General features: G+C 39.9%; 9 protein-coding genes across 11 annotated transcripts in view; 5 read left to right on the forward strand and 4 right to left on the reverse strand.

Annotated features, from left to right (window-relative positions):
* LOC128369687 (transmembrane protein 200C) overlaps positions 1-617 on the reverse strand; it is a 1,551-nt gene extending 934 nt beyond the window's left edge. Inside the window, exon 1 of the mRNA XM_053330766.1 lies at positions 1-617. This exon is cut by the window's left edge and continues 934 nt beyond it. Within this exon, the coding sequence (XP_053186741.1) occupies positions 1-617 (617 nt within the window).
* Positions 618-24,507: 23,890 nt separating this feature from the next.
* Positions 24,508-181,218, reverse strand: LOC128368929 (receptor-type tyrosine-protein phosphatase mu-like). The gene is made up of 36 exons (XM_053329854.1): positions 181,146-181,218; positions 140,823-140,945; positions 124,995-125,269; positions 121,249-121,327; positions 119,290-119,405; positions 117,768-117,942; positions 111,780-112,073; positions 96,634-96,942; positions 95,097-95,206; positions 91,118-91,319; positions 90,160-90,262; positions 80,126-80,399; positions 77,515-77,551; positions 76,416-76,490; positions 74,717-74,852; positions 73,289-73,318; positions 64,241-64,458; positions 61,601-61,681; positions 60,892-60,918; positions 59,145-59,156; positions 57,785-57,978; positions 56,172-56,180; positions 53,528-53,615; positions 51,715-51,791; positions 47,260-47,296; positions 39,162-39,259; positions 36,563-36,679; positions 34,773-34,927; positions 33,933-34,068; positions 31,809-31,958; positions 31,235-31,408; positions 29,942-30,073; positions 27,721-27,846; positions 25,914-26,077; positions 25,529-25,664; positions 24,508-24,561 (listed from the first exon to the last, which is right to left on the reverse strand). Exons 1-36 carry the CDS (start codon positions 181,216-181,218, stop codon positions 24,508-24,510), a joined length of 4,596 nt encoding a protein of 1,531 aa, XP_053185829.1.
* A 5,224-nt stretch (positions 181,219-186,442) lies between these two features.
* Positions 186,443-187,363, reverse strand: LOC128368933 (leucine-rich repeat-containing protein 30-like). The gene has a single exon (XM_053329859.1). The coding sequence runs from the start codon at positions 187,361-187,363 to the stop codon at positions 186,464-186,466; it is 900 nt and encodes a 299-aa protein (XP_053185834.1). The 3' UTR covers positions 186,443-186,463.
* Positions 187,364-200,546: 13,183 nt separating this feature from the next.
* Positions 200,547-206,763, forward strand: rheb (Ras homolog, mTORC1 binding). Its single transcript, XM_053329860.1, has 8 exons — positions 200,547-200,827; positions 201,750-201,821; positions 203,214-203,281; positions 203,384-203,466; positions 203,592-203,648; positions 203,752-203,799; positions 204,239-204,320; positions 205,933-206,763. Exons 1-8 carry the CDS (start codon positions 200,776-200,778, stop codon positions 206,023-206,025), a joined length of 555 nt encoding a protein of 184 aa, XP_053185835.1. The 5' UTR covers positions 200,547-200,775; the 3' UTR covers positions 206,026-206,763.
* Positions 206,764-209,555: 2,792 nt separating this feature from the next.
* ly97.3 (lymphocyte antigen 97, tandem duplicate 3) lies at positions 209,556-211,087 on the reverse strand. The gene is made up of 4 exons (XM_053329861.1): positions 211,004-211,087; positions 210,646-210,715; positions 210,105-210,227; positions 209,556-209,813 (listed from the first exon to the last, which is right to left on the reverse strand). The coding sequence occupies exons 2-4, from the start codon at positions 210,692-210,694 to the stop codon at positions 209,707-209,709; spliced, it is 279 nt and encodes a 92-aa protein (XP_053185836.1). The 5' UTR covers positions 210,695-210,715; positions 211,004-211,087; the 3' UTR covers positions 209,556-209,706.
* A 1,587-nt stretch (positions 211,088-212,674) lies between these two features.
* LOC128369688 (gamma-crystallin N-A-like) lies at positions 212,675-215,085 on the forward strand. Its single transcript, XM_053330767.1, has 4 exons — positions 212,675-212,794; positions 212,946-213,194; positions 213,615-213,760; positions 214,809-215,085. The coding sequence occupies exons 1-4, from the start codon at positions 212,675-212,677 to the stop codon at positions 214,942-214,944; spliced, it is 651 nt and encodes a 216-aa protein (XP_053186742.1). The 3' UTR covers positions 214,945-215,085.
* A 2,667-nt stretch (positions 215,086-217,752) lies between these two features.
* On the forward strand, positions 217,753-229,318 carry LOC128368931 (activin receptor type-2B-like). 2 transcript variants are annotated; one of them, XM_053329856.1, is made up of 11 exons: positions 217,753-218,170; positions 220,302-220,509; positions 222,963-223,078; positions 223,742-223,893; positions 224,118-224,261; positions 224,376-224,519; positions 225,203-225,351; positions 225,551-225,665; positions 226,095-226,233; positions 226,505-226,635; positions 226,902-229,318. In XM_053329856.1, the coding sequence occupies exons 1-11, from the start codon at positions 218,119-218,121 to the stop codon at positions 227,094-227,096; spliced, it is 1,545 nt and encodes a 514-aa protein (XP_053185831.1). In that variant the 5' UTR covers positions 217,753-218,118; the 3' UTR covers positions 227,097-229,318. The 2 variants fall into 2 exon arrangements, with proteins under 2 accessions (XP_053185831.1, XP_053185832.1); XM_053329857.1 differs by having other exon boundaries at positions 226,511-226,635.
* Positions 229,319-231,691: 2,373 nt separating this feature from the next.
* Positions 231,692-261,773, forward strand: arhgap29b (Rho GTPase activating protein 29b). The gene is made up of 22 exons (XM_053329852.1): positions 231,692-231,824; positions 232,509-232,918; positions 244,833-244,976; positions 248,867-248,963; positions 249,168-249,240; positions 249,490-249,550; positions 250,169-250,318; positions 251,404-251,468; positions 251,587-251,697; positions 252,288-252,368; positions 252,738-252,905; positions 253,143-253,280; positions 253,924-254,102; positions 255,332-255,501; positions 255,876-256,010; positions 256,509-256,607; positions 257,366-257,529; positions 257,836-258,024; positions 258,232-258,369; positions 258,615-258,847; positions 259,254-259,554; positions 259,819-261,773. The coding sequence occupies exons 2-22, from the start codon at positions 232,606-232,608 to the stop codon at positions 261,013-261,015; spliced, it is 4,206 nt and encodes a 1,401-aa protein (XP_053185827.1). The 5' UTR covers positions 231,692-231,824; positions 232,509-232,605; the 3' UTR covers positions 261,016-261,773.
* A 2,394-nt stretch (positions 261,774-264,167) lies between these two features.
* Positions 264,168-288,358, forward strand: part of LOC128368927 (retinal-specific phospholipid-transporting ATPase ABCA4-like) — a 37,232-nt gene continuing 13,041 nt past the window's right edge. The window contains exons 1-30 of one of the 2 annotated variants that reach the window (XM_053329850.1): positions 264,168-264,233; positions 264,496-264,589; positions 264,690-264,831; positions 264,983-265,122; positions 265,794-265,921; positions 266,132-266,329; positions 269,609-269,698; positions 273,224-273,461; positions 274,415-274,554; positions 275,218-275,334; positions 275,466-275,663; positions 277,130-277,335; positions 278,367-278,543; positions 279,633-279,855; positions 280,270-280,491; positions 280,778-280,982; positions 281,072-281,164; positions 281,912-282,112; positions 282,517-282,694; positions 283,551-283,682; positions 284,115-284,254; positions 284,393-284,530; positions 284,946-285,127; positions 285,340-285,445; positions 285,885-286,090; positions 286,686-286,740; positions 286,992-287,051; positions 287,660-287,832; positions 288,094-288,218; positions 288,346-288,358. The exon at positions 288,346-288,358 is cut by the window's right edge and continues 86 nt beyond it. In XM_053329850.1, coding sequence (XP_053185825.1) covers positions 264,168-264,233; positions 264,496-264,589; positions 264,690-264,831; positions 264,983-265,122; positions 265,794-265,921; positions 266,132-266,329; positions 269,609-269,698; positions 273,224-273,461; positions 274,415-274,554; positions 275,218-275,334; positions 275,466-275,663; positions 277,130-277,335; positions 278,367-278,543; positions 279,633-279,855; positions 280,270-280,491; positions 280,778-280,982; positions 281,072-281,164; positions 281,912-282,112; positions 282,517-282,694; positions 283,551-283,682; positions 284,115-284,254; positions 284,393-284,530; positions 284,946-285,127; positions 285,340-285,445; positions 285,885-286,090; positions 286,686-286,740; positions 286,992-287,051; positions 287,660-287,832; positions 288,094-288,218; positions 288,346-288,358 — 4,386 coding nt within the window. The remainder of the gene's footprint in view (positions 264,234-264,495; positions 264,590-264,689; positions 264,832-264,982; positions 265,123-265,793; positions 265,922-266,131; positions 266,330-269,608; positions 269,699-273,223; positions 273,462-274,414; positions 274,555-275,217; positions 275,335-275,465; positions 275,664-277,129; positions 277,336-278,366; positions 278,544-279,632; positions 279,856-280,269; positions 280,492-280,777; positions 280,983-281,071; positions 281,165-281,911; positions 282,113-282,516; positions 282,695-283,550; positions 283,683-284,114; positions 284,255-284,392; positions 284,531-284,945; positions 285,128-285,339; positions 285,446-285,884; positions 286,091-286,685; positions 286,741-286,991; positions 287,052-287,659; positions 287,833-288,093; positions 288,219-288,345) is intronic. The other variant, XM_053329851.1, reaches the window with a different exon arrangement.

A 288,358-nucleotide genomic window follows, 5' to 3' on the forward strand; every position in this document is an offset into this window, starting at 1 on the left:
TCTTTTGACCGTATGCTGTGTAGATCAATAACTGTGGAATAGATATCCCTCAGGTTGATGATTTTCGTTTTCTTGTCTCGGTTTTCGTGCAGGACTGCATTGGCGCAAATAAAGAGGAAAATGCCAATTCCCATTACCAGTGGTCCGAAGACTTTTAGATTGTCTGAGTACAGGTAATTATTCATAAAGTCACAGAGGAAGCCACAGTGAGGAGCGGGGTCAGGGACACTGCTGTTAGAATGGCTATGATTTAATAATTGTGTCTGGCCAGAAGGAGGCTTATCATTGGTGATGTTGGAGGAAACAGGTGGGCTTTTGGAATAACTCATCCTGTTGGGGTGGTATGCTCCAGTTCTGCGGCGCTCCTGGTACTCATGTTGGTTCTGGCTAGGCCAGTAGCCCAGCACGGCCATGGAAATCCCAACCATGAGAACTATAACTCCAACACCAGCCACCAAACCAGCTGGGGAGCACAAATTGAGCTTCCCCTTAACCACCACCACATCGTTCTTCTTCTTTTTCTTGGATTTCCGCTTCCGTTTGTTTTCCGCTCGGTTTTTGGACCGGAGTGAATCCTGGCGCCTGTTCATGCGCAGCAGGCCACCTGTGGCTATCATGGTGGCAGTTGGACAGCAGGCTTGTCACTCAACCTAGCAGGATGCAAAAGAGATGAGAGAGAACATTAGGTTCATGATATGCATGATAAGCAGAAGGTTTAGACATTTAGACCAGCTCCAGTAAATATGTTTATTTCACTAAGAGATTATACATGTAATCCAGATTTATCACCCATGCAGGGCTGGATTACCAACTGGGAAAAAAGGCATCTACCCCAGTACCGCAGATGTTCAGGGATAGGCCCCAGGTTCACTCTGTGGCAACTACTTTCCTGTAATGTGATTAAATCTGAATTCGTCTTTATACATTTATATTATATTATATTATATATGTAAAATTAGGAATTCTGGTCAAAATATGTAGAAGGAAAACGGGAGAGGGGGTTTAATGAGGGGCCGGGAATCATTTTTGCCCTGCAGTCAAGTAGCAGCCTTGTATCAAAGATTATCCTACAGGTAGAATATACACTGCTTTTCGGCATGGATGCAGCTAAATGCAGATCCAACGTTAGTCATCAGATGGACACAAAATCGACAGATAACATCCATCCGCTAGTGTTGAATCTATAAATATGATGATGTAAGCCAAACAGAGACAAATACCTAAGTTGACAGCGAAGAACAAGGAGTGCTATTTGTCTATATTCAGCAGTGCCGGTACAATATCAGCCTATGAAAATGTAATGTGTCCAGACAGGAGGCCAGCAGGCATGTTCTATCTACCTCACTCTCTCCTCCTTACTTGCTTTCTGGCTTTGCTCTCTCCCACCAATCTCTCCTACTGACTCTCTCCCTCTTGCTTTTTTCCCCAAATCCATTTCAACATGCACCAACGCAACTGTGCTTCAAGATGACAGCATCCTTCACAAACAGCACATCACAAAGGCAAATATCAGCTATTAGCCATTTGTTTAAACATCAAACACATGATTTGCCTCATAAGATGTTTGCATTTGTTTTTGGTTTTTTGAGATAATCCTGCCCTGGTCCAAAGGGCAACAAAGCCACCAACACTTATCTTGATTACAGACATCTGCTGATGAATTTCAACCACATGGGATGAATAATAATTGGAGGATAAGGCTGATTAATTCGACTCTAGCATTCCCTCCTTGATTGCGCTGCAGCTAGATTAATCACGCGTAATTGTGACTTAGGGCTTTGCTTCATGAATAACTTATTCCACAAATTCTTTTCAGACCAGCAATTAATATGACGTTTTCAAAAGGTTACTTTTGGTGATGGCCTCCCAATTTTAACAGTCAAAATCGTTATGATGAAGGCCCTTAAAATACCTTTATGATCCAAGTTATTACAGGCACTTCCCACGGAAAGTAGAACAGAGAGCTCTGCACCTGAGCCTCAGCAAACAACACGCGGGTACTCAGCTGCTGTTCTTTCTATATCACATCCAATATCCACTCCAATGCCTCCTGGGCAAAAGCAAGTCAACCTGCACTAAAACTGATAACGCGTAGGCGGACCTCTCTACGTTTGGGGAGAGAAGGGCAGCGGTAACGTGGACCAGAAGTGGGTGTGGACAAGTCGGATTGTGTCTCTGTCTGCGGTGCTGAACGGAAGCTGCCAACTCCTCGGTTTGTCTAGAAGATGCTCGTCTAGCAGGATGCAGAGGAGAGTGGGTTTGAAGCTCCGTCCGAGCTGCGGGGGCTCATATTTTCGCGCAATGTTGCATGAGTAATCGACTGTTGACATTACGGCGCATCTGTTTCCCTTCTGCTGGAAAGCCCGTGAAGCAAATATGAGCTGCTGTGAGGCTGGAGTTGCCCTGAAAATGTCCAGAGCCACAGCGACAAATCTCGCTCCAACGCAAAGCTAAACACTGAATATTTGGGCTCACAAGGTGCAGACAGAATGACAAACATCCACACCTCTTCCATGGCCTGACGAAGCCCATGCTTTCATAACTACCACTACAACTCAGAGCTTTATAATAATGATACCCTCTATAAACGAATGATGCCACTCTCGACTGTTTTGTCTAGCCAACTTATTAGAAATCAGTATTTAATAGAAATATAGCCACAAAAAAGTTTAATTGGATTAATTCGTATTTGTATTTGTTTGGCTTAATAACCTTTTTTACGCATGTCGTGCGTATGTTTGACAGATGAGGCGTCATAAATGTAAGGCGAACCGAAATATGTATTATCAAATTGCAACAAAATCATCACACGAATAAAAGTGAACCGACTGTAGTGCGCATTGCTCCAAGTCCAACGCCTTCCTGACAAACTCTTGACCGTCGATTTATCTAAGATCGAAGATACTCCTCAACTAAACCAATCTATGACAAGATTAAAAGACTCATCAAACCCCGTTCTACCTCGATACAGCCTGAGAGGAGCCAATGTGGAATCAGATGCGACTGTAAAACACAAAAGAAGCACGGATATTTAGCTGAAGGTAAACGCACAGGAACTGATGGCTATAGGGGAAAAAAAGAAAAAAAAACAAACAACCATCGAGTGTCTTACCAGAAATTGTGGCTCGACAATGAAGCATCTTCAAAGGCGCCCTCCTCGTTCAGCTGTGCATGTCGTGGTGCGCCACTTTGGTGCCAAAGCTGGAAGAGTGGTTTCCAGTTGAACGCGCATTCACAATAGACCGGCAGGGGCGGGCCAACCGCATTTCCATTGGTGGTGATTATTGGGCAACGTGAGGAACGAGGGCTGCTCAGCACATTTATCTTACAGTGTATTATACTACAAACACCTACGGAGCTACAGATTGTTTTTTCAAGGTTTTCTTTCCTCTGTGGACAGAAAATGCAGTAACCTGCGGAATTAAACTTCACTGGCTATCATACAGATGCCAGTTGCGTTTTTGCCATATACGTTTTTTTTGCACAATGGGAATTGTTATACCAGCAATGACAAATGACAGGCAGAAGCTTATTTACATATGCATACCTCTGAGAAATAGATGAAAAACACAATGCATGAATAAATTACAATTCTATGGCTTTCAATTTGCACACAGCTCAGGAGAGGTCAGAGAAAGGCAAATTTAAATGCACCAAATTTATCATCTTTTACATCATGTACCTCATCATCCCTACCTCTCCCTTTGGGCTACACTGCTATAATTGCTTGTATTTTGCATCTGCATGTTTAACAAAATGAAAAATGACAGTCCAGATGTGTTTCAGTGATGTGAGATTGGAGATAGAGGTAGCAACTACTCTGGGCAGAGGGGAGGGAATTTATGGTCCAGAAATGTGTTTATAGCATAAATTAGTGTAAGGAACAGAGAAAACGCATAGTGTGCATGCCACAGTTTGAGTCAAAATATATACGGATAGAGGAAATAATCCATAGGGTTTAAAGAGCTGTGTTTAATCCATGCTGTCGTGTAGGTCTGGAGGTCTGCAGCAGCTTTCAGTATAGCTTTAAGCTTGTGTAATATAGGAAGATGCAGTGTCACACAACAGATGTTTCTGACTTTCTGACAGAGGCTTACAACATCTTAAAACTGTCACAGTGAACACATTTTCCAAAGTACATTGCTCCAAGGTATCCAAGTCAAAAAGAGAGCAACTCTTATTAAAAAATCAGCATCTGAAATTAATCTTTTAAACAATAATTCTGCAGAAATACATTTTGACAACAAATGAGTGGAGAGACATAATAACACATAATCAATACAAGGCATGAAGGATCACAGAATGAATAGTTGGATGAGTATTAAAAGAATGCAAATCGTAGTCTACGGCCTCTACTAACCTACTAAAACATTTCTGTTGGTTTGTCTTTTAATTTGTCACAAGTCTGTAGGAATAACTTGGAATTCTGGACAATACTTGACTTAATACACAGACTTGTTTGTTAGGTTTTACATCCATATGGCTGATTCTTATTGGCAAGTTCATCTCACTGCAGGAGCTCAGGTGGAAGTCACACCAGCCTGACCAAGCGTCCCATTGCCCTTATCTGTTAAGTAGCTGTAGATAAGCAGCTTTGCACAAAATTGCCATAAAAATAATACTATATTTTGACTTTTTATAAATACATTTAGAAGTAACTTCCACTGCAGAATCCAAACAAAACCACACTGCAAGTCCACAGTCTCATTCAATCATCAGCATCAGCAACACATCAATCTCTCAGTTAATACCTCCTGTTCAAGAGATTACTCAATAGATCTTGATTTCAATCAGCAATCAGCCTGAGAGCACAGTCTCAGATTTACATCTAAAGTTTAGACTGACACATTTCATGCTTCCTCTGTACTGTATTTAGCACTGCTCCCAACCAAATGAGCTCTGGGATTCACTGATGAACCCCCAAATGCATCTTTGTTGACAATGGCTAATGTGCTTCGTGCCAAAAAAACGTTCCAGCACCTGATCTACTTAATTAATTCAATATTTTAAAGTGGAGGAAAAGCTTAAAGTCATTTACACAGTGTGGGGCTTCTGAGAAATATTTGGGTTCTTGGCTATGATGCTGATATTGAGAAATATCCAGGTTATTGTTATCTCATTGTTATTGGGAACATAGTTTCTGTGACCTACAGATGAAAGCATAACAGATTGCAGACTCTTGCAGAAACTCCAAAGCCATTTACATTATTGCTGCAGACTTCCCAACACTCACTAATTACTTTACTCTTACACACTTAATCATTTATTATCAAGACATCCCCAGGTACTGTAATTAAACCCACCTAGAGCATGTTGATGAATTAGGGGCTTCAGTGGGTATTCACTGTCACAAAGAAAGAAAATAGGGAATATGAGAGAGAGAGAGAAAAGAGGGATATGACAGAAGAAAGAGAGACGCTGAGCAAATTTAATACTGGGGATTTCATCTTTGGGAGAGACATTCCCATCCACTGTGCAGCAGTAATTCAATAATTCAATTTATTCCTCAGAGATCATATCATGTCTGTCACGGTTATTTAAGACACCACTCTCCTGTCCTGTCCACCTTGAATGATGTGTGTCCTTTTCACAGTTCTATCCCAACTGTATCAGATCTACTCATACCATTTTCTGATGCTTATCAAAAAATAGATCATCCCTCACACATCCAGGCATCCCAGGAGATGGTGCACCACTGTAGGACTCACATATACTGTAGTGTCAAAAATAGTTCCAGTGGATCTCAGTTTTACTCTATGAAATCTAACTGGCTTTGTTATCTGCACAGAGGAGACAATCATGTCATTTCACTCCGTCCTCTAGCTCCCTGCACTCCTCAGACATTATTTCTGCCTGTAATATGATGGTTAGCAGCCACGAGATATCTCAAAGCACCATCAAAAGCTGCAGGGGGGTTCATCTCTTAAGCCCAGGCTCTACTGGCTAATCAGGAATGTGGAAACTTGGAATGCAGGCTCAGTGAGAAATCGACTCCCTCCAAGAGACATTGTCATCATTAATGCTTTCGTTGCTGCGGAAGTCGGAGAGCTTCGCAGTTGGAGGGATGAAAGCCGAACTCCCTTCTGAGGCCATAGAAATACAGACGTAGTAGCTCAGAGCATTTAGAGATCTGAGGGAGATGATGCAGGCATTGATTAAACAGAAAACAACCTCTCTGGTCTGAGTTGTTGCAGGACTGAAGATTCTGCCTCTTGAAAGGATAAAGCTGGTATAATTATTATGATGTTATACTATTATCTCCCTACACTGTGTGTGGCAGTCAACCCCAAGCCCACTGGTTATTTATGAAAATTTTAAAAACAGGGTCCTAAATATTGTAGTTTTGTTTTCAATGAAGGCAACCCTAACCCTAACCCTAACCCTAAACCTACTAAAACAACTGGTGTAAATTGTGAATTGTTGTGGACTATTTCCATCTGCGGATTAATACACATTTACTGTAATACTCTCATAAGCATTTACATCACCAGGATAGTGAATGTGGAAATTGACTCAAAATAAACAACAGTTCCCAGTGCAGCAGTGAGGCCAATCTATGTGGTTTTAATCATTTGTACAACAATGGGGCTCTGCTGAAAGGAATAAGCTACATCAGACTTTGGCTACACAACCAATACTTGTTAGTATGATCAGCTTATGGCCTTTTCATATGATAAACCCTAAACCTAACCCTAACCCTAACCCTAACCCAACCCTTGTTTGTGATACATTATATAACCTGGATTATCCATTAGAACCTATTAATGCATTAATGCACACTATCAGACTCAAACATCTTCATGTGTAAATCTTTACAGGTGTTCTCAGTGTACAATATGGGGCCAAGAAGAAAAAATAGGTTTGAAATCCAAAATATTCCTCTTCACCAAACCAAAATGATATGAATATTAATTAATTAAATGCAACCACATCAATCCGTTGACCTTCATTTTTGGATTGAGGCTACTACGTTAATTCAGTTGTACAATGTCAATCCATACCGTGGAGTGGAAAACCTCCTAATAAATCACACCACAGTTTCCCACAGTAACCAGCATCTGCACCGTTGTCTGCTCAGGTACTGTAGGGAAAAGATCTTTCTTTGATGAATGACCATTAGGGCACATCTGCAGCTCTCGGTTGTGGCTAATGAGATGCGTGACAGTGTAGCGACTGATACAGGTCATGGAGACATATGGGCATTTCTGCTCTTTCCGTTTCTATGTTCGGAATCCATGTGTCTCTGACATTATTGGGAGCACTGGAAATGGAAACGAGACACCCAGTACAGGAACCAGTAGTTGGGTTGTGAGGAGAAAGGATCCTGGGAGCACAGTTGGGGGGAGGGTGGGAGTTGAGAGCAGCAGGTGAACATTTGCTCCCAGCAGGTAGCTGGTTCCCACTGGTGACCTTGTATCATTTCCACACTATAAATGGCTGATGAATAGGCAACCGGAGCCCTATACATGAATAGAGGCCAGCATTAGCTCACATATCATCTGCTAGCAGCACTAATGGGAATTCATGGCCAAAGTAGGGAGGTTACATTAAATATTCTTGTAATGGAAGACAGCCCAAGATACGGAGTACAGACAACTCTTTTAAGACTCCTTTTTTCAGGAACTGTGCCAAAAGTTTGCCAGAAGAAATTTTTTCTTCACCAATGCCTCTGAACATGCTTATGAAGAGGATAATAAAAAACAGCATGCAGAGGGTGCAATATCTTAAGGAAAGGCAGTAATTAGGGTCTTCAACATCAAAAGCTCTTTTTTCCCTAAATTGCAGGATCATGGACCCTGTAGGCTGAGCAGGCTACAAAAAGAAGGTGTTTTTCTACTGTTTAGCTTCATGGCGATTTTTCACCATGCAGCGAGGCAGTTGTGCAATCAGGGATGATTCTCTGGGCTTGTAAGATTCAAGCTTCATGGGATCACAGTGAGAAAGCCTTCTTTGATCTGCCATCCTAGATAATATAGGTCATCTCTTCAGGGAGAAACAACAAAGACCAAATGAGGCGGAAAATACCATTCAACCCACCTCTGTGGAGCAAGAAACAAATAGCCCCTCAAATGCAGCTTTACGGACCACAACTAATAGCCTTACAGACCTATTCTTAGGGTCTTGATCGTTGACATTTTTAACACAACGGTCCATCAGTCTGCGCTGAGGAGAGAAAGAGGAATTTTTGAAATGTGAAATATTGCATCTGTCATTTCCTATTCTGCTGCCTGTATGTGGAGCCTGTTCAGACTGGGTATCCATGGCAACCATTTTATAATGCCTCGCAAAACACCTTAGAAGAGGTTCCTTTTTATCTGGGCTGGAGGGCTGGGACAGAGGCAGCAGAGAATCAAACGAGTGGGCAAAAGTGACAGCTGACGGGATGTACAAAGAATATTTCTCAGTCGGCGTCTTTGTTTGTCGCCCCCTCAGATGGTGACTTGCAAAAAGGCAACAGATAGGGGAAATAATGAAAAGAATATCAATAAATCCAATTAATTCAGATCAATGTAACGTAAAAGAAAAACTCCAAACATTAGAAGAAACCATTAAAGATTCTTCCCAATTGCTTGCGAAGAATTGCCCACACTGACAAAATCTCTGCAGCCAAGGAAAGCTTAGGACAGCATTAAAAATGAAATGCTCAACTGCAGCAGCCCAGAGATCCAGGGTGCAGTGTTTATGTTGTTACTATCACATTTTAGTTAGGATGTTTTCCTGTCATCTAGTGCAAAGGGCTCCCCATTTCCCCAATTCATAAAAGTGCGGACAAATCAGACTCTAATAACTACTGTGGCATCTGTGTCAGCAGTTGTCTAGGTTCATTACTCTGTAATATTCTAAATAAACACATATTAGATTTCCTTCACAGGAACATTTAGAGTACAACCCAAATTAGCTTCCTCTGAAAACACTGCACCACTGACCATGTATACCCTTCACACTTTAATTAATTCTAATATATTCACTTGTTTTATTGACTTGAAGAAGGCTTTTGACTCTATTTGGCATGGAGGGCTTTATTACAGACTCCTACATTGTGTTATAGGCCAAAATGTAGGAGCTGGTTAAATCAGTGTATTTGGAAATAGTTGTGCTGTTAAAATGGGAGACAAACAAGCTACATTCTTCACCAAGAGAAGAGGTGTTTGTCAAAGTTGCAGTTTACATCCAACTTTATTTAATATATATAAATGAACTGTTCAGCTGGATCAATGTGCATTTCCTGGTGTCTCCCTCCTACATAGAAAGGTGAACAACAGCTGGACATAGTAAAAAAAGTACTGTCAAAACTGGGCCCTGGCAGTAAGTATAAGAAAAATAATGTCATGATTTAAAAAGAACAAACCCCAGATGTCAGGAAAACAAAGACCAGTTTCCCATAAATAATCATATTCTTGAGCATACTGTGAGTTATACCTTTCTCTTCGTATAAACATAACAGCTACAGGGAGTTACAACTTGGCAGTGAATGCACTATAGAAAAAAGCTTGAAGAGCTCTAAACGCAATTAAGAGAAAAATATAATTCTGTAGATACATTTTACACATACACAGCAAAACAACAAAATGCATGTAGAGCAGAATTACAGGCAGATACCAACTGATAATTAGCATTCAAAAGAGAGGACTCAAATTTTTAATAACGTTAAATCCAGCCCCACCAGACACCCTCCAATTCAAAGCCCTCAAAATTGAAGGGCTTAGTACTGAGACTAACTGTCCCCTATCACACACACTGTGACCGGTTTCACACCAGCACCGCTTTCCAAACACCAATCTGAGTAAACCAAATTATAATGCAATGTAAAGAAACCTATCTGGAACATTGGAAAGAAGAAACTGGAAGTCAACATAGATTGGAATGTGATCTTGTTCTAAAAAAAAAGATTATAGATTGGCAGGATATCTCTCTACTGTCAGAGATAGAAAGCAGAGCTAGATCCTAACCAAGTACAGGTTCAGTGACCACATATTGGCAATCGAAAAAAAAAACATTTACTTTAACAAGTTTAACTCTGTAATTGAAGATTTCAAAGAGTTTAATGCCTCTTAAAATTACTAATATGCCTAGGAGGAGGAATTAACATGCCACCACCCGTTCCCAACTGGAGACACATCTTTTGTCACCAATTAGACAAGTTGTCCTCAGTCAACTCGTCCTGAAGGTCCTAAAGTCTGAAATTACTCCCTAAAAATCGATAACAGACACCAATCCTGAACTCATCTTAAGAAGCTGAGGAAACACGGATATAAGAGCATATCAGTTTTCTATAGCAAGGCCAAACGTCCAAGAAAACGTCTTCTGTTTGCAGATTCATGGATTCTGCTGCTGCAGCTTTATATTTTTTATATTAAAAAAATTGTGGCAACTACATAGGGAGATCACTGCATGTGTGATACATTGTGGCACTGACATTCAGTGTGTAGGAGCATGGTCTCTGGGACCTAGAGTCCGAGTCTAGTCATGTGGAATACAGCAGGCGTGAGCATGATGGGAGGGGAGCACATAGCCAGCTGGGTTTTCTGCAGGGGTGAGCCAGAGCCCATGCCACGAGCTGACAGGACCAATCAGGGAAGAGCTCAGGCCTCATCCATGCATGCTAATCAGTCCGTCAGAGGAGCCCAGGTTGAGGGCATCTGTAGGGGTTCATTGCCATGGATACAGCAACAGTCACATGATATTACCTGAACAGGTAAACCAAGTGGAAAGAATGTGGCGTCTTGGCATTGGCTGCACAAGGCTTTATGACCTTCAGTTACGTCCCGCTTGTCAGAACAGTCAAAGGCTGGAGAATGATGAAGCATCTGTTTGTCATCAAAAAAAGGTTGACATTTTTGTTATCTGTCCAAATATTAAAAGCTAAAACTTGCTTGATTTATGGAGGAATGTAAAACTGAAAATCTTCCATCACATAAAATCTCACAAAAACAAAACAAGAACACAGTGTCTTAAAAACATGTAGGCTATGGCAAAAGAAGTCGTTCATCATTTCAGCTGAATCTTATAAGAGGATTTTAGGCTAATGTGGCCAGTTTGTCTTTTTCACAGCTTTACTTCTATTTCTATTTTCAGTTATGTGACACATATGGTGTCACCTCAGCTTTGTGTCATGGGGTTTTATAGACTAAGTGGTGTGATTGGAGACCAACAAGCAAACTCTCCTAAGTGTTTTGTCTTTAGATAAGCTCTTTAATCATGTTAAAAGGCTCCTGAGTCACCTGAGTGAGTGATTAAAAAACAATAGAAAGTGATAGGTGGATTTGACTTTCCGGATGTCGGACCACATTGTTTTATTTTGTCTTTGGAGAATCAAACATATTTGAATACATGGATTCTATCCAAAGCTGATTTTTTATTCCCCTGACAATAAAGTGTTTTTCAATGCATATGATTAGCACATTAATCACTTATCTCCATTAAAACATTCCCAGTTGTGAAGCAGCTGCCCGAAAAAGTATTTTCAATCACAAAGGTTTCATCTCGGTGGTCAACCTAACACAACCACTTTTGACTGCTTTTATCTGGAGCATCTTTGAGGTCATTAGTCTTTTCATATGCTGATGTTTTAATCAACATTTCCCAATGAATTAAAGCTTTGCAGAGCACAGACTCATTTGCGTTATCGGTCATATTAACCTTTACTGCTGGAAGGACGGTTGAAAACCCGACCTATCCAAGTGTATTCAGAGCATTGTGATATTGCCTCTCCAAATGGAAAGATATAAAATGAGTAACAACACATGAGAAGTGTATTTAGACAACCAATTCAGTTTCAACTACAAGTATGTGGGTGACATTATTCTCTGATATTGTATTGCTGACCTACATTCAGACCTTTTTTAAACCACAAACCACCATTGAGGAATATAATAAAACCATTAAGAGTATGAGTGTGACCTCAGTTGAAAACACTAGCCATAATATGAGTAATGAGTATTAATTATGTGCTATTGTCATATCTGTAACGTTCAGAGAAGAGTCAGAGCTCACACTGATACACAACCTGTTCTGTCAGTCATCTCTTGCATTAAAATGTGACAAACTGATGGGAAAAAATACAACGTAAAGCAAAGAAGAGAAGTTCTGATCAAAGAGCAACATGTTAACTTTACTTGTTTAGGATTTTATGGAGCTACAATGTTTTTGTTCTGCAGCAGTATTAACATTGAAGCACATTTAATGCAATCTGTGAATATATTCCAGAAGCTAGACTCATGAGAGCCAGAAGCCATTTCACCATCTTTTGATTTGACTCTTGGGAAAAACTAGGAGGTATCACAGACTCATATTTGATAAACAGATGTACTGTGGTGAAAGGCGGCATTGGACCTTGTAGATAAAATAAGTAAAATGTTACAATCACTTCTGCAGAGATCTAAGGAAAGATGTGATGTGATCAACTTCGCTCTTTTCTTTGTAGGACTCTCTAGCAGCAGCATTTGGACTTCTATCTGTGACATAAATTTTGGTTGCACCTTGTATCTGTGACAAATATGTAAAAACACTTTGATTTCTGACCAGTGTTGTTATAATATTTTCTGTGAAATAAGCTAAGCCCTCTCAACAAAAAAAGTGTCACAGTCATTACTTGTCATGATAGTAAACATTTCCAACTGTCAGCAGCAGAACATGTTGTGTCAAACCACTCAGACATGCTGTACGCTCTACAATTATCACCTTCTGTTGCCGAGGAGAGCACAAGAGTGAGAGAGAAAGGGAAACGCAACAACAACAGAGGGTGTACATTGGCCCAAGACCAAACTGTTCGGTGAGAATGCTTACTCGTCACTTTCCTCTGTTTCTGAAACGCACTTAGAGCAGCGGAGTGTGGCAGAACAATGACCTATTGACTCTTTTGTTTTAACTACATTATCAATGCAGGCAGAGCAGAGCTTAACAGTTGCTTATGTGGTCTGACTCTGTTAATGGACATACTGCCCTTGATGTTATTTAATCAAAAAAATGTATCTTCTGTATTTAAGATAACAGTTTGTAATTTTGACTTAGATGAAAAGATTGATGCCACTCTCATGTCTGCACAGTAAATATGAAGCTACAGTCAGCATTAACTAAATCTGCCCACTAGCACCAGCTAAGCTAAGCGAAGTGCCTGCTGGCTGTATAGCTTCATATTTACCACAACGATATGAGAGTAGTATCAATCTTTGCCTCTCTGTGAAATAGCCAATAAAGGTATTTCAAATAAATAAAAAAAATGGAAAATTGAAATTAGCATATTCATAGATTCTGGAAGGAGTAGATGCAAATTTAAGGATTTTGACATGGTAATTATACTATTTTTGAGGAAAAAACATAACAGGGAAACACATAATTGAAGGGCATCTTTAAGATTATGCTGAAGTAATTTTTCACATCATTGTCTTTGCTCAGCTGTAAGCTTCAATATTTTTTAGCTTTTGACTTCACAGTTTCTTTGTACTCTACAACTCAATGAAAATGGTTTAAATCTGTCACTGACATATTATTTGTTCTGCTGTACTGTCACAATGGCACTGAGAGTATTAGGGATGAAATTCTGACACTCAGCCAGATAAAGTAATTTATTCAAAGTGTCATGCCTCAAAAGGTGCCCAGCCCGCATGGGCTTACAAGACACTACAAACATCCCAAGCATCTTAATGAGAGCGAAAGAACAAATATAATACACCTTCATACATGTCAATCAATGTCAAACCAAATGTGAATGCAGTCCTGCTCCTTAGACATTACAGCTATAAAACATTACTTAGATGTATCTAAAGCACAGACTGTGCCATTATCACATACACACATACAACACATATATGTAGCACACACATCACATACGACATAAAGCACCCTCACAAGCATTTAACAGAAACTGAGAGCCTACATCTAGGATTATGATATAACAAACAAAAAGGTGCATTTAATTTTCAGCCTCTCCAAGATCACACAGGTGATGCTTTCTATTCTCCTGTCAACCAGAACAGCTTGAAATGTTTGACATATGGTGAGTGAAGCATGACTGATTTCAAATAAGATGCTCTGTTGTATTGAGCTGTGACTGAAATCAAGTCACTGTCATGTTCCTAGACCCATTAATTCAGTCAACAACAAGGTTTATGAAAACTATGCACATTTAAATGGTGTACAGTTAGTAAGAGGTGTACTGTGTGCCAAGAAAAGACTGTTACAATTATTATATCACAGCCACCAGCCTGTACATCTGACACAAGGCTAGACAGATCCAACAGTCCATGCTGTTAACAGCATACTCTGACCTTCGCATCCACAGGCTGTGACTTGTATTGTAATTCATCAAACCACCAACATTTTCCACTCAATTGTCCGATCTTGGTGATAAAGTGTGGCCACTGTAGTCTCATGTACTTGTTTGTAGCTGAAGGAGAGCAACAGTGCTGTTGCTGTGCATCATCCATTGGTGACAGATTTTCCTAAAGGGCTTAAATGGCTCCTTTCAAAGGAGTTCCTGAAGGTAATTCCCACTGAGAGACAGAGGAATGTAACACCAGATGTTCCCTCCAAACATCTGGAAAGAAATGCCTCAAGACAGAGTGGCTAAGAACCAAGCTCTCTGCAAGCATAACATGACGAGAATAGATTGCTGATGTATACATTTGATGCTATGTGTTAGTTTTAACCCTGCAGGTCGTTACAGTGGACAGATTTTCATGTAGATGGAGATCACATGGAAGGCAGGGAAAACATATAGCAGCTTTTTCGACTATGGCAAGAGCCACCCCCAGGATCCTGAGCTAAAAGGGGCTTCTCTTTAGGGGCTGAAAGAGGCATAGTGTCAGCTAAAAGAAGATGACGGTTGATTTGAGCTTTTGCTTACTGTGTAAGATGTCAAAGCACGAAGTCTTTGTTTAACCGGGTCCTATAGTATCTATCTTTAAGACATGGAAACTGAGCAGTGCTAAAGCACTGGCTGGCACTTTAGTTGCCATAGTGAATAATTTCCTTAAAAATTTTCCACCCCCCTAACTGTGGTCTGCAGGGAAACATTGCCTCAGTGCTGAGCTTCGGTCTTCCCCTTTAGTTAAATTTGAAGGGTCAGATAGGAGCCTTACGGAGAGGTTTTTGCTAAGACTCTTCCACCAGTGCCGGGCAAGTTTCTTAAAAAATGTATGTATGATTTTTAATAACTATTCAACAGCAAAATTAATTAGTTAGATTAATTACTTTTCTTACATACAAACAAGATGCCTTTTAAACACTTCAAACACACCCACATTCATCATCTTCTGTGTGTAACACTTGTATAGGAATAAGATGAGATGTTGTGGTTTAACAAGCAGACAGCCTACAGTTAAGAGGTATTAACAAATCATTAACAGCTAGCTTAATCTTACCTCATTAGCCAACATTAGCTTTGTTCTCAGACCCTCCAACTCCATACTAAACCAGGTGATTCCTGACTGTGGCCTTGCCAGTGGGTAATGTTAGCAAGCCAGCTAAGACACAACTTTTAAATGTAATGTGGAGAAAGTAATTCACCAACAAAGTGAGTCGGACGTCATTTGAGGACACAGAGATGCTGCCACGGTGAAGTAAGACAACTCTATGCTGCCCAATTCTGCTGAGCAACATGGAGTCATCTTCCTGCTCTGAAAGGGCAAACAGCAGCAGCAGGAGCAGTCAGCCTGGGCAAGGGGGGAGAGGAGTCTGTCATGGGTCACCAAGCACAACCTCTCTATCCTCACACTGAGGTGACCAAATGGTGTGAGTGATAGATGTAGTCACAGCATTTCCATCATGTCCCTAGAGGCCAAGCCTGGCAATCCACACACTCTGGCATGTGAAATGCTGGCAGAGACCAACCAGCACGGGCAGCTGATAAAGTCTCTATTGGCGCTGTTGTAGTTGTCGTGGAGTTCGCCTGGACTTAAACCAGAGCAGTGAAAAGACACTAACTGGTCAGTTTATGGCCTCCTCGGATCCGAAGAAAAGTCAGCAATGTGATGGTGTTAACACTGCCTTTTGAGTAAGAGTGATGATCTGATGAGGGAAGGAGAGGAGAGCAGAGACAGAAACACTTTTTATCGCTTAGTGTAAAGTTATATAATGTACCTTGAATGCTTTGTCCATCACTAATTAAAAGCAAAAACATCTATTCTAACATCGTGACGAAAATGGACTACTACTTTGATGCGTATCATCTTTCATTGAATATCACTTTCAATCGACAGCTTTTGAACATGAATCAGCCAGATCACACAAATTGCAAAAAACAAACAAAAAAACCCCTCTCAATTCTGCAACGGTGACTACAGTTTCATTTGTGGAGCTGAAAGCACTGAAATTACATTGGAAATATTCAGCAGCAACATCTCATCAGTTTTTTTCTTCTTTTTTTTTGAAATTCAAATTTGTAATAGGAGTGAAATGATTGTTTAAATGCCTTCATCTCATTGTCCACTTCAGTTTAATTCATCAAGTGGAACTTGAACTGAAATGCTTGGCTCTCCAACTTTCTAGCACACATTTGAGTCAGTACATCATCACTACAAATGCACTGCAGGACTGCGTACATCTACTTATTCTAATACAAAGTGAGTCAGCGGAAGAGTCCACTCCAGATTACTTTGTCAGGTATGTCTCCCTAACATCCACCATCTCTATGTACCTCCTAATTAGCAACCGATGAGCATACAGTTCTAGATCTGAATAAAGATACAGTATCTTGATATCCACCTTCTCCCCTTTTGGCTCCCTTTGTCTGCTCACCATGTTGTGAGCACTGAACACTGGCAAGCTCAGCTCGATATAATGCGTTGGAAGATAAAGGAACTGACTCCCTGCCATGCCAGATCTATCCAGAACGCTATTACGGTGCCATGGCAACAGATGAAGATATGCAGGCCTCTCTGGATGGGGGCACCCTTGGTTCACTCGTCTTCTCTGCTAGACTGACTGGCAGGAAAGCTCCACGGGGCTGCTATGGCAACAGACTGATCATAAGCAGATATGGGCTGTTGGCTGCCACGGCAACATGGGGGCCAAGTCGTCAGTTTCCCCTTGAGTTGCAGGAAATTAGATTGACTTTGATGAGGACTTGACCTCAGGCGGGTTCCCAATATCGGTGTGCATCTCGAGGATTTTTGACATGATGGAGATTGATGTTCCAACATCTGTGTGTGTGTGTGTGCGTGTGTGAAAGAGAGAGAGAGAGAGAGAGAGAGAGAGAGAGAGAGAGAGAGAGAGAGAGAGAGAGAGCATGCATTTGTGCTCACTGGACAAAACAGGGAGAACGTGATGCAATATGCCAGCCATACACCAAACTAGGCTATCCACTTGTGGGTTGACACTAAGCTTGTAACTTCTAAAATATGTAGTCTGAAACTACTGAAATATGCATGCCATGTTTGTGCCCAGGAAGACTGTTTCTTTTGCCTCCACACATCCAGCCTCTAACCAAGAGCATTTGAGCACCAGCAGACTCGGCGAGCTGACAATGCAATCACATCAAGCTGTCAGGGGGATAGAAACAATGTCAGGAGAGCAGAGAGATCTTACTCGCCCCTCCATCTGCATGAAAAAAGGAGGAAATATGAAATATGGATCTGCCTCAGATGTGAGAGCTTGACAGGGGCGCTTTTTGTATGTTGAGCTGGTCCATTGATTGATCTCTCGCTCCCCCTTGGCAAACGCTCGATGGCAGGGCTGCAAGTGAAAGCAAATACGCAGAATTATTGGAAGTCAGCTCAAAGCAGCTGCTGCATCATTCTGGAGGATGGCACAGGAATGATTTGAAGATTTAAAACGTTCATAATCACAGGCAGAACTTGTCATATTTAGAGATTTGACCAAACGCGGATCACGTCAGCGGTCATTTAAAGGTGATAAATCTGCAGCTGCATGTATCCTGTTGTAACAATACACAGAGTGCAGAATAGAGAGCCACATTAGTGCAAGCAAAACAAGATGATGTCTCACACAGATCTACTTACAGTCCAGTCTGTGCAATTGTTTGTGGTTGAATAGTGAGGGAGGGGGAGAGAGGATGGTAAAGAGATGAAGGCAGGCAGGGAGAAAGAGAATAATCCAGTCCCTGGAGATGGAAACAGACTGTTGTGCTCCAGTTGCTTCAGTTACCCTTTGACCTGTGTGTGGATCTGTGTTGTACGTGTGTGTGGGTACGAGTGTGAGAGTCAGCTGTGATGTATGTGGAGTGCTGGACTGTTGTTGTTCTTGTCGTTGAATGCTTGAGATTCAGCGAGCATCTTGATTACAAGAAAATAAACCACTTAATCTTTCATCGGCAATTGCGGAGAGATTAATTATTCATCGGGTTATTCATTACATTGTTACATCAGTACAGAGGAGACTGGGTGTGAGAAAATATTATGTTCATGAATTTAACATGCATATGCAAGATGAAGACAAAGATAAATATAATCACATAGTATATACCAATAATGTCTGTCTTATCTATCTATCTATCTGACTATGATACATTTCAGAACTGCTGAATCATTGCCATTTTAATACATGTGTTTCCTGTATGAATACAAATCTGACATAGACTATCTGCTCATATCATCCTTAAGTCCCTTTACACATTAAATAACTAATTTTTCAATTCTACGTTTCATGAAATCCTCTGTTTTGCATTGAAATATGTCCATGATTTAAATGTGAGCTTATAAGCAGTGATTTAAGGTAAATTGAGCCTATAAGACAGTCTTGACTCCAGCTAACATTGTGTGTGTGTGTGTGTGTTTGTGTGTTTCCTTCTCCACACTGCCATCTCCTGGACGTGTAATGCCACAAACAATGTGCTCAAGGCTGAAGCAACTGCAGCAACCTTGCTCCTCTCCGTTGCAGCTCATTAAAAATTCATTCCCTAATGTAATGCCTACCATTTTGGAAAATGTGAAACTTGATTCTCATAAAACGATGTTGGGGAAGTTAAAGTCGCTGTCACATTGTCACTGAAGCTGCAGGATTATGTTTGGAACGTCTATTAACTTTTTTTTTTTTAATTCTTGTATTTATTTAAATGATGTATTTATTATGTAAACCTGAGCAAATAGTTAGTATTGAATGATTTGGTTTTCGATTCCTGTATTTAGGTCTTTTCTTTTCATATCATTATTGATATAGTCATACTCATTTTCTATATTAATTATTTGAGCTCAAATAAATGAGCTAGACACAGACAAGTATTTGCAATTTTTTCCCTATTAATTTTTCATTTCATTTTCTTCTTATAATGAGTATGTGTCACTGTGTGTCTTTGTATGTGTGTGTCTGTGTGCTCTGTCACAGGGTACATTTGGGGACAAATTTCAGACTTAATTGGGGATGGCTTGTACAATTGGGGACAAAAGTTGTGTCCCCAAATGGTAAAAGGCAGATTTTTGGGGACTGTGGTAAAGGTAAGGGTTAGGTAGTTAAGTAGTGGTGATGGTTAGGACAAGTCTCCAGAAAATGAAAAGTCTAATGTCCCCAACAGTGACTATGGTCTGATGTGTCTGTGTGCGTGTGTGTGCGCGTGCGTGTGTGTGTGTGTGTGTGTCCATATGTTGTTCCCGTGCATCTGGACGGCTGGTGTGGACTCTCCCAGCAACAGGAGCACCTCCCAGCTTCCTCTATCTCCCTCCCTTCCTTGCTCCGACTCATCCTCCCCCGGCCTTCGTGTGTGAGCAGAGGAATAATTCACCACCAGTCTTGCAATGAAATATGAAACCATCCCTGGTGCCACAGCGCCTGTAGTTCTGACCAGCTGGAACATTCTGCAAAAAGGAAAAGATGAGACCTTCAGCTTCCATGAAGATGTTCCAAATATTCCTTCCTTCCTTTCCAGAGAGTACTTGAAGTAACTGCTGCAGTCTGCAGAGACAGACCGAAGAATTAAGAGCCAATAAAAACACATCACATGTTTTAGGAATGTTCGCTGTTTCTCTCATTCAATCCACAGTATGTAATGCAGGAAAACCTTGAAATTATGCTGGGTTTATTGTGTGCTGCTAATTAGGAGTCCAAGTACAGGGTTTAATATCTTGGACTATTAAAAACCGAACTGCCAAGAGATGCATAGTGTTTGCATAATGTATGCTTAATTAGAACACTGTATTTCATTATTTTTTTTTAAAGTGTAGCTTTAAGTGTATGCTAAAAAAAAGGATCATTTCACTGACCTCTTGTGGTTGAAATCATAAAGTCAGCATGTGGTTTAAAAAAAAAGTGGAGTTGTAATGCATGTTATGTTAGAATTTGCTTTGCATTGAGTACCAAACTAACCTTATTTAAAGTCTAGCAGTGCTGCAGACTGTCTTCAGGTGTTATGCGAGTCTACAACTGTGAAAGTTAGTGATTTTTTTGTCAAATGTAAGATTGAACTGCTCTTAATGAAGCCCGTTGAACCCATCTGGTTTGGAGTATTTCCTAAGTGGGAAACTACACAAGTCTTTGTTAGCATTGGGCTGCTCCCACACACGAATGTGTGCAGCAGAAAGAGCAGGAATTGCTGTATTGCTGTTACTGTTTCCAACATCACAACAAGTAGCCCCAAATTCGATCCTCAGTTGAGCAGGATCAATCTGTGTGTCTCTGCTCCTCCCTCATTTACCTCCATTGATGTGCCCTTGAGCAAGATATGACCCTCAAGCTGCTCCTGTGGAACTGTTCATTGGCCAAAAGATGAGATTTTGGTAAGACCAAGGAGCTTCCAGCTGGGAATCAGTGCACCAGAGTGAGATATATATTTACTGTATCTTTATGATATGGAAAGGTGAATCAACAATGTAATATAATATAAATGCTCAACTTTTGGTGAGGTACCAGTTGTTTGTCTAGATACCTTAATTTAAGAGAAATCACCATCAGGAAATCACCTTTTTTTCTTTTTATGTTCTCAGATTGAAGTTTTAAATGTTTGATGTCAAAGACACATGATATTTAAGTGCTGATATTTTGCCACACAGTTTTCATACTGCAGTCAGCTGATTCCCTTAGTTTATATAACCTTAGTTTATATAATGTACTAGTAGACCTAAACACATGATGTGTAGCAATTATATGTGCTGGCATACAAAATGTATTTTTCAATTAATAACCAGCAAACCTTCTGCCCATAATTAGGTTTATTACGAGTAATGCAATGAATAGATGAAGAATTGGTCATACTGTGGCACACAACCATGACTGAAATACTATTTCAGAGCTGCAATTTAGCTGCTGTTTATTTGACATACATACAGGGAATAGCCTTTCTTTATTGGCAAGTAGATAAATAAAGAAAGGCATCCATTATTAAAAATTGCAATATGGAGACATTATTAGAGATTTCTTATTTCATTATTTTTGGAACAGAAAATCCTGCAGGTTTTAATGCTGATATGATCATATCTTCTGTCCCTTGGAGGATTCTTATATAATTAAGTTTTATCTTGACTTTCTGACCCCTCCAGCAGTGCAGGGAAAAGTAGCTTACATCCAAAAATACATTTTCTACAGTATTACTATTGAATGATTTGGCATGTAACAGTGAAACACAGCCTGAGGATGTTAAATATTATATGTCACAGTGAACAGGGCCAGCCATGACTATGCTGGTGTCCTTGGTCAGATTTAAATTGTATGTCCCAAACAGTTAAAACAATAGTACCTCCAGTCCAACTACTTTAAAAATGAACTCACACTAACACTAAGAGAAACAATGGTACCTCCAGCCTCGACAAATTCTCCCAGTCCTCCAGACAAAAGTCAAGTGGAGGTTATGGTGCCATTCAGTGAGTGTGTGGTGGCACGGCCTGAGGAAGCACGTTAAGTTTGGTGGCTGTCAGGTGGAAAAAAAATTGAACAGTAAGGTTTTGAAAATCAAACCAAATGAAAATCCATACAATGGCATATTTCTAAAAGCGGTATGGAAGCAAGTATACCAGTCCATCAGAAAAAAAAAAACATCCCACTCATTTGGTGTCCTGCCCTTAGCCGTGTGCCACTCCTGACAGTGATTTACCTTTCTAAAAAACCAATGCATTAGATCTTCTAGGAAAAATTGTGGAAACTGTACCCGGGGACACCACCAGGGGGAGAAAAACCCAAACAGATGACATTTTTGGAAATGCTAGGTTTCACTTATATTAGCTGTGTCCTAGTTATACTACACGTAGATGAAGTATGTGATATATGCCATTTTTAATATGATACTGTTTGCACCAGCTTTGATCAGCTCCTCATCCATGCATTGTGAGACAATAACGTTTCTAGACTATCATATATTTACATTTTAACAACCATGAACATATAATCAAGCAGATTTGATATGCATACTGAATTTTTTGAGTATATCATTTGTTCATACTTACTTACTCAAACTCTGCTGTACATGCCACGTAATCTGGAGCTGAGAGATAATGTGCGTCTGAGCTGTTGTCAAACTGGGGGATCAAAGATGTAAATGACATACAGGTTCTCATGAGACCACATTAAATATCACCAAGTATGTATTTAATTATCCACAACAAACCAGACAGTTTGACCTTCTCTTCACTCAACAGTAAACTTACTAACATAATTTGCAAATCACCGATCTGTGTATAATAAATTGTGTGTTGCAAGTCCTTAATAAGATTTTTAGAGATCCATCTTTGTTTTAACCTAGAAAACAAACCTTGGAGTATTTCTGCTAATCAGAAAGAAATAAAAAAATATTAAAAACAAAAACAAACAAACAGAAAAACATTCAAGAACTTCTTTGTTTTTGAAGATACTGGAAAGTTATGTAAAACTGAAACTTGAATAAGAGTACGCCAAACACCTTGATCAAATATGACTCAATATTACCTCAAGGTTGTCATGTTTATGGATTTTGAAATACACCACATCGAATTAAAAGAAACAACTTGACAATAAAAATCAAATCAAAAACTTTCTGACACAGTATGAAAAAAAAAATGCTTTACAGAGGTATTATTTATGGTCGGGCTGCAGCATGAGATGGCACTAGATTCTTACAGGCGTTGATGTTATTTTGTCCACCCTCTAAATGTTAGTATACTACAGCCATATCATTTGACAGTAATCTAAATCAATTTCATGACTTTTTAGTATGAATACATCAAATTCATGTCATAATAACGAATTTATAGTGGATTTGACCCAATTATAGAATTCCAAATATACATATAGTATATGATCTGAGATGCTGAAAGAAAGAATTGTTTGAATTTGACCCTGTTTATGTTTCAAGCTGTTAAATCATAATGATAGCAAATGACATATCATCACAACACATAACTTTTTGATTGAACTAAAGTTAAAATAAGACAAAAATAACAGAATTTTAACTGCCATCATCAAAGTTTACTTTAACTAAACTAGAGATATTGTTAAGTTATGGACCAGTGTTGTCACTGTCCTGACTGGGAGAGTTAAATTAATTCATCACATATTCTTTAAAACTGACTAAATCTTTTGTAAAATAATTTGAATCCATCTTTAAAACACAGTATATGTGAAGACCTGTAATGCATCCAGTGATACTTCTCAGTAATAGTAAGTTTAGTGTGAGTGATTGTGTTATACCTCATCTCTCCAGCAGATGTCCCCCTAATGTCATCTTATCCAGCTCCATTCAAAAAGAAACAGACACATAATACAATGTTTATATTGTAGATACATTTATATATCTGTTTTCTTTACAATGGAACTGATCTGTCATACAGAATGACAAAAAAAGCACACAATACAGTCAATAAACCAAACCTATATAACATATGATTGTCACTTACTGCGAGTCACAAAAAAAGTACATACTGTGAATAAATAATCTACAGAAATATGTACAATATGCACAACAAGAATTCAATGGAAGTGCAAATAAAGCTTTGGATCCCTGTACAGGAACTAAGGTAAGCAGATGTAGACTGTGTCAGCTGCCCCGAGCATACAGTATGAAGCAATAATAATCTAGAAGTCATAAATTTACAGGACATTTAGTAACATTTAGCTTTGAGCAGCTGCATTTAGTGACTTTTAATCATGAGCTGAGCAAAAAACAGAAATTGGAGAGAATAAAATGAACACATTACATTATGTACAGCGTATCGCATTCCACAGAAAACTGGACAGTATTTAATGTTTGTCGTCCAATGAGGATCAAGGCAACAACCACACGACTACAGGCGGCTGAGAGAGAGATAGAGATGGATGGAAAGAAGGATCCAGAGAGGAGGCGACTCACTGCAAGGGAGAAAAAAAAGCTCTTTGTGCTCCTGCTGGCTTCCTTAGCCGGTACTGACAGAAACAGGCTGCGATACTGAACACTGTACAGCTCTGCCTACCATTCCCATTCAGACCAACTGAAGATCAGAAGAAAAAGAAGGAGAGAGAGCTGGTCAAAGGAGCTGCATGTATGGTTGTGTGTGTACCTCGCTCCCGTCGGGTCGGTGACACACACACACACACTTAGCACAATGCACACATGTGAGTTGTAGTCTTCTGTAATGTCCCAAACTTTAAGTCTCTGGTTGGTACAGTAGTGTAGAGTTACCCAGAGTTCAAGTACTCCAGTGCCACTTCATAACAAAACTTGTACTGGTCCTAGGAGACAAAAGGAAATAAACAACACATTAGAGAGATGTACATGGTTGAATTAACCTGGTCGGGACCCTAATTAGCAGCTGTGCCCCAATTAACCTCCCCTTGTTGGTGTTTTCACCCCCTACTGTGCACAGTATGCAGTATTCCTATGCCGGCATATTATCCCGCCCCAGATGGTAATCTGATCTAACACAACCATGTAAACATGAAATACACTGAAATCATAAAGGTGACAAAGGAGCCCTTTTAAATGGATTCCTTTTAAATACAGGGCCCCACTGCAGTGACGAGGCAACAGCCGCCTTATGGCTCTTCAGTGGTGCACAAAGTTTCCACAAAACATTTACCAGACAGTGAAGGCTTTGATAATACAGGCACAGACTTATAAGAAATCATAAAGAATCAACTGCCCTTGACTAATTATTAGCATTACTGGATTTTTGACGACTTTCATATACCTTTTATACTATAAAAGCATTCTTTCCAGCATTTTCTGTATTAATTGGAAAGAGTAAAATATAGAGTAAACAGGAAATGTGGGGTTTGAAACATTCAGTAAAGATATTTCAATACAGGGTCTGTACCTTAACCCCATATATCACCATATATAGCTTTTTAATCATAATTTCAGTCAAATGTCTTCAAGAAGTGCGACACTATTTCTTTCTTTATAAATATTATGTTAAATATTATGAGGGGAATCACATGCTTAAATCAGGTAGGATACCACAGTAAAATAGTCAAACACTGTCCATAATATTATTATTAATTGATTAAAACAAATCACTAGATGGTTTGGGCAACAACATCATGATTTGGTAACTTACTGACCACAAGACATTTGAATTAAGTGACTTTTAAATATTATTTGGTACTCTGAAGAAGTTACAACAAACTGATGAAAAAGGATTTACAAGCTCAATATTTTTGTTTGATTAAAAAGTTTGGCTGTTTCAGGGCCCCTCACCAGTAAGTCCACCATATTGGGTTTATTGTTCCTCAGTGTTTTGACAGCATGGAAAACATCCACAGATCGCTGGTGTTGAAGCATCTCACACACAATGCTGATGGCACAGAATGTCCCGCTGCGACCGCCTCCGTTCCTATGGATGTAATAAAGCAGCCAAGTATTAGAACATGAAATCTAATGTGTATAATTTAAGTGAATAAAATAAAATGTAGTCTTCATAAGAGAAACTTTAGGGTTCATGATGAAGCTCCCAGTGTGCTAAGGAGTTTCAGTTTAGTTTTTTTATTGATGCAGTAAAGCTCTTCGGTCAGTAGATGGAGATGTTTCATCTTTAATGCTAGAGCTGAATGAACTCTCTGCACTGAGTCTTGAGGAAACTTACAGACAGTGGACCACAGTGCGTCCCTCGCCCCCGTCGTACTCCTCCTGCCACTTGTCCACCTGTCGAATCAGCTTGAGGAAGGAGCGTTTGGACATGGGCGTGTCTCTGTACATGGGCCAGCCCAGGAACTGGAACTGCTGCACCATCCGGTAGCCGTCCTGAGGCTGGAGAGGAAGGACACGCCAGTTATCCCAGGTTAACACATGAGGGGGGGGAGGTGGGGGTTAATCGTTTCTGTGCAAAGATGTAATCAGACTGTAAAGATGCAAGGCTAAGCCAAGCCTCAATGGTGGCAAGCAGGACAAGAGATGGATAAGGGCATGAGGAGTCATTGGAGAGATGAGTGTGCAGATAGATGGGTTGATAGATGAGCACAGTTACTGCTGGAGACAGATAGCTAAGCAATCTAAGATACAGACACTCTAAATCACACCCAGACATATTGATCAATAACACTTGTCAGTGATCATGTGTGATTAGATTGTATTCCACTTGGTGCCTCTGTCGGCCAGAGGCTGTTATAACATGTTAATATGCGGCACGATTATTGACAACCTGGGGCAGACTGTTGGGGTAAGAGGCTTACGCAGGTGACTGCAGGTGACACAGTAGGCGCAGGCTGTATGTTTGAACCTTTGCTCAAAGGAGTGTCTTCTATATTTGTTGTGCACGACCGAGATTTAAATATGTTCATGTATTCTGGGGTGAAAATACTGTGTTGCTCAAATCCATCAGCAACAACTGTGATGGTCTGGTTCACTCATTTGGTGGCTGTTATTGGCCTAACTGTATAGTAGCTCTTTTATGTTTGAGATAGTGGGAGAGGGGATTATGTTTCTTTTCTATGTCAGGGGGAGGGTCCAAAGAAAATACAAATAACACAGTAGCGGGCCTTGGTTTTTTCAGTCGCCCTTGCCACACTACTCATTTTTGTATAGTCTGTTACCATACTGTCAAGTTAATCAGATTTGATGTTATTTGTGGTAGAAGTTTGTAAGGTTTCTTTCTGCACTCCAGTTCAGGTGAAAGAACTGCTCACAGCAATGAAATTAAAAATGTAGGTTGATTTTATTTTTCTCTTTTGAAATACTGGATACTTTGATCTCCTTTTTGCCCCCTAAATGTCATTAAAATAAAGAATTAAGCTGTGAGGTAAAAAATACTCTTTGGTTGGGCTGCTCCACCAGTCCTGTCAACACTACGGACATAACTATTATGTGGAGTCATAAGTGGACCAATTTTAGGGGATCACAAGCCAAAAAAGCACGTTGTTTCTGAAAAAACAAGCTGCTGTTGGTTTTTCAGTGCTCCATTTCACAGGTGTATATCCCAAAACCCACACAAATAAAATCAAACCTATTTACACGGCTAGATATGACTCATAGCAAGTGAGAAAATGTGTTTTTTTTTTGTAATTTGGGTGAACTGACCCTTTAAGACAGACACATGTTCTACCACAAAAGGTGTTGATTGAAGGAACAGTCAGGCAGTTCAACTTGGTTTCTACCTTTTTAACTACGTGTGAAAATTTCTCAAGCTGCCTAAAAGACGTGACTGGGATAATCACACCTCGGTCCAATCACTGGTGCTGTGGCACAGTTAAAGAACAGAATGACTCTGCCTCTGCACAGCTTGAATGGACAGGCTAGAGAGAGAGAGTGGGACGTGTGAGGTGTACAGTCAGAGAACAACACTGCACTGAAGAAAAACTACATCTGAACTTGCTAACATAAATGTATTGTTTGTTCTTTTTCCCTAAAAAAAATGAAGGATTTTCTGTGTCTATGACCCTCCCGTGTCACCGTACCCGCGCTGCATTATAGATCCGGAATATTCTGCTGATGATATCCTCCTCCAGGTCCGCAGAGACAAACTCCACCTGGATAGGTCCGTGGCGGTGGACTCCGTTTTCTGGCCAGTACTGTGGGCACAACTAAAAGAAAATAGGCATACACACACACACACACACACACACATACACACACACACACAGGTACACAAGCGCACACACGCACACACACACACACACACACACACAGAGACAGAGACAGAGACACAGACACACAGACAGACAGACAGACAGACAGACAGACAGACAGACAGACACACACACACACACATACAGAAATGCAGGTATACAAGCACACACACACACACACACATACACAGACATAACACAAAGAAAACAAAGAAAAGGGAGAAGATTCATTAGCTTTGGGATAAAAAACATACTGACTGAAGCCAGTGACACAGATTTATATTTCTTACACGTAGTGTCGATGTTCAAAGAGATTTATGTGGGATTAAACAGTTTGAGAAATGAATGATAAGGAACAAAAGGCAGAGACATAGAAGGTGAATAAATTCTAAGTACTTCCTTAAGAAAAATTATGAATTGCCTCTCCAGTGGAAAACCTTCAGATAAAAGCTGGAATATATTTCTGATAGACTGAACACTAAACACAGAAGTGAGATGTAAGAGAGCCTTCTCCTAATCAACTGACCCGTACTTCAGCAAATCAAAAAGAAATTCCCCAGAAAACCTTGGCAAATTGTTCTGAGCTCTTGAGAAAGAAACACACATGTTCTTTCTGTTGTAAAAGCTTTTTTTTTTTTGGCTTATTTTTTCAGGCTCTTCTTCCTCTTTGTAAGGAAAAATGTAATCATAAGATGAGCTGATTCAAAGAATGAATGAATTATCAAGTAAACAATGTGTAGATGTTAACTAGATTTTCTTATTTTTACATCAATGTCAATTGAAGTGTTGGGCAGACAAAATAAGTTATTGAAAGATATCACCTTGGAATTAAGAGAGGGACTTCTCTCTATATTTTGTGACATTTTACAGATTAAACAGTCAATTCATTAAAAAAGAAGATATAGATTAATTGAAAATAAAAATAGTTATAGGTACTAAGAAGCAGTCATTGATAAACAGTGTTACTGACTCCTTTGAAATGGTGTTCATAAAGTACAGGTAGAGAAATAAACCCTTGGGACAGCCTCGTAAGAACCTCCAAATCTCCCCTATTTCCGCTCCTCAGGAGAGAAAGCCCAGTTAAGAACGTGCACCTGCAGAGCGCACCACCGTCCTCGCAACACTCACTCAGACTAGTGGAAGCATACACACACACACACACACGCACGCACACACACAGACGGACAGATTGTACACCGACAGACGAGCCTCCATGCAGAGTCACACAGTCATGAGCAAACAAGAAAAAAAGACTACCTGAGAAGAATGCAAATACACAAACAGGCCTGAGTATGCACGCTCACACACTGCACACACAGATGGACTCACTTTTTTCCCTCTTACACACAAAACTGCACAAACGCATATACTGTATGTGTGTGTGTGGCAGCAAAAGCACCACTTCCTAGCTTCCTTTGAGAGCCTGTCAAAACTTGACAAATTCAACAGATGCAAAAATAAAGATGCTGATGGAGAAACACAGTGAACCTCCATCTCCCTCGCTTCCATCCACGCTTCCCCTTCCTCCCTTCCCACCTGTGCTGCTTCCTTGGCTGGCTGACTGGCTGGCTACAGTGAGAATATTGAATGAAAGGCCTTTTCTATCCAGCCAGTCAGCCAGTCAGTCAGTTACCTAGGGAAAGGGGATTTGGATGGGGAGAGCAGCCTGGCTTCAGGCTTTGATCCCCGGGTGTTATGACAGAGCCTCGGGCTGAGAAATCTGGAGACTCTCTTCCACAGGCCTGTCTCTCCATCTACCTGCGCTTTCATGCCAAGTCCTTTTTCACTCTGCAGCATCTGCCTCATTTCAAACATATTCTGTATACGCATATATATGTGCTTGCCAGCCCAGATACATCCCTGGGTTCATATTGGAGGAAAACAAGAAAAAAAAACAATCTTTTTCTGAATCTAGTTCCCACAGATGAAAGGTGCTGCTTCATCTGTCATCTATTTGTGATTGCACTTCTAGCAACATCATTTGTGTATCATAATGTGTGTTGTTTTGTACAGTGTGTGTGTTTGTGCATACGTATCAGGTCGGGTTTACCTGGGCCGGGTCTACGTCGTTGAGCATTACTATGGATGTGCAGTGGTAGTCCAGCACCAATCTCCAGAAGTCCTTCACTGTGTTTGGCAACGGGTGCTGGGTCACGATGAATGCAGAAGGCTGCTTGTAACTCTGGAGAGGAGGTAGAGGAGAATAGCAAGCAAGAGAACAAGTTGAAAACCTGCCACTGAATATAACATGTGCCTATTGTATATTCACGGAATATTTAATCATGAATAAAGAATAAACCTGTGACCATTTTTAAAATGACCTCCATCCTTTGACCCGCCTCTCATTGAGCGTTGTTTTTCTAATGGAGATTCCATGTCTAGGGAGATTATATTAGGACGCTGCACTTTTAATGTGGTTTCTGGCTCCCAAAGGTAGCCCAGTGGTGACTGCACCTATAAGGTCACCTGCTCAAGTCGGGCAAGAGCCAAAAAGTCCATCACCAGACACGTGCTTTGTCAAGCTGTTTTTTATCAGGTCCACCCTGAATACATTGAAAAATGCTACAAATTACATCTCTGAATTTTAATTATTACAGATTCACAGACCACAGATATCTGATTGACCACAGATAATTTGATGTCACCTTAAGACAAATGTTTTATGTAATTTGGTGTCCAAATCATGTAAGTTAGACCAAGTCCAAGTCTGGTCATGGTCATGGATTGCAAAAACTAATTAGTTCAAGTGAAAGTCAAGATGAGAGTCTTTCAGCTGACCATTAAAATACAGTATTCAAGGTATGTGGCTATTCAAGGTCTCCCTGTTGTTTGAATTGGTTAGTCTGATTTTATCAGGTAAAAACCAGAGACTCAAAGGCTTTTTGCTTTCAAGTAAATTATATGACCAGCTGATGCCAAGTGAAACCCTCAATTTTTTAAAGTCCACCTCTGGTCAAAGTCTCAACTCTATAGCACTGCATTAAGATATATCCAGCTGAGCAACCATGGATTTGCGGTGATCTATTTTCAGGTATTTAAAAATTAATTCTTAACATTAGCAATCTTATATCTAACTTTCAGAGCACAAGGTGTAGACCAGCAGGCAAAATACTTGCTTTGACTTTAACATGATAAAAAAAGCAGTGTGGGGATGTTTCAGTCTACAGGGGAAGGGGCAGTTGTAATTTCCTGCCTTGTGACTCAATTTACCACTTTAAGATTACAGTGATGCAATTACCAAGAATTCCAATAAAGCTAGAATGCTCCTTTAAGCCACATTGAACTGGAAACACAGGAAATACGCCTACAAGTTTAAATGTTCTTCTTTATGTTTGACTCTTACATCCATAAGGGCAGCGTTGATGTAATTGGAGCTCTCCCCGTCGATGGTGATCAGGAAAGGGAGGCAGCGGTCTGGAGGCAGGACGTCCATGCAGCGGTTCTTCTCGTGGTTTCTGGGTAGCAGGGCGATGCTGCAGTCTTCCACCCGCAGCGTGGGAGTCACCATATTCAGGGTCTGTCAGGTTGAAGCAGGATTACACGCTTTAATACCGACGCAGGAAGGTAGGCACTTAGGTCTTGAGTGTGCTAATTATCTCCCAATATGGTAATTAACAATGCAATTCTTTAATCAGTTACATTAGCGATAGCTCTGACTCCCCTGTTGCGACTGTGATGAAACTTAGGGGGACAATACATCTCATAACACTGATTCGTCCAAGGAGGGGTGCTACTATTCTAGATTAAAGCAATGTGATATATTTGTTACTGATTGGCCCAGGAGGGGGAATATGCCATTCATCAAGAGCCAGCATGTTTACTGTTGTTTTGAACTTGTCCTGCACTTGAGTTAATGCTTTATTAATGATATACATACACTGTATCATATTTGTCTTATTATGTTAAAAGCTCCTTACTCTGAACTCCTCCTTAATGGGGCTGGAGTTGGTCTGCGGGTCCAGGCGGTTCATGTCGTAGTAGACCGAGCGTAGCTGGCTGGCAGGAATGGTGGTGTCGCCACAGAGACATGCCTCCAAAATGGCATCATGGATAAAAACATACTGCTCCTGCAAAAAACAGCATCCTCATTGCGGATCTATCAAACTCGTAAGACTTGTAACAATAGACATTTGCAGAAAACAGCCATGAGAGACAGTTTTTTTTTGTTGGTTTTTTTTTTTGTAATTTTTTACCAGCAGCAGCAGCAGAAATGCCTGAGCCAGTGTTCCCTGAATTTTTGCTAGAAGAATTCAGTGACCTTTTCACGACCTTACCACGATTAATCTTTACCCCTCAGGCTGTTCCTATGACTAATATTTGTCATTGTCTGTATTCAAAGGTTACATTACATATTTTTGCATTTTTTGGTAAATAGCTGATTTTATTCCCAGAAGAAACTCGGAATTTTATGACATTTTAGAAAAACTTAAAAATGTTTAGAGGCCTGGAAGAAAGTATTTTTTTTCAATGCCTTGACCTTTTCAGGTTTTCCATGACCCTATCAACTTTGGTGGCCTGAGCAAGGTGTAGATTTCATCATCCTTATTGGCCTGATTACAACATGAGCAAGGTTGAGGTCACAAAAATAACCCAGACTTTCTTTAATGTCATGCAGAGAAAACCAGGAAATCGCGACATCGCTCCTCCTCACGTCAGTCAGTCAAGCAGTCGACATGGTGACACAGCTTGAGGCTTGATGTAAATCTATTCTGAAGTGACATTTTCAGCTGACACTTCCTTGTCACTTCGGACCAAAATCCGCACACTACACAGGGGTCACTGATTTACAGAGAAACATGTGTTGCCATTTGTTAAGTATTGTGCAAGAGTGTGAACTGTTGACCCGAGAGTTTGACTGGCTCGGGCTGGATCGGCGGGTTATTGGTGATTCGGTGCGTAAACCAGAATCCACAGATTGGTAGGGCTTATCTGAGTTCATATACTATGAACAACAACAACAAGGTTTTCCCTTTTGCACAGACAGATTAAACCACGTTGCAGAGTTAGTGTCTGGCTGAGGGCTAAGGCGCTGTGCCAATGAGCGTGAACACCTACGAGGGAAAACACACACATACACACACTTTGAAGGTCACTGAACTTGAGGAGAGTGACTCGGGGTGAACAACATTTGGTCTCCAGTTACTCAAATCCCAATTTGGACGTCAGCGATGAAACATTTGCCCATTAAGTCCAATGATGCTTGTGATTTAAAGGGAATTACAGTGAAATGATGCATTCAACGAGACTATGGACACCTCCAGATGGCCAGTGTTCAGGAAAGCGCACAGTCCGTTGGTAGCCCACAATGGCATAAAGCTGGAGGATGAGCCAGGGAAGTTTTCAGCTATCAATAGGAGCTAAATGCTCTCAGTTACAAGCCTCTAAACCCTTTTATTATAGCAAGTATTGCCAAGCACATGCGCTTTGCACCCTGGGAAATAGTTAGGGTGTGTGCTCCAATAAATGCCTTTTGTGAGAAATGATCATCACATATGTAAAGGTAGGATGTGCACAATAAAAACTGCCTCCGCGTGTAGTCATAAATGTATCTGCTGTAAATATCAACACCATTCGTCTGACATTTCAAGCAGGCTAAAACAAGTGCTGAAGAGCACTTGTTTTACAGTCATCAGATCGAGGTTAATTACTGACACTTCAGCTGGCACTTGAAAGTGACAGACTACAAAAGATTTAGTGCTAATTATGCTGCATTTTCAAGGAAAATAGGAACAATAAGTCACCATACTGACTCTCCTATGCTGCAGAGTTATTGACAAATGTCAGGTAATTATTTATTTTTCTCCACAACATAACATGTTGTTTGTAAAAGGGCTCCTTTCATTGGTATTAATTGTGAACATTTGTTTTGGAGCACCAGAGGAGTGGGGCTTATGCTTAGAATTACTTGCAGATTCCAGTTAATCCACTTTTGATAGCAACAGCCTGTCAAGCAGCATTTCCGCTCCTCCATATTTTAATGATGAGTCTCTATGGGCAGGCCCAGCTCTGCTGAAGCCAGCGGGGGACCAGATTTACCGTACCTCAGTCTGGACCATGTTGACCCTCCTTGAGCGCAGCTCCCTCACGCAGTTGTAAATATCCACCACACCTTCTCGCTCTGCCATGTCCAGCATGATATCGATGACGATGAAGCAGCCTGTCCGACCGGCCCCGGCACTGCAGATAGACACACAGATCAGAAATCTCACAGGTACAATAGAAAGTGCTGCTTTTATTCAGAGGAGTAAGACAGCTAAAGTTTGAAATTTAAATTATAGCATAATTAAAGTTTGTTGGCACATTAAATTTCTTTTGTGGTGTTAGCTAATCCAAATTTATATTTAACAACATGCCTTTTCAAGAATTGGTGTCCCTGTTAGAGCTGGATAATCCACAGACTTGCAACACCTTTAATAGGGACTCTTTCATTGGTAGAGATGTAGTTACAAACTCTTCTCAGACAAGGATATCTAAAACCTGGGCAAGCAATTCCAACACTTTCTGCATGGCTAGATACAACACAGTAAAATGATCATGGTGTTTTTGTAATTTAGGTGAACTGACCCTTTAAGGACAAACGCACTTGGAATGACAAAATGTTTTTTTTTCTTTTACTACGGACAATGAGCCAAACATGTTACTCTCATATCGAAAAAGAATAATGCCCTCTATATTCTGTAGTTTATGTTCTGATTTGTCTATATAGTCTTGCATAGCTCTACTCTCAAGGATACTAAGCGGTGCTAGTTTTCAACCTACAGACTGAAAACAGCTGTGGAGAAAACTATTAACTATCTGGTAGGACAAAGAACACACTGACTGGGTAGACAGAGCCGAAGCACAAGTATGAAACAAAGTAGCTGGTTTTAATGCACACCAACCTGCAGTGAACCACCATTGGCCCAGCATTGGTTAGGGTCTTGGACTTGACTCTCCTAATAAACCCTAGCAGGCCTGTGGCGTGATAGGGCACGCCGTGGTCCGGCCAGCCCGTGAAGTGAAACTGTCGGATCTCCCGGATCTCATGAGCCCCTCTCTGAGGAACAAAGTCATCATGTTAAACACACAGAGCACAGCAGAAGACGGCAGGGATGTGGTACAACGACAGAGGATACTGTGTACAGACAACGTGAGAGGTCCTTCTAAAGCAAATACAGAGTTGGATTGAATACAAACACACACTTCATGGACAAAGTAAAGAAGAGGCTGAGCAAAGTTTTCATTATCTAGTAGCAAAGATGCTCAAGGCCGCTGTGGCCTTACTCCTTTATGTAGCCCTTCTCAGTTATGTTCCTTTCAGGCAAAAGATTACTCTATGTTAAATTATCTGGACACTGTGGATTTAACATTAGCATTCTTTTTTGCAGTTTTATCTAGCTGGAATTTTCTAGTTTGAGTTTATTCTATAAGGGGACTCATTACCTGTTGCTTTGGGTTATACTGTCACTTGTTACCGTATAATCCAACATAATGGACAACTCTTAAAATATGATTGTAACCTAAATTACAAATTACTGTGTGTTCTTCAGCATTATTTAAACAACATTTATAGCTGCAGGAGCTGCATGGTTGGAGAGGGTCTCAGCGGGTCCCACTGGAAAAACTTTCATTAGATAAAGTGTACAGCACATGCTATCTTTCCTAAGCAAACGTGTTGGAGGTTAATGTTCTACTGTGAAATGCATAAGTAATGATTACACTTGTTTCTGTTTATATTCTCTATGGAATTGAGAGTTGTGAGTTTTTAAATATACTATGTGTAGAAATCAATAAATATAGCACCATTAAAATTATTTTGATGGCATAAGGCAGACATTTAATCTCGGTGTCACCAAGTCAAATCCTTGGTGTGGGGGCTGTGGGATGCGTGGGGTGTGTAGAGTGCATGTGTAGCGCAACCAATCAATTCCACAACCAATGCCATTCAAATCCTACAAACAGTGGCTTTAAAATGTACATGTTACACAAAAAATGTTTCAGTTGTTATTCTTTTACAGTATATATTCATGAAAAGAAAGAGTGGCATTTAAATACAACTGACGAGACACCTTGTGTTAGTTGTACAAGGCACATGTACATTAAGACCTTAATGAAGAGATTAAATTATTTTTGATAAAGATACAAGTTTTAAATTAAATATTCATGAAATAAGCAACAATTCATGGTTAGAAAACATATCCTAGTTATGTTTTAAGGGTGTAATACTCAAAAACTGAGCTTTATCAAGACTGTGTGGGTTAGATTAGATTTGACAACACATTTGATTCCAATGATTTCAATGTTGGTAAATCCTGATTAGTGCAAAGCGTGTGGTCGTCTTTCACAGGTTAAGCCACTTCCATTTCATATCAGTGAGAAGAGAACAGACAAAAATTTAAAATATCCAGTGTTTTTGCAGAAATCCTCCTGTTCTTGTCAGCCCTGATAACTCATAAAAACTGACTGAGAAAAGTGTTTTCAGGGCCTTTTCTCTAGGACCACTCAGAAACCACTTTTGAGTAGCTCATAAGCAAAAGTACATAACTCATAACTTCTTCAGATGAGTTGCTCAATGGCCAAAGGTTGAGGTCAAGTACTGAAAATCTCCCAGCTGCAGTGTGAAGAAGGCTGTAAAAAGTTTAAGTGTTGTTTCAAATCTTTCAATGGAAAAGGAAAGGTTAAAAAAGTGTACCTTCTCTACAGCAAAAGTCCTGATGACATACTCTGACAGGAGCTCCGTCTCTATCAGCGTCACCTTGATGTCTCTGTAGATCTCTGTGTCGTCAGGCCAGTATTTACAACACTTCACCTGTAAAGCGACAAGAAGAAACATGAGATGTACAGAACTGTATGTGTTAAATGCAATTCATTTACATTTGCACACACAGCGCTAGCCTAGATTTCACTGCCCACACACAAATTATTACAATGTCTGTACAGTAGGTGCTGGGCCATCATTTTTTCCATTATAGATAATTGTCACATAACATTACCTCCCATTTGCTACCTGATATTTCAGATTCTGAAGCATTACTTTTAAGTCAGAAAAGAAATTTGTTTCATATTAGTTTCAGCCCCCGGTCAAGGGTCTGCTGTAAATGGGAATCTTATGTATCGATGAAAAGCTCATTCTCACTTTATTGCTTTTTCATTCTCTCATCGATAATGTGAAAATGAGTCTAAAGGTAGACTGTAAAGAAAGCTTGAACACGGCAAGGCAGGCACTGTGGGGATTTCAGATTTCTCCACCTTAAGTTTTTGACTACCAGTGCAGAGAAATAGGGCAAAATATTTAAAAAATGGTGTAGTACAATTGGATGAGGGAGGTAAAATGACAATCCAATAATGATATGAAATAATAAACCCTCAGCTGTTTAAAACAAATTTCCCAACAGAAATCTAAAACACCCCCCTGGAAATATTACTTGTATTAGGTATCATTAAGAGTGCAAAATTACCCCCCTCCTCCTCCTTTCCCCCCCGTTCAATTAAACTGTTGATACTGAGGGAGCAAGGCTAGTAAAAGAGATTGAGATCATGGAGGTATATCAGAGAATGATAATTTTTGATGAGGGATAAACGCAACATCAGCCACAACTAGATTCAATTTTCATTTCTGGAGTCTATGCGCTGATTAGGAACGAAATGAGATTTTGGTTTGTGGAGTGACACAGACAGAGGGGGACTTTCAGGTCCCTCTCTCTGACACCCCTGATGACTAATCCCCGATGACAATCACAAATCCACCGTCCGCTTCCAGCCAGATTGAATTAGGCAAAAGGCATTACCTTATTAGATCACACTGAATCAGGCGCCTGGTTTGGGGGAGGGGGGGAATTAGCCTTTGGGCTAAATTATGCCTGCATACACACAGATGTGCTTTTGCGTGGGCACATTTATGAGTGTGTGACTGTGTGTATACAGCACTTTAACTCAATCGATCATATGGATAAAGTGTATGGAAAAGAAGCACACGTAGCATCAACTCATCACACACAGTAAACTGCCTTCCAAACCAAATTTCTCATACATCAAAGTACGCCGAGCACCGCCCCTGCGTGTGAAACCAGTGGGACAGAGGCTGTGTGTGCACGTCTGTGAGTGTGCCAGGTTTTCCCAGAGTTCATCAGCAACTGTGCCGAGCAGATGGCCCACTGTGATATGGCGGAATGATTTTATGGGGCCCTCTATGGAGCCACCGTCACTGTGACCAACTGTGCCTACCGCCCGCCATTGGACAAGGATCATATAACAGACGGTTTGGGGGCTCGGGCCCGCCGAGGACGGCACCGCAGCTAAGCAGGTGTGGAGAAGGTGTGGGGCGGGGCTGGCTGGGCTCAGCCACTGTGGAGGAACGGCCTAATGAGGTACCTAGAGATGGGCCCATGAATCATTATCAGCTCTGCTACATTTAAGTCCTACCAAAAAATGCATATCAGCAAAATCAAGGTGTGCCTGTATTTAAGGGCCTTTCAGTGTGAATGTGGTTAAAATTCTTGGAGAAAATCCCCAGGCAGTGTAAGCTTTACACTGTACATTAAGACCTTCATTTTCTCTTGATTACAACCTAACCAGAAGGAACTACAGTGCGAGTTAAGTGGAACAAATTAGGACTGAAGTAGGGCTCTGGGTTTTTTTTTTCTGAGTCAGGCCACATGCTGTAGTGAACAAAAAAAGTCATGGCTCCACCATTAGTTTGAACATTATGAACCATTCTGCCCACTCAATAACAGTCCTCCTTTGTCCAATGAGGACAACATTAAGAGATGTTTCTGCTCGGAGGAGCCTGGTTGGAGCTGGCGGCTATGCAGCAGTTATAATCTCCTGTTATAGAGCCACTCAGATGAAACAGTAGTCAGTCGCCTGGATGCCTCTCTGGTAATGAAGGCTATCAATCAGTTTCTTCTCACTTCTCACTGATCAGATAGATGGGAAAAAGAGCTGGCGGCACGCGAGACCCATGCCTCACTAAGCCAGCGTGAGCACACATACATACATATATATACACACACACACACACACACACAATCACACTCACACACACACACACACACACACACACACACACACACACACACACACACACACACAGGCACACACATACACACACACACACACGCACACACAGACACACAGACACACAGACACACACACCTGGGCACTGATGTTCAAAGATACACTGGCACTAAAAAAAGATGGCTTGAGATACAATCAAGCTATCACTCAACTGGGGGCAAGGTAATCCTATTTGAGATCTATGGTTAACGAGAGAACATGTAATTAATACCCACCCTGCCCACTTCCACCAAGTTGGTCACCATGACGATAGCTGCCGTGTTCTCCTGCCAGACCATCCTCCAGAAGTCGAAGACCGTCTCCTGCATGGGGCCTTGGGAACAGAGAGAGAGAGAGAGAGACGGGATATATTTAAGAAATTGCATTTAAAATACATTTACAAGAGACCCCAGAGAAGAGCTTACTCTGTCCTTGGTGAAACTGTTTGTATGGCAGAGCTGGCAGGGGAATATATAAATGCTTAACAAGACATGTTTTTTTGGAAGACACTTTTTCTTTTCCTCTTTATCCCTTGAGTACTAACTACATTAAAACTGTTTTTGATTGTTAGACCCTTGTGTTGAATCTGAAGATAAAGTTTTCAAGGATGTATTGTACTATATTGCCAGACTACTTTAGTTTGAGTTTTGAAAGTGACCACTATAGACCAATAAGATGAGAGTCTTATCTATTTGATACACCATATGGTCAAAGGTATGTGAATATCCAAACGGCAAGATTTTGGGACCTGGCTGCAGAGATTTGCTCCCATTCAGCCACAACAGTAATGATGTTGGCGCTGATGTTGAGTGATAAGGCCTGGCATGTAGTCAGTATTCTTCCCAAAGGTGTTGGATTGGGGTTAAGGTCAAGGCTCTCTGCAGGTCAGTCAAGTTGTTCACACTAAAGTCAGAAAAAGCCTTTTCTTGGGGCTGGCTTCGGGAAGCTGGCATGTTGAAACAAGAGAAAACCTTTCCCGAACTGGAAGCACAATATTGCGCTGAAGCATTATGATTTTCTTTACATGAATGTGGCTGGCAATCTTCATTTTTTTTCTTATTGTCAATAAATCTCATGTGCAGAGAAAAAAACAACAATGAATTGATCCTACTTACAAGTATTGTGTATATGTGTGTGTATCCAAAGCCTGATATTTCTTATTCTTCTGTATCATAGACCTTCATTACATTTACATTTAGCCTGTTAGCTACAAAGACTAACCAACATTTACACTTACCACTGTGCAATTGTGATAACCCTGTTTCATTTTCAGCGCTTTCCAAGCTTGTTGTGCCATATATCACAACCTCTTGACTTGATACTAACGTTATGTACAATATAAGATGTAGTATAAAGTCAAGAGATTGTGATATGTAGCACAACAAGCTAGCAAAGCTCTGTAAGTAAGAGCAACAGTGCGGTCTACAGCACAGAGCTATATAGAAAATCAACAGAGGTAACTTCATACTTTTATGTATTCTTCAGTGTACATTACATACTAATATTCATGTAACCCTTCCTGGTACTAGAAGTTTGTGAAAGTTATGCATATTGCTAGTGTCCCATGGGCAGAACAGTGAGTGGTGAAAGGTTATTTTGAAATACTTTAATACGCACTATTTTCCATCTGCCTTTTTCTTATTCTGTGTAGCTCTCAATATATTTATAAGTTTTACCGCTAAGCCCTTGTTTCCATGTACAATTTATCACTACTTAAAAAAGAAATGCAGTCATTGTATGTATTATTCATATTATCCTGTTTATACATACGCTGTAGGAACATGTTTTGTGATCAGAAGGTGTTAATAAAGCATCTCTCTGTGTCTTCAGTGGCAGACGGAAAGTCAGATCACCTTACGCACAATATAAACACAGGGGATTTGGCAGTATTACAGTCCTACATCAACAATGCAGTTTAACAATGAATGTTCCCCTCTATTTTCACTCCTTGGATCAAGCATTGAAAAACATGTCAAGTCAGATTTATTTATAGTGCTTTCTACAATACAGATTCATTGCATAGTGCTTACTCCACAGCGGAGAGCTTAAATACAGATGAAAACACGACAGTACAAATAAATCACAAATTTAAAGATGAGACTAAAGCTTGTGTGTGTGTGTATGTGCGTGTGTGCTTGTGTGTTGCAAAGCTTTAAGTAATTACCACTCCACCTCATCTGTTCAACAGCCACCTTCCCACCGAATCAGACCCAAACGTGTCTGGTGAGCATCAAAACAAATGAGCAGAGAGCCATTCAGTGCCTCCAATATTTAAAACTTCACTGAGCAATAATTGTGGATTGATAGGAATTTAATTATTATTCTGGTTAATTAAAATTATTAATATTAGTTTTAATCAAGCACCAAGTAGAATTATGACAAATTAATTAGTGAATGCAAATCTCTGCAGTTGTGCATTCTCATGTGGTCGCCCCAAATTACCTGGAGACATGATGAATTATGCAGTCACACAGAGACACAAGCCAAGACACAACATGGCACAGACACACATTTAAATATGATTGTTCTTCTTGTCATTTATGTGCAGAGTAAATTGAACAACCTTTAGGCCACTGAAATGTATTAATAATCGTCCAATTTAAAAAAAAACAAACAACTGAGTCACCTTTCTTGGGTATATTGTTTTACCTGGTGTCTACTCTATTTACATTTGGTCAGTCTTTTGATTTTTCTTTATGTGAAATTCAACACTGACATCTATCATTTATATATCACGTATCAATCACTGTCGCAAAAGATTTATATATTTATAATAAATACAGCTTTTTTTTCAATAGGTGAAAGGAGGAGAGAGAGAGGGAGAGGAAGATGCAACAAAGGTCCCTGGCTGGTATCCAAACAGAAATGATACAATCACAGAATTTGGTAATCCAGCTGGATACCCCAATCGTAAATATGACGCACGCACACTCAATATTACTGACTGCTCTCCACACAGCGCTTTTATATCTGGGCAGAACAAAGCTCACACACTAGCGGCCATGCAAGGCGCTGACTGGGAAGCATTTTGGGATTTAGTGTCTTGGTAAATTACTCTTTAAGAGGGAGATCGACCCACCAATGTGCTCCAAAACTGCCCAGAGATATGTGCTTTGAAAAAAAAAGATATATTTGAAATATATGAAACTCAAAAGAAAGATGATTCTCAGAGGTCAGTCCAGAATAAGATTTTTTATCCTGGATAAACACTTTTGACTACAGTCGGCTTATTGCTAGAATCAGAGCTTACACTGGCTGGAGAACTAAACTGTTTGATGAAAGAGAAATATTTATTCTTATTTCTGATTATGAAATAACTGCTAGTTAAAACTTAAGTTGTGGGGCACTCAGGTACAGTAGGCTACTGGTTAAGAGGCATACCACATTACTATCTGTGGTGCGATTCTGACCACAGACTCTTGTTGCACGGCATAAAACTCCCAGTGTCTCTCTGTACTTTCAACTGTCAACTGAAAGCAGAAATAAAACAAAGACGACCTTTAAAAATTAATTAAAAATGAAATAAAAGTTGTATTTCATACGTAGGCTACCTTACAGTATGCCTTTATTTGTCTAACTTCTAGGAGCAGCTCATATTCACCAGTTGAAGCAGCCTCTGCATCCTTTTTCATTATTGTACTGTTTGTGCTGTTTATTGGCTTATGTCTTCTGCAACAACCTAATTTCCCTAAGGACATCAACAAAGTGTCATAACCATTTCAGTCACTTGACTGATCAAGCCATGTTTGATCTGCGTTATGTGGTGCCTAAACACTTACTGGCTCTGATCATACTCCAGTACATCCTCTTGTGACATAGTTTAAATCACTTCTACTTTTCACAAACTCTGCAATGAAATTATGAGTATTTGCTGAAAAGAGATTTTAAAAATATTTTAAATTAACAACCACCTCCATTATCATGTTTCTGTTGCCAGCCTGAACAAAAAGAAGAACATTTTACTTCTGCTGACTTTTTTCTATTCCAGCTGGATGTCTAGAAATTTGGACCAAAGCTCCTCAATATCTCCCATTTGTATTCCCACATTTCCTCTGCTTTGCATGCGGTGGCTTGTCTTGATTTTAACTGCAGGACCTCAATCTCCAATTCCAGTCATTTACAGTCTCTCCAATATCCACCCAACCTGATTGAACCACCCACTCTGCTACCTCCTACACTCGTCCCTGAGGGAGGATACACACTGCTGGGAAGTTTGGGAGAGAGAGAGACTGAGAAGCAGGACAGCTGGTGTGTAGGACTTCAGTAACACAATAACACTTGGCATTATATGGTAAATCATCCAATGGTATGCTCTTGCCAAGCTTCAGCCAGCAAATCTATATTCCCATATGCATGCAGAGATAGAGAATAGGTGAGAAAGAGATGCTGAGCAACACTGAACTTGATGGCACTCATGAGGAAGTGAGTATGGCTCTTGATGAATAGGTATGAAGAAAAAACAATTTCAAACACAAACAATTTAGATGAACAACTTGGAGACTTGTTCTTGGCTCAATGTTTTGTCTTTTTTTTGTCCTTTACAGAAAAATAGCTTGATTTCAAATACATTCAGAATTCATTTTAACCCCCAAATTTAGATTTATGTCTGCATGCTTCCAACTGTTAGTATGTTTACTGCTGCAAGTTAACCCTGATCATTGCAGTTTAAATGGTCCTGTTGACTGCTCAGAAAATGTTTCAGATCATAGAATGACAAAGAATTGTGAGAAATTGACCTACTGATGTGTAAAAAATAAAAATAAAAACCCCACAAGACCATCATCAACAGAAAAACACAACAATCATAAATGACTTATGACTACCGTATGTTGTCCTGAAAAGCAACCTCACCGTGTGAATTATTACTGTAGTATGCCAGGAGCAAAGACTGAAGAAGTATAATGTTCTGATAGCACCAAAACCCTCTTCCTGAAGAGGAGGTTGGCAAAGAGGAGGTCAACAGAGTGCCTAACTTTGAAATTAGAGATTGTTGTTTGCATTCTAACAACAATCAACGTTGATTTCTTATTTATTGTGACCATAATCCTTCAGTAACCTTATCAAATAGTTTTAGACAGGAGGAACAATTACAGTGGGGGAAAAAAACTGATGCAATGTATATATAAGTAGGTGCATGTTGTTTTAAGACTTGAAAAATGTAAATCTAATCTTTAAATAAATGAGTTACCAGGTGTTCATTATTGATATTGATATAGATTTTTGAACTTTAGATTGAGCCTGGCTTTCAATCATTACACTAAGCTCCATAGTGATTGTTAAATAGTATCCATGGTTGAATAGTGTTTCACAAAATGTTGAACAATCTCTTTAAAATACAGATTTCTGCCTGAACAATCTAATTTTCTCATGGATTTGTATACTATTGGTTTTCATGAACTTGTTCCAGTTATTCTAATAATAAAATAAACATACAAAATACATTTATGGAAATCACAAGGCAAATAATGAGTCCTAGATAGTTAGATAAAGAGGACTCCAAACACATTTACACATGTATCTATTTAAAATCTGTTTCAAATAAACAAGTCACGTTGATGAAGAACCTTCCTGAGGGGCTGCTTATTGTCTCAGATGTAAGCCACAGGTTAGTGAAGAGAAATGACTTTGAGAGCTCACTTGGGGGACTAAAAGATGAGAGCTGAGTTTCTGGTAGTATGTGCGAGGAGCTTAGTCAGAGAAGTTTGGATGAGGCACTTCACAGAAGAAGAACACCAGTAGGAGATTCGCACTCAAGCTGTCAGAGAGCTAATGTTGCTGCAGCCGATCTAGTGTTTTGGGAGTAGGCCTGTTCCTCCTCGGAAGCAACGAGTGTGACAGCTGTAGAAATCCCCCGGCCAGGTATGCCTCAAAACTCCAAATCAACGTGTACACATGCACGCTCGCAGACAAACCCATACGCTGTTTTCCCCTCTTGCCCATTAATATTACATGCAGCAGACTTTGGCATAATGTACACTCACTTATCATTGATTTGCTCCCTCTCTCTCTCTGCCTATCTCCCACCCCTTACCCCCCAGTGGGCTTTGAGATGTTAACCTGTAAATAATAAAACTTTTGCGCTGCTGGTGACATTTGCTGCTTGTGAAGGAGGGGAGGGAAGAGCAGAGTAGACCGGAGGGGAAAACTTGATGAAACTGAACCCTTTTCCTACATCATGAATATTTTCCACATCACCAGAAGGATGCAGGGACTTATCAGAGCTGTTTGTACCCCTACTTCAGTGTAATTCACAGTCTCCACCAGGAAGAAACTCGTGTCTGATCGGTATTTAAACGATCCGCAGGACATAAAAAATGGACTGAGGGGAGGTAGAGAATTGGGGAGGGAGGGCTGAGCCGCACGCACGCGCTCAATCTGCTAAGTAGGTGAGCTGCAGTTGGCGTTGGCGAATTACTGAGAGTCGGTTGTTGTATTGCTGCAGCAAAAAAAAAAGCCCTGGATGAGAGAATGACCTACATAATGAGGAGCAGAGCTTGGGTGATGAGGCTTTTATGGAGTGACAGCTGTTCTACCTGCCGTTGTCACCTTGACAGAGCAAAGGGACTCATCAATAAACCCAAAACTAATGAGTGTCATTGTAGTTTATAGCATAAGAGAACGGGGACAACGTTATCCCACACGTCTGCCATATTAAGCACACCCTTAACCACCCTCACAACCAATTTATGACAAAGATTTTTTAGCTTATCCAGCACTACTGCAGGTCTCATCATTTTCTGAGCCACCGTCGGTCCCAGTGGGCTTTAGTGGAAGTGTCACTCACTGAAAAACTTTAGTGGGGGAGAGAGCAATAGACTACTTCCTCATTTTTTAGCAACTGTGCCAATGCCCAGGTGCTCTTTTCAGGTGCTACAGTATGCAGTTTGTCTGACTGAGAGAGACAGGTCTGTGTCTGTCTTTGCTATCATCTCTGGCTGCTCTTTGCCTCAGTGTCAGCAGACAGAGCCTTCCTTCCTGTCAGTCTGCCGGAGCTGATGATGAATTATAAAAGGGCCTGCTCACCCGGAGAATACAGATGTTTCCACACACACGTACATGCACACACAGACACACACACACACACACACACACATACTCCAGTCTTTTGCGCTGGATGGTTCTACATAGTGATACGCCTTATCGTGCTTGCGATACAGTCGATGGAGAATGAGGACTTATTATGCAAGCTCAATGAGAAAACAGGGGCTAATTAACTTGAATGGAAACACGTTTGGCTTTTCAAGCTTTTCATCTTAGAGAGGGCGTCTGTTTGCAATATTTCTTTGACTGCTGATCTCCATGTGCATATTTTTAAATAAAATATGGAATGCTCTTAATGACTATAGCACAATTATAGAAGTCATAATAATCCAGCTGAAATCCTTTCAGAGGTGAATGCGTCTGTTAAAGCGGCTTGTTTTGGTGAACTGTAGCCCCGCAGGAGAGCGAATCGGCACTTGACAGACGGCTCAGTTTTGAGTGTTTGACTCAGTGGTCAGCGCCAGGCAGTATATGCCAGGTGCTGCACATACAGGTTGACAGACAAAGTGAGCGTCTGCTGCCTGATTGGTATGCCGTCTCTTTCTGAAGTAAGAGCATACAGAGGGTTGTTTTAATTGAGACACTGAGGAAGAGAGGCAATGCACTAATAAACAGGTAATTATGCAACTCCCAGCTCCGCCAAAGCAGATTGTGAATCCATTAAGGCGTCTTCGCAAAAAACGGCTCTTCCTTTTATTTTTTTTCTCCTCCTCCACTGATTTTTTTCCTAAAGTGCTACGCAAAATCCCCATGCACGCAGCTCCGTTGTGTGGGAGCAAGGCTTTCGACGCAAAATTCATAACAATTAACCATCAATCAGACTTAACCTCTAGGGTCACGATAAGTGCTCCTCGCACTGAGAATCTGCTGGCCAGATTAACACAGTGACAAAATGTGCCTGTACATGTCAACTAATCCATTTATTTATTCAGCTTTCTCCCAGACTGCCTGATTAATCGCTCCCACACCACCGATGGAAGGAAAGAGGAGAGAGACAGACAGTGGAAAGCGTGCCGCTCTGCTTGCTCAGAGGTGCGTAAGTGTGTGTCGGTGCGTGTGAGAGCGTGTGTGTGCACTGAGTAGTACCAGATTCCCCGAACACACACTCGACTGAGCATCAAAGAGTAGTTTACAAGAGTGTATGTAAAAAAAAAAAGGATAAGGATGTTCAGAAAGATATTTGCAAACACCTGCAACATCCATCCCCCAAAACAAACAGACAGCCATAAATTCACACCGCCCACACATTCCAACCCAGAGTGCCTTACAGTTTTTAGAAAGTTTTATTCTTACCTTGAGTAGCGATGTAGTGATTTGGCCTGTGGTAGCCCTAAAAAAAAAGGGGAGAAAAGAATATAAGAATAACTTCACTTTCCTCCTACTCGTAAGAGACCAGCTGTCGTCAAGTCATTTCTTTCAGAAGCCACACAGTGTCTTTGATATTAAGTCTTTTCCCTGCCAATGCACATTGAGCCATGCATGCAAACTCACTTTATGTTTGTCACATACTGACAACAATGCAATACACTTCTTATGAACAGAACAGATTCCTCATAGAGCACCTTGTTTCTGCAGCAAAAAATAACTCTTGCTGCACTGTTGCTCAACCATAAAAGGGACTATTTGAGAAATTTGTGCGCCGCTCTGTTTTCTGGCACCAGAAACGATAGCATTGTCAAGTTGCTGGTTGTTTTCTACTGTACACACGTTTACTTCTGTATTTCAACATCTGTGAGAAAAATGGGCAACTGAAAGCTCTTGATGGAGGCTGCTTGATACCAGATGCATAAACACTCTCCATCACGCACACTCTATATGCAGCACACCTCTGGAGTAAGCAGCCAAAGTGCTGATAATCCCCAAGATACAACTAACAGCACTGATCTTCACAATAGGCCCCTAGTCTCACGGATTACTCTAATCCCTTCAAGTTTTATTTGTCCAATTCCTTGTCTTCTCTCCAGAGATATGAGGCAGGAAACAAAACATTAGGACTTAAAGGCTCTTCCCCAGCCCTGCCTCCTCTTGATTGTCTTCCCTCCGCACCCACCCCTGCTGCTCTGCTTATCTCACTCATATTCAATTTAACTTGGACTGTGATTAACGCTCCTCCAATGAAGGGAGAAAGACACAAAGGATATTTTCCTCACTCTCTCTCTCATCCACAGGGCCTGCTTCAGCTATTCAACTGTCCTCCATTTTTAATGACTTCTTTATCTCTGGACTGAGGAGGAGATTTGTTTGTGCTTTCATGTATGTTCTGTCAAGTGGAGGCCCAATACGCCGTTGGATTAGAGAGGCAGAGGCAGAAAGAAAGCAGGGCCCTGACAGTGACTGTCAGGTGAGTAGTGCTTGCTATAAATGGACTCGTAGCTTTTAATATGCAGGTACATTAGGTACATAAGAGCGTTTCTTTATGATCAACACAAAGAGATAAATACAGAAATGTCAATGTTGAAATTATTAATTGAAGAGGCTTTGTTTCCAGGGATGTTTAAATTACTAAAGGGGAATTAAATATGTGTTTTGCTCTTTGTATTTTGCTACACTGCTTATTACTATGATCATTTACATTAATTCTTTCCAGTAGCAGTGGGGTGTAGACTGTCTAAAATATGCAGCATGAAATGTTTTCGCCTGTGGGCATGAATTGGTATTTTCGGTCTGAATATCATTAGATAGCCCACTTTTGCAAATCTGGGATACCAACCCTATCACCTAGAAAACACACTTTTACACTAATTTGTTTCTCTAAATACATTTAGGAAGAAACAGAGTCATTGCTACCCTTTGTATGTTTCATTTCCAATCAAGAAAGGTGTATAACATACTACAACAATGTTATAAGAAGAACATGGCGGGATAATTATCAGGGCAAATTGAGCAACTGCCCTGAGGCCCCAGATCCTTTGGGGCTCTGAAAGCCCCAGGTTTACTGTGTGGCAGCTGTTTCGGAGGAATATGAATTTATTGCACATTTGAGTAATTATTCCCAACTAAAGCACAAGTTAAACTATAAGTGATTAAAGTGGGTTTTTAGTCATCTTGTTGGTCAAAATGAACACAGTGTTAATTCCTCAACCAAATTTTAATCAAATTACTTTAACAGTGGGTCAAATCAGGGCTGACATACCCCCCCCCCCCCTTTTTTTTTTAACCCAGGACCCCTGCTGGATTAATCTGGCAATGGGGAGGACATTGTGGTGGTGTGCAGGAAATTGGTTCTTGTCCTCTGCCCCATTTTTAATGTTAGGCTACAAAAAACTGAGTTAAGGTTAGGGTCAGATATTGGTTTTAGTTATATATTGAAAAAGCCAACGTCTCCCATCTTGTGCTTCAAGTCAGCATTGGCTGGGAGTTCAACCTTTTCCAAATATCAACTAAATGCTTTGATTTGCTCAAAATATAAAATGTTATTCATGCTTAAGTGGTCAGGAGCAAATATTTTTGAGAAAATAAATATAATATATTGACTGTGAATGTTTTCCAGATACATTAAATATGAACATTGTGCACTTGTAGTGAACTATGTATCTAAAATGTTTAAAAAATCATCTGTATACGATAATGTTTCCTACAAATCATATCTGATAATTCAAGTTGTAAATGAACATAATTTTAGCAGACAGGTTTTGGGCAACTGAATGACTTGATTTCATGATGGCAACCCTGGCAAACGACTTTAATATACAGTGCACAACGACAGAAAACCTCTTTGTACCACATGTGCACACGAACACAACACAGCCGACAAAAGCCCATTACACTACATTTACTTGCCTCCTAAATGCTTATGAAAATACTCAATCAACAGCAGAGAAAAGAAACATACCCCGCTGAATCTGCTGAGTACAATAACAAACACTGCGGGAAATGTTCTACATATAAGAGTTTATTGGGCAGGACACGCTTTTAGATGGGTTAAAAAGGTTTCCGAAGAGCAAAAACATCATTACCCATATGCCTGCATTTCTACTAAGTACTTCGCCAATGAAGCTGGCAAAGCAGTGGAAATCCTTTTCAATCAGGGCCCTCTTTAATATGCGTATATTCTTATCATGTAATGGGGCCCTCTCTATTGTAAGAGCCTTCTCCGCAGCACTTCTTTTCGCAGCATAATGGACCATAAACTGAATAGTGGGAAAGGTAAATAATTTAAGCCCCCTGCATTTGCTGTGGCACACCTTGCATTATGAATTTATGTTTGAAGGCGTAACAAGAGATTACAAATTACCACATTAGATGGGCGGGGGAAGAGAAGATGGGAAACAGAGTGAGAGTTCTCTCCTAAGCAGAAAACCACTTAGGGAGTCAGGTACATCACCAGGCCATTACACACTGAGCGGAAGCATCTGCTCAAAGAAGGCGATGAGCTGCTGTGATTGGTCACATCCTGCTACTAACACTGCTATTAACAGCAAATCAGGTCAGATCACGAGGTTCTATATTGTGTGAGCAAAGTGAGTTAGATCCGTTTTCAACAGGAGGCATGTCTCACGCCACTTTTTAATGACTTTTACTTACTGTAAAGGTATGCTAAGTCACTTGAGTGCATGTAAGTGCTGTGCTGTAAGTACTCTCCTGTGATAAGAAGTGTAACTAACCCGCTGTAGGTAACTGATGTATCCAGTTTGATTCACTAGTCTGACTGAGAAGTCTTGCAGTGTTTAACAGCAGAGGAGTAGACAGGTGGCTGGTGTGGGGAGAGAGGCTGAAAAACTACCCTCCAATCTTTGGAGACTGCCCTCTCCAGAAAAAAAAGACATTATAGGTTGTTTGTTCAAATGCTTCAAACAATCTATGTTTATATTTTCCTGACCAGCCACTTCCTATGATTGTGCGAATAATAGATGTACCTCAGCCGCTAGTTTGAGGTTGTTATTGTGCTACAGAACATCTTAGGAAGGAGAACGGGGTGAGTCATGTCTTTCACCTTGACACTGAGGATCAACAGTTGGTGTTGGTTTCTTTTAATGTTAATGTCTAAATCTAATCAAGCATTAACATCAGATTTGTAGATCCAAACACTGAAATGAGTTAAGTCAGGAGACAAAAAGCCTATTTTGTTGCTCAAGTACAGTATGAGGAGTTTTTGAATCTTTCACTTGAAGGATGGAGGTTGACAACATAACATGAAGTGAAAGAAGAGTTTTTGTAATAATTTTAACTTTTTTTATGCTTTGTTCTTTTTTATCTACTTCCATTTGTGATGTTCAAAGCAATGTATTGTACTTTGTATTTTTCAGTTTTGTTCCAGTTTTATCTGTCATATTAACTGTGCTAATTAATCATCTGTGCAACTTCTCTCCCTCTCTTCAAATTTTTGGCTCTCAAAATGTGTTCATGCATATGTTCAAAGCCAAGTCCAAAACTATAACCTCTGCTTCCCCTGTGTGCTGCTTTGCCTTTTCTCTCTCCCAGCGCTGTCAGCCTCTGATCTTCATTCCTCTTAATATATCCAATGCATAGAGTGATACAGCAGCCCTCTTAAGTTGAATATAAAGGCAATGAGCATGTGTGTGTGTAACTATTTCTTTGTGTGTGTGTGTGTGTGTGTGTGTGTGTGTGTGTGTGTGTGTGTGTGTGTGTGTGTGTGTGTGTGTGTGTGTGTGTTCATGTGATGGGCAGGCAGTAGGGGTTGCTTTGTCCCTTAGGCCCCCTGTGACGGCGGCACCAGCGCCCTCTCTCTACCCGAGAGGAAGCGCAGTGACCTTTGCGTTGGTGGCGCTGGCTGGTGTGTGTACTTACATCAACGTAATTTGCATTAATGTAATCGGAGCTCTGTTCCCCCTCCAGGGCTTGCAGCCTGACACGGGAGTGATCATCTGGAAGAGAGGCAGAGAGGAAGAAACCAGCGTTGAATTAATCATATTAACGAGGGCAGGAGAAGAAAAGGGGGAGAGGGACAGAGAGACAGACAGAGTAAAACAGAGGAACACACCGTAATGATAAAACAAAGAAAGGGAAGATGGTGGAGTGGAAGCATCAGACTGGTATCAATCAATGAAAGTGAAGTTGAAGAAATGTAATGTGGCCAATAAACGGTTGCCGTCATGTGACTGAGTTTGTATGACAAACACTGATTCTGTTGTCTAAATCTAGACCATACAGCATCTGACAGACCTTAAAAGTTATAATCAACATCATAATTTGTAACTCATTGACCTTATTAACCTTCAATTAATGGATAATAACTATTAGGGAAGGGAAGACTCACCGATTCACATCAGTGCATCAGCATAAACATGATGCAACTGTCCTGATTAAAACAGTGTACATCAGAACTCACGACAATGCATTGTTTTTAACATCTTTGCATTGTTAAAATGTTATTTATTTATATGTGATTATTAGTAGAAGCCCTATGCCTTTATTATTTACAAATGTTACCAATATTTTGATATTTAGATTCATTCTTCTTCTCTAAACTGTTTCCCAAAAGTGCTAGCATGCTACAGCTAAATGTGCTGCCAAACTTAGCGGGTGGAATTACACTCTAAAAAATGGATTATTAAACAATTTTGTAATTGTGTGGGTCAAAAAGAGAAACTGAAGACAGAGACACTACAAAAGTACAAAAGACTTGTGAAAAGGCCTGTTTGTAATATTTTAGATGTTTAAAAAGAAACAGCATAAATTAGACGCAAATATGTCTGAAACAAATATGCAGAGTAAAAATGGCACTTTGGCCAAATGGCACTAGTTAATTTTGCTGTATACTTAATAAATAAACTCAAACTCTCTGTACCATACTGAATTACTAGCATCATTTGTGTCAAATTGCATCATATCATCCAATCATGTTGAATCGTACTGCATCACAACAGAGATGCATTGTATCATATTGTATTTGTAGTTGCTTCATATGTATCTTTAATGTATAGGATCTTTGGTAATGAATTGAGATGCATATTGGATTGGTCTCTGTGATAGAGATGCACATCCCTAGTCAGTATGTGGGAATAAAATATGGATGCTGTAGAGCCACTAAACCACAATGCAATCTTTTTGAATTAGGACATAAACTGATGGTCAGACACATTTATTTAATGAGGACCATGCAAACTTAACTCTAATTTATGTTAATAGTTTAAGAAAATGTAATTGTGGTGATTGTCTGAAAAAGTAATTTTAACATAATCACCAAAAATAGATCATCAATGTTTTTCAGTGACAGCACTGATTTAGGTTGAAGAAGGCTTCAAATTAAGTTTCCAATCAGAATTAATTGCCAAATTTGTATTACAGCTCAGCAAAAGTTTTGATAGGTAATATAAATTAACAGTGAAGGCAAATTCAACATTTTTATAAACATTACTGATGCTACACATTATGTGCAAATGTGATGCATGGCTTATTTCTCATAACTGAAAAGACGCTCCAGGAAGATTAATATAAAAGTAGATTGGAAAGGTCAAAGCTGCTCTTGTTGGCTGATAATAAAACTCTGTTTGAGTAGCTTATAGTTATCCAGAGTCACAAGCCTGGCCCATAAATCAGCTAGAAGAATGGGAACAGCACACAAAAATTCATGAACAGTGAGGAGGTGCTTTGTACACACATGCAATAATATTCCCATATCGGTTCTTCATGCGGTTCTCATCCTTCTTGGCAGAGTCCCATGGCGCAGACTGTCCTTCAAAAAAGCTCTGAAAAGATAGAAAACATAGAACAGAGAGGGGGGAATGAAATATGGTGTCATGTGCAAGCACTCTAAATGATAACCAGGCTAAAGAACATAGTCTTCCTCTTTCAGCTCTACAAAAAATAATGAAAAAGGAAGCGAACATTGGCAATAGAAAGGAAGACACACAGAGAGATATATTCACATCATTATTAGACATGAAACACAGGGAGGATGGTGGATCCTGGGGAGCTGTGTCAAACAGCGAGTGCCATTAGGGCAGGGGCAGCGGGTGTTACGCTCAAACCTCTCCCCCTGCGCCGCTCTGCCAGGCGGAGCCACTGCAGCGGCTGTCCGTCTGCCTCATCTGAGGGACTCAATCACCTCGTCGTGGGGAAAAATAAAGCCAGCTCATCGTCTGCAGATCAAAACTGCTCTGCTCAGATTACAGTCATGAAATATTTATCATCTCTCGCTGGGGAGATTTCCATTCTGATGGCACACCAGGCACAATTAAGCCAAATTATGAAAATACATCTCCACTGCCAGTCTACCGCTGTTCAGCAGAGGTGGGTGGGGTTGGCTCCAAGCAGACTAGTCTGGACAAAAACATGTTATTGTTCTGGCTTTTTGATAGTCAGCTAATGCACATTTAAAAAGTCAGCTAATACATTAGAATTCAGAGCATCTGCAAATAAAGATTCAAGAGTATTTATTGGAGATTAAACCGATTGTTTGGAGTTCCTTTTAGTGTTAGCCAGTCTGACAGAGCCGGATGCATTGTCTTCAATCATTAGTGTTTTAAAACTTGATGGATCCATTCATCTCAGCACTATGGCAGGCAGCAGGTCCATTTGTCGAATAAATAAAGGCCTTTCAGACAGCACACAAGGACATATTCCTGTATTAAGTCCTAAGGATTAGCGATTTTGCTGAGAAACAGCTTTAATATGCTAAAAATATGTCCCATCCATTCAGTAAAGATGGAAGCATGTCTCAGAGACGGATTATATAGGCCTCTCCTCCACTGGCAGTACATCTTGAGTAAATGCACAGGCCAATGTCATTCTCTCTGTCACTCTGAAGGATACAGGTCTAATATCAAGCATCTGAAGACAAATCATCTTCAAGTCGTAAGGCGTTACCTGGCAACTTCATGATAGTTTTCCCTTAAGCTGAATGACCCTGCCTGTCTGAAATGCTATAGTCTCATTCCTCAAACTGTTGGGATCCTGAATTCAGAATAACAAATGATGGTGATAAATTAGTTAGTGTCCCACGAGGTAGAGATTATATGAAAGCTTTCAATTTAAAGGCTGCATACCCATGCAGGGAATAATTGGCTACCTGAAATTAATCAGACATTCATGGAAAAACAATGGGTGGCTCCTCTGTTTTTTATCAAAGGTTGCTGGTGTATTTTACTTCAGTGCATCTGCAGCTATTTCTTCATCATCCATAAAATGATTCCTCTTGGAGCAGATCCAACTTAGTATGTTTTTAATTACAGGCTACCTGCTGTACTGAAGTCCCAGCACAGTTTCTCTGTTCAGCAGTGTCTTTGTCCGCCGCCACATAAGTGAAAAGCACAGTAATTTGTCTGCATACAGTCTCTATGGGAAAGCCTACATAAAGCCACAACAGAGCACTTAACATATACCATGACAAAGTAAAAAGAATAAATAAATAAACAAGGATGGTGGTAACACAAAGAAGTGAATTGCTTCTGAATTAACTCATCATTCACTGTGTGAGGGTAAGGGAGGCTCATTCAGATTGACTAGTGTTAATTTGTGATAGCATTTCAGGACTTTCACAGTAAGTTAGATGCAAGAACACATTTCCCTTCACATAAAAACAAACATCACATGTTTTCTGCTTCCTAGCTGCTCACTAAAAATGTGTGTCAACGTGCAGAAGAAATGTGTACATGCAAATAATGTGTCATAATTTATATCAGACCTAAAGCTTTCACAAAGTATACAACATGAGTTTGCAATGAAGTGTTACGCAGTATCATTTTTCATTGTGAAACTACTGTTTTATTGCCAGTCACATAATCTGCTTGGTAGTCCAAATTGAACATGAATTTTAGTACTTGGTTGGTCTGGGTAATCATAATAACACACATACAATTTGCTACGCCATTTGTCACAATTTGCAATTAACTAGCAAGGTGTCACAGTAATGGTATTTCACATTTTTGGGATTTGTTTTTTTTTAATTTGGAAATTTTTTAAAACTTTTATAAACCAACATTAGACTTACATGTGGAGCATCTTTGTAGTAAGACAGTTTCTGATTGTACAAAACAGTTCACGGGCAACATTTTCATGACTTGACATGACACAGGTTAAAAAGAAAAATGTCACTGCCTCACACATTTAATCTGTACACTGTCAAATGCTTTGGTAACTAGCTTCTGTTGGTAAATGCCCTTTTCAGAGTAGATCATATATGGGATTTATAATATTCCCACAGGGCCTTAACAAATAGCCAACAAGCACCATCAATCTGTAAAAGTTTGTGATATCATCTACAAGTCTAGAAAACTCACAAATAACCAAAAGTATTGGCTTACCTCGTTTATCTGATCCAAAGTTAACGTACAGAATAACAAGAGAGAGATATAGTACAGTGTAAGTCAACAGGTTTAGAGGTGCACTAGGCTCCAGTCTCATCATAAAAAAATAAAACGGTTAAAAAGGGCATTGACCTTAAGACAGATTGATATAGAGAAGACATCAGCAGAAGAAAAACATACAAATGAATCGCACTAGTCAAGTGAGAATGAGCTCCGTTACGCACAGCATCCCACAGGCCTTTTTTTTACAGTGGGCTGTGGGCAGCTAGGTGACAGCAGGGGTAAGGTGACAGGGGCCAATCGTTCACTGTGGCGTGCTTCCTTTTTGATCGACTGTTATGCATCCATGCAATGCTGGGTGCGTAAATCCAAAACACCTTTATTCATAATGGATTAGGCCCGGAGGGCAGCCCAAAGCTCTCCAGCCCCTCAATGATCTGATGCTGCAGGTAGCAATGGGAGGTTGCATATTTAACTCTGCAGTCATGAGGGGGAAGTGGGGAGTTAATTACTGATAAATCTGGCCTACACATTGTAAAATTAAGCAGGGGGGAGATGACAAGAGGGAAACTAAAGCGAGGAAAGAACGAGGGAGGTGTAGATAAGTGTATTTCAGAATGAGATTGAAGTGAGAGAGAAACAAGAGCACACGTAAAAGATACGGGAATTAGCAAGGAGTTGGTTAAAAGAAAAATTCAGAGGATGAAGAGAGACATGGGAAGCAAGTTAAAAATGAGAAAATGAGGATGTTGAAAGATGATAAAGAAGGATATAAGATGTATGGATAAAAAAGTGGCAACAGTATTAATGGAAAGGGTCAGTATGATTGATACATATTAGATATTTGAAAAAGATGGATTTCAAAAGTGTAGCTTGAAACCACAACATGGCATCGGGGTGAGAGGATGCTGGTTTGATGCTGAGGGATGGTGAAGAGACTGGAGTGGCGCCAAGCCCTGCCAGTCGCTCGCACTAATGAGAGGAAATGAGAGTGATGCTCTTCTGGGGAAAAGAAGCTTTTGTTTTGGTGTCAGCGAGGGGCATCAACAGTCTGAAGACAGCAGCAGGCTGAGATTGCCGGGACCTAATCGGACCTGATTCAGATAAAGGAGGGGGTCACAGCTAAAGTGAAGCATGTCCCTCACTCTTTTTATTATGTTTTTTTTTTTTGGGGGGGGGGGGGTCATATTTCATTGGTGTACAGCTGAGTCTCCATGGGTTACTGGGACAGCAGCATTTGATACAAACACACATACACACAAGCACAGAAAATGCACAATCGTTGGAAACAACAAAGAACAGATGAACAACAAAACGAATCACACCGTAAACACACTGAGACGGGGTACATTAACAATTTATCATAAAAGTGCATCTGGGGAGAAACAAAACAGTTGTGCTGTGCAGTGCTAAGTAGAAAGAGAGACAGAAAGAGAGAGACAGATACAGAGAAAGAGACATGGGGCTTTAGACAAACACAGATGAAGCCTTTTACCAGACTCAACATTTCCACTAAAGAATTTCAGTGGAGATGTTACAAGTCTATCAGCAGACTTTATTTGTGTTTTCAACCTCTATAGTGGGGGGATGACAGCTGGGTTGCGTCCTACCTCGTACTCCTCCTTGAAGCCGTAGCCTTCCGCACACTTCATTTGGGTGATGTGCTGGAGGAGATCTGCCACGCGGATTGCTGGGTGCAACTGACCCGTCTGGTACGGCACGTCGACGGGCTCCCGCTTCCTCAGGGAGTGAGTGTGTGACTGCACCAGGCTGCTGGTGTCACTGCCCATATTCTGGCTCTCATCTGTGGGACACAAACACAGGGACAGGCCAGAACAGGTCAGGACAGAGAGGGAAGGAGCCTTACATGATTCATTAGTAAATAATTATAAAGTTACATGTGGGTGACATAATGCTTGAAGCAGTAAATGTCAGTGGTATTTGATGATAATTTATTGACATATAAAGTTGAGATAAGTTGTTTAGGCATTGCCGCTCCTTTACCAGATAATATCTCACTTACAACTGTTCCCATTAACAGATGGCAACACTATCTCATTTACTGTTAAGCATTATGTCATAACCCTCCAGATTGACAAACAACTCTCAACTAGAAATCTGTTTGTTATGGATGGTCACAACAACACAACATCATTGAGTAATAGGATGAGTCATGTGGTGGGAAGGTTCAGGTCCATCTGTCTCAGTGTGTGGCTGGAAAATGTTTGATATAATAGGCCTACTGTACTGTACGGCAGCCTATAGCCATTTAAATACAAGGCGCTTTAGGTGTAGCACTTAAACTATTAGCACTTAATATGGCTACTGTCAGAATAAAATAGAAAGTGTTTGTAACAATTCACATAAAGATGCTGTAAAACAACAAGTTTACTTTTTTGTTACTGGCAGTACAGTATTGCTGGTTTGGGCTACAGCTCATATTGAGAGTCAGAGTCCATTCCAGCTCTTTCATACTGTAATCCAGTCAGTGGCAGACATGAGGCACAGATGCTGTGGGGAGCCAGCGGACGATGGAGGGTGTCCAGAAACATGGAGGAGGAGGATGTGAGGGGGGGTGCGGTGGGCCACAGTGAGCATGTTGCAGCAGGCACCGTCAGAAGCATCACACAGACACAGCGTGGATTCAACCCCTGCCACCCGTCCTTCCCCGAAATATGAAAAAAAAACACCCTAAATAAAAGAAAAAACAACAACCCAGGAGGGAAGCAGAGATGGGAGGAGAATGCCATGGGGTGATGCTGCCATGGGGCACTGTACGTACTTTGACCATGCTAGGCTAATGGTGGCTTGGTGGCACAGTACGGAAGGGTGGTGAGATGCTAACATGTCCACTGATCATGCAATAAATGTCGTAATGTCCATATCAGAAGCAGCCTCTCACTGTCGGCTTGCTTTCTGAGTAAACACCACCTCCTTCCCCCAACCCAGGGCCCACTTGGGAAAACTTACCATTAATGGGCACTTTTTAGATAGCAGATACATAAGAGGTTATGTATGTAAAGAGAAAGAGAGGAGAAGAGAGAGGAGAGAGGGGATAAGCAACAATACAGCATGAGAACCTGTTACAGTAGAGTATTTTAGAGCTACACTACAGGGCAAGATCACATGCCTTCTCAGCCCAAACTGCCTAAGTAGAAAGCCTAGTCAAGGGGGGATGTTGAGTGGATGGATGGGGCAATTTCAACATTGCATGACAAAAGTAAAAGAACAAAACAAGGAAGTCATGGATTTCAAGGGAGAAAATAATGGTGAAATACGGGTCGTCTTTGGAACAAACTGTAATTGTTTCAGATCTGCGACTTGGATATTTTAATGATGCCAATTATTTTTTGGAGTATTCTGACATTTTGAATTTCTCTCCTTAATTGCTGTAATTATATTTGCATATGCTAGTGGTGACACCTGTATTCATACTAATTTAAAAAAAAAAAAAAGAAGGAATCTGCAGTAAAATAAGAAACAGTACAAGTCCTCAGTGATCTAAGCATGTAACCTTTTCTGGGTGCTGTAATTTTGTGTTAATTGTTTCATGCTTCATTAAATGTGGAACTAACATACGCAGCTGTCATAACAGCAATGATGAAAGACTCTGCTATAAGTTGCACTAATGAGAAAAATATACATCCTAACTCTAAGTTGTGTACTAAATGCTGTCACAGTGCTTGTGGTGAAACTGGAGTAGAGTTGCTTATTGCATCTTTCTTCTTGGCCTTGAGTGTTGAATTATTACAGTTCTAGTGCCCCACTTAGTAGCTACATGTGCTTGGCTGGTAGAAAAGCATCTGCTCGTATAAAAAGCTGCATTTAAGCTGCTGTGCGTACTCAACAAAGGCCAGTAATAATTAACAGAAGAACAAAATGCTTTTTTATCATTCTATTTTATCACTGAACAGGATGAATAAACACTGGTTAAAACCAAAACAAAAACAAGTAGGTCACTAGCAGTTAGCCAAAGGCAGGGGGAGCGACATTAAAAAGAATAATAGAAAAGGTTGTTGTTTTGGAGGGAGGGAGGGGAGTTAAATGAGTAGTGAGGAGAGAGGGGAGGGAGGGGAGGGCAGCACAGCTAATGCTAAACTTTAGATGTTCAGACCGAACGCGTCCTGTTTTTTGAAATTTTTTGGTGAGGGGGACTAAGAGAGAATATTTTTTTTGTTTTGTTTCCCTCTCACACTGTTTGCCTGTATTCGATTTCTGTTTGCGTCTCAGTGCAGCTGTTATGGCTTCAGCACGCTGTAGCCTTGGTTCGCAGGGGCAAACTGCCCCCCGCCCCCGTTGCCCCCCTAGACACTCCCCCACATCCAGTCCACATGTCTGTCCATGCATATGAGAGGTCAAACACGTAAGTGACATCACACGCACGACACGCAATGCGGATGGGATGGAGTGAAGCCAGCCTCAGCCCAGGAGAGCCCCTCGTTTGACCAGGAGGGAGAGGAAGAGGGGAAGGAAGGAGGAGAACAGGGAGGAAGAGGAGAAGGGAAGGGAAAAAGCAGCAGGCAGGTATGAAGGTGAGGAAGCCATCTTTAGTAAAAGAGCCAACCAAACCAAATATGGAAAAAAACAAACAATCTGTGCTTTTCTGTCCTCACAGTTAAGTCTTCAAACAGCGATCTCATGAGTGTAATGTCATTTTCTTAAACGTTGAAGTAAGAATAAATAATCAACAGCGATGGGAAAAGAAAATGTGTCTCACCTAAGATGGCAGTTGGCACAAAGGGATCTGCTCATACCCCATAACAAGTGCAGAAGTTGAAGGAGGAAAGAGAGTTGCAGTAAATAAAAGAAACCAACTTAAATCCACAAAAAAAACAAGAACAAAACTTATGGACAGTATTTTGGTTTCTTGCCAAGAAGCATAACAAGAAACTTATCATATTCTCAGGAAAAAGGCTAATTATACTAACTTTAGTTGATTATAAATATAGCTGCCCATTACTCTATCTAATCAATGAGCTGTGATCTGATTACACAAGACATACAATTATGAATATAATTTGGAGAAACTGCAGGCGTAATTGAACAGTTTATTCCATCTTGCTGAGCTTAAATATATTGCTTTCTCTGAACCAAGGATGTAGCTGGGTGTAAACCCATCCAAAGTTAATTTATCTACCTTCTCATTAGTGAAATCTAATTTTTAAAGCAGATACAAACTATTAGGTAAATTTATACCTCACATTTGTGCAAAGGTCTGTAATTTACATAAAATATGGTATTACTAAGAACATAAAACTAATTGATTCTTGTTTGAAAATATAGTGTCTTATTAATTTAACCTGACACTTTTACACATTTGAGATAACTGACTTTTACACTCGGATTTAGCTCAACATCACTGGCTAACGTAAGCACTTCTCTGTTGACATACAGGATTAGTGTGAGGAAATACACTGTATGTTTACCTGGGTAGTATGAGTTGGTGGGGATGGAAGTGCTCAGAGTGTTGGCTTTAGGCAGTGTGAAGGAAGAGGGCGAGGATCCAGCTACAGATGGAATAGAGAACACAATACAAGGCATTAATAGCATCAATAGTTTAGTTTTGCTTATTGGTGGAGGAATTGTTCAGATGATAAGCAAAACCAGCAGAATCACAATGTAAAAACACACCATTACACACCTTTTTTTAAAAATGACACTTTGAGGATCACTTTACCCAATTTACAATCACAATGTTCTCACTTGCACTATGGTAAATGTCATTTTTCAATGGACAAACAAAACTGTATTCACCACCACTGTATTGAAGCAGAAATTTGGGACAATCACTGAATACAACTGTACTAAATTGACCACAAGAGTTAGGTAAGTGAATGTGTTTCTTTGTCATTTGGGTGAATTGAATCTTTAGATATTTATTTCACTAAAATTTAAACGCATTTAAATGAATTTATGTAACTTTTGCTGAGCAGTGGCAACATGCATTAATGATAAAATGATCAGAAAATCATTTGCTTTAATGATACCATCATTAGGTAGCATATGTGATATACTGTATATCTGATGATGCACAGTTTGTTTTCTTCTAACTTAGTAGAGATGTCCACAAATATTTTTAGTTAGAGGCTGTTTCAGGAAAAGCACTGAGTACTTTATATTGAATTGAGCTGAGATGAATTGTATTGCCTTTGTTATAAATTAAACTTCATTTGAAAATGGAAGTTTGTATTATTTCTTTTCTAAAAATGAATAGTCACATTAAAATATAAAAAATACTCATTAGGCTGAAGGATGGTCTCTGTCAGAGTTTATTATTATTACTAATTTATTTTAATGACGATGTAAGGAATTATTTGTAAAGTAGCTCATTAAGGCTGTCAAATGAATGCAGTAGATTAAAAAAGTTTTACTCTGAAATGTAGTGTAAGTAGCATAAAATGGAAGTAGTCCAGTAAAGTGCAAGTGACCAAGTAAACTAAATACTTTAGTAAATGTAATTTGTTTTTCTTTTATTGCTACTATTACTGTACCAGAGCAAAGCATGAAGTCAATGTCCATTTAGCCTTGATTGATTGGTCACCTGGTCTCACAACACAATAAGGACTTTTCCTGCATCATCAGAGCCAACTGACATGCTAACAGTGTTTGGGTTATGAGTGTAGTGCGTTCATGACGATAATCTGCCAGCCATGATGTTTTGAGCCAAAATGACACTATTGACTGTCATATAAGGTCATGAGGCGCGTGAGAGGGTTTAGGGTGCAGTGTTGAAGGCATTACACTGATAGGCAGAATAAAAAGTAATGCATTTAAATCATTTGCACTGGCAGACAGAGTGCCAGATTTGAACGTCCACACTAACAGACAGTTAATCAAGGTCAGACCATCTTTGGGGCTCATCCCCTGCAGGGGTGTGGAGACAGAAGCTGCTGTGGAGTTTTAATCTGATGGTTTTGACTGGGATTATACCAGGTCAAACCCTGGGTGCAGACTTAGCTGAGCTGTCCATCAACAAAGTATTAAGTTTAACCTGGGACAGAGAAAATTAATAGGTTATCGCACCACAGTGCATCTTATGTGTATTGAAAACAGAACAGAGCTGAGCTGACCTCGTGACAGACGTCTCAAAAGGGCTAATGTTTACTGGAGTAATCCCAGAACTTTACTGAGGTCAGGTTTGGGATTTCAAGAAGACCTGATTATTGATCACAATACAAGACTCCCTTCAGGCTATTAACAAGTGTTTACATGAGTATTAACACAGCTATCATGCAGGCATCAGCAAAAGAATCCTATCTATAAATTATCAATATTCCTGACTTAAGTTAAACTTTTGCTAATTCAATAAAAATGAATTAAAGAAAATTAAAAAATGTACAAAGGGAATGTGTAAAAAGGAAAGAACAATCCTTTGAGGGAGGATACATCTCCCATTAAAGGACATGGAAATATTAAACAATCTTTCACAAAATCATATCAAAAGTCTTTTCTGTCAAATGAAAGTAAATTCCCTTTGAACTGTCTTGAAGACGTTGGTTCCCCGTTGACAACCACTAGCACTCGTGTCGACGGGTGGTTTTTTTCAAAAGCTGCAATATTACTGTCAAATCATTTGCATGGACTGAATAAAGACTTGGTTTGAACAATGCGAAAATAAAGAGACATTAAGACAGTTTTTCATTAAAAATTAATTTTCAGCGCTAATTTATGCAGCTGACTGTAGTAAATGAGCAAAACCCCCCACCTTCTTAATGGTGTTCACAAAAAAAGTCATACGGTTTCATGCTGACTGTTGATACCTGAAATTTTCAGATTTTTTGTAGATGGAGTCAAAACAAATATTTCTCGTTCTTTCTTAGGCACAGACAGATATTTTCACATTGCATTTGTTTCATGAAGAAGCTCAAAAAACCTAATGAGCCCCAGCACGGTTTACTTGGAAGAAGACCAGAGTTATGTATGGAGAAGTCCTAGTGTGAATATTTCCTGTGCAGCCAAGTTTGATTTCCTTCTCACCTGACCAAACCAAATAAATTGCCTCCATCATGCTTGGGGTGTGTGACTGTCAAAGGCAGGTACTGTAGGCTGATGCAAGGCCATCTTACCTCTGCCGTTAAGAGTGAGGGTGCACTCACTGCGGCCGTTGAGTGTGAGCGCACACTCGCTGCGGGTGTTCAGCGTGTGGTTGTGTGTGTCCATGAAGGAGAGTGCCTCGTCACAGTTGGTACCCTGCTCCGTGTAGCTCTTGTCCATGGAGTTGACCATCACTGTCATCTCCTGGCGGGTGCTGTTCAGTGTCTCTTTACGCTTCTTGGCCAATTTCCTTCATAGGGGGATGAACAAAAACAACGATCAGATAAAAAACAACCTCTTGAATGATCTGAAATGATGCTGGTAGTGATAACTCATAGAAGTAATGAGATGGCTGAGCTAATGTGTTACGGGTTGTGGTCACATTAGGTTTTATTAGGCTAGAGATGCTTTTTCAAGCGGTGGAATATAAATCCTAGAGTAAGTGGAAAGGTGTGACACCCTAACCCAAATACATCAGTAGCCTTGATGATTTAAAATTAGCAATAGTATTTGGGGGCGGAAGAATTAGAGTTGTGAACAGTGAACTGAAACAGTCAACCTGCTTTTATTGACCTATTTTGATTTGATGTGTTGGAGCCAACAAGCAATCTGTTCCTGATCGAACACCATTAAAACATTGTGTACGAAGTAAACACATGGAGACACACACATTTGCACAAATCTATATGTACGCACACATATATCACCAGGGGAGTGATTCTTTGTATGTAAAAGCAGCTACAGAGCTAACATCTCACCAGTCTTGGCTTCACTTCATACTTGATTGGTGGTGAATTACAGAATCAAGATTTTACTTATGACCAAAAACTTTCTCTGCAATCAAGCCTCTGAATGCATTTATGCAGACTCTTAACGCCTTATTCTTATAGTCTAGACTTCTTGTGACCAGTGCTTGTTGATTAAAACCATAGACTGTATAAAAGAAAGGGACATAACATCTGTGATGTCACTCATTGGTTTGTGGACTGCTGCTCGGAAGCCAATAGTTTCCAATCTGGGCAGCGCCATCTTGAAAATGCTTGCTGGGAAAAATAAAAACACGAATTGTACTTATATGGGCATGAGGCGGGGCCATGGGCGAAGCTATAGGCAGAGCGGGAAGGTTGCGATAGGTTGCGAGGGCTGGATCTCGAGGACATTGGTCAATTAACCTGTCAATCACGACGACCAAAATTTCACAAATGAACATCATACTGCATTGAAGAAGGCTTTAAACTAGCGATTGAGACCATAAACACATTTTGAAAACGTTTACTGAGGTTAGAAATCAAGTGAGAAGTTGGTGAATTCTCCATTGACTTGTATAGAGACGTAAGTCCTTTTGACACCAAAACGGTCGCCCCCTGGTGGCCTTTTGATAGAATGCAGTTCTAAGTTAGTTCCGCGTTGGCCTCATTTCAGAGGACCAGAACTCCCCACCTGATTAAAACACAAAACTAAGGGTCAATAGCTTTTACTGTCAAAGAGTGGACTGTTTGAAACAGTGACTAAAATAATTCTTGGGAAAGCTTTCATTGATGATGTGTTGTCATCAGATAGTGTATTATATGTGGGTATTTCTTAAACTTGTGAACTTTGCCCTGGAAATATACAAATTAAAAACTGAAGTTATTAATTAATTTACTTAGAATACACCCATGAAAACAGTGGAGCCACGCAAAGGTAAGTGATTATGTTACACCTATTCCTATCTATTCCATTTTCTTAGTTTTTGCTTTATTGTGCTCTACTTCTATGCCAGTGTTTGATTTGTTTTAATTTGTTAAAACCTCATTTTACCCATTTGCTTAGTTATAGTTAGTTATACAGTGACAATCATAAATATCAAACTAAGGAGAACACTGAGTTTTTGTTCAACTCTCCATTCCAAATGAAGAAATTGACATTAAATGAGACCTTTTAAAGATTAAAAAACTTACAAAAACTACAAACTATTGTTTTATTGAAAGCCAGGTTCCCTCTCCACTGATCCTGCAAAAGAAAGGCTCTGAATCCCTGATGGGCTGAAGCTGACTGTAATCTCTGAACTCTAGAGGTAGAAGTACATAAAATAATATCCCAATGCTGATTAATAAAACATCACATAATCATTCTTAGGAGTTAACTATATTTCCACAAAAGTTACACTACAGAAAAAATGTCTAACAGCTTGAGAAGGAACATACTGTATGGATTTGGAACATACTGCTATATCTGATGTGTGCCGCTGCTCGGTAGCTGGAGGGGAGCGAGCAGTCTAAAAATTAACTATGGCAGCCCTCACACTGATCCTCGCACTTTGTTACTCTCTGTGTGACCCCTCTGCCTATTTGAATTGCAGTCTCTCTCACGGACAACTGCTGTCTAATGATGCACTCCTGCTGCTTTGTTTTCGCAAATCTCTTCTGTTTATTCAATTTGTGGCTGTCTCGTGCCATATGGCAACAGGCCCCCGCTGCCTTCAAACAGTCATTTGCTCTGAAGGCCGCGACGTGAGGCTAATAGTGGATCCGTTCTTCAGAAAGCAAAGTGACAAAGTAGTGACATTTTCATCTGCTGGACTCACTTTTTGTCTTTAATCTGCAATTAGAGCCGGGAACAAAATGGCAATCTTGTCTCTCTTTTTTTTGCGTAATAGCTTCATATTGTATTAGGAAGGAGTGAGAGGGGGAACTGTATGTACCCCAGGCAATATTAAGACTGATTCAGCACTGTGTGCACTCAAGGAGTAGACTATTTACAACCACTATAATCCAGGTTTTAAAACTGTGCAACTGTTCGTATTTCTGCGTGTACTAAGACTTGGATTTCTGCTTTCCTGGCCTGTGTAACAGTTGAAGCACAAGCACTGGAGATAAACGAGGATGCACAGACACCAGTGCCAAAATGAGGAAAGCACCAGCAATACTGGGATGTTTGCTAGGCACCGTGGGTGTTAGATGAAGATTAATTGGCATGCTTTTCTCTCCTCATTTGTAAGAAGGGAAAATTTAATGATAGATGACTATATTACGAGGTCTGATGTGCTGAGAGAGATAGTACAAGGAAGTATACAGTAGAATATTTGTGCATCTTGATGAATGTGACTATTTATCATATCCCCTGATAGTCAGTGTAATGCTGCACATGGTGAGATCTTAACAAAGAATGTATAGAACTGAAAGCTTGCAGGTGTATTCAACAACAACATTTCTCAAACAGTTCTGAATGCGAATATGAAGGGAATGAGACAGACAGATGGCAGAGGTGTTTGTAGAAGACTGAGCAAACACTCCAGGTAACTATATTAGGCAACTCTCATTAGAGAGATTGTCTGCAGTTCAGTACATGACAGGCCTGGCATATCTGGGATCTAAGTGAGCAGAGCTCATAACTCCGTGAGTTCAGTTACAACAAAAAGGAAACTGCATGGATTGTATGTCTACGCGTTTGCCAGAATGTCTGTTCTGTGGGAGGTGATGCTGCTGCAACTTCTAAAACAAGAGCTTCAAAACCTCGAGCTCAGCATGGTAGGTCTCATTTCTGCACCGGAGCAGCTTAAACCTTGTGACACTGGGACAAAGAAGGCTTCATTAGACGGTCCACACACATCCGTAGTGCATGGGTGTAAATGTGTGCAAGTCTGTTGGATGACTGACATCCAGCTGGGAGGGGCAACAGAATTGTGTTTGATTAACCCAGTGGGGGCATTTCAGTAGTTGTTTGCACCATCTTTCATGAAAAAACTCTATCTCTAAAACATTCTTCTTCCACAAGGTTGTTTGTTCATCAATCCAACAGAAAGACAGATAAAAAACTACTTCTGAATACAGACTCTATTCAGCGATGTACAATACTGTTTATCTGCTAACTTGATTGCTTCATCAATTCTGTACAACAGTGTTTTTCACACAAACAATAAAATGAGGTGTCCTTGTTAGTTAAATTAGAGAAATGGATCACACATTTTACTGCACATAATACATGTGTATTTTATAAAACTGTTTTAACTGAGTTATCACATAGTGGACGCAGTGGGTTTCATTTATTTGTGATTTTAAGTAAAAATGATTACAACAATATCTGTTAAACTACCATATGTTGGGTATTAAATGTCTATATAAGTGTTATTTTGACAATGTTAGAAGAATTTGCATTAATCTGTTTTTGATCTCTGGTAACTTTGTTACTACATTATGATTTAAAGGGCAAAAAGTAAATTAATTTTATTAACTGGTCACTAAATATCCTTAATCCTGGTTTACGTTATATACATATATATATATATATATACACACACACACACACAACACAATACAAATAATATTCTCATTAAAGTATTTAATTTCCACCAAGTTGTATTTATTTTTTCACCACTGAATCCCTGTATTTCACCACTGAATCCCTGTATTACGTCAATACATGTTATTAGTAGTTGTATGTGTGTGCAAATGTGTGTTGTGTCAATATGTATGTTGAAAATGACAAATCATTTAAAAATGTGTCCATTTAAACTGAAGCATTACATGCATGACATCCCTTCGCCCTGCCCGAGCTGTTCTTCTTTTTTCCGAACGCTCATCAACATGCAGAGCTCGTAGGTGCAAAAATCTGCAAGGCTTGTACCAATTAATGTGATTCTTGCTGCATGTTCGGCTTGTACGGTTTAATGAAGGTGTTTGCCCTGAGCACATTGTGTTATACATGGTACGTTTAGTAGGCCTCACATTCTGACACTGAGTGCAATAGAGGTGATTATGAAAAGTAAGATTTACAAAGAATTGTGATGATAATTTATAGCCTGGGTGCGCATGTGTGTGCATATGTGGGCTTTCTCTTTTTAAATAGAAAGCAAGCTATTTGTATAACGAAAATTAATTAGAAATGATAACAGTGACTGATTCTATTTAGACTTTGCTCTGCTTCTCTTCCTGATATTGACAGTGCAAGGAATATGGGCAAATTATGACAATGGCAGCCACTGGGGCCAGTCCATAATAAGGGAGTGGTCACATAACCTTAAGGCATTTATGATGTAAGTGACCACGGGCCAGATGGAAATGGTACATGTCACTCTTGAATGGTGTTGAATAAAATTGTTGATATGAGCTGATACAATATTTGTATTTTTAGCAGCTACATGTTCTACTTTATTCACCAGCTAGACACTAACTTTGAGTATCTGTTTTTTGGTGGTGCACAGTGGGTACTAGAACTGTGGAAGTGAACCAAAACAGTTAAGTTACAGGCGGAAAATAGAAACAATGAAATGAAAGATGCTAAGCACTCAAGGGTCGAGTAATGCAGAGTTGGATGATAAATCTCCATGTGACTGCTAGTCACCCTTTTCATATTGAGGCAGTAATTTAATACAGCGCTTGAGTAGACTTTCTTTGGGGAAAACTTACATCAGACTACATCAGATGATTTACTGGAAAGGAAAAGTCGGCATCTAAACAGTCAGTGGTATGTCTTACTATGAGCTGATGGCCTTTGCTAAAACATTGGTTTGATACGGTAAAAGAGCAAACATATAAGTATCTGGATTTACTTCCCTTGAACCCTCTAGTGTCTAAACTAAAACCACCTTATCTCTATATACTGCACTGTAATTAATGTAATCCAAATACTTGAATTTGTGTCTTTCTAGCTAAAGTTAAAACCTACTCTTACTACTCAAGCATTCTCAACTAGCTGCTGAGTGGGAATATTTGGTGTCGTATGTTTCTAGGTAACACATTAAGTGCAATCTTATGTTATATGATGAAGAAAATACTTTGGTTAAGTCTTGATTAAGTCAGATCACATTCCGTACCTGAGGTTTGGGGAGCGGCAGACGAGCCTGACAAATCACTCAAAAAAGTGCTACAGTAAGTATGTTTCTACTTAACATGCCCGCTGCTTGATGGATGAATCAAACCCTCTTGGGAATAAAGACTCAATCGCAACCCTTGCCCTGTGCCAATTGATCTCTCTCTTGTCCCCGGCAGCAGCAGGCACAGAGGCCGGAACGGCCACCTGATTAAAGGACAGTTATATATTTGATCACACATGTAACTGAATCCCTAATGAGTGCTCTGACTGATGTTGTGTTGCGTGCTAGTCCCCCACAGCCACCTCTGGCAATATACCTAAAGTGCATATTTTGGTGACTCCAGGATGTTCTCATGCCTTTTAAAGACTTTGATGAATGCATGAGAGCATTAATGGGGTTCATCAATCATACAGGTGTGGTACAATCATGGCTGGCAACTAGGCTGTCATCAGAGCTGCAGCTGAACACTTTAAATCCAGAGGAGAGCTTCTGTATGCAGTCTATAATTGATGTTACAATTTAAACTTTGCGACTGGCTACATAGAGTACGTCAGGTAAATTTGCTTTTAAAACTGAGGTTGAACATCTGGAAAATAGTAACTGCAGGGGGAAAGACAGAGAGAGCATCACTATGGTGAGATGCAACATTATCTGCTGGAAAGCTTCAAGGTGCAAATCAGGGTCCTTTCCAATTACCATACTGCCTCGCCTGCTTACAGAGTACCTCCTCCTCCCATGTCTGACACAAGAGAGAGGTTTTTAGTGAGGATGGGGAGGATGGGGAGTCATATTATTGATGGGACATCCTTGCTCACTCCAGAGTAACTTTGAACATTAATTACTCATCACTTGTTAATGGACTTTTAAACAATTGTTTTGTTGTCTGAGAAGTTTTACTTTGTGACACATCACCTGTCGAAACTATTGATGTATTTAGCTGTAAATTGCTATAGAGTAAATTCTTCATTTTATTTACTCCACCAATAATAAAACTACAACAAAACAGAGATGACAATAAAATAACTATCTTCAAGTTCTTCAAGTTTAAACCATACACATACTGTACAGGGTGTCATACATCCTTATGGCTATAATAAATATCCACAGTACAGAACTAGGTTGAACTAGGTTGATACAAATGAATCAAATCTTTACTGAATTTGGAGATAAATGGAATTTTCGAGTCTGAATCCCAAAGCTGTTCAATTGTTATTTTAACATATTCATTCAACCCCTATTTCCTCTGTTTTTATATATTATTGTATTCCCCTAAGTGTATTATGTTATCCGTTAGTATATTCCGCTGTAATGTCACAAATCCCCCGTAGGATTCTAATCCTTTGTCTTATCCAACTCTATATTATGTTGTTACTTTGTCAGCTTTAGAGAAGAGTCGCAAAATTTGTCAACCCTCTCCTTTCCTTCTGGTTAAATCTAAACAACAAACCTCCCCATTCATCTTGACACATAAGACCATAGAGAAATGTTGGACGTGTTGCCGTTTGATGTCACACAAATCCATTATGTTCCTAAAGGGGCCTCCTAATGCCTGTGGTTTGGCTCTGCAGCTCAAACCCAAATCAGTTTAGTCTGGAAACGGAATATTCAATCTGAAACATTGTCAATCACAGCAATCATGCCAACCTTTCATTAAGATGATGCCCTTTTAATGAAAGAATAAATAAGATCCAAAAAAGTCCCAAACTTCCTTGGTTAAATAATTTCTTGGCTTGTAATTGTATACAAAAGGCTACTTTCTTTCCCACTGTGTATTTATAGGAGCAAGCTTTCAGCAGTAACCACAAGCCTCTTAATGCCTTTCAGGATAGACTTACAGTATGTACCCTGTTCAGACAATACTTCTGTTCTTCTCTTTCAGCATATTGGCATTAAACATATAAAGCAACACACACATACGTAACCCTTGAGTGGTATTTTGATTGTTTCACTGACAGTCTCATCTCTTCCTGCGTAGCTCGGCCAATGTGTATGCACAGCTTTGATGACACTATTCCACCAAGTCATTGGGGCTTTCCATTCAAGACAGCTGTGATCTAATACAAGTGACACACAGAGTATTCAGAGTAGTATTATCTCCAGGTGTATTCTGAGATGTTCTTTGATGTGAGGCAGCCACCGTTCTATCCTCTGATCACAGTCATCTCAAGACAGATTAGTCGGCATCCATCACAAAGACTTTACAGAGGGAGCCTATGAGCTACAGCGAGGAAGGCAGAGCAGCAGAATAAGCTTCTTTACCATTCAGAGGTGTGATTTGGAATCATCTGTTGTACCAAGAGTGAATAAAGCTGCGAGTATTGTTTTATGATGTTGGAGACATCTAAATAGAACGGGGGTTAGGCTGTGAACACACCAGCTTGTTCAGCAGAGATGCAAACGTCTTGTTAGCTAAAGACACAACTCCACCATCACCATAGAAATAATTGGATGGGCGTGCAATAACCTAAAAACATGCTTGGGAAAAAAAAGGGAAGAAAAAAAGCATGAAAGCTGAAATGGTTTAATGGGAGAGTGAGAGAATGGAGTGGGAGAGAAAGACTAGAAATTATCACATGCATATGGAGCTGAATTATTAAAGTCAACATGTTAGCTCATGCTCAATTTTCAGAATACTCAATATCTATCATATAAATATAACTGCTCCTGTATATAGTGCGCACATAAATATGAAGTTATTGATTGCATTTAGGTATTTGCAGAGTATAAGAGTACAAAAATGTGAAATATCTGGCGCATTGAGGTTCAGGGCACAACTAAAGGATAGATGCACTGTGATAGGCACTTCAAAAAATCTAACTTTGACAAGTCAACAGAGATGAAATCATTGGAGGCGAATGAAAAATTCACACTCAGTAAAAATGCAGTAGCTGCTGCATTGATTTTTTTTCTCCCCCTTTTCACAAGATGAGTTTGGCAGCTGTACAATCATTAAGGCAGTTTAGTTCATCATTTGATAAACAAACTCCTTAAAAGTGTAGCAGAAATTATGTCTGCAATAACCTCTCAGTGGCAGGTTTTCCTTTTCGTAGGGGTTCTGCTGTGTCTGTCTGCTGTCGTCAGAAGTGGTGCCAATGTGACATACAGTATGATGTGCTCGTCATGTGGAGATGCATTGGAGTGGTGTCCTCCGTTCCTCCAGCAGAGATTACAGTTGAGCCTCTGTAATAGCTCTGGGCAGGAGGAGGATGACATGGCTCTTGCATGCATGGGAAACAGTGTGTGGGTGAGAAGCATGGCACTAACATTACACAAAGTGGTTACTTACAGGTAGTAAGTGTAGGAGTGATAGGTTCTTCTGCCGAGTGGGGTGGTGGTAGGATTTAAGCAGTGGAGGAGGGGGAGGGGATGGAATGAAAAGGAAAGAAAAAGTAAAAATATATTAATGTTTGAAAAAAGAGAAGAAATGAACAAAATCAGATATGGTGGCATACGTGGAGGTAAACTAGTGATCGTGAGGGCAAAGGTGATTGCTTGGAGTCATGTCATGCTTTGCTCATGGGGGCCTCACTAGAGTACAGTAGAAACTCTAATTAAATTGATATTGAGCTGGTCTACAGCATGTGATGGCAATTCAGAGGCAACCATGCTGGCACTAAAAGCCCCCCTTTTATGAACACACAATTTAATACACCTATAAAAATTACCATATCTGACCTCCAATGTCGAAACTTAATGAGTGGTTTGAATGTCTAAACACAACTCCGATTCCCTGTTGGTAACAATAAATTACACAAAATTCAACCAATGAAGTCATCTCCATCTCTGGTTTGATTAAGGCTAATTGAAAACAATTCCATTACTGTGAGCTTATTTTCACACCCACCCACTGATAACTCTGCTACACAGACAACGGCTGCGGTAGAAAATGAAAAATATTATATTGCTGTCAAAAACTATACATGGAGCATAGTGATTGTATTATCATCTATGCCTTCCAGTCTATCTTAATTTGCTCAATCTACTGCACTGACCTTTACTTTTTAATTTAAGACAAGCAATATAACATTAAAAGGAGACAGCACAGTAAAGTTTAGCTAACACATTCTGAGTTTTACAGGGAAATGTTAGTTTTATGTTCTCATACTTCACAGTCAAGATACTGAAGGAAGCCAACTTGTGTCCACCCAAGCAATCTCAATAAAGGCAGAGAAAATGACATTGTGTTATTTCAAGCCGTGCTGTGGACAAAGGGGTTTGATATCTCCTGAGCTTTAGCTTTCCTGATTGCTGGGATATGTACAGAGGATCTCTCTCCAGTACGGGGTGTCCGGGGCTAATGTAAACTTTGCCTTTAGCTATGCAGCCCACCCTCTTTCCTTTTGAGCCTTTCATCATATTTTCTTTCTTATCTTCTTTCCCGCCTCTTTCCATACCACAGGCCTCAAAAACATTTTTTCCTATTCCCATTCCAATGTCATTGAAGCGTTGCGCATTTGTTTGAGGGTGCCGTGGAAACGGATTAATTTTTCATGGCACACTGTATCTCATGGCTGTAAACAGCCTTAATGGGGCGTAACAACATAATCAAATTAATTATTTACTACAACGCTGACAATACTTCCGTTTGAGGGAGAAATATACAAAATGATAAAACAGAAACTACTTCTCTGTTCGCGCTCGCCAAGTAACTTCAACCCCTTCCACAAATCTGAAGTATTATTTCAACAAATAAAAAGAAATAAACCATGCTTACCTTTTTTTCATGAGGAGTACCACTCCCAAGAAGATGATGACAAAGAGGAGGATGCCAGCGATGACCCCAGCAATCTTCACCGTATGATCCGTTTGTTTTTCTGGCTCCACAGCATCAGGTTTGTGAGTGGCTGCTCCTGAATGAATATCGAATTGCATAAAAATCAAATAGAAAGTGTAAATAATAAGGCTGAGTGAATGAATCAGATGTAAAAAAACACGTTCTATTGTTCAACCAAACCACATCTATACTTCTACCTTTTCTTCTCATTGATTTGACTGTGTGGAGGCGGCTGAGGTTGATTAATCAATATGCTGGTCTTTTATGGCATTTTGTAGACCATAAATATCAATACACATTTATTGGCTCAGAGTAATTTTTATTCTTATTCTAGTTTGAAGACTCCACCTTTAGCTCCTTCCTTAGTGGACATCAGCGCTGTGTGGATCAAGCTATACTGAGAGAGATAAGTGTGCACCATCTTTACCCTTGGTTAATCATGTTTGGGGCAAACGCTTTCTGGGCTGCAGAAAAATGTAAAATGTGGGACGGGAAAGATAATACCCAAGAAGATAAAAAAGCCTGAAATAACCAAAACATTAAATATCAGCTCGGGAGGAGATAGCCAACAACAAGAGAAACAAATAGAGAAGGAGAGGGAAAAAAGCAGCTTGTTTTAACAGCATCTGCACCCTGGGAAGTGATAAGAAGTACTCTGAGGAAGGCAACGTTGCTGGAATCACAACTGTCCACCTGAACAACACCATTATTCCTTGTCACCAGGGGTAAATTTAGAATGATAAATTGTTATGTCAGACAAATCTGTTAGAGCGGGCTTCCTTCGCTTCTCAGCACTGCCATTTTCTTTTGCTATCAAAAAGGTAAATATCCATCCTGGGCTGATTGTTGTGACATATTGTTCTTGCTCTGGTGGCTGTTATCAACCGCCAGGCCTTTATATAGATATACATTTTTTTTAAGACGGAACGGTAGAGGACAGCATATTAACAATCACGCCATCATGTCTGGACCGATGGAGCTGATTTTGTCCAAATATACTGTTACAGGCTAATCTTAACAGAAATGTTGCCGGTGACAAATCCCCATTTGAGCTGTGAGGGCTGTATGTTCACTGCCACAAGTTAATATTCTTCAGTTCCAGTCTAAAATAACTTGAGATTCTCACTGCAACTACAGTACATAACAAGTAAGCTGAATTTTAATTGATGCTATACTCTTGGAAATTCTCCAAATCTGCACAGTGAGCACTTTACCATCCTTTTGTGTGTTTACAGTTGTCACAACTGCAGCAACCAACACCACCCAAAAACTTAATCTCCCAGAAATAATGAGAAATATTCATGAAAGGGGATTAACTCCTGTCAGAAATCTCCAACATTGACACATCAAATGACAATCGCACCTCAAACAGGTCTTTCATGTCCAGTAATGCTGAGAAGATGAAGGTAGAAGACAATGTCTGCACGTCTTTGATTTAATCACACTTATTCTATGCAAATAACAAGACAATAATCAAAACCACACACATGCAATACTCATAATTAATCCAATTTTGTTTGTTTTCCTGTTGAGGAAATTGTCAGTATGGTGGCCACATTAAACACATAGTGACTAAAACTAAAGTGTGGAGATAATACCTGAGATGGTCAGAGAAAGTGCAGAAAGCTATGTGTCTGACCTGTTAGTTGGTTGTCGCCTGCTGCTGGGGCGATGCGGATGTAGGGAGTTGTGAGCTGAGTCACGAGTATGGCGGCTGAGTATAGTCAGTCGATCCAGGTTGGCATGCAGTAGAGAGAGACAGAGAGAGAAAGCCCACACTGAAGCCAAAAACAGCCACACAGTTCCGGTAATCATGCAACATTGAGGCAGGAACAACAATTCAACACACAAGTTCATATCTCTATAACTTAAATGTAATGCATTACAATGTAACCCTATAGGTTGTAAATGACTCCTATGATTCTTCTAGTATGTGCTATTTGACTTCAGCCTATTGAGCCATGTAGATGGAGATATCTTCACAAGAAATCCATAGAGGAACTGCCTGCGAATCCACAATATACGAGATTGTTGGGGCATGTGACAGGACCTCCCACGGCCTAGAACGGAGTGTGACTAGGGCTCCCTCTGGCCTTATCAATTCTGCTCTTGGATCAATGGCGCTTCGACTTCATCACCCTTAATGTGTGGAACAGGATGTACAGGCAGCATAGCTAAGTACCCACAGGCCTCAGTGGGCACAGAGGCTGTCATGGAAAAACACATGTTCTTCATCAATCTATTGACCAAATTCATGTGAAAACCAAATCACGCATTTTTGTCTTTTAACAGCAAAAATCAGCTCTAGAGCAGGCAATCCATTAATCACAATGTTGGTGGTTTACTGCCTGGCTCAAATGCTACAGAGCTGAGCAAGACACTTAACTCCAAGTTGGTCCTGATGGGCAGGCCAGAACCCTCAACCATCATTGGAGAGTGTGTGTAAATGGGAAAATGAGAGGCACATTGTAAAGGATTTTGTCTGTTAAGGTAGAATAGCGCTATATGAATGCTGTAATGTGGATCTATATCAAATTTAATGCATCTTTTTAGAACTTTGTTAAATTTGTTAGTTTTTATGAAGCATATGCAAGTGATGTAAGGAACAACATGGCACACACACACACGCACACACACATGCACACACGCACACACGCACACACACACACACACACACACACACACACACACACACACACAAACAAGCAATAACATAGCAATAAGTGATGTAGTCCTACCTTTGGTGGCTACTCGTACACAGTCAATCTTGGTCTCCTGCACAAACAGATAAATAACACGAGGAAGGGGTAGAGACAATCAGAGATTGTTATAACACACATGCACAGACATGAGACACACACAAAGACACACACTTACGGTGGAAACAACACCTATCTAAGAACCTATGGTTACAACAAAACAGCTCGGCTAGTTCCACGCTGTCCCCTATCATCTGTTGAGCTCAATGACTGTGACACAAAACGCAGTTAGGGGAGAGGGCCCACAGCACAGATTAGTGGTGCTGAGCTGCTGATTTGTCAGCCAACAGCGATCTGTCGGCGGCCTGAGGCTCAAGGTGGTCAGCCACTGTGGAGAAACCAGAGCCCTGTGACAGGCGAAACCAACCCAGCATGCAGGGCTCCAAAATGACACATCAGGGAGCCTTTCTGAATATGTAATAGAGTTTCAGGTCTGACAACAGCCTTCAACAACATAAAAAAAACACTGTTCTTGCTGTTGGGAGAGAAGTTTGTTGTCAACAATGGTCTGGTGAAAAAGGAAAAAGGACACACACTGGAACACGGCAGCAATAAGTAATACAACACAAAAGACATGAGTGCTGTGTCCCTGTGTTTGACCCAGCCAAGCTGTCCAATGAACAATGAGCACACATGGGAGAGGCCATGAGAGGCATAATGAAGAGGAGAGAGAAAGATAAAAAAAATGTTAACACTCATGTGATCCTGGATGCGTATGCATTCACATTACTGCTTTTAAGCTGTCAGATGGGCCTTTTGTTAAAGGCAATATCACGAGAAAGTCATATTAGATTTTCCTCTGAATAGAAGGCTAAAAAAAAATCTAGGTATGGATGGCACTCACCTTCTCTAAGTGCTAATTTTTAAAAAAAAGGACTAAACAATTCACGCCAACATCATTGGATATTAATTAAAGCTTGCTGTGCTATCTATTGACAGTGATGGCTTAATGAAATGCCACTGTAAATCAAAGCACTGCATAAAAAAATAATAATGTCAGAACTGTCTCTCTCACGTAGACAGAGCTTAATATTGTCTCAACAAGGGACTCTACAGTATGTTCTTTCATTCTGCCTGTTCAAGGGAAAGTACTGTCAGCTGATTCATACCGCTCACCAATTCACCCTGGAAAGTTTCAGATTGAAAATGCTTCACTCTCGAGAGCAAACTTGCTAATTGGATTCAGCCCTGCGTCACATGTTATTTCTATTGCCTCTTTAAAGACGTGCTGGTTTTTCTCAAGGAGGCTGTTTATGGTGATTCTCATTCAGGACCACAATCGGTTGGGCTCTTGAAATTGCCATTGAGCTGTCTGCTGTGGCTCCATAGAGGGAGGGCCCTGCCAAGTGCCACTTGATGACAGAGGCTGTGACCTGTACGATCGGTAACCCTATTGTTGTTGCTTGCCTCCCACACTTAACTGCCGCTGGGACGACTGCCTCTCTTAAATGCTGTTGATCAAATGCTTGTCTGGCATTTGGCATAAAGTTCCATTGGAAAAGGCAGGAGAACAGGGCCACGGTAATGGAGGGAGAGAGCATGTCACGGTATGGAGCTCTGCATTCTAAGGCTGACCCTGTTGTAGCCTATTAAGAGTGCAGACAATGCTGCTGGTACACAGAGTACTGCTACATCTATCAGAGGCTACATGCCACTGTGCAAGTTTGTGTATGTGTCTGTGTGCACAGTTAAAATGCAGAGGCTACAATTTCTACCTTCTTCCACCTCAGTCCCTGTCAGCCTTTCATTGTCATTAAACCTACTATAATATTTAGCACTTTTAGAGGTGTGCGTACAGTAAGTTTTCTTACACAACAAGATATATAAAAATACTTTCACATCCCACATTCAATTATAAATTACATTTAAGTACGGTATCTTCTGATCTTCACGCTTGTAGTTAATTAAATCAAGTACACAAATTAGTGTCTGCACAGGCTATACAAATGTAATTACCTAGCTGCTGAATTGAGACTCTGTACGGTGTATACTTATTAGCCTGGCACTGTAAGACATGCTGTCAAACAATAAAGTGTCAACCTGGCATGGAGCACACAACATATAATTCAGAGGACGTTAAACTCATGAATGTCATTTTTTGCCTGTCTTTATGTAAGTTACATTGTAGTGTTACTACAATGTAAGTATTATCAGTAAAATGCACTTAAAAGTATTACTTATAACTACTTTATAGACTTTTGGGTGGTTTAATCTACATCATATTTCATAAACTGATCACATGATTTGTATATAGTATAATAAAAGGTAAATAGTGAAAAGTAAAAAGTGTCAAATATACTGCATATAGTGGAGTAAAAAGTATTATTATTTTATCATATCAAAATGAAATCATATTTCCCTCACACTTAAAAGGAAGTAATGGAAATACTTGCCTGCAAGCACCTCAAAATTGTACTTACTGTAAGTACAGTATGTGTGTAATAATACTTTGTTACTTCCCACTGCTGGTTGTGAAACTAACACAAACTGGCCACAATTATCAAAAAATCTAATTTGGAGTCATGTCATAGCTTTCATGTACATTTAACTGAAGTTGCATGAGTAAAATAAAAACCTCAGAAACACCCACCCCGTTGGCTGTGCTGACAGCCTGATAATAGATGCTGTAGCTCTTCTGGGGCAGCAGAGGGGCATTCCAGTAGCCATTATAGGTCTTGTTGTCCCCGACAGTGAAGGGCTGAGGCGAGTGGATACCAGCAGCAGGGAACTGAGCAGTGAAGTAGTACTGGGAGTTTAGGAGCGTGGCGTTCTGGAAGTGAATGGGAACTGGGTAGCAACGCAGGATTTCTGCTGTGCCGCGTGCTCTGCGTGGACGTTCCTCCTCCACCACCACCTGGTAGGCGCTGCAAACACAGGACACAAACACAATTTACAGACTCAAACGGGCCAACCAGGCACTGACAGAATGCTGCTGGCAATTCTTTATTTTGTCTGTTAGCATTTTTAAGTGTGAAAATGGCCACTTAATGAATGGCACAGAAAAATGGCCTCTTAATGAATGGCATAGAAATGCATGAGTACATCAAGTCCCAAGAAATTATTCATTATTTAGATATGAGATGGAAGAGATTTACTAGAATATACAGAAGAATATTATATTGTAGATCTCCTACATGCTTGCAATATGTATTTTTTCATATTAGAATACAGTAACTGTATAATGTATACAGTATGTCATAATTTTAGGATGTAAATACATGTCTAAGAATGTGTGCAAACATCCTCATTTTTCTTTTCCACTCAACTTCTTTGCATCTAAAGTCAATAGAAACTGAGATGAGATTCTACTGAAAAGCACATTTTGAAACTTTACTGTGATTTATTTTGGTGTATACAAGTTAGCAAACAAGCTGCAGGCTAAGTGAACAGGAATGACTCAAAAAGACAGTGCAAGAGAAATGAACAGTGACACAGGACAGAGCCTGACGTTATTTGCTTTTTCATTATTCACGAAATGAAAAGGTTAACGGTACTTTCCATTTCCTCTCCATCCGAGCCTAGTGTTTAGCTAGATCAAACTGCAGCCTTGTGTGTCTCTGACAGAGATGACATTGTCTCTGAGCCGGCCACTTAGCTTGAGGGGCAGACAGACTGTCTCATAGACGTTCATGTTAGTATGCATCTCGCATCCGCCTGTTAAATCTATTGAGTCGCTGAGTGACAAAGAGTCTGTTTACAGCTGCCACGGAGAATAACCAGCCATGATTGGGGACAAGTGTTCCATTTCCAAAAGAGTCATGCAAACAAGTTATTATTACAAAAAAGGGAGAAAAGTTACACTGCTCAATTAATGAATATATGAATAAATGAATGAATGAATGTGTGCTTGTACTCTCCAGTTTTGGAAAACTTCTTCATTTCTGATTTTAGCACTATTTCTCACATTAATTAATTAAATAATGTATTAATTAAATTGCATTTTTGACCCGAAATTTTAATTAAAGGAATTAACTTTGTGGAGTTTTAACCAATAGTATCACTAAGGAGCAATGTTTTGACCTTGTTTTGTTTGTAATGCACGCACATGAGGAGGCACATGCAAGTGTGGCGGACATGATACTATATTTCTGCCACCGTTCTGCTGATAGACAGTTGTTGTGGCAACTTGCCTGAAAAGAGTGCAAGCTATAATAGCAAATCCAGATGTAAACATGGCACAATTGACAATGTTCCAAGAATCTTTTCTGCAAATGTTGAACGAGCAAAACAATTATTTGAAAAGGTTCATTAGACCTTGAGGATACGCACAATGTGTTTTGGTAACACTGAAAGTAAAAGTAGCTTTTGTTTGTTTCCAACAACACTCTACAGTGAACCTTCAATTGTCATCTCGTGGTCCATCCCTCACCTTTACACACAATATGCATTTATGGAATATGTATCAGTCTTTCTATCCTTTTCCCTTGTAAAAAGAAGAAAATAAAAGAAACTATTGATCCAGTATGATCGATCAATAAAGATAAATATAAAGCCTTGAAGGGGATGCAGAGAGTTTTCCATTAGGCCACATTTTTAAAATAACAAGTACATATAAACACACTGACAAACAAATCTGTACAGAAGTGGCTGTAATCTTAAAGTAAGTAAAGATACTGGCAGCAAGACATGTACTGCAGGAGTTTGGATTGCCAAGTTGTTTTTTTGTTAAGAAACAAACCCCCGAAACAAAGCCCAATGTCAAACTAAGACAATTTATTGGAGATTTGGTCTACAGAGGCAGCATGGTCAACTTCTTCTCAACTCTCTTACTGCTCTTGTGGCATTGTTGCTGAGCCAGCCAAAGCATTGGTACTCTGCAAACTGACTAATGTTACCTTCATTCAATAGAGTTAAACCAAATGTTCCATAATGCTGAGTAATTATATATATACCAATTCTTGCCTGGGCAGAATCTACAATGATATCTCCTCGTCCAAACTAAAGGTTGACAAGGTGATTTTGATATTACTGGCAGGTAACATTCATTCCATTCCAGGGCCAGCTTGCAATGGCGAACAAAAGTTGCTATGATAGATACCTGAGATTGTAAACACTACTGAATCTGCAATCTCTAATGCAGACCTGCTAAACACAATATTCAACCGAGGTGATTGTACATCTCAATAGAAAGGCAATTAAAAAGGAAATTTCAATTCTTTCAAACAGAAAACCATACTAAATTCTTGTGGAGCAAATGAATAAAACCGAAAGAATAGCTTGGCGGATATCTGATTATTATAAGCAAGGTTTGCTGATTGATTTGAATTTGTATTTTCTTTTTCTGTCATGGTTAAATACTGTAAGTGTCTTCTCCAAGGACTGCTTTTGTTATACCTGGGTATCATGTTTTTAAGAAGGATAGAAAATGAAGCAGGAGTTCTTTTGTAAGTTGTAGAGATCATTTTAAATGTGTAGAAGTACATCAGCATTTCTTTCTCTATTGGATTGCCTCCTTGTATGTCTTTTACTGCTGTTGACATATAACAAGCTCCTTATTCTAACAACATTTTTTTATGATAAGCTGAAATCCTAACTACAAGAAATTGATACCAAGACTTTCCATTCCACTTTCCGGTCCATTTGAGAACAAATGAAAGCAGCTGGACTGGAATGGGCTGGAGTCAATGGGTGAGGTGAATTGTCAAGTGGGGTATCAAGCTTGCATAAAACCATAATCTACCATGGTTAAATTAGCATATTTGGAGTTAAACCAAACAGATAGATTTAGCATTAAAGGCAGTTCTTGAATCTGGATTACCACATGACAAGAGAACATTTCAGGATTTGCGAATCAAGTGAGTAAAAGAACAAAAAGGCCAAAGCTGATTGTTTTATTTTATTCTATTAAACCTTCTGTCTTTGAATTATGTGGAAAAACTATAACCACCCCATAAAATGTAGTTTGTCATCAGCTAGTCTCTCATCTAGATGAAGGTGAATTTACTCTACACCCAGTGCAATTTGGTTTCCAAAAGCATCATTTGACAGAAATTCTTTGCCATTTGCTTTTTTGTTGGACAAATCAAAGGTTATCATAATAATATAATAGGTGGTGTTGTTGGAGCCATATTTTTAGATTTGGAGAGCACATTTGACCCAGTTGACTCTCTAAATGTAATGTATCTGTCAATGCCCTGACCTGAATGGAATCCTACTTAAATAAGAGGAAACAATGCAGAAGACTGAGTGATAAGTGTTCCTCATTTGCTTGTTGTACAGTAAGTCTAGGGTCTATTTTATTTAGTATATATATCAATAATCTTCCTCAAGAATGTCCAGATGTTGACATCCAAATGTATGCTAATGATACTGTGATTTTTACCCTAGTAAAATCTAAAGAACATGCTGTAGCCAAACTGACAACTGCAATGAGCGAGGTGTCTGATTGGCTAAGCTAATTCATGCTTGACCTGTAATGTATGCAAAAAGTTTGCATGTATTTCACAGCTATGATCAATAACTCAGTAAATCCTGCTAGCTAACTATGGAGCAATGACTGTTAATTGATTGCTGTTCCCGTAAAAATAAACAATAAAAATAAAATAAATAAATGAAACTGTATAGTTGTAGTACAAGTGGCCCTGGAGATGATCAATTGTTGCCTCCGGTTGGTACTGGATGATTAAGTGTCCCCTTGTGTGTATAGCATGTGCTCTTTAACCCTATAGTTTATCATAAGGTGCTCACAGTGTCATTAGAAAATCCCCCTTTGCTCTCAGTGGGTGTGTCCCAATTCCTCAGAGCTCTCCCATTTAGTGTTGGGTTGGGAGGTGATGAAATATTTAATCCTGCTGAGAGTCTGCAGGAGAAATCAGCCTTTAATTACTGTCCCCTATTGAGAGCAGGGGTCAAAGGTCAGAAGGAGATGGTACATGGGAGCCACTTAAGTAGCCGCACAGCAGCAGAAAAATGAGTGATGAGGCTGCATGAAGGCCTCAGTCAAAACACAGTAGATCTGATGTGAGCCATGGTATACAGTATTAAAAGGGATATCTGCTGTCAATCATATTACCCATCAGGTTTGATGGATAAACAACAATTATTATTTTAGGATACTACCCAAGAAAGACTGACTTTAGCTATATTTTTATTTTAGAGTTGAAAATCTGTTATGTTGTTTATGAATTATGGCCACAGTAAACTAAGATTTTGTTTTTACTTTGCTGTAGCAATATACAGTTACTCATATCTAAGCCCATATGGGTACTTTATATTCCAAATCAATCTGCAGATAGTGGGAAAAAAGCTGGCTCCCCACGGGTGGCTCCTTATGATATGATGATGTGGCTGTGCCATGACTTAATGATAGACACAGTATGAATAGGACTGGTTTCCTTTCCTCAGGCAAAATACCAAGTGCCAAAGGCTATGAGGCTCCAAGGGTAACAACTCTTGTAATGTGGAAATCTAAACCACTGCATCGCTTCTGCAGAATATTCACTGCAGTAAGAAGTTAAAATGTAGCTCACAATAAATTTACAATGTAATAAAATTGTTTTGTTCATCTTTGTAGTTGATAGAGACAATAATACACACTTTACTGGTCTCATAGCATTTTTCAGCGGTAAGTTGCTGCATGCCTATTAAATATTTAAGAAACATTCTTCCTTGGTGTTTGAAGAATTACTATTTTCCCCTCATAAAATGCAAAACGGAGTTTGGTGATTTGAAAATCCGAGGATTTATTTTTTCCAGCAATTACTGCTGTCATGTTAATGTGCCTTTGAGCAGATGACACCTTGTCACCTCATGCTGAGTTCACAATTTACATTATGAGTCATTTTGACAGACCAGAGTCATTTAGTCATATTCTTGATTTAGTGTGGCATGAGCGAGCAGCAAAAAAACAACAAACAACAGCTGAACAACAATGACTTGATTGCAAGAACAAAAATCCTTTATAGTTGATGTTCCATTTGATCTGATACAATCCAGAGAATGGCAAGTTACTTGCGTTCATGCTGATGACATAAATGTATCTGTATGTTTCAATAAATATTAGCAATTAACAACAATGGTCTAGAGTCAATTCATGTTGCTGCTACACAAAAGATGAATAGGCTCAGTTGAACATTAGTTACCATTCCCTGTAATATTCAAATTAACCTTCACAAACATACAGATACCAGATCAAAAGGACTCCTCAGAGGAGGAAACCCACAGTACACACCACACACCTCAGTTAAATGTGCATAATTGTACTTCATTCCAAAACTGCTGAAATCTTCACCTTCTCTCCCTGAGCAGAAGATGGAAAGACAAGGCAAGAAAGAGGAATAAAAAGAGAAGCTGTACGAGAAGAATGGTATAAGCTGTTGAAAGTGGTCTGCCGGAGGGGCTGGCAGGGCAGACCTGTATTCCTGCAGTAGCGCTGCAACCTGAGCTGACACCAATTAGGCCTCCTCCAGCCTTGCTGCCCGATAGATTTCAGCTCTGCCGCCATGTGACGCCAACCAATTATGGCGGATTGACTTGGAATCGACTGGATTGTGACCTGAAACTCAGATTTATTTTTCATGTGGGCTGATAGGGGAGAACTCGGGGCTGTTTGAGTAGATGAGGGAAGCGGTATGGGGAGCATTTCAATCACTGTCTCTGTCTCTCTAATGCTAACGGTTGGCTCTATATGCCTATAAGTCTGATTTAAGAGCGGTTGTAAGTAACACGCTTCTCCTGACCCAGCATCCTTCCCCCGTGCCTCTGTCTTCTTATTCTTTATATTTCCCTGGTGTCCATGGAGCTATAAAGCAAACAAATTAGAAGGTGCCATAGATTACATTCGCCATTAAATCGTAAAATGCATTGAGTTGTGTCACGTTTAGGCACAGCTATTAGCGTTTGCTATGCCGTGATCAAAGAAAGTTAGTGCTTATTTTAGGACTGTAAAAAATCACTTAACTGATTTCAGGCCATGGTTGAGTACAGATTATCTGATGCTACAGGGAAGGAACTCTACTGGAACTCACTTTTTCCTCAATATATGCTACTTTCAACGCAAAACAGAAACTGGTGTATTTTATAGCTTTTTCTGTTTATGTGCATGTGTGTGAGCTTGCTCAAGGCAAAGGTTATGGCAGGGAAGGGAGAAGAGCTGATTTACTGGTGTGAATGATAAAGGCAGCATCTCAAATCATTTATTTCTGCAGAAACATGTAAACATTTATTTTGATGCTACGGAGTGAGGAGGCGGATTCTGGCCCTGACGAAGGGCCATTGCAAACATTAGTTTAACACGACATGACTGATAGACAGTTCACTAATCCTCTTAAAGGAACAGTGTCCCCTCAGGTAAAAATTGTTCCCGGCAATGCATGTCGTCCCCAGAGATTAGAAGCCAAATCCAAGTTGGAAATGTTACACTGATTAGCAATTAAACAAATATGAGAAATCGACTGCCTCCCTCAGCAGTGACAATGTCTGCCTGGATCCATCTGAAATATGATTTGACATCAGCAAGACTGCAGGATGCTGAAGTGAAATGGACATTTGTCATCTGTTATGTCTTGCTTTTTTTATAAACCGGCGCTATCGTGTGATCTTCCAGTGTGCTCTCCTTCCTGTATTACAGCAAAACATCTGCTGTTTGAAACTCAAATGTCTGGAGCTCTATTACCTCCCAAACCCAATCAGCGTGCAAGATTGCGTTATCAAATCAAGCTTCATGCAGCTCTGCTACTCTGTGGTGCTACGGATCAACGTTCTCCCTTGTCAAATCCCTATTTCATAGGGGCTTTAAAACTGATTTCATAAAGTGTTCAATTTCAAAATGAGCTACCCACTACTCTGGAAAAGTGATGGCCACTCTTGCTACATGAGCAGTAGTATGAAATTAAATATAACTACAGTATGGTGTGAAAGTTAAGTCCTTGGCTGGCAAAATGCAAACTCTTCAAAAGATTGACTGGATCAGCTAAGTTTTTGACTTCAGGACTCTTTCCAGTACTGCAGGTCATGGAACATTTTGGAAAGCATCACTTTTATATGTACGTAACTGTTAAGTTCACTTAGTCATGCATTTACCCAAAACAGATTAGAGATGTTGTCACTTTTTCTGAGCTTGGAAAATTCAGATGCTTGAATTTATCGTTATTGGCCAGACAGCAGATCCCAACAGGCCGCTTTACTCAACCCCTCTGAATGGAAGCTACTTTATAGTCACCTTAAATTTTCAAAGGCGTCGTGTGTCACTTGAGGTGGAGGAAGAAAACACCTTCAAAAGCCTGTCAGTGCCTCGTCTTGGGCCTGCATCATAATCTCTCCTGTTTGCTGCCCTCCGCCACCTCCTTTCTTTTGCAATTCATATTTTTTCGAGACGTCGGGTGCACACATGAAGGCAGTAACGTTGGCCTTTATGTCCTGTGAGATTTGAAAGGAGTGAAGAGGTGGGAGCGAAATGTGTACCTGAAAACCTCCAAAGTTTAGATGTGGAAAGGCTCTGCTGTGATCAAAGGATGCCTCAGTTAGTTTTGAGGTGTAGTTGTGCCATGTACTGAACTCCACTGATGAATGGAGATGAATTTTTTTAATGGATTATCTAGAGAGAGACACATTAAATATATATACGTCTTAAAACTTAATGTCTCTATATAAACAAATTCATTACTCTTTATTTAATAATTAAACCTGCAATAACTGATTTATTTTGGCCACTTGGAGACAGTTGAAACCAATTATGAACATAGCACTATCATATCATAACCTTTAAAGTTGATCTAATGAACGTGTTAGCAAACAGTTGCACATTTACACATTCAACAGCTCCAGAGCAAGATAATCATCATTCATTTGAATACATGTAGTATGATATTTACTTTTTTAATTTTCATTTTTGGTCTCCATTGACTCATAAGGGAAATATCTAAATCCACTATGTTCACAAGGTAGTTGCTAACTGTGTCTATTTGCTGTTTCTCGCCTAGCAGGTAGTGTACAGTGGGTTGGTAGAGCCTTTAGGAGGAAAACAGCTGCCTGCCTGCTGTGGCTGGAAATTATGCCATGAGAGTGAGTTACCCAAAACTGTACAATTGCAGGCTGGACAGTTACACAATGAGCTGAAAATCACTACAAAGTTTCAGAACCAGAGATTTGATATATTGTTATTATAGAAATGATTGATTATAGTCAGCAAATAGTTTATCTCAATCTAAAACTGATTAGACAATAGCCTTTTTTAGGGTTTAGGTTGTAAAGCATTAGTGCTCTGTTTCTCTGTCTAGTGCTATGTCTCAGCTCAGTCAAACAGAATGAGGTGGATCTCAAACTACTCCAAAGACAAATCTCTGTCTTTCATCTGGCTGTGAAGTGAGCCTGCTTTCCAATGGTAAACAAAAGAGGGAGCCCAGCATGCTAATTAATGGAGGCTCTGATTCATGACACTCTTAATTATAATTAGAGGTTTGTAATTAGCCCAGTAAAAGAATGGCAGCCTGAGTAAGGCCTTCTGAATTGTACCTGTGAGAAGATTAAAAAACGATCACTCTGTCTTTCTTGCTCAGGCCTCTCCGGTTGGCGCTGAGGCATTAATATGGGCAGCTGCACATACGGCAAACATGAGATGACAAGCCTGACTAAAGATCTCCAGGCTGTAATCTTTTAAGGACTCAGATGAGCTGATAGTGTAAAATTGAGTTTTACAGCAAGTGTTTGTGTTTGTCATATGAAGAAGTTAACCCTGAACGGTTAAACAGAGCTCAGATCAATTCACTGTGCATCTCTAACTCCCACTTTTAGCATATCAGAAGGCATTTGTTTCCATTGGAGTCGACATGTTCTTCTTTTTTACTATGGATGTAAAAATGGAGATCCCACTCCGCCTCCACAATCAACAACATGATCCCTCACCGGCTTCCCATTTAATAATGCCCTTTGTGTTTAATAGGGATCCCTCAGCTGAGTGAAAAGCAACACAGCTCAGGATCTGTTGGTATTTTCTTGATCAGTTGTTCATGTTTGCTTTGTTTTTTCCCCCATCCCCATTTCCCACCCCGGACAACCATGCAACATGCTGTTACTTTACACTTCTTTTTTTTTTCATTTTAACTAGCAACTCCTCTTAACTACACTTTCTTGTATTACTTTTCTTGTTAAAAAAAAGAAAAGAAAAAGATGATAAAGCAAACAGAAATTCCTGCCAGAAGCCGACAGTAGCCGTGGGTAAACCAAAATGACTTTTGCCCAACAACTTGGCATTTGAACAGAACAGCTGCACTGCTTCCCTAATAATCACTAATAAATGGACCGTCAAGCGGGGCAGAATTCCTTGGTTCGCCAGAAGCCCGTGGCTACATAAAAGACACGTAGAGAGCAAGAGATCCTGAAGCTAGCCTTAGCTGCACTGGGCTTTGTTCTCATCATCAAAGGCTATGCTTCCTTTTTCGCAGGATCAAAATCCACAAACAAATAAAGCTCAGAAAATGAGATACGTACAGTAAGGTACTGAATTCCCTGGCAACTTTCCCTCACTGTGGGATATCGATAAACACAAGCTCTTTGATACTTTTTTTTTGTTGCTGAAGGTGATTCCTGGCATTTTAATATGCTGTTATGTTGTTTTTACCCTGCATCTTTTTTTTTCTGTGTGTGTGTGTGTGTGTGTGCGTATGAGTGTTAAATCTTAAAGCCTACCTCACAGGTGCACCCCTGCTTTGGGCAGGTTTAAGCAGTACAGTGACGGTGCTGTCTGTTTGGTTCAGAGAGGTCTCCTGGTCATACGCCGGCATGGATGGAGCTAAGGAGAAAAACAAACAGAAAGGGGGTTTACTGCATTTCACAGCAAAGCTAACACAGTTCAGTTTAGGTCGACATCAGGATTTTATCATTTTTTTTCTCGTCTTGTGAGTCATTCAGCTCGACTGAAAATGAGGAAAAGTAAAGCAGGCTTTCTCATTTTTACACTGAGCACTTATCGCCTGTTGCCGTTATAGCAACATAATTTAATCATTAAGTGCGGCAATAATACTGGAGTGAAACATTTGCTGCTGTCACAGAAGTATCTACAATATCTGTCTGAGAGAAAATCTTCAAAGTGGTGCACATACATCAGAGCAAGAAACTGTAGAAAGTAAGAAAAATGGTCAACCTCATGGTCATATTCTGAAGCAATCCCAGTTTTCATTAAGCAGAACAAGCTGTGGTTTATGGAAACTAAAAGGACAATTTGTCTTTGGCCAATCAGGCAACTATGCAAAATCTAATGTAATTGCCAGACCATATATAATTGAAATAAATTTACTAAAGCACCTATCTGGTTCAGTGATATAAAAAAAACCCCCAACAAACATGTATTTGAGCTCATATATTATTGGAGAGACGAGGTGGTACATGCACACATTTGCTTTTATTGGTTTGTTTTCTATCTTGCACGGCAGATGGATAGGATTTACCCTTTGAGACAAAAAAAAAATGGAGTTCAGGAGAGTTACAAGAGGGAGTTTCAAAAAACAGCAGTATATAACTTGGGTTCTAAGCAAGTTCATTTTCCATTGACACATTTAGAAATAAAGAACTCCAGCGAGGCTAAGTGTTATACTGCTTATTCGATATCACCCCCACACTATCTGGCCATGCTGTTGACCCTGCTGACCTGAGATCTTCGTAGTAAACTGGGTGATGACAGGGGGGCCATAGCCCTTGGCTGTGCTGGCGCGCAGGGTGAAGGAGTAAGTGGAGCCTGGGTAGAGGCCTGTGAACATGTGAGTGGTCTCGTTTCCTAGTTTCACCACCTTCCCGCTCTGGTTGGAGAGGTCCAGCTCAGGGTCAAAGGAGCTTACCGCCTTGTAGGAGATCTAGGAAGGAAGGAAATTAATATTCTGATAGCAGCTTCTGGTACTCCACTTTCAGCTCTCTTTAGCTGAGGAGGATTTATATTCATGCAATGAAAACGTTTCATGTCGGAGGCACCCAAGTGGCTCAGCAAGCTAAAGCATTTACTGTAGTCACTGTGTCGAGGTTTTATATCCCATTTTATCCCATTGTCCTGTTTCTTCCTCCACTGCACTACTACTGAGCCATTTTTTAAAGTCTTATATGTTGAATATGTTTGTGTGTCTGCTCCTGAATAACCAGCTTGTTTCCAATCCAGTGCAATAGTTCTTGAGCAATTAGTGCTGGACGATATGGATGAAATATATTGGAACAGTATTATAAAGAATATTTAAGTAATATCAACATAAATCACAATTTTGCAAATATATGTAAGATTGCATATAATATCAATTAATTAATATGTAGTCTTCAGCTCATTGTAAGTTCAGTTAACTGTTAACAGCTGTTAGCATGTAAATTGTTAGCATGTCAATGTTGCTATTTAGCTCAAAAGCACAGCCTTACAGTGCCACTAGCTTTACATTTATACCATTTGCTTGGACAATAGAATTTTGTAAAAGCAACATGATATGATCGTATTACCATATGAAAATATTAGAAACACCACCACCGAGGCTTTATATTGCTCTCTCTATCTCATCTGTACCACTCAGTAAAGCCAAATGCCACTTGTTCTCCGCTCAGAAAAGACACTCTCACTTCATGTATGAGCTTCTGACTTCATGTCAACAAGGCTTTATGCTGACATTTCCAAAATTAGTAAGGTACAAAAGCTCTATGGAAAGGTGCTGTTTCATAGCATGGATTAGATTTTACTGTACAATATTTCTCAACCAATGCTGATGGAGGCTTGTGTTTTTGGGGAGAGAGAAAATACACTTAATATATTCCTTCCCCATTAATAAACACAGGGAGCTCTGGAGGGAAGCATTAAGGTGAGTGTTTTTACTAATATCCATTTTGAATAACTGTAAAGTCCCACTTTAAGAAAATGCTTCTGCTCGTAAAGGAAAACCTCCATTATAATTCCAATTATGGAACACAAAGGGAGTTTGGAGTGCTGCATAATTCGTGTCCATCAAGTTTTGAAATGCTTCGAAGCCTTCTCATTTAGTCTTTGTCTGTGAAATAAGTCCGTGATGCCAAATCCTATATCATAACATTTCAGGGAGAGGAATTTGAAATTACTTGTCAACACTGGGCACATGGACAGGTTTTTACAATTAAAATAGAACTGACGGGAAAAAAATAATGGAAAACATTTTAGTCAATGAATATGGGCTTGCACATTACTACTGCTTGATACATAAAGAATTTTAAAATCACATTGATTGACATTTTTCTATATGGAGGGAGGGATGTGTAAAAGTGTCACAAATAACATGAACACATAAAATATACATATCTGTAAAATCTGACAAATATCTGACACATTTACATCTTAACATTTTTATTTGCATAAGAGCTTTTACCCTCTTAAATTCAAGTGATTTTAAGGCTGCCGATAATATAGAGAGTATGTCTTTTAAGGGGAAATAAGCATTAATCAATCTTATTTATGGTTTTTGGTAAATAATTGTGGCTATTTCCCTTTTATATTCCAAATTTCACAATGAGATTGAATTGCAATAACTGACAAGCAAGGAGTACAACGCTACTACCTTTACAGAGATGCTGGCTCTAGTCTGCCTTGAAAGTTGCCAATAAAATGGCATTCATGGAGCCCGGTCAAAAAGAAACCTCTTTGATATCATTGCTTGTCAGACATATTTCACTTGGAGTCCTTTGATAATGTCAAATCAAAGCAAGGTCCTGACTTATAAGAAGCAACTTCTCGGGAGTACAGGCAGAATACATTGTGGGTTACTTTTATTAAAGAGTCAAGACTGTAGCGATGTGAGGGAGAGACACCTGGAGGAAGCTGCTGGCTGGCTAGATTCTCCTCATCTGTCACCCTGTTTAAAACAGAGTGATATAAATATGAATAGCCTATCTTACTTTAATAAGAGCTATGATAATGTGAGAAATTTTTAATGATGCTTTATTATACATTAAAATAAGGAAATAGCAGGATTGCCAGTGACTTATTGCTTACTTTAACTAGACACATTACTATACTGTTAAGGCTTTCCGCAGATAGGGAGAAGTAATTGCTGTGGCGTATGAATATAATAGCCTGGAGTGGGTATTTTATAAGGTGAAACACATTTGCTTCAGCATAAATAGAAGTGAACTTGATATAACGGCAATGCAAACCACGCCATTTTCTCTGAATGCTTTTACTTGTACCATGAAATTTTAAAAAGATAAACAACTGAAACATATTCCTCTCAAAGTGATTAAGCGTGCAGTAAACCTGCCGTTTTTATGGATATTGTTTTCCTGCTCTTCTAGCACCCCTAAGTGCTGTACATCTGAGACAGGACACAACACTGCACTACACACACTTGAATAAACACAGCCTTGTTATGATTCTGATTTCAGGATTTTCCTGATTGAAATGTCTCTTTGCCGCTGAGAGAATATCTATTTCATATTTCATTCACCTCGGTCACCTGATGGCACGGCAGCGGATGGAGCAACCTATACGGCGGCCCTGATTGCATTGCTTTTACAATTCAATCTGCTCTTCTCGTATAAGAAACGGCCCTGTCAATGATTGCTAACCTAGTCAAAATACCAAGCGTGAGCAAACTGTGACAAGAGGGAGAATCAACAGAGGAGAATCAATCTGTGAAAAAAAGGCTGAAGGATTACTACCACCTTAAGCTGGTTAAGATCAATGTGTGTATATATCGTGTAGTATGGTGTGTGTGCAGAGACTGTTTCTCTTATTGAGGACTCAATGCAGCTCCTGGACAAAGATGGCAGCGGCTGTGTGGAGCCTTATGTCAACATTTGCTTGCTGCTGAATCGTGATGAGTGTTTGAGGTGTGCTTCAGAGATTGCGTTTTCTTTAGAGGTTGTCCATCTGTCACAGGACAGAAGATCAAAGCGGCTTGGAGTTGATTCTCTCATAGAAAGATTATGAGTAACAATGATACTTCATAAAAAAAGGCAAAAAAGAACTTGACTGACTTAAGTGAGTCTAACAACGTGATGCAGGTTTAAGCTGTTCCAAGTGTCTAATAAAGTCTTAAATAAAATTAAACAGGAAAGATAACAGCCTGAGACATTAACTAGATTACTGAAAGAGGTAAATATGATGATTATGGCCACAGAGTCACACATTTCACTATGAAGAGTAAAAACATGAACAGAAAAACAGAAAGAATTCAAATTAGACTGTGGTTGGAAGATTTTGATGTTATGTTAAAGCCTGAGTTTAACCTAAACCTGAAAACATGACCAAACCCAGGTTAGTATGGATTGATTAGTTTCCATGGTAACACGGTAAATTCAAACTTCATTTTAAACCTGCTCTTTTTTAAACACAGTTTTCTGAAGTAAGCCTGGTTTAACTGCCGATCTCACTTCATGAGCTGTCAACAAACTAGCAGATGTATCTCATTTCTAAACCCTAACTCGAGAAAACTGAAGTGAACTATTTGAACATTTTTGTCTGTGGATTGCTGCCCATCACAGCTGTGTAAAAAAAGAGCAAAAGAAATGCCTACAATCCATAGAGAGGAGGAGGAGGAGGAGGAGGAGGAGGAGGGGAAAAAAGTGTAATATTGGAACTGCTCTGAAGGATGATCAATATCTGTTACATTTTGATAACCCTGCCACTTGTGTACCTCATACTGGATGATGATGCCATAGGTCTGAGCAGGTTCTCTCCACTTCAGGATGATCTTCTCCTCATAAGCGCTGCCTTGAATGGACTCCAGAGGAATGGCCCCTGGCACTGTGGGAAAAGACCACAAACACAGCAGACACATTTGTTTCTCAAAGCAGAGGACTCATTTTTTAAAAGGTAGGCTAAAACATAGTTGAATTTCCATTTATACTTATTTAAAAGATATTTTTCCCTTCGGCTATGCATGTTTGTCTAGTCAAATGTTGTAAATAATAAATTGGATGAAGGCTGTTCCTATTTTTGCAACTTTATTCTTTTTCTGTGATGATCTACTCAGCCCGGCACCTCATGCTGATGTGCATAAAACAATCAATAAAAGTGCTTTTTGAGGTCCTGCAGTGCACAAATGGCCATGAGCCAAAGTCAAACACATTAATAGAAATATGCATTAGTATTTGAAGTCATTGTCACTAAAAACATACACCTTGACACATGTGTTACAGCAGAACCGAACACTTTTCGCACAGATAAAAAAAAAAAAAGTGTTGCAAACAAAGATGAACTAGCAACCCTGTGGGAATAGTGGGAATCATAATCTTTCTGCAATATTTTCTTGTGCTGATATACTGCCAAAGAGATCTGGTCCTTTAACCCCTCATGTGAATTGCTTTCATTTTAACACACGTAAACAGAATGACGTGGAGATGTCTTTTTTTTTTTTCCCAAGATTTATCTTCAAGAATGCAACTACTGCTACACCCGTCTGTACACTTGTTCCCATGGGATCCTAAACACACAGATCCACAGACACACACACAGAGCAGTCAGATAGTGAGAAACAGTTGCCACTTTCAAGTTCCCAACCAGCGATATCTGAGCCAGACATGACAAGACTCTCTTTTCGTCAGCTGAGCCTGTTTGTTATCTAGCGGCCGGGGTTCCTTGAGACTTCTTTAGAGTTCATTTCCTGTGTCTGGTGAAGCAACAGAGTAGCTCTTTCATCTCTGAAGGAGGTGAAACAACTATACCAAACAAAAGGTTTGCTGTATGTCTCCTGTTCTCCTGTGAAAAATATTTGGAAATTCCCAAACTCGTCCTTAGTGTGTGCTTGTGATCAGGTAACAATTATGCTGAAGATCTAAAAGGTCACAAGGCACAATAAACAGTGATATCTAAATAGTTCAAATAAGGCACTTACAGCTGTTACTGCAAGATGAAAAGTGATTTTGTGTATATTCAACATTAAAGTCTCATTTTTTGACAGCTTTGATGGATTGGTGTTTGCTACTGCTGTCATTACAGACCATTAGTACATATTTTCATGACCCTGATGTCAGTTAAGCTAATTTTATCAGATTGGCTGCTTTTGCAATTGTGATTATTTTTAATATAGCAGTTGTGGTGCTTGCTTATTTCTTTTTTTTTTTTTAAATCTTGCTTATTTACTTTTTGAGTATGTATGTAGGTTTGGTTGGGTGGTTGTGTAGCTATTTGCTCTTTTATCAAGACTGTGAAAAAACCTGCATAACACTTACCATCCTCATCAGTCTGAACTTCCAGCTCAGTGCTCTCCTTAACACCCTCCAGGTTACGCAACACCAGCTTGACACTGAGGTTGGTGAAAGGCGTCAAGTTGTGGATGGTGTGTTGAGGATCGCGGCTCTGGGTGTCATAACATACTTCCTCCCGGGTCTCCTCTTTGCCGCCAACCCTGGAGCGGTACTGGACGGTCAAGTTGTAGCTATGGCAGCGGGTCACGTTGTAGCCTACAGGCTCCCAACGCACCGTCACCTGTTTGGATTGGATGTCTACCACTTCCAGCTTCCGGGGGCCGTGCATGGGCTCTGGTGAGAAGGACAGAATGAGAGGAGTGTGAGCATACATAAAAATAATCAATTAGGACAAAAAAAATGGCAGGTAGTGCGAGATAGTTTCAATAAAAAAAAAAATTCAAGGATATTACTGAGGTCTATGCTAGGGCACAGAGAAGATGGTGTTCTTTTGGGTCAAAGAAAATCTCCTACAAGATTTTTCATAACACTTAAGACTCTGTGAATACATTTTTCCCCCACATTTAAATACTATTTCTACTGTTTGGAATTCATATTTCCAGAAAATATCTTTAAATTTCAAAGCCACAGCCTGATGCCGAGCATTGCCACATCCCGTCACCGTTGCTAACTTGGTCTCACAGCAGCTGCACACACCAAGACACCACAGGTCTGCTGGTGGAAACCCTCAGCAGGAGGTGTATCATCCCTTCAGAGCGTGCCGTTCCTGTGCTCCTTCTACCTTGTCCTCTGCCTTTTCCATCTCGCCCAGTGGCGGTCAGCTATTAGCACCACACTGATAGAGAGTCAGCCAGCCTGTCAATCCAGGCAGGACACAACCCCCACTGCCATCCTATCACCTCTAACCACATACACTGTCTCTCCTTGCCTTTTCTCTTCAACTTTCTCACTCTCTCTCTCTTTTCCTTCTCTCCATTCCTCTTTTTTTATTTCTTCTCTCTGCCCATCTCTTTTTCTGTGGCTCCCCCATTTCTATTTCCCTCTTTCTCCTCATCTCCTCTCTCTGCTATACCCTTCTATTTCCCCCTCCTGCTTTCTCTCTCTCTCTCTCTCTCTCTCCTTTTCCTTTCCTACGGGAGGAAAGCAGCCCAAGCACAAGGTAATGGGATCAATTTCCATTCCAGGTTAAATTCGCAGTCCATTTCTCTGGAACTTAACACTTTACCACCTATTAGGAAGAGCCAGGGCTCAATTTCCCCGTTCCCCAGGAGACACAGTCCAGCAATTCAGAGGCAACCACGGCAGCCATGTTTAACATTCTGGAGGTGCAATGGGGTGGGGCGGGGTGGGGGGGGTAACTGGACTGGAGCCCCAGCATGCTGTCCATTTCTACAGACTGTGCAATGGACATGATAAACAAGCAAGAATCTACAAATAGTGTGTTGGCAACCTTTTAATGTGATGCCCACATACATTTACAATGCAGTATACACATTATTGCTCTTAGGTCCAGTAGATGTCTTATCAAGTTTTAATTTAAAAAGTGTATGAAACAGTGTGATTGATAATTGGATTAGTTTGTTTTTTTTGTAGCACTGCAGAAAAGCTACAAGACAGAAGTAAAGGGTCTTCAGGAAATTAGGTCATGACAGGTGACATGACAGAAGCTTGTATGAGTGAAAAAGGATCTACAAAAAGAAAAACAGTGAGAAAAGAAAGGGGCCTGGCAGTTGAACGAAAGACTTTTGTATTTCAGAAGTAGAAATCACGGATGTGATCTCTCCTGCGCTTTCATAGAGCAGATGAAATAGCATTAGAAGGGCCCGAAGGAGGCAGAGGCAAAGCTGTTGAAGACAGATGGGGGGAAGGGATATGCAATGTGCAGCATACAGTACATGAAGCATACACACAGGGTAACAAATAATAAAGTATGTCTGGAAAATGAAAAAAAAAAACATCTTTCTAAATGGAAAAAAATGCTAATTAGCTTCTGTTTAAGAAGGATTTGTCACTTTTGTCACTATAGGTCTGAACAGCATGCACTGATATCCTTGGAAGAGCAGTTCAGCTTTGAATCAATAAAAACATTTAAACAATAGCTGCAGAAAATATATTAATTTCTGACTGGCTGTGAGGTATTGTGCTTTATAGCTTGCAATAAAGTGCTTAATATTCTTTGAAAATTCTGCAATGCTTTGTAGAGGTACCCTCACTGAATTTGTCATCTTTGATAAAGGGTCTCCTAGGTTTACTGACCTCTAATGATTGTTAGAATTTGAAAGAAATGTTAATCTTTAGTGGAGACTGGTACTGTATGACAGACACCTACCTTCAAAGGGATTAGAAATAATGAGAATAAGCACTAACAGACAATAGGAAAGCTAAATCGACTCTACTGGTAATCTACTGGCTACTTTAAACAAATGCAATCAGACCAAAAAAAAAAGAGATTCTAAAAACAGAACCAGGAGGAAGTGACAGAGGAAAACAGGCCCCTTTCAAGACAGTTGCAATGTTGGGAGAGCCATCCAGAAAATAGAAGTTTAAACCCCTTTATTTGCGGAACTATCTGTTGGCCGCACTCAGTAGGCAACGGTTACACTAAAAGCACAGAGAATTGCAGGGTGGCCAGGCACAGAAATCAAATTAAACCAGATGCTCTCAAAGTGACAAATGCACCAAAGTGTGAATCTCAAGCAGACGTGCACAAGCGGCTGGGAAGTCGTCTAATTTCTGGAGCATTCATGGAGAATGTCACACTTCCATCTTTATGGAACGTCATAGATAATGTCCACTGCACCTTAATTCTGGCCATTGGACAGATGCCAATATACATAGGAATGACTTGTGAAAGATGTAATTATTCAGAGGAATAGCATATGCCAAATAAGGAAGAAGAAAACTAAAAGGAAGAAATTATTTATCTGTACATAAATTTGAAATGGTCTTATTGGCACATGGTAAATAGATTTGACAGATCTTTTTTATTACTTTGGCCATTTAGTAAACAGCTCTTATGACTATTCTATAGCCTCTCCCTGGAGTTTTGTTGAGAAAAGGCTAATTGTTTGTTGCCCCATTGGCTCCCTGTAGTGCAAATGCCAGCTGTCTGAGGGAGGCAGTAAAACGTGAGGATATGTGGCGGGCGCCCAATCACAACTTGTACCCCATGACTCAGAATGACATCATCTGTTTGCATGAACAACAAGGTGCCTTATCCATTGCAGAGCCTGGTCATGGTTGACTTTGAAGGAGAAGGAGAAGGGAAGGAAAGGGGAAGGAAAGAGAAAAAGAAAAACACCCTGTACCCTCCTCCCCCACTTAATCTGAAATGAACGGGTCGCATTGAATGGCTGATATCCTTTATAAATCCTTTCGTGCATAAATGGAGCCTATGCAGCCATTTTCAAATGGGCCCATAGGCCCATGAATGACAGCTGATGGGATGAGCCTATTACCCCAGTCTACTGTGACTGCTAGTTTAGTTTTATTGACCGAGCAGTAAGAGGCTCAATATCAAAAGCACAAGCACATATCACAACAAGGAATAACAAGGCTATCTTTTGAAATCCATCTTCCCTAACCCTTTTTTTTTTTTTTGCAATCCTCACAAGATATCAAACACTAAGGGCGACATTGGGGTGAAAGTACTGAAAATATGACTCTAATATCTCCCCAGTATGGCAGATATTTCTAGTGGAATAGAGTTATAATAATGGCTATGAAAGCATCCCTTGGAGCAGGAAATTACTGAGGTCTATCTTATGCCAGGGCACACAGAATGAGCTCCAGTGAGAGCCAGATTGGTATTCCAAGCGGTGGACAAATTATCACCTGCCCCACACTCGCCGTTGTAATTGAATAATTTGAATTTGACATTTACATAGAACTATTAGTGATTTTTGTCATTACGGCGTGACATTTAAATAATGTTTTTAGAAATTATCAGCACATTATTGCCTCTTTTTAATTCGAATGGGCCCCGCATAGACGCTACGGCGGCTGAAGTGATAACATGATTTCCCAAAACATGAAACGACAACAACAACAAATAACCGCATGTTATAGCCGTCTGTCCTAGAGGGGGCTTCAAATGGTGCACTTAGCCCCTGGGTAGAGGGAGACATTAGTCCTGGATGAAAGGAAACAAATTGGGCATGTCCGGAGCACAGCCACTTTACTGTGAGACAAGTGTGTGGTGTGTGTGTGTGTGTGTGTGTGTGTGTGTGGTGTAGGGAGGACAATGTGTGTTTTCTAGCTTTTATATGGTTTTATGTGAGTAAAGGAGTGTCCATACACACGCACAGCAGCACACGTCTGGTTCTTCAGCATCTCACTGGCTATATGTACAGAAGAACGATTTACTTATCAGATCTTCCTCAGGCGTTGCAGCGTGCGAGACATTCGGAAAGCCAGGATCTTTATCAGATCCACATCGATTAAGAGCAGAAAAGCTTGGTGCTGGCATAGACTTCCATCTCCACGCTCAGCAAACAGAACCAGGAGTGGGGTAAAAAGACTAATTCCCCAATGATTAGAAACCACCGTCAAGTCAATGTGGTTCCTGAGCTTGGTTGCTATCTCATCACGATGAAAAAGCGGCGAGGTTGAGGGGGAGGAGGAGGAGGAAGAGGAGGAGGAGGAGGAGGAGGAGGTGGGAGTGCTTGTTTTTTTTTCTTTTTTAAGAGATGAAAAAAGAGAAATGCCTCGACTTTCACGGGATGGCATGCAGACTGTCGGATTTCTTGCCGGAGAATGTCAGCCAAGGCTTGTCACATGCAGGCGCCTTCGTTGTAGACAGTACCAAAACAACATGACAACGGCGAAGATTAAATCCTGGTCGGAGGGCTGTTTTCATGTAAAGTGTTCCATTCTAGGCAGTGAGGCCTGGTACTGCCGTCACTTATCTCTCCATTGCTGTGTGTTATTCACTCTGTTCTGTTTGAGCTGGGCGAGCTGGGGAGGCGAACACATTTGTTTGCCTCTTTCTATTACATCTCAGTGATAGCACTGAGGCCATTGAGGTAATGACATGGGTTTTACACTTAGGAAATCATTTTCATATCCCGCAGAAGCGAGCCATAATGATAGCTTTTGATAACCGACAATCAAAGCTCCATCACCCTCCTAGAGTGCTCCTCTATGCAATCCTCCGGAGGAAGAGAAAGAGAGGAGGGAGGGGGGGGGGGGGGGGTTAAGAGGGAGAGATGGAGAGAGTCAGTGGGTGGGTGGAGAGGTGGGTGTGTGGGGTGAGGGGGGTCGGAGAAAGAAAGCTAAGACAGAGGACAGGGGAGGGTAGGGGAAGTGCCAAGGTTTCATCAAATGCAACAAGTCAAACCAGGCCTTGAAGTTGACGCGTGTACACATGTTATAATTGATAGCACTTTAAAGGCATAGTACATGGACCTCTTGTGTTCCAACATCCACCCTCTACACCCATTACAAAGTCAGAGACAAATGCCCATGTGCTCAGGACACACACACACATACACAGGCACTTGCCTATACACCTTGGAGGCGTGGATAATCACAAGGATTTATTGAATGGTGGTGGTCGCTCCTCACTCTATCAAGTCCTTCTTTATAGGCCTCATGATAGATGAGACTGCCATGATGGGTGAGGATGAGGGGCGGAGGGGCCTATAACGCACTGGATCGAATTGAAACCACAGAATGAGCCCCGGTGCTGGACCGGGGCTGGGCTGCCACCTTGTCTGATGAACCCCCCGAAGCTGTAGGGGTGGAGATGAATGGGTGAATGCCTTCCTTCTCACAGCACTGAATAGAAAGAGAGAGGGAAAGTAAGACACACTCTAGCAGCACAGGAGGATGATGTATGACAAGACTCCAGACTGTCAAGTCATACCAAGTCAGTGTTTGTATTGTTCATGATCGACCACCCTGTGTTACCCTGCAAAGTCAACGATAAACAACTGTGTGAGCACAGGAACTGAGAAAAATTTGGAAGTGCTTATAATTGATTGTGTGTGATTTATGTGGCCTTTTGCAATTCATTTTTTGGCAATATGCACTGTGGAAAGTCATGTCACCTTGTGTCTTCTGTCTGAAGAATACCACATATCTCCAATTTCAGTGATTAATATTTTTTTTAGATGAACTCAAGTAATAAGTGTTCCTTTATGGGTTGTGAAAATTCACCTTCTTCTTCATTCATGGTTTTCATAGGACAGCTACAACCACTAGCAGTTCCTGTTTGCACAGTATAGTGAACAATCAAGTAGATTACTTTTGATACTAAAAAAAGCATCTAAATTTAATGATTGTGAGATAAGATCTAAAGATAAAAGGATGGCCTTCATCTCTGACCAGGCTTTTATAGATGCATTTATCTTCAATAGACTTCAGAAAAAGAGTTTATTACTGCAATTTCTGGAGTAATTTATTCACATTTCAGCATTATGTGTATGATGCGGTTGTGTTCCTGTTTGATTTATGACACTGGGAAGGAGGGGTGATTGGGCACAGGATTTTAAACATCCAAGTAGCAAGCATGCTTTTTCACCATTGTAGGCAAGCATGGAAACCCACCTCTCATATTCACTACCCTAATATCCAGCATATACTGTAGATTTGCATGGAATCAGTAATTTCATGAATTAATAATGGTTACTCACTCTCCTTATTTTTTGCCACATACTGGACAGTGCAGTAATTTAAAACCCACTACAGCTAAAAGGGGTTTTACATTTTATTCATCATGACAGTAGTATTTAATAGGCTAGACTAACTTTGAAGTACTTGAGGTGATATTTCCGTTACTCCTACAGAACCTTCCAATTCACTAAAATATGGAGGTGCCTACAAGTTATAAAGAGTTGCACTTGTCGACTGCAGTGTCTAACAATGTGATTAACCAAGCAGGAAGGGAATAAATAACCCAATAAATAACAGGGTATAGAATCTCAGTGCACAGCAGTCTTTTCAATCCTTGAACATTTACAGGGATTAAAAGAACAAACCTAGCAAGTGTGTCTCAGGGGCAAAAGGTGAAGGGAAGCGCAAGTCCACTGACAGGATGAAAACAAATGGACAGCCAGTTGATGGGAACAGCAGAGGCAGCGGAGGTGGAACTGGTTTAATCAATCTTTCATTTTGTTTCCACCAATATGCTGTGTGGTGATTGGGGTCAGAGTGACAGGTAGAATGACCTCCTCCTCCCCCATCTGTCTAAACACATACACATGCCCACACACCCATCTCCACTGTCAGACCAGCCTTTGTATTTTGTGTTAAGGGTCCTGGGGAAAACGCCTGTGGTTAGGAATTACAAAAAAGAAGGAATACAAGCCTTCATTTACTGACAGGGACGCAATCTCCACAGGAGCAGTGGGAGGTTACCAAGGTGATTCTTCAACTTCAACGCTCCCCAGATGGCTTGTATGGCATTGTCATTTGTCGCCAAAAACCCGCATGTGTTGCACTCAACTCAGGGTGTTACACTGTGAGTAAATCAAAGTGAAGCGCTTGACTTTGTGAAATGATTGCCGCGTTTTCTGAGCCACCTACTTACGAGATATATGAGATCTAAGATCTAGCTATCTAGGTGGGTGAATACAGGGAATAAATCGCAGCCATCCTGACATTCTTGTCCTTTAGTTGAGGAGGAGACACAGAAATGTTCTTGAGCTACAGTTATACAACCAGACTGAATGAGTGCTTCCTGGACGCCTAGCAAGGGGAACGGGACATCTATAATTCAGCAAAAGGATGGAGTAAATCTGTGACAAAAATTACTGCAGATAGACCATGAATAATTAAACATGGAGAATAGAAACATTTAAAGACCTTGAGAAGCATTTCAGTTCAAATTTAAAAACAGCAGAAAAAGGATTTTGCCAAGCATGACTAAACTACTGCTATTTATCATCCTCTTGAGGCTTAAGAGTTGAGGTGACAAACCTCAATGATAATTGTTTGTGAGGAGCTGAAGAAGCAGCTCTAGAGTAAAAGGAGACTAAGTTTATGTGGATGTCACCAGAGTATCGTTTGTGCACATCTGTTCTGAGAGTTTCAATTCTTTAGTGTTTGGGGAATAGATAGCGGGTGTGATGGAGATGTGGGAAATAATAATAATGTAACAGCTATAAATGCAGAGTCTCTCTCCTTTCCAACAGCAGTTGTTTGAAGACGTGTCCTTGAGATGAGCACAATTTCACATTTGCAGAGCCAATATCATACAACACAATTCACCATTCTACTTCCAACTGCCTGTGGAAAAAAAAGCCTTTTATTCTGGCCCGCCTATAACCTTCCTGCACACCACAGACTCAATCTACCCTGTTTTCTCTAACTGACAAAAGAACACAAATTCAATGGGCCTCAAACCAAGGCATTTCATCCGCCTTGCCACAGACAATATATAAACCCTATAGGTCACATGACTGCCAGCTATTGTGAGTGACACACCAGACCAATGTTATCTGAGATGGTGAGGTGAAGTGGCTTTCTATTCATGCCTCAAGACAACAATAGCATTAATTAGACACATCAAACCTAGCAAACAATTTCCTTTCCTTTCAGACCCAAAGAGACATAAAGTATCTGCTCAATCTCAGCCTTGGGGAAAAAAAAGCAACCATCATGAAAGGTTTAGACCTCGTTGAAGAAATTTGGCCTGTAGACATGCATGAAACTATAAAAAGGGAAAAAATAGCAGTTATAGCTGACAGATCATCATTCTTCTTTTGTTATTAAGTGTTAAAGCTTTCTTAGACAAGATTTTGTAAGGTGAAATATACTGACACACTTAAGTGCAACTAGGCTGCTGGAGCTAACCTATTTGGCAGGTTGACAATAGCAACCACTTGCTAAAAACTATTATACCTTCTTAGCAAACATTGTATTGTTTTTATCCTCTATACTGTACATGTCTTTGGATTTACTGCCACTGATGCAAAAAATGTTCTACTCTGCTTCTTTTATTATTTAACTATGCAGTTACAGTAAATAAAGGAGGCTATGAACAATCAATTCTTCCTAGAAGAATGGTCAAACCCACCCTGGCCTTTATAATGTCTGGACATTGGAGAGTCTTGCTATGTACTATTTTGCAATTTCAACCGAGGTGAACTCTGACATGTGTATTTGCAAAATTTGGCCAGAGCTTGCAAAAAAAAACTGGGCACAAATTCATGGAAGCGAAAGAGTCAGAGTGTATATTCACAAGTGGTACCAAGCTCTAACTGTCCTGGAGTCAAGTCTTCTCGTCTATTAAAGTGAATGGTTTCTTGACAAATTAAGAACACATCACAAAGAGGCCCTTTTGTACTGCAGATTGCACCTTTCAACACCCTCCTTGACAGCTGAACAATGCCAGAAAGAGAGGAATGACATTAACTAATTGCACAGCTTATATGATTCATATGATTCAATCAAAAATGTAATGACCATAATGTTACATGAGCACTGTTTTATGGCATTTTTTCCAGAGTTTGTGAATGAGTCACAAAGTTTTCAAGGTCTGGCAACGTTGATATTTTTCTCATAAGATTTCTCTGGATGATACAGACCTTCACATTTTATTCCATTCATAATAACTGGTACATTTTCATGGTACACTTCACCATGGTACACTGTAATGTTCAATCCTTCTGCAGTTACATCCATATGAGTTATGCTTAGTAATATAAGAGTGCTTTAAAGAATAACTCCAGCTGTACTGAATATCACAACTCCCCTATCCAAGGAAGGATTCTGTCAGTGTTTGAGATTTTCTGTTTAATGATTTTACTTAATTTTAGTTAGTCTCAACGCAAATAATAAAATGGATTCTGTTTACACTTGATCCATGTGATATGTATAGCTAAAAGCAGCACTACCTTTTTGATTTCACAGTTGTGAAGCTTTACAGTCGGGTGGGATATAACCATGGAGTGTGTTAGTATAGGTGCTGTAAGAGGCATGCAAGCAAAGACTTTGGAGTTTTTGTTGATGAAATTTGCCCTGCAGAGTTTTTAGCATTTGTAAACAAATATTTTTTATTATAAAAAAATATATATTTTATGTTTGGAAATGTTATTTTTCTATTAAAGCCTCTGATATACAAATACCACATAGAGCACCAGACTTGTTTGCTACTTGGATATAAATACATTGACTATTAATTTGTTAATTAATTAGTTTTATTACAGCTCCTCCGCATCATAATCTTAAATAAATAATTATTTATTTTAATGTTTTGTGAAGCATTTTACTTTAATTTTTCCTTTTTCTTCCAAAGCATGTTTGTGAAAACCTTTCCTCGCTGCATATGATGGATAATTAGACTTTTGTGATGCATATAAAATGTATATAACTTCATATTACAGTATAAAACTCTTTTAATTAGTTCTGTCGCTTTGATGTTTTTTGAATTTACAGATTTATCAAAAAATACATCTAACTAAAGAATGCCTCATTTATGAAGGTGTGCTTAATAAATTACTAGGAAAAGCAGACTGATAACATTTAAAAGTTTTCAGGAGTTTCTACAGTGGGGAAAACAACATTCACACTAGTGCTTTTAGTTGTTTTGTCTCTGCACGAAAGTCACAAGGACAAATTATTGTACTTTGCTGAAATAGTTATTCTACCACTACTCCCTGTTTCATGTTGCCAGAGAGTGGCGCCATTCTTATTTGCATCAAAACAGACCTGGTCCTTCACTTATGAAAGTGGTAGGCTAAATGCAAATAACCAACCTTGGTGTGGGTGAACATAATTGCACAGCTCCTCCTTACTCTCCACTGTTATAAACGAGTATTTAAGCGAGGGCTGATCCCTGATTAACGCTGATTCCCCAGTGTTTAATAGCACTCAGTGCAATAGAATGGCAAAGTAAAAACAAACAGATGAGACTACTCCCACATGGTACGGGAGCGCAGATGGAGAGAACTTATAGATGGAGATGTGGAGCTGGCAGAGGCTGGAGTCTGAGCAGGTGTTTGGACCCAGCATGGACAGCATGTACTGCCATTTATAAAGCGCCCGGGAGCCAGCGGGACAGCGAAGGCCACAGGGTGGAGAGAAGAGGCACACACAGGACAGACTGTTCTTCTACCATGGAAACTAGTATTATTTCTGCTGCATGAGAAATACGTGTGGAACAACATGCTATGTGCTGACCTTCTGGCTCAATGAACTTCAAAAGGTTTTTAAACACTCAAGGGTTGTGATTGATTTAGACATTGTTAAAGTGGCAAATGAATCTGTCATCAGCAGATGTGTGCTGAACAGACAATCTTGAGAACATTTGTATTAGTGGAGTAACAAACCATTTGTGTGAACTGTCAAAATTTTAAGAATCAAATTTTTTAACCCAAAGCAGATTTTGATTTGAATACTGAAAAGCTCTGGAAAATATTTTCAATAGAGATCTAAAGTTAAACTCAGACTACAGAGGAGTGGCTGTTTAAGGCTTGCTTATCTGCCTTCCTCGGGTGGACTGGAAATGGTTTCTCTGTGTGAGATGGTCTCTCAATAGTGTTGCTGAAATGCAGGGCACCCTGCTGTGATCCTAGGGCACCACCTGATAATACAGTGTCTTCCTTCAAGTAACACTTACCAAGCGTGGAGGACTCCAAAGTCGTAAACAACTCTACACAGACCATCATTTGACATGAAAGGGGATTGCAGTCACCAAATTCCTTCCTCTTTTATCTCACAAAATGTTTGCAGAGTAATTCTGGACAGCAGTGAACGTAGAAAATGACAAATGTAGCCAAGTTGTGAAATTCCACATTGAGGATATGCAGAACAAAATGTTGTTTTAATCATTCTGCAAACCTTTGAAACCCACAAATAACCCCCTAAAGCAATCACAGAGCCTTGGATAAGACATTCTTTTGATGTTCACTAGGAAAGTAATGTGCTTCGTGGGAAAGAAAACCTTTCAAGGCTACTCCTTTTTTCCCCCTGCCTCTGAATTGAATTGGTGGCGTCCTTGCATTATACATTCCCCATTTTACAGAAGATTGAATTAAAACATCCTTTGTCATCAGAAACATTGCTCAGTTTGTAAAGTGACCAAGGCATGGCTATGAATAATTATGTGGGAGACAGTGCTCTAAAGTAGCCACAGATTTTCATTAGCGCCTCTAGATAGCAGTGCAGGGAGAGGGGGAGTGAGTCTCTGGGTCTGTCTGTATCAACAGTGATGTATCACACAGCCCTGTGAGTCTTAACCGTTCTATTAGGAGCTCTGCTGAGGCCCAGCCTGTCAGTGGGAAAGACCAGCAGAGAGCCGGACAAGATCAAGAGCAGCTTCCTCAAACACACTTCAGGAGTCAGGGCCATCAATCTCCCCGACTGTGACCGGCGGGGTGGCCAAGGGGCAGGACCCCTGCAGAAGCAGGGCCTGGCTCAGAAGTCTACACAGGTAGGGCCATTCATCCCTATCAGGCTGACTAAAAATGAATAAGCTCATGACCTTCACAGTGGGGAGAGGGGGTTACACCCTGGGTAGAACAGGGAGAAAAATCTCATTTTCATCAGCATCTCTCTGGACACCAAACAGCATTAGCCTGGGAAAATGCTGAGGTTAGGTTTGTTTTGTTCCCCTAGTTGGCATCCTAGAGCAGCATGGGAATTTAGCTGGTTAATGTTGTGAGAAGGGCAATTTCTACAATATCATCTGGTATTCTCAAAGTGTTTATGTACAGTACATGTTTGAGTTTGAAGGCCTACAGTCAAGCAGCAATATAATGATCCAAATTTAAGGTGCCACTTTGTTTCACGCATGATATCAATCTGTGTTGGTGATGAATTAAGAAACTTGCAGGGCCTTTAGAATGAGATTAAGTTGAATAAACAAGTAGTTACAAAGTTAACCATGTGGTATTTTTTAGTTCCAAGTCTGGAGCTAACTATAAATCATATCAATTATTGTGACACATAGCTGTTCAAATACTGAAGGAAGTTAAAATACCTTATAAAAACTTGTTATTATTAATATTGTCCACAAGTGCATCAGTTTGACTGTTACCTATAATGTTTAAAAAATGAAACAATGCGTTACTTCATGCAGGACAAGGAAGTCATATGCCCCAGCTGTAATCAGCTGACAGCCACTGATTGAATCAGCACACCTTATCAGTCACACACCAATCACAGCCATTCTCACCACAAGGCGGGCCCATTAAACATGACTCCCATCTACACTGTTCTAGCTTAGCCATTGCTCACACTGCTGCTGGCAAAGCTTTCCTCCACCACCCCAGCCTCCACCTTTCTGGTTCAGGGTCCCATCATGGCTCTAGTCTAGGGTCAATCTACAATTCATGTCTTTCTTTCAGCCCACTCCAAGGGGCTCTTGCATTGCGCTCCCTGTTTTTAGCTCAGCATGCTGCCGGCTAATCCATCTTAGAGTGGAGTCTTCAATGCCAAGTAAAACTGTATTATCATTTGTTGCAATAAATGGTTTAATCTATGATGAGAGTGTTCCTGACTGAAGTACAGTACAAATAGAAAATAGTACATTTATGCCAACAATCTTAATTAAGATCCTTGGGCAAAAACCATGGAAACACTGAGGGCTTTGTCTACAGTAATAATTACCTGTAAATAAAATGGCCATGATACATGTCAGGCTTTTGTGAGCTGCAGTTATTTGCAAATACAATGCTGTATTACCAACAGTGGAGCCCTCATGGCCATTTATTCTATGCAGAGGGGGATTTGTAGAACTATGAATCTTTTTTAAAAATGTTTTGCTTGTAAAATTGCATTAGGAACAGTTCAACCTCAAATAAAACAAACATAAAGGAAATATTAAAACAAATACTAACCTTGTGCTTCACCAGGGACATTTTTGGCTTCTGATTTTTATTTTTTATTTTTGGCACAAAAAATAATAAAGCATCGAAATCAACATTGGTGCTAATCACTGACATATCCCAGACTACAATGTTCCATGAATCAAAATTAATGAAAATTTTGTAGTTATGATCAGGGCCGACATTTTTTTCCCCACAACCGTGGAAAATAATATTAAAACTGGCGTGCGGGACTTTTGTCTCCCCCCCCCGGCAGTAAGAGTAACTACAAAAACACTATCAACATGCGTTTACGTCATAGGCTCTGCTGTAGCCTACTCTGTCACTGCTGTTGTGGTTGTAAAACCAGGGATAAATTGCTTAGAGTGTCACACCGTCCCCACAGCCCTACACTGCAGCCTAGATTCACTTGCAGACAGATTTGCAGCTAGATGAGCTGATCCCGATTAGGGCATTTATAAATGTAGTGAAGGGTTTGGAGGCAAACTCATTTGGAATTTTAATTGCTTCCTTAGCTAGATCCGTTTCATCATATCTGTCCTTTCAGGCATATGATTCTGTGAGTTGCTACTGTATGTTTTTAATGTTTGCTTGCATGTTGTTTAAAACACTGTATTGCTGCTCAAAAAAGTCCCATAATCTCCATGGAACTCACCTGATTAAATCAAAGTTTTAAAAAGATAACTATTCTATTATATACTATACTGTTATATACTACTATATACTGTTCAGGACTATATATACACATTAATATATCATCTGCATACATTGGCATTTGTTAGCTGTTACATTGTGTTAACTACATTACAACATTATCTCCTGTTGTATACAACATATATATATAACATATAACATATGCTTTTTATTTTATAGTTTCTGTTCTAAGCTCATATATTCTGCCAGTATTTCAATACATAGAACAAAAATGTATTAGAATAAAGGATCCCTCTGTCTTGTACCTTTTCGATACCCCATTAACTCTGACTCTGGCGCTTGGCTGATTGATTTATTAGTTGTGGTATAGTTTTTGCTTCTCTGGTAGCCAGTATTGACAAGGAGCGATTGGACTATAGGATGAAAACACTGTAGGATTGATTATATCAGGCTTTGGGTTCCAATACAGCACTTGTAAGTATGATCAATTCACTTGTTTTCTCTCCACATGTGGTTTGTTAACAACAAGAAAGATGAAGAAAATTGCAAGCCAAAAACTTTAAGTCTTATTTGATGCTTTATAACTTTTGATGTTTTCCAGTGTACATGGTGACCAAGCTTTATACATTGATTGACACAATATTAATCTTATATTAAAGCCCATTAATGTGGCATGGTGAAACAGCACAGTGTATCATCTCCTTAAAATTGGTGCTTCTTTATTAATAACATATTTTGCCTCACCTGCGCATTTGGTCCTGGCCCTAAGAGGAGGTCCAGGTGCTCCAGTGCCTCCCTCCAGAGGTCTCGTCAGCAGGACACTGATCTCGTACTCTGTGTCAGGGTCCAGGTGGCCGATCTTGTGTGTGGTCTTGTCTACGGGCTGCAGGTCATACATGGTTCCCGACACAGTGCGGTACTCCACCTCCCTGTCGATGATTGGACCATCTCCATTGATGGAGTTAGCGTTTAATTGAATCCATAGGTAGGTGGCGCCGACAGCAGTTAGCTGAGGGGGTGCAATTGGAACTGGTGGCTCTATGGAAACAAAAAGAAAGTAAAAAAATATGTAATATGTGTATAAAGCAGTGAAATTCCCACAAAAATGTAGATACATATTTGTACCAAGCAAACAAGATGCTCAAAATGAATTGCTTCTTTTAAACAATCAAATCTTCTTCAAGCGCATGAAGAATATGTTTATGTTCATCCAATTATCAGGGTCTTTAAGAAGCCACGTAACAATCAATAGTTCCAGCTTTAGGAATGAAATACCTCATCATCGGTTGTACACTGAGTGAGTCATGTAATCATTCACATTTTGAAAGTGACTGCAACTTCTAAGAGAGGACTAAATGAAGTGACCCAGACCTTGAAAAATGCTGGCTCCTTGAACAACATATCGATTTTAATCACTTCTGTGGAAAAGCTTCGTAATTGACAACTACTGTAGTTGTCATCATTCTTGTCTAATTGAGGAGCTGGTTCAGTTTCTCTGCTCATAGCCTTCTGTGGAAGTTTGTAATTCTATCAAAAAAAGCTATGTGGCATGGATTGGAAACATAACTCTAAACTGTGTTAACTTTTCTTACATTTACAACATTATTTACATTGTCTCCTACAAATGAGTTCTTCCAACAACTGAGTTACCATATGCATATATTATAGAGCAGCAACCAATTACAAACATTTTGGAAGTGAATGTCTTTCCAAGTATACCCAATATAAATATTGTGTCTGAAAAGTTGAAGGAAATGCATTCCAGTCAGCACTGCCTTTCTATCAAAACATGATTTACACTACAAAATAGCTGCATATAAATGAGATTTGTAGGAGATCTAGCCTGGGTGTGTAGGGATTGTAGCTTTTTCTGGTTTTAGATGCACAAGTTTCAGTCTTTCTCATGAAGAACAAAGTCAATCTATGTGCATGTATCCTTAAAAGATTAAGCTCTGAATCTTAAGAAGTCAATCAATCAATCAATTATTGTTGATTGCTCAATTCAAACTATGTTGAAATGCGTGACCTGCCACAGTATTGTTAAAAGGAGTAACTGTCATGGTGAAATATTTCAATACTAAACTATGAATATTTGTACACTCCATAGGGCCAACACTGTGAGGAGCTTCATATACGAGACTAAAACCTAGAGACGAGTCCAGGCCTTGATGTGAAATGATTAAAAATACACAATTAAAACAAATTATTATTTTAAATAATAGGGAACTGAAATCTTTGTTTAGTTAAGAACATTTTCATTGACTCTATTGCACAGACATTTAATAACCTACAGGTAAGGACTTTTTCTCTCCAAAATGAACAATAAGAAATTAATCTGTTTCTGGGCCTTTTTGAGTCTTCAATTTGTGTCCGTTTGGGTTTGCAGGAAAAAAAATCTTCAGCTCTTTCATTATAAAAGTATCTCATGCAGACAAATGCAGTGTTCAATGACAACCTTGAATATGACCTTTTTCTGTTATGTCACCCACATTTGTCTAATCTTGTTTAACCTTGTACCATTTCTGGCTTAATGGGACTTTTTGAAATGTCAGACAAGTTATTTCAGCTCTGTTAATGGAAACTTCTAAAGTCTAGACGTGTACTTCAACACTTTCATGCTCACCTTTTTAAGTTCCTTTGAAGAAAATATAAATAAATGGTCACATAATGATTTTTTAAACATGTAAAAAGTTGCCTGTGGCATTTTAGTAACACAAATTATTATTTTATTAATTGTTATCCATGTTTTACTCTGTTTCAATCACCATTTAATGATATAGTGTCGGCAACAGCAAGTCCTTTTCCACTATCTCTCTATGATGTCGTTCATGTCTTGAACATGGTCTCCTGGTGCAACCAAAAACCTGCCATTGTCAACAAAGCTAGCTTTGACCCACAGCCGGGGCACTGCTTAGGAATCTACTCTTGTCACGTACTACAATAGGTACACATCCCAGAGGCCACGGTGAGTAGCTCTAATGAGCACACACATGTAACAGAATAATGCCATTAGTCGCCTGGCTGCTTCTCGTGGAGTTGTCATGGAGGGGGAGAGATCTCCAGGCACATTAGGAGTAGGCTAAGATGTCCTACAGAGAATATGAGGCTCTCTGTAAGCAGATGGTTACCCTATAGTGACCTCTGTTGCAGGTCCCTAAACTCCCTTTAATCCAAGCTTCCAGTGTTGCTGTCAAACATCACCTAAAGCGAACCAGCTAATCCAGCAGTTCTTCTTCTGGAGTTACACGCAGTGCACCACCCTGCGTGTTGAAGCCAGACAGGAGAATGAGGTGATCCAAAATCTGGGTTCCCCCACTGGCTTGTTTTGATGGTCTTTTATGGTCTGTTGTCATGTCTTAAAAGCGGTTTAATCGAGTTAAGTAGCAATATGCTCAGTTTCATTTAAACGACAGAAAACAGGCTCAGTCTGTAATACTATCACTCATGGTATTGTGTTTTATATAAAAAATAGTAGTATTGTAATAGTGTTTGGCATTTTTGATATTCTAAAAACATTAGTAGTTGACATACACTATTAGAAGGCCACGTTCAAATTCATTTTATTGCATATTAACAATAAAAGTAACTTACTATATTTATAAAATGTACTCTGAGGAAATGTATTTAAGCATATTAAAAAAGGAGGAGGCAAGTGCAATGTAAATAGTTACCAGATTTTGTTGACAAATTTGCCAACACACTCATTCTATGATGACACCTTGTGATGCACAGTACCAAATGGCACTCTAAATTTGACAAAGTTTTGTGCTCATGATTCAGATATGACTGGTGCACAGTGTGTGTAACTTGGCAACATAATACAAAATTGAACCTAGTAATATCCACTATAGTTATTACATCTTTTCATTATCTGGATTGGCTTAAATGTGTGATAATCTTACATATTTACCTGTAAGACTGTCATACTGTGGGATATAACAGGTAGAAGGTATCAAGTAACAGCCCTTCTGTCATCCAATCAATCAACTTTATATTGAGAAGAAAAAAAATGCACTGTAAGAGATGAACGCCACTGCTGCCATTCCATCTGATTTCTGGTGAAATCACTTGAGACCACTTCTGCAGCAACACAACTAAGCAGCATGATGTATTATAGCAATAAGCATTTCATTTAACTTTGAAAACTTGCTGCCTCACAAAAGCAACAGCAGCTTACACTGATGAAATAACTCCTGTAGGTGCAGTAATCCTCTGTTCAACAGCCATAGCAGACGCACTGAAAATAACGGATTACCGGTGTGAAATACACTCAAGTGCTGGAACACTTTAGGATATTAACAACTCATTTCCCACTGTTTAATCCTCACAAGGCGACTTGGTAGCAGTGGGACCCTGGGCACGGAACTGAACTGTGTGCTGGCTGGAGATGGGTGACAGCACGCAGATGACAGTGGCGGCCATACGTGAGGGTCAGCGAGCATCTGTTGTCATGATGTTGACCAGACAGGCAAACGGCCTGGCGACAGCTGCGTCCTCCTCTAATGCAGCACCTGCCCGTCTGCCAGAACGCAGTCTCAAATGCACACTCATACACACTCATATGCAGCGAATGGACCCAACACCCAAAGGACATTAACAACCAATACACTAGGGCTGCAGCTAAGGACTATTTTCACAACTTATAAATCTGTAGATTGTTAAATTACAGTAGCAGATCAAGTCATTTACTCTATAAAATGTCAGAAAACAGTAAAAAATTTCAATTTCCAATTTACCAGTCTTCACACTCCTTGTAAAACCTAAATATATGGTCATTTATAATACCATAAAACAGAGGAAAACAAGAGGCAAACCTAGCACTACAACACACATACTTTTTTTTTTACAATTTCACACATACACAGACCACCCATTTGCCATTCACCACACAGAGCAATAATGAGAGCTGCCTTTCTGCTCTGTTGTTAGATTAGTTATACCTGACTGTTTATAAGTCCTTCTTTCATTTGCCTGTAACATCCACTGAGCCTCTCTTGTTAAGATGCAAGAGGTCCTCATTACGTTTGCCACTCTCCTAATTGGGCTGCTGTGAGTACAGAATTGATCTGCCCCTGATATGAGAAGAGGTAGACACAGGAAAATGACGAGCGTGACTGGCTGGCCTTCGATTTTTGGTGGCTATTCTCATTAGTGCTGACACTGCGACGCCTCGGCAGGTTTGAGTTGGTAGCATGGCCTAGAATACTGTGTTGGAGCTCAGCGAACACTTTGCATGGTCCAGGTGATTCTTACCGGGCCAAGAAAAGAACCAGCACTTGGACAGGGAGTAATTATCCCCCTTTCAGAACCACTGGCTGCACTACAAGAGAGCCCATCACATAGGGGCACGGGGAGGGGGCTGCAGCGGGCCAATCCGTATGGCGCCCTGGAAATACATGCAGTGCACTTCCACATAAATCTGACCGAATACTGGCATGAAATGCAGAAGTGATTATCTGGGATAATCAAGCATTCACTTCCCTCATGTTGAAGAAAAAGGCAGTGTATGGAAATGAGGGGTGGTGGTTGAGAGAGCCGGTGTGTGAGACTGTAGCTGGCTCATAATCCACAGAATCGCTCTGTGGTCACTCCTCCAAAAACGAGTCACGGACATGGTGAATACACATTTAAGGAGGATTTACGACTGCAGACACATTGCTAGGAGGGTTAAGCACGTGTTTTATGACTGGTACGATAAGAGGAGATATCAGCTTTTTTATGTGTGACACTTATAACCGTGAAAACGCCTTTTTTCTTCCTCTGACGACTTGGCTTATGTCGCAGTCGTTGAAGTGTGAAATCTCTGCGGAATTTAAAGTGAGATGCATTACAAGATTTGATAAATGCTTAAATCTAGAAAATTAATGTATTTTAAATATTTATGACAAAGGCACTTTACACTTAACGGGTTTGTCTTGAGTAAAAATGTATCTAGTAACACATCAACAGCAGCGAGCGGCAAAAAATATTGCTGTCTAGCGAGTATGTGTAAGTGCAAGGATGCGCAGGTGATTGTGTTGCTGAATTTATGCACGAGTGTGGTTTTGAGTGCCTCCAGTATGTCAGTAAATTTTCTTTGAGTACACCACTGAAACCCACTGATACACTTGGGCAGAGAGACTTTATCTCCCTCTTCACTCTGCTGTGTCTAGGCCCGGCCATTCTCGCATGATTGACAGACCTCGATCTGGACAGCCAGGATTAAACCTATCAATCACATAAAGCTCGGAGACAAAAAAAAAAGAAAGAAAAAAATCAGGGCAGTAAATTCAATTGAGAGCACAGGGAGAAAATTGAGGTGAAGAAATATAGAAGGCCATTACCAGGCTATAGGGCTGTAGGAAAGTGAGGCCTTGCAGGATTTAGTTTCAGACGACTCCATAAATTCATATCAAATGACTGCGGGAGTAAAATATCAGTGAGGTTACTGTAAACCCTGGTGCCTATCGCCTTTGTGATCTTTTAGGTGGAATTGTGCTTAGTCAAGGACAGCCTTTACACAGGAAGTATTAAAGTCCTCTGACTAACAAATCAACATAAAAAAACCTGTATTTTTAGTATCGCCTTAGAGGACATTTTCATCTACGTACATGCAGCTTTTCCTGTTTATCTCCTGTTGACTTTGCTGTATGCATGGAGGTCATTTGGTTGGAAAACATTCCTGCTGTCTGTGCTGTGTTCATTCAGATAGGCAATGTTTGTGTTTCTCTCTGCTTTGGGACCAATACTTACGTTTTATGGTTAGTTCCCCATAATTGGACACTCCAACCCCTTTGTCTGAATGGACGATACAACGGTAGCGGCCCGAGTCGCCCTTGGTGGTGTTCTCCACATCGAAAGTGCCTATGAAGCGGCGGTTGTTCCAAGGTTTAGTGGCTTTCATTGGGGCCTCCCGTCCACCGATGCCCTGTTTGGAACCGAGACAAACACCCCAGTGAGCCTCCAAAATGGAAAGGTTTAATAAGCAAAGTGGCCTGACCTTGTGTGTTTCAGAAACTCCGGTTGCCTGTACTTGTTGTTTTTTTTCTCGTGCATGTTTGTTTGTGTCCTATCATTCCCATCGGTGGCTGATAGTAGGAATACATTTATCACACAGGAACGCACACACAACTGCACACACACAAACACACAGTGGGCTCTCCCCAGCTGTCACCCCTCACAGCAGGCAGATGGGGGACATTTGTTCATTAGAAATATTTCTTCATTACTGTCATCGGGGGACTTCACTTAATGTTTGTTTTCCAGCTCCTGTGCTAATGAGGACATGTTTGTTAAAATGATGGAGTACCTGGCAGAGGACCTTTACCCAGCGTCATGCTCCCACTGATCACATGTGTGACAGTGTGCTTAGCAGCAGAGCCAGCAGGGTTATGTCTGCCAGATGCACTACCTTTGCTGCTCAGAACAAGGTCAATTCAAGACTGCTGTGCAGCCCAGTTGTGCCGGATATAGTACACAGTATCCACAGAGCCAACATCTATATAGGTTAAGACCATACTGCGGTGATCTGAAACAACTATAATCCCCTGCCTCCCCAGACAAAGAGGGCCCTGGAAATCTGGTGAGCAGGTGAAATCTCAAACACAAAGGCACAATAAAGCATGTGGGAATGCTGCAACTTGAATGTGTCAAATGATTTATACAGTACAGTGAAATACAGAAGCTACTTGTATTTCCTGAAAACATCAAACAAACAAAAAAGCATATAACTTATAACAAAATAAAGTTCATGCATGACAAGATGCCACAGTAGAAAGAAATGTAAAACAAATGAACATGTATGGCACATGTTCTTTTCCACCTTGTCCTGACAATGTGTATTATTATGCTAATAGAAAAGATAATTGTAACGTGTTTGCAGAACAATTAACTCACAGCCAAATTGGTTTCAGTTTTGAGTTAACTGGTAAAATAGCTTGAAGCACAAGCACCACTTCAACAACAAACAACAGTGTATCATACCTTACAAACTGATTTTGATTTATGGTTAAACTGCTTACTTGTACTACAGCATGATTGAGGAACTCATGATATGTGATTTACATGGACACCTGCAAGCCAATCAAAAAGAAGTAGTGTCCATGGCTTCAGTATACACTAGATGTTAACATTTTGTTGTATGTAATTTGGGTTTGGGATAGGATCTGTCTGGTCCTATTTCACTTTCCATACCATTTAAGGTATGATAAATATTGTTATCCACTAAAACCAGAGATTAACCTTATGTATGTAGCATAGGAGAAATGATTCTCACCTGAAGCCAGAGGCGGAAATTATCCCTCTTGCGTCCATTGACGGTGCAGTGAAAAGATGCAGTCTGTCCAGCGTTGACCTCCACTCCCTTTATAGTCAGGAAATGTGGTGTGTTCACTAAGATAAAAAGACAAATATTTATCAGGCAGTGGCATAGAAGTTACGAAAGATCAAATTCTGAGATTCTGTATTAAAATTGCCTAAAATGGGTTTGTACTTCATGAGAATGGATTTCAAGAACTGGGTGCTGGAGTAGCCATTCAAACGCCTTCATCCCTATTTATGCTGTGTCCACAAATTGTGCTACCTGCCTTGTAATTCCTGTGCCAAGATTTGTATAGAAAACTGAAGATCTGATTGGAGAAGTAGCCTTGAATGGACACTGTTCTTTATTTCATTATCCGACATCCCTCAGTGCCTGGGGCCAACATCATTTTGTGAGTAACATTCCACCTAAATCCTAAAAATGAGGCACCAGATGCCATTCTTGCACCTAACAGAAGCTCCTATTTCGGCTGTCTCTTTGCTGCCTTTCATTTATTGAGGGGATTTTTTCCAAAAAGCATTATTCTCTTTTCCAAGTGTGCTCATTATTAGTATGCTCACTGACTGGGATAGTCCACAAAAAGTAACTTATGTAGAACATTTTTGATTAGTATCGCTATTCTGCATATAAAAATAGGGCAATTCAGTGGAGCGACCTTGATTCGAAACATAACCAAATCTCTAAAGACTTGGCAAAAGCTAATTCTATCACTTTCATCATCAAGACATTCACTTCTACTTAATATTATATAACCTCGTCTTTGAACTACACCTCTTTTATAACTTTGTCCTGTCAATCCACCCAGTACCAAAAACGACAAATCTATTTTTCTTATCGCTAATGTCTTCTTTAATGATAGAAGGAGACGCAGACCACCCAGTGGCATAATCACACCTTTGTGCTAGATATACCACATGGTAATATAAATAGAAAATGAATTGGCTGTGTTCCAGTGAGGAGTCGCACTGATCACTTTGCTTATCACTCAAAGAAACCCAATTGCCACTGAGTGGGTTATTGATCCACTCACACTTTTACGCATTTAAACATTGATCACGTTGCAAGGCTTCATTGATTTACTCAAATGCATTTATATGCAACACCTATTGCTATATAAATCCATCTTATTGACATAACATTTGTAGGAATTCGGCCACTTTCAAATGGTTACCAGGTCATTAGTGTCTAACAATCAGAGCTTGATACTTCAGCTATGAGTGGTAGAGTAAAGTATAAATCAATTAATGAAAACCTGTGTGGTATTGATTTAGACTTAGACTGCAGAGTGTGAAAACCTCTTAGTATAACTTAAGGAGTGCCATATGGACTAACATGACTCTCAGTACTCAAAAGCATAGACATAAATTTATAAAGAGCCCTCATCCATGTACTCACACAGCAGCCGCCGATCCCAAAAGCCAAAGCAGAAAAATTTTAAATATGCAAGTGATTACATGTTCATTAGCTCCGCAGCGCACTCTGAAGTGCTTGTACTTATATTCAGTAAGGGTAGCAGACATCTGAGAGATGAGATGCTTTACTGAATATCCTTAAGGGAGGAAGAAAAACAGTGGAATCCAAACACAAGAAGCACCATGCTGTATGGTGGTATTTGTTTTTCATCCCCCTTTTTTGCAGTATTTCTCCCATCTCTCAAAGGATAGATTTAACACAGCCACTCCAACATTATATCCTGAGCACACTTCAGCGTGTCAACTGTATACTCATAAATCTTAAGAGAGTGAGGAGAAAGGAGGTTTATACTTTGGACTGACCGTAGCATAATCTTTGAAGGCCCTTTGTTTGACTAGGAGGCCTTGAACACAACAACAATGTAGGTATTTGGGAGGGTGTCATTAAAAGGACAATGACTGTTGATGATATTCTTTTATGGTTGAGGGAAAAAGGACTTACTGCATTGGTGACCCTGGACCACGACATCTTTGATGGCCAGCAAGCCACGCTGCCCTGAGGTTACGACTTCAAACACAATCTGAGGAGGAGAGAGAAGACTCATAACACCAATGATAAATGGGCACATGTCCTCAAATAGCACCTGTATAGGGCTGCCTGTGTGCACAGTGAAGTCCAGCTCTTGCTAATACAATCTGCTGTGAGCTGGGGTGCAGCTGGTCACACAGCTGCAGGCCACTGACATTATTTCCACAATATGTCACAGTTGATAGGCGTTATGACATGCAAGTGTTAAATTAAGTTTGAACCTTAAGATGATTAGCACAGTCTATGACAAGCATATTGTGTATGGGGGGGGGGGGGCAGACACCTAACAGCTGATAAATGTTTAATGGGTTAATTCACCCAGATTCCAAAAAAGTATATTTTCTCACTTACCTTTAGTTATCCTTTCATCTTGTTTTGTACGCTCAGGTTTTGAGATTTAACTCACTGATATTTTCTCCTTCGCCTTAATACAATGCTGGTGAAGGGATTTTTTCCCCTTTTCTGTACACTGAATAGTGACATTATAAAAATTCATCAGTAATATCTCTATCTCGATCAACTTTCTCAGTTGGGTTGCACCATTGAAATTCAATAAATGTGTTATCTGTAAAAGACTTTAGTAATGCCGAAGTTAGCAGCTAGAAAACATCAGTTTTATTTATACATGAAACATGGAGTGTGTTGTTTCAGACTTAGCAGTATTCAGGTAGAATGAGGGTAAAATATTTACGGTAATCTGACAGTTATTTGGGCATTTAGTCTAACAATGCTGACATCATGGTTTGCAATTTGAGGTATATTGTGATTTTTTGTGAAATTTTATGTAGGATCTGTTCAGGGTATTTTGAACACATCCCATCACTTCTTTACTCACTTTTCTATTCATTAGCAAGCTAATTTTTTTGCTTTTTTATTTGGTTCGGTAAGCTACACAACACCTGGCAGTTAGTGGGTATAAATATTTAGTAATAGTGATGCATAAATATCAAAACCTAAAAAAAAATTTAAAATCAAAACTATTTTATCTGTCATATAAAATAAAGGTAATACTGAAAAGGTGATTTTCTTTTTCTGTAATTCTGGTGAAACAGCCTTTCAATTAGGCTTTTAGGGGCATCTCTTTCAATAGAATCTCCTGCTGTTGCATTTCACAGCTGCTCTGTGTCTAGTGTTACTTTGCTGGCATGCTTGTTGCTATCTCTGACAAAAAAATCCAAAATCAAGCACAACTGTGCTGTGTAGCACTAACATGACCCTATTTAAAGGGCCAAACTCTCTTGCAAAACAAATGGTCCTAAGCCCTGACAGAGGGCGGGTCCCAGCAGAATGTCAGAGTTATGTACTCACTGGTCTGCAGTGTGTAAAAAGGGAAACAGAATGCCAGTCCCTTCCCAAACCCAGGGTGTGGTGCAGAGACCTATTACACCACACACTTCTACTACACATGTTTTGCATGCCATTACTCCCTAAATATACACGTACATCTTCCAGTGAAAGGTATACATTAATGGGCATGTTCTGTATATGGTGTCACCTAGAAACTTGTGTCCTGCAAGCAGTAGCTAAGCAGCACACACATACATCTCTGAGATTCCTTTTGTAGCCTAGGAATGTGGAGGCGGAGATAGCTACCATTGTCATCTGGGAGGCAGGATGCCTTCAGATAAGGCTGTCTAATTATAAATTTCTTTTTTTGTCTCATGAAATATGAAAGTGAATGTCTTGGGTGCCAATTATGGCCTCATTACAGGCTAATTTAAAGGAAATTAAAAGGCCAACCACTCCATATATCGCCACCAGACAAATGAACTGGCCCCCACTCTCTAATTGAAATCCTTTGTTTGTGCAACAGACATCAGTCAGCCTGCCTAATAGCTGTGATATAATTGATTCCTACATCAATGATAGTGCAGTGCATAATTGGGCCTGACCCACAGAGTGAAAATATTCACATGGGACTAAAGCAGTTGATGTCACGACAAAGTTCAGCATTCTCATTTCTCAGAGAGACAGACAGTCAACCTAACATTCAATGTCTACATCACCACACTGGCTATCCCCTAAGGGACTTGGCTAAGTACTACATTACAACAGGATTGATTAGCACTGCCATAGGCTCTACTGTATTGAAATCAAGATAGATGAGGACATTTGGGTTTTTCTCTCTCATTGGTGCACTGCTGCATATCAGGATACATAATGGGTTTCCATCTTATGCACAGCGTATATACAGTATGTACAGGACATATTAATTCTGCTTTTCATTTACATAAAAATTATAGTGTTTTGTACAACCTTCAGCAGTTTTGGAAATGCATGACAATCTCAATTAAAAGTTTTAGGGATGACCTGACAAAAGAGTAATTATCAAAGCCTGAAAGGCTCATGATGACTAAAAGCCTTACCGGTAATTAAAAAATAATTTCCAAGTATCAGGTGGCTTCCCTTTGACAATTGCGTAGGTTACTATGCAATTAAAGTTACCTATAATTAGTGCTATGTTGTTAATTAGTGACAATTTCAAACATTGGTCTCTTTTCTTGAGTGAGAGTGGTGCTAAGATCGTAAGCATCCTTGCATTTACCCATGTTGTCCATTTTGGTCTAGAACAATTACAAACAGAGACAGACCTTCCGCTGGGGTTTGAAAGGCAACAGATGCTGGGAATTTCCCTGAACGCATCTGAAAGCATATGCTTCCAATTTAGGCTATAATGCTCACAATACTGCACGTGCAGAAATCTCTTGAAATAGAAAGCAAACAACATACCAAAATGTTAAACTGTCACTGAATTTCAAATAGGGTGTACATTGCCTTATTGCATTAAAGTGGTAATGGAAGTCAAAGCAGTTCAACTTCACAGGGCAAAGTTGAGCGTCAAGTTTTCATCGAGTTCTCTTCGTTTCAAAAGAGAGTCGAACTCAGTTGATGCTTAGGCCTGCTGTAGACACTGAAACTGAAAAGCTGAAAACATCTGACCAGACTAACTTGGCATCATTATGTCTCACAGGGGTCACCATCCTGTTGTCAGTGAGCTGCAACTATAGGTGGTAGCTGTAGCACATTCTGTCCCTCTCAGCTGTTGCCTTCCACCTCTCCATGTGCCTCTCATTAAAGCTCCCATCTTGCATTCAGCAGTGAGAGGCTCAGCGGTGTCCCTTGTTAACTAAGTTATCAGGGTGGCTATGATGAGCAGGCAGGATGACTCCCCTCTGCTCCACTGTGGACCAGCTCTGCTAGGCCATAATGAAATAATTCACCAAGGGAGCGTCTCCCATTGGGAGGTTAAGGGGTCTCTCTGCATCAATTAACATTTGGTGGACTCATGGAACAAGCCCAGCGAAGACTAATAGCCAGGCAAGTGTGAAATCACCTTGCCCCAGCCAGCAGTCATGTGCACTGGTAAGTGAAAATGAGTTTTTAGAATTGGAAAAAAGAGAACTGGCTCAGATGGAAGGGAGAGAGAACAGATTACCATGGATACTGAGGTAGCACCAGAAATCAATAATCTTAGGTGTTTTGAATGGGCTATTGTGTGATTGTTTGGGCCTTCTCAAATAATAAATTTGTCTTGCTCCACCCAGTGAACAGGCTTTAATGACTTTGGCTGAACAATAAAGGCTGCTTACAATGAGCAACCTAGTTTTCGGTTGAGACATTATGCAAACGAGAGCTGGGATCAGAGTACATTTCCTCACCTGGTAGAAGTTGGGCCAGTAGGTGCTGATGGCCAGCTCTACCTGTCCCCAGGAACGAGAAGCTGGACCTGACACGTTCCAAACAGGCATCCCCATTGGACTGTTGTTTTCTTTGATATAGACATTCAGGTGGCCCGGATGGCTGTTGTCTCTGCCTCCGATGTAGTAGTGGAATAAAACGCAGTGGGTGTCATTTTCTTTCAGCTGGGGTGTTAGCAGTAAAGCCTTCTGTCCTGCAAAGCGTCCTGATGTGTTCACCATCAGGAAGGCTGCACCTGCAACATGGAGGAAATGTTTATGTCATGAGTTGATATGATTATTTTATCAGGCTCTAGGTTAAACTGCACTTTGCTTTAACTCACTAGTAGTAATAGAGGTACTGCAGGTTTTTATGCTAAATCATTGCTATAATCATTAAGTGTATTGTTCTACAGCATCGATCTGTTAAAATAAACTGGAAAATATATTTTTTTCCATTGTTTTTTTTTTCTTTCTTGCCACATGAGGCATACTAAAACACCAGCAATTATTGTTTTCCATGTAATCCCAGACACCGTATCATTGCAATTTGCTGTGTGTCAACATGTGAGAATACACAACGGCCTTGTTTCACCAGGCAATTTTCTTCAATAACACTCCAAATGATGAAGTTTATCCAAACTAACCCAACCAAATGTTGAGGAAAATTACAAACTTACACAATGCAGATGCCTAAAGCTAATGTGATGTTCCATGAGTACTAAAATACCATGATAACTTACATAAGACCTGCAATAGTATGCATTTATTTCATACATGTATACATTTTACGCCATTATGTATTAAGTATTTCTGGCAATCAGGTCCTGAGGTTGTCTATTTGCTAAATAGAAGAGCTAAATAAAAGCCCTAATAAACCCTCTTTACTGTATTTGACTTGTCAAAACAGGAAAATCACAGGTGTAATTAATGACATTAATGATGGCTGCATTCCTTCATGAGCCTGTTCCAGGTAATGGTATTGCGCATTATCACTGATTAATCACTTTGGAAAGTCAAAATGTCAGGCTATGAAAAGGATCTGGAGAAAAGCAGGTAAATGAATGCACTGAGACCTTTCCCATTAGTTCTGAGAACTGTAGCATGTGACCCTTAATGAGACAATGCTCTTATCTTTGGACTGATTGATTTCTCTCATTTTCATTCAACACAATACAAACACGAAGAAATACTAATCCTAAAGATGCAGGGTATTTTTAGAGTACTGTTTTTCCCTCAATGACAGAGAAAAGGGAAATTATGAGAAACCAATCTCTGCACTAAAGGAAGGACTCTCTGTTTGTATGTCTGTATGTGTGTCCTTCGCCTATCTCTTGAACTGTTCACCCAATCAACTCCACCCCTGGCAAGTGTATGACTGAGAACACAAGGGACTGCAGTGTTGCATTTGCTGCAATTTGGACTTGCAATACATACAATTTTTATAAACTTTGAATAAAGCATGCATTGCAAAACCAGCTGCATGTGTCAACATACCCACCCAAATCCAAATTTAGCCTGATGTAATCAATCCACTTTATTTTTGGAAGCAGATGATTTTATTTTTAAATGCAGGCCTTATTTGAGGCTACTTGAAACATTTGATCTTCTGGATGTTGTAGGCATTTAAATCCTAAAAAAGCTACACGTTTCAGCCTCAGCCTCATTCATCAGTGTCTGAGTCAAATACATCAACTACGTATTTGTATCAAGATGTTTAACCCATTTAATAAAGCGTTCAGATAAGGGTCACATTGCTCTTTCAGGCCATGCTCTTGTTACTATGTTAATACAAACGATTAGACCTATTGAACGTTCATTCTATTGGAAGATGAATACAATATTATTCTTGGATAAAAACTTCATTAAACTCTTGAAAGAACAAACAGACCTACTTTTAAAATTTAATGACCAAGATGAGATTGACCCAAGACTTGTGTGGGATGCATAAAGCTTACATAAGGCGGCATGATTATTTCATATACAAGCCAAAGAAAAAAAGACCATGTAGCTGAACAAATTGAAATTGAAAAGAGGAAGAAGAAACTATTATATAACAAAATCAGATGATGTTTTACCTGAACTGAAGGCAACCACAATAGTGCTGCATAATCTGATCACAAGAAAAGCAGAAAAAGGATATTCCATTTGCTAAACAAAGACTATTTAAATTTGGCAACAAACCAAATCACCTGTTGGCAAACTTGGCAAGGAATGCCCCTGTAAAATGTTTTGTTCCAGTTATACAGGATGACAATAATCAACGCCAAATGAATAAACATCAGATGAATGATAGATTTAAAAGGTTCTTTGAGAATTTATATAGCACAGAGATTGACCATAAACTCAAGGAGGGACACTTCTCAAACAATTCAACTATTGCACAAATAACAGACGACCAAGACCATCTACTGGAAGGCCATGTTTCTCCATTAGAGCTTGATACAGCCATATCCTTCCTCCAATCATGGACATGCCAGGGTTAGACTGATGTCCAGATTTGAGAAGGCAAGAATAATATTGTCACTAAGACTTTTCAATAAATCAATACATCCACTGAGGATTCAAAACTCCCAGAATTAATGCATATAGCAAATATAATGTTAATACTAAAGTTTTCTGTTCTGCATATTGGTCTGCTTAGAGTGGACACATTAATATTTTATTATAGCTCATAGGTTATGTGAGATGATTGAATTTAAAAAAGGGCTGAATGTCCTATCTTAATATAAGACTTTTTATTTAATGTAATTAATAATGTCAATCATTATCAAAACCCTGGAACCACAGTGTCCATGGACGCTGAGAAAGTGTCTAGTAGAACTGAGTGGGAATATCCTTTATGAGATTTGACTTTGGATGCAATTTGTTAGGTTGAGTTAAACTTCTGTATATGACACTAACAACATTTGCCTTGACAAATGGTCTTGTGTCAGCAACCTTTACACTAACAAGATATGCAGCTGTAGAGCCTTTAGCAATATAAAAAAGGAGCAATAGGGACAAAACAACATAAAACTCTATTATATGCAGATGATGTCCTCTTGACCTTAACCAACCCAATTAATGTAGTACCAGCACTAATAGAATATATATCTGGGTACAAAAATCATTGACTGAAGAAACCAGGACTTGACTGATCCTCATGAATTTCTATTGCTGTTGGGTATGATTTACAGTCAGCTTATGCAGGACTAAATCATTGACAGAACCCGGACTCCATTGATCCTCCTGAGGTTCTGTTTGTGCATGAGCCTAGCAATGAAACACCAAAAGGAGGATGGTATCCACCTGATTACCCCAGTGAATCGTTTAGTCCTAGCCCCACTCAAGGAATGACTGCCAATTACGACATGGGGTTGTAAAAATCAAGTGTTATGAGCTCAACAGTAAGTATTCAACAGGAGATTACAATTAGTCCCAAATGAAAAATAATCATTGCAACCAGACTATATTGTCTTTCTGAGCACAAAAAAAGTAAATTATTCTGGAATATGTAAAGAAATAGTGATAGGATGACAATTGCTCTCCAGCCAACTTTTATGCCAACCGGATATTTTGAATATACACAAAAAAAACACAGCTCAAATTCTCTTAATATTGACTAAAGAGCCTATTAATGACAAAGTGGGCTAGGGATGATTCTCCCTCTGTTCAGTTGTGGAAATCTCTGATATCTGATGTTGAGAGAAGTGGATATACTGTATTGGTGGGAGAACTCATCTTTTTGTAAGAAAATGGGAAAAACCATTGAATCTTGTAGGAATTAAGTGCAGTTTAGCATGCAGATAATTGACTCAGCTGAGGAATTGTTTTATTCATGTACAACACCATTGCTTAATACTTCCATACTCTGTGTGTGGTTTCCTGGACTACTCTGTATATGGTACTAAGATGTTTTTGTTATTATTTTATTTTTGAGAATCAATAAAAAGGATTGTTAAAAATAAAAAAAATCTATTTGCCAAGCCAGCCCCATTTCGATTTTATCGTTTCAGTTCAATATTAAAGGTTAATCTAATTCTCTCCCCTCTTGCCAATAAAACACAATGAGAATTATTTTATTGGCAAACCTTCAAGGAGACACAGAACACATTCTATTTGTCATCATCCTATTTAGTTTGGATTGGTAATGAGATGGCACAAATCGTAACAGCATTTGAAACAAAGCCAAAAGCACTCAGTTTATGTTGAAATACTTTTTTTTTGGAAGTGCGTTAATGATTGAAAAGTACATTTTGCTTAAGAGCTGAGACAAACCTGTGAGGAAAAAAAACACTGTTCTCCTGCATGCGAGGCAGAGCTGAACAACAGCCGATGTGCGTCTCTGTCATTAAATTTAACATCTGGTGATTCACTCAGATATGGTGTTAAAAAGGGTGAATATCGTCAACTAAATCAGTAGGCTTGGCTCCCGAGTGTGTCAGCCAAGCAGCCTCTCACAAAACCCTATTTGTTCCATCAATGACTCGAGTTTGCCCACTTGTCTTGTTGTGCTGCACTTGTAACGCTCACCAATTCCATCTGTCTCCAGCTTCAGATAACGAGTGGGGGTTCTGTCATGTTTACACAATGAAACAGGAGGAGAGGGAGCAGAGGAAGAGGAGGAGGAGGAGGAGCAGTGAGTTGTGATGACATGGAGTCAGCCTCCCCTGCTTTGTTTGTCAGGTACGAGCAAGTTGTTGTTTAAAAAGGATCTTAACATGTTTTGGGTCATGTAAAGATGACATCTCAAGGGGGGGCTGTATAATAGTAGTAATAATATCTCATAGAAACTCTCGCCCACATAATCAAATCACATACCACGTGACTGATTTTGTTTTTAGTAATGTGGACTATAATATTTCAATAATGTATTATAGTAATTATAAAATGCAAATTAAAAAAAAAAAACATAGTTGCGCATGAAAGTTCATTCTTTGTCTTGGAAATTGTAGTTTGACTAAAAAGAAAAAACTAACTTAAATGACTCATGTTCTAGTTGCAAGCTTTTTCCAGAGCTTTCAACTGCATCTTCCTGGGGTAAACAGGGTAGCAACATCTGTTTTGTCTTTTAAAACACTTTTAAAACCTGATTTTCCGCTTATGGCATTTTAATTTGTTTTATTCTCTTTGTGTTTTTATAAAGTGTTCATTTTTAATGGCTTTTTAGTCAGTTTTATCTCTTTGTTTTAAATGTGTTCGTTCTGGATGGAGTTTGCTCAGTTGTCATGGAGATAGCTCAGTTGTCATCATGTGACCTAAGAATGGAACTTTGGAATTGTGGAACCATCTCCATGACAACTGAGAAAACAGCTCTCAAGTGGACCTTGAGTTAAGATTTTTTTTTTTTACTTACTCAAATAAATATTGATTATTGATAAGTAGATAAATATATTCAGCCAAAAATCCCAATCAAGTGTCAGCAGTTGTCTTTTTTTTTTTTACCATGTGTGTGTACATGGCTTTTACTGGTGTGTTACTGTGGTTTCACTATAATGTATGAATGTTAAAAGTTTAAATGGGCTCCACTGGGCTCTTCATAATATCTTGCTGTGTTTATTATAATAAAAAGCACTTTTCCAAGTTATGATTAGTTATTTATGATTGTGGCTTTTCTGTGTTATGGATTTTCCAGCACAGCATGATCACTCTGGTATGATTCACTACTGTGAACAACAGACTGTTGTTCTCCCAGAGCTTTTTAATGTATTATTCACTTTCAGTTTGTCTCTGATTCAAGTGTTGAGGCTAATTATTTCTGAGGCTATGCAGGAAGTTGTGTAAGGTACATGTAGAAGGGCAGGAGGAAGATCGACTTTGAGACACTCGTTTGTCCACCCTCCATCAGGTGGCTCTATATGAGGGCTCTGAGGTCTCTTTAATAACATTCAGCCATCTGCTCAGGTGCCTAGGACATTTTTGTTTTTCCCTTTGAAGTATCAGCAACCCTTGGTGTGATACGAACCAGCACTAATAATCAGTTGATGAATTGTTCAGTTGTAGCTCATGTTACAAAGACAAAGATGCTGGCACCACTGCTTTCCCCTATGATTAAAACAGGCTGTTTACTATTCATTTCAAACAGCCACGTTGTGACAGTGTTGTGTAGGAGATTTATGCACAGCAGTGCTCTTTGTTGGTAATTAGAGATGAAAATATCTGATCCCTCAAGCAGCATTTGTACTTTTTTTTATGACGATGTTAATGAAAAATGTATAAAACGATATACAGGTACACTGTGTAAGAGGTCACTTCTTATTTAATGAAGTTTAATGCAGTAGTCGTTAGAATTAAGCACAATTACCTGATAGAAATACAGCTCGGAAACAACATGTCTTTCTCACTATCAGGCAGATCACAGAACTGTAGCGGTGAGACTGTGATATTTCTGTCACCAAATTCGAGACCTACCAATCGTCTTGATTTGGGTCAGTGAACCCGAACACAACAAGGGGGAAAGTCTTTCCCTTCCTCATTATGGGCCACCATAAAAAAATAAGTAAAAGTATTTCAAGTGACAGTGTGCTGCCTCATCATGCTGCCATTGTCACTGTCTAGAAGATAACAGGAGATCATTGATTGTCATTCAGTTTCTGTGCTCTTTGGGCCTAATGACCACATACTCTGCAGGACCTGCTGCACCATGACAAGCTAATTAGCCAGCGAGACTAAGAGCAAATTATAATGACACTGTGTTAGTGCTGTGCTAATGTGCTAGTGATGCACAAGGGTGTTTTCTCTCCTGCTCCCTTCCTCTTTCTATACCTCTGGTGCCTTAACAATGGCGTGTTCAAGACCAATTAAAAATAGAGAGCTCTCTGCACACTCAAGGCCTGTCTCTGCAACTCTGTAAAGGCCAGGGCTCTGCTATTGTCAAAGGTATTCAGAGGAACAGATTTATTATTATTCCAATGTAGGCCACCTTCACCTTCCATTACAATGATGGCTGAACATGGAGAACATGGAGACTGGTATGAAAAATGAATTAGTCAAAGATGAAGTGTTTCTCCTGCAGATGCTACATACATAAATGTTGCTGGTCGCTGGAAATGAAGGGCACATTGTTCAAATAAAAATGTGTGACTTTCATTAAATTACAATATTTTAGACATTAATAACAAGGACATTGTCAATGAACAAAAGAAACATTAACCATCATTGATTATGAGAGAATTCATTGTTGGTTGTCTGACAAATTATATAATTTCAATGGATTACTGTTATTAGTTATCTTTTTGTGACTAAAGGCCCATTTATGCTCAACATTAAATACGATTTTACATTATACAGACGGAGCCTTCTGTCCGTGATCCGCGTTCATTTTGTCCGCATTTCTGCACGTTTCCATAAAGCTTACGGATACGGACCAAACGGAGTAGTACCACCGGAAACCATGGGGGGCAGTGTTGCTGTCACTACTCAATACGTAGCTCTAGTGAGACACGAAAGAAGAAATAACAATGGCGGAAATTTTTGAGGAAAGGTTTTGCGAGTTGGTTAGAAACTTTAAACATATGGTTTTTGTCTTTTATGCAAAAGGTACATTATCAATATCTCCTCCACAGTCGCCATGTTTGTTTTTGAGTTTGTTGTTGTCATAAACTTTTGACTCTGGGCTGCCCTCTGGACATTTCTGATGGGCTGCTTCAAAGCTTTAAATGCATGCAGTGTTTTCATTAAAAGTCAAAGTTGGATGTCTGGGCAGCGTTGTACAAGATCTATCCAGTGCCCTCTATTCGGATAAAGTCCTTTCAAGTGTAAACCCACAAATGTTCAGGTTCAGCTGGACATTAAGTAATCCAAAATAACAGCTTTGGTAGTTTAAATGGTATTATGAGCCATACAGAGAGAACCATGGATGTACTCCAGGGGAAGGCTTCCATTAGGTTAATCCTTCGCCCTGTCAGCTCACTCAAACTGGCAAGCCAGTTGGAAGTTGGTCTCAGCTTGTGTCAGTCCATATGGGAAGAAAAGTTCTTTTGGCTAAGGGAAGAAGCTGATAGAAAAGCTGGTAATCACTAAAAGAACTGAATTGCTTTTGTAGCCACAGAAACACATTTTCATTTGATGGTTTCTAGCACCAATAAAATAATGTTTTGTGGCCATTTATATCGAAGCAATGGGTCCTGTTCATTAAAATCTATTTTTCTGAGCATGACTCCTCTGACATTATCCGGAGGAAACAGGGAAAAAGTAATGACCATAATCCGTTGAAAGACTAACAAAATGATATACAGTATGAATTCCTGTTTTCATGAAACAATCAAACTCAATTTAGAAATTATAGCTTTTTAGGATTACAACAAATCCTGATTTGAGCCTCGTGTATTTAAAGTCTGTCTTTCTTTGTCATCATTTTAGCAAGCAAGTGGAGATTTAGTGTTGGTGGAGAAGTAGACAGAGAACAGTGCCAAATGTCAGATAAATCCTATCAACCCTTTTCTATTGCACTCATGCATCTTTGTTTGACTGTACAGGAAGGAAAAACTCTGAAAACACTGCTGCGAAAAGACTAACCAGTCATGTATAACTGCTATTTTCCTTAAAGACATGAATTTTCAAAATACACTCACATAAACAAAGCAGCCAAATAAAAAGCGTTGCACAGTGGGGACACATGCAGATGATAGAGCATGAACATGGTATAGCAAAATACCCTGAGTTGGTTAAGTGGCTAAATTTGTACATTTTCTCTTTTTACTCAGTTTTCTATTCTTTAAAAAGGGAGGAAAGTGTGAATGTGAATATAGTCTGATATAATTTAGTTCACACAAATAGGGACCTGTCTAATCCTAATCATCAAAGTCTATAGGTTGAAGGTATTTAGATTAATTATGAGTTGAGTGATGGTCTGAGCAGAGGATATAATTTGCAATAATGACTAGCGCTCATTATTTCTCCTCCATTCAGGTCCTGAACTCTGTGAAAATCATTATGTGGGGGAAATCAGAATGAAGGGGCGCTCTTTAAACCCAAACCCTCCAGGTCTCATTTGCTAATAAAATTCACAGAGGTCACTACCGCAGAAAAGCACGGCTGCCGCTTCGGAAATGTCAATGAAGACAGGGCTATTCTCACTGGCTGCCACCAATCAAAAATGCTCTCGCTGTGAGGGTTAGGCTGTTAATGTGAACAGCCGTGGCCTCCACTCAATTTTCCAGAACTTTCCCTGTGTCCTTTGAAACATGAAAGGGGCCTGATAAAATAACGCTGAATAAGTTTGGGTTCTCTATATGACAGACCTGCCAGGCTTCTTTGACAGTGTCAAACAGATTCACCCAAAACCATCCATTATGCAAAACACGTTTCAGCTCTGTCATTTTAGTCAGGTGGAACAACTGACCCTTATTATGTTCCATGGCAGCATCCTTTGTTGCTGCATGTCAATCAACAGCAATTCTTAATAGCTTAATATGTCATTTTAATATGCAGTACTCACTATTGACGCTCCACTGCAATAAATGGGTCATATAATGGCCCATTTGCCTGATACAAACCCATTACACAACAGAGTGTTCACGTGAATCACCTAGCTGCATCATTAGCCATAATTGTACATACCACGGACACTAATGGGAAAAGATACAGTATGCAAATGTGTCCTCCATCACAACAGTGCAGTATGCTGTCATAATCCTGTTTATAGTAATGGGTGAAATCCTGTTTGGTCAGACCATGGTACACTTCTTAACCCTACAAACATGCAAAATTGGAAATTGCAGTCTGCCATCCCCAGGAATTAATTCACGAATTGATCAGACGTCATAATTTGCTGTTATGTTTCATCCCCTAATCATATAATGGGGTCTCTCCTTAACCTTATAACCTTGCCAACACCATGCAAGGTGTGATTTTTACACAAAGCTGTGAATGGCTCAAAAGCAATTAGCTTATTTTGAGAATGTGGTGCCCCCTCCTCTCTCAACAGCAAATCCCATCTTTTGCTGATGTGATTTAAATTCTGATTAAATTTCTGACGTCCTTCAGTCAGTGGGTGTTCTCTCTCCTCTCCTCTCATATTTTAAGTGGCTATCCTTCTCCTCTTTCATTTGAACAGCACATGCAGTGTCGTAAACAACTCTGGTTGTCCAGGTGAGGTGGAGGGGAAGGGGGGGGGGGACTTTGTCAATTTATTACCTCATGATTGAAATGGTCAAAAAGGTGAATGGTTTGCCTTTTAAAATGGTCCGCCTTATCCATATGCAGCAGCCACACACGAAGAAAGGCACCCTTCTGGGTTCAAGAGTGAGCTGCATTTGCATTAACACATTATGGACCTGACTAGAAAGAATGAGAGTGAGAGAAGATCACCTTTTGCCCTAAAAAGAACCTCATTCTGCCAATCCTTCATTATTGTCTAGGTGCCATTATCGACCAAGTGCGTGCTATCAAAACAAAAACCAGTGCAAGAGTTAGACAAAAGCATTCAATTCCTCTCTTGCAACATATTTAGAGCTGACATTAAGAATAAAACAATAAGTCATTTAGTTGGAGCTGCATTTGCTATTGTGCCTAGCATAATACAAAAACCCTAATTAATCTCAGTTAGAGGACTTTCTTTCTCCTCCTCCTCTTGCCATTATTCCCCAGAACGAGTCTCAGGGGAGAGCCAGGGAGTAGCAGCCTACTGCTGGCAACATCCATGACACCATCAGAGAGGAGGCAGCGTCTGCAACCAGCTGGGGCTCACTAAAAACAGCTTCTTTCTTAATGGCATCTGGACACCCCCCATAGTTCCACATTGCAAACTTCCACACCAAGTCAGTTTCATCCATTCTTATCTGAGACTAATGCACCACAGTAACCTGAAACCACAGAGCGTAGGGTGGAAACTAGGGAAATCTTTTTTTTTAAGACATGATACAATTTCTTTGATTCCAGTATGGTAATTTTCTCTTCAAATAATCCAAGCCAACATGTGCTTCTGACAGAAGTGCATCCAGCTCCACTTTCAAAGGCGGAATGAGTGTTGGTCTTGGCTAAGATAGTTTTATTATCATTGTCCAGGATAGATGAGGATTGTTGGTAATAACAGGAGTGACAGTGACAGTTCTGTGAGGAGGTGGGGGGTGGGGGGTGGGCTCAGGTTGGCTCAGGAGAGGGAACACAGTCTTTTGGGAGGGGAGTGCCCAAGCAGACATGTAGACATGCAGAGCCTCAAAACTGGGTTGAGCCACCCTAAAGAAGCCAAAGCATGCAATCAGAGCAGCGCAGAGGGATAAACAAGGCCACTCTCTGTCCAGACGTAGCAATTAGGTAGGGAGCGGATCGTTGTAAACAACCAAGAGTTTCGGGCACTAGTCGTCTCATCTTCGTGTGACCAAAGGGTTTGCTTTCCTTGTTGCATTTCTTTTCATTTCATTTTACTACTCTTTTATTTACATGCTGGGGTGGAATCAGGCCACTTTGGTCTTTGTTTTGCTTTGTTTTTTGAAGAACTGATGTCTAGTCCAGCTTTTGATGTTAACAATTATAGTAGACTCTTTGCCAGATTGTGCAAAATCATGGATTATGTTTTTTTATGTCCAGTGCCAACATTTAAATAGTTATTTATTTCAACAATATCCATGCATGACAATTACAGTATAGTTAAAGCTGGAAAAGACTATGGTCACTGCAGATAACCTATAGTTGGGCTATGGATAGGAGAAGGGAACTAAAACACTTGGTTAAGCTTAGAGGAAAATCATACTCACAGTTGAACATCATTTGCAAGTCTGTGACACGACGTGAACTCTGGAAAATGTCAGATGTGCCCCAACCTTCACTTTCTGTCGGCTACGCACAACTTCCTGCATAGGCATCGATTGTTGGTATTGAATGAATAAATGTGGTAATTGCATGACCATGTTGCATGTTTACAATTACAGGCCTTTGGATGGTAAATGGACTGTACTTATATAACGCCTTTCTAGTCTTTGCGACCACTCAAAGCGCTTTACATTACATGTCATTCACCCATTCACACACTGATAGCATTGCTCATTCATTCACATTCATACACCGTTAGCGCAGCAATGGAGCTAAGTGGGGTTAAGTGTCTTGGCCCAAGGACACACGTGGACTGGAGGAGCCGGGAATCGAACCGCCAATCTTCCAATTGGACGACCGCTGTACCTCCTGAGCCACAGCCGCCCTTTGATTAATACAAATTTATTTTTTTGGGGCATTGTGACGAAAATGTCAGGCACCAAGGCCAAAACCAATGGTGCAATAACAATAAGTGAGAATTATATTGTATGAAGACAAAAGAGTATAAAATCAACAATTAGTAGTCAGTACATTGACAGACAGGACACTGAATGTTTGACCTTAACACACATTAATAGTTTGATTTGTTAATTGTAATCAGAAATAAAGTATAAATGGGTTACAGGAGATTAAAAATGAATCTGAACACGTTTCAGTTTTGAGAACATTGGAGCAGTTGCAGAAATCACTTTTTTTACAACCTGTCAGATCTCACAGCAAATGATGAACTATGTATTAATAGTTACATTGTGCATTGTTTAGCTGCTTGTGCTTATCACATAACATTAATTGGTTTGCTGTTAACCCTAACCCTAACCCTAACCCTAACCCTAACCCGCCTGCTGACTGGAAAACTCTTTGCACTGGCTGCCTGTTCATTTTAGGATCCAGTTCAAGGTTTTATTAATTGTTTTTAAGTGTTTAAATGTGCTTTATAAATAAACTTGACTTGACTTGACTTGACTTTCCTTCCTCCTTTCTCCCTTCCTTCCTTGACTCGAGGACAACAGGAGGGTTAAATGAGGAAAATTCGCAACTTACTTGTAAGGACACAACAGCCAATTCAAAACAGTGCATGTCAAACTGGCCATGAGGGTAACATGACATTTTATAAGGCACATTATGACCACACACTAGGATATCCATGGCACTGGCTGTTTGGCTGTGATATAATTCCTGACCTGCAATTACATTAAGAACATCTCAGATTGTACAGATACTGTCTACAACCAGGCACGGACTGGTAATCTGGCATACCGGGCAAATGCCCGGTGGGCCGACGTGCTATTTGGGCCGGTGCAGGGAAGGACTGGGCGGTCTGGCAATTAGGCAGATGCCAGAAAGGCCGCGCAGAGGTCTAGACCGGCCGAGCACGCCAAATTGATCACAGCGGCCCCTAGTGGCACTGACGCGGCCCACTCTCTCTTGCATGCTGAACAAGTACCTAACGCGCTTCTAGATTTCATATTTCTGATGATTTTGCATGCAGTACTTGGCACTGTTGACCTGATTGGTATTTAAACCACACATACCTGTATACATCATAGTCATGGTGTATTTCAAGTTTTTACATCAGCCTGCTTTACTTTTGAAGGGAAATTTCTTGTTATGATTTTAAAAAATGTTCATGGTTTGAAATAAAACAAATCTACTGGTATTTTGTATTTGACTGTTTGAGAAAATTAAAATGAAGCAATGCCTTCTGGGAATTTCATGGCAGTGTAGTAAATCGCGTAAAAAAGTAAAAAAGTGTAGTAAATCGCGTCTGCGCATTTGTGTGTTGGAAGTTGGACTAATGGTGGTCAAGTCATTCAGTAGATTGGTTGTGGTGGTGATTATACGATTAACTGGTTAGAAAAAATGAATAGAGGCACTAAGCGACAGAAAGGGGGAGCGGAGAAAAAGAGAGACAAGATCAAGAAAGCGCTGCTGTTTGAGGGTGAAAAATGCGCCAAATTGGATTAATTTTTTTGTTGCGGAAAAGAGCAGGCTCCTTCGCAATTTGTTAACTGCATGACGGTAAGACAAATGTTTTTATTATGGAGCGGCTGGCTCTAACAATCTATTCATAATGGTTTATTTGTGCATTGATATGACAATTTTCTTATGCAGTTGTTGAAAGTATGGGAGTTTATCTGCACCATCATTGGGGCTATCAAAAATGCTTCTCTTTCCGTGCGTTGGGTCTGCATCTGCGAGTTGGGCCGCTTGTGGGTGCAAATGCCAGGGCCGTTTTTTTATCCCAGTCCGTCACTGTCTACAACCAATGTTAACAATGTTTCAGGTAGTACTGTCCTCTGTTTGGAGCCTACTTCAATTCCATTTCCATCCCTGCACACCAGGTAGGATAACAATCTGTTCTGTGAGCATGATAAGGTCATTTTGTGAAGATTCATAAGTACAGGTTGAGAGTGAGACAGCAATCAGAGGTGAGATAGCTTTTCCACCAGTGTGGCTTTCACCTAAATGCATTTCTACCCATCAACCCCCTTTCTCCAGTAGCCCTAAAACAATTTCAGCCGTCAAGTACACTACATTTCACATCCCTTTCAATGCGGTCAAAGAGGAGAGATTACAATTTCGCGCGGCAGGTTGAGTGCTCACACTGAGAAATGGAGAAAGAGCTGCAACCTGTTAATTACGAACAATTCAAGACACGCGGGTAGAAAACAAGCCTATCTGAAGTGCACTCAGACTGGGAAGCACAATCAGGGACGCCTCTTAACCAGACATGGGATTTTAATCAGATATGTTAAATTTAGACCATGTGCAAGGTGTTAATTTGTAGGTCAAGGCTTTCCCAGATTTCGTTGTAACCTTTGCCCAGCCTCCATGTGTCCCGACATTAATCAATTGAGATAGAAAAAGTAGATGCTCCCCCCTCCATAGAAGGTTATTGCTCTGGGGTAGTTCAACACACATCATCCTGATGTACACACAAACAGGTGTGGGCACTAGCTGCTTAAAATTAGTGAGGGCCCGCTAATTAATTCCCCCTCTGTCACTGAGGGGGCCCAGTGCAATCTATCTGTGATGCAGCCTTTGTGAGATTAGTCGTCAGATAGGAGAGGAAAACAATATCCATTAGCTTGCAACGCTACCTGTGTTATAACATGAAAAAAATGCCATTCCATTAGTCTAATTCCTTAGGTGCCTTCTGCTCAGTGGTGGTGATATCTCTGCATTTCAAATCAAATGTATGCGATCAATGGAACATTAAAGAGACAAATTGTGTGCGGCAGACTTAAAATGCAGGGAAAGCATTTGAATGAATTTCAATGTGTTGCTGCTGGAAAGACTTCTTTAATTAAAAGAATTGTATTTTGATATCAAATGTCATTATAATCTCAGTTCATTCAATTGTACTTTAGACCCTATGTGATAGATACTCACGTGGAGGAATGAGGAGGTTGTATTAACACCATGCATTTGTAATAAAAAGAGAAGTAAATGGTGTTGAAACTCTTAGAGGAGAATATGTAAATATGATTTTCTTTGATTAATTAATAGTATTACTGTACTTGTTATATATTCCAATAAAATCAGACTAACAGCCTAATAAGAAATAAGCAATTCTGAGATAATTTTCACTCATCAAGACTCAAGAATTAGTAACATGTTTAATATATTCAGAATCTTTGCATGTATAGCTTGCCCTCTTGAGCTTAGCTATGTTTACCATTTTCAAGGACACTCTTAATCAAACCTCTATAATGTAATAGGGAGAAGTGTTGTATTCTGTTTTGTTTTTGTTCCCATTTCCCTTTATGAAGAATGAAAAAATATACTTAATACAATTCTTATTTGTATCCTGACATACATGCTTTTGCAGGGGTTAGACGGATTAATTAGCTCATGTAAATGCAGCCAATGTGTTTTTGTTTTCTTGTAATTATTTAATCTGACATTTTCCTTGACTGGCTTGAATACCTCTATAAAAAAAGTTGTTCCTACTTAGAACATCCTTTATGTGAAATTAATCTTTAAGTGCAGAGTACCACTTCTTACACAAAACAGACATTCAAGACATTTATCATCATTTCTCTTCTTCACCCCTGCCAGTATCGTCATCCTTACCTGAGGGCATCCATGGATCTGATGGGGACTTCTCTCTGGTATTGACCTGCTCCCAGTCAAGGTCATCGTCTCTGCCTTGGCTGTATCCGCACGCTGCCAGCGGCTTCTCAAAGTTACAATCGCCTGTGACAAAAGGGAAGAAATTTATATGGTTATACAGTTTTTCCATTAACTTGGTGTTCAAATGAATGAATATATAAATTAAATTCCCCCTCTTTTTTCCCAGCGGTATTCATAATGCAATATGCCAGACAATGAGATGCATTTAAGTGAGACCGAGTGAAGGATTACTGTAGTAGGCAAGGCACAACATACATTACCATCATTAGCAACACGGCAGTCCAATTTCACAATGACAAGTATGAAGTGTCCAAACTCCATCATCGTTAGGCATTATGTTCCCAAACTGCACCACCATCAGGGATAAATTGATTTATTTTCCTTGCCGGCCACAGAACTTTGCTGTTCATATGCCCTTACTCCACAGAGCCACTCTAATCCTTTTTACAAGCTGCTTGCAAAATGACAGCAAGCAACCATTAGGGCCAGGCTTCAACCAGGCTTGGCGTGTGATCGATTAATACAAATACTCCTTTATTCCTCGCACCTTAAAGGCCACGCAGAGAATGTGAGAGTTGAGCTTTTTTCCCCCAAGTGCTTTTCAATCCACTCATAAATCTACAAAAAAAGGCTTGTCAGAACAATATGTGGCAGAAAAGGAGTTCACACTGACTAAAAAAATGTGAAACATAAAAGGTGGCTTTTATACTGTGGGAGGTCATTTTCCAAGATGACTTAGAGAAGAACTATATAAAATTATGTTATACTGTTTCAGATACATGGTTACACTTGCTACCTTGTTAATAACAGATGCACAGTGTATGACCCAAACTGTAAATCTGAAAACGTTTTTGCTTGCACATAGCTTAATAAGTTTCTAAACACAGATGACATCCACATTTTATTGCTGTTGGGAATGTCCTTTGAGCTAGAATCTATGCCAGGACAAAACCAATATCTCATCTTACAAGCTTCCTCTGACATTCTGCTGCATAAAGGCTACGAGCTAGAGTTTTTGTTTTCCCATTTATCTCTCCGCTGACATTTACAGTACATGTGCAAATGAGTGGCCAAACGAGGAGAACACACGATAATTAATATCCAGCTCCATAGGCCAGCTGCTAATGATATATTTGCTGCTTTGTCTGTTTTTTTTTTTTTTTTTGAGGGGGTGGACATAGCCAAGGGAGCGATTGCCAAGGTATCACTTGTAAAAAGGGCTGAGGAATGGTTGAGAGCTTGTCCAGAAATTGAATGCCTGGTGGCTAACAAATCACCAAAGCAAGCAGTCTGACCTATTAGGATGAGATGTATAGGCTTACCTAAATTACCTGTGTGTTAACTACCTGCTCAGCACAAAACATATGAAAGAATAAACAAGTGAAGAAAATCTGTGTCCAAAAAAACAAACAAAATATTGGACTTACTTGAAACACAAACAGTCCAGACTCTTAAAGAATGGTCATCTTGCTCTTTTTCAGCTAATGTATGATAGGCAGTTGTTTGCTAATGTGTTAGCCAGAAGTGGTATGCTAATATAGGCTATATATATATATATATATTATGTCTACCTACCAGTGCTCAAAGTTTGCTTAAAGTAACACTAGCTTCATCTGAATCCTCTTACCTCAACAGGGAATTTTCCTTTCAACTCCCCTAATAACAAAGTTCATCTAGCAAAATGTTTACCTCCATATATGCAAGACACAACACTTTTTCCACAGTTCCCAAACTATTACTGCTGATCTGATTAACATGCATAAGTGCTGTTAACTGCCTTTGTTAAAATAGGGTGAGAGTTGGTTGCTTATTCTTGGAGGCAACTGTGTAATAAGTCCCCCTAGCAGACAAACAGTCTGTTCAACCTGTAACTGTTAATTAGATGTAAATTAATATTAACAAGTGACCAAAGCTTATTTCTAAGCCTAGCTGAGAAGCTGGGTGAGGGATTTTGAATGAGAAACCCTAATGATTCACCACCAACATGCCCTTAAGCAAGGCTCTTAGTAACTCTCTTACAGCTCAGTTGAAGCTGTTCAGTGGCCACCAGTAGGAAGCTGTGGTTTTCCTCCACCTCCCTGTAGTGACTGTGCGAAACTAGGAGTATGAAGGCGTCGCTGAAAAAGAGCATGTACTTCATGCTCAGTCAACTTTTTTTTTCCTCTCTGAATAAATAAAATGTCTGTGTTGCCAGAATGTAACTTGGAGAATATTTACATGAGTCTTTGGCTGCGGCGTCACGGGGACTGGCTTTGCTCCATTTTGACTCAATAGTTCCAAGATCTTTTTGCCCCCTTGCCGCCCACCTTCCTCTCACAGCATGGTAGAGCTCAAACAAATCCAAAGAGGTGGCTTTTATTGGTATTTGATATTCAAATCGATGGCATTGGCATGGAGTGAAATATATTCTGAGTCAGCGGGTGATGGGAGAGGAGCGAGGTTTTTGAACACTGAGGGGGAAAAAAGCCATCCAAAAGAATATGCACAAAGCAGAGCAATGAAACCTCTCAAAATTAAACAAGGAATGGTCCTTGTTTAATTTTGAGAGGTTTCATTTTTTTATGTCAACTCTGTGTTTAATAATAAATCAGAAAAAAATGAGAGGGTTGAGGTCTCAGTTTGAAAATGCCCCCCCTTCAAAAGACATTATTAACGGTTCTGTTCTATTAATGATTCTCCTGTTGCTCAGTTAATTTGAATACAAAATACATTAGGCTAAAACAATATTCTGTTACAATTGCATACATTTTCAGACAGAGGCAATAAATGGAAATTAACAAGAAATACTGCTTATATCATAAATATGATATTCAACTTCAGGTTCAGTCCACTCCATCAAGAAGCAGGACTGTAATCTCATTTTTCAGCAGTATGTAATGCCAGAAGTTGATACAAAGAAAAATAAATAAAATAATAAATAAAAATAAATTATACTTGTATGCCTCTTCTAGACTATTGATTCTCTATGGATCTGATATCAGAAAACAGTGAGAGGAACAAACTCTTACTCCTGGCTTAACTGGACAGAAGGGAACAATCACTAAAAGACAAGCACCAATACTGCTCTTCTATTGTCAATATTGAACTTTAAGTGCCATCTGCATTCACTGGTTTAGCTGCACTATTTTGACCATTTAGATGGGCTAACAGGGTGTGAACAAGCAATAAATCAATTTGCATGGCCCTTGGTATCAGACTTCAGTATTGGGAAATTTCCCAATAACACCCACAGCTTGTTATTGATCAGGTGTAGAACTGTTCTGTCCTGAGGTAAACATTAAAGCCTCTTGTTCTACAGAGATTATACAGCATCACAAGATTCCTTGTGTGTGACTCCATCAATGTGAATTTAGAAAAACAAAACAAGCACATGTTGCATGCCATCAATAAAAGAGGTTGCTTCTGAGTCAATAGACTGTATACATGCATGCAGATGAATCAATCAATCAATAATATCATAATAGTCCTTCTCTCTGTAGGTGGTTTATATCACTGCCAGTGTGTGGCACAACCCTCATATAATCAGCCTCGACAGCTGCTGAAATAGATATCCCAACGACAGGCTGCCAACTCTCTGAAGGAGATTTAACTTTCAATAAAAGCCTCTCTAGTCTCAGAGTACAGATGAATGTGCTCCACCCTGTCAACATTCTCCTTTCAGAAGAAGCAGGCAGCTTGAAGCTAAAAAGGTGGCCCTAGATATGTCATGAAACAATTTATTCCTGAGTGAGAACACACAATAGTCTTTATATTCTCACGCAGAGTGCATTTCAAAGAAATCTATCCATCTTTTCCTGGACTGAGCCAGAGGCCAGAATCAATACCTCAACCCCTCAATGCTGGAGCCAATTTCTCCTAAAGATTTTCAAGTCAGACTTAAAAGGCCTTTTGTTATTGCACCTGTAACAAAAGTAAACTTTCAGCATTAAAAGCTGTGTGTGTGAAAGTTTGGCACTGTAGTGGAGTGGTACGCACACAGTGCTCTGAATGCCAGTGAATGAGTGTGGGAAGGATTGTGAGGGTGAAAATGGAATTTTGAAAAAGCAGATCTGTGGTAAGGCATTAGTTGAAAAGGTGCTTTTGAAAATGTTCAAAATATTGTTTCTTGGTGAGGTTGTAAATGACATTGCTCTGTGCTGTTTGGTTTGTGTGTGTGTGTGTGTGTGTGTGTGGGGGGGGGGGGGGGGTATTGTAGATGATTGCAGCTAATCTATTTTTGCTGTCTTTTTTACTCAGGTTGTAAGTCATGAGCATGAAATCAGAGGTTTGCTGTACTGAACATGAATGGCACCTTACACACAAAGGCACCTATACAATAATTACCAGCTACAACATAATTATTGGTCATTTTCAACCCAGTCATTTTGAGAAAGTTACATATACCATGTTACAATGCAAGCAAATGAGTACTGTTAGTGTGGTCTACTGTGGCTTACATGGCATCAGATAGAATGTCCTCCCAGAGAGGATACTGAGCCCTTTTCCACCATCACCACTGCTTCAGTCCCTGTGGCAGATATCATTGCTGCAAGACCTCCTTAGCCTCTCTGCCAATTCTGCAATTACCAGCCTTCCAACCTGTTCTGTCTGGCTAGGAAATCGCAGGTCTGCTCTTCGCCCCAATCTGCCTCAATGTCTGCACTTGTTTTAACAAACATCTTGTCTGCTGGCGTCCCCGTAGACTGAAACCACAAGGCAATCTTGGGTAATTTAAAACCAATGTCGACTATCTCCCTCTACCACGGCCAGTTTAGAGCTTCAGAATCCTGCAGCTAAGCCCCTTAGGGACTGATAGGCCTTTTCACTCTGGCCCTATTTCACTTATCTATTGGCAGCTCCTGCCAAGTCCTATCTCGGCACTGAATTGCATGTATATATACTATCTGTTTGGGGACTTTGAACTGTGGGAAGGGATTTAGACAATCAATCTCAATATCATTATCAATCACGTCTTGCTGTTCACCACATTGATTCGAGGGGAAATAAAGAAGTTGGAGTGAAGATTTCCACTGATAATCTGCCTGGCTGAGCCTTGCACTTGTCAGCAATGTTTTGCAGAACAAAACCGACAAACGCATCTGGTGTGAAGGAACAAAACCATGACAGAAAGAGAACGTTGCATTTTTAAGTTATAATAAGAATATGTTTGATGGTGTATGAAGCTGTGAATATTTTTGTTTTAAAATGCTGTGCACAAATTCATTATTTAAAGAAACCCTTTGGCACTATGTTTAGCTCAAAACCATCTCATTATAAAATCCTCTTTGCATTTGCAGGGCACTTTTTTGTCTTGTCAACCAAATATCAACTTGATGAATGTGCTTTACATCAGGAGTACAACATAGTTCCTGATCAAATCCACCCTTGTGCATGGTTAGATGTACATCGAAGATGACAGGCAGCCTTCTCCTTAGATATGCTAAATTTTGACAGATGATTTTCAAGCTATGTATGCCAGCACAGGGCTTGACGTTCTCTTCCGCTGCGCCTGTCAAGAACTTCCAGTAAATGACTTCAAATCCATCTCCATTCTGTATAACCTGCCAGACACCAATTAAGATGAATACAGCATCTAACTCAGAGACATGGAAGATCCTTATTGTCATTTTTCATAAAAATGAGGACTTCGGGTCTGTCTACATAGAAGTGTCCTGTGGTGATAACACCTAACATTATGCTGATTTACTCTTAGCGGACGTCCACTTTGAATCGCAGCTTGCCAGAACCTTTCCGGGAAGTTAAATTATGTAGCACAGAGAACAAGCACATTTACACTCAAAAGCAAGAGAGCCTCCAAATGTTTAAGATCAGGCTTAATCAATTTTGGAAGACTGAAGACAACAACCTGCTGTGCTCTGTGTTTAGTTTGCAGAGGGGTGGCTTAGGCTCATCGTGACTCCGACTTGACAGCAACAAGGCTGCTTAACAATGGCTTCTCCTCCTATTGTTCCTAGCATTCCCATTCTTGTCTCCATCCTGAGAGAGAGCTACAGTCTGTCTGTCTCAGTGACTCTGCCCTCCAGAGAGAGAGAGAGAGAAAAAGGCTGTTTTCTATTCAGCCTAATGCCTGTTGATACACTGAATGGCAGAGCGAAATAGGCTTGTTTGGCTGTCCATGTTTCTGTGTTCAACATGCCCCTAGAAATAATATGGTGACTGAGCATAAAAGGCGTTCCATTAAAATCACTGCTTATTTGTCTTACAAGTTAAAACTGCACCAAGAAGAATATGCCTTTTGATCAATGAGGTGAGGAAGCATTATGAAAAATGCTAAGACTTTACTTGCCAAATAGCTGAAATAAAAAAATCTAAGAAACATCCCTCTGTGTCTGAATGCCCAGCTATTGCCTGATGAAAATCCACTGCTGCAGAGTCAACTCAAAGATGGTTTACGATGGAATCAGCTCTCACCATTGATTCACAACACGGTTGTAGCCTGATACTATAAGGCTGGAAATTAAAACTTCCTCCAGCTCGGTTTTACATTTGATCCAGGTATGATGGGCCACTGGCCTGAGCTTCAATCAATGAAAGACAGTAAGCAAGAAATTCTATTCGCTTTCAGTGGAAAATAGATCCACACCTGGACGGGGAGCCCTCTGGAAAAGGAAAAAGGAGTAAGAGCCCAGCCTATGCTCAATGCTAAAACCCCCCTGGCTCACTCTAATAGAAAACAGCATCCCCATCCCACAGTGGATGACCCTTCAGACTGAACCCCTTCAATCCTCCCAAAACCTGCTAAGTCAACAAACCTTTGAATTCTGTTACAACAGAGGGATGAAATGCTAAAGTCAGTATCAGTAGCTTTCCCCCCTGTTCTCAGCGAGTTTCCCAGAGTCTAATTTGTCAAACATGCAAGTAACAATGCCAGAAATTAGCCCAAAGGGAGATTTCCTCCAGAGGAGAGAATGATTATGTTTGATCATGGAATAAACAAGAACATTAACATGCTTTGTTGGTTTTCGAAAACTGGAACAAATGCTTGTTTTTATGTGTGGAGGAGGGAATAATTCAAGGTTGAATGTCAAAGAATTAGGAAATCACTAAAGCTAATTAGAAAATGTAGAAGAATAGAAGAAAGGTTGAATCAATCCCTCTTGAGAAGGAGAGAAAATCTAGGCCACAAGGCAAAGCTTGTGCATTCAGGCAGAATTATCAGCTTGATGAAATATCATTACTTTGCTTTTGTGTCATGACATATCGTCAATCACATATGCAGTGCATTTAATCTCTCACCACATAAGGCCGCGTCGAGCTTGGTAAGCCCGATTAATGTGGATGGACAGAGCACAGGTGGATGGTGGATTCAGGCCCAGGTGAAAGGTTACCGTGTGGATCTGAGCGTTGCCTTGACAGGTGTGGCTGAAGAGATTTCAATTCCAGTGGGAGCTTTTTACAAAGTGCCGTCTTAGGGTCTTCACCTGCACACTTCAAACACGCTCAGACCCTTTGTTTCTCTGCCGAAACCCCATAAATCAACTACCTTAAAAGAAAACCCTATGGCCAGGCTTAATCCTCCTAGGTCAGGGGGAGCCAATGTGGAAGGCATGAGGCATATGAGCCCCCCTTTCAAATTTACAGCGTGTGCCCAGCTCATGTTGTGCTTGGCAACAAGAGAGTCTGCGGTCCAGTCAGTGTGTATCTCAAAACAAATGGTTGGGTTCTTGGCTTATTGTGCTTACAACCTCAGATCTTACAGCAATCACATTTTAAGACAATGGGTACCCATGCTACCATACTATTTAGTATGCCAGAAAAAGATTAAGTATGTCGAAACACAAAGTATGTCAAATACAGTAGAGTTGTTTGAATGATATGCATACTGTACGCAAAAGTAGATACTTCATAAGGGCAGCTGCAGTACTTACTAAAACTAAAAAGAAAACGTATGCAATTTGGAATGCAGCAAACGTTAGATTATTATAAAAATACAGTATTTATGATGACATGTCTCTCCCCTACAAAAGCAGCTAACAGTGTTATCAGCATGATTATTCTCCTATAGCCTAAAGTCATTTCTGCAACTGACATTACAGTTCAGTGTTCAGTGTCAAAATCATGGCAGGTATCACAGTTTATTGGCAGCCAGTCTGTTCCTAATTGGTGATGAAACAATTTCATTGTCAGCTGGATAAGTCAAAGATTATTTGAAGGTAAATTAGGTACCATTTTTATTGTTTATGTCATTTACGTTGCTCTTTATTTGTGCCAGGTACCATTGTTTTATCACTATGGTTTTGTATAGCCGTTTGTACTCCTCACTATGTAACTGTGGTTTTGAGTTGATAAAATCTAAATCTGACTTCTTCTCTCCCTATAACAATTCTATTACAGTTCATATCTGCTGATACAGATCCAACTTTTTTCCAAATTTAAACAAATCATTTCTGTGTAACTTAACATGAGGTCAGAGATAGCCGTGGTACAGTTTGCCATTCATAGAATAACACTGACAAAGAAACTGTACTTAATTTGGATCAGTCATGTCCTGCCAATGTCCAATCCACTTAAAGGAATAGTTTAATTTCTTAATGAAATAGGATATTTGCTTTCATGCTGAGAGTTAGATAAGAAGATTGATCCCACTTTCATATCTGCACGGTAAATACGAGGTTAGCTTAGTTTAGCACTAGAAACAAGGTTAAACGGCTCGCCTGGCTCCATTTACAGACAACAAAAGTCACCTACCAGCACCTTGGTCAGGTACAGTGATTTCCTAGAGTCTCTACTGGTTACCTGACAACATAACTCTGACTATAAGTGCCAAGGAAGTATCTGCTTCCAGCTAAAATGTAGTCCAACCCATAACCCCTGTTAAGTCACAATTTCTTGATTTTAGACTTTAGGTTTTTCTACGGATTAAGCAAATGAGATATAACATGTTAAATAGTGAGCTTTAGAAGTGCTGTAAGCTGATTGTATTACTGTCAGACAGAGCCAGGCTTGCTACCCCCAACTCCCATTCCCATTCCTTATGCTAAATTAAGCTAACGGGCTACTTGCTGCTTCATATTTACTGTACAGATATGATAGTGGTATTGATCCTCTCATCCAACCTCTCATATCCTCATTATATATTTTTTTAAATGACAGAAATATAGTAATATTTGCATTTTGCAGCTAGTTCACACTGATTTTCCTGCTAATGCTTCAAATAAAAGTTACAAATCAATTTACTCACAGTAGTATAGAACAAAATAACACATCACAACTCTCAAATAGCTTAAATCTAAATCTATATATATACTTTATCTGGACTTAATGAAGCTAACCCACTTTTAATATGATAAAAAGGCATGTATAGGCCACCTCAATGCAGTTATGCAGTAAGTGACAGAATACTGTAAGACAAATTAGACTTTTTAGTTGGATTGTTATCAATTCAGACAGTCAAGTGGTATGAATAAGTCACAGAAACAAAGGAATTCCCTGAGTCTCATTAATATTATTAATTTTTAAATCCAATTATTGTATGACGGCTCATGACCTATTTTCTGATTTAAGTGTCCTATCAAAACCTTACCCATCACAGCGTGTGTAGAGTGTAGAGAAACCTTTAAGATTTTAGATGGTTCTCTGCTTCCTGCAGGGTGCTCCCTTGAGAGATTTCGGCCCTCCACTCTTGGCCGCCTTCTGCGGTGTCTCCTGCTGGAGAATATTATGGTCTAGCTGCTGCACCATCCAGGTGACTGATCACAGGTATTAGCGCCTCTCTGATCTCTCGTTACACTGCAAGTTTTTTCATTAACAGTGTGACAAACGTCCGTATAAAGTCACGGAGCAAGCACATTCTGGACTGGAGGGAGGGGGGGATTTACAATGGAGAATTGCTAAAAATGAACAGAAGTCAGGCCCAGTGAATAGAGTAAATGTGAAGACTAGCAAAATTATCTGATGGACTCAGAGTAGATGAATGAACCTGCTTTTTTGCAGTTGTAAACATTTATGGCACAAATGAAGAAAGCGGCAATGACTTCATTCAATGCATTTATGATCTTGGAAAGTCAGTTGGCAAGTTAGTTATCTTGGTTAGCTAGAAACTAGTACCTAACTAGTACTTTACAGCTTATCTAAGGTCAAGGGAGGGATTAACTAAGACAACTGACTCATTTATGGCTTGAATTGTATGAAAGATAATGTAACAAATTACAGTAATGAGTAAATAATTGATACTGATATTCTTAATCTTTTCCATCATATTTGGAATTAGAATGAAAGTCCATTCATTGATTAATCTATCACCAGAAATGTATTACTAAGTTAATTAATATCCTGTGTTTCCAGCTTCCTAATAAGGATGTGAGGATTTCTAATTCTGAGGACTGAAGTTCAAGTTTAATTCAAGTCTTGGGGTCTTGGTCACAAAAAACAACATTTAAACATCATCTTGAGCTTTGGAAAATGGTGAAGGACTATTTATTCACAAAATGTATAAAAAAGTAAAAAATGTGAAAAAGAAATGGGCAGATGAATTGATAATGAAAATGACTGCTAGTTGCATTCTTGTATAGCACTATAAACATGTATTTCTGTGAAACCCTCTGTTCCCACTCCAAAGCAGTCATCTTTATCACCAGGTAGACCCCAGGAATGAACCTGTGTTCCCTCAAAAAGGTCATATATAAATGTAAGTATACGCACACACACATCCCTGATTGCTCATGACTCATCAGAACAAACTAAATCAGCACAAACTATTTGATGAAAACATATATTTAAAGGCCAAATAAGTCTGATTCACTAAAAGGACAATACACTAAAATGGGATGTGTTAAGATTTTGTTTTAAAGTGTCAAATGTCTTGAAAGTGTGTTGCCTTGAGTACTAAAACTAGATTTAAAAATAGATATAATGTGTGCTTTCTCCTTCTGGGCTTGGTCAGCACACGTGCCGCTGCATTTTGAATCACCTGCCTATTTAAACTTTCTTAAGATCAGAAAAACGAACTTCAGCAAGCCTTTAAGTAAGGAAAGCAGTATCTGTCTTGTCAGTGTACGTCAATAAACACATTTCTGTGACAATTACATTCCCTGAATTTACACTAATGTGATTAGACTAACAGTATTCCTGGTCAACACATCATAGACAGTCTCTGACTCTTTGTATAACTGACTGTGTCCATGATTACATGCTTCTACAAATGTTGATATAGTTCAGTACCCATTAACAGATGTCTGCAGTCAAATAAAAAAAAAAAGCAGTAAATTAATATATGTTAGTCATCAGTCACGCCATATTTTCTCAGCTTGAAATGTCACCTATTTATTAAAACAAAAACTGTGCATGCATCTCAAAACAAACCTGATCATTGTACAATATGCTAGAATAGTTTTAATAGAAAGTTTATATCAACTTTTATTTGCAGTACTTGGAGGCTAGTCATTCATAAAACCAGCGACATCTGTCAATCTGTCAATCTGATCCCTCGGGCTTTCTAAAAAGTGTTATCATCTGATTGACCACAAAGGTCATGATACTCATAATACTCTTATATTTTAGGAAAATGTCTCATCCAGTAAAACATCACTTTGAGCTGTCTGATCTGCTTGACCATCCCACAGGCCTTTCCGCCTATATTGGTTTGGCCAGAGGAGATAAATCAATCATGAAACAAGGAGAGCTGCCAAAGCCTTCTTTCACACCCCAACATGCAGCACTCACTGCCATGTTTAAGCTATTTTGACATGGTCTCAGAAATGTCACGGACATCAACGGGGACAGCATGCAAATGCTGCAGGGCCTGTGGCTGTCATGAATTTGTGAGAGTATCTCGAAAGATAGAGACAAAATAGTTAAAAGATAAGGCATGATGAAATATTCAACGACACTTGGACCAAGGAAACTATGAAGATGCCTTAATGAGTCATGACAACAAACGCACTAACAACCAGAAAGTTTTTGTGTTATATCAGCCCTATCCTACTGCCACTTTCTTCATCTTTACACACCAGGTTCAGTCAGGTTTACATCAAATGCTGCTAATCCAGAATAGTGAAAGAAATGATCCCTTTGATGTAATTTCACTGCAGCGCAGATCAACAAATTGAGCTAAACCTCAAAAACACACAAAAGCACCTCCGGGCAATGTGAGATTAGTGAAAGAGCTGAAGAAAGAGAGACAGCAGGAGAAAGACAGAGAGAATGAGCAGGGACAGAAAAGCTGCTAGCTTCGGGTCTACTGAAGAATCGATCAAGACTACAGGGCATTGTCTTCAATACTAATGCAAAGGAGAACAAAAGAGGCCTTACACTAAAGCACTTGTACTAGATAGTTACTAGATATAATAGACCATTAAGACAGATCAGACAGAAAGAAAATCATACACAAATCAATATAAACTTGAAATATAACAAAAGGCAGATACCTCTATACACATGCACATTGTCTTTGAATGGTTGGATGAGTTTAAATATATGTGGTGACAATTTTAAAAGGCTATTGAAATGAAGTGTACCACTAGTGTGTTCTTCTAACCTGATAAAAAGAGGGCCCTTACATTTATGTCAAAGCAAAAATGTAGCCTACAGCAATGATGATGAATGATGTATTAAGGGATTTCAAATGTGTGCTAATCCCTCAAACTGTGCGTAGTATAGTAGGCTTTATAATTTGGTCAAATCCAGATCATTTTCAAATCAATGATCAGTTGATGATATTGGTGAATTGATACGTTGATTCATTTGTGTACTGTTGGTTGATATCCTGATGAATTAAATAAAACAATTAAAAAAAAAAATATTTAAAATAAATTAAGTTGTTGGAGTCTTTACCCCCTTTAACACCTTAATCAATAGCCTAGCCTATAGGACCTGGGCCTATCCGTTGATGTAATAATCCATTAAGCTACCATAAGACATCATGATACAGTAGGCTAATACATATTATCAAGTAGCCTTACACATATATGTAAAGAAATCAGTTGAAAATATTCCCTAAAATATGACATGAGGGTTGAAAGCAAGCATGTCCCACATTCCCAAACATGTCTCTGAAAAATGGTGAACCAATGCTTTGTTAAAAATATCATAATCACACCAAGCAGACACCTTTAGAAATTCAGAAATGTATGGTATGTTGGGTCATTAAATTAAATTATAAAAACTGTCCCAATATAGCCAAATTCACCTTATAGTTACACCTCTATAGTCACCAGAACTAAATTTAACATTTTGGAGCAACCATAAGACAGTCCTCTCCACTGTTACCAAAATGAAAACACAAAATGAAAGAATATCTTGATGTTCATTTTTACCCTAGACTCTTACAGACTTGAAAAAAGTTTTCTTTAATTTGTCACTCTGCTGGAAATCAGCTGTCACTTGCTTTTATTTGAATTTATGCAATTTGCTGGATTGTGCCCACCTCAGTTTGCTTTCCTCTCACACTGCAAGTTACAAACAGGAAAATCAAGAGTGTGCAGCAGTGAGAAGGTACACAAGGTACAGATGGTGTTATGTAAATTTCATAGGTATACAGAAGTGACGGTAATCATCAGATGGCCTGAGTAAAGAGAGAGAGAGAGATGGTTTTGGGTATTTGGGTTCACATATATTTCTGTATACATAGCTGTACATAGTATGGATAGTAATGCTATTTAACAATGATTTCAACTGCTCAGATGAAGACTGGAAGAAAGCCAGTGAGCATTTCCACTTGTGCCTACTGAAAATTAACAGGACTCTTTTTTTTAAATAACCTCATGTGGCCCACTACCATATGTTAAGATAAATCTGAGAGAGAACATGGTGTGATTACAGAAAATATGGCCAGATAGCATCGCAGTTGATATACCTCCAGCATCCAGATGTTTAAATGAAAAACTGACAAGAAATGTTACACTATGACCATCTGTAAGGCTGACCCAACATTACAGGAAAGCTGCTGGCTTTGAAATCTGAATCTCAAGCAATTAAAACTGCACTTATTCTGAATACAAACATGGATTCTGTGAAGCACAAACATTGGAAACTTTTAACTAAGACTCTGCCACTTGGGATAAACCATATGCATACACAAACAAACAATGCACAAAACACAAACTCCAACAGATTGAGAGTTGGCAAACTTCCCAAAAGCTTCCACATGACAAATCTGAATATGATGATAAGTCCTGCCTGGAAAGCATTTGTTCCTTAAATGGAAAATGTGAACATTCAGCTGTATTTCCAAAAGATGTGCACATAAATGCATTCTCCATCTTGTGCATAAAATTAACAGGCTGTGCCTCATTTTGACATTCACAAATTTTCATTTTCTAATCATAAAGGTGTGAAGTTGCAAAGTAAGCGGTAAATTTAGTACTGGATCATTTCTGTGGATTGTGCCTCCGGCTTCGGCTCGTAATGAATTAGATGTGTGAAACTTTTCAAGAGGCATCTTCCATTTCACACACACATTTCATTAACCTGCAGTTCATTCATTATTGCTGTGGGTGTGGAGGAAAGTAGCAGCCCCGCAGATATAATTGCGTTATTGGGGTTGCAGGGCTGTGGCTAATTACTGGCTGAGAATACAACATAGGCACTTAGACATCAGTCTGATGGAACAAACCACAATGACTTGTGACAAAAGCTGTCCTCCCTGGAGTTTCAGGAGAAGGCATGATAGCACACAGTGATTCATGACTCATAACAGGATCACATCATCTCCATAGCATGGAAGATGACACACGGACACTGAAATAAGTCGACAACTTTACTGCGGCTAAACTGAAAGACCAGATCTGACAGCTAAAACAGATAGAACACTTTTCAAGAAGTCAAAATTTAGAATTATTTTTAATCACCATGTTCAAGAAATCCACAGCAATTTGTTGTGGCGATGCGGGTGCTGCAACATAGTGGTTAGTCTTACATGCACGGACTAACCTAGCTCTGGGCCATGGAAACGTTAAGGTCTTATTTGAGTTAAGCCATTTATGTGAGCCTTTGATACCCTGTAACTGGGTCTCTTTCTTGCCACAATTCTCTCGTTAACCTGTCGCATCATGTCCACAGAAAGCGCATTTTACCACCAACAAAGTATAATCAAGACAGATTTATTTATATGATCCAAAATCAAAAGATTGTGTTAGAGTGCTTTTAAACATGTGCGTGTGGTATATGACATCCTTTATAAAGAAAAACCTCAAACAAACAAAAAAACTGAAGGGAAGAGCAAGAGCAGACAGATGTAGATCTATTAAAATGAGACTACTGCAATAAAACAAATAGAAAACAAGGAATAATATGAAGTCCATGAAGTATACATCTACATAAATATCAAGTGTTACCAGTTGGAGTTAAGACTGGGTTAAAGAAAAAACATCCAGGTGCTGCCAAGAGCTGGTTAAATACAGTGTAGTAGTATTGCCTCTACAGTCACTTTGGTGGCTCTGTGAGATTGTAATTAGGCCCAGTAGTGCTTGAAGCTAAATCCTAATGTCAGCTTGCTAACATGCTGCTAATGTGAAGCAGGTATAATGTTTACCATTGCCGCCACCACCACATTAGTTTAGCATCTTGTCATGCTAATATTTACTAATGATCACTAAACACAAAGTACAGACGGTGGCTGATTAGAATATGATTAACTTTGCAAATATTTTGTCATATAAGACAGCATATTGTTGTACTGCTAAAGTCTCCAAAAGTCCAGGTCCAAAGAAACCAAAAGATTAATGCTCCCCTCTTCCTGAATCAAAGATTATTTATCATCATCATCATCAAGATACTTCATAAAAAAAATCTAAATCTTAACATTATGATGGAACTATAGGGGAAAGTCATGAGCTCAACACGGTAAGCAGGATTCATCCTCCAGGGATCACGAACGTCTGTGCAAATATCATAGCAATCTATCTGCTAGTGCTTCAGATGTGTGTCTTGATCAGTGTGCTGTCAGACCGACATTGCCATTCACAGAGCAACACTGCCAGCGTGGCTATTAATAAAAATATCAAAGTATGAAAAGGTCTGGCTGCCAAGTACCATGTCCGTGAGACTGCCTCCAATACAGGAGACAGAAAAGACCACAATGTCCCTTGCAACCAGTTCTTAGAAATAGAGCATAAACAAGTTATTCTAACAAAGTTATGAAGCTAAATGGTGTTGGAACCAAAACCAGATTATTCAAGTAACTGGATTCTCTGTGTGCGAAGTTAGTCTCTGACGCTTTACAAAGTATAATGGTGCATAGTGACACATCTGTTAAATGGACAACACAGCAGCAAATACTGCACAAAGGAAGAATGCAAGAAGTTCAGTATCCTTATTATTCCCATTCACATCCATAATCAGCAAGGTACTGTGCAACATACCAATATATAATAATATGTATTTTAATTTGAATAAATATCTATATAGTTGTAAGTATATAGAGGGAAAAACCCTACTTCCTCCAATTGCATTCCATCTAAACTGTGCTTCTGAGTCTTTAAAATTAGACTCAGTTCTTTTATAGCAATTCATGTAAAACCTAAAGCAAATAGCCTCACATGAACAGCGCTTATCCCACAAGTCGGCAGAAGCTGAGACATTGTCTGTCACCTGGCCTCCCTTATCTTCTGCCCAACACAATGTCTGACTCATTGCAGCTCTGAAACTCTGCATTTGGAGCTCATGAAAAGCGCTTTGGACGAGACATACACAGCAGCATATTTCCCCACAAAGCTTTACAAGGGAAAGAAAAGGAGAGCACAGACGCTGGAGAGTTATCCTCATGAATCTCTGGCAGGGTTTTTTTTTTTTTTTTCCCTTTATCCTCCTGTCAACAGCTTGTCTGATTCTTATAAAACCCATCCTTCACTCATGTCTGTTTGTCTTTCATTGAATTGGCTGGAGATATCTTCTCCACTCATTGACCTTGAGAGTACAAGCTATGAGTTTTCAGTTCAAGAGTAAAGCAAGTCAACTTTGGGCATATTGTTATGTTCTTAATATGAAAAAATAAATAAATGGGAAAACAGTAATAAAGAAAGATGTACAAACTCCATCTGTCTTTCTCTGAAAAAAAAAAAAAACTCCTCTGCAAATCTCACCAGCCCCAAAGATTCTGGTGTCGAGACGCCAGGCTAGACTTCAAGGCTGACTAGTTTATTTTCTCTCTGCCATTTTTATCTCTCTGTTCACATGCTGTTCAGTGTCCATTTATCCGTGGTGAGGGCTTCTCCTTGGCAGGAACGATCACTTTCAACAACAGTCCCCGCGAATCAGAGAGACATGTCACATCGTTCCAGTGACAACTAACGACTACCAATGTATCTGGGCTGGCTGCCAGTGCGCTGGGGTAGGAACAGCCGGGGGGGTGGAGGAGATGGCGGAGGTGGGGGCCTGCACGCTCCAAGGAGACAGAGGTTTAGCTCACCAGTGGCAGCATCAAAACCTCACATCACATCCCTTCAGTCAACAAAGTCCCTTACACATCATGTGCCGAGAGATGAAATCAATCTGCTTTGAGAGGCTGACTCTGATACTGTATGTCTGGAGGCCGGCTGAGACGGGAGTCAGAGAGTCCAATAACCCGACTGACGACGGGGGGGTGGGGGGGGTGGGGGGGGTCGTCTGATTCATCCAACAGTCAAGTCCCCTTTTCCTCTCCTCCCTTCTCCTCATTTGTATTCCCAAGGTCAGATGGGTCACCAAAACTTTACTTTGCATATATATTTTTCGGCATCAAGATTGAGAGTAAAACACACTGTCCCCATAAATAAACACTAATTGGTAGCTAATTTTCTTAGTTCTTGCCTGGTTGATTCATTGCCTTTGGGCTAGTATGAATTATTCATCCAAGTGGCAAAACAGCTTTATGTAGAAACCTACAAGGCACCGCATTCATTATGCTATCATGCCGAGTAATTCCAGGCACTGACGGCTGGTATTAGAATAATATGCATATTGGGTATTCTTTTTTTTTTTTCCCCCGGGGCATTGGCAGGCTGTAATAGCGCTTCCGTTGGCAGGGACTGAGAGGGATGCAACACCCCTCATGGCTGACAAAACCCCCTTGTTTTGACAGAGGATTGAGAGAGGAGGGAACAAGTGTTGCAGCTCTGCCCTCGTGGAGAGAGGATTAAGCTGTGTGGTCGTGCTGCCGGGTGGCGCGGGGAGTTGGTAGGCTATGTTATCGTGTCAATCCTCTCTCCCGTGGCACCGCAGATCTGCACTGCCCCTGTAACTCCAAAAGAAGCACCTGGCCTGGCCGCGGGGAGCTCATCAGGCTCACTGTTCTCCCTTGGGAGCATAGCAGCATCACACTTTTCCGCAGCATCCCAAGTGTGGCTGACTGCAAAAAGAAGGACAATTGAAAGACATACACTGTGTGAGGCTACAGGTTCTGTTTGTGCTTGGGAATAAGCTTTCCCTTTCCTGCTATCACATCTAGGTCCCTCATGTTTTCTCTTTCACGCAAGTTTACGGTGACAGTGGCAGAGCGGGGGTTGACGAGTTGGGGCGAGGGTTGGTAAAACAGAAATGTCAGCTCAGAGTAGGGTGAGACTGTTAAATGGCAGCCGGCTCAGCGTGAGGTATCAGTCTTCCCAAGTGTTCCCTGTCTCCGCAGATCTGTCTCTGCGCCGGAGACACCTTGCCTCCGGAGGCCCACGCCATGCCCTCAGGCTGTGGCAACATCAGCATGAGGAAAAACATGCAGGGAACACGGGTGGGCTACATATGGTTTCCTCTGGCATGTTGAAAATCACAGTCAGGACTAAAAGAATCACAGTAGGTAGTGATTTGAGAAATATGCAGATCAAAATATTTCTAGAATTGTTAAAACCGGGCGGAATTAGGACCTATGATACCTTTATCAAAAATCAAAAATAATAAAATATTTTTTTTCTTAACCTTGACATGTAAGTACTTTCATTTTTAAACCTAACAGAGCTTGCAAAGGTTTTTTAAAAAGCAACAAGTGAACCTTGAGTAAGGATTGTCTTTTCAAACTAAAGTTTCCAAAAGCAAGGATAAGCATCCGCGCTATCATTGAATCTGATTTTGACTTTTTTTTTTCTTTTTTTTTTTTTTTTTTACATTTTTGTGGAGAATTTCCTTATGAGAATCAAGAGTCTAGGCTAAGGAGAGACACACTTGTGATTTTGGAGGTATGTGAATGAGTCTAATTCTTAGATTTTTGTAAGAGGTTACTTTCTGAATAAATAACAATCTGCTATTACTCTACAATTCCCTCCCTCAGTGAAAGCAATACACAGCGAGGACAAAAGGATGTGGGATTATTTCTGCCTATTTGTTCTGCCTGGTGTCATTCAAGGAGCCGTATTGGTCAATTTCTCACAGTTTTTTTTTCCAGTGGCTATGTGGTTATGCACTGATTGGCACCAAAAATCATTTATGTGGCCAGCCCAGACCTCACACCGAGCAATAATAAAATGTGATCTGTCTAATAGAGTGTGTTTGTTTGGAGGAATTATCTGTATTTCAAGTGTTTGCCTCATTATACTGAGTATCAGACAGTGTGCTGCCAGAAATTAGGGAGCATTAACATCATGCGTGCCCACTGGGGTGGAATTCACCCTCTCTTTTGACCCAAACTGGGAGCTGTTTTACGTGACATTCATTTCAAGGAGTAAGAGAACCCAGAGCTAGGTCCGGTGTTTGGCTCTGCTTTGCAACAAATACACTTTTCTATCTCTAGTAACTTCTAACCTTATCTTCTGAATTAGAGACCACTTACATCCAAGAACATTGCTCTTAAGTTTTTTGATTAAAAACATAAATGAGGAAGGATGAGATTTTACAGCTTAAGAAAACTTTCCTTGAAAATCGTGCCTTCAAGACAGCTGCTGTTAACTTTTTCCTGGGAGAGTAATAGTGTAGATATATTAAACATGTTAAGCAAATCTCTACATATTCCCAAGTAAATTGAAAAAGATGTTTAAAAACTTATTAACAGGCAAAGGATAATATCCCTCCTGGAATTAGGGATTGACGGAATTGGAGCAACTCGGGCGAAACATTAATTAAGCGCAGGGTTTGAACGTTCCACCACTGCAGCCAGCAGATTGTCTGGCATCCAGTCCGACATCATCGCAAGAGGCCATGATGCTGACCTAATGCACACATCTAAAATGTCAATGCATATCTCCTCCTCCTCCCCCTCCTCCTCCTCTATGATTACACATTGCATATCTTTTAAGCAACATTTGCAATGCAAGACCAAACTATTCAGACAACTCAATCTTTTCTCTTCGAGGGCAAATCTTACGAGCCATGACAGAAAGTCACACACTAGTAGAGTACAACAGCAATGAAAAATTGTGATGGGATATAGATAAGAATGATATCATAAATCCAGGTGCAGAAACCAAAGGTGAATTTTCAGAGTAAATGTCAGCTCCTCCCACAGGAGGATAAGCCTCTATGCCTCGCCACTGTGTCTGCTCCCATAGTGTGTGTGCTAGTGTATTAGTATGAGATAAGGTGCGCACATCCGTGGGCGTCCTGTTTAATTTCTGAAAATAGTACCCTTTTACAAGTGTGCAAAATGAACTTCCACCTCACCAAGCTACTTATAACGATTAGAAAGAAATTTCAAAAATTGTCTCCTTCCACAATTCTAGATAATAGTCCAACGAGCACACAAAACAAGTGACCCCCTCTGCTGACCCTCTTTGTGGCAGGGAAATTGTCTCTAATGACATGCTATAGCACAGACGTATTAAAAAGATTTCTCTTGCAGCTTTGCCAATTGACACATCTTCAGAAAAATTCAACACATGCAATAAATATGGTAACCAACTGTACCAGAGAGTAGCAAAAAAAAAAATCATTTTTGCCTACAGCAATAATCTTGCATCACTCACTCTCAATCATAATGCAGGACCTTGATGTAATATGACAACTACACATGATTTTGAATAGAATTTAGAGGATGAAAATAACCTAATTTTTACATGATGGAGTTGGGGAGGGTGAGGGGGGGAGGGAGGGGGGTGTTTAAGAGCTGGGGTTGCAGCAGTACACTTGGGCATATGAAAGTAGGAGGCTGCCATCAAAGTAAAACACGTAATTATCTCAGAGAAAATGAATGTGCATGAATGCATTAACAAAAATTAATAAGACTAATCCTAATCTATCTCTTTAGAGTCAGGTGCTCCTGGAAAAGAAGGACAATCTTTGGGGATTTCTTCAATTAAAAAATGTGACACTTTGGCTTAGACCTGGTTATTATGAATCTCACCCCACCTTCGTTTCATCTTCCAGCCAAAATCACATATTTCTCTGTTGTCACTGTCGAGGCACGCGCTAATTACAACTCATACATAATCTTTTATGTAAATGTTTTTGCCTTCTTTGATCTCCCCATGTAGTCGAGGACAGCCAGATCACAGACTTGGGCTAGATCTGTCACTTGAGTTAGAAGGAGAGAAGTGAAGTGGAAGGAAATTTGATTTGTTGTGATGTTTGTAAGCCCATGAGCACAGAGGATGTTTGATCAGGTCATGTAGGGTCTAAAACAACATGGTCAACCCATCTAGATCTTTCATCCTGATCTTCTGGGACAAACAAGCTTAGCCTCAGATGTGAACCAGTGAAGACAGAGGATAGACAGGGATTTGAACACCTTTTAGTCTCAGGATTAATCTTTTTTAAGCTACAACACAATCAGCTTTTTTTTTTCTTTTTTTTTTTACACAGTTCTTGGACTTAATGAAATGCTGGCTATATGTTAGAGTGGGTCATTCTTCAAAATTAAGTTTTAAATGGCTTATATAATTCTAAGTACCAATGACAGATAATGATCAGTGCTAGAAATAAATGGGGCAAGTAGCGGCAATCAGGATCAGTATGAGACCAGATGAGCCACACAACTCAACTGTAGCTCATTTATATTACTCAAACACAACATTGGAGTAGGCCCCTGTGGTCATTTCTGAGGCATAAACACAGCTGGGGGCATGACAGATAGAGGCCAGCTGTATGTTGCTCCTCCTACCAACGGTGAAAAGGTCAGTTCTGACACCCTGGGAGGAACCCTCGAGCTCCGGTGGACATTGGGGAGCCAAACTTGCTTCCTATAAGGCAGGAGGGTCAGATGGGCAGCCCAGGGCGAGGCAGGAAGTACTACCGACAACCTCAGGCGCATCCATCCAGTCCATGCTTAAAGGGTTAGTTAACATAAATAAGAGAAGAAACACATTTGTCCACTTACCACCAGTTAGCCGTGTAGGTAATACTGGTTTATTTGTCAGGTTATTGCGATATCTGTCTCAATAAGTACATTTTCCATGTCATCCCAGACACACGCTGTCAACAGATTTGATAAAATTATGAAAGCCTGGGGATTATCCACACATGGTGAAATTTCATTCACCTAAGTTGTTTTGGGATGGCAGCAGAAATCTCAGAGAACACCATGAACAAAGAATTGGGGCAGATAAAACCAATTTTGTGAACTGATTCTTCAAAACAAGCCTATGTCACATTTACTAAAATGGTAGTTATGTCACCCTCTACTCAAAAGAAAATTATTATTGTTAATTTGGATGTCTGAGCTTCACTGTGCAGAAAGTACACTGTACATACATAGTTAAGACACTAGAAAGCTGTTATGACTTACGCCTGCTTAAAGTGAAAAGGGTCTGTGTGTAAAATAGAAGAATGATTTAGGACATGACATGATCCATCATACTGGTCCAGTATGCAATTTACAAAAACATGACCATGTATGTATTTCAAGAGCTGGTTAGAGTGTTGCCGCTCAGCCTTGCAGCCAATTATCCCCAGTGGCTACTTGCAGCCAAAAAAGCATTTTCTCCATAGACCACCATTGTAAAAGAGACATCTGTTAACCTCAAACAATGAATTATGACTCTATTATTAACATTTGATCCATTGAGGTTTTATATTGTTAAACTTTCCTCAAGCTAAGAAAACTGAAAAATCTGAGTGCCAGCGGAGGAAACTCTACTACGCATATTCATCGGGCCCCATAATGTGGAAGCAAATCCAGAAGCTAGAAACTTTTTTTAAGTATGCGCCAACCAAGCAATTCTTATTAGACCGAACGGGTGTCGTCTTTGGTCTATAATATATCCATGAGTGTAATGTGGAAACTTGAAACCTAGTGCACATACACTGAGAATGGACTTCTCTGCATCCAGCAGTTAAACTTTTGAAATGAACAATTTTTCAACAAGAAAGAGCAATGAATGAGCAAATTGTAATTTTATTTTAAAAACCAACAAATCAAGACACATATTATAAGTCAACGCAGAGTATTTTTAGATGCCTTAAATCATGTCTGGAGGGTATCTTTATGATATGATAATCCATGGTGCCACAAACCATGCACTATGAAGCAAAGGGGCTACGGTTCATGCCAGAAACCCCAGCTTCTGAAAGCAAGAGCAAAAAGAGGAAGACTTTACACACTATAATGAAAAGGAGAAGATTGAAAAGGAAAAACTGCACTGAGAGGAGAACCAGCAGGGAGTTTTGCATTTGCAGGATGTTGATAAGAAGAGTGCAGGTGTTCCCTCCTCCTGTGTGTTCTACAAATGAACAAGACGGGCCTAATTCACGGGTGTGAGGGCTGGACCCGATGTCCTCTCCTTACGTCTTGCCGGTCTGGTTACTGCCTCTCATTCCCTCGCTCCACGGTGTCACCAATTAGCCAGGGCCTGGGTTTCATTAAGGCACTGACGCCGCTGCTTGCCGCCTTCTGTCACGTCCTTGATAATAAGCCTGAGCTGGGTCCACTACCTGACACACAGGGACGAGGAGGAAAACACAGCACACACACACACACACACACACACACACACACACACACACACACACACACACTGACACTGGCTGTACCCAAATACACACATTGAAGTGCACACTCATTGAAAGTGGCCACGGTCAAAGACACATACACAATATGAACACAGTCTATGAACACAAGCGTGCACACTGGTTTTTAAGCGCACACACAAACGCCTACATACACACACACACACATGCATGCTTGGACGCAGACTATCTGTCAATGCTTCAGTGTCTTTTGTTGAGATAATTATAGAAATGAAGGCTGAATGATGAAATGTAGAATCATAGGAAGAAGGAAGAAGGAAAAAGAAGAAGGAGGAGGAAGAGGAAGACGAAGAAGAAGGAGAAGAAGAATTCATTTTAAATGTATTAATACTAATCTGAAACCCAACAATACCAACAAAAACAGTGGGCACAAGCAGCAGTAGAGGAACTCTGCCAAAATAAAAACTGTAAAATTGGCAAAATGTTGATTTCGATCAGGGACTATCTGGTCAAAAACAAGAAAAACGAGATTCACAAATTTGACCAGAAATTAAATGCCAGCTTTTGTTACTTGGCTGTTTTCACAACGTGGTGCTACAAAATACATTTCTGTCAAAACCAAAAATAGCATTCAAGTTTGATACCCAGCCATAATTATGTTCAAACTTTCCTCACTTATTTCTTAGTCCAGTCACACATCAGCCTATACTGTACACTCAACTATGTTTCCTCTGTACATTTCTGTCAGCTCCGCACAGCATTCCAGCCACGGTGGTGCTATTTTGACAGTTTTAGAGAAAGCACAGCTGGGGTGATGCCGGGGTGAGGTTTTCCCCAGGGAAAGGAACCTAGTGTGTTGAAAGGGGGGGGGGGGGGATTTTCAGACACACAGGTGCTGTTGAATATTAGTCTCATGGCGAGAAGTCTAGGCTCATGGGAGTGAATTATTCATTCTACTGAAGCCAGCCTGGGCGCTTCTTTCTCACCACGCCACTGCAATCCTGATCTGCACTTTGTGTAAGACAATATCAACATACATAGAGTTATATATTCAGTTTTCCCTAACTGCAACAGCATCCGGTCTACTGTTATCCATTACATGTTGAGTAAAGTCAACATATTAGAGGCTTAAAGAAAAATAGCTTTAGTATTATTTCTGACTGTGTACAAGAATGATTTAATTAAGTTATGTGAGTGACAAGGACATGAGCGGGTGATGTAAGATCTGGCTTGGAAATGATTCCTCTTTGTTTTCATTTTGGCATCAACAAATGTCATGAAGAATAGTGTGTAACACATACTCAGACAACATCATGTGCTACCAAAGCAAACAGGTAGCCTGCGTCATTGGGCCCATGGTGGTTGAGTGTCGGCACACTTGGCTGTGGTTTGGCAGCCGCTTGCTTAAGGTGAGCTGGTGAGCCAGTGATGGTTGCCAGATTTGGGTGTGTGTGGAGTAATTTCAGGAGAGAATTGGCATATTTATGAATAATTACTAACAATGACACATAATTAATCATGAAACATTTAATATTATTCCATTAGGAAGCCTGAAATGTGCCACTGCAATAATATTACACTTTTTCGATTTCAATTTTACAGTAATAATTGCATTTCCTTTCTCTGTTTTAAAAATATTAATTCATATTTAAGTCAGTGTTTGATATACATTTTAAAATTGAACAACATTTTAAAAAAATAAATCAATTTATTTAAATTAATATTTTAATATTTTAATGACCTAATAGCGAAACATTTATACTCAGCAAATTTAATTATATTTTTTAAAACATAATTTGAGAAGATTGAATTTCAAACCCTTTTCCCCTGTTGATTTCATGTTAATTATAGACCCTTCGTCTCCTCCTCATTCTTCTTCTTCCCCCTTAAACTGAGATTTCATAATGACCTGTGGACTTGGTTTGCTCTGTTCTGTCTTTTAATAAAATATAAATAATATAAATATATATTTTTTGAAGTTTATAGTATTTTACATTTAGTAAAATATAGTCAATTCAATTCAGTCAATTTACAATGTAAATGATCATTTAAAATGAGCTAAATTGAGCAACTAATTAATGAATTAAAATAATCAACAATTTAACAGTCTTTAATAATCAGGTGGCATATTCCAAGCTCCATAGTTTATGTGCAGGGACTGTTTGGCAAATGCAGCAGTAATATTACTGGCTGTGGCTCAGTGTGATGTTAATTATGACCAGCATTTAATTTAAATTTAATTTCACTAAAAATTACACTATTAACACTTAACAGGTCCTAAAGTCCCAATGAAAGTGAAACTAGAGCATCTTCAGCATCTGTACTGTCATGTATTTCCCAGTTAAACCAAACATTTGAGCAGTGTACAGTTACGGGGTATTTAAAATCCAATCCTTTGCATTTGATAGGACTGTTAAGTGGGCGTGGCTTACATAGTTATACATGATACAGAGCTGCAGAGGGAAAGCTATGGAGAACTGCTGGCTCCACACACACCGTCACCTGTTGATAGATAAAGAGGAGTACTGCAGTAGACCAGAGTAATTATTGCCACATAACTTGGTTGTTGTTCCAAAACTATTTAAAATCATGTCAATGAGCCATACTGACATACTCAGAAGTTAAGGAGGTAGCATGGACACATCAACCAATAAGTACTTTCATTAGGAAACATATTGACTTTGAATGGATGTCCTTGTAGACATGTTGTAACAGGACAATGCAGACGTGCGTGTACATTGCAAGAGTTCGTCTTTTGGTGTATTGTCAGAGTGAGTGCTTTATAGAAATGTTTCAGTATAACAGTTTCACTATTCAATGTTCCTGAATGAAACCAGAATGATCAGCTGGCAGTGCCTTAACCGCTTGAAGCTTCACTAGTGGAGGTGTGTGACTACTAAGATGACTCAAAAACAAACTCATAGCAACAGCCCTGGTAAACATTTGCATTGATACTTCATGAAGTCACAGTCTGGACAGTGGGACTGGGTTTTTTTTAAATAATAATACATTTTCAGATTCCAATTGACCTTCAAGATTGATCTTTTAATAATTGCCTTTTCTAGTGGATTTTAAATTCCAAATGCATCCAGACATCTGCCTTTACGTTTGGCGGTGCCTTCAGTGGAGCAGCTCCCACCATGTTCAGTGAGATCGGGCTGAAATATCTCGTTACACAGTGAGATCTCGTGGCCAGATCTCGTTATGCACGAAATCTCACGCCAGATTTTGTTGGGTGAGAACTCGGGGTCAGATCTCATTAAAAATGGCGGGAGCTGCTTCACTGAAGGCCTTTGTCTGCCTGTTGTCCTGAGGTGTTGTGATGTTTACATTACAGTAGGTATTGTAGTATTTGTGGCCACCTTCTTTACACTGACCGCCTGGTGATTCGATTTCAAGTCTAAAGTTGTTGTTAAAACACTGCACTAAAGAAAGCACTTAACTGCTCACTCAATACTCACTGGCTATGGAGTCTGCAGAATTGCCTGATAGAGAGAGTAAAATGGAACAGGTTGAAGAAAAAAAAATGCAAAAAAATTATTGGGGATATTAGTTCTTTCTTCCTTTTTTTTTAGTTATTTATACACTTTTCTGATGAATATTTCAGCCTTGGTAGCAGAGAATTTTATTGTTATCATTTCCTTGCAGACATGGACAAGGCACATCTTACCCTGCCCAGAGTCAGGTATTAAAAAAGGATAGGTTCACATTTTTCAAGTCTGTCATAAAACAATACTGACATGTCCTCGTGTCTCTTGAAAATGTTATTGGTTGTTGTACTTGTTCCCTCTTACCACACTGGAAGAGAAGAGATTTTAAAGCAATTTCTTAGCAAGTCATGGGAGGCAAAATCTGCATTCGTTCTGTGGCATTCAGCATTTTGAGTAAAACAAATCAAGTCGGTTCAATATTCCCTCCAAGTATTTCCACAGAGAGTGTATCGTTACTGAGCTGTGGTAGAGGGATTGTCACATAAAGAGTGAATTTTGTCATACTGATGAATTCTCATATTATCTTCAGCTGAACTTTGGAAGTAATTCCTGCGTAGAATGAGGACTTTGGATTTGTCCCTCATGTCTTGTATTGGAATCAAATCAGGAGAGGATTTCCTCATAAGCAGTGTAGACAGGAAGAATGAGTAACGTGAAAATAACTCAATGTACCGCAGTACTGTGAGAAGTGAGGATTCTTTCTTTCTGTGAATTTATCTATCTATCTATCCATCTGTCTATTTATTTATCTGTCTGGGTGGGTTTTATGATGAGCATGCAGGTAAGGTTTTCTTCTACTGACTCTTCCATGAAGGTCTTGTTTGTGAAAGCTAAGCTGCAGTGGAACGGTTTTCTACCGTTCCTTAGTCTGCTACAGCTTCTTGCAGATTTTATGCAGTCCAACAGGGGTTTCAATTTGCCTTTCTGACCAGCGTACAAGCATGGAGGTATTCTCTCCAAGAGGTTGGTCTTGGGCTTCCAGATCTCATTTTGACCTCCACAGTCCCCCTAAACTGTTGTCTCTCTTAATTACACTTCTCACTGTGGAGACTGCAAGCTGACAATGCTTTGCTATCTTCTTGTAGCCTTCCCCCCTGCACTATGGGCATCAATAACTTTAATTTTCAGAGTCTTACACAGCTGCTTAGAGGAACCCATGGTTGCTGAGTGTTCATACAGTGTTTGAAGAGTCTGAGTATTTGTGAAGCTTTGAAACTGGCACCAGCTGACATTTCCTAATGACAATTGTTGACATGCCTCAAGCCTAACGAGCTGATTAAGATCGGAGACTTTGTAAAAAGAAGAACTCTTAGGGTGCACAAACTTTTGCACAAGCTACAATGACATTTATTTATTTATTTAATTTATTAAATATGCATTAATGTTTGCTGAAAATCTATCCATCTATCTTTTAGTGGACATTCAAGTTTCAAAGCGGCTTGCTTGAGGAGGTTTGCTGTAAGAGTCGTTCATGGGAATGTTTTGCAGTTATGTAACTTGTTTACTTGTTAATTTGTTAAAATCAATTCTCATGATGCCATTTTAACTAATGTATGGGGCAATGGAGAAATGCAGGGGTGGTGAGGGACTGCCATGCAAAAACAAAATGTCTTATTGTTATTTCACTTGGATGTTTGAGCTTCACTGTGCAGAATGATGCACAGTATGAGCAGACTTTGATGCTAGAAGGCTGTGTTCACATTCATCTGCTGCGTGATGTGGAAACTTGAAGCTTCCAGGTCACATACAATGAGAATTAATTTTTCAGTGAAGTAAGAGACATCTTTTGAGAAGGAAAATATTTGCATATTCACAGATTCTGGATTTTTTTTAATGAGGGACAAGGAGGAGATATAATTTTAAGAAATATATAAGTTATTGAACTATTTAGACAAATCATTAAAACAGTATTTCTATATATACTAAATCATAGCTGGGGGGATCTTTAAGGAATACAACATACATTGTGCACTTGAAAATAATTTGGCAAGTTTGAATTTTAAAAATAATTTTTCGTGTTCAACAAAATGAAGTTATGAGTTATGTTCACTCTAAATATCAACAGCAAATCACTTGACTTTCAGTGTTATGCTGAACATTAAAATTAATTAAATTGTACATTAAGTAAGTGTATACTCAACAAACAAGATAATCTTGCACTTGTAAAGGGAAGGGTCCCTCTTGTTTTCATTAAACATATGTGGCTTGTAGTACTAATCAAACATTTTCTAGTTCTGGCAGTATAACCACAAGGTCAGTCATGGGCAGATATTGGGGTAGCTCTGGCAGAATAGTGGGTCAGTCATTACTTTTTACAGGCTGTCAACTGGCTTTCATAAGGGCCAGTTCTGGCAAAGCCGGCACCCGGAGTTGGGCCAATTTGAATGGGCCAGTTCTGGCAGTTTTGTTGGGGTGATTGCAGACCAATGCTGGCAGTGCTGGTAAGGCGTAGGCACCCAGACTCTGGCCAGTTATAGGCTAGATCTGCCATTTTTGTTGGGGCAATTGCGGCCCTCTTCTTGTAATTCTGTTTTAGTTTTTCAGTAGCCAGACCAGTGTACTTGGGCCGATTCTGGAGCATCATTCAAAGCAGGTTTGGCAAGCTTCTGGCAACTGTACTTGGGCTGAGTTATTTCTTCTGGCCAGCTGGCTTGGGGCCATTATGGGGCCAAATCATTTTGGCTGCCTTGAGAAGCAATTTGTATAATTATATGTAAAATACACCCTAGTGACAAAGAAATGTTAAATATCAACATGTTTTAATATGCAGACAACATGAAAAATCTCAAACAAACCTTTGAGAGCTCATTACTATTAAAAAAAACCCTTACATCTACACCTTAAACCTACAGTGGTTTCTGGTGGAGATCAGATGTTGAACTACAGTTGTAACTACCCAGTTCTGATGGCTGGGTATACTGTTAGGATCACATATTCAAAGCTATTTCCGCACAACTACAATGACTACTTTTCCCACTGTTAGGGAGTGACTGTTCAAGACAATGACATTAGCAGCGGTAATTACCACTGACAGGAACAGAAGAAAAACTTACTGTAAATTAATTTACAGCAAATGTCATTTTATTATATTCCTGGCTTAGAGTTATGGTAAGTAGCCACAAGCTATCTGGCTTTCTTTCCATTTCATTTGATTTATGTTAGCTTGCAACATGCTAACAGGGAGCCAGTAGGCTTCCAACCTGAATGCATAACAGATGCGATACTAATTTTAACCCTTTACACAGTTTGTAGGATGTGAGTTCAAATTAAAATTAGTAGTGCAGCTGCAAACACTATTGCAAGCTGAAGAAAAAATAAGACAGTCAAAGATATATAAGTATGTACAGTATTCAACATGGGAACATATGGTTTTGAGTATGAATCTAGTTTCTGTGAATTTTTTCTTTTCTCTGCTACTTTGCATGAATCTCTCTTCCACCTACATTCAGCTGGGGATCCTATTATGAATAATGCCCCATTTAGTTCTGGGAATGGCAATAGGGAAATCCTCGGTTAGCCTTGGGACTTGCTCAAAGACTTAGTAGGACAGGGAAAAGATATGTTTGCATTTTAGTCCAACCATAGCTTCAGCAGTGTGTTATAATATTCACACGACAGAAAAAAATTCACACTGTGTTCAAAACATTTTAGTTGTAGCTCTTGAGGCTATAATGCAGAAAAGACAAATGAACAAACTGCTATAAAAGGGGGAAACAATCCAACAAAGCAAGATTGTTTCACTTTAATATGATGATTCCTTCTTAATAAAACAAACATGTCTCGTTAATTTTGTTCTAACCTGTTTAAGTCAAGTGCTATCTGTCATGATGTGTGACGATGAGGCAAGTGGCACTGATGATACCACTGTAGAAAAAAACAACTGATGTTGGAGGCTTTCCACATTAATTACTCCTCCTTTTGCCCTGGTACCAATAAGTCCCTGAGACATCACATCAAACTGAATTTATCCTCTTGGCCGGCAGCGTACTATCATTACAATCAACTTGTCAGATTTTAACCGGTTTGTTTATTCAGATGTGCATTATTCCAAAAAAACGTGTTTTCAACTTTGTTTCCGTTTGCAATGCGAAGCTACACCCACACTCCTAATGACTCCTGTGCCCTATAATTTCTTTAGCGTGGCAAACTCTGATTACAGGGTGGGAGTCAAGCTTCAAGCCAAGCATCATCTTTTCCAGTTATTGTTTTGTGTTTGCTCTGTCTTTAACACTGGGTCCTGCAGCTGTGTGTCTTCACTAGCCATTTAGATGAAGCAGTGTTTAACACCAAAGTGATTTAGAGAAGACTTTGCTGCAGTAACGCCCATGGCTACTGAATTTCAATGCACTGTTTTGTTCAGGCACGCTGGCAAATTAAACACGGAAGGCATTTGAAACCGAGCTGACATCAGTGGTGCTGACTGATGGTCCCCGATAGTGGGCAGTCAAGCAGGTAGCCAAGTTGTCCCCTTAAGAGCTATTAATGTACTTGACTCATGTCAGATTTCAGTGAGTTAACAGATTGTCACAGAGACAAGCACAAGTGAGAAGATAATTTATGTTTTGATAGGGTGATTGCCACATGGTTTAAAAACTACAGTAGAGACTGACCACTTTAACATCATGTAATTTCATTTGCACAGGCTACTTCAAGTTTACTGGGCATAAACGCGTCATTCGCATCATTTTCCAAATATTGAGCAAGAGACAACAGTACATCCTTTCTACAACACCGTTCCCACCATTGTACTCTCCCTCCTTTCCTCCGCTTTCCTCCTTTCCTCCCCCCTCAGGCTCCGACATCACCGGAGTGACCACCCTGCGTGGTGCGGAGCGTACAGTAATGCCATTAAACCTCCCCCTGGGAGTCAGTCACGCGGTGGTTTGAGCTTCAGGCCAATACAAAAGAGACCCATTTGAAAAAGAGCCAAGCCCAGCCTGAGGAGGTCAGAGGGCTGTTTACAGAACAACAGTCTCTTATCGGCTGTATGCTTCCCCGAGGAGTCTCCACCGCAAACAGATAACAGCCTCCAAATAGGCGCCAGAGTGTGACCGATAGGAGTATAATCAGGTACATTCTGCTGTGGGAGGAAGAAGTGGAGGATAAGGGTGGATAATAGTGTACTCGACTGTTAGTGGTGGGATTGTATGCCAGAGGGATACCTCTACATTAAAAATATACAGCACCGTTGATAAATTATAGCAGCATTTTGCTACATGTCTCTCTCAAAAGACCATAAAAATGTATATGATACGAATGTTGTTTTTCACATCCTAATAACCATTATTCAACTGCACCACTGAGGCCTAATTCATCCTCAGGGATCGCTTCATTATTGAACAGTTAAATGGTCAATAGGTTCAGCCAAGGCAGCTTTTAGCACAAGGGCCAACAGACAGTGTAAAAGCCAATGCAAATAACTGGCACTCAAACAAGGCCTAATGCATTAATGACTACATGGCGTGCGCTAATGTGACGGCAACAGATTCAGACTGACAGTAATGGAGAATTTTGCCCCTGGTTATACTCATAAGGCCTGGACGGGGAGAGGAGGAGGGATGTACACCTGCCTACTGCGTGAGCCTTGACAGAAGCCTAATAAATAACAGGAGACAAGGTGAAACAGCAGTAGCATCCCCCTCTCCTCCCACTGCCACCACCTACACTACCACCAGTCGTGTGAGCAGAGGCAGACTACACGGACAGCTTTTTGGCACGAAGCAGAGTCTCCTCCAAGTTAGTGAGTATACTTGTCACATGAAGGAGGCAACTTGAACTACAGGGGGAAAAAAAAAAAAAGTTTGCACTGAGCGTGTCTTAAACTTTCAACTGTGTGACTCTGGCGTCAAAGCGGAGGCGGTAGCTTTATTTGACAGGCTTGAAATTAAGCTTCACACTTTCAGGTCAAGGCGATATTCTCACCTGAACCAAATATCAAAGTGTGCTTTATCAGAATCAATTTCAATTCACATAATAACCCCTGGGTTATAGGCGATAATGCTGAATAGAAACCAGGCGATTGAACAGCAGGTTTCCAAGATGTGCAAGGGTCAGGGTCAATGCAATCTGAGGGAAAAAGCATTGGTGCAGCTGCCAATAATTCGTCATGGATGAAGATTTAATTCTCACGAAAGCAGGAGTGAACATTTTCTAAATAAATAATTAAAAGTCCTTTTTAATAATTTTGCTCAAAAGAGAGCAGACACGCTGTAATGTCCTGATTTAAACTGCTTCCTCTACTCCTCCCTAGTTCCCCTCCTCATTCTCGTCACCATTAATAACAATTGAGACCCTTGGAGCATTAATTAGTGAAGTTTTCCTTAGCGCCTGGACTCTCTGAGCCACCTACAATGAATGCAGACTCTGTAAACATGATCCACTGCATAGTAAGTTGTTGTTTTTCAAGCAAGGAATTTTTTTTCTTTTTTAGACATGGTGATGAGATCACAGAATTGTTCGAGCATGCCTAACACATACACACACTATTTCTCTCTCTCTCTCACAAACACTCCCATCTCTGTCTCTCACTCTCTTCATTAGGCAGCCCCTGTGCTGGCCTGTGTGCAATTCATTAGCTTTTATCCTCTTCATTTGAAGAAGGAGCTGTGTATAATTAGAGCATCTCTGTTTGTCCAGCATCCTTCACACAGTCACATCTCAAGGCCAATTATCATTCTGTTGCAGAACTCCCAGATAACATAGCCACATCAGCCGCCTCGAGAATGAACTTCAAACTATTACTGCCTCTCAAGAATGTAAATAAAATCACTTGCAAATCAACAGCTAATGATTGAATGTGGAGTGGCACTCCAGGGATATGAAGATGATGAACCATATTGGTAGGCTGTGCGTTCCAAGATTTTACTCACTTTTCTTGGGCTTGAAAGTGCTCGTGACAGACCACAGTTAACCAGTTTCCATACTTAAAGTGTGGACCATGAGCATTTGGATGGTCACGTTTGTTTGTTTGGTAGGCTCTGAACTCCAGCACTTTAACCACACAGTTAGTCATTGTTTATTTCTTATGTGTGCTGTCAGCTTAATTTGAGCTTTGAGCTTTCATTTCACATCAGTTTTAGGTGAACAGTGTAGAAATCACAGCTCATTTTATACATAATCCCCACATTTTAGGATGATGCAGCAGCACAATGATACTAAACATACCGTCAAAGTAAACAAGAAGCTTTTATGGTCAACTGTGGAATGTTTTTGACCAGACAGTAAGGTCAGTCATCTGACTCCGTCCAACTGATCATGTGAACTCCTCCTGAAGACCAATCCAAAAAAAAAAAAAGCCTCTGATACAAGTACAAAGTGAAGATAGCTGCAGTAAAGGCCTGTCAGACCATCATCAGGGAAGATACCCAGTGTCTGCTGATGATGGGTTGTTGATTAGAAAATATTTGACACCTAATTAAATCCATATTACAGCATATTAAATATGATGACAGCAAAGAAAGATAAGCTCTTCAGGCATCAAGTAAATGATATCAAAAATCGTTCATTTAGTTTAGCACACTGGTTTAAAATACTGGTTTCAACCTTAAAGGGTCATCATAACGGTGGACACAGTAAAAACTGATTGATAAAAACCTGCTACTGCAGTAGAAATAAACTTTATTCCCCTCACATAATTAAACAATAATTACACATATATTTAAGAGTGCCCTAGGATTCCCTGGATGACTGTATGCAAAACTAATTAAGTACTTGGCCTCTGCATTTGTTTTGTATTTGGAGGATTAAATATAATGACTTCATTTTAAGTTTATGTTAAGTTTTCCAATTACTTTCTATGCCCTCAAATTAAAGTCATATGTATTAAAGGACCATTGTGTAAGATGTTGTGGCATCTAGCGGAACGGACTTGGAAGTAATGGAATATTCATAACTATGGTTTAATTAGCATATAAGCCCACGAAAATAAGAACTGTTTTGTTACCTTAGAATGAGTACTTTATATCTACATTGGGAGCAGAGACTCTTACATGGAGCCCTCCATATTGCACCGCTATGTTTCTACAGTGGCCTAGAACGGACAAATGAAACATTGGCTATATGGAGGCCTTTCGTAAGTTTCACAGTCACTTCTAGGCTCTCCTAAATGCTCAGAAGTGGAGGTGGGGTGGGGGGGGTTAAGTTCATAAGTTCATTTGATTGTAATGTGCAACCTCACCACTAGATGCTACCAAATCTTAAACACTGGTCCTTTAAACTGTTCAACTTAGAAGGATGTAAACACCCTCAAATTAAAGCTGGGAGTCAGGACTTTATCCCCATAATCATTGTTTGATTTTAGATCCAGTGTACTGGAGGATAGAGCCAATACATCATATCACTGTGCAAACACAGGCTGCACTGTGTGCCAACTTCTTAAGCCTATAATAACACTTCAATTAGATTTTGTTTTGTTTTCACGGTGGTTAGTATTAATTACAGTATGTGGCAAAAAAACACTAACAAGCTTTAGAAAAACAAGAGCAAAATGACCTGTAACACCATATTTGAAGAAATCTAAATAATCCATGATAAAAAATCATTATATCCTGATGATGATACTGCGCACTTGGTTACTCATGCACTGCTCTGTATCATCAATCTGTGTTTTGCCAAAGCATCTAAAGAGATACATTGTGATGAAGGGTTGTTTACTTTTTTTGGTGTGTTGACTTTGCCTCAACCTCCCTTATCTTCTACTTCAGTTCGTGATTTCCTACATTTCCTACAATCCCTTACGGCAGCTTCCAGAGAACAGATGCTGATTTTTTTGCCCCATTGGAACAAAGCTGAATAATGTGTCAAGCTGTGTGCCCTTTACACAAAATACAACATGTTTGTTATTCTATTATAATAGGCCTAAGTCTAATGAGAATGGCAAAATATCAATATCCTCCTCTTATATTATTAATTATTCCTGATATCATTAGCAGACATGACACCAGATCTGGACATTTGCTGATGTTTTTTTGTGTTTCTTTTTAATATTTAATTTTGTAATGGGGATGCATGCCAGATATATGTCAGTGTGATATCAGGTTGTCAATGTTTGGCCGGTGCAAATAAGAAATGTGTAACTACAAAAAGTAAATGGATATTTGCGAGAGAAACATTGTGGATTGCTATTTTACCAGCAGCAAGCTTGTTTTTTCAAGACAAAGACATATGTTAGACGTCTCTCCTAGTGAAAAATGGGTAATGTTTCTCTCAGCCTAGCCTCTTCAATTAATTGTCTAAGTCTGTATAGCAGCATTTAATATTTACAAGTTATTAAAGTTTAGTTTTTAAAGTGACACACCCCCAGTATCTACCAGTAGGGCTGGGTGATATGGACAAAATCAAATATCACAATATCTTTGACCAAATACCTCAATATCTATGAGGTATCAATGAGAATTTTGTGGTATAATATGGATATAATGATGGGTAAAGGCAAATAGAAGAGCTAAAACAGTCTAGTAAGTTGAGAAAATTGTCTTCTTAAATCACCCTAATTCAGCCTTGAAAAACAGGAAAAGACAACACTTGCGCCATTTCACAATACAGTATCCAAAATCTAAGACGATATCTAGTCTCATCAAGATATTAATGTAATGTTTGTATATTGCCCTTTCCTATCCACCAATCATGAACAGTCTGAAGACAGCACTGCTGACAGACTCAGCGGACCATTTTCTAGGAAGGCACACATATACCGCAGCGTTTGAACAGCTTCAGTAAATCCATGTGTTTCCCCCACCTTCATTATCATCATAATAAAAGTGTCTGAAAAGCAAAGTTACAGAAGAATGTAGACACCTCACTTTCTGCTTTGTACTATCATCAATCACTATGGAGCTTTTTTTTCCTTCTCTTACAACATGGTTGAAGCCATCGTAAAATTAAAAAAAAAATGACATGCATATTTAATTTCATTCTCCACTGGTTTACACAAAGGAAACTGCCACCCTTCAGGACACCTTTCGGAAAAGTCTCTATTAAATCTGAGTCAGCTGGGAGAAAAAAAGAAAGAAAGATTTCATGAGTGAAAAACTATCTAAATTATTGCCAGGCTTCAAATGAAGTGCTGTTTATCTTCCCAAGCAGCCAATGTGTTGTTTTACTTCTTAGTCACAGCTTGGATGGCAATCAGGATCGGTCAACCAGGACGCTATCAGCAGCAGTCACTCTGCAATGACAAACTACGGCTCTACACTCCAAGCATGGGCATTATTCTCAACACACGGCTCACCCCTATCAGAAAACAAGGCAGGTTTTATGGCTGCTAGAAAAGGTGGTAAACATAACAAAGCACGCAGCTCCCTGGAATTTAATGTGTTCGGTCAAAAGACAGAGTATAGATATCAAAGGCCAGGCCTTGCAGAAAAAAAAGCTATCCTCATAATGTAGAAAACAGAGGCACTGGCCATACACAACAAGTGATTTATAGTGTTTTTTTTGTGTTGCTTTCTCTCTGAACCTAGAGCATCCAGGGAGCACTGTGAATGCAACAGGGAGGGAGGGCAAAAGTGCAGTTCCTCTCCCCAATGTCACTGAGAGAAGATATGCAGGTACATAAACAAGTTCACAAAGGAAAAGATGAAACTGATATAGGGATTCTGATTACGGTGTCAGTTTGTTTTTTTTATGGAGTAAATTAAAAGACTTCCAAATGACTGTTCTCTGTGATCAAATTGAGGCTGCACAGTCACAGTGCACTGAAGTCGACTTTGGTACTCTGGTTACCTCAGTGATCTAATTATCACACGAGCTGGTATCACATACTCTCCATAACAAATGTCTCGAGCTGCATGTGTCGGCTCATATTTAGCCTCTACCTCTCCATCCGTGTGTGGCTAATCCGTCACCTAGCCAGAGAGAGTAAAACACATCCAATTGATTTCTTCCTGGTTTACATATTTACACACACACACACTCATGCAATTAGGAGCACATTTATCGATGGTTTCGGCACCGCTGGGAGCCCTGCAGTGCAGCCCACTCCAATAAATCTCCCAGTGCTACAGTTGCCAGCGGGCAAGATTGATAAACCTCACACAAAAATGGACTGGGAATACTTTGAGCTTCAGGGTAAGAGAGTTCTAAGTCACTAAAATTGACCCGTGGTGTTCATACTGGGAGATAAAAACTATTTATTTATCATAAAGATGTTTTAATACATCTTCTGTAGGTCTCTGACTATGCTTAAAAGCCAGTTGTCCTCTGTAAAAACATCCCTGAAGTGAGTTAAAGCAGTTTGGAGAGAGTAAGGGTGGACAAATTAAATTAAACTCTAATTTATTAGCAGCTATGTTGTTTTGCTAAATTAGGGTTGTGATCAAACTGAAATTTCATCACAGCATAGACTCAAATACTTTCCTCAGCGTATCTGAATTCTGATCTATGTGTCTGACTCCGCAGACCTCCACTTTGAGCAGTTTAACTTCATCATCTGGGTATCATATTATATGTGTACCATGCTGCCCCCAACAGGCTCTCTGAAAAATGCATCAGTCGTCTGATGAGTCCCACAGCATCCAACTAGAACTGAAACCACACATAACAACACAACTTCGCCTCTCACACACACACATAAACACACACACTGCTCCCGCAACAGCTAAGCAGGATATAAAACAACAATCAAAAGATTAAAACCAGCTTATTCTACATATTAATGAGATTTTTAAAAGCAACTCTAATTGTATTGACAGCATGGACCAACCTCAGACTGGACATCCATTATCTATACATTGATTGGCATGAATGTAGACCAATGCGCCTTTTCCCACATAGATAATGCAAGCAGAAATAACCCCTTTAGGGGCTACATTAGACTCTGAATGTTAAGTCCCCCAGGGCATTACACTGAAGGTGAAAGTCTGCACTATTATTTCAGTAATTCTAATAAGTCACTATCTGGTGCTAATCCCAGAACTTTTTCCTCTCACAGAGCTTTGAATAGACCTACTGCAAATGAAAGCTAACTGTGTATGAATATCATTAATTTGAATAGAAGTGTTGAATGGGAACGTTTGCATCAATCAACCAGTAGATTAAGGTGACAAACACTTTTTCAGAAACCTCTCGACATTGAGCGCATGCAGTTGAAACAGCTATTCACAAAAAACAATGACAGTTTGTGAAACTGATTTTTTTTTTCCATGGCTGATTTCATTCAAATGTCTGTTGCGCTGGCACACAAACAGTTCTACATAAATAAAATGTATTTTATTACCAATACATTTTTTACTACAGTGAAATTAAAGTGAAGAGGAAAATAGAGCCAACAGAATACCTGTCATACACACGCTGCTGTGTAGATGCTGGCTATGACATGTGGAGTTTGTTTTTGCTCTTAACCTGGAATGAAAGCAGTCCACGCACCAAATATAAGTCATATTGAGCGTTTTAGGCAAGGAACTACACTTTAAGGTGACTGTAGCCAATGTCCACACGGTCAGTAGGGCATTAGGGATAAAGTTCACGGTGAAATACTGACTGGTAGGTCTTACGGAGTCGCCGCGCAACCAGCAGCGCACGGTGACACTTTGATATGTGAATCCCTTGAGGTTAATCACATTAGACAACAACTTATCAAGATAAAGTTAAATACAAACAGCGTACTCTAAACTTGTGGTCATGTCAATCGTGGCACAGAGACCAGAGGAGTTGCTCCGGTGCCCTTGTAGCGCACCTGCTCGTTGCGCACGGCAGCTCCAAAAAGGTGAGATAAACCATTACATTCATTTGACTGCTGATCAAATGAGAGCAAAATTAATGATAATGATACATTTTCCTAAATGCATGCTGTATATTTGTAAGCGCATTTTGTCTTTGAAAAAGCCACCTTCTAATAACTTGCATACTTTAACAACGTTTCATATGCTCGAATTTAAACCATAATTATAATATAAGCTTACAAACATTCTGGTTCAAGTGCCAGAAAAAAATAGCGGTCAAACTGAGTTTAAGTGCATCTACCCTGCACTTCGTCAACCGGCTGTGGCATAAAATAAGGCATATGTACGTGAAAACATCTCCAGGTAATCCTGCTTACCTTTAAAAACTTCCCCTCGGGCGGACAACAGCAGGGTTATTGCAGCAAACAAGCAATTGATAACTTTATCCATGTCGGCAGCACCGTCGTATGGCGTTAACCCCCAGCTGCGGGGTTAACTGGGAACTCTTCTTTCTTTAATGCAACTTGAATCCTACCTATACTTTTAAAGAGTGTTGTATCTAAAGTCTTCGCCCTGCCCTCCGATCCTTATTGCTGGCTGTCGAGGGTGAGAGGACACGATCGCGGACACGGCTGCTCCTTACCGGCTTGCTCCACACTTGGAGGAGGAATGTGAGTGAGTCCTGATTGCTGAATTACGCGTGGATTGAGTGGTCCGGCAGCTCCAGGAGAGCAGCGGCTGTGTGTGCGCTGTCTGGCCGGTAGAGGGCACTCGTGAGACCCGCATATGTGAATGAGGAGACGGTCGGAGGTGTCCCCTCCTCCTCCTGCTGCTGCCTCCCCCGTGCCTCTATTGGCGTTCATTTGGACCAGCTGTGGAGAGTGAAGGTAGTTGAGGTAAAGTAATACAGATAACATGGGGTAAGCAAAAAGCTGTGAGCTTTCAAACCAACCAGCTATAATTAATTTACAGTAGTACCCTAAGCAAGCATTAATCAGTAGTCATATGATTCTGATACATCCTATGACCACCAGCGTGTGATCTCTAATATTAACACACTTATTTCCCTCTTTAATCTTGTATGCTATCCTATAAAGATGATACTTGTGTTTGAGGTCAACTGAACTCCAGAGAATGCAACTCTCTGTTAAACATCATATGAATAAACTGTTGTATAACTCTAACAGCAGAAAATAAAATCAAACCAATCATTATTTGGGGTTTGAGAGGGCAATGTATTTATCAAACTGTTGACGAAGATCATGTGTTATGATCAAAAGCTGCCAAACAGGCTCTAAATGAACCTTCTGCTAAGATTGTTTTCTCAAATGCTGTTTCTAAGGTATGAACTTTGAACTCCAGCTTTTCGAGAAGTCTTCCTCTTAACTATTGACAATACTGGGCAAACAGTTTGCTGACGAAGAAGCTCCGGTGGGGCTGCTAAATGGACTTTGTGGTTATATATTTGTCTCAACATGAATCTGAACTTTTTAGACCTCATACACCTCATATGAAGATGATGCCTCCTATTATATGATACAGTTGTGTCTAATGTCAGCCTTTGGGAAAACCTTAAGACAAAGTGGCTTCTGTCCCCAGAAAGGAATGAAATAATGTTAAAGTATATGGATCATTATTAAAGTTTCAGTTATGCCAAGGTGGTGATTTTGCTAATAACCACACTTAATTAAGTCGTTGTCATGCTCAACTTGACACTTTAATTTATGAACTTAATAAACTTAATATAACTTAACTTAAAATTTGCCAGCTGGCTTCTTAATCATAGTTCACCTTGTGTGTCCTCTCTGATTATTGATCCTATAAGTAAAAACCCAGGCTGACATTCAAGAGAACTTCATTGGTTGACCTGGCAAAACAGATCTGCATCATCACTCACGTTTTTTTTTTCAGCTTCGATGAATCAATAATGACGCCCTACTCCTATATATGCAAACATTTGTTCAAAATGAGTCCTATCTTAGACGGCAAGTGCAAACAACGACAGGATATCCTCACAGCAATATCAAACAGAGGGATGGAGAAGCAACTAATGACAAAGTCAGCCAATGTCATGTCTTATTGTTTTTGCATGCATAAACACACATTTCACTTGTAACAGCACTTTTCATGGCTAATTAAAATGCAGGCAGATTGACATGAGTCCACATTTAGTCTTAAAATGACCTTGTGTTGTCAAGGATATATAACCGCACTCAATGTTTTTCTACATAAGCGTACCAAACAATGACTGAAGCATTTCATAGAAACACCACACGCCTCTTTGTGGTCTTTAGGTATTGTCTTGGCTGCAGCAGTTATGTTGCCAGGAATGTGTGAATACCCATCTGAGCAAAGCTGTCATGGGGATTGGTGAGAGTGTAAACTCCTCTGATTGGATGGACTGACAGATGGATAACATCATTGTCTGCGCTCACAAATGCTCAGAGAAAGAGAGAGAAAGAGAGTGTGTTTGTGAGAGTGTGATTGAGGGGTGTGTTTCAGTGGTTCTCCATAAACACAGTGCTCAGTCATGTCCGACAAATTTCTCATAATGATATTCTGCTTTTACTGAGTGGTGATGGTAAAAACAAGCCCGTGTATCAATTACACCATCAAAAATAATGTATATGGGGCTGCCACTTTTTTTCCCCTTTTTTTTAGCCAGTAACCTTTCAAAAGCTGACTTTCATCACATTCTCAAAGCGAGACACAGAAAAGCTGACATTACACTGATTGGAAAGGAGAAAGGGCCTCCAAAATTGATGCCAGACCAGGATCAAAAGATTCCATATTTAGGCCTCAAAGGTTATGGTAGCGGCCTGTCGTTTCAGTGACTCACCGCTGCGGATTTTTGAACAACAGTCTGAGCTATCGAAAAGGTGATTTGATCATGGAGAGCCGCCATCAGCCATGGAAGAACCTGATGGCCTGCAGCTAATCTTTTCTCCTTCACATTTGTCCCTGCGGGGACAGTTTAAATCAGTTAAACATATGAATTATGACACACAGTAATTGTCATGAGTGGCAGTATAATGCTGTTTGTCAATAAATGCCAATCACTCCACCCTAAGTGAGGAGTCTCAGTGTGACTGAATAAATCACCAAACTTAAACTGCACTACAAAGAAAGGCTTATTTATCCTCTCCTCATGTGGCTGCCAGACAACAGTGGTTTTGCTATATAATTCCATTGTGATTATCCCATGCCTTGATTGTCAAATGCTCAATATGGGATTGATTAGCTGTCCTTCATTATAAGAAGTCACTGGCTGCTAGTGATGCTAGACTGTTTTCTAAGCTGTGACTTGATAGATGTAAAATACCTTTGAATGAGGAACACGGGCACCAATCTGTGCTCACCCAGTTGTTATATCTCACACTGTGTGTCATTATAAAGAAAAGTTATCTGAGCGCACAGCAATTGAATAGAGTATGCAAATCCCACAAAGCTTGCTTACTGCAGTCATGGGTGATCCCCAGCGTACAGCTGACCATAAAGTGAGTGAATGACTTTCACTGCATTGATGTTGATTTTCAGCAAATGATCATTTCAGTTAAACACCATACTGGTTAATGTGCGTTTTACCTAACTGTACACAAGAGACTCCTTCATCACTCTGGATATTGAGTTCCAACCATGTTTTAACATTAATTACAGAATGAAAATGTCTATTTCTATGTATAAAATTTCCATTTTATGTTAAATGAGTAACACAAGCAGACAAAGTCATTGTATTGTCACTGGTGTAGTAACATCCCACACAACACATACCTGAATTCGGGTCACCTGACTCACAGTGAAGCAATATCCTTATAGGTGCTTTATTTGACAACATGTCCCATGATCACTATCTAGGACAAAGACTTATTCAGGAAAGGTTCATCTATCATGAATGCGTGAGTTGTGTGTGGGTGTGAGACACACACACACACACACACACACACACACACACACACACACACACACACACACACACACACACACACACACACACACACACACACACACACAGACGGTGAGAGGAGAAGCATAGTATAGTGAGTGATGTAGTAACAAGCATACACCAACAGAGGTCACTTTTCTTTCTTTTATTTAGCTCCACTTGCTGTTACTGTGACTGGTAATTAATGTGTATGACCTTGTTAAAAGGTGTTGACAATACAATCATACAGGATCAAATACACATTTATCCAACACATAACAATGCTCAGTAGTTGTCAGAGTAGTTACAGAATTATATGTGTGTCAACTTAGCAACTGTCTAGTGCTGTAACCAGTCAACTCTTAAAGTGCAAAAAACGGAACATGAGTGAACTGCAAGAAGGATCACTAATCATTCAGGATAAAGTCTCCTCACTTCTCTTTAATACAAAAATGATTACAAGGAATTGCTGTTGGAAGATGAGCAGGTTAATGTGCTAACATAATGTTCTGGACTTATAGTTGATGAATTTTGTTAATTGTTTGTTAATTTGTGTTAATTCAGAACTAGATTCAGAAAAAAGGCAGATACAACTGGTCACAAAGATCACAGTGGTCACTTGACAATAGGGCTGTGTGATTAAAAGCAATATCACAATGTTAACAAGATAACATTTCTCATAGAACATGATTTTATATTATAATGACAGCACTCATATTATTTCACTAGAAAACAATAATACTAAGAATAGTAAACTGGTTTCATATATGGCAGAAGATACCAGAGCAAGATGACTGTGTAAACATTCTCTGTGTTGCATGATGCTGCAAAGTTCTTGTTATGGCATTATCTAAACTTTTATTTAGCAAATAAAACACCTTCACAGTTTTGTACATTGGTTAAAACTACAAAAAATGTTTGGGGACGAGGAGGGTTTAGGGACATCATAGTAAAAGTTATAATAATTTTGCCCTTTATATAATATTTGGAGTGTTAGGGTAAATGCAAGACTAAAGTAGATCCAAAAGGGGTTGTATTTAAATTATTTAAAATGAATAAAGTGTCCCATACTTTTCCACATATGATGAAATATTTTCTATGATATCATGGAAGATTTTTCTGTCACTGCTTTCAATGTCTGCTTTCCAACAACCTCAGAGGAGCTGCCACCTAGCAGCACCACTCCTATCTGATGGAGTGGAACAACATTTAATCAGAGACTAAGTCCCTGTTGTGTTTTGGTTTGTTTATTTTTGCAGATCTTAAGCCCCCCCTCTGCTGTTCTTTCCACTGACTTTACACACCCGATCCTCATGACCTGAATGCAACAAAGAGAGCGGTGATCTGCAGCTGAACTTACCCCGTGCTCCCGTCACTGCCACAGGCCAAACAAGATCAACTGGTCAGTCGTCAGACTCCAAATGTGGACATGTAAAATTTTGCTGAGCAACTGGTCGTGACCCTTATTAATCGTGACTGTGGATTAATAAATGTTTACACATGACACATCAGTTTCTAGTTGTTTATTTATAACCAAATGTTTGTATTACATTTAAGTAAAAAACAGGAAAATCTATTTGTCAGAAGATATTCTGTAATATTAAGAATAATGAATGGTCATTTTGCTTGAGTGATAGTATCTCTAGTCAGACAGTTTGTGGTAAGAGAGGAGCATGACTACCACGTGCCAGTGGTCGGCTTTGGTGCAACAACACATTATGGTACACTCTTTTAGACACACACATACACACGCACACGCACAGTGGTAGTCCCTCACGTGGGCTTGAGGTAGTTGTAGAGGGCACTGAGCCCTCCTTGCAGAACCTCCTTAATAGGTTTGAGGAGGGGGTTATGGATAATATGAAGTCCTTTATCCATAGGATGGCAGGCCAACTTCCCAAGCCTGCTCAGCAGATACAGTTCCACCGGCACATTTTGCAGCTCATTGAAGTCAACATTGAGGAGTTCTAAAGACTCCAGAAAGCACAGAGTCTTGGGCAATGTGTGGATACTATTTCCCTCGACGATAAGGATCTTCAGATTAACTAAGTCTTGGATCTGGTCTGCAATGGTCTCCAGACGGTTGCAGGCCAGGTGGAGGAAGACCAGGCCCTTCATGTTGTAGACACAGGTGGGGATGTGAGTAATGCGGTTGTGACTAAGGTTAAGTTTGGTCAGATTGTGCATGGCCCCCAAGCTGCCAGGGAGGCTTGTGATCTGGTTGTTGGCCAGGCTGAGCACCTCCAAGCAGGTGCAGGAGCCCAGCTCCTCAGGGACCTCTCTCAGGCGGTTGCGACAGGCGAATAGCACACGCAGCTTCTTTAGGAGGCCGATCTCAGGCGGGAGGCTAGACAGATTGTTGCCCCACAGGTTGAGGATCACCAGATTGTCCAGGGCACTCAGGGCAGGGGGAAGGGAGCACAGGCAGTTCATGGACAAGTTTAGCTTCTGCAGCTCTCGCAGCTCCCACAGCTCTGCGGGAGTCTCACCCAGCCCCCGCATGGCAAGACTCAGCGTGCTGTAGCCAAAGTGTACCGTGGTGTTTTTGCGGATCCTCTCAGCAGCCGATGACAGGCTGGGCTGGTCGTCTCTAACAGCACTCCTCCTCCTTTGACTCACACTCACCTCATTCAGCTCCTTGTTAGAGAAACTGTGAGATTGCTTCCCACCCATTGTCCTTGCAGTACTGTTGATTCTATTGCCTATAACGCGATGTCAGCATGTGATTATCTGAATCACCAACACTTAGAGCATTGAGGGGGACTGCTAAAGATAATGTCTGCTGATTGATCTCCAGGGTTCTTGAAAGAGCCACACAGAACATGATCAGTTCCAGTGGCACTGTGGTGTCTGGTTTTTGTTGTTGAACTCCTGATGTTTGGCAGCAGTAGCACTGAATCCTGGCTGGTCTTTCTCACCGTGCTGCGTTGCAGGGTGTTGTAACAGAGCAATATGGGGGCTTGTGGTCTGCGAAACAGACCAACTGCCTGTCTTACTGAATTTCATTCCCCAGCTGGTCCTGTCACTTTTCAAGTCCACAGATAGCACCCTGCTCCCCACCCACACTATGCGGGGGGCAGGACAGGGGCTAGGATGCTGTGTGAGCTCAATCAGTTGAGGTCACTGCCATGATCTCATAGTTTAACACAAAGAAAAGCACTGCTGCACATGCATGCTGTACCAATTGGCACATAACCATATTTATTTTGTTGATATGTTCAACTGCTATGTGTTGCTATTTCGCAATAAAAATAATTCAGATATTTAGCATACTACCTCTGGCTGGCAATAATCTCTTCACACTCCCCCCCCCCCCTCACAGCCTCTGTGCCTTTGTGTGTGTTCTTTTGTCCCATCTTTAATATGGAACCAAGCTGGCAGCCGTGAAAACACTGAATCATCTCTCAAAAAAGTATCAGTTCTTAGAGGTATTAGCAAAACCTTATGCACAGACATGTGCTGGTTTAATTTCAAGTGCGAAAGGACATGGAACGTTCCAGTAGGTTCGTAGAAAACTCTACAGTTGTTCAAAATCTCATTCATCTGTCCTCAAGGGGTGAAACTCTCTTTATGTAAAAGTGCATTTACATTTAACACTTTGTCTTTCCCCCAAGCAACTTACACAATGAGGTAAAACGGTTCTTATGCTTTCCCCCAGAGTTCTTTAAGTATCTTTCAAGCAGCCTTCATTGAAAGCTTTTGTTCCACTCACTTTCAGCAATATTTTTCACTTTTAAGTGTGATTCTTGTGATGATGACTTAGAGGAAAAGATGACGGTGATCTAAAATGTATTTTTGAGCAAGTTGGTAATCCATCAATCCACTCTGCATATTTGCTTATCCTATTTTGGATTTGCTAAGCCTTGGTTACAAACACATTTGCACCTACAGGCAATTTAGATATTCAGTTTCACATAACCTGCTTGTCTTTGGACTGCGGAAGGAAACTGGAGCACTCGGGGGAAAGCCATGAAGGCATAGGGAGAACATGTGAATTCCACATAGAAAGGTAGAGATTACTTATTCTCCCCATGTTGATTAGGTCTTATTCAGACTCAACCTTCTCTTGCTGTGAGCGCTAAACATGTCACAACAAGTCTTTTAAAAAATAGGTTCACAATTTTTCAAGTCTGTCCTTAAATAATATTCAGGTGCCCAAAATGAACACTGTAAGTGACAGGGAACAACATTGACAGTCATCCTTCTTTACCTTCACCTGCCCAAACTAGTCAAGTAGATATCTTTCAAACTTGCTGTCTTTAATGCCAAATTCCATAGTTTTGTTTCACTCATTCCACTGCAGCTGAACATGAAAACACTGAGGGATTTCTTTTTTAATAAAAAAACTGTGACTGTGGAAGACAGTCACAGCTTATTTGACTAACTTGGACATCCTCATATTATTTTCAAATAAACTTTTAGATAACTTTTCCCTCAAAGCGAAGACTGTGGATTTTGTCCCTCGTCACTTACGTTGTAAGCACATTTGGAGGGGATGTTCTACTGGTAGAATAGGATGAAAGATTAGGGTGAAAAAAAAATCTCTGTCAATGTTAACATTGACACCTGACTATTATTGCAAGATTGACTTGAAACATCGTAATCCTACCCTTTCAGCTCCAAATCTCAAGATTGTCCCAAAGGGTTTTATAGTGTATATACACTGTAGTATTCAACACCTTCTATCTTTTGATCATCAAATAGGATAAGAAAAACTGCACAAAATATACTTTAACGGGGAAGAAATAGGTGAGAAACCCCAGGAAGAGCAGCAGATGAGGGATTCCTCTTCCAGGACCGACAGACATGTGATAAGTGTAAAATGTACAGCATGTACATTACAGCATGTACACTGAGCTGCTGTATTTATAATTTATGGGTCTAAATATAGCTCTCTGATATGTGCTAAACAACTTTTGAATAAAATTGTAATTTTGTCAAATAAAGACAAAAAAATAAACCCTATACTTCATTCATATTTACTTCATTTTCTCAATGTTGTCATTCAAGTGATTAACATGATTTTTGCAACATGAGAAGTCTACAGTCATAAGCTGTGAAAACTTAATAATAATGTTAGGGGTGTAAATGGGACCTTGGACTTGATCCACTTTCCTAAACAGACTTACAGAGTCTGACCAGGACTTGGCGTGGCCTTAGTCATCAGTCTTCTCCCAGTCCAGTAATCAAAGTACTTGGATGACAGTTAGCAGTGATATCCAACTCTGGGGACTCAGTGCCTCTGCTCTGAGCATGGCTACATCAGCACTTATGAATGACAGGTTGAATCATGTGTTTGCTGAATTGGACACTGGAGATCAGGCTGTTTGTGTGCATTGCCCATTCAGGCAGCTGCTTGTGTAACATGTGTCATCTGGACATTTTTTAGTAAATGTTAATACCTTATCATATCATATAACTTGGTACAGAAACTGCTTTCTGGCTGACTGGTACATTTCTTGTGTGAGCTTGTAAGAAACACTTCATCTCAAAGTCTTTATGCAGCCTTCAGTTTTTAGTAGGGGATTTGTGTTGCTGATTTGTGTATATGTGTACCATGGCTAATTTCACAAACAGCAGGAATGCTATATCCTGCCATCCTCTATTTACATGAAAAATGACACCTCAGCTGTAACCGTCAGAGCGTTCCCCCCTATGTGCAAACACATCCCCCGAGTGGCAACACGAGGCTCAGAACACATGCTGTCAAATATGCAGAAAAACCTTGGCTTCATATGCATATCCCTCATTATGGGTTAACCGTGGCACTGAAATACCTGAAAAAAGCTGAGGTGGAGGGACAGATGGAGGGAGGGGGTGGGATAGAAGCTAGATAGGTAGGTGGATGAATGGACAGGGAATAATGTTCATTCTATGAAAGAGAGATGTCATTATGACATACCTCTCCATAACACACCATTGCCCATCACTTCATCATAATCTTGCAAGGCATGAATCTTCATTAAATGCTCCTTTTTTCATCCCATGCATGCTTTTTTTTCTAAACAAATCTCTCTTTGTATCAGAGGAACAGATGTGTGGAAACAGCTTGAGATTTAAATGACAAGAAAATGGGATTCACCATTCCTCTTGCATTCACACAACACCTTAATACAGAGTCCCATTAGCACCAAATGAGGGTGAGTTATTCACTCTGAGAACAGTTACACCCTCCAGTCCTCAGGGTGACAAAAATGATCTCATTTGAGACAGCTCATCTGGTTATGCGGCGTAATAATGACTCTGGATGAGCTACCTTTAGAGACTCAAGTTCAAGATATATACCATTATTACTTGTTCATTACTGTGGAGGCTCCTAGCAATGACAGATGATATATGGCCTTGCTGCCACAGAATCTGCCATAGATGTCTCTGTCCTGTTGAAATGTAACGGGTATCTGCCAAGACCTGAGGCTCTTTAGAGTCTACAGTGCAGACACATTACTCCTTGAAGCCAACACTCCTACTAAAGAATATGTTCCCTCTTTAGAAAGAATATGAGACAAGATCGGGTCTGAGAGACAAGAAATGTGCATTTTGCAAGCCTATTGAGTATTCCAGACAAAATTAGCACCATGAAATGGGCATGTGAACAGTGGTGGATGGCGAGCCACCTGAGCTGATAATCGTATATTATTCAGCAGGTGCAGATGTGAATATTCACACCACTGGACACTTTCCACTTTCCATTTGTGCATGCGTCCGCATCTCCCCCAGTTAATGGAGTCTGTGGAAGTGGCTGCACATTTTTGTCAAAAAATTGGGGATATGTCACACATTTGAATTGCCATCTGGAAATTGGCTGCAACGCTGCTCTGCCCAAACCTCCAGGTGACACAAAGGATCTACTCAGCAATGCAAATTAGCAGAGAGGAAATTTGAGGGAGTGTCCAACAAGTCTGCTTGGAGGCTGAATACGAGGCCAAGAACATTTCATTTCAATGTTTCAAATGTTCATTTGTTTACCAGATTGGACACACTGAGGTTGCCTGCGGTTGTGCAAACTGTCACCATGGAAATTATATCAAGGCGGCTTTAGCATATTCAAGTCTACTTTGAAGACAAATTGGTCCTAAAAGAGCCAGAACAGAAATTCATAACAATTTTACATCGTAGAATTTTTTTTTACCTCCTTATCAACTCTAAGTGAGGGACCTCTGCTGAGTATCTTGTAATCTGCTAATCTCTCTCCCCAGGCCACATGCCAGGTATCTGTAGTTAGATCTATAAAGAAGCAGCCAGATTCATCTTGAGATAAACTGGGACAACATGATGAATAGATAATAAAGGCACCCAAGGGAGAGCACTATCCGGGTTAACTCCACCGTATAAAGATACCATTTGTAATGATGGTCGGAATCAAGAGGGAAGTGTGGCGAACAAAGCTAACTGGGCTCCAAAGTGACAAAATCAGTTCTGACTTTGCTGATGCAGCAAATGGGAGTACAAACCAATTGTGGCTGTGACAACAACAAGCAGGGTGATGAAGTACCACCGAGCAGCCTATCTGGGTCTCACCTGCCCACACTGCCACTGCTATAGGCTACTGAGTGTTATACAAAAACGGTATATGTAGTTATGGCACAGTTGTACAGTAATGTGAGATGATAAGATGAGATAAGATGTCAATGCTACAAGATACAAATTAGGTTGATTTTGAGTCCAAGCTCCAACTATGTTTCTGGCTCTGCAGAAATTCCAAAGTAACAATAATAAAGTTGTTCAAACTTGCATTAAAGCCTGATCCACCTCAGACTACAAAGGGAATACAGAGAAACCTCTGTGCGAGGGCCTGGCAGCAGCTGACTTGTGGCCATTTCAGAAGGGAACAACTTTGACCATCACCAGAAATGTAATATCTGGAGACTTTAAATGACTTTAAAAGTCTAAACACCCAAATAATCTAAAATGATTAAATGAAACAAAACACATCCACCACAGAAATAGACTAATTACACAAGCAGGAGAAATTAGAACTTCTAAATAATACAAGTTGCACTACTGCCTACTATTTCAAATGACTATGTGAAAGCTTATTGTGACAATAAAATGAAAGTAATATGGCCAGACTCTGCAGTTCACCTCAACTCTACAGTGCATTTCACTGTCTTTAAGTTCATTGTTTTGGTTCACTCACTGCTCTCAGAAACCTTATTTCCAGCAACCATGGGCAGCAGTTTTCCACAAAAAAAAGCACCCACTGTATGCTACCTGCTCAGCACCATTTAGCCCAAGAACCAAAGATGACAATTTGCTTTTGGCTAGTCTATATGATGATGCAATAACTGTAGTGTGCATTGTCTCTGTTAAAAACAGAGGAACAAAACACAATTGGGTATTATTTCCCTGCTAAAAGCCAGATATTCTTCAAAGGAGTTGGTGGAGACCACAGTACATATAAAAGGAAAGGGAATAGTAGACGTACATGCAGCTGTCCAGTTCAATGAATGTGAATGTTCCTCTATGTAATGTGTAAACAGGCGACTGTTTCCTAACACCTTCATTTTAACAACTTGATAACTTGATAATATGTCAGTGATCTGATTACAGCTGTTTCCACTACCCTCAAGTGGCCAAAAATCCCTCACTATTTACTGTGTTAACAACAAGCGGGTAGTCCCCGGTCTGAAAAGTGTAACCAATGCTGTAATGCCTTAAATCTGTATTCCCCCTGCTGGCCATCAGGGGGCGACTCCACTGACTGTATGGAAGTCTATGAGAAAATGACCCTTCTTCTCACTTGACTTGATTTATTACCTCAGTAAACAGTTTCCTAATGCATTTAAGTCTTCTTTAATACAGCATGATATTCATTGTGTAAATTATGGTCCCATTTATACGGTGGTCGAGACCCACCATAGCTGCAAATAAAAGTAACGCTGCAAACAAAAACAAACGCTGCTGCATATAAAAGAAACGTTGCAAATAAAAAGACACACCGCAGCAAACAAAAAAAAAACGCTGCAAATAAAAAACACCGCAGCATATAATAAAAAAACGATGCAAATAAAAAAAAGCCACAACGGACGTGGATTACCGGGGACTGTTTTTGCCGAAACACCGGAAGAAGAAACAACAACAACAGGACTACGAATTGGAAAACGAACTAGAAAGTAAGTGAAAATGGTAGTGTTTAATGTCGCTACATGTACTTTTTAATGTGTTATTTGGTCGGGCGATGTAGCCCCAGGTTTGAAGTTGAACTGGAGAATGCCGGTGTATTGTTAGCTTCGGCTAACACGGGGAGACCACTAACGAGAGTGGAAACAACTGACGGCTACATAGTTCCGGCAGCTTATTACTGTCGTTGTTTTTGTTGTTTGTATCATTAATAATCATGATAACAATAATCTAAGGCGTGGGTAACAATAATTATTTGGATTAATGTGAAGTTTAAGCTGTGTCCTCATAGTTTGTCACCGGCAACGTGAGGAACATCCTCAAAGCCACATAAACATTAGGGATGACTAACTGCAAACCAAACATCAATATGGTTTTCAGCATGTTTGAGGGTGACTTGTCTGTTTCAGCCAACATGGGGATGAGGATCGGAACTGCAGACACTTAAAACACGCTGTTCCGCCTACGGGACGGGACGGATGTTAGGAGGTAGCCACAAGTTCTTCTGAATGTTTTAAACACCAACCCTTAAACATATATATTCATGCCGTACATCGTTGGAAAGCTTAGATTGTCCTGATTCATTCAAGACCACTCACGACTTATATGGTTGCTCACAGCCGTAATAGTATTAGCGATTAGCTCGGCTAGCCCCTGAGCTAAGTAAGAAAAGCTATAATGCCTACATACCTTCAAAGTCTTCCCTTTATCCACAACGATCATCTTATGACTCAGGACTTTCTGTACAGCTCGCCAAGTATCCATTCTTGTGAAATATGAAATCCGTTTCCATAAAACCGAAATACTTTCCTCAATATGTCCATGTATTTAGTCCAACACGTAACGTAATAACACAAATAACAAACCATACACGGTCCGTTTACGTCATTTCCTGACCTGCACGGCCATCTCAGAGTACACGTGACTAGATGTTTACGACCGTGAGCCTCTCCTGCTTCTGACGACACCACACACAAGCCAATCGGTGTTTAGGTTTAGGCAGTACATGTCTCCAAAGCCAATGAGGACATGTGACCGACAACAATGACGACATGGCTTTGATTGACTGCTGTTCCAGCCTATGGAAATATTCGGTGAAATGAAGTTGATAACCTTTTAGCCAATGGTCAGAGGTTTCCAACGGTGTATGACACTAAGCTATTAGTTTGGCTGTCCATAAACAAACTACAAAGGATAACCGGCGTGTGCCCTGTGCGTAAAAGAGTTGAACCATATATCATTACGCACACGGCATTTTGGTACACGGTTGGTTCTTCTTCGACTTAACATATGACTTATACCAAAATAAACAGATAGATAGATAGATAGATATGGCCAAACAAAAAAATATGGTTATATGTAATAATAATAATAATAATAATAATAATAATAATAATAATAATAATATTAATAATAATAATAATAATATGGCGTCAGCTTTCATTAGAGACCAAGATTTTGATTGTAGGCAAAGGGGTTGTGAAGTTATAGATGTTTGATTGCGGTTATACAGCTTTGGTAACCAAGTGTCCATTTGGAGTCTCCAAAAAGGACCTGAGGAAAACGCATGGACATACCTGTTGAAAAATAATTCTGAAAAATTCATCTTTTGGTCTTTTGACTCCAAATTTGGACTGCATGAAGCCAAGACATGTGGCTGTGGCCTCATTGTGTCTATAACCCGCTGAGAGGTCCCTGAATGTCTGTACACATGTCATTGTAAAGGCAAACCTATGGGCGAGTAAACAACCCCATCATTGTAACCTCTGCCACTCTTTGTCAGTAAGTCACAGAATCACACAGACACTTTTACAAGAATCCTGACAGTGTTTCCTTTCCAATGATACCAGACACATCTCTGAGTCTCAAACTATGTGGGATCTGTGCTGCTCACAACTTGGGCATGTCGTTTAGGCTAACAGCATAAAAAACAGGGGCGTGTGTTAAGTGGTTAAAACAAGAGCAAGAAAGCAGCATAATGCACATGTCAGACAACTAAAACAAAATTAAGCCCATAAGCCTGTTACAACAAAGTAATTTACAATTAGTAACAGTGCAAACACTGCATATAGAGACATGGTTGCAGTATCAAAACAGAAATTGTCAGCCAGAGGACGTCAAGACATCGCCCACATGCAGCTCTGTGGAAGAGCAATAACAGCCAGTAGCAGTGGCAGCATGATATTGATGACTGATCTCCAAACAAATAAACAAACACAAAGAGAAGACCCAGTAGACACATGTTATCTTACTAAAGTGAAGGCCCGAAGACCACTCTGTGCAGAATAATCCCATACATGGCTTTGGACAGGGTCAGAACAGTCCCACATTGTCCACAGTACTGACAGGACACTCAGTTCATGACTTGATTTGTGCCATACAAGTTTGTAACTGAAGTGATGAACATTGAGCAACTGGACCCTCAAACATAATTATAATCCTCTGCAAGGCCATCCTGTCGTGGCCTGGTCCAAGACTTCTGAATCGCTGCCCACATCTCAGATGTTTACAGTGAATTAAAAAGTAATGAAGTGATATTAAGTAGCAATTTAATCTAAATAAGCAAATCCTGAAGCAACATGATCATGCCTCAATGACAGTTGAGCTTACTTAATCCTACATAGCAGGGACGGTAAGTGTTTGTGTTCAAATAATTGCAAATAAGCAGTGCAACAGCAGAAAGCAGTGCGAAAGAGAGGCAGGATCACTGCCAGTTTGAGTAGACTCCCTTGTTGCTCAGTGTGTGTTGGATATATGTTGCAGTGAGTGGGGTGTGTGCACTTGAGTGTAGTAAGATGTCTGCTTAACGAAGGCCTTCTGGGTGTGTCAAGTGTGTCGAAGAAACTCATATTGCAAAGTTTTGACCACAAGTGACAGCACAAAAGTTTCAAGGCTGATGATTTTTCTGTGCATGCCACCAAAACTTGAAACAATAGGATCTGACAAGCTCTGTTCTAGAAATTAGGATGCTTGCCAGACCATCACTGCCAGCAAGCCATAAATGTTTCATGTGGTGCTGATATGGTAATCATTGGATCCCTACAATGACACCTTGTGAGAGTTGGATAACGATGGCTGTCTTTCAGGCCTGTGTGACTCTGGACACAGTCCAACAGCTGAGGCACAGCCTGAAGTGTGAATCTGCCTGTTAAAAAAAGGCCACATTGCTTCCAGTAGGTTGATAAAAGCCTCAAAGATTAGCAACATAAAGGTACTACGTGTGTCCCCCAGTCATCATGCAGATATACACACTTTGCTGGTGAAAGATGCCACACAAATGCATTCCTCTCAGTTTAATATGCATTCTGTTTCATGAGGTTTGCGAGTGGGTCCAGGTGCCCATCGGTGGCACAAACCCAGCTGGAGGATGTAGCTGACTCGCTCCACTGGCGCACAGGCTGGCATACTAACAGAGCCAGGGGTGCTTTCACAGTGAGTTGAAAGAGGCTGGCGCTGGTGCCACACACCCAGGGTTCAGAAACACGAGCTCCAGCTGCATGTCCACTAGCTCGCATAGCTAAAGAAATCAGAGTCTGGAAAAATCTAAAGTGAGTTTTCAACCTGCGACATTGTTCGTGACAGGAATATCGATCTCATGACATTAGCAGTCACTCACACGACACTGCCACCTTAATCACATCTGTGTCTCGATGCACACGAGATTCTGTGAGATTAATTGTTGGGGTGAAAAAAAAGAAATTTTCCAATCACAAGGGATGAAGCAATAAAAGGCCAACATGTCTAAAAGAGCTTAATGTATTATTTCTCTGAGGCTTGTGTAAGCCTTTTATTAAAGTGACACAATCTTGTCAGACACCTGTTGTTCCTGCTGGGGGTATTTATTGTTGGCCTATGTCAGCACACTGTAATCCCTGGCTAGAACATGGCTGTATTACCAGTGTGACCTATTCTTGGTCATCATAATTTCCTGAGAGCATGTGTGTGTATGTGTGTGTGTGTGTGTGTGTGTGTGTGTGTGTGTGTGTGTGTGTGTGTAAGAGGGTGAAATAGGCTGAGAAAGTGACAGTGCTCATGTGTATTGGTTGTGTATTTGAGTGTGTGTGTGTGTGTGTCCAGTGATTGCAGGCACCCTTCAGCCATTTCAGTCAAGCTTTTTTTTTTTTTTTTTTTTTTTTTTTGACACCCAATGTCATGCAGAACAAATCGCCTATTGCTGACACAGTGATTTCTTGTCTCTAGCGCCGAGAAGTGTGTGTGGAGGCAAAACAGTTAGGTCTTACTGATGGGGGAGTTGGACATTTCTGTGATTAAGTAGTAATGGTCGAGAACGTGACAGGGAAACGGGGGATTTCATTGGTCACAGGGCAGGAAAAACTGCACACCCTTGGGCCCGTGGGCTATTTTTGAGAGAGTATATAATTATGTTTTTGCTCCAAAATTCAGTAAACTGGCATTTATGCTGTGATTTTAAAAACAACTTCAATTTTTTTTCTACAAAATGCAGTTTTACAGATTCCATTATTAAGGTGAAATTAAGAATGATTGACACAGTTAAGTAACATTAATCCTTGCTTTCTGTCTTTTTTATAGAGCAAAGAGGAGCCCCATCATCTCACCACCTTCACCACGCCTGCCTTGAATTCCAGTGTCTGCCGATGGGCTTAACCCACTAATTGTGGCCTGACTTCCTATGGTATTGTTGCATGCCTGTGGTTTGGTTTTAGGCCAGAGTTATATTAAGACCTGGGTATTTTAACATAATGGAGTACACTATCAGCTGAGATCATCAGGGATGTGTGTAATGGGTGTAGTGTGTCTGATTTATGTGTTATTGAGGTACATTGTCTAGCTGTTTAGGGGGGGTTGCATGAGTATGTCTGATTGTGTAGTGCAGTTTAAAAACAGGGCTCCATGAGTTTTTGAGTTGGAGCAAAAGATGGAAAACTTGGGATGTGATCTTTCTATGGAAATATGTAATATGATTTGAACTTTTACAGATAGGTTTCTGGTGTTCTCAATGGATCCTGTGTGAGATATAAATAGTGTTATGGGGACATCTAGTGGCCAAAGTATGGTATTAGTAAAAGTCCTGCCTTTTACGTTTCACTCCAAGTCAAAAATGTGTTTTTAATCATATTCTTTCAGTTAGATGTTTGAGCTTCACTGTGCAGAATGATGTCTGTGCAGAGTTCGAAGCAAGAAGGCTGTTTTCACATCCATCTGCTGAAGGGGTTAAGTTTCTCTGCTATCACCTTAAATGTGAGTTTTTAAGATATATTTTCACAAGCATGATTTGTGACATCAAAACTAGTTTGGAAGCCAACTGTGGTCCAGTATGCAGTTTACACAAGACTGATGTGGAAAGTTGAAGCCTTAAGTGCACGTACACTGAAAATAGAGTTCACAGTGAAGTAGGAGACATTGTGTGTCTATTCCACTTTCCATTTTCATAGTTTGCAGATTTTTTCATGAGAGTGAAGAGGTAGTTGTTATTTTAAGACTTCCTAACCAGGTAAAAAAAGTTATTATTCAAAGTAGAGTGTTGTACATGACTTTAAACCTATGCAATTTAATGCCTATATTCACATGATGTGTATTGGATGAAATACTCAATTGGTATCAGTATCACTTTAAAGGGACTTGGATTGGTACTGGTATCATAATTTTATAAATGATACACAGCCCTAAGAGGGTGGTTATATATCAAAAGTAAAAATACGCCTATACTCACAATGGCCTCTTCTAGGGTGTTACTGATGGATAAATGTAAGCATGATTTTGATGTCGTAGGTGGGTGAACTAGATCTGATTTCAACGTTAATATTCTTGACCAAACAGATTTTAAGAAAACAATCAAAGCTCAAGATATCTCAATAGTAATAATGTCCTGGAGCTTTTGACCATATTATATGATGCTCATCAGCAGATGGAGTTTGATGATAAATTGTCTGGTCAGCTAATAATGACAATGCCTCATATTTTGTGCGCTGGTGAGTTTTTAATGTAAAATATTTATTTTAAATAAGCTATAGATGTAATAATAATAATAATAATAATAATAATAATAATAATAATAATAATGTAGATGAGTACTGTAGTAAGTGCAAAAATATCAGTATATTTTTAATTTAAAAAAAATTATAATAGAAAGAAAAAATATGCATTTACCTTACAATGGTACAGTGGGCTATGTACTCATTGACCTTTCACCACATTGTATTGTCATCTCTTTTATTCATTACACACTGTAACCTAATTCTCCTATGAATCAGCTGTGATGTAGTTATTGTATAGTGTGTGTAGTAAGCTTATAGCCACATTATGTCTTCCTCCTATTTATGTTTGTATGGGCATTAATGGGATATCACTGCATTAAATAATAAGTTTAAGGGGATTTTAATGTCTATTGTGAGCACAATGAGATCTGTATGATAATCCTATAATATTTTAACAGTGGCTTATACTATTTAGCTTTTCTCCATATGTCATTGCAGAAATTACTACAGGGTGTACATGGGGGGGAAAAGGGGAAAAAAAGATGACGTCTTCCCTGCTCTCTGACCCTAAAGATGTGAATGACATTGCACCCGACCACCCAGCGCGTCATATTGCGTGTATCGACCAATCACATTACAAGACCCGGTCCTTTCTGTTTGACTGACAGCCAACTAAACCAATTAGAGCTTTACAACGGGCATCAACGCCCTCCTTCACTGCGTGTGTATCCAATCAGAGCGGAGCAGTAATTACTAATTCATTACATTGCAAAGGGGAGTGACGCAGTTATTGTAGATCTATACTCCATGCTTTTTCATATGACCTGAAATAACATTATTTTCAAGCGGTGGACGTAAAATTTCCTCGTAAACTCAGCAAAGAAAGAGGGATCCCTTCTGTCATCTTCTGGCTGTATGTCGAATCTGTGCGCTCCTTAAATTTGGATGCCATTCCGGTTGGAGGTTGCGGTACACCCCGAGGACTAGATGCGATAACCACAACGAGATATGCCGCAGCCGAAATCACGAAAAATCGCCATCCTCGGGTACAGATCCGTAGGTGAGTTCCGATCAGACGACGTACAGGAGGAGGAGGGTGAGATGACACCTTAAGGGCCTTTTGGATGCGACGTAGGGGCTAGATTTCAGCGGCCTTTCAGGTCAATTTAAATCCATTATGAGAGCGGTTTACGCCTCCTATAATAGACTTAATTTATAGGGAGTGGGGATCTGTCACGCAGCATCCCGGAGCGGGTGAATGAGCGCCACCAGGTGAGATGTGGCCTTGTGCGTTTTTTGGAGGGGGGGGGGGGGGGGGGGGGGGCACGCACATGAGGCCTCCCCATCGAATATTCAAGATCCATATATTTTTTTACGCATCTCGTCTCTGGCGGACTCAATGATAACGTTTCCATCATTGACCCCAACCGAGCTGTCGTTAGAGTTCCTGCTGTGGTGGGGAAGGCCTGAAGGACCACCGGATTTGGCGCATGATTACTGGGCAGTTTCTTTTTTATTTGATCCAAACCGAACCAAAGAAGCGCAATCCGTATGCGGTAAAAAAAAAAAAAAAAAAGGATGTTCAGGATGGCAAGATGGCACACACAGATAGTACGAGTGGAGGCCCAGCCAGCATACCAGCACAAAAGACTCCTATATTATTATCATAGAGAATTGTATTGTATTTATGGCCCCCTATACTACCTACTATTGTTTTTCTAAATGTCCCATATGGCCTTGTGTTGTAATAAATTATTATTTGTGTGTTCATTTTTTTTGTAACACACATATGTTTACCCCTTTAATGTCTTGTCATGTTTATATCGAATATACACCTGAGCCAAAGAACATGGTTGATGAACAGCTGTTGTGGATAACTGCATTAAAAACTTTTAAGGTCTTATCTCATATCTTTCCACATTTGTAATGTTTTTCTTCCCTCTGAAGGATCTTTATTCATAATAATCCTTTGTATTTTACAGGAAAGTCCTCCTTGACAATTCAGTTTGTGGAAGGCCAGTTCGTTGACTCCTATGACCCGACAATAGAAAACAGTAAGTGGGGGATTATGTGGTTTGTTGCACCTTTATGTACAAACAGGGTCCCCCCCCCCCCCAAGGAAATTTTTATCTGAGGTTCAATTCTTGGAGCACCCGCTTTTCTCTCTCCTGAGGTTAATGTTGTATTTCATGAAAGTGTGTATTTTTTATGATGTTGGTAGAAGTGGTCTTTGTTTCAGGGAAGGTGACCCACCTCAGCTCTTTGTAAACTGACAAATAAATAAGGTTAACATAGTTCAAAATTCTACATTTAATATGAGGGCTTTACGATCGCAACATACAACCATACCAAAAAAACCCATTAAGCTTCAAAAGTAAAAAAAAAAATACATGCCCAAATCTCTATTAAGATGTTTGGAATCAATATTCTGATTTAGTATTTCAGTTGTCATGTAGATAATTTAATTGTAATCACATGACCTACCCAAGTATGGGTTTTCTATCAGATGTGGTCATACATTAGAATAATCATAAGGCTTTCTCATTATCAACATCTGTTTGACATCAGTTTATATCATTATATAGCTCATGTTGCATATTTACTCATTCAAACCTGGATGGATAGAAAGTGTTACTCCTCCTCTGAATATTTCACCATAGTTTATTTTGTCGGGTATACTGTATATGATTTGGCTGACAGACTCACTGATGAGACTAAATTGTTACCCAGCAGGGTGCAGTATTTCCTCCAAGCCGACATGTCCAAACACTAACTGATACACACTTTCCACCAGAAACTTTCTTTTGAGGAATGTTTCAGATATTATCTGGTGTACTGTTGGGTTGGAATGAAACCTTTACTGACCTTTCGTTTCTGTTAGCCTGGATGTCACTGGCTTATTTTATTGCCTCGCTTGAATGCACTCTGACTGTACAGGTTTGCAGAAGACGAGAACATTCTAAATACACATATTCCCAGACACTCAGGAGATTTAAACTTTGCCTTCAGGCTGTTTCTCTTTTCCCAACATGTTTGCTCATATACCATCCTGCGTTTCTCGAGTATGTGTGGTCTGCATCTATAAATAATCGCTGGATGGTTAACATAAAGCAAAGTGTCAGTGTTATCAGCAAGATGCTGCAGGCTGTGCAATCCCTCAGCAACCATTGGAGATAAAATGACCCATCTCCAGGCAGATATTGACATTCCTGTACTGAATGAACTCGGTGGTCCTATACAACCAGAAATGGATCCATAACTGGGTTGTGTCTCATACTGTATGTCTCAAGATCCGCAGACTAAACACTATGAGAGATGAAGGCTCAACTATTTATGTGTATTTTTTTATGTTGATGTAAAAAGAAATGTCTCACTCCATCTGTTAAAATGCTTCATTTGTCATTCCCAGTGGTTCATTTCCAATTTGTCTCTTTTTTCAACTGCAGCATTTACTAAAATGATCACAATAAATGGACAAGAGTACCACCTTCAGCTGGTAGACACAGCAGGACAGGTATGACTCCGTGCTGACTGAATGTTCATAATTTGATCTTGATTCTGCTTCAAACCTGTAACATTATATATACCAATTTTGTCAATATCTCCTTCTTTCCAGGATGAGTACTCTATCTTCCCACAGACTTACTCCATAGATATCAACGGTTACATTCTGGTCTATTCAGTTACGTCTAATAAAAGGTAAACTTCCCTTTTTTTTAAAAAAAACAACAAAAAAACAAACATCTCTTTAGTCCTGTTTAATGAGTTGGGCAGCTTACGGTATATGAATGCTGAAGAAGAAACTTTCCACTCATTTCTTCTAGCTTTGAAGTTGTACAAGTTATCCATGAAAAACTGTTGGACATGGTGGGGAAAGTTCAGTGAGTAGCTCTTCGTCTTTTTTTGCTGTCTGATGCATTCCAAGAAGTATGAAATATTTCATGCATGAATGACAATGTGCCGTTTTCTCTTCCTCTAATGCAGAGTACCCATTATGCTCGTCGGTAACAAGAACGACCTACATATGGAGCGGTACGTCCTGAAGCACACTCAAATTTTACATTAGGTTTAATATATGCCATAGGTATATATGGGCCAAGGCACTTCTTAGTATTCACCATCATTACTGTATAATTGATTATGGTATTGCAGGCTCTTGGTGGCACAAATGTAAAACTTCACAAGACCTTAAGCCTATAAAACACAAAAAGAAATACAAAGCAAAAAAGAAGCTGTTTTCCACCAAGCTAGTTTGTTTAAACTTGACTCAGTGTGTTTGTGTTAGCCGTGCAATTACACATGACTTATGATCAAGTCAAATGAAATGTTAATAAGAGCAAATTTCTCAGGAATTGAGGTCTGTGGTTTAGTTAGAATCGACACTGCAGCCGTACTCTGAAATATTGTGTAACCCTCACTGACCGGCTTCGTCTGCTATTCCTGTTTTTGTTGTATTTGTTGTCATTTTCAGAGTAATCAGTTGCGAAGAGGGTAAAGCATTAGCCGAATCCTGGAATGCTGCCTTCATGGAGTCCTCAGCTAAAGAGAACCAGGTACGATCATATTTACCAGGAGGTCAGGACGTATTTATACCTCTGTTTCAAAATAGTACCAATTTACATCTCATTTTAATCTTTGCTATAATAGTATAATAGTAATTGGCATGAATTTGTTGATTAAATAGTCCCAAAAGTTCTATTCTGAGGCTGTACAGGGAGTCCTCCTGAGTCTAACCCCCAGTACACTATCAGGTTGATCTCAGCTTGTGATTAAAAACTACAAAAAAAGTTTAATGTGGAATCTGTGTAACAATTTGAGGTCATGGGCTAGAGGGTCTAACAAAGAGACTCTGTCAAGTTGCATTATGGGAAATTGTAGGATCTAGTATTTTTGGAGCTTTACCCATACAAGGGACTAAAGTTGGAGATATCAAAGCCTCTGTTGTATACATTTTGAAAAATCTGTCTCGAAACAACTTTATGGACTTTATTAGTAAATTGAGTGATTTTTTATGATTTCTAGACAGCCTTTTTTAAGCATTATCCACTCCATGAATTTGTATTCTGTTGCTGCCTTGGCTTAAAGAGCATACACACATATATTAAATAAAACCGTTTAATTGGTGAGTAGTAAACACATATAAGTTTCTCTCCCTCTTGCCCATATCTATCAATATACTGCCCAAAGCAATTTTGCAGCCCCCAGAGGTTGATAAACTGTATTAGTAAATGTATCTGAAGCTACTACTAGACTGAAATTTGTAGAGCTATAATTTAAAGCTGCTGTATTGAATGTTTTTATATTCACAATGGGTCACAATGGGTCACAATGGGTGTGTTATATGAAAGGAGGCAGTCATGGTGATGAACCCACAGAGAATTATTACCCGACTCTGTGATTCTCTTCAGCAACACAAAGCATTTTAACATTTTTTTAACTCTTTGTGTTGCTTTACAGCCTCTGACTGTACTGTTTGGTTCACTCACAAGCATTGTTTGTAGTCTCAGCAGACAGCCGTTTTCAGCAAAAAAACAGCTGTCTGCCCAGCACTAAATAGTACAAAGGCAGCGTTAGCAACTAGCTGGTGAACATAGTAGAATACCTAACAACTAATGAGAAAGGATTTGGTGGAGAACAAGCCACCACAAACCAACTAAAAGGGTTAGAGTGAATATTGGACTGTCCATCAGTTGGACACAAGAGTGTGAATGTTCCTGCTGGATGTGTAGATAAGCTACTGAATCAACTTTATAACACAATAATAGTCTAGTCTGTGTTTACAGCTTGTTTCACTGCCCCCAAGTGGCTAAAAAATAAAGTAAAAAGTGTGAACCATCAACCACAGCCTCATAAAGTACAGCATCCTTCATTTATTATGCTTTAGATTTTTATCATTTTCATCCAACATAAGCTCAAAATATACAACAAACTCTTAAAAATTCTGTCCATTTTATGTCAGATGTATTTTGTACCATATCTATGTTGTATGTTCAGGATGTCAACCTGTCTGCTTCAAATCATGAAAGCAAACAGTATTGCTATATGCCCATAAAAACAACAATGTCTCTGTGTTGTGCCTAAAGCCAGTGAGGCCCCACTGGATCAATGTGTGTGTGACTGACATTGTGACATTGTCCTGTGGGTGTGTCTCTATCTCTCCCTCAGACAGCTGTGGAGGTTTTCCGGAGGATGATCCTGGAGGCAGAGAAGATGGACGGCGGCGTGCAGCCAGGAAAAACGTCCTGCTCCATGATGTAGAGCCGCCCAATCAACACACAGGACACTGCACTGGGATATCCCGTTACTTGAAGGCTAGCTGCCAGTTCTCCTCCACCTCAGCTGACTCCACCCCCCCCCCTCTCCCCACAGGGTCCTAAATATCCAATACTGTCTATTTATGGCTCTGATACCACTGTTATTTATCAGTATTTCCAATTCCCCATTGTCATCCTTGTTTTTCTTTGTGTGTTTGATTTAAAGGATGAGTGGTGGTTCCCTTGTCTTATATTTCCCACAATCCACCCCTCCTCCATCTCTGTCCTTGGCACTGATGCAAAACACAGAACATCATTTAGGTGTATCAGAAAAAATGTTTTTCCCTTTGCTCGGTAATGACGACAAACCCATGACTAAGGCCAGAGATAGAAGTGGCTTGATGCATCTTTGCTTCCCATTATGCAGCTCCCATATAGGCAACAAGCAATTCTCTGTTTAAATAACACGAGATAAGAGAAAAGTCATGTCTGCCATGCGTATGCTCTGAAAATGGATAAGTAAACACGGTACGTTTCTTCTGATACATCACCAGTTGTTTGGTCCCTCCAATATATAACTCTTTTTCTACTTCGTCTCCACGCAGTACCCACATCTCTGTCCCTCAGTTTGTTTTCATAGCAGTTACTGTCAGCCAAAAATCTGCATCCATTTTCTAATGTTGAAAATGTTGTACAAATGTTTTTGATTGTAATCATTAAAGCAAAAAGTGGTTATGTAAAAGCAGGCTTGAGTGTGGATTATTGCTCTGATAATGTGTAAGGACGAGCTTATTCATTTACCACTTTTTCAAATGTAAATTGAAGTGTTGTAACTGAAGTGATAAAAACATAGTAAATACAACAGAAGCACAAATTTTAAGATGACGCAACAAATTGAAGAGGGTGTAAGATTCATGTGCAGGGTGAATAATGATCTAATGATTCAGTGTGAAGCAATACAGAGCATAAACGTTTAACTCCAGTCTTGTGTGTTCCAGTTTTATGTTGCATAAGACCTAAATACTGCCTCTCTGTGTTTTCTTTTGACTTTGGAACAGTTAGCAGACGGCAAACAAATACCTGCATGAACAGGGTTCATATTGCGTAAGACAACCAGAGCTGTGTTGTGCTCCTTTGCTGTACTAGCAGGAATATTTAAAAACTTTTGGAAGCCAGTGGAGACACTTTAAAACTGGTGTGTCTAAGTATGTCCAGTTGTATTCATCTTTGTTGGGAACAGCCTGAGATACTTTTTAAGATGACTTGAAAAAGCACTGTTACAATAAAACAACCTGTTGGGAATGAAAGTATGGATAAGTCTCTTCTTCTACATCTTTCATAAACATGAATCCTGTGATTCCTGCTATTTTTAGTGTGATAGAGGCAGGCTTCATTACTGATTTGATTTGGCTGTTAAAGTCAAAAGAAACAACCGCTTATTCTTTCCAGGCGTAAGAATATGAACACGCACATGCTCTTTTTACAGCTTTTTTATTTGTCTGAGGAAAGGGTTTACAGAGGAACAAGTAGCTGCTTCCAATTCATGTAATCACAGTTGGTTGAAGTGCCTTGCTCAGAGGTACTCTAGCACAGTTTTTTTGTCCAGATGTTAACATTATTTTGGAATTAAATGTAATAGGTGTTGCACATGTCATCGCTACAGCACTTGATGTCCATGTCTGGAATCGTCTCCAAGATCCCGCAATCATACAGAGAACCGCATCTCTGGAAATGGCCATCTAGGAAAGTAAAAAAAAGAGAGAAAGAAAATGTTGACTTTGAACATAAAAACTTGAGGTAGCTTGAGGCACATGATTCAAAAACATTTGACAAACATTTTCAGTTTTTGACAAGCAGTTGACTTTCCATGTAAAATTTCACAATCCTTTACTTGAGTGAACGTTTCCTTTAACTTCTCTATGATTTACAAAAAAAATGAAAACCTATTCTGCTGCTCATGTTGTAATGAAAGAATAACTGATAAATGACCCAGTCTGATGACATATCTGAGTATGGTGAGAAACTCACTTTGGTGCTTTGCAATAATACACCTATTCTTCCCTGGTTGACAGGTCTCCACACTGCGCTGACAGGTTCCTCGACCCCTCGACTCACACCGGTGGCATTTCAGAGCTTCACCTGAGAACAGAAAGGTTAAAAAAAAAAATCCTTCAGTCATTGTGTGCATGTGTATCTGATTCAATTCTGCAGTTCTGTCCTATTATGATTGATATGCTTCGTGCAAGAATCTAGAGGCAATTAGTATTAGCGTGTTATTCGTAAGGATTGTTTAAGTCTACTTAGATATTAAAAATGTGAGCTGTAGAGGATGATGTTCTTCCTTCAAAGGAAGTCATTTGTTTTTTGCATAATTACTTTAATCTTTATGATTCCTACTGTCTGTTATAAAATGAGGGGGAGGAGGGAGGGGGTGTATTTAAGTTATTAAGAGGTCTGCTAAGACTGTGCTCCTGTAGATGTAGTGTTAATCAGTGGAGAATCAGTGACAGACTCACCAGCTGTAAACAGCAGGGCGATGGTTAAAGCCAAGACCAACAACTTCATTGTTCTTTTCAATGCAGCAGCCTATGAGAGATAAAGCACAGATTTGATGATACAATATGTGCAGTGCTATCAGCATTCAGTGTGACATACCTTCTTTTTAGTCTATTTTGTAGAGCTGATTATCGGATGATTTTCAATCTATAGTTTTATGAATATTTTGTTGTTTTTTTTTTCAATGTGCACCACACTACATGCACACTCATGAACACTGATGTTGACATGTGATGAAAATATAGATTTACAGAATAAGAAAATGCAAATTAGAGAATTGTATTCATCAAAAAGAAAGAGCTATTTTTGCTTGTACTCACCTTACTGGTTTGTCTGTCTCGGATTCAGCCAATAACTGAAACCTATTCATCCACTATTCCCTCTTTTTATACCCGTTCATATTTTATCCTGTCATGGTAACGTCAATTTAAGTGGTGTGTCACTAATAAGTCTATATACTTAGCACCTAACTTGCCCTGGGTACACTGTGTTCAGGAGTCAAGAGTTTCAAAATGCTCAGATTCCTGAATTATGCAAGAAGTGTCCACCATTAAATGTTACAATTCAGAATACATACTGAAAACACTCAATTGTTGTCTTGTTCAAATACAAGTATGGTTTCCTAAAAAATACAGCAGTAAATGCTACACTATGAAATCATTTTTAATGCATTTTTTAGTGTATTGAAGCAACTAATCTGTATGAAAAACCAAAAACAAACAGTGATGAAGCCAGAAACCAACAACAAACAAACAACTGATGAACAAATGGACTGACATGAGCTTACATCAAAGTCCATGTATTTTTTGTATCTACACACCTCAAGCAAATGTTTTCCACCACTCATGGCAATTCATGTTTGTTTATTTTTTAGTGTGATAGAGGCAGGCTTCATTACTGATTTGATTTGGCTGTTAAAGTTAAAAGAAACAACCACTTATTCTTTCCAGGCGTAAGAATATGAACACGCACATGCTCTTTTTACAGCTTTTTAATTTGTTTGAGGAAAGGGTTTACAGAGGAACAAGTAGCTGCTTCCAATTCATTCAATCACAGTTGGTTGAAGTGCCTTGCTCAGAGGTACTCTAGCACAGTTTTTTAGTCCAGATATTAACATTATTTTTGAATTTTAATAGGTGTTGCACATGTCGTCGCTACAGCACTTGATGTCGATGTATGAATTCATCTTCAACATCTCGCAGTCAGACAGAGCTATGCATCTCTGGAACTGGCCATCTGGGAAAGTAAAAAAAAAAGAGAAAGAAAATGTTGACTTTGAACATACAAACTTAAGAGGTAGCTTGAGGCACATGATTCAAAAACATTTGACAAACATTTTCAGTTTTTGACAAGCAGTTGACTTTCCATGTAAAATTTCATAATCCTTTACTTGAGTGAACGTTTCCTTTAACTTCACGATGATTTACAAAAAAAATGAAAACCTATTCTGCTGCTCATGTTGTAATGAAAGAATAACTGATAAATGACCCAGTCTGATGAAATATCTGAGTATGGTAAGAAACTCACATGGTTCTCTGAGGAACCTTGCAGCAGCACATCCATCCTTCCCTGGTTGACAGGTCTCCACACTGAGCACACAGGTTGCTCCAGCCTTTTTGGACATACACCGGTGGCAGTTCAGAGCTTCACCTGAGAACAGAAAGATACTTTTTTTTTTTTAAATCCTTCAGTCATTGTGTGCATGTGTATCTGATTCAATTCTGTAGTTCTGTCCTATTATGATTGATATGCTTCGTGTAAGAATCTAATCTGGGGCAATTAGTATTTGCATGTTATTCATAAGGATTGTTTAAGTCTACTTAGATATTAAAGATGTGAGCTGTAGAGGATGATGTTCTTCCTTCAAAGGAAGTCATTTGTTTTTTTGCATAATTACTTTAATCTTTATGACTCCTACTGTCTGGAGGGGGTGCATTTAAGTTATTAAGAGGTCTGCTAAGACTGTGCTCCTGTGCAGCAAGGACTAATAAATGGTGAAATCAGAACCTCCGTGTTGCACAGCAGCAGAGGTAGTGTTTATTCAGTGGAGAATCAGTGACAGACTCACCAGCTGTAAACAGCAGGGCGATGGTTAAAGCCAAGACCAACAACTTCATTGTTCTTTTCAATGCAGCAGCCTATGAGAGATAAAGCACAGATTTGATGATACAATATGTGCAGTGCTATCAGCATTCAGTGTGACATACCTTCTTTTTAGTCTATTTTGTAGAGCTGATTATCCGATGATTTTCAATCTATAGTTTTATGAATATTTTTGATATTTTTTTTAGATGTGCACCACACTACATGCACACACATGAACACTGATGTTGACATGTGATGAAAACATAGATTTACAGAATAAGAAAATGCAAATTAGAGAATGTATTTATCAAAAAGAAAGAGCTATTTTTGCTTGTACTCACCTTGCTGGTTTGTCTGTCTCGGATTCAGCCAATAACTGAAACCTATTCATCGACTAAACCCTCTTTTTATACCCGTTCATACTTTGTCCTGTCATGGTAACGTCAATTTAAGTGGTGTATCTCCATTAAGTCTATATACTTAGCACCTCACTTGCCCTGGGTACACTGTGTTCAGGAGTTAAGAGTTTCCCAATGCTCAGATTCCTGAATTATGCAAGAAGTGTCCACCTTTTGTCCACAACGCTATATAATTTATGAGACTTTTGCAAATATTTATGTATGCATTTGTCTAAAATAAAGATTTGTATTAGTTGGATTTGTACCTTGAGAGGACAAGAGGATATTAGTCTATGGTACAGTATGTTTGCTCTAGGTGAATGGGTCTGACCCATATAAGGTTTGATACCTTTGGCTTAGTGCTCTTTATTGAGCGTCTCAACCAAAATTCAATAGATTCAATACAAAGCATAAAGTCTGAAATAACTTGAACTGGTACTTGACATGGGTCTTATGCAGGAGAATGAAACTGCCATCCACAAAAGATTTTCTTTAGTGCAGCAGAAATGTTATCTCCATGAAATGTTACAATTCAGAATACATACTGAAAACACTCAATTGTTGTCTTGTTCAAATACAAGTATGGTTTCCTAAAAAATACAGCAGTAAATGCTACACTATGAAATCATTTTTAATGCATTTTTTAGTATATTGAAGCAACTAATCTGTATGAAAAACCAAAAACAAACAGTGATGAAGCCAGAAACCAACAACAAACAAACCAACTGATGAACAAATGGACTGACATAAGCTTACATCAAAGTCCATGTATTTTTTGTATCTACACTCCTCAGGCAAATGTTTTCCACCACTCATGGCAATTCATGTTTGCTTTGTTGTACTCACTTATCTTTAAAAGTCGACTCAAGTGCAATAAATAATGTCTAATTTGGTGTTTTTATCTCTACTGTAGATAGAAAGAGGGGGCTGCTGTCATGGAAAACTGGTTTTATCTGTTTTGTATCCTGCTCCGCCTGCTTAACCTTAAAACTCAAGGTCTTTGATGTCACGGCTGAGAGTCTCCACCCGGATTTTCATGGGTCAAGGTCTAAACTGATCCAGGGATCGTCTCTGGATCAACAGCAGAGGAACAACAACAGAGAGGTTCCTAAAATAGAAGCTGGAGGGAAATCTGTTTGTGAGTGAGGAATCTCACCCTGATGCCATCAAAACTCACATCCAGTGACCACACCTCATTATTTCTACATGTTCCCAGTTACTCGCCCCAACCAGACATCTTGTTCTCACTTGGTCATTCGTATCCTTTCACCTCTGCCCTAACCTCCCCTCTGTTTGTTATTCTCCTCGCCTGGACACAACCCAAATATTACTCTGCAACCGCGACTCAGTGCTACATCACCCTCAAAGCCCAATCAAAGCAAAATCTCTCTCAACCCTATTGTTCCGCCCTCCACAGCCAAACTCCAATATCAGCACTGGCATATGTAAGGGAAACTGTCCATGAGGCAAAATGTCTAAACCCCCCATTGTTGTGCTTTTGTTGCCTCAGCCTCGCGATACCACCATGCTCTCTGTCGGCCATATATATCTGGGTGGCCAAATTTTTCCACTCTTAGACTGTGTGACTAGTGTGGAACAGCTAACAGTGGAAAAATGTCTCAGTACTCAGGAAAGGTGAGTACCACAGCAAGGGGTTCGATGCAGCAGTACAACCCTCCCAACACCACCAACATCACCAACATGTCAATGCAAAGGCATCACAAAGACATCAATGTAGTTGATTGGTACAACCTCAGTTTTTTTAAAAGAGGCAAAGGGCATGTTTGATATCTTTCTATCTGTTATCCCCCCAAAAAACTTCACTTTCTGTACAAGTTTCTGTTGGTAGAAAACTATTTTAATCTTGGCTGTTTTGGCAATATAGATTGTGTTCTATGAGGGGAAATGTTTCACCGGGAGGAAACTGGAGATCTGCAGCGACTGTGACAACTTCCAGGATCGCGGCTTCATGAACAGGGTCAACTCTGTCCGTGTGGAGAGCGGGGCCTTCGTCTGCTTTGACCACCCAGACTTCAAGGGCCAACAGTACATTCTGGAGCACGGAGAGTACCCTGAATTCCAGCGCTGGAATGCCCATAATGATCACATGGGCTCCTGCAGGCCAATCAGGATGGTAAGTGTGTATGTGTGTGAGACCCCAGGGACAGACAAATATTTGATTGGTATAAAAACAAAGCCAGACAGGACTGGCATATGTGTGGGCTCATCTGTTTTTCAGACAAATCAGAGTAATAATTTCAACAACTATGGTTTCTAACAAGGGAGTACTTACAGGTCTTACAGGTTTTCACATCATTGACACTGACAGCTGAAAGAAAAACACACATTTAGAGCACTTCAGACATAGACTGTGGGCTTATACATATCACCCCACACATTACATATTTAACCTTTAGAATTCTATAGGCACAAGTGTTACAACACACATACAGTCTTTGTCACATATAGGAGAAGGCCTTGGTGCTTTGCAGTAAGGTGAAGACTAACATTGTTGCTATGACTCATCGAGCCGGCATGTCATTATCATCCCCAGCATGGAGAGCACTACAGGATGGAGCTGTTCGAGGGAGACAACTTCTCCGGACAGTGTGTGGAGCTGTGCGATGACTGTCCATTCCTGCAGGCTCGTGGCCTGACCAAGAACTGTATCAACTCCATCAGGGTTTATGGAGATGGAGGGTATGCACAGTATCTCTGCAAGGGATAGTTGACATTTGATTTAACCAGTGTGGAGAACATAAGACTTGTGCTTGACTGTTTTAGTTTACTGTAATTAATTGATGGACTGTATTTATGTGTAATTGATTGCTTGTGTGACCCTATCTAAATTGGTAATGTGTAAGTTCAGACCAGGCAAGTATCCGACATATTCATCTGTGAGGTATTGGCCCCCATCCCAGTACAATGGTGATGAATGGAATTTTAACTTTCCCCATTATTAGGTAGGAAAGACACAGGCAGACAGGAGATGGGGGGGAGAGAGGAGGGGGATGACATGCACACAAAACAAAAATCCCCAGCTGGACTTGAACCAAGGATGTTAAACCTCCTCCATTGAAGAACTGATTATAAAAGCTTTAACAAGAGCAGATCTATCCAGACACAGTGTCCCTGTTACTCCAGACCATTCATATGGGGATAACATAGACATAGTTTAAGATTAATTCAGTACCACTTTGGGTGCTGTATAGAGACATTTAATAAATAACATTATGTAATAGCATCATGTTCTTATAAGCAGGTATACAATCATTAATCTACAGTACTTATCAGCAAATATAACTTCTCCTATGAAGAGATATTTTATATTACTATATCCAAGTATTACTATATTGTCATTTTTATCTGTTTATACCCCAACCACCACCTAGGTGTGTCCACATGAGGAGAAATTGTTTTTTTCAGCAAATACATTTATAAAATCTGCTTACAACTAAATTACAATGTGTTATAAAGCATGTAATAACTGTTTATAAATGCTTAATAGGAAGACTTTAAGTTAAGTATTCACAAAGCATCACAAGCATCACAAACAAAATTGGGCAAATAAAACCAAAACATAGTAAATATAAGCAGGCGTAAGTATGAACATGCCCTGATAGTTCATTTTAGATGTAAGCCAAGTCAGATAGACCATTTTCTGAAATATGTCTTTACCTGTTATTTCCTGACTTACAATAGATACTGCATATTTATATTCTTACTTAATATATTTTTCTTTTTCCAGCTGGGTTCTGTATGAGGAGCCTAACTACCGTGGCCGCATGTACATCGTGGAGAGAGGAAACTACAGCACCCACATGGAGTGGCAGGCAGAGAACCCCAACATCCAGTCTGTTCGCAGGGTGGCAAACTACTTCTAAAGTATGTCGGTGGCAATGTGACTGAAGGAACGAGATCAGCCGCTGAGGAAAAACGCACTACCACTCTATCAAGTAATCACATGCTGACTCTGTGGGGCTGTAAATTAATAAAAACTGAAGAAAAATGTTTGACATTGCTTGTTGTTTTATTTTTGTACTGATTTATTCAAACGCTGAAATAAAGTAGTGATCCGACACTATCTTCAATCTTATTTCCATTTGTTCCCCCTCCTTTTATGCTCAGCCAGTGTGAAACACCCAACTTAAACATCATATTCCATTGTAGAAATGGCTAGAGGCTATGAATCAGGTAATTGCTTTCTATTATACACCATGACGACAAAACCTTTAAGAGCCGTGCTTTTCCCCATACTAATAGATCCATTACCAACTTACATGTAATATTATGGACACCACTGAACATCAACAGAGATGATGATGATGGCCATTTTATTTATCAGGGAGGGGAAATGAATATTTTATATGAACAAACTTGCAGCTCAGCAATCAAAATAGCAAAATAGTTGAATTACAAACAAAATAGTCACCCAGCCTTTCGACACACTTCTCTCATATAAGAGGCAGTCAGCAGTTAACAATAGAAACTGTATGTCTTCCCCACACATACAGTGCATTAATCAAAAGAAAAAGAGAGATATTGCACAGGTAGAAGCAGTATCTGCACCTGCCAGAGGGAGCTCTGCTACCATCTAGTGTCATTTATCTATTCTACTGTGAAGTCATGATGCTCACCTCAGGGTTTCAAATTGACTTGGGCTCTAGATGTTTTGGATTTTGCCATGTGCACATAAAAAAAGAAGAGCCCAAAACAGAAAATCATTTTTCATATTTTAAATCAGCTGTTAAAGAATGTTTCTCCTAATTCTCCTTTTGGTTTTTATCAACCTTGAGTTTGTCCAACAAGTTTACATCCAGTTTCTCATCATATTATATAACATGCTATATAACCAATGAATAGGTGGTGAAATCATTTTACAAAAACACCATTAGGTCATAGTTGCATGTTTTTTTATGTACCACTGCATCATTTTCCCTCCGTGTTCTCATTTTTCTATGTCACACCGTGATTGTGGCCGGTGAACCTTTAATGAGCACTCATGTGCTTTCTCTTCGAACTGTCATGACAACAGAACATCTAGCTTTACAAGGTTTCACTCATGGCCTCTATTGAGTTACGGGGTCAATATAGGATAGCCTAATGAGGAAATGCTTTGTCTTGAGTTACACTCAACGGCACTAGTTTAAGGGCGATTACCTATAGCTAACCTTATTCCTAAGCCATTTGCAGCACGAATTGGCTCAGTGTCACCAACATGTCATTAGTCTAGATGTCAAAGACGAGAAAAGGAAAGGGACCTGCACACAAGGCTTAATGGCTTTCTAACAATGTCATTGCTTATTTTTTTGTAATGATGAGATTGATTATTTTACACAAAGGATGTCAGCTTTCAAAGAGTGTATCTTGAATGCTATATATGTCATGGCATTTTATTAACACATGCAACTATTATATATGATACTATCACATAGATTGTTTGCTCTAATAGAGGAAAGCATTTGTTCTGAACCGGGGGGAGATTATAAAAGACAAGCATACCCAATTAGTCAGGGTAAAATAATTTGAACTTTAATTCTTTTGAGGGAAATGCTTGTAAAGGTAATTGTCTGTTGTCTTGGAGACTTGGTGAGTAGGCAGGTTGATCAGCCTTTACATTTTTTGACACAAATCACCCAATTATTTATGTAACGTCACAGATGATTTGGCAATTATCAACAGAAATGTCACCAGCTTCTAAAAAAAAAAAAAAAAAGGATGTTTGGAAATTAGGGAAGATTATTGTCATACTCTTCTTGTTCTTGTTTTGTGATAACAATCAAATGCATTAAGTGCTGCATGTGCTTTGGCTCTATTCTGGTTTACTGTGAGTTATATTTCTTATATTTAACACTGTGCTGCGGTGAAATGAGTAATTAGAACGAATACATTTTAAATAGCATTTATTGAATCCTGTTACTTCAAATTAGGTCAGCTATTTTTAGCACGGCCACTTATGCATAAAAGATCATTCGGATAGGGAAAGAAAAAAAACTGATTTTTTTCTTACTGCTTCAGAGATTTATATGTATTACACTGACAGACTGAGGTGTACTGTATGGAGGCATTCATTGCTATACAGTACGCCACTGTATTAGCATAAATGAAATTAAAATATAGCCTAGGCTGTATGTCAGCTTATACTATGTGTAAGCTTTTGCGATCAAAATGTTATCAAATATTTCGATACCTATACGCGTTGTTTTTAAAACGAGGCAACAATACTACACCTCTCTCGTACCTATATCGAATAAAATCAAAAAGAATTGCATTAAACTCTCATCTAAACCAATGAGAAATGGATTTAAAAAAAAAAACGAACAGTAAAAACACCAACTCTGATGACAGAAAGTGCAAGTGTTGTACTCTCCGCTGCAACCGGGATAAATGATCAACGTGGGAATCACACATCTTTCGCCAACACCGCATACCCCCCCCACCCCCTCTCTCTCTCTCTCACACACAGCTGTTAGGGTTTAAATGAGTGAAAAAATAACGTGATAATTGTCGATAACGGGTAAAAAATAATAAAGTCGTTTCAGGCGTGTATCTACGGTGTCGCGTTAAGGTCACTCGCTGGCTGCCTGAATTCCCCTCTTTGTGTTTACACATCCGGGTTTCCCTGTTTGCAGCCCATTCCCCATTTAGAAGCCATTTTGGACACAGATCAGTAACATGCATGTAAACCCCAACCGACCTCCCGACGCAGCGGTGCTACTATCCAAGTGAATAACCTTAAAAAAGAGCGCTGGGCTTTCGTCTCGGATGGTTTAACAGCTTCCCATTCGTCTTTTGGATCCACTTCCGATGCGAAATGCTGCACCTATTATCGGACTAACAGCCTTGTAGTTAATTAATCGCTCCTATCTTCTCTTGCAACATTGTTGCAGCGTCGCGGCTATTGACACACGTTGTGGTGGTGGTGGTGGTTAGGCTGCTGGAGGGACCGGGAGGCCTGTGGTCGTTTTGATCCTGGACGGATATTTTTGGACAACCTGGAGTTTTAATGTTCGCGACGGAAAGAGGGGGGAATCTCTGTCCTGTATTTCAAACGGAACATGTCTTTTTCATGGCTGACTTGTTCACTTCTTCTGGGAACTTTATGCGCAGGTAAGCTGCTATTGTTGCTTTTTCAGGGGGAAATTGCAACAGTTATGTCGAGTCGTTCATCCCGAGGCAGACACATTTTTTTTTTGTTTTTTTTGCTTATAAATTGTGTTTTTAAAATTTGTACCCGCCAACGAGTTTTATGTTTGTTAGTTGTTTAAACTTTTCTTTTATTTGGTAGTGAATGCAGCTGTGGACATTTTATAGCCATTATCAGCCTTTTCTCTGTTTATACCTTCTACAACACGTCTACTTTCCATTCGATACATATCGCAGCTTTGACTTCACAAAAAAATCTTATTTAAAAAGACATTCAAAATACATTTATTAATCATATACCATTTCATGCCGAGAAATGAATAATATCCAAACGTAAAACTGTTGCGTCCCCCCCTCGCCTTTCTTTAACAGAGGCAGGAATAGAAGGCAGCAGCTGCATCAACATCCTGAAACCTTATAGGCTACATCTCAGGTCTGGACTCTTGTTTGTGGTTACAGCCTGAACAAGAAAAGACAAAACACACACTCCTCTATAGTGATTTTCATAAATCAATGGCGTTTGATTTGAACAGACATCAGCTGTCTGCTTGTCTGAAGTCAAGTCTTTTAACCTGAATTGAGGTTACTGTTACACACTGACTTGCTACCACGTGAAATTGAGCATGAGGGTTGTTTTTTCTTTTGTTTGGTGTTTTTATTTTTTATGCAACTCATGTGGGTTAGATTTATTGTGTGTCCCATGCATTAACATCCCTCTCCTCCCAGCTAGGTATTTGACAAAGATATTCAAAACAATGCAATCCACTTTTCACCCATTACCAAATGTGTTTGTTTGAGGGGTTTTTGTGTTTAGATTTTTTTTGTTTTTTACTCAAATTGTAATAAAGATTTAATTGAAGCACAGCTGATTCCTGTGTGCCAAATAGCACTGGGCTAATGCCTTTATGGTTTATAGATTAGAGCTTTGGAGTGTATAGTAAGCTGCTTCTCCAGAATTCATGTTGTTGTGGTGTAAGCCTCAGTAAGTGACAGAGGGAGGGGGGTTGGGGAATGATCTTGTAGTAAAAGTCCTCTCAGATCATGTGACCATGGATATCAGAAATGCCATCTCTGCTCAATGGAGCATTGAGCATCACCAATGTGTGTATGTGTGTGTCTGTTTTTCCATACTACCTTCTTTCCTTCCATACTTAATAATGAGCATGATGTTTGGTCATTGCATGCATCCTTGTATGCTATAATGAAGTCCATTGTATGCTGCTGGACAACTAAATGTATGTATGTGTGCCTCTCCCTCTCTCTGTGTGTGTGTGGGGTGTGTATATATATGTGTGTATGTGTATGTGTGTGTGTGTGTCTAATGGCTTGGTGGGGGTAACACTGGGGGGATGGGCAGCCTCCTATAGGCAGGGATTTAAAGAGACAGGCACTATTTTTTTCTGTGAACAAAGATTAGGCTTGGATGTCCGAGCCATACTGTGAATGACATTTACAGCACGTTATCAGCTTCATTGTTCATCAAAAAAACACGTCTTCTACATGTTGCGTGAGTGAGTCCAACTTTAAATCATTAAAGGGGGGAATAATAAAAGCAATTCAGCAACATCAGGAGATTGACAGCCATTGTTACATTTCGTTGGGTTAGGGGGGAAATTTTTCCTCCTAAATGACAGTAAAAGCTCTTTTTTTTTAAAGGAAAGAAGGGTCTTATCTGTCTCTCCAGATGTGTCATACTGAAAAAGGATCCAGGAGGCCTTATCTGTAGAAGTAGCATGCTGGTGTGTTTCTATACAACAGCAGGGCATATCATTGTTTCTCTATAGCTAATTAAATCCTGTCATTTTTCCTCCGTTTTTAGTTGTTACTCTCTGAAAAGATATTTAAAGTGAACGGGATTATGCTGAGCTACAATTCAGTTCAATTTCTCAGCCCAGAGGAACTCCCTTTTTTTTTTTTTTTTTTTTGCTACAGAGGGATCCCAAATTTGGCCTTGTGCCAAAGTGATGATAGAAGCTCTGCTCAGTGATGTTTTCTTCGTGGCACTGAGCGGCTCCTGCACCATATGTCTTTGCTTCCGCTGTTGAGTTTCAATTCATTACGATGTGAGCTGACTGAGGCCTTCTGTCCATCTCAGGGTACAGTCTGGGCGAAGCAGAGACCCGGGAGTGTGTGTACTACAATGATAACTGGCGCACGGAGAGGACCAACCAGAGCGGCTTCGAGCGCTGCGAGGGGGAGAAGGACAAGCGACTGCACTGTTATGCCTCCTGGCTCAACTCCTCAGGGACTATCAAGCTGGTGAAGAAAGGCTGCTGGCTGGACGACTTCAACTGCTATGACAGGTCAGGTCACGGAGCGAGGTCATCGGCACCGAGCGTTGACATTTATAATTTAGGTATCTGGCTCATGCCCAGAGTGAGTGGCAGAGAGTACAACAGAAATATCAGCCTTCGTGCCCACATGTAGTTCAATATATCTTCATTTATATGACCCGGGGGGCGTTTTCAGGGCCAGAAATAAAAGGTATTGAAAGCACGAGTCAATTAATCAATTGTTAGACACACAGTTTGTCAATATAATTAATAAGTAGCTGAAATGATGGCAAACATTGGCTAACCCCAGCATCAAAAATATGAGGATGAGCCCTTTTTTATGTTTTATGTTGTTCTAAATTAAATATCTTTGGGATTAGGCCCGTTGGTCAGTGAAAACATGCAATTAAAAGATTCCATTTTGTACTCTGGGAACTTTTGAATGGCATTTTTTCCACTATTCTATGACATCTCACACACTAAGCAACACATAAATCACCATTGGAAAATTGTTAGTTGCAGCCTTGAAAAGGTCTAACCTTGGCAAACACAACATCAAATAAAGACATCCAGGAGGCTGTATATCTCTAGATGAACTGTGGTCTCTTTTTATATTGATTTTAGTTAATTTGCAGTACAATATCACCCACGTAAATCCGAACGCAATTCAAACAAGTAAAATAAAGAGTGAGTGATAAAAAAGCACGCCTACATTCACACTACAAACGAACTAGGTCTGCAAACTAACGATTATTTTCCTTTTTATATATTAACCTCTCCTATATTTCCTTGATTGAACAATTAGTCATTTGGTTTGTAAAATGTTATAAAATGGTGAAAAATATGTGAAAAAGTTGAACCAACAGAACCACAACCCCAAAGATATTAAGTTAACAGTCATAGAGGAGTAAAGAAACACACAAATATTCACATTGAGAAGCTGGAATCAGATTATTTTGGTATCTTTACATCTTAATATGCAATGAAAGTGATTTAAAATGTACTAAAACAAATGTATACCTGAAAGTATGTGAGCACACATGCAACCATCTGTACACACACACACACACACACACACACACACACACACACACACACACACAGCGTATCAAGTCTAAATAATTGAATGTGTTACATAATTCAAACTGTAAGGCCAGGTGAACAGATTGGTAGGTAGACTGAAGTAATATGAGAATTAAGTTCATGATCTCGCGGTGAGAATATTTAGAGCAGCTTCTCAACTAAACATGAGGAACTTTTTATATTTAACAGTCGGGGATTTCATGTTGGACAAAATGCTCCACAGCGAGCAGATCTCCCACATACTCTCTCTGTAGAAATAACCAGATAGCCTGCCGCGACAGTGCAGAGTACAGCTCAGTGTCCACAGCCTGAAGATGGCAGAGAGATACGGTGGCATCAGGCCACTCAGGATTTTGTAAGTCACGGGGAGAATTTTAAACAAGCTTTTATCAGGAGCCAGCGCCAGAGTTGTGTGGCGTGTGATGAAACTTTCTAGTTTTTAATATTCCTGCCACAGCGTTGTGAGCTGGAGATCTCTGGTGGCTCATAAGGCACGGCATAGAAAAAGGGGAACTGTAATAATCAGTCCTGGATGACACATCTTTGTGGATAAACGGGTTACCATTAGCTACCAATAGAACTGTCATCCTTGTGCTTTGATTTGTAACCTTTGGTATATTAGACTCGAAGGTATTTCTGAGGCAGAGTTTGTATATCCCAAAGAGCAATTAATGACCACAGTTTTTTGAGTGACAAAGTGACACATTGATGATAATTATCAACCGACTACCAATCAAAAGCAGGTTGTTTTTTTTGAAAAGGCGTCGCTGGAATGGGATGCGCACAAATTACAGGTTTCGATGCAGCTACAAATTTGTTGACAGTTTGGAGGGAAATTGCTTTGAGCTGAAGTGCTGTTGGCTGTAATTATAACTGTAGAGAGACAGTGTTGTGGGACCAAGGGGGAAAAATATTTTGATCAATTTCATGTGAGTGAAAGGCTCCATAAAATAATTACAGCAAGCGGAGGGCAATGAACAGGTAGGCAATTTTTAAATGAGATGAAAGATGGTGTCGCAAAGATTTAAGAGTGCTGTTAAAGAGGAGATATCTGTAATGTTAGAAACCTTGTGATTCCATTATCTGTCAGTATCTTTAGTGTTTTTAAGGATTGATAAGATATATTCTCAGTAAGACAAGATTTTGCTCACTTAAGTTAACAATATAAACTTTTTAAATGCTCATATATTTGCACCATTACGGTAGACGACAAGCTAGATTCTAGACAATAAATAGAGCATATCTGACTTTGTAGAGCACAAAAAAAAAAAAAGAGGCAGATGTCTAGATCTCAAAACATTGCATTAATTTGTTGTTCAAGTACTTTTGACATGTATCTGGTATTACTGTTTTGGTTTATCTGAGGAATAATATAGGTGTGTCTTCTCTCCCCGCTTTAGGCAAGAATGCGTCTCCATGGAAGAAAACCCTCAGGTCTTCTTCTGCTGCTGCGAGGGCAACTACTGCAATGAACGATTCACCCACCTTCCTGACATGATTGGCAGTGGCAACCGAGGTGAGTGGCAAATGCATCCTACGTATATAGCACATAGCGAAAAAATAGGTCTTTGCTTTTCCCCTCAGATTAGTGGGAGTGAAGCTTAGATGTGCGTAGAGTAGTTTAAAAAAAACAAAAAGATGAATGTATATCCCGTTATAGTCAAAACACATGAATTTTACACATAGTCGGCAGTTTTTCCTGAATATTGCTAATTCATGTCTTGTTATATTTGTGTATTTATGAAAAACTGCTTAGGAATGTGTTTTGTGATGTCTCCATGTAAGACTGAAATTAGAGCATGAACACATTCTTAAATACATTGAATTGACACAAGCTGCCGATATTGAATTTGGCAATTCTTTGTTTGCTGAATCTAAAAGTTCACTGTGTTTATTTGCTTTTTGGGTATATAGTGTTGCAGAATTCAGTATCTTTTATTTGTATAGTCCAGTACTCTATCCCAGCGTATCCCAAAGTAGATTTTTCAACAACCTATATTTTGTTGCATTTGGACAAGACTCTCCAGAGAGTAATTAGCCAGTGTTGAGGATCAAGACTAGATCAAATGTTACCCTGCTCTTTTGAAAAACCAGGTCTCACACTCTGTTGAGGGATGTTGATAGTAACCTATATGTCATGAAGCTGACACGCCGTAATTACTCTGTTCCTCCTTGACAGTGAAAATCCGGCCTCCACCTCGAGTGCCGTCCCTGCTCAACGTGCTGGTGTACTCCCTGCTGCCTCTCTGCGTGCTGTCCCTGGCCCTGGTTCTGGCCTTGTGGATGTACCGCCACCGCAAACCTCCCTACGGCCATGTAGATCTGAGCGAGGTGAGACAGGCCATACCCCAGATTGACTCTCATTTAAAGTGGTAGTCTTTGACATCTGAGGGACACCCCCCCCCCCACACACACACACCTTCATTTTACATACTGGATGTTTGTCACCCATGCTGGTTGTTGCTGCTAATGCTCATTACGCAGCTATCTATTCCTGTAATGTTTATATGAATTCAGCAGAAGAATAGGAGTAACTGGTTTTACTTGTTATTCAGGATCCTGGACCAGCTCCTCCATCCCCCTTGGTGGGTCAGAAACCTCTGCAGCTGTTGGAAATCAAAGCTAGGGGGCGCTTCGGTTGTGTTTGGAAAGCTCAGTTGATGAGTGACTACGTCGCTGTAAAGGTCTTCCCTATTCAGGTGTGTCATCTGTTCAAGACGGAAATTTTTATTTTGTCCTTTGCTGCCTTGTATAAAATGTGCTTGTATAAATCATCATGACTTAAGCATAACTCTGTGGATTTGTGTATACAGGATAAGCAGTCGTGGCAAAACGAGCGGGACATATTCCTGACTCCGGGGATCCGACATGAGAATATCTTGCGTTACATCGGTGCAGAGAAGCACGGAAGCAACCTGGAGTCAGAGCTGTGGCTTATCACAGAGTTTCACGAAAGGGTGAGCACACATCTTCCCAATTTTTACACACACGCGCGCACACACACACACACACACACACACACACACACACACACACACTCATGCACATATATATCCACATATAGCGCGTTCATGTTGGATATAGGGCTCCTATGTTGAGCTGCACTGCTGGATATTATCCAATATTGGCAGGGGCCTTTATTTACCTCAACAAAACAGCGTTATTGCTTTTATTAAAAGCAGGATTTTATTACTTATGGTAGGACTGCAGCACCCAGTATATATATGAGTGAGCTGTAGTGTAAAATCATTACAGGCATTTAATGTCCAATACCACCAGTATCAAGAATATCACTATAATGAAATGAAAAACTAGTCCAGTAACACCTTTTTTCTGACCTTTAGCTCACCAGAACATCTTGTTCATTTGTGTTGTCAACAATGGTATTATTATAGCAACACAGGATTAAAGAGTAACTGCAATTTTGAAGCTTGTGTCACCTTTTCCATCAAAGTAATGCAAACAGTTGACATGAGTGCTTGCAGCATCTCGTTTTTTAAATTGTTTCATTGTATAGTTTAAGCTATACTGTAATAATGTTAAACCCTGGTTGAACACTCTTCTTCTTCTTACACGCAAATCAGAGTCCCATGTATAACCCTCGGTCCTGAATGGTTTGTGTGTTTGTGTGTGTGTGCAGGGATCATTGACAGACCACCTGAAGGGCAACACTGTGACCTGGAGTGACCTGTGTCTCATAGCAGAGACCATGTCCCGCGGCTTGGCCTACCTCCATGAGGACATTCCGAGCTACAAGGGAGAGGGGCCCAAACCAACCATAGCGCACAGGTAGAGGGAACAGCATACATGGCTCCAGGCTCAAAACACTAAAAAAAAAAACATAATTGCATCTGGTTTCAGCTCAAGCCTTTTAAATAAGTACTGCCCTCTTCTGGTTGTGCTTTATTTAGTACATTTGCCTTTGAAGTCTGTGGACTAATAAATAGTTCCAGCATTGTGATTTATTGTCCTGAAATGAAATTCCCAGGGACTTCAAGAGTAAGAATGTGATGCTACGAGATGATCTGGCTGCAGTCATTGGAGACTTTGGGCTCGCTGTACGATTTGAACCAGGAAAACCTCCAGGAGATACTCACGGCCAGGTATGTAATCCCTTCAGTTTTGGGTTTCTACAGTTTCTTCGTTGGCTCCATGATGCGAGTCCTTCTAACTGTCACCTAATATTTGCTGAAACATTGACACAAGCTTTATGTACAATATTCTCTAATAAATATTGGCTTGAAAGAAAGAATATTGATACAGTGAATTTCCTATGGTAGAAGTAGAGAATGAAGAAATTGAGCCAATTTTCATCATGAAAGGAACTCAAGGGTTAGGGTTAACAAGAGAGTCAGAATCCTGTTAAGTATGAAAACATTGTTTAGCTTTGCTTCAATTTGCTTAGCTAAAAGTTTTACTGAATATTTTAAAATGAACATCTGCACATCATATTAGTCTGACAGCATTAGTAGCTCTCAAAAAACCACATTCTTGCACACATTCATAAAGACTGGATTCCCCTGTCCTGCCAGGTGGGTACGAGGCGTTACATGGCTCCAGAGGTGCTGGAGGGAGCCATCAACTTCCAGAGAGACTCCTTCCTGAGGATAGACATGTACGCCATGGGCTTGGTGCTGTGGGAGCTGGTGGCTCGCTGCACGGAGAGCGACGGTGAGTCAAACAGTGCTGGAATGCTGCTTCTTTGCCCGCAGGTGAAAGGTCACTGTGCTTCAGGCTGGTCCGATAAACAAAGGATTAGCTTTCGTTTTGCTTGGGAAAGCCATCTGATCAGGGTTAAAAGGTGTAATGTGGTTAAAGTTACTCTTAAAATACAAGACTGGTTTTGATTTTGCTGTCTTTTCAATATTTAAATACTTCATAGTTTTCTTGGTCTGTGTGAGTAAATGGCTTTTCACTGTGTGACCTTACCGCTTCTGTCCAGGTACAGTCGGTGAGTACATGCTGCCGTTTGAGGATGAAATAGGCCAGCATCCCTCCCTGGAGGATCTGCAGGATGTGGTCGTGCACAAGAAGATGCGTCCAGTCATCAAGGACTGCTGGCTCAAACATCCTGTGAGTAACAGTGGAAGAATTGCTTCTATGTTTTCAGCAGCAATACCAGGATGTCATGCATCCTTTTTTCCAGGGAATCCAGCTTGATTATTTGAGGTCAGGGTTGTTTTTGTGCTGTCTGAAACTAGATTTACATTCACAGAGAGATTTCTGTCTTCTGAAAGAACTTTTTTTAAAGCGCTTGGGTTCAGTAGTCATGTCCCTTCATTTAAAAATATCTCCAAAAGTGACTCTCCTCTAATGTCCTCTAATGTTTGTGGCTGCAGGGTTTGAGCCAGATGTGCGAGACCATTGAGGAATGCTGGGACCACGACGCAGAGGCGCGCCTGTCGGCCGGCTGCGTGGAAGAGCGCATCGGGCAGATAGCCAGGACGATCAGCAGCACTACCTCAGACAGCCCCGTCTCCATTGTGACGTCTCTCACCAACGAGGACCTACCTCCCAAAGAGTCCAGTACCTGAACGGGTGACACCATCTTTCACCCAAGCTCCTGACTTTTTATTTTTTCAAATCCAAACTCAGCGGATCTCCGTGAATATTTAAAAACATAAAAAAAACTAGCAAATTGAATGCAGCTGCTATTTTATCCCAATACTGGTATTTTTTTCTGTTTTAATGTTTTTGGTGTTCAGTCGGATCTTACTAACACATCCATCTGCTGTAGTTTTGAAGTAGTAATAAGCTGTGCGATGGGCACATCTGATAACACCCATGTGTCAAATCTTAAATGTCGTCATTACCTCATGTATTTCTTTTGTGTTAGTCTATTTTTTATTACCTCATGAGTTGTTATCTGTCGTTTTTCCTGTCTGGTCATGATCGTCTGCGGCCAAATGAAATGAACCTTTGCTCCAAACCTCGGACGACGTGCTGCACACCTAGGAGGAACCGTTTTGAGACTGTTAGACAAAATATATTCATCTTCCTCAGGGGTCGAAGCTTCTCGAATTTTTAAACTCGAGTGCGCTCCCTTATTTTAAACCTGTGAATGCCTCAGAATGAAAAAGATCAAAAACCGATTGGAGCACAGCTGTTTTATCATAAGGGAGGGAGCTTAAATGGGAGCTGAGCAGTTGTTTTAGACATTTGGACTTCTTGAAGATTTGGGACAAGCGTCTTGTCCCTGGGGAACTACCTCTCAGGTATCCAGTAGGCTTCTTTGGAACATTTTCTCTAAGTTGAGAGCCAAGCTATCCAGCTAGCTATCATGGACATATTCCTGGATTCTTTTTTTTAATTGTAGAAATTTCAGAGTTACTCCTTTGCCAGTGCCAGGGGCATTGACGGATGCTGTCTGGAGTTGCAATGTTACACATTCTTGATTTTTAACTGTGTGTTGTGTGAGTGTTTGTGAGTGTGTGTGCGTGCGTGTGTGTGTGTGTGTGTGTGTGTGTTTGAAGACTAAATGATATGAGATGGATAGAGAGCGTGTTAAAAGTAAGAACCATGGACAGGTAGTCTGGGTTTATCCTTTGCGAGGGCCATACTTGAGTAAGCAACATGTCTGTTTTTTAATTTTCATGGCTGTTTGTTCAATAGACTCAGTCGGACACCAGTCCCCAGATACCTCAGTCACTGTACGTCATGCAAGGAGAGCTCAAATGGTTGCCTTTGTCTCAAATGCAATGCCATAGTGTATCATAACATGAATACCATACATTGAATGTCCGTTATGCTGCTGTGACTATTCCAGGATACTCAAGGATTTGTAGATGTACATGTATTCTTTGTTAATATAACGCTAACATGTGATAACTATCCATGATATTATGTGAGGCTAATATTCTGTTTTTTTTTTTTTTTGTCTTTTTCTTTTTGACTGGGTAAGCCCTCAGCTGCTTACTCCTCCAGACTGACCTCAGATATTCTGACAAGTACCTCAGGCTTTTTCTACATGTATATCAAGTTGTGTTATGTATTTTATTGTGTTTTAGTAGTGGAGATATTTTATTGCTGGTTGGGCCTCTTGTCTGTGGAGATTTTTTTTTTCTTTTAATAGAGCCTGACCACAGTGTTAATGCTGTAAAAATCTAAAAGAAGAGAGGCAGATTCTTGTAAATAGACCTGTACACACAGTTGCCGAATACTGATCTGTTTTTCTTTTGTTTTTTTGTTTGTTTTTTTTAAATAAGAACGCAGGGCATTACTATTCTCATTTCACAGAAACAGAAAAGGATTTCCAATTCCACCTCTACATATTTAAAAGTCATTTTTTTGACAACTAGCCCTGTGATTATAAATATATATATATTTTCAGAATTTTCAACAATGGAGGGTTGTGTTACTGATTTCTGTGAATAATGGTATCAGTTCCTCTGGATCAGAAGTTGTGTAGGTAGCACTTGCATTAGAGAGCTTAGTGTGTATACCATCAAAAAACAAGCAAACAAATTAAAAAAACATAAAAAAATATCCCTAATGGTTTGTTGCAGGTGGCTTCAGTGACTGGCCACTCGCTCAAAATGCCAGATTGAACAGTATTACCTCAATATTAACCCGCTGATGTGATGTTCAGACCTGTTCAGTGATAGTTTAGCCACGTCGGACAACACACAGGCTCATCTGTTGTGCTTTGATTAGTGCTGTGGAAAGATGGTGATTTTAACAGTGGTCTGTAACGCTTGCGTCTGTGCAGTTTTTGGTGAAGGACGTATTAAAAAAAAAAAGAAAAAAGAAAAAAAAATCCATCAATCAATACAGAACAATGTTTTTAGTGTTTGGAAAATCATTGATGTGTTTATAACCACATGATTGATTGATAATGCAGCCCCATTAGGAGTTATGTAAACAGTGGCATGTGCGTGGTCCAAGGGTCCAGCAATATTTATTATACAGCAATAGTCATTTGAATATCATAGTTCAAGTCAACTCATTAAACTCAGCTGTGACTTAGCAGTTTTCTTCTGCGTCTCAATAAAGTACATCTCATCACACCTGGATCATGTTCTGATATGGACAAGTGTTAAAGCCCCCCCCTGATAGGATTTTAAAAAAAAATAAAAATGAAAGTGTGGGAGCTGAACGTGACCCAGGTGCTTTCACGTATTGTGCCAGAAAACAACGATCACAAGAAAAATCCACCGTGATTGCTTGTTACCTCCAAATGCTGTCTTACACCCAGCTCTTCTGAACAGAAAAACCAGTTACCTCATGCAGTACCTCGTTAGTAACACTAACATGGAGTCAGTCTCATCTTCAAGAAAAAAAACGAAAAACGAAAAAAAAAAACGTATCAATTATTGTGTATATATTTACTTGACAAATGTAAAGGGTTTCTTCCTTTTCATGTGTGAATCCTGTGAAAGCAAAATCCTATTTTTTTCTTTTTTTTTTTTTTGATTTACAGTCAACATATTTGTTCATTTCTCATAGTGCGAATGGATGCTTGACTGAATCGTGTGACCTTCCCTGTTTATGTGAACTGTGTGTATGTGTGAATGTGCGGTCTGTGTTGATTGGTTTCACTAAACAGTACGAATGGTAACTTTATCTGTGCGTTGAAATGCTTAGAAATATAAACTAGATGAGAATACATCCATCTTTTTGTATATTAAAATAAAGACAAACACTGATTAACCATGTACATTGATGTTTTTGCTTTTATTTGCCTTTTTCATTGCAGGGTTTGCACATAGACATTAGTTCAATGAGGCATTCATTAGAGTAAAATACTAAATTGGATCTCGGGAACTATAATCACATTAGATATACAAAATGTAGACTGTAGGTTTGAAATATATATTTTCTGAAAAAGCACTTGGCTTTTGTGTGTATTTTCAGTTTATTTACACTTCATAACATTTGAGAGGCATATATCACACTTACACATTTACTGACTATATTTAAGTATTATTTAGCTTATTCAGACTTTCCATTCAAACATATGATGTCCTTAATACCCAACAACATTTAAAGAAGTTTGATTATCTCCAACAACATGTTAATGAATGAGCAAAAAAAATAAATTATACTTAAATGTCCTTTCTAAATTTTATTTTATTTTTGATACTGCAAGTGTATTTGACTGATGCATGACTGCATGACTTTTATGCTTAACAGAGTAGTTTTACTTAAATAAAGGATCTCTCAACATTACAGATGTGCAACATTCCCAACCATCTCTGCCAGGGTTTGGAGTATGAGTGTTGCTAGGTTATGTTTGTACACTAGATGGCAGCAGTGGTACCACCACTTTGGTTCAGTTTATCATTTTATTTGTCTTGGATAATGTCCAAAACTAAATGAGTCAAAGTTGGATGGATAATAATAATTTTCCTTGGCCAGATAAGAATAAGCAAATCAGATGGTCTAGCAATATATTTTGATATGACTGGGTTATTTAATATCAAAGTTTCACAAATTATTTTAATAAAGTTCTTGATTATTATTATCCTTATATTATCAATAGTAATTGGTGTAAAGGCATTTTCTTGTTGGGTTTGATATTGGGTCTAAGATTGCTGGCCCTCATGCTCTTGACTTCAGAAACATCACAACATAGCAACATGGGCACTACTGTATATTATAAAACAATGGGACATGTTGCATATGAGGTGACGTTGCCTTCCCTACCATTCTGGTTTCTATAAAACAAAAACAAAAAACGATCCATATGTAAAGTTCTCACAAAAAAACCCAATGGGAAAGGTATGGGTGCATTATTCAGATATATACTGTAAATTATCTAGCACATTCAGGGTCATTTGAGCAATCCAGTTTCATCAGTTTCATGACATGATAATGGCTATTGACTCCCACTGAACAAAAAAGCAAAGCGGCAAATTAACAATCTCAAAGATCATTCAACTGAAGTATCCTATAAAACTGAAGTAATATTTCTTTAAAATGTTTGACATCATCTGCTTTCCTTTGACATGCGATAAAACGCAAGGGAATATTAATCGCCAAAAATCCGCTGAGCCCTGAAAGCATCACTTTGAGGGGGAGCTAGCCAATGAGAACGCGTCTATCCGTCATGTGACAAACCGACTCGTAAATTACGATTGACTTGAGAGTTGCCGATAGTAGCCTACTTCTCGATGTACAGTGACTCAAGCAGAGAAGTTTGTGGCTTTGTTGGAGTTTGTTTTTTTCTTCCTCTAACGGAAATGCTACGTGTGTTCACTGGTTCCTTTGAGCAAAGTTTTGTTTCGATATCGTGGCCATCATGTCATTAAAGTGCCGAGCAGGTGAGTTAAAACAACGTATTTTTGACTGTGCCAGCAAAGCAGTTTCTGACCTGGGTCGACTGTTTTTTAACCAGCAGCAGCATCACTTCTCATTGTGAGGAAAAAGGTCGCCCTTAGTTAGTTTTCGTTGTTGTCGGGCTTTTTTTGAAAATTTCCTCCAGTGGTTTACCTCGTGTTGGGCTTTGTAATGTTTCTATATTAATTTATGCGTTGTCTTTATGAAGATGTTTTTAATGTTATTTTACAAAAACAAGCTAGCTTACTGTTGTTCAACGTTAAATATATAATTGGTAAAACTTTCGTCCTTTCATGACAGAATATACAACATTGAAAGGCATTGACGGGCTCTTATGAGAGACAAAAACACTATCAAATGGTTTGCTTTCTATAAATTAAATCCTTAATGTCAAAATATATATATATTAACTACACGATTTTATCATTAGATACATTAGTAATTGTTAAAAGTTCCTAATTTTCAGGACATTCATGTGCTGTATGGTAGATTTTAAGAGTGTATACTTGCTTAAAGTTGTGTGGTTTAAGTGGTAACTACAATGCTAATGTGTGAAACAATTCATTTATACAGTTACTGATACTGAGTTTGCAGAGGAGACCTCACCCACACACACACACACACACACACACACTATATTCATCCAGCTTTCTGTGTCCTCTCCTCAGTGTCAGTCATCCAGGGACCAGGGCAGTGTGGTGAGTTCAGGGGCTAACTGGCCTGCTGTACTCTCCTCACAGGGTGGCAGCTGCACTGGCTGCTGTGATGCTTCGAAATAGCAGCATCAGTGGAGGCAGTGGTGGTGGTGGTGGTGGTAGTAGTGATGGGACCAAGCACACCCATGGTCAGCGACGACCCCACTCCAAGCCCCACATGGGATCTCTGTCAGCTGGATCGACCAAGACCTGGGATATTGGCCGTAACACGAAGACTCACAACTCTCTGAGCAGTATGGGGCTAACGTCTCGCCTGATGGGAGCCCCAGGAGTGGACCCGGAGTATGTCATGCAGCTGGTGAATGATGTGCGGTGGTTCGCTGACGTGCTGCTCAACCTCAAGGAGGTTTTCCAGTGTAAAGGTGAGTTCAGTGGAGGTCAGGGAAGTGGAAGACCATCAAATAACAAACTTGTTGAAAGGAAAATTCACCCTTGGATACTCTTGATTGATACAAAATCATAAATATGGGAAGTTCAGTACATTCTAGAGGTTATTGCTGATTTATTACTATAGGTTAGCAAACCTTGTGTATGTTACTTTTCACTTTTTTTTTAACTTTGTCTTCAGTGTCAAACCCTAGAGAACAAGGTAGGAGAAGTGTGTTGCTTTGAGGAGGTGGTTGTTTGAGCATTATCTGTAGCATGATAAGAGCAAGAAAGTTCAGATTTTTTTCCTGCTGAGTGAGGCCTTTTAACAAAATCAAACGCATCAATTGGCTGCATTGCATTCAGCTGCATTCCTGGCTTCTTCTGTTATAGGTTTTTTTGTTGTGTAAGTGGTGAAATCTGGTGATTCTACAGAAGAACCCTTGCTCTTTGAACTGAGACACTGCTGCTTCAAATCTAATGTTTAACATTGATGCTTTAGATAGCTGAAATCCACTGCAGTCATACTGGGAATGTATTGATGAGATGTCATGTAGTCTGTGTTTTTCTAAGCACCATTAATATACAAAAACAGCTAAAGCTTCCTGAACAGTGTTAAAGGGTGGATTATTTTCCTTTGAAGCAAAACAGGATATAGTGGTGACGCTGTTTATCACAGGTCACCACGATGTTAACTGTTCTTAAAATATTTACTATAACATCATAAAAAGTGCACAATACCATCACTGCCTTTCTTGCTGAAAATCACGAAAAAATAGTTGCCCTTGTGGCTGTAAAGTGCTTAAGATGAAGTGTGTTTTCTGTGATGCCACAGATGGTATCCAAAGCCCAGAGTTTGTTTTGACAGACTGCCGGTGACGGACAGCCAGTACCACCTGTGGAGTGTCAGTTTATAGTGTGATAACAGCCTCGCTGCTAACATGCCGGAGAGCTCTTGGTGTTGTGACTGTCTTTAACAACTACAAACACCCACACACGGCCACACTCGAGCATACAAGCGGGGCAGACACAGGTTACTTACTTTTGATGGTTTGGTTCTTGCGTTCAGACACTCACACAAACACTCTTCCCACACAGACGCAGTCAGGACTTGAGATAAACAAGGCAGCACAGCAACATTTACCCTGACTTTTTGTTGACTGTCGTATTACACCGACTGAGGAATTTCCCTCTGTGGAATCTACTACCACTGTTACAACACTACTACTCCTACTGTAAAAGACACATACCTACACACACAGACACACACACACACACACACACTCTCTGAGGTCCAACAGCAGGTCTGGCAGTGGGAGTGCGTTGTTTAGCCATTCTTTTGACTGGAGGAGTAGGGCCCCTGTGAGTGAGCATTGGCTTGTGTTGTGCTGAGGTTTGCACTGAGTCTTCACAAAAACATTTGGGATATTCGCGTCTCCCATTTAAAAAAAACAGCTCTTATTCAGCAGGTGGGGATGACATCATACCATATGACCCCATAATGTCATTCAGCTATTTGTCATTTTGGAATAGCGGTTTATTTTTGTTGCTTTTTTTTCCTTCTTTTTTTTCTCCGAGACACTGACATAAGTGGTTTGGTGGAACAGCTCTTGCAAGATGCTGCTACTTTAATGTGGTTTGCTGTCCAGTTGTAAGTAAACGGCGAGTCATTTTCATTAAGAATTGCTAACAGAGAGTGGTAGAGGATAGTCACAGTTGAAATTGAACATATTTTGCCGTTAGCCTTATAGTTTAAAGTGCAGGGTTTGGCCTATGAATGCCCAAAAACTAGCAAGTAGGAAACTTATATCATTATACAAATTTAAGAATTCATTAATCTAATACACAACCTGTTTTGGTTTGTTTTTCTATGGTTCATATGTACTCCACATCCAAAGACAGAGGTCATTATACATGCTGTCACAAGACTCTCGTGGTCTGCAGTTTCTACATAATGGTGATTTGATCATCTTAATTTATCCCAGCATCTCGTCCAGTATGTGTACATCCATAGTTGGATTGGATTAATGAGTTGCGTGTTTTTGTATGAGGAGTCAGGGAGTTTAAACACAGTCTGGAAAAAAGCAACATGGACTGAACTCACCTGTCAGTATGTCTCAAACTGTGTTCATTTTAATGTCACACCCGTAATATCAGTCTATAACATTGTCAATATTAGTCGTATTACTAACTTTAAAGGTTAACATTTAAGTGTGAATGAAAAGGAAAGCATTTAATCATTAATTGTTTCTCATAAAGTCATTCCAATCAACAATCTGTGCCTATAGTGTGATTGTTCTGTGATTAGCAGCGTGTGTTAGCCCCGTGCTAGAGAGGAGAAACAACCTGACGACGACAACGACAACAGATTTCCATGCGGTTGTTGAAAGCTGTGAGCCGCAGGATCAAATTAGCGAAGGAAGTGGGGAGGAGGTTAGCGAGGCACATGCCAGCTCTCGTGTTGTTCTTTTCATATTTGGAAAGGTCTGTCACTGGAGTACTGTGTGAAACCTACACAATGCTGTTGCTGCACCCTGTTGGATCTGGCAGGCGTGTGTTCTCATCACAGAGAGGAAGGTTTGACTCAGTGTGTGTGTGTGTGTTATAGCACCTCATACTGATACTGAGAAAACTTTGTGGAAGGTTTAACTTGGAAGATTTTATTCACTGTCAAGGGCAGCGGCCAGTTTTTAACTTTAGAGTCAGAGCGTGCACGTTTAGTTGACGGCTAAAGCCACGGGGGAACTCAATCAGCGAGTTAACGAGACCCACCAAATTCACACCCACAACTTCACGCCTATGGATTCCCCAGGGTCAGATTGTGGTGTAGATTTACACTTTACTCTCATAACTGTGCCCGGAGTCACAACGCTCGCAAGAGTTGTTGCCCAACAATAGCAGAGCTGTCAAAGAATGTAACTCAATGAGAAGGATATGAGGCTATATGAGTTTTGACTGAATTGGTGACTTCTGTTCTGTCCCCCATCACCCCCCCCCCCTTCCTGTCCCAAGGTGATCTTTGTCCACTCACACGTTCCATCGACACACGTCAATGAACCTGTACCCTGTCCCACTCTCAATATTCATTTGATTACTTGATTATAATAGAAAAAAACCCTAAACAATGAAGTGTTAACATATCATTTAGTCAATAGGTAGTTAAGCATAAATCATTGTTATTCTGTTTAAAGGAGGGTTTAGACATTACAGAATAACAGCAGGACTTGGGCTATGAGTCCACATCACGCGGTGCACAAACATTTTCTAGTTTCACTCCAATGTTTATATCAAAAAAGAAAAGAGAGAGAGAGTTCATATAAAGGTGCATCAAACCATTCACTCAGTTCTTACGGTGTCTGTATGTCATTTTAAAACTTTAAATAGTCCAACTTTTTCTTAAGTGGGAATACGTCTGTTGCTTTCAACTCAGGTCACACAGCATAGCTAAAATTCCCCTTTTGATAATATTGTAAGTATCATAGTAACAGTAATACTACAAGAATAAGCACTTTTTCAGCATTTCAGGGCCGACCATAATAAAAGGGAAATACAAAGTATATGTTCTTGAACTTTAACTTTTTTTTTTTTTAGTCGAGTCTACATTTGCTCCGGAGAAGACAGCTCAGTTAATGGTTTTAATCAGGATGAAAAAGGAGTCCTCTACACACAGCCCGAGCCGCTGTCCCCCTCCCATCCCCCCACTCTCCTGCATACTCTGCATTCCTTTAGAACAAATGTTCACTTGTAGCTATAGTGCCTTCAATAGACTAGTGGTAGGTGTGAGGCCGATTGCCTGTGAAAACACCTAAAATAAATTCAGTTTAGATTTGTAATCATAACTAAAACTCGCAAGCAGCTGTGTGGTCAAGGTTATCTTTTTTTTTTTTTTTTAGTGAGACATTTCAGGTTGAGATTGGTGGAAAATGGATTGCTGAGGGAAATATCACAGAGCTACAATTGCTGGCCTTGTTAAAGATTAAACGGTATTTCAGTATTTTATTTATTCTGAACCACACAGGACAAAACCGTTCCTCGGAAAAATATGTCCTTTCATTTTGTCAACTATGCGGAGTCATTTTACAACCTGCAACTCTTACACAAGCTCTTTCATTTCATCATTTTACATCCTTGTTTTGCTTTTATTTTGATGTCCACACAGCAACATGACGTCTGTTAATTTCCACTACAAATACGTTTAGTTTTTTTTTCCCTCCCCAGAAGGTACCTCAGTGGTTTTGCCCTCATTATTGAGCTGAAAGAAGTGTAGGAATGTGTTTTTTTTAAGAAGTGGAAGTTATGGATAAAAGTGAACAGGGTGAGGGTTTTAACTTTTTTTTTTTTAATGGCTTTTGTTGCAGTCACAGCAGCAGATAGCCTTCAGGACACCGTCTCTGAAATTCTATTTCCTTTAAGGTTTTCTGTGCTCCAGAAAAGTCCCCAGTTACTTATTTTCGCCTTTTTTACCCTCCGGTGGAAACAAAAAAAACAAAAAGTGTCTCTCAGCAGCACTTTTACAGTTCTACTCCAGGGCAGAATAAACATCTCACAGCATAGTTGCAGAGCATGAGACCGAAAGCTTATTTACTCAATGTATGGAGTGCATTGTGCAGTTTGTTTGACCTCTTTGGAGCGCGTTACCTCTCTCTAGTCTGCAGCACAGTAAAAGTTCTTTATACAGTGTAGTTCTGTGGGAGGAGAGGCGTTAAATGTCTAAAAAGGAGCATGCACAGCTGACTCACTCATCTCTGTGCCACTCTGAAAAACCGTGGTGTTTTTCATCTGTGTCATCATGACACTCTGATAAGATTTGGCCGCACTCCAGTTAAACTGCATTGTTCAGTGTTTGACTGTACCAGTCTGTAACTGAGCTGTTGTCTGAAGGGCAGATTCTTCTTTTAGAGTTGTATACTGTGTGATTAAAAAAAAAAAATGTTGAGAAACTGTGCTTCTTGTCTTACAGTGACTCATTTAATGGCCAATCTGATTATGACAAGTTGTTTAAAAAGAAGAAGTTGTTGTTTATTTATAGGCTTATGAGCTGCTCACGAGGGTTTGTATTGCTTAGTTATATGACAATAGGAAATGTTTAGCTGTGTTGAGTTAATTCAGAAATATTTAAACTATATTCTCTTAAATGAAATGCTGCAAATGTATTCCCACGCTTTTATTTTGTAGAAAGGAGGCAATTTTCACAATTATAACGAATTTTAAGACCTTGTTAACTGCTCATAAAAGCCAGCACCACTCTGTGAAAAATATATACAGCAATAGCTTCCACAAATGTCTCCCCCCCCCCCCCCCCCCCTCCATCTCAAACAAGTGCCCCTGTGCCAGCTGAAGTGGCTACTCGCGGGTGGCGCCTTCAATCGAAAAGAAAAGTCGAATCCTAGCACATAATAGTTTAATGGCCTGCTGCTCTTAAGAGAAAGAAAGAAGAGATTTGTTGGGCAGTAACTTTCCCCTGTGATGCTGAAGGATGTTTTTGTGCGAGCTTGTGGTCGGGGTGTGTTTCCTGGGGTCGGATTTATGGTTATGGGCTCTGGATGTTTGTGTAGGAGATTGGTCATGGCGAGGGGTGGATTGGCCAGTAGAGCTCCTGCTAGTAGGAGGGACGACGTCACTGCCGGCGATTGGGCAGACCTGTTTGAAATTTACAACTGTGGATCCGGGCAAGGGGTGGGTGGGTGGGGGTAGGGGGGGGTCAGTCAGAGGCTCGCCGAGCTGGTTTGTGAGTCTGTTTTTTAAAAGTTATGTTTGCTCAGGTTTGAAGGAAGAGACACAACAAAAACACAATTAAGCATGTCTCTGCAGATCCGCCTGTGTCTCACATGCTTTTTCCTACCCGTACTGAAGTAAAGTGACATCATGCTTTCAGGTAGGTGGAGACTGACTCAAATAACTACCAGTTCCTCAAGGTGAAGTCATCTGTAGACACATATGAGACATTTAAGTACTAGTGGAATGAAACTGGCAAAAAATAGCAGCCTCTCTACATCCTTTTTTTTCATCACAACATTTCAATTAGAGATAAAATGATCAGCTGATAGACAGGTAATACATGAATTCATCGCCTTTTTTTTTTTTTTTTTTTTGGTAATTTATTGATAATTTGAGTCATTTTCAAGCAAAATTGACCAAATTCTCTAGCTCCAGTTTTAAAATGTGCTATTTTTCTTTCTCTCATGTTACAGTAAATTAAACATTTCTAGGTTTTGGACTTTTTATATCTGACAAAATAAACAATTTGTCACCTCAGGCCCTGGGAAACTTCAGCTGGCCATGTCTTTTCTTTCATGTCATTATAACACTTGTGAAAATAGTCGACAGATTATTTGATAGTGAAAGAAAATGTTAATTGCAGCAGTAATTACAGTTATCTTGATCTTGTAAATACAAATTATATTACAGCATTGTTGGAAAGCGAAAGCCTCTGTGGTTGGGACTGAAATCGAACTGTTTTTAATGCACACACGTGTTTATTTCCTGTTTTGCGTTTCCTGCTCTTTCTCACCTCCCTGCTTGTGACACCTGATCAGTGCTCTGTTGATTCAACACCGTAGTCTTGTCGCGCACCTGCTGTGAAGTTCCCAGAGTCTCACAACATTTGCGTCCTGGAATTAATGCAGACCTCACAGAGTGTTGTTCACCATTAAGCTGAGAGGCAGGTAGCTGTTTATGGAGCAGCCTGCTGTTTACCGTCTGTGTGATGTCTGCGGCCTGCTCCGTCTCCAAACAAGGCATGGGAGAAAGAAGGAGAGACACCCAAGCGACATTGCGTTTGTTTGGACAGGGGTAGAAATTAGTGTTTGGAGCCGGATTCCCCTCGACCAAACAATTCCACCTGTCGCAGATCAGGTTGCAGGCAGCTCAGAAATGCTAGTGTGTTTGTTACAGTTAAATGTGTTTTTAAAAACACTTGTGGATAATCTGTATTTAGTTTACTTTGTCCAGGTTTCTTTGTGGAAATGGGGAGGGGGAGAAAAAAAAAAGCAGCTGTTTCCACTTGGAGCCCTTAGCGAGCATGTGGGCTGATGGCTGAGTCAGCACCGAGAACAATGTGTCACCATCCTGGAATGAAGTAGACGGATACACATCTGAAGGAAAATCTGTAAATCGGTCACCCTCCCTCCTCCTCTTCCTCCTCCTCCTCCTCCTCCCAGAGAGTAGGGATGCTGACGGGGAAATTCGGCCCCTCAGTCTTTAGCTTTTCAGCAAAGCCCCTGCGGCCGTTTCCCAAGCGGCACCGTGTCACCAAGGCTGCAGAGGCTTGTTTCATGTAGAGCAGATTGCGTGTCCAGACAGGCCAGTTCATTGCCCCGTTATCAGTGTGGGGGAGCAGAGGGCTGTAACCTCTGTCAGGCCACCTGAAGATTTGGATTAAATCAGTCTTTCTCTGCACTAGACACACAATGAGCTTTGTTAGACGCAACAGGACCCCCCACATAACAGTATACGGGGAGAGGCATCAATTTAAAAGGCAAATGTTTGAGCTACTTGTTGTTTAAATTCTCCTGAAGCAGAGTCACCACCTCAAACCTGCTTTCACTCCGAACACTGTTTTGTCTATCTAGCGATATTGTGGCACAAACATTGGTGTTTGCAACATACTCGGCGGCACACAGATGGACGGCAGAGAGGTGGATTATTCTGGATGAGTGGTTTGAGGAGTTCCTGTTGACATTTTTTTTTTTTTTATCCTTTTTCATTCACTGACTAGAGATGTTGGAGGGGCTTCGGTGATCGGCCCGGTGTTGCTATGTCTTGTTACAGGTACATCACAGAGCAGAGACGAAAACATTTACCGAGCCTTTTAAATGGCTAGCCGGCAGACTTTTAAATTGTAAATTCAATTAAAGTGTTCTGTACAGTTGGAGCTAAATCCACTTAACATCATAGTATTTTTAACACACAACTGTCAGGAGTTTTGGATAAAGAACTGCTGAAGCAATTTGAACTATCAATGTATTGATTTTGGTTTATCACGTATTGTTTAAGTCTTTATTTCAAGATAACAACGTTAAGTAGACCAAACATTTTATTGATTTTATTGGGAAAGAAATCCTCAAAATCATCAATAATCAAAATAAATGTATGTAAATGTATGCATGTCTGTTTTCAGAAGTTGACAGTCAGGCCGTGTACTGTATGTTGTACTGTAAGTGCCAACATTTTAAACTCCTACAACGACTTGTGAATGTGAAGTTATTGTGGTAAAAAAGGAGGGAGGTCTCGATTCTTGAAGAAATGAAATGAAGCAGACCGAGCGTGAAGCGTGGCTGGGAGAATCACTCAGCTCATCCCACCACACTGTAAAGAAAGACAGGGCAACCCTGGAGCTCCACCACCGCTAGCGGGGGGGGTCTTCCTTTAAACAATATGACCCAGCTCTTTGCCTCACTGCTGTTATCTCTACCAAAACAATGGCCGGCCCCCACAATTGGCAGCGAATTTCCAGTAGGCTTTTTTTGATGCCATTGTTGTGACAAAAGCACTCAACTCACCACAACCACTGACTTTTTTTTTTTTTTTTTTAACCAGCTTTCTCTCAGATGTCTCACGCTGTTGTGAGTACAGATCCCTCTCACACCATTCAGCAGGCAACAATAGAGCAGATCAGTGTGAGCCTTCATATAACATTTAATCTTGTTTTGATAGCTTTATACAGAAATCTTTTGTTTGAATTTTTTAAATCTGGGTTTTTAGGGTGGAGATTTAACAGTGATCTAAGGAGCCTAATTGCACGCAGACTGTGCCGACATGCACGTCATGTGGAGGGTTGAACCCATACAGTCTGTGGTTAAACCACACTTTTATGTCAAAAAAGTAAATAACTTTCAGCCCTCCTGAATAGTTTTTTTCTTTCTTTATCTTTGAATTTGCTTTAAAAAAACATTTAAACAGCTTTTTTTTTCTTTTTTTTTTTTTTTAAACATGTACAATGCTCTTTAGTACAGGTGGTCTTTTGTCTCGACCCCAGACCTTGAAAATGAATTATCTGCTGATTTCAGTCATGATCCAATATTTATATTTTCTTTCATATTAAAGCAGCAAAGTGCACGCTCACTACAAAATGTGCACTTAACATTAAGATTAAGAAGGAATTTCAAAGATGTTTCACAGCTCTCCATTTAAAAAAGAAGAGTTGTTGCAGGACATTTTGTACAGATTTGAACATCCTCTTTTTTCCCTAAAAGATGTTTAGGTGTAGTTACAGACAGCAGCATTTATGGGGTATGGGGCATAATGTTGCTGAGGCACAGGGAAACTAGATTTGTTTTAACCCTCAAAGCAGCTCTGCCTTCTTAGTTGACTAAAGCTGGCCGTAAGTGTGGATATAGTTATTTTAAATTGCTGGATGTTATTTATTTGCTCCTGCTACACTATTTAAACTGCAAGGCGGTGCATTTTTGACAGCTGGCTTTGGGTTACAGTAACAAAAGGATACGGCCAATACCAGTCCATGAAAACATGGCTTGATTAGCTTCAACTCTGCTCCAGCAGATAGGCGAGGGACTTCCTTCTGTCTTTTGTTGCCATAACATCACATCCATTGTTATTTCCTCACACCTCGCATCGTCTACGCTCCTCTGATGAACAGGTTGGTTTTTATTCCATTCTTTTCTTTTTAGTAGGAAAAAGGAAACGAGTGGTCCTAACCCGCGTCACAGCTCGTTCCATCACAGCCAACTTCAATCACGCTCCAACTGTGTCATGCTAAGCTAAAACTCTCAGGTGTGCGCCTAATTACGGCTGACTTTCATATGCTAATCGACAACTCGCACGTCTTTAAATAATAAAATTTAAAAATCCCTCAAAGACCAGTGATTTAACCAAAAATACCCAGATGACCACAACTGAGAAGTGGGGTTTAAAAGGAAGGTGAGGAGGCGGGGGTTAATTAAGGCCCCCATTGTCAGTATCGGTAGGGAGGGGGCACTTCAAAGTGTGTGTTGCAGGTTCAGGGGCCTTTTTTAGCCTTGGGGCAGCTGAGCAGGTGAGCCTCCTTCTCTCCAGGATACCCTTTCCTCTAATCTTAGGGGTGGTATTAACTGAGGACAGCCAGTAAGACGGACCCTGACGTTTACTTGTGTTCTTTAATTTTTCCAGATTATGTGGAGTATAGGGAGGGTATTCAAGAAACACTCCTTTATGTCTCATTATTTATATTACTCAGTGATTCATTGTAAGTCTTTTTTTGCCTAGCATCTATGCTAATGTATATCTCTCCTGCCGTTCTTGCTAAATAGTGTCACAGATGGCACAGGCTTATGTCTCTGTTGTGGATTATGGCTCTTCTATCATGTTTTACACTAGGCAGTTGAATGTGTGTGTGTGTGTGTGCGTGTGTGCATGTGTGTGTGTGTGTGAGTAAGAGAGGAGTAGAAAGGGTAACATGCAAACACCCGTGCTCTCATTTTCACTCCCCCTGTAATTCCTTTTAACGTACCAATAAATTCAGCCTCTCTCATCTCACCCGTTCTGGGGTGGCCTTGATGAAAAACAGATGACTTTTTTTCTGTTTCCAGCCCACTGCGTTGACCCCGCTCCTTCAAAAAAAAACACTGAGATAGACATGAACTCACTTATTGTCTGGTGCCAACCTGCAGAGCATCTGCTGATTAGCCTGCATCAGAGCAGGAGACAGAAAATCCCCCCCTCCTCTCCTCCTCCTCTCCTGTCAGTTGGAGAAAATCCATCATGTCTCAAGTTTTATTGCTTTTCTCATTGGCTTTTATTTTGCTCAGATAGTTTTATCGCCTTGAAAACACACACAGACACAGTTTTTTTTTTTAAAGTGGTGTACTGTAGGAATGCTTTCATACGGAAGAGTCACAAAGAAGATACACAGTCAGGAAACTCTGGCTTAAATAAATAAATAGTGTTAAAAGAGGTACTTCTCACTGCTTTGACTGGTTCTGCAGGAGAGACATGCCGTTCATAGCACAGAGTGTGATATGTTTGAATAAAAAAAAAATGCATTTTCTACATTTCTTTCCTCCTCAAGTGTCATCTTCTGAAACCTCACTGGAAAAGGGAAAGAAAGGCACGATCTTCCTCAGCTTTCTCTCGCCGCTCACGCTGTCTGCTGACTGCAGGGAAATGTGATTGCATAATTGCTACCATGTGTACCACTTCAGTCACCTCTTAAATTAAATTTCTTTGTCCTTATTTAGTATGAATGCCCTCTCGTGTGTGTGCAGTTTACAAACTTGTATCATACATGGATCTCACCTGATGGCTGCGCTTCACATTTTTGGAGCATTCAATACTTCAGCTGTAAAATGGCAGTTTTTCGTAGATCGAATCTGAGTTACCTGTGTTTGCTAGAGCAGTGCTTCCTCGCTTGTGACCACAAAGGCATATAAAGCATCATCATTTTTGTGTGTGACTGTGACAGTGTAACCTGTTTACACAGATAGGCAGTGTCACTCTCCGCCCGAAGAAAGCAGAACAGAGGTTTCATCATAGCAGTTTCATGCTGCAGCAACTGAGTTTGTTACCGTCTCTTAACCACAACCATGTTTGTCTTCCACCCTTCATTCTGGAGACACAATCCATGCAATCGCACACAGCTAAAACATAACAGAACGTGTACTGTATTATTCTCCCTTAGGGCAATCGTCTGGATGAGACAAAGGATGACAAGTTTCATAGTTTTAAAATGACAAAGTATAAAGACCAAGTGTTGTGTGTTACAAAGACTAAAGGAATGCCAGGAATGAATTTGACGCCGGCTAACCTGTGACTCAAAATGCAGTATGATGGTTTGACTTTGACTAATAGATGATAATGTGTGATTGCAAGCTGTGCATGGTAGGTTTGATTTCCTGTAGTTAAGCTTTTTGTTGGTCCTGTGTTGAAACTTGAGACTTATCCTGACTGACTAACATGCACGTTCTCCCCCCCCAGAGAGTCAGGAAGATCTCCAGCAGGTGGTCCAGGAACGTTTGGCAGAGTTACTCCGAGTCCTAAAGGCAGTCATCGGCAAACATCAGACCCTCAACTCGGTGGACATCCTAGGAAAGGCTGGCACTGTCATCGCCAAGGTCAAAGGTCAGTAATTACTCACTCACACGCATGGGCGCACACAGACACATACACACACATGTATAGTTAAACACCACAGGCGCCCAGATGGTGCTCAAATACTGTATCTTGGCATGAAATCTCATTGTTGCATTACTGGTTCGGGGTAGAGGTCTAACGTCAGTCTGTCAGGCTCAGTGTGGGAAATACCCTGCAGGAATGCTTTATTAATCTCTGCTTGGTTATAGTTGGCTTGGTGATTTATTTCTAAAAGGACACAGTGTGAGAAGTTATTTTTCCCTGCATTTCCGGTCTCCTGAATGAACACAAACAAGAAGAATCTCCCAAAGTCACAAGTTCATCTGCTAGAAATGTGATCCGCTGTAAGGGTAATTCTTCCTCCACAGCGGAGAACGCAACGGCTGTAATTTGCATACCATATATCAACGTCCGAGGAGGCCCCATCGACGGGTTGCTTCGTCAATAATGCGCATCCAAGTTTCCTCATTGTTTGTTTTCCAGGCGTCATGAGGTGTGAGGTTGTCTGTCAGCTCACCTGCTCTCTATCTCAGTATCTCAATTGTGACAGAGGCCACAAGAATGTCTGCAATCTGCGGCCCATTGACTAGTGCTTTGACAATGTTTAGAGTGTGAAAAGGAAATAGAAGAGATCAACCACAGGTGATTGATCATTGTTGAGACTAAAATTAATGACAGTACAGACTGAAACCTCAGAGACGGGATGGAAAAATGAGACAAGACCAAGCACATTCTTACTGACTCATTATTAAAGTTTGGACTTATTTATAAAGCATATTTAGACACCAGTGTTCCCACAAAACCCAGTAAAAACATCTGGGGTTTTTTTTGACAATCTGAAAATATATATCAATCAATCAATCTTTATTTATATAGCGCCAAATCACAACAAAAGTCACCTCAAGGCACTTTACACATAGAGCAGGTCTAGACTGTACTCTTTAATTTAGTTTAAAGAGACCCAACAATCCCACATGAGCAAACACTTGGCGACAGTGGCAAGGAAAAACTCCCTTTTTAACGGGAAGTAACCTCAGGCAGAGCTGGGCTGTAGGTGGGCAGCCATCTGCCTCAACCGGTTGGGGTTGAGAGGGAGAGAGGTGGGGGGGGGGGGGGGGGATACAGAGGAGAGAGAGAGAGAAACGAGAGGAGAGAGAAGCACATTGAAAATCAACATTGACAATATAATATAGCATAACATTGAAAATATATATTTGAATTGGTTTACAAAAATTCCATAGTAATTTCTTAGTAAACGTAGTAGTAAAAAAACTATTATTTGATAGTACTTTAATAAGAGTATCAAATAATTGATGTTCTCCTCAAACTCTTTAGAATGACACTATTAATTTCGGAAAAAAGTATCACTAAAATATTTTAAAGATTTGCATTAACCCCCCCCAAAAAAACAGCTGAATGATATGCTGCTGTATAGTATGATAGCGCAGCGTATCATTCTTCCTTTCCTTAATAAAAACTTAGTGATGGTCAGTAAACACAGTAAATTCATGTAGAGTAGAAACTTGAGAGTTTGCCTGTCCACAAGGGGGTGCCTTACATTACCACAACTCCCTGGCCGGACCGTCCCTATTGGCCGGTAGGTAACACAATACTGATAGTCAGCGAGCCAGAGGAGGACTGAAAAGGAGAGGCTGAAAGAGGAATGAATCAGTTAGACGTCAGAGATGAAGACTCAAAGGTTTGGATGATAACAGGCCTTGTGTGTCTCAGTGTCTTCAGAGTGTGTGTCGTCTCCTCACTCATGTCGCTCTTTGATGCTCAGTCATGACACCTGGGGCATTTGGACAGCTGCCAGAATTTTTTGGAAGAAAAAAAAAACCTCCCTCCCTCCCTCCCTCCCTCCCTCTCTCTACAAACACATGGTTGCCTAACAAGTTTCAAATACCATTTACATGTAGATGTTTCCTCTCCCACTATTGTGTTTTCATTTGACACTGAAGGCATATTTAATAAACCTGAAACTATCAAGAGCACGCTCAGCTCCACTCAGCTGTATAATAGTTTAATTCCAAACACAGAAAGCTTTAGTTAAATTGACCGTACTCTGTGTTTGTGTTATGATCTCTGCACAGACTCCTGTTGGCTCGGAGCACACCCAGACAATGTTTCTTTCCTGGTCCCATTTTGAAAGTTTTCCCCCTCCTCCTTCTGAAAAACTGCAGGGCACTGCAATAAAAGTGTCAACTTCCTCAACTTATTGAAATTCTTTCCCTGCTCCCTGTCCCCTTTTTGTCTAGAGCAGACTGTCAGTTGACAGATTGTATTTGTTTTTTGCAATCAATCTGGTATGTGTGAAAGATAAATCTGTCCTGTGCCGATAAACCTCTTGTAAGGTTATTTTATAGATCTAAGAAAAGCATGTTGGTCAGTGATGATGTCTTTTAACTTTTTTTTTTTTTTTTTTTTTTGGTAGTCTGCTTCACTGATAAAGCCAGTGTATGAAAGTTAACTAGACTGACCAACAACACCAGATAATTAAGTTATGGTAAGAAATGAAGTCATTTTTCACAGACTAACTGTCCCAGTTATGGCTCAACTGTGAGAAAACAATGGCCCCTGTACTTGAATGATGCAGTTTCCATATTTCAGCCGTGACAAGGGGGGCAGAGCTCTGGAATCATTGTTATGAGACCCACAGGATGTCCTGAGGAAGAAGTCAGTGCAGAGTTGTACGCTAGCATTCAGGGCCAGTGAGGTGCACGGCAGGGAGGCTCGCACCACCACATCTCCTCTCTTTTCGGTGTCCTCAGGAGTCTCCCTGGAACGTGGGGTTGCCTCCCCAGCCCCCAGGATGCCATGACCTTTCCGTGCTTCTTCACAGGCTGGGAATTTACAATTAGCCAACCACTATTAATGGGGATTGAATTTGCTTTCATGAAGAGAAAATGGAAGCACAAAGGCTAGAAAGCAATCTGGAAACTCTTTAAAGCTTTTTTTATCCGAGGTTTTCGGATCCACCAGCTGACTTAGAGAAAAGGTAAGCGTTGTTATGGTTGTCAGTACTGTTGCATGTCACAGAACTCAAGCTGCGAGAGTGTTTCCTGTTGCAGGGTAGACAGGAAGTATTCGCTGCCTGTGTCTTGGGCTCCTCGGATTGCTTTCTACAAATCTAGTCTTGCTGAGTAAACCGTTTCCTGAAGAGGGGATCTTTGTGCGCATGTTCTCAAAGATTTATCAATCATCGACGGCCTTACAGTTCGTTAACTCGTTTCTAAGATTCACTTCTTTAAATGGATCTCAAAGCAAGAAATGCGTACGATTGATTTCCTTTTCTGTTTATAATCGACATGGAAGAAGACGTATGGGATTATAACGCTTTGGACCCGAGGAGGGAATATTTGGGACTGCTTTTGAAAATTCCTTGAACATCCATCCTTGAAGACCCTTGAAGATTTTCCAGAAGCTGTTTTGTTTTTTTTCATTTGGTAGAAAGGGATACGAGTCATTGCCGCAGTCAGTATCTAAACTATTCACAGACCTTTTTGTCTGTCATCGAGTGGCATGTTGAAATAACTTAAAGCCTTTTGCAGAGACTATAAACCACTCCCTGCAACCGCTAAATGTGTGACTGTGGTCTCAGCACTTGCAGGTACGACTCTTACAGGAAGAAAACAAAACCAAACCCAAATCCCTACGTCAAAACCAAACACTGATCTTTATACTGCCATTTATTACATCATCATTTTTGGCTCTAAAATGTGATGTATTGTTCATGTGTTAAATGTTCACAGTCCAGCCACATCCAGGCCTGGCTGTGTTGAATACCTTTTGTTGAATGATTGAGTAGACATTAGCTGGTAGTTAGCATGCTTTTTCTATGGCTGAAGTTTTTTTCTGTGTTTTATCACTCTCCACAGGCGTTAACTTCAAGGAAGTGAACCCAGAAAACAAAAAAGCTATATTTGGCGAGATACACGCATCCATTGACACTTTGGCATTCACATTCGGCAATGTGTGAGTACAAGACTTTTCAACACCACCATACTTTTCTTTTTTTTACTACTTTTTTGTGTAACATGGCTGATTTTAGGCTTGTTGAGTGTGTCCTGTTAACCTTATTATTATCTCTGCTCTGTATGTTTTGGATTGTAAGGTTGTTATAGAAGAGAGAAAACAGTGCCTTTATCATTGATTCTGTCATGTATCTGCCCCCTTTAGAGTTTCTGACTTCCTTATGGGAGATGTGGACAGCGGCTCAGGGTTGGGGATCCCCCCGAACAGGAGAAGCAGGGTAAAACATTTTTCTTTTTCCAGCTTTTGAGCCAGATACCTTTTTTTTCCCCCCTTTGTTTTCAAACATGAAGGTTTTCAGAAGAGTGCACTTAAAGTAGTAATTTTACCACGCCTCCATTTTTAAAAAGCCTCAAAGACTTGCTTTCTGTACTTAATTGGGGTGTTGAAAACCCAGGAGCTTCTGATGTCTGACTTTGATTGTATGTCTGCTGTTCCCTCCTTATAATCTCAAATGTCTTTATCACAGTCTTTTGACAATCTCTCCGTGGATCCTGAGGGATATGCTTCCGAGAAAAATGACCTTGTGGGTAAGTGTTCACATTCAGATTCAGTCATTAACCTCCGAAACAATCTGTAAAATAAATGGATCCTGAAATGTAATAGCTATTAATGGCAGGATTACAAAGTGTTTAATGGTTGCTCTGTAGCCCGGGGCAGCTTGTGAGTTAGCAGAGTGATTTAGGCTTTGGACTCTTTTGAATGCCTGAGGTAGACCCACCCTAAACCTCTGCTTCCACCCCTGTTATTTCTGCTGCTTTTTTCATACTAGCTGCTCGATTTCCCCTCTCCATCCACATATTTGACATTCCTTGCCTGTTTAGGAGTAGTTCCGTGTGGGATGGGAAACACATGGGGTTTGTGTTGAATCAGAAAGCAGGCTGCTAGGAGAGGTGTATCACAGTGTAACTTGTACAAAGAAAACAACACTGTTAGACTATTATAAAAGATACCAAGCACTTTTTTGCATCCTCCTACACTGTCAACTCCCTCACCTCAAATACGGTGTTTTCATGTACCTCCCACTCGTGTCTGTTGGAATAGTAAAACTCAGACAGTTCGGTCCAACACTTTCACTTCAGTTTATTTTAACGTGTCGGTGTCTTCTCTGCTGATTCGCCCCCCCCCCCCCCCCCCCCCCCCCCCAGGCCCAGAGGTGCCGTTGTCACGGGAGGAAGAAGTTGACTTGACCTTGCTGAAGAATGACAGCGGGGTGGAGTCTGCGCTACTCTATGCTAAGGCCTGGTCCAAGTACATCAAAGACCTTCTTGCCTGCATGGAAAAAAGACTGGCTTTGGGTAGGCCTATATGATATGAACAAAATCATATCCCAATATCACAATGTAGCATGTTTTCTGTGAATTCAATGAATGAATAGTTTATGTATGACCTCATGGAAAGGCTCTTATTATTTTGAATTATATACTATAATTATATACTCGATAAATAAAAGGTACTTACTCATCCTTTTATTTGGAACATTTGATTTCGCTTAACTGAAATTTTTATTAATTTTATTATTAGTTCCGTACCACTAGTACTGAGTGTGATTTGCAACACAACATAATAAATGATAGGGAATAATATTAAACAGTAGACATTTTTCTGTCATCACACAATGTATACCGTCATATTGCACACTCTTAGCTATGATCGAGGCATTAAAACTATTGACAGTTCATTCAAGACAAAGAATCAAGGCAATGAGAGTTATCTGTAAACTGTGTTTGACCCTTAAATTATAAGCCTTTAGACTGTTAAGTAAGTAATGGGAAGAGTTTTGTGGGCATTTCACAGCCATTCAGTCATGGCAGTATGGTCTTCAAGAAGGCAATTCACCTCCATCAGTCAAGGATGAGGACTTATATGTTAATACTTAATAATTACAGATAAATAATTTCAGAATCAAACTTATTGTGGATATACTATGTTACTTTCTTCATATATGTATATACACAGAATACTCCTCTATTAGTGCTTATACTTCAACTGAAAATGATCAAACTATGTAGAATAAATTGCCTTAAAATGGGCTGCACCTGAATTGGGTGCAGCTCTTGTTACAGGAATGAAGGTATATATATTTCATCCTCCTTTATATGTTGTGTTTATTAAGAATTTATATTTATTTTTATTAAACCATTTGCCTGTTTGTCTCACTGTTGGTATTATTTATGGTGACATCTATGGAGTAATCTACATTCATCTTGTTACGTACTGCAATGTGTGGAATGTAATATGTCAACCAGCTCATGAATGTGAAAGGCCAGCATTACCCAACTAGATGACATGCGTTACACATGCTTCTTATAAATAAATTAGCTGACAGTGATTGCAGACATAAATAATCTTGTATCCCTTTGTACAACTATTTCTCTTTCAGATATCGAGTATGCTAAAAGTTATATCAAAATGGCTGAGTCTGCAAAGACACTGGCAAGTCAACAGGTAAATGATTTTATTGTGGTATTGACTTCATTGATGTGTAATTATACAGTAATATAAAATTAACTCATGTCCTCAGTAAAATAAATATTTAAACATTTATTTTTCATTTTCTCAACAGGACTACATGCCATTCAGCGATATCTACGTTTCCACATTTAAGAATGAGATTGAATACAACCATATGCTTGTACAATCTGCAGTGGCTCTTCAGACCAATAAATTCATACAGGTAGGAAGAGACTATCGCCCACGCAGAGTGCTTCATTTAGAGAGTCTGTTCATTTATCTGTCTCTAAACCAGTTGGGTAAACTCCAAAACATCTGTTGTTGGGTTAATTTAAGCATTTTATAGACAATGACTGCCTCTACCATTTATTTATTACATTTTTGTGACAACATTGTTCATAAAAAGTAGACAAAGATAACTGAAAGTGGAATTCATTGTGAAGGAGGGAGGGGGGGGGCACATGGCTGTACCTCCTGTGCAAAATGTAGCAATCTTTAGGCAAAGGTTTTAACAGGATGAAGCCACATTCGAGTCAGTAATTTGCTTGTTTTTATTATTTTTCTTGCTTCTTTTTTGTTATTATTCTGTTCTCGGGTGTTTTTTTTGAGGAATGTAATTTCCAGTCAAAATTTTAGATACACTCAAAATGTTGCAGTTTAAATGAGACCCAACCAGAAACTGAGATGGCCCTAGAAAAGTTTGGACCTGAAAAGTCCTGAAAAGAACAGTAATATTCTTTATCAGGACCTGCTTTTAAGAATAAACTTATTCAGGAAATCCCTTTTTGAAATTGACCTTGTATCCTTTTGCAGCCTCTTCTGACTCGCAAGAATGAACTGGACAAGCTGAGGAAAGAAATCAAGGAGCAGTGGCAGAGGGAGCAAAAGAAAATGGTGTGTGATGAATCCCTGTATAGACACATACAATTAGAGACACGCTCCACAGCAATACTACCAGTCTTCCTTTTTCTATCACAGACTAGTCAAATATATAAATGTCACTGCAGTCAGACTCATGTTATAAAGTGGCAAAAGTACAACATATATATTTTTGCCATTAGGATGGAAATAAGAAATACAGTTTTTTCTTTCTATAAGTGGTGCTTTTTCATGGATGGTGGTTTGCATACTAAACCGTATCACTTTATTCACATGTAAGGTTAATCAGCTACACAGGCTATTTATATTCGTGGGAGCTGTCAGCCACCTGTGTCATATTTTCATCACATGAGCTTATGTGGCTGAATTATGTGGTTTTCACAGCAAGAGGCAGAAGCAAGCTTGCGTAAGGCACGAGCGCTGAAGGCCCAGAGGAGAGAGGAGTACCAGAAAGCCCACTCATCTACCAGCCGCTCCCAGGAGGAGCAGTCTAATGCTGGCAACAAACATCTGGAGAAGAAGAGGAGGTTAGAAGAGGAGGCACTGCAGAAGGTAGGTGGGAAGAAGATAACAGGGGGGCAACAGATAGGTATAATAAATAGCATCTAATAATAACTGCTATATTTTTTCCTCTACTCACATCACCTAATACATGGGATTTATTACACCATGACAATTTACGGTGGCATAGTAGGCTGCCGTCTCTGTATATGATCTCATGTGCCAGCAGGAAAAGTAGTGTTTCTGTCACATCCTCACTCTGTGCTCTGTATTTATTATGTTGGATAGGCGGAAGAGGCCCAGGAACAGTACCAGATCTGTTTGGGTGACGCAGACGTCAAGAAGATGGATATGGCCAACGCTAAGAGCACCATCCTCACACAGATCAGAGAGATGGTCTTCCAGTGTGACCTCACACTCAAAGCGGTGAGTAGAGTTTACGTAATGCTTGTAAAAAAAAAAAAAAAAAAGAAGATATAAAGCAGCCTGATACTTAAAATTATTATCAGTTCAGAAACAAATGTAACAAATCTTCTATAGCAGAAAGAAATGCAAATATGAAGTTCATATGATCAAATCATTGCTGATGGGGCTGGTACTTTAATATGCTACATGTACTACTTACAATACTGTGTGCTTCTTGTGGTTTGCTACTTTGGTATAAAAACATTCTTTATATTACATATAGATTACACATATAATAGAAAATTGTGTTATAAATCGGCTTGGAATAACATGCCATTTTATATTTACTGTCGCTCAAATTGAGTACATATTTATGCAGTGGTTAAATTGTGTCCATAGAAATGAATATTAAAAACACTTTCCAGAGGTCTCAGAGTAAAGTTTTCATCCTTGTTTATTTATTCTATGGTTGAATTGAATCAACATTTGTTCTAATTTTGTACTAAATGGAGTGAATGGAAAGTCAGTAATAACACTTAGAAAGCCGTCTGCCTGTCTTTTATTCTACTTGACCACTTGAGTATTAATTTGTCCATTTTAATAAATTCACTCAACCAGTCAGTCTTTTATTCACTCATTCAACTTTTAATCTATCTTTCTTCAGGTGACAGTGAACTGGTTTCAGATACAGCAGGCACAGACTGTGACGCTCCCTGCCCACTACCAGGCCTTGAGTGAAAATGCCAAGCTGTACATACCAGGCGAATGCTATTCAGAGTTTGTCCGGAACCTGCCCAGAAATCTGCACAAAGAACGCCTACACTCAGACTCTGACAATACCAGGTAATAATGAGTATAAATACAAACGAAGATTCTGGTTTCTGTATTTATTCCACTGGTAATGATAACGAGAAAAATGTCTTAGAAGCTGCTACGCTTTGACAAACATCCCCAGAGTCCTCAGCTTTGCATTTTATTATTTTCACAGATGTGCTCATGAAATCTGTTTGTTATACTTCTCTATAAAGGCTTAATGTAGTTTAAACACACTGATCTCAGACTACATTGTTGTACATGCAGACACGTCGGGTCTTTTTGAATTAAACCTCCGTTTTTAGAGGACAGTGTTTCAAAAATATCTGAAAGTCTCTCCCATCCTTTTTAGAAGTTTTCATTCCTCATAGTTAGTATGTCGTGCAGTTCTTCTTTCAGCAAAGGTAACAGTGACTCAGAGTGGGAGGAAGTGAGAGAGAGGAGAGAGAGAAGCAAGGAGAGACAGAATGCGTGTTGAATTTGTTGCCCTTCCTCAGGAAATATCTGTGGCGCAGGCTGAATGCAGCAGAGGAGATTGTGAGCTTGAGAGTTTGGCTCTGGTTTACTCTACTGACTCTACTTACACTGTCAAAGCCGGCTCAGATTCAGCTTCCCACACACACACACACACACACGCACACACACACGCACATTCTCACTACCTACCGTTAAGAGAATAAGCAGTGCCTCATAAAACGTTTTCTTTGTACTCTGTTAATTACATTATGATGATTGATATCGTTTCTCGCACTATGAGCATTAAAGCATAAATCACAGGTGTTGACTGAAAAACAGCTACGTGACTAACAAAGTGAATTTAGTGCTTGAGAAAAGTTAGTTCTTCCATAACAGTGAAACCACAGACATGTGATACGTGTCATTATAAGTCGCAGTGGTCTACTCTTAACTGGGTTTATTATAGTTTCAGTTCCTAACCCTCTCTCTTTCAGTCTTAATTATGTCTGTAGCACAACTTCAGGATTTCATGATTTTATCTATATTTATTTACAACTATGAAATTATTAAAACATTGAGAGGCCTCTCATCGACAGGAAGTGCTTACAGCCTTATCGCATAACAGAAAATGAAAGCTTAAAGTTTCAGTGTGGGGTGGAGTAATGTTGCGTGCGTCACTGGTGTTGATAAACAACCCCAATGCACGCTGTGATTTAAAGACAGTTTGCAAGTGGACAATAAAAATTGTATTTACCATTAAATTCATCACACAAAAGCTTTAAATGCTAACTTTATTTCCCCAGGTTTGTGTTCAACAAAAGGTCAGTGGGAAGCACTCATTCCTCCCATGGCAACCTGTCGCAGGCATCCATCAACTCCTGCGACGTCCTCAGCGGAGACGAAGTGGACAGTCTTCTGCACCGGCCTGCAAAGATCAGAGAGAGGAGGTCCAACAGCAGCACAGATATACAAGGTGCCTATGCTCAAAAGATCTCAAAAGATGCCGTTTGATATCCACTTTGACTAAATGAGTGATAACACAGTAACATTTAAGCAAATTAACAGTCATCAACAAAATGACACTACTGTAGACTTGGATCATTCTTCATTTTTCAGGAACTTGTCCTGAGAGACTCTGTCATGGAAATGCTTTAGGTCTAAAATCAACAGTTTGAACTGTTTGCTGCTTACTCATCTTAAGTCTGGAATAACCGTGTGACTGTTCTGCTCCGAAAATAACTGAAACTGCTGCTAAGAATATCCTAAACAGGCAGCTGTCATTTAGTTGTATTTCTCTGTTGTTATTCTGTTTGTGTGTGACTGGTGGTCTGTATGTTTTCATTGCAGGACTGAGAAGCCAGGCCCCGCTGAGAGCCTGGGCCTCCAGTAACCAGGGGAGCCAGGGCGGGATGTGCAGCGACTCGGAGAGTGCCGGAGGCAGCAGCGAGTCGAGGTCCATGGACTCCCCCACCGCCAGTCCAGGTATGAGGATCTTATGCCAAATTTTTTCATAGTTTAAAAGAGGGTCTATGTTTGTGTAAAAATAAAAACACTGAAAGGAGAGGAAGTACTTGTGCAAATAAGTTAAAATTTGTATATTATTAATCAAACACCCAAATCATGTCGTTTAAAACATTCATAGCTTGTTTTTGACATTCAAATCATAACTAAAGGAGGATGGTGGAGCTCATTATTATGCCTCCTTCATTTCATAAAATCTGTGAAGTGAAACTTCCTCATTGTTCACCAGAGCCATGCTCTGCCCTGGAATGGATACACTTCCTTCTACACATGAAACTACAAGTCAGATTGTGAACACTATGAAGTGTTCAATCCTAATCCAACATGCTCTTATCTACTATCTGTTCTCTTTACTGCACATGGCAGATTCTATTATAAAACTACACATCAGCACGTTATTGTTAGTGTCTGTACGTGGCTATGTACAAATGTATTCTTGCTTTGCATTTCTGTGTGCAGGTGACTTCAAACGACGTCTGCCCAGAACTCCCTCCACTGGAACTATGTCTTCTGCTGATGACTTGGATGAGAGGGAGCCACCATCGCCCTCAGACAACGGTAAGACATGTCTGTGTGTGTGTGTGTGTCTGTGTGTGTGTGTCTGTGTGTGTGATCCATGCTAATGCGTATGCCAATTTTGGGCTTGTGTCTGAAGTAATGCAGCCAGTCAGTGTGTGTGGGTTTATTGTATGTGACAGGGAAGTTGTGAAAGGGAGGGAGAAATAGTGAGACTGGCACACCTCACAATATTACTGTATACTGTAGGTGGTTTTGTGTGGGTCTGACTCTCTGGAGGATTTTGCTTACATCAAGTGATTTTATACTCGACAGAGCTGCACTGATAGGGGTCGTGTTAGTTTTGGCATACTGCCCCTGCTTACACTTCCTGTATCTATGGTGACCTTTCGTTGTCAGTGTAAATGTTTATTTTCTCATTTTGACATGAAGCAGCAGCAGCACCCGCTTGCCTTTTTGACCTAATTTTTTCAACACGTGTTACGGTGAATGAACAGGAAGTCCGAGTATGCTAAATGTGCTAAAATAGTAGCTCTGTATGTATATAGCAATATAATGTGGTTATTAGGCTGACTTCATGTGATTAACTGCTCCTGCGCTGTTACAATGTGTTTGATTTTACAGTAGTGATAGCATCCTAATTTCACCTGTAACATTTTTTTTTTTTACTTCTCTAATTTGCCCTCCTACCAAAGTCTAGTTTTCATTGCTCTGATTAAATGTCAGGCACCTTACTGACAGGAATTCGGCACGATGTCACATGACTGGTAATTTCCCTAATCGACTGCTCTGATTTTCAGGTCTGGCAGAGATGGTGACAGAGACAGCCAGCTCTCCTGGTCCCTTCCGAAATGCTCAGATGTCCAAAGCTGCTCAAACCCACAAGCTGAGAAAACTGCGAGCCCCATCTAAATGTAGGGAGTGTGACAGTCTGGTTGTTTTCCATGGAGCCGAGTGTGAAGAGGTACAGTATATATACTATTCGGTTAGCTTAAAAAATTATAATGGTGTTACCTTTTCAGCCACAATCATGATGCAGTTTTAATATTATAGCAGTCTATCTGGTGCATTTCAGTTATTGCAAATGAATGATATCCAATAGAAATACTATAGTTAGTATTTGAAAACCTAAAATATCAAACTAAGATCTAAATACATTTGACCTACTGTTAAGATCACACTGTGAGATACAAGTAAGATATTTCATTGTTAGACCTTGTTTGATGTAAGTGTTAATTTTGGACTGTTTCTCTCTTCTTTCATTCTCCAGTGTTCTCTGGCCTGCCATAAGAAGTGTCTAGAGACGCTTGCTATCCAGTGCGGCCATAAAAAGTTGCAGGGCCGACTGCAACTCTTCGGTATCGACTTTTCCCACGCAGCAAAGAACAACTCAGATGGAGTCCCCTTCATCATCAAGAAGTGCACTTCTGAGATTGAAAGTCGAGCCCTCAACATCAAGGTAAAGTCAGTTTTTACGATGCATACTGTGAAGATAGTTCTCTCTCATTTGAAATCTGGGTTTTCAGTACTTATTCAAGCAATACAGACATATTTAATTACTATACCTAAAATATGAAGGTTTTACCTCATGGTGAAAAATATGCTGACTGGACTGTGATTATCTCTTTCGGTGATACATGCTCTTCTTCTTTTTATTTTCTCATAGGGCATTTATCGCGTGAATGGTGCCAAATCGCGTGTCGAGAAGCTCTGTCAGGCTTTTGAAAATGGGAAAGACTTGGTCGAGCTGTCGGACCTCTCACCTCACGACATCAGCAATGTCCTCAAACTCTACCTGAGACAGGTGGGTCTTAAATGCTTACTGAACTAGGTAGAGGGTTTTTTTTAAAAATTACAATTATGTTCATGTGGAAGTATAAAAAGGTAGATATTGTGGTAATTAGTGTTGCACGGGTTAAATTGTAGTAAAGTTGTTGTTAGTATAGCAGGAGGAAGTTAAAGTTGTCTGTTCATCCCCATGATGCAATGTCACAAATGTATTCACTGCGAGAGACAAACAACACAGCCCTGTTTTCTTTCTGCGTACAGTTACCCGAGCCGCTGATCCTGTACCGATACTACAATGACATCATCGGCCTGGCCAAAGAGTGCCAGAGAGTGATCGTGGAGGAGGCCGATAAACAACAGGGCACCAAGACGGGAGAAAAATGTGGTCCAAGCGTCAACCTTAACCGCGTCATGTTCAAGATCAGAGACCTGCTCTGCCAGTTGCCTCCAGCCAACTACAAGACTCTGCGTTATCTTATTGCCCATCTAAACAAGTAAGGGCTGTAAAAAAAAAACCCACCAACTGTTAGTTCTAGAAAGCTAAGGATTTCTGTTTATTGCTCGTGTTACCGTAAACAGTCCTTCATGAGACGCAAAGGGAAATGGAGACTTCCCTAAAGCACAGAGGAAGTGACAAAAAGTACATAGAAGTCCATGCTCTATTATAAGTCTTGTTTAGTTGGTGTTGAAATTTTCTTTTTTTAATATATGTGATAATGTTCTCTATATTTACATCATTTACTAGTCTAAAAATAATAGGAAGTGTTCTGAATTGTATTTGTTATTGCAGAAGGCTCAGTAAAAAGTTTTCCTTATCATCATTTATTGTATAAGGTTAAATATTGGTCTAAAATATGCCTGTTGGACTTGTAAACTCATTATTTCTCTTTACTGCCACAGAGTGACAGAGCAGGCAGAAGAGAACAAGATGACCGCAAGTAACCTGGGCATCATCTTTGGCCCCACGCTGGTTAAGCCGCGGCAGACGGACGCTGAGGTGTCCCTGTCCTCCCTGGTGGACTACCCCTACCAGGCCTTGATGGTGGAATTGCTGGTGCGACACTTCAAAGCGATCTTTGACATGACACCTATGTCCTGCTCTGAAATCGCCATCACTGGCCAGGTGTCTCCCAGACTCACGCCCCAAGAGAAGCTGCAGAGGCTCAACAGACACTCCGCCTCCCTGATGGACATCAAAGAGGTGAGGAGGTCAAAAGAGATGAATACAGTGGATACAGTATAGTGTACAAAGTATTAGCAATGTTCTATTAAGTTACCTGTCCTATTGCTATATATGGATTGTTTTAAATGTAATATTTTTTACAAAGGGTGTCAAGGGGAATTCTGATAATGTCACCATTTCATTTTAATTTTTTTAGACATGATTTTTTTTTTGTTCATTCTAAATGAAATTCGATATCACTATGTGCTGCAAAGACTCTGATTGTGTTTAATTTCCTTTCAGAATGCCAAAGTCTTCAAAAGATACTCATCAGTGATCCCATCCTCACACATCCTGAATGAGGTTCAGGAGGTCCAGCCAGGAATAGACAGAACAGACGCCTCAGCCTCGGACAGACTCAATGGGATCCAGACATCTAGTCAAGAGGAAGTCCAGAGGTCAACCTTAGTGTTTGGCCGTCCCAGCACCACCGTCCCCTCCACCACAACCACCACCACCACCGTGCCACCAAAGGTCCAGCTACGAACCCAGCGCGCAAGACACGTGTCTCGGCCGATCAGCATGCCTCTGGAACGCCTACCAGCTCCCGCCCAGCTCAGCGAGAGGAACATCCGAAACGCCGCTGCTAACACTGACGCCAGCTCAGTCGAGCGGGACCCCGTCGCCGAAACGATACTGGAGATGCCAGAGCCAGAAAAGGTCCGGCAGAGCGGCTCATCCAGAATTAGCACCTACTACATCACGCCTTTTATGGACACACAGGCAATGCAGAGGAGAACATGGGACAGGAAGTACAAGCACTATGATGTTACACCCAGGACTGCTAAGATAATGGCCAACTTGCCACCTAACAGCTCTGGAGTGCAGCCTATTAAGACGTCGATACCTGTCACCGCTGGCCCAGCAGTGACCACTTCCTCTCTGGGCCATACCACAAGTAGTGTTAGCACCATGTTCCCCAGCAACCCCTGTACAATGTCAGTCAAGCCTCTCTGGACGTATAAAAGGGAAAATGACACAGATACTTCAGTCAGTGAGTCTAGGAGCTCACCAACTCTTCCGCTAACGCTCAGGGCACCGAGGACTCTGCAACCTCCTCCCGGGACTTTCTACAAGCCCCCAATTTCCTTTAACAGCAGAGCTAGGACACTTCCGAACTGGACTACCACTGTTGCCACCGTCACCACCACCACTACCACTACTTCTGCACTCAATCCCACCAGCCCCACCAGCCCCACCCCTGTAATCACTCCATCCCCTACCCTCACCAGCCCCCCACAGACACTGCTCCAGACACAGGACTCCACCGACAGCGCCATTGACCCCGGGACCTCGACCTCCACCAGCCTTTCCCCCCCTCAGTCCCCACCTCCGAGCAGCCCCGACGACCTCAGCCCCAGCGAGACAAAACCCGTCTACCAAAGACTGCGACCTCGGAGGCTGCAGGAGCTCGAACACAGAGAAGCTCATTTTGTCTGATGCCAAAAAAAAAAAAACATTATAACTGTAAATATTAATGTATCCGTGCCATTGTGTATACTGGGAAAAACATTCTTTATCAAAGAGGCTGAGACTGGGAGCAAGTGTAGGTCTGTGAAAATAAACCATGAAAGTGTTATAAGTACTAATATATTATATTTTACGTCATAGTCAGCAGTGGTTGGTATACCAAAAACATCAGAACAAGTGAAGTGTGATGCCAACACTGAATACATTGGTGTCATGTTTTTTAAATAACAAATACATGAATTCTGTTTTTTATGTCAAAGAGATTTACCAACCACAAGACTGACTTCTGTCTGTAAAGAATTGTAAACCTATCATTTTCCTTGTTCATGTTGTCAATGTTCAATGTTTGATTTGTTACAAAATGATATTTTATTGTAATCACACAATGCACTTAATGCAGATTCAAATTCTAATGTTGCCATTAATGTTAAAATTGGCTTAAATTTGTATTTTGTTCCGTAAGGGATAGATGGAAGTAATTTTTAACACGAGGTTCTTAATTATTAAGAAGTCTTTTACCCTTAAATTTGTTCCTTTTTAGCCTATGATTGGTACATCTTTTCTCAGTATGTAAACCATTATTATCTGTTTACGTTTTTTTATATTCATACATACATACTGCATGTTTGTCACAGTGATTTTTTTTCATTGTGTTATTGTGACCATACAGGAGAAAAATGACATGCAACAGTTCTTGCTGCAAATTAAACATGTAGTTTAAACTGTTATTTTTGTTCCTATCTCATTTTTTTTATTACAGATGTTTTTTTTAGTGCCCCAGATAATTATTTAAAAAGGGTTTTTCTTTGAGCTCTTCAGATTTAATATGTATTATTTACACCATCTGATACATTGCAGTGTGTTATTATGTATCTCAGTCCTGTATTCAGTCTGATTTTGGGGTATATTTTGCTGTATTGAACAACTTGAGGCAAGAGACAGAGATGAAGACAGAGATGTAGGGCTCACACTTTTTTTTTTCAATATAAATTTATCTGAAAATCTATCCCCTCAGAAAATAATGAAAAATGAAAACAGTCCAAAATTGGAAGATTTTAATTTTACGGTGAGGTGAAAGCAGAAAATTGTCACATTTCAAAAACTGGGAACAAAGAATATTTTGAGTTTTTGCTCAAAATATGACTCAAATGATTAATCCATTATAAACAGTTGCCCATTAATTTTCTCCCCACTAACTAATTTATTAATAGACTGATGTATTTCTGTTTCTTCAGTGCCTCAGAGAACCATACATGAGACTGTAGAGATGAATTTACTTTGTTTATTATACTTCTATATGCTACCTGCGGGATTACATTGCATCCTATTCTGTACTTCAACCATGTATCCAGTCTTTTCTCCTTTTTTTTTTTTTTTTTGCTGTATTAGCAAATAATAGGAGAAAGACACAATAGTAGACACTGAGCTACCTGAGCCACCAGGGTGCCCAGATTTCTGCATAGCTAAGATCATTTGAATGTAGTTTCAGGGTAAGCTGCATCTGTTTACACATAGTTCACAGCAGGTTCAAGTGGTTTTACTGTGCTTCTGTCAAGGCTTCACATTCCCGCAGCTTAATTATCCATGTCACCTGTTCAGCCTTGTCGAGCTGCTCAGAGGAGTGACTCACTTCAGACGTGTTCAACACAAAACCGGCAACAAAACTACTGTCTCTGCTTCCTGTCACTTCTTATGTCCCCAAGCCTAAACTCTGATTCATTTTATAGGCGCTGAGCTAAAAGACTTATTTGCAGAATAATTTACAGTGAATATGCAGATAAATGTTTCCTCAAGGACAATTTGACAAGACAGGGAAAAACACATTTGGTCCTGATCAAACCTGTAGCCTCCCTTCTTTTCTTTTAAACGATGATCCCTCTTTTCCTCCAACAGATATTGCCTTAATTCTTCCTCAAAATGGATGACTGTTGTCTTTTTTCTGCCTGCCCATGTTGAGCTGGGAGATTAGAGCAATCAGATTAGGAGTGCTGCTGACCTGCAGGCAGAGGAGAGAGAGAGTGGGCAGCTAGGAGTCATGCGGAGCTCTTCTACCTTGCTTAATGTCTTCCATTACTTCAGCTTGTTTGTGAACCTCTTTCTCTAGATGTCGTATGACTTCTATATCATTCCATAAGAGGTAAGGCTATTAATGAACTGTCTTATTCTTTTAGTGACATAATTAGATGTATTGGAAGATGATGTAAGAGCTGATAGTTGCAGTGTATGGTTGCTAATTACTGTACGGTAGTTTTGATGATACCTAGATTGCAGTAATATAATGTTTTTGCTGTATAAACAGAAATCCATCGTGACTTCATTTTTAATGTTATGGCGTCTTAAACATTGTTTTTTAACGACGAGACACGATTGCCACATAATTTCTACATGTTTCTATCAATCTTGTTGCAATGAAGTCCCGTCATGTATAATTACTGTTTGGGTAATAAGGTGATTTCAGAGGAGTCAGACACATAATGATAGATTTTACTCTCCTCTTTTATTTTAATAGCCTTCGTAGTCCTCATGTTTTCTCTTAAGTGTTTATGTACCTGCATCCTCAGTCTGGCAGTCTGGGGTAATCTATTGGACTCGTCACTGTGAACAAATTACTCCATGTCCAACATGCTCCGAGGCCATCTGTACACATAACCTGTATATGTGATTGATGTTTGAGGTTTTTTTTCAGTGTCTCCAAAATGAATTTTGTTTTTTGGAATAAGTCTTTATGACCTCATGTTTTCACCTTGTAAATAATGGTGTTAAATGATACATTTTAGTAGTTTTTATAATGTTATACCAACTTGTATTTTCCAGCTTTCTTTTTGCATAAACATGCCCACACAATGAACCATAGAGCCAGTAGGGATATAGTATTTTGATTGGGAGCACTTCAGAAGAGTATATCCTTTCCAGAAAAAAAAAATCCCCCTAAAATGTATCTAATGATGTTTTTTGAAAGTCATGTATAAATCAAGTCAACCTTCAAGACGAGACCACTGAAGGCTAGACCTTAAAAATGTAGTCCAATATCTTCGCAGGAGCAGAATCATGAGTGATGGAGTTGTGTGTCTGCAGGTTTGTCTCTGTCTGATGACCCCCTCCAGGGGTTGAGCTGCAGAGCAATGAAGACAAGCTCCCAAATCCGACTATTACTGTGGAAAAACTGGACTCTCCGCAAGAGGCAGAAGGTATAACCATCTATGGGAATGGATTGGACAAAACATCAACAACATGATAGAGCCCATTCAACACACATAGCACAACACAGCTGGTGACCCAACAGCTTCATCATGTAGCAGTCTCAACATAAACTGTATATAGTGTTTGTCAAACTGATGGGTAATTTGAGGACTGTTGTATTGGATTAGACTGGACAGGTGCTGCTGTGTTTCTGGTATTTAACTCTTTATATATATATGTATCATGAATATGTTTCCCACTTATGTCCAGATTCGCTTCCTGATTGAGATCTGCTGGCCAGTCTTGTTATTCATTGGTCTGGTGTGGCTAAGGAAAGCCAATCCACTGTACCAACAACATGAGTGTAAGAAAAAACATCTCAAAAATCAATACTGATGTTTTTAAATGTCTCCTGGTATGTTTGGTGATTCACATACTATCACATATTTTCTTTGCTCCTTCAGGTCATTTCCCAAACAAGGCGATGCCCTCCACAGGGATTCTACCCTGGATCCAGGGCATCTTCTGCAATGCCAACAACCCCTGCTTCAGATATCCGACCAGAGGAGAGTCTCCAGGAGTTGTATCCAACTATAACAATTCTGTGTAAGGCTAACCAAAACACTTTCAAGCCAACACTTAGTCCCACTGAAGCAGAAAACAAAGGAAACATTGTGAACTGTTCATAGTCATTTACTCATCTAAGTTTTAAAATCATTAGATATTGATATTTATTGTGGTTGGCTCTGTGTTGCAGATTGGCAAAGTTTTACGCTGATGCCCAGGAGCTCCTGCTCAATGACGAGGAGATCCAACAGTTGGGCCGTCTCTGGAGTCAGATGTCGTCCTTCTCAAACTTCATGGAAACATTGCGCAACAGGCCGTCTTCAGTGTCAGGTAAAGGACAAAACTTTAGAGTGAAACTTAGCAGAGAAAGACTTTCTGGCCAAGTTGTAAAAACCCACTTGACATAATTTCCTATAAAACATTAACCTTAACATGACTGGAAACATGACATTGTTATCCTGTTGCCTCCACATCCTCTTTTTGTTAGTGTTTCATTTTCTGTCTTGTTTCCATCATAACATCTCCACACTTAAACTTTCTTCTTCTTTTCTTTTTTCTTTTTTTTTTTTTTTAAATCTCTGTCTGAATCTCAATGTTTCATTTTCCTTTATTGTTTCATCACATTCACAATAAGGTTTCACTGCTATCGGAAATGTCAGATGTCACATTTTCTTACTGGATGTAAACTGTACACAGGAACATCCAAGAAGGAACATCCAATGGTGCCATATTCTCTATAAATGCCCTTTTATCCCTGGTAATATTCACACTTTTATGGTCGGTCATATGTGCAGGATTGAAATACACACACGACAAGCCAAGGTTACTGTGAATATGACATTAATTTAAACTTTTCCTTACACCTCCTGCTCTCCAGATTTCCCCTGACACACCAGATCCTGACTTGTTGTGAATCATTACATCTGTGCAGTTCACTTCTGCTCAAGTCAATATTGTCTTTAGTGGTTCTAACCTTTTACTATCTCTGCTGCTCTTCTCAGGTCGTGGGCTGAAGATAAATGACATTTTGAAGGATGATGAGGTTCTCACAGCTTTCCTGTTGCGAGACGCTGGCCTGTCTAACTCTATAGTTTACGAGCTCGTCAACGCAGAAATTCGACTAGAACAGGTGCATTTTGGGTGGAAAACTGAGGGGTTCAACTTCATTCTGTAAAACAATATTGAAGAATAACATTATGTTCTTGGGCCTGTTTAATAATATTTGTTAACTATGAGACATACCACGTTTCTTAAAAACATACAGCCTTGACTTCAAACATCATCCCTGAGTCAATAAAGAAAATATTCCACTTTTTCTCTCATTTTTCATGTTCTTCAGTTTGCCTTTGGCATCCCAGACCTGCAGTTGAAAGACATAGCCTGCAGCCAGGCCCTACTGGAGCGCTTCATCATCTTCCCCAGCCGCATGGGCCTCCATGGGGTGCGCAACGCCATGTGTGCCCTCAGTCAACAAAGACTGCAGAAGATAGAGGATATCCTGTATGCTAATCTGGACTTCTTCAAAATCTTCAAACTGGTTAGTAGCTTGTTTGAAAGGACTTCGTGCAGCTGTTGTGAACATTAGCACATTAGTGTCAAATTGTGTATTGTTGTTTAAAGGATGTTGTTGCTTCAAACTGGGCCTCCCCACCCTTACTCCTTTGCTTTCTTTAGTCAAGAGATTTGTCTTTTGGGTTATGGCCACTGAGGATGACATGCGAGTATTTATTACCATTGTGGTTTTATTTGAAGACTGTGTGTTGTTGGATGATGTCATGTCCTGTTTTGTCAGTGAGCAGTCTTCTGTTAAAATGCTTTTCAGTCATTAAGGTTGTCATAGATTTCCAGATGATTGTGGTTTAGCAAACGTTATACCCTATTGAGTATTTCCAGCAGCTGGATGGTGTATTTAGGAATTCAAATGGACAGCAGTGCCCATATTTATGGTAATGAAGGCCCATTGATGTGTTTTTAATACATTTAACAATGCCAGCTGTGGCATGGAGTAATAAGATATATTAGACATTAACTGATGGTTTTAGTGTTTTCTTGGGATTTTCTGAAGACAAGAAAACTTCATATATATATTTAATATCCCCAGACTTAACCTAAAGGACACTCTTTAAGATGTTTCACTACACTGTGTTACTTGGTACATTCACTGTGAACTATTTACAAAGAAAGGGTGGGGGGTGGGTGCGTGGGGGGATTTTACTGAGCAAAATCTGCGTATTTCTCAGTAAAATCAGTATAATATTTATTGGTAGTTTATGTTGGCTTTGAACCCTGAACAGTTACAATTCTAAAAGGGAACTTTCCACAGAATGTGCTCATCTCCTTTTGTGTCACTCTGACACAACAGTTTGTTATTTTTACCACTTCTGTGGACCTTTTCTCAGCTGGACTTCTTTATGAAAGCAACTGGATTAGTCAAGCTGTTAATGAAACATTGTTTCTATTTTTTCACTTTCATACTCGTGATGACACATTCAACAGTGGTTTGCATGCCAGAGTGCTTTTTTCTCTCTCAGTACATCGTGGCTTGATGGTTGGTTCAATACAGAGACTGTCGATGCCAGTGCTACATGTGAGTCCTAGTGACTCATCCAGGTGACGATGTCAGACCTGGTCACTAGCCACAGGCCACAGGCCACAGGCTTTATTTAGAGCTTGGAATAAACCACACGCTCTGTTTTAACTCTGTTTTAAAACAGGCACCATTTAGTTTCCCCCAAAATGATACCTCATGTTATCTCTCATACTTTAAAGTAAAGATAAAAAAAACTGTTATGTATAACTTTTATTTGTGTATGAAGGCTGTCTCTCCGAAGCACATCACAGAAAATTAAAGTAGCACTAAAAGAGGAAGTAAGAGTAAAGTACCTCACACCTTGTACAATATTGGAACTATTCTTCTTTGACAACCTTAAGTTATCCTGCTATATGTGTTTGTTAGTGTACAGCCTGAGTGGGTCAGGTGACTGGCTCAGAGACCCAGTATGACATTATCCTCCTCTTGGCCTGTTTCTCTAATGGGTTTAGCTAGGCCCTGCCCACAGACTGTGAGGTACTCTGTAAGTCGTGATGCTGCACCTTGTTTAAATATGTTATCAACAAGTGCCGCTCAGAAGAGATCAGTCCATATAGCTGCCAGCACACCTGGCTGTCTGGTAACTATGTTGACTGTCTGTAGGAATGACACAGTAAGAGCATGATGACATCTTGAGTCAATTCTTGAAGACATCACAACTGCAAAAATAAGACTTTGAATATAGGAGTAAATGGTTCAGATATTAGGCTAATATTTGAATAACACAGAGGACTAAACAGACTTGGGCAGACAGAAATTACACAAAGCAACACTATATTTCACCAACTGATAGCAGACAAGTATGAGGTCAAATGAAAGTGTCTGAAAACAAATCTTAAATATTTTTCATTGATGAAAAATTCATGACTTTATGGAACATGAGGATTAAAAAACTTCTTATTATTATTCTTTATATTTATTCTTTATATTATTATTAAGAGATTAACACTCTCATACTCAGCTAATCTGCTTCATCAGGTGGGTGTGGTGTGATCTGACTTGATTGACAGCAACCAAACAACCCACCAACTGTCATCAGACTCTTATTTGGACGTTGCCTACTTGTGATTGATACACAGGAGTATGTGACAACTGAGCCCCGCCCACTTGAAACCAGTGAGAATATAACAAATAAATAAATCAAAAAAACATAAAAATGTCTCAAGTGAAAAAACCCAATGTGTATTCAGATCATAACTCATAGTGAGAGGCTGATTAAGAACATTTGTTGTCAGGGGCTTTAAAGCAAAGCGAATATAGTATTTAACATCTTGGTTGTACACTTTTGTTGTACATAGAATGGAGAAAAAATATATAGTGGAATATATAATTACAGATCATATATATTGTTGATACTGTCAGTGAGTAGCAGAGAAATATGACAGATATGCACATGTGCTCCTTGGTTTGTACAGTATTAGTAGTACAGTAGCATCCTAGTGCTGATCTCTACATTTAGCCCATTAACTCTATTATGTGTAAAGCCCCTTACAACAGTAACCTTTGCCTTTGAGCAACTACACTCCTGACTCCCCTCTCACCTCTCAACACTCTCCCTTCCTATTCCCTCGCTTTCTCTCTTTCCCCCACGCCGCCTCGCTCCTTCCTTCGTTCATTGAAATTCAGGCGCGAGGAATGTGAGAGGAAGGATATCTCATGTGCGTGTTTGCCTTGGCATTCAGGGTTTTCCGTAGCCCTCAGCACTTTGGCCTGACCGGGCCTTTTCTAACACCTACTGCTAATGGTTTCTCAAGAAGATAAAGTCATTGAGGGAGGTTTAGGGGAATAATGGAATAATGTGAGTGTGTTTCCACATCAAGCAATTGATGGATTTCTAGTGTAATACAGATTTAGCTACTCAATTTCTCCATAAATGCAGACAACACCCAGACTGTGTGATAAATTGAAGCAACTGCTATTATAGTGCATTGTGGTTTGAATTTAAGTGGTTCATCCTTTTTAACAACACATATTTTGGAAGTACTCAGTTTCCAGTAATACTTTAGGATCACTGTTTATCTTCTAGATGTGAATGTGTTTATCTGTCTAAGGTCATCACGGGATATGACAAAAAAAGAAAGAGCAATAGTTTTTAACCAGGAGAACAAACGGCTAATTGTGTTGAATCTCTCATTTTATCTGCATTGATCTCATTTTTTAATATTAATATTTTTTTCACTTGACTGTCTCCATAATGCAGTATATCTTGTGACTTTGTTTCCCCAGATGCCTCAGGTCTTGGACAGGAGCTCCGAAGGGATTGACCTACACTTCTGGGGTCAGGTTCTTAAAGGGACGTCGGAGAAGATCCAAGTTGTAAGTGCTCCAAAATCCATCAATCCCTTCAACTCATGCTTCTCTCTTCTCTTCGGTCCTGCAGGATCAGAGGCCCCAGTATTTTTAGCCTGCAGGAAACTCGCCTCTTCCGCTGCTCCCTGTTTGAGAATCGCTCACAGTGGAGGCTGAGTGATGGGTTCAACAATGTGGGGTGTGCATGCGTGTATGTGTGTGTGTGTGTGTGTGTGTGTGTCTGGGAGCGAATATGTATGTGATAATAAGCACACAACCTACATGTGGACTCACGTGATATGTATGTTAGGTATGTTAGGGTGTGGTGTTTTAAGTATGAATGTATGCGTACTCACAAAGGTTACATAACATAGGTTGTGTGTATGCATGCGAGTGTGAGAGCAAGTAGACTCCGATGGTATGTGTAAGTATAGATGTGCATCTATCTCGTTTTATTCACCGGATATAAAGAATATAAATGCAGATCAGAATAGAATAAGTACTCTGAATGATTCTCTATGATGTTCCTTGGTTAATCTTTCTGTATTTTAGTCTCTTTATGTTTCTAAATTCTTCCTGTTTTATGTGATCAAACCCTCAAACTTCTTTGGTATTCAGAACAGAATAAAATGTAATATAATGAAAGAGACTATTGTAAAGACCTAGCATAAAACAATCTCACTTCAAGGTCAGTTATCTGTAGCCTTTAATCACACCACATGATTGCTATCAGCAGAATTTGTGATGTTGTCATGGAGATGTTTACATTTCTATTAGTGCTTAAAGGATGTCCTTAATGGGACAAAAAAAAAATCAGCAGTCAGCTTAGTTTAGTACAAAGACTGGAAACAGGGAGGGACGGCTAGCTTGGCTCTGTCCTAAATTAACCAAATCTGCATACCAGCACCTGTAAAGCTCATTAATGATTTTTAATTATTTGATTAAATTTGTTACAGACACATAACATATTTTGATAATAAAAAACAAACTATTCCTTTAAGGACTTCTTTCCCAAGCTTAAACTGAATTTTCATTGTTGAAACAGCTGTTTCCAGAAAATGATCTCACCACAAGATCCATTTATTTGCTTTTCTGGAACTTTTAGTCATAACACATACAGATCTGTTTTTCTGAAATAGGACACAAATACAAACACACACATAAAAAAAAGAAGGATTAATGCTGAGGAAGAATGCATAAAAAACAGACACTATAGCCTCTTCTTTATCTTCAGCTGTCATGGATGTTATGAGCTCTTGAGGGGCTCATCGAGGGGCTCATCGTCCTTTTGGATGAATATTGAATATAATAGAAATTGAATGGAATGGATTAGAGGGAGAAGATAACTATAAAAGAGTAGAGTTACAGTACATTAACACCATTTGATATGGACTGCTTGAACACTTTTTCTCCCTCACTAATCTCCATAGAAGTGTTTATGAATTGCATCTCTACCAATTGATATAGTAATTAAAAAAATCAGACATACACACACACACACACGCACACACACACACACACGCACACACACCTATTGATAGAAAGGATGACTGGAATTGTCTCGTGTGTTTCAGCACGTTCACTGTATGTCCCAAGGGGGGAAAGTGTATCACATCATCGCCATAAGCACGGGGTGAGAGAGAAAGAGAGGGGCGGGGGGAAGGAGGGAGAGAGGAGAGGGAGACATTTCTTGGAGGTGACACATCCTGTAGGTGGGACCTTCATATCACCGTGGTGACAGAAAGGCTAGCCAAATGCTCTCATTGCCCACCTCTCCTTCCTTTTAATTTAGTGTTTGTGTGTGAAATAATAAATAAGAAGAGGGAGGAAAAGGGAGTGAGAGCGAAAGGAACCGGGGGGTGGGGGTGGTGGGAGGGGGGAGGGTTTCAGCAAGTGCATATGCACACACAAAGGTTATGTTTGAGTGGGGGACATAGAAAAGCAGTGAGTCATTTTCACACACTGACCTTTTAAACCCGTTTGATTATCAGTGTTGCAATATAGTCCTACATTAGAACCTGCAGGAGGGTTTATATAACTAATAGTTCTAAAAGTACTAAAATCAGTGCTTATGAACAAATATTAGTGGATCTGATTTCCTATGAGACCATCTAAAAACAGTTATTTCATTTTAGGTTTATTTTTTATTAACTGATTGTATCTTTGGAGCAATGTGTGATTAATAGCTTGTTTTAATGAACAAAACCAACTCAGCCATAAAACTGTAATTATTGGCAACCTTCTCTTTTTCTTTAGAAAGGAAATGATACTTAGTGGGGAGAAATGCACATGATGAAGCTATTTTTGTTCTATCAATTGGAGGATATTTAGTCCGCCCCCTTGTCATGTGAGGTGAGGCATCTGTCCAAAAAGTTTGCTTATCTTTCAAACTATTGTTTTCTACTTGATTGTTTATTTAATAGAATTTGTTCAGTATGAATGAATATGAACAGCATAAATATACCTACCTTGTATATAATGATCTATTAAAAGGTCAAATAGCTCAAAGGTAATTATTTATGCTTCCAACATTCAAATATCCTGTTGGGTGGTGAATGAAATTCAGCTCTGCTTGGCCACACTGATGACCAGACGTCGGTCAAAGAATATGAAAGTTAGGGAAAGTGAGCGTCAGAGTGCAATTGTTATGTGTTAGTATGTATGTGTATAGAGTTGTGATCGTGGCTATGGCTACTTAAGTTCATGCATTTACTTTCCTCTGTGTGTGTGTGTGTGTGTATGTGTGAGTGTGAGTGTGTGTGTGTGTGTGTGTGTGTGTGTGTGTGTGTGTGTGTGTGTGTGTGTGTGTGTGTGTGTATGTGTTAGTGTGTGTGTGTGTTTGTTTGTATGTGTGTGTGGTCTGTGGACAAAAGCTGTGTCCCCAATTTTGGGTCAGCAGTTAAGGTCATGGTTAATGTGAAGGGGTTAGGCAAGTCTCTATGGTTACGGTTAGGGTAACTGTAATTAAGTCTAATAATAGAATAAAAGTAATAAGCCCAGTAATGCCCCCAGAAGTCACCATGAGCTGGTGTGTGTGTGTGTGTGTGTGTGTGTGTGTGTGTGTGTGTGTGTGTGTGTGTGTGTGTGTGTGTGTGTGTGTGTGTGTGTGTGTGTGTGTGCGTGTGTGTGTACTGTATATCTGGGTCAAATCATTAATATGAAATGATTAAAGTTGTTTCAGGTGAAATTTTACATGTACACTTTCCTGCACGCTATCTAACTAAACTCATGTTCTATATGTATACATCTAATATCTCATAGAGGTCAGAGGGCTAATTAGGGAGTGTTAAGATGCAAACTAAGATGGTGTATATACCCCTGGGTCAAAATACAGCCTGGCAGAGCCTCTTAGTCTGGATTACACTGTTTAGCAATAGTAAGAGATTACCCATTTCCAAAGTACTACTGATTCATAGATTAAAAACTGTTATTTTTAATCTATGTCTATATGTGCCCTGTTGCACAGAAAAGGTGATGAGATGACTTCAACAGAGGTAACTTCTAGAAGATGTTACCAATTATGAGAAAGTCTCCTGTTTTTGTGTTTCACAGCTGATGGAGCGGGAAGGCTCTCAGGAGCTCCTGAAGGCCGTTACCTCTCTGTTCAGAGCTGGAGGTCCGCCCTCCTTCACCCAGCTGATGTCCAGCGTGTCCAGCCTCTTCTGTGGATACCCAGAGGGAGGTGGCTCCAGGGTGCTGTCCTTCAACTGGTATGAGGACAACAACTACAAGGTGTTTCTAGGGGTGAATGGCACCAAGAGCTACAACTATGTCTATGATGACACCACCAGTAAGTGAAGAAGTCCTGAACTTTAAATGCTCTAATTCCACTTTATGTACTGTACTATATACTGTAATTATTAGCTAATTAGAATATGAAGCACATACTGTACAAACAATCATAGCAAACTGTTTTTTCAGCTAGTATACAATAAATTAACAGAATATTGAACAAGACTGAAATTGAGAAAGCAATCTCAACATGAGATCAGTTAAGTAGCTGTTTGGAGCTTTCAGTCATATCACATGATTTTCTTCCAAAAAGACTGACCCAGTTATCTATTAGGTTGTAGATGTTAAAATATCCATGTTTCTGAACACTTTAAGGACTTCTAATCCATGTTGTCATAAAAATTAAGGTTCAAAGGTTCATTCTTGATCTTGGATGGCAGATCAAACAAATAATCTCTCCAGATTGTCCGTTTAATAGCTGCTCTAGATCAACAGTTCACCCAGTTGTCATGGATGAGCGGTGAAGGCAGAAATTAATTAAACTTGAACTCCAAATATTTTAGTCTTTATTTATTTATTTATTTGTATAGCCTTTCTCCAGCTGTTTTGACCTTCTCTATTCTTTATGTGTATTGCAATTTGGCACAATAGTCTCCAACAACAACAGCAAAATTATTATGTGTGTAACATTTTTGAGTATGCATACTTTTGTCACGCTATATTTTAAGTTTGCATATCACATATCAGTATTGTGACATCACAGATTTGACCCATAATAGATCAAATCATATTAACTCACACCATTGACAAGCCCTGACTGGACAATTTAACATACTTTAATGTTATTGATAACTTATTCGATATTTTCTAAATGGAGGCCAATTGTAGAGGATATAAGAAAATATCTATGACCTCTGAATGATTCTGTAAGAAGCTCTTTAGTTTCTCTTTCTGTTTATTTGTCTCTTCATTCTTCTACATTAACCGCTTTTGCAATTCTTGTGCCGATAGCTCCTTTCTGCAACTCCCTGATGCAGACCCTGGAGTCCAACCCTGTCACAAAAATCGTGTGGAATTCAGTCAAACCCCTGCTGATGGGAAAAATCCTGTACACCCCCGACTCCCCCGCCGTCCGCAAGATATTAAAGAGTGTAAGAGAGACCACCTCCTGCCCGACCCCTAACCTCTCTCTCTGTCTCTGTCTTTCTCTCCATGTCTCTCTGCTCACTTTTTCTCTCCTTCTCCATTTCTTTCAACACGCTCAGTATCTGTTTATATGTGTCCAGACCCCCACCCTTCTCAGGAATGAGCTGACTACCGAAGCGAAGGAGGGTGGAGGGATAGGGAGCAATCTAGTGCGGTAGGAGGGAGGGGAAGAAGAAGAAGAGGTGGGGAGGTGTGGGGGGGTTAAACAATAAATTGAATGTGAGGGAGCAGCAGTGAAAGGAAAACAGAATGTTTTTCAGTCTGTCATGACTCATTCATTGATCCTGGCACAAAGCAGGTCTCAATTTAAAGGGGAGATTTGTAAATGAGCTGCCCCGGAACTGAAAATGACCTTGTGTGATTGTCTGTCTGTTTAGTATCTGTCTTGTTTGAAGTGAATGCAGTCGAGCTTATATAAATAAAATGTTTCTGTAGCATTCATAAAGCAATGTTTTTAACTGTTGCTTTTTGTGAGAATGTTTTTCTTGTAGATAGAAACTCACATTCATTCCCCTTTTGTGATGATACTTGATTATATATTGAATTGATGCCTCTTCTACTGTATATTTGCATTGTGAACTTTGTCTTTTGTGTGTCTGTGAATTTAGGCCAACACAACATTTGAGGAGTTAGAGAGGCTGAGGAACATGGCCAAGGCGTGGGAGGAGATGGGACCTCAGCTCTGGGCTTTCTTCCATAACAGTGTCCAGATGAACATGATCAGGGTATGAAGCAGATAAGCAAAACACATATACTTTCTTCTCCTCCTTAATGACCAATGTTCTTTGTTAATATGGTATCCAGCCAACGTTCTCTGGTAAATAGAGTAACTATACTCTTGTCCAAATCGCTGCAGGACACCTTAAGAAACCCGACAGTGACTCACTTCATGGATGAAAGTCTGGAGGACACAGATTTTACCACCAAAGACATTATTAACTTCTTGCACAATGGTCCAGACGAAGAGAGGGAGGTGGGCATGCCCAACTTTGACTGGAGGAACATTTTCAACATCACTGACGAGCTTATACGCACGTTCAACCAGTATGGAGAGGTAAGAAACAACATCATATTCCTCCCCTTCCAATGAAGAATATGCATATGCGTCATATTCTTTTTTTTCGGTTTGTATTTACTAAGTTTCCCAGGATGAGATGTTTAGTCTTTTTGTTAGACCAGCTCTCAGTTCTCCAGACAGGAGCATCAGTCTTCCAGGTCTGCTCCCAGGAGATTGCAGCCAGGCCCCTTTCAAATAGAGCAGGCCACTTAGCACAGCTTTAGAGACGCTCTCCTGTCCAGTAGGCTGAAAGGTGGAGAGAACAAGCCTGCTGTCACCCCCCTCCCTGGCTTCCTTTGTGAAACCAGTGATAAAGTGGAGAGTAGGTGGGAGCTAGTTACCCCCCCCGCCTATGAGCTCAATGCTGCTTTTAGTGTATGGCCCCGCTTTGAAACAGACCCCTGCGCCTGCGGATAAAAGAGGGCAAATCACTCTATCCATCCTTCACGCCTTCCCTCTCGCCTCTGATTTAAAGGGCCTGTGGTTTTAGAGAGAGCCCTATCAGTGCAGGCATCTCTTTGTCTCCAAATTCAACGCAAAGACTCCTCAGAGCCCCACAAACAAACCCAGGCGATTTGGCCAATTAGATATAGCTGTCAGCTAGCATTGGCCCATAGGATAACTGCTGCAGTTAGCATTAGGTCCTCTCACTCTGTCAGGGGTATGTTTCTCACACTGAAATCCCATTGGAACATATGTATCAGTGAGGGTCTTTCTTCTCAGCCCATCTCTGACTGAACATGATTGTGTTGTGAATGTATGAGCAGTAAAGATGAATGGGGAAGTGGTTTCTCGTCTTTCTGTGAGAGCTCTCGGGGCATTGTACAGTAATGTGAATGGAGACATTAGACACGGTGTACATGGAAGTAGGGGGTTAAATAGCAGTGTGTGTGTGTGTGTGTGTGTGTGTGTGTGTGTGTGTGTGTGTGTGTGTGTGTGTGTGTATGTGTGTGTGTGTGTGTGTGTGTGTGTGTGTTGGGAGTTTCACAGGCTAATTACATGGGTTTCATAGAGAGTGTGTGTGTGTCAGACAGTGTACAGCATGTGACAGTGTGAGCTTCAGAGTGCAATTGTTATGTGTTAGTATGTATGTGTATGGAGTTGTGATCGTGGCTATGAGTGGCTATGGCTACTTAAGTTCATGCATTTACTTTCCTGTGTGTGTGTGTGTGTGTGTGTGTGTGTGTGTGTGTGTGCACGTGTGTTTGTGTGTGTGTGTGTAAAAAATTAATTTAGTAGCTCAGATTTACCCATGCCACCAGATCAATTCAAACTCACATAACTACCCACAGTTTCCAAAGATTATCAATAGTGCAGCAAGTTCTTGAAATTTTCTTACAGACTGAAAAGAATAGTTTTTTTACTGCAATCCAGTACATGAACAAATTAGACTCATTTACACACTCACCCAGTCATACTTTCACCAACCTTTACCAACCTTTACCACTCTTTTTTCCCTGTAGTGCATCAGCCTGGATAAGTTTGTGGCCTTCAGTGATGAATCCCAGATGATCCACCAGGCCTTGTATCTACTAGAGGAGAACAAGTTTTGGGCTGGTGTGGTTTTCATGGACATGTATCCCTGGACCACAAGTGTCCCACCACATGTCAAGTATAAGATCCGCATGGACATTGACGCAGTGGAGCGCACCAACAAGATCAAAGACAGGTCAGTAGCCAATGTGTTTCAAGTTTTATTACAAGAGATGCACTGAAGCATTAGTTTCTAACCTTTTATGGCTTGTGATCCCTTAAAGTGAAGCAATTTCTATGTGTGACCCCTTGTCAAAAGCTGTGTATGCCCATGAGTGTCAGTGGCTCCACCGAATAGTTTCATTCAAATAATTGTTTGAGATATAAAAAGGTAATGTCCAGTCATGTATATCACAGCAAAAATATATTAAAGAATTGTATTAATAGATTTTTTGTGTGACATATTAATGACCTTTTCTAATCCATTAAACATACTGTGATGTATGTTGTTTCCAAACCACTGGTGGGAAATAACCTATATAAAAGTTACACATACATGTTTTATGAACAAAATGACAGGCCAATTATAGGTGCTTTCCAATACATTTCAATGTAGCTGATTAGTACATATACACAGCAGTTTTGTGAGTTCCAAGAACATGACAACTTCTCCCTTTCTACATTTTTTTCTGCTGCTACCGCTGTGTTAATGATGCAATTTAGATGGATTTGTCACATTCGTCAGAGGAGAAAAAGACCCCTGTGATTTCTAAAGTTTCTCAGTGGTTCTATTAACTCGATACCTGAGCTTTTATACTCCCATGTGAGGCTCTTGCTTGCATTTTGCTTCTTTCTTTGATCTCCCACTCATAAACAGACAGTATGTCAATAGCCCCACGGGGTGAACAAACAGTTTTAGCTGTTTACAGCGGTAATGGACCCAGTGGGAGTCCTCCCTCTATACAATTGAATAATCAGATTGTAAAAGGGCTTTGCCTCTGACTTATCCGCTTAAGTAAAAGCTGTGTACATGTCGTGTGTGTGGCTTTAGAGAGTTTTCCTTTAGGCAGTTTGATTATTACAATATTCTGAATGGAGATTTAGATTGGGATTATTTCTTACAACAAAAAATGAATTAATTGTTTATACAGTATAACCTGTTTGTATAACCACATTTTAGCATATAGACCACCTTGCCATCATTATGATCCCTGTGTTTTCTCTCAGGTACTGGGACCCCGGCCCCAGAGCAGACCCTATGGAGGATCAGAGGTACATCTGGGGAGGTTTTGCGTACCTGCAGGACATGATTGAACATGGCATCATCAAGCTTCACACAGGCAACGACTGGCCACTTGGGGTCTACGTTCAGCAGATGCCCTATCCATGCTATGTGGATGACCTGTGAGTAAATCACTTCACAGTCTCTTCACATGGTGGATGCTTTATCCAAAAAGTTCAACAAAGTATGTTAGTTTTTTGCCCAAGTTCTGTTAAAGCCACTATGTCCATAATTTTGATGTGATTTCAGCATCCTTAAAATTCAGCTGGAACTGGTTCCTGTTAGGAAACGATGAAGCTATATGAGTCTCAGTGGAACATTTTTGCAGTTTTTGTGTGCTTTCAACCCATCCAACTCAGTGTCTGAGTCAGATATATGGGAGGTTGTGGTGTGGATAAGGTCATGGGTGCTGCCTGCTATTTTTGACATTACCACTGGGGGGCACTAAAGTCATACATTTTCAATTTATACACATGCTGGTTTCAAATTTGTTTGTTTCAATGAAAGTAACCAACAGTGAGTTTGAGTTTTTTTAGGCTGTATATTTATGTTGATGAACAGGAACAGACTTTTCATATGCAATCCTAAGCAATACAGACATAGATTCATTTTTCAACACAGTGATTCTCAACCTGGAGGTCGAGATTCCTAAAAGGGGACACTGGATTATTCAAAGAGGACATGAGATGATAGGACAGGATAGGATACAGTATATATAAGTTTATATTTTGTTTTAATTTCCTTTTCTTCTAAGTTCTGCCTTATTTCTTGTGGGTTTCTGTATATTACCTCCACAAACCAATTCATTAATTAGTCAATCAGCAGAAGATTAATCAGCAACTATTTTGATACTTACTACTGTAACAATTTAAAAAAATAGCTGGTTTAAAACCCTCAACCCTTTGTTTTCCTTTTCTTTGTCGAACATGATGATGAAATTACTATTTATCTGTTTTGGACTATTAGTCAGACAAAATTAGACATTTGAAGATGTCACCTTGGACTTAGCAGGTATTTTTCTCTGTTTCCTGATATTTTATGGACAAAACGATTATCCAATGATTTCAGACAATAATCTGTAGTCCATGCAACATGTGAAAAGGAGTCCCAGGTATTCTTTTTTTAAGGGGTCACAGGCCAAAAAGGTTGGGAACCACTGTCTTATCCTCTTCTTCTTCTCTATCTTCATTCTCCATTCTTCTTTCCTCCAGCTTCATGATCACACTGAACCGCTGCTTCCCGATATTCATGGTGTTGGCTTGGATCTACTCTGTGTCCATGACTGTGAAAAGCATCGTGCTGGAGAAGGAGCTGCGCCTCAAAGAGACTCTCAAAGCAATGGGGGTTGACAACGGAGTCATTTGGTACACCTGGTTCATTGACAGTTTCATCATAATGACTTTAAGCACGGCGCTGCTCACCTCCATCGTCATGGTGAGAAAACAGGGGGAGTAAAAGAGAGGGCGAGGTTATTTTGATTCTATTATTCTATTTTTTTTGGTTTGGAGGATTAATGCTTTATAGAATATAATGACGCCCTCTTGTGGATACTTTTAAAAAGCTCTGTTTAACGTGAGGATTAATCAATACAAAATAACCAGTTGATTTACCTTTCTTATTTTATTGCTCTGCACATGACACTATTACATCAGAGCAGCTTTTCTGTTATAATATATCTTCAAAAAATTGTTTAATGTCTCTCTTTGGTTTCTAGATGAATAGTTATATCATTTTTAAAAATGTTCTAGTGTATATCGTGAGTACTTTTTACCCTGTGTCTCTCTCTGTCTGTAGTAAATATCTTTTTGTGTGTGTGTGTGTGTGTGTGTGTGTGTGTGTGTGTCTCAGGGTGGGAAGGTGCTAAATTACAGCAACCCCCTCCTTGTCTTCTTCTTCCTCCTGACCTTCACTGTTACCACCATCATGCAGTGTTTCCTTATGAGTGTGTTCTTCAACAAAGCCAACCTGGCAGCTGCCTGCAGCGGCATCATCTACTTCACCCTCTACTTGCCCCACATCCTCTGCTTTGCCTGGCAGGACCGCATCACCAAGAACATGAAGTTGGCTGCTGTATGTTGATTTCACGAATACAGAAAAAATGCATCAGAAAACACACTCTTACTAATTCAATAAATGTACCAAAATACAGACAAATGTGTATGATTAAACTGTTTGAACAAATAGGACTATTCCTGGCATAGAGTATATATATATGTAAATTCACAAGTTGTTTTCAGAACACATATTTATAAATTGAACCTTAGACATTAAATACTGCAATTTTTCTTCATGTAGGTGTTCTCCACTTCTAGTCACAAAATCAAATTAATATCTTTTCTGCCATCTGCTACTGTAGAGCTTTTTGTCTCCAGTGGCCTTTGGATTTGGGACAGAGTACCTGTCACGGTACGAGGAGCAAGGTTTGGGTCTGCAGTGGGATAACATCCAGACTAGCCCACTAGAGAAAGATTCATACTCTTTCCTCACCTCCGTCCTCATGATGGTGATTGATGCTGTCCTCTACGGCATCCTGGCCTGGTATCTGGATAATGTCTTCCCAGGTTGGAATGCTAAAATATTATACAGTATATTTTAAGACTTTCTGGGTTGAAAGAGTTTATTTCAATTGTACTGAATCTCTCCTTCACAGGACAGTATGGTGTTGGTCGGCCATTCTACTTCCCATTCCAGTCATCGTACTGGCAAAGAGCTACACCTCCACACACAGAAATGGCTGATCAAGGTTAGTATATATGTATATGTATATATATATATACTGTGTATGACTTGAGCTTTGACACTTCACTTAGATTTTCAAGTAGTGGCAAGTGAATGCCTGCTCATATCCTTTGCTTTAAAACTATCTGCCTGTAGAAAAGACATCTAAAGCACTGGAAGATTGTTGTTGTATTGGAAAGGTTAACATCAGTTATATAATGAGTGTTTTATCTCTTGTCCCTTCCATTACACTATGAAACAACACACCTGGATTTGAAACTAAATCAGTAGCTTGGTAAAAGACAGTTTTTTGTGAAGCATTCTTGGCAGCTCAGGGCCTGAACCAAAGGCCAAACTGACATACCACAAAGTATGAGTAAACTAAGGATCAAGATTACTCACAACTTTCCCAGGAAAATTAAACTGAGGAAAACCAACTTGTGACTGTTGCTCACAGCATTTTATCATATCTCATAAATACAAGTAGAAATTAGGACATCCAGAAGTAAGCATGAACAAACAAGCAAAAAAATAAAAATATGCAAACAGGAAACATACTGTGTACAAACAAAGTACTTTTCAAGCTTTGTAACTGCATATTCAGAGTGCACAAATATAAATATCCATCTCCTCTCCCAAGACCTCATACTGATAGTGTTAACAAGCATGAAAGTACATGTACCCCACCAGCCCATTATAGTTAACTGTGAGAAGGGAAGTTTTCACATAAAACCAAACACAACCAGAAAATGATTCTCTTATATGTTCCCAGATCCAGAGAATCCTGAACCAGAGAACATGGAGAAGGACACTGCCAGCATGGGCACACCAGATACCTGTAACGGCACAGCTGACAGGAAAGTCTGTAAGCACCAAAGTATAAGAGATCGAATAGAGAGAGAGAAGGAGCTGCTGAGAAGACAAGAGGAAACTCCAAACCAGGACGAGGAGGGTCAGGACTCAGGAAAGGAAGGTGAGGAACACAAGACAGAACTGAGGCTCAGGAAGAAGGAGGAGAAGGAGGAGGAAGGCAAACTGCATGTTGGTAACACACCGAGGACATCTGGTGGACAGACAGGGCATCTTCGCTATTCTCTACTAAAAATTAAATAGTTATATAAAGTTTTAGAAGTTTCTAGGATACTGAACACCAATCATGTGTGTCAAACCACATCTTCAACCAAGCTAATGTTGGCTGTACCAAATGTTAGGGTTTCATGGTTCAGAAAAGCAAGCCTGGATTAAGAGGTGGATTAAAACAGGTCATTCTTTTACCCATTAGTTTTTTAACACAAAGTGATTTCCTAGCAAGTGATTGTGGCCCCAAAAAACTGTAAAATCCTCAATCACCCTCTGTCCTTTTCCCCACCCACACAGGCCAGTTGTTCTTTGAGTCTGACCCAGTGGGCCTGGTGTTGGGGGTAGAGATCCAGGACCTGGTGAAGGTGTTTAATGGAGGTTCTCGTCCTGCTGTCAACTGTCTCAACATAAATTTCTACGAGGGCCAGATCACCTCCTTCCTAGGGCACAACGGTGCTGGAAAAACCACCACCATGTAAGAAACAACCTTCATTTCTTCTAAAAACATGATTAGTTATGTAATTACAGTCAACTGAAAAAACCCCCAACACAAAACAGATTGTCATTATTTTCTGAAAGTTTTGGTAGTTAATTTGCATATTCTGCAAAATTAACATTTTTTCTTTAATACAAAATGCAGATTTTGTCCCAAGTACAATATTTCCACAAACCTTTCAGAAAGCCCGATGTGATAGTTTGTGGTATTTTAAATTAAGACTCATGGTGAACAGTAGATAGTTCCATCTATTAATACTGCATTAAAACGAGGTCCTTTTCTCTGGGGTCCCAAGTATCCCAATACATTGGTATTGTAAAAAAGCATTAATTATGTGAAATAGAAAACATGTTAAGTCATTCGGAACAAATTAATTGACAAAGTCTTGAAAATTGTAATAATAGAATAAAGCATGTGTGAGATATTATTTAAAAAAGTATGCAGTTCCTCTGGGGTCTGCGGGTGCCCCAGTCAGCAGGATTAAGGTCAAAGATTTAAAATTTTTATGCAGTCTCAGAGATTAGCTGGTGCATTTGGAACATATCACGTACATTTACAGTGCTTAAACAATTTTTCATACTTGCATGGCTTTTCACAGCAGCCCCCAGTTGTCTAAGCTGCTGGTAATAATTTCTCATTTGAACCAGACAATCAGATATTATACTTCTTTTTAAATCGGCTATTTTTCTTAGAGACATCATTTTCATAGCCTTTTACAGAGATTCAGACTGAATGTGGGTGGTGATTCAGAGGTCTATCCTCACACATGAAGTCCCAGGGCAGAACTGTCTTTGTCATGGCACTGATACTGTGTGTGTTTTTCTGCTCTGTGCAGGTCCATCCTGACTGGCATATACCCTCCGACATCTGGCACAGCGTACATTAATGGAAGAGACATTAGGACTGACATAGATATCATCCGTACCTCTATGGGGATGTGTCCTCAGTATAACATCCTCTTCAATCAGTGAGTTCCTTTCAGATGCAAATAACAGTGCATAAGTCAGTTCAATGTGAATATATACAGTTCAGTGAAAGCAAAACATGATTCGCACACAGGTTTTCATTTGGAAATAAAGTGAGAAAGACTGAAAGAATGAGAGAAACATTTGGTGTTGAAGAACAGACAATTACTTGTTGATTACATCTTGTGTATTAAAATTGTTAATTAAACTTTGAAAGTTTAGAGAATCTTCAGCTGTAATAAAGTGAGGCACAAACCTTGTTAAAATCAGAGCATATTCTTTAAAAAACCAAAAGCAGTGGCTTTGACAGCTGCTGTTGAAAGCCAAGGTTACCATCTTTTTAAAATCATTTACACATTCAAAAAAATCTCAAAACACCAATTTTACTGTCTTCCTCTGTAAACTTATTCATTACTGCTCTGTTTTTGTTCCAGTCTCACAGTGGAGGAGCACATCCTATTCTATTCACTGCTGAAGGGTCGGAGTCAGGCGGAGGCGGAGAGGGAGGTCGAGGACATGCTGGTAGACCTGGGACTGCCTCACAAGAGAGACGACGAGGCTCAAAATCTCTCAGGTGGACCACTTGTGTCTCTTTGTCTGTGTGTGTGTGTGTGTGTGTGTGTGTGTGTGTGTGTGTGTGTGTGTGTGTGAGAGAGAGAGAGAATGTAGTGAATTTCTTTATCATTCAATTTTTCCCTCACAAACACTACAGGTGGTATGCAGAGGAAACTGTCAGTTGCCATGGCGTTTGTCGGAGGGTCAAAGGTTGTCATCCTGGATGAGCCCACATCAGGAGTGGATCCTTATTCTAGGAGATCTATTTGGGACCTGCTTCTGAAATATAGAGCTGGTAAAAATGTTACTGAAGTAGATTCACACCTCACGCCTTTAGCTCCACATTTTATCCCCTCCTAGTCAACATTTTATCTCTTCAGCTCCACACACTAACTGTCTGGATGCTCATTTTACCCCCCGAAAACATTTTGCTGTTCTACTGACAACACTGAAGAATGAAGCCAAATCTTTTGCAGCTTCAGAGCTCTCCTCAGGCACTTGAATTAAGTAGTGAAGTGATCAAACGGAAAAATTCAGTTACACTGCTACAACAAAAGAAAAAGTTGTAGTCTGAAAATCAATATATTTTATCAACTGTTGGCAAAAGCACATGAAAGCAGTGGCGACCCATAATTTTTTGTTCACCTAGAACATTTTTTTCCCTCTGATTCTGATGACAAGCCAGTAAAAGTATTTTAACTCTTCCGCAGGCCGTACAGTTATTCTGTCCACTCACCACATGGATGAGGCCGACCTGCTGAGCGACCGCATCGCCATCATCTCCAAAGGACAACTCCACTGTTGCGGTTCCCCCCTCTTTCTCAAAAACTGTTTTGGAGTGGGTTTCTATCTGACGCTTGTACGCCGTATGAAGGAACTTAAAAAAGGAGAGGTGAGTGGTACCTTTGACATAAAATCACCAGAAAGCCGAGCCATAATTTACATAATCTCTACTGTGTCTATTTATCCTTCAGTAGGGATAGAGTCTCACATGGAAACACAAAAAAAGAATACCTGCTTTTCCGTTTAAGTTTCAGCTTTCTCTCAAGGTCTTTTTTTTTTTGGCACTGTCTAAGGTATTCTTGTTTTTTTTGTTTTCAACAGAGCGACTGTGACTGTGCCTCAGACTGCTCCTGTTCCTGCTCCATATGTACCAGATACAAAGATCAGTCTCAGAACCAGTCCCAGCATCTCGATAGAGTCCTGGATGGTAAGTGTCAGGGTTTTTTTTTTTGTTTTGTTAGATCTGCAGGAAAAAATCCTTCTTGCAGGGTTGTGTATATATGTGTGAGTGTGCGTGATAGTGTCTGTGCGTACTGAAATTGAAATTCACAACTTGCCCACTCACCCAAACTTGTAAAACAGAACAAGAAACAGAATACACTATTATTTCACATTTATAATTTAGTGTAGATATTGACCCACGTGCATTCTTCTCCTGATACTGCCTTAGGACATTGTGCTTTGATGCAATGCCACAAGGTTGTCAAGCACAATATTACTCTTGTATTTTAGTGCTTGAATAATTGCAGTTTTTTTTTCTTCTTTTTTTTTTTGCTTAATTTGTCCTTGCCTTGGTTTCTGCTTCTGTACTTTTTGGAAAAACGTCCTCTTCGCTCCTCCATGTATGATTTTATTCTTCTTCCCAGGCGATATAGACAACATCACGACCCTCATCCACCACCACGTCCCCGAAGCCAAGCTAATCGAGATGATTGGCCAAGAGTTGACCTATCTGCTCCCCAATAAGGGCTTCAAGCATCGGGCATATGCCAGCCTGTTTAGGGAACTGGAGGAGACTCTTGCTGACATGGGCCTCAGCAGCTTCGGCATCTCAGATACATCACTAGAGGAGGTAGGCACATCTCAGTTTCCATCTGTGTGTGTGTGTGTGTGTGTGTGTGTGTGTGTGTGTGTGTGTGTGTGTGTGTGTGTGTGGGTGTGTGATCCTAGTGAGCACCTTTTATGGCCTCCTCTGCCATCAGTGTGTGAGTGGCTGAAGTTTGACAAAAATGCAGTCCATTTACTGTTCATGTTAAATCAGGTCAAATTAATAAAAAGGTGTGAAGAGTGTTTTACTGCTGATAAATTCAACTTTGTTTTTAAGAGGAAGAATGTGTATTTTTTATGGAAAGTTACATAGAACTAGTTGATTTGCATTAGAAACAGGTTGAAACTATCAACAAAGACAATAATATATATATTCACTCAATAGAAAATAAAAATTACTCTGTAATATGGGGAATTTTGCAGTGTAAAATTATTGCATGTGTGACCACATACCGTCCACATTTGAATACATCTCTGGTCTTTATTTTATGGAATCTAAAGTTTGACAAGTGAAAATAAAAATGTGATCTCCTGTAACTCCTGGACTTAAAGGAGGAACTCATATTTAATGTATGGAAAGTTTTTTAAAGTTTAGGAACTTTTTCTTTTTTTCTTTCCAGATATTCATAAAGGTCACTGCAGATGGAGAAGCAGAGAATAATGCCACCACTCCTGGTAAATACCACCACTGATATTCCACATGGCCTTTACCTGGAATTGAATTTCTGACCCGGTGCCCTGTCTCTTTCGCGTTGTTAATCCTTTTGCCTCACACCTGTTTTTATTATGCTGTTATTGTTGTGACTTCCCTAACTTGAACTTTAGCTACTTGTCTAGTCTTTATATGTTGTGTGATGCATCATTTGTCAGTTTTAACCCTCTAGTCTGTGGGTGTTTGTGTCTCACCTGTGCACTCTCACCTTTAGAGCAGTGGATGTTACTGCAGAGAAGCAACGGCACCAAAATTGGTGCAGATGGAAAAGAAGGTCAGAGACTTGAGAGCAATTCGACACAATTACGGCAACATAAAAGCTGTTTTTCTATAAAGTGAATCAACTGGACTTGGGTCAATCACTGTTTGTAAGGATTTTTTGGTATTTGTCAATTAAATTTAACATTACTCCCCTTTCTATGTGGGACAGTCTGGATACTGTTAGATAAGATGTCTATCACAGAAAAGTACGGTAAACTGATTATTTAATTTTTTTTCTGTGATCATCTGAAGTTAATGGAAATAATTATGATCCATCTGGAGCTCCAAGCAGTTCAAGTGACCCACGTCTGGGAAATTCAGCTAAAATAAACAAGAGCGCAGGGAGTAGTTAGAGGGGTTTTGCTGCTTGCATGCTCTTTTCCAGCACAGCATTGCAATTCATCCATTAACTCACATTTATATCTCTTGACTTCAAATGAAGTTAAGCTGCCTTCATCAGTCAGATCTCAGTAGTATGACTTCTGATCTAAAGCCTGCTTCTCCAACTTGCTACCACTTCCTCTCTATGCTTTACATACCTCTTGAGCAAATGTGTTTCCCTCCATTTATATTTTATGTACAGTGCTTATGTTTAACAGGCTGTTTGTGTGTTAACTGCAGAACATAATGGCGTGACGCAAAGTAACGGCACGACCCATAATGCATCAGACAGCAGTGCAGGGAGGGGCTCCCATCAGGTGAAAGGGACAACACTGACCCTGAAGCAGTTTCATGCTCTGCTAGTGAAGAGGTTCCACCACGCCACACGAAGCCAGAAAGATTTCTTGGCACAGGTACAGCAATGCAGCGAAGGGTACAAACCTGGATGGACATTTTAGTTTAGTGTCTTGTGGATATGCAGTGTTGAGACTTGGAGACTGGGAGTGAATATTTACCAAAGAAAAAAGTCAAACAAAAAACCCACATCTGATATGTCACCCAAATCTAGTGGAAAAAATAATGAGTTTAATATTACAATGTTTTGTATTTTTCAGTTTCATTTATAATAGATTGTGATAAAGTGTTGTGACGTACTTCTCCATGTGCATTTATAGATCGTCCTGCCTGCCAGTTTTGTCCTGATTGCACTCATCTTCACAATGATCGTCCCTCCATTCGGGGAGTATCCCAGTCTGACTCTGAGCCCCTGGATGTATGGGCAACAGTTCACCTTCTTCAGGTCAGATCTAATTACAAATGATCTATAGACATATATGTACCTATATTAACCTTCATTCATGTGTTATATTAATATTTGTTGTGATCTCATCAGTTTTTTTTTCTTTTACATTGTCTTTCTAATTTAGTAACGAGCAACCG

The sequence above is a fragment of the Scomber japonicus genome, chromosome 12 (assembly GCF_027409825.1).
Source record: "Scomber japonicus isolate fScoJap1 chromosome 12, fScoJap1.pri, whole genome shotgun sequence".
In the NCBI taxonomy this organism is placed as follows: domain Eukaryota; kingdom Metazoa; phylum Chordata; class Actinopteri; order Scombriformes; family Scombridae; genus Scomber; species Scomber japonicus.

Excerpts from the sequence above, each read along its gene's own strand:
- LOC128368929 (XM_053329854.1), bottom strand. The coding sequence starts at position 181,218 with ATGGATAAAGTTATCAATTGCTTGTTTGCTGCAATAACCCTGCTGTTG. Across the intron at positions 119,406-121,248 it reads GGTCCAGGGTCACCAATGCA|TGAACACACCACATTTCCTG; the intron begins GTAAGTCCTTTT and ends TTTTTATCTTAG. Across the intron at positions 64,459-73,288 it reads CACTCCTACACTTACTACCT|GAAATTGGCCAAGAAGCGTA; the intron begins GTAAGTAACCAC and ends CCCCCTATGAAG.
- arhgap29b (XM_053329852.1), top strand. The coding sequence starts at position 232,606 with ATGCTTCGAAATAGCAGCATCAGTGGAGGCAGTGGTGGTGGTGGTGGT. Across the intron at positions 253,281-253,923 it reads GTGACCTCACACTCAAAGCG|GTGACAGTGAACTGGTTTCA; the intron begins GTGAGTAGAGTT and ends ATCTTTCTTCAG. Across the intron at positions 258,848-259,253 it reads CTTATTGCCCATCTAAACAA|AGTGACAGAGCAGGCAGAAG; the intron begins GTAAGGGCTGTA and ends TTACTGCCACAG.
- rheb (XM_053329860.1), top strand. The coding sequence starts at position 200,776 with ATGCCGCAGCCGAAATCACGAAAAATCGCCATCCTCGGGTACAGATCC. Across the intron at positions 200,828-201,749 it reads CCTCGGGTACAGATCCGTAG|GAAAGTCCTCCTTGACAATT; the intron begins GTGAGTTCCGAT and ends TGTATTTTACAG. Across the intron at positions 204,321-205,932 it reads CCTCAGCTAAAGAGAACCAG|ACAGCTGTGGAGGTTTTCCG; the intron begins GTACGATCATAT and ends TCTCTCCCTCAG.
- LOC128368933 (XM_053329859.1), bottom strand. The coding sequence starts at position 187,363 with ATGGGTGGGAAGCAATCTCACAGTTTCTCTAACAAGGAGCTGAATGAG.
- ly97.3 (XM_053329861.1), bottom strand. The coding sequence starts at position 210,694 with ATGAAGTTGTTGGTCTTGGCTTTAACCATCGCCCTGCTGTTTACAGCT. Across the intron at positions 210,228-210,645 it reads CGCCCTGCTGTTTACAGCTG|GTGAAGCTCTGAACTGCCAC; the intron begins GTGAGTCTGTCA and ends TTCTGTTCTCAG. Across the intron at positions 209,814-210,104 it reads AAGGTTCCTCAGAGAACCAT|ATGGCCAGTTCCAGAGATGC; the intron begins GTGAGTTTCTTA and ends TTACTTTCCCAG.
- LOC128369688 (XM_053330767.1), top strand. The coding sequence starts at position 212,675 with ATGTCTCAGTACTCAGGAAAGGTGAGTACCACAGCAAGGGGTTCGATG. Across the intron at positions 212,795-212,945 it reads GGCATCACAAAGACATCAAT|ATTGTGTTCTATGAGGGGAA; the intron begins GTAGTTGATTGG and ends TTGGCAATATAG. Across the intron at positions 213,195-213,614 it reads CCTGCAGGCCAATCAGGATG|CATGGAGAGCACTACAGGAT; the intron begins GTAAGTGTGTAT and ends TATCATCCCCAG.
- LOC128368931 (XM_053329856.1), top strand. The coding sequence starts at position 218,119 with ATGTCTTTTTCATGGCTGACTTGTTCACTTCTTCTGGGAACTTTATGC. Across the intron at positions 223,894-224,117 it reads GCCATGTAGATCTGAGCGAG|GATCCTGGACCAGCTCCTCC; the intron begins GTGAGACAGGCC and ends CTTGTTATTCAG. Across the intron at positions 226,636-226,901 it reads ACTGCTGGCTCAAACATCCT|GGTTTGAGCCAGATGTGCGA; the intron begins GTGAGTAACAGT and ends TTGTGGCTGCAG.